General features: G+C 39.7%; 2 protein-coding genes across 3 annotated transcripts; one reads left to right on the plus strand and one right to left on the minus strand.

Annotated features, from left to right (window-relative positions):
* Positions 1–967: 967 nt before the first annotated feature.
* On the minus strand, positions 968–59,245 carry GABRA5 (gamma-aminobutyric acid type A receptor subunit alpha5). Its single transcript, XM_069876112.1, has 10 exons — positions 59,222–59,245; positions 58,459–58,611; positions 50,377–50,498; positions 48,399–48,466; positions 48,064–48,284; positions 29,912–29,994; positions 10,965–11,108; positions 5,079–5,231; positions 3,470–3,681; positions 968–2,509 (listed from the first exon to the last, which is right to left on the minus strand). Exons 2-10 carry the CDS (start codon positions 58,542–58,544, stop codon positions 2,207–2,209), a joined length of 1,392 nt encoding a protein of 463 aa, XP_069732213.1. The 5' UTR covers positions 58,545–58,611; positions 59,222–59,245; the 3' UTR covers positions 968–2,206.
* On the plus strand, positions 9,163–202,215 carry GABRB3 (gamma-aminobutyric acid type A receptor subunit beta3). 2 transcript variants are annotated; one of them, XM_069876090.1, is made up of 10 exons: positions 9,163–9,555; positions 84,170–84,217; positions 91,654–91,745; positions 91,851–91,918; positions 169,632–169,852; positions 175,447–175,529; positions 176,612–176,749; positions 184,173–184,325; positions 187,587–187,831; positions 200,388–202,215. In XM_069876090.1, exons 1-10 carry the CDS (start codon positions 9,455–9,457, stop codon positions 200,736–200,738), a joined length of 1,500 nt encoding a protein of 499 aa, XP_069732191.1. In that variant the 5' UTR covers positions 9,163–9,454; the 3' UTR covers positions 200,739–202,215. The 2 variants fall into 2 exon arrangements, with proteins under 2 accessions (XP_069732191.1, XP_069732200.1); XM_069876099.1 differs by lacking the exons at positions 9,163–9,555; positions 84,170–84,217 and adding an exon at positions 91,249–91,430.
* The last annotated feature ends 80,656 nt before the right edge of the window (positions 202,216–282,871 follow it).

Raw genomic sequence — 282,871 nt, forward strand, 5'->3', positions numbered from 1 at the left:
GACAGCCGACTGAACATGAGCCAGCAGTGTGCCCAGGTGGCCAAGAAGGCCAATGGCATCTTGGCTTGTATCAGAAACGGTGTGACCAGCAGGTCCAGGGAGGTTATTCTCCCTCTGTACTCGGCACTGGTGAGACCGCTCCTCGAATCCTGTGTTCAGTTCTGGGCCCCTCACCAGAAGAAGGATGTTGAGGCTCTGGAGCGAGTCCAGAGGAGAGCAACAAAGTTGGTGAAGGGGCTGGAGAACAAGTCTTACGAGGAGCGGCTGAGAGAGCTGGGGTTGTTTAGCCTGGAGAAGAGGAGGCTGAGGGGAGACCTCATTGCTCTCTACAACTACCTGAAAGGAGGTTGTAGAGAGGAGAGTGCTGGCCTCTTCTCCCAAGTGACAGGGGACAGGACAAGAGGGAATGGCCTCAAGCTCCGCCAGGGGAGGTTTAGGCTGGACATTAGGAAAAAATTCTTCACAGAAAGGGTCATTGGGCACTGGAACAGGCTGCCCAGGGAGGTGGTTGAGTCACCTTCCCTGGAGGTGTTTAAGGCACAGGTGGATGAGGTGCTAAGGGGCATGGTCTAGTGTTTGATAGGAATGGTTGGACTCGATGATCCGGTGGGTCTCTTCCAACCTGGTTATTCTATGATTCTATGATTCTATGAAAAGAAGATACACAAGAAGCCCAGAGAGCTCCCCAGTCCTGGACCAGTCCCTCACCTCAAAATGAAGCATCAACTCTCCTTTCTGCCTCAAGCAAAACATAGGACTGATGCTCCCTAGCAAAATAGTGCCTAATACCAAAACATCCCAATTCACTGTATTCACTCAGTAGGTACCTTTCTGAGCAACAGTGAGGATGTGTCACGCATACACATATGACTGAGTGTGCGGATGTGTGATTTTTAATTCTTTCAGCTCTTCTGATGATTTTTTTGTCTCTCTAAAAGGATAACCAATATAAGAATGACATTTTCAATCAAATGTTGAATGCATTTTTTATTTAAACATTAAGATTAAATTACAAAAGCCTCTGGAACAAGGAAAGGATGCCAAGAGAAAAGAGCTGAAAACTCAGATTGCATTTTCTCATTCATTTTCAAAGCAAAACACATTGGCAGCAGCAAGGCATTTTATAGAAGAGTTTCAGATGGACAGCACAAAGACCTCTCTGTCAATATTGTCACTGAAACACCTTGCTGTCATGAAGCATATCTTTTTTTTTCTGATCACACCTCTTAATGTTGTCTGATTGGCTTTCACTGTGGGAAACAAGTAATAATTATTGCAGAATTGCTGTACTTCTTTCCTGTTAATCTCTGCTAATATAACACAATCGTCTTCTTGGGAAAATGTCCAAACATAATTTACTTCATCCTAATAAAAATGTCTACTGCTGTTGTTAAAAGTTTTATTTGCACAAGTATGTTCCTAATCTATGTTAATTTCATGCAATATACCTTTAATTTTTTTAGTAAATACTGAAAATCATTCGAGAAAATTCCTTGGAGTGCAAAATCCAACCAAACTTCATATTTTCTTTTAAGGGCAAGATTCCACTACCTTTATTTACACAAATAGCATCCTGCTCCCTATGTTACTTCAGTGTAAGCTAGAGGCTTAAGCACTGAAAATCAACATAGCCCCATTAGCATTTACTGCACTGTATAAATTTCAAATGAAAATTGGGCCAAGCAGTTTTTTTCTGTGGAGTAATGCACTACCTATAACCAGTAAAGGTGCTCAAACATAGCCCTACACTGAATAATTTGGCACGTTTACAACTGGCGTTACTTAGTAACTTATCAGATGACAATAGTGGAGCTCTTCTGTAAAATATATGTTAAGCCTACAATTGTATGACTGTACATCTGAAGTATAAAAACCACGATATGTAGTACACTTCAACAGTTAAAAAATATAACTTACTTTGTTTGTAAACTATCAATGCAAGATACTCAGCAGCAAAGAAGCCATGTTCAATGTCTTCTGATCTTTTCTAAAGATCTGTTGCTGTAAGTAATATAATCGTCTCTGAAACATCTGAGGTTACATGTAGAAACAATCAAGGCATTATTATTTGTACATATTATTAAACATGCAAAAAACTTCCTGAAGAATATTGCCCAAATGTAGAAAGTCATCTGGATCTCAAATTTTCCTTGGTAACATCTGCTTTGTAAGTATGGCTCACATGTGGCTTTAAGAGTCCTTCAGTTTATTTTTGAGAATTGGCACCTTTAATAACAGGCTCCCTATTCAAATATGTGGCCCAGTAAACTAAGTTAAAAGTTCCAAATAGCACTGGAAAAATTATCCGGGACATTTTGTCAATCTTACTGATGCTGTTGTAAGTCTTTTTGCTTTCAGCAGGCTTTTCTTCTGCAGCCTTCACTGGAGCAGATGTGGTGTGTGAGATGACAGATGGGGCTGAGTCCTTTGGCATGTTTGGTGCGGGGGTCATTTTCCCAGTGCTGTAAGTATTAGTTGATTTATTTCTCAGCATTTCACGTTCTTTTTTCTGCAGTGTAAGGAACAAAACATTAGACCACAGGAACAAAACATTAGACCACAGGAACAGAAAGCAGAAACACATTCTCAAGATGTTAACTCAAAAATCTAAGTACCATAATTAATCATGCTAACAAATGCCTCTTGGCTATTCCAACTTTGACTCCCAGACAGCTGTTTCTGCTTTGATTTTACAGCCCTTGCTCAGGCTAAACTTCCCCTGATGCCAGAGAAAGCTAAGAACAGCCATCCAGACCCAGATCCCACCTGGTGTATGCATTAGCAGCTTCTTTTGTCAAGGTGATGCAGTCCTGCACCTGCAGAGGTTGCTGCCCCATGGGCAGCTGCCAAGTTGTGAACCTCACCCTCCTGGCAGCAGCACCGAGTGCAGTGAAGGGCTCATTGTCCTGCTAGCTTGCCCTCTTTGTAATGGTCTTGTGAGATGCCTGCAGGTAAAAGCTATCTCTAGGGGATCATTTGCTAAGAGTCAGTCCTATTCCAAAATTGTAATTTCAGCTTGAAACTCAAAAGTTCTGTTTTCACAGAACTGCTTTTTTGTCTCTTTTTTTTTTTTTTTTTGATTGTGAGTACTATTGTGGGACCCTCAATAGCAGAGCTCCATGGGAGCTTTGTCATTTATTTGGGAGTGCTCTGAAGACATGTGTTTCATAGTATATGTCCGTGATCATCAGATGTTTGGTCACTGAAATCCCATGCCATGTATACTCAATGCTCTATACCCTTATGACAATTCCATTCCATATAGATGGTGGAGACTGATAGTCTGACTCTATGAAGAGAATGCAGCATTTTTTCCTCGTCAATGCTCCTCCATAGAAGGTGAAAGTATGTCATGAGGTAATTAAAGGCCTTTTCTCATGAAGAACCTGAAAATTTTCCATTCAGTTATTTGAACTATGCTGAGTACCTACTTTTTATTCTAGGTATTTAAAAAATGTAAGGTAAGCACCTTGATTTTAGCAGCTTCCAGCGCTTTTTTGCCATCCCATGCCCAACTCCTCTTGGTGAAATAGTTGACTGTTGCAAATTCAATCAATGCAGAAAATACAAAGGCATAGCAGACAGCTATAAACCAGTCCATTGCAGTAGCATAGGCCACTTTTGGCAAAGAGTTACGGGCACTGATACTTAAGGTGGTCATGGTGAGGACTGTTGTTACTCCTGTAAAGGAGGGTAAAAAAGAGGGAGAGATCAGTTTCGTGGCCCTTACAAGAACCCTAAAGAGTTATGAGCAGGACCTAATTCAGCACAATACCTAAGAGGCCATTACTAACTCAGTCAGTGTTTACATATTATGGTCTGAAAGAGCAAGATACTTCGCTCATCATGAAAAAAATATAAGCTTCTGCCCTCAGGTGTTTACTTCTATGGTGTTCTGTTTATTTCTAGTTATAGTGTATCTAAATAAGTATTTTTAAGAGTAATGCAAACCCAGCTGTTACATAAACCAAGGCTTACTGGTATTTTATCCCTGTACACTGATGCATGGTATATATAGAGTGTCCCTCATTAAGTGGTGCATAATAAAATCAGTGAGCAGCCTGTTTAGCAGTAACTGCCTTAATAAAGCAGAACTACTGATTCTAGTTTCTCTCATGGATATTTTTCTATATGAAATTGTATGCCATTATTAATTTCCCCGACCACAGCTTGTCCTCTCCCATAGGCTGTAAGTTACATAGCTGCCACTACTTTCCCCTGTGGAAGGATGCTATCAATAGGATAAAATTCAGCTTACAGTTCTAGCTTTGTAAACCTAGCATGTAAACCACTGGTCAGCAAAGTGATGCTGGTAGCTGTGTTGTCCCAATGCAGCATGCTGAACTGATTTTTGATCAAATATGATGACTGATTTCAGTACATTTGTATAGAAGGATTACTCTTTTAAGAACAGCTGAACCAAATTTTACATAATAAACTGTTCCCATTCCCCTGATTTTTCATTTAGTGAAAATTCTGTATTTCATCAACCTTTACTCAAGACTATGCTTATTTTCTGCAGTCTTGTACTGATAAATCGAGTCATTTAAGGACCCTGAAGGGTTTTGTCATGACAGCTGTAGTAAATACACATTTTCTAAAGGCAAAATCATATTAATTTGTTTGATGGTAATAAAGATAATTGTCACTAATTAACCTCTACATGGTTTCCCCAGATGAACATCTTAAAACATAGATAAACAAAATGTCTTGAAGTTGAATGTGTTCCAAATGCTTAGCTAGTGTATACATAGTGAATACAATAATATGTATGAGTTTTTTTGTTCTAAACCATCCAATATTTCACCCAAGTGGAAATAAAAAACAAAACAAAACTGTTACTTCTGTTCTTAACCTTCATAAAACTGACTCTTGAGCAATTTCTGTTATAACTTGACCAAAATACCCCAGACACTATTTTTAAATTGATATTGAGTTTACACTGGAAGAAAATAAGGGAAGATCTAGAACATCTCAAGCAGAAATACATATTAGAGCACTGTGGTTTTATTTCAGCAAATCACTTCCAGACGCCAGACCAATCCTTCCTGCATGCTGGGAGAAAGTGGGATACTCACCAAAGACAGTCCTAGCAGGGACAGATTCTCTGTTTAGCCAAAACGACACTTGTGATAAGATCACAGTCATAATACAAGGAAGGTACGTCTGGATGACAAAATAACCGATTTTTCTTTTCAGATGAAAATGGGCTGTCATAATAGTATATTCACCTAGAAGGAGAAAAATGCATATGTGGGTAAAATAAGGGAGCTTTACCACTTTAGGGACTCAAGCAGGCCAGCTCCATCCCACTACGTGAGGATACCATTCAGCTATTCTCAATTGCATTAAATATGTCTGGATTTCTACTCTGTGGAAAACCAGGACTTGAGACAGAGGTGCTTCTAGGTCTGTTAGTCTTTGCATTCAGCCCGCTAAAAGCAGAAGACAATGACTGACTGCTCCTAATGCACTGGAAAGCTGTGGTTCTTTCATGCACTTGGGTTATCTTGATGTTCACAAGCTTAAACAAAATAGGTTGCTGGCACTGCCTGAGTCTTGCCTGGTTTTGACTCAGTCCTACAAACTGTCTTATTGGAGTAACAATTAAGGCTGTCTACCCACAGAAACCTGATTTAGCAGCAGGACTTAACCTCATTAAGGGCCACTGTTACTGCCAAGCCTTGTTTCCAAGAATGAGAATGGATCCAGACACTCCTGCACCACACTTTAGGGATTGCCTGTCCCAGAATCAGTGCTGCAGAAAAACAGGGGACATGGGTTAGTGGTGGACTTGGCAGTGTTAGGTTGACAGTTGGACTTGATGGTCTTAAAGGTCTTTTCCTATCTCAGTGATTCTATGATTCTATAAAACTGCGGATTTGCACATGGATCCTGGGAGGTGTGGTTGGTCTGAGTACCCAAGCCCATCAGATTGCTTTTCCAGGAAAAAAATCTCCCTAGTGCATGCAGTTTTCCTAGAATTTGGTACATATTAGCCCTTGGAAAGAAAATCTGTTGCAGGACAGATTCTGCGCCATGTCTTGTCCACTTATGCAATTAATATTGTACTGCCTGCAAGTGGAGAATTCCCTGAAAACTGCCACAGCAGTGCTAAATTCCATGTCTTTTTCATATGCCAAATTCACAGCATTGCCTTAATCTGGCTTTTGTCAGGTCCTCTAAATTTCAGTGAAAGCCTAAAAAAAGGCACTCCAAAATCAACAGACCAGCTGTCACCTTCCCTAATGTTTCAGAAAAAAATCAAAACTTAAATGGTTCTTTCAGACTGTTCCTGTAAAATCATATAGTTGTTACTGAAGGCTATTCATTGATGGCAACTGCTCCCCAAAGCCAAATTCTTGCTAGGTAATAACAGGCTTGCGTAGGAAAAATAAGAGTAAAAAATGTAAGAATAGAAAACAAGCAGCCCCTTCAAACCTTAATAGATCTCCACTCACACTGATATAAAATTAATCTAAAAGCATGCATCATTCAACTGGGTACAGATGAATCAGAGTAATGCCTGTTCTGAAAGATGTATTGTCCTCCAAGAATAAAACAAATAAAGCTATAATCCCTGTTGCAAGACCTGACTGTTAGTCTCTATAGACCAGCCATAAAAAGGAAAATATATAACATGCTGATTCTGCTTTAAGTGAATAGCTCAAGTTGAGCTGCAGCCAGCATTGCTAAGCAGTTAGATTTAGCAGATTATTTCTAAGTGACAACATGGCTAATTAGTGAAGAACAGGTCTACAGTGAAAGGGTTTCTGCAGGTAGAGCTGCATTAACATGTTATGCTAAAGGAGCTCCGTTATTCTGGAAGTCTACAGATCTTGTTTGTTCTGATGATTTTAGACAAGAAAGACTGGAACAGCACAGAAATACCTTACCTGACAGCCTGCCTTAACCTTTATAACTTTCTTCTGGAATGTGATTATCTGGTGAGATGCTTCCCATCTCCCATGTGGAGATGGACAGGGAATGCTGTGAAACTGTTGAGAAAACCCCTACAAAGCAACATCTAATTATCTTTCATGTAGTGTAATTTTGAAAAAAGGGATGCTGAACATGCTGTGGTCTCAGGAGGAACCCCACTTGCTCTTTATTTAGGAGCATTCCGTTTCTGGATTACCCATAAAATATGCCAGAAGCAGCAGGGTCTATCTGCCTGTAATCTGTTTCTTAGTTGCTGCTGCACTGGGATGTGTTTGAGTCACAGTTTTCCTGCTCACTAAGGACTGACCACACGCATTATTCATTTTGACAGTAAGCTTGTGGAGTCAGAAAACCAAAAAAAAATATACACAGCTTCAGCAGAGCAACAGGACCCCCTTTTTTTCCTTTTGTAAATGCAGAAAATGAATGCTTACATTTGGATGGCACTCCACAGCTGATTTTTAACTTATCATTTCTTTAACCTATCAAAGCTCTTGTCTCCACTGAAATAATATCACCTTGATTTTGTAGTTGCTCTTCTTCCAGTTCATATCTTCCCCAATTTCCTACGCTGTCCCTTTCAAAAATGCCTATGCTAGGAATGATTCCTCCAGGAGACTTAAGAAAACCCCACAGCTTGGATTTTAATGCCCTGGGACCACTGTTTACAGTAAAGCTGAAAGCTGCCTGAGTTGGCCTTTTGTTTATATAGAACAAAATCCTGGCTCTGTTGGAGTGGCAAATCTCCCTTTTACTTCTGTAAGGCCACTATTTATCCTTAGACCATAAGCTTTCTTGAGCAAGACCTAATTTTTGTTATAGGTTTATGTAGCACTTAAAAGAGAATCTTGTTCCTGATGAGGTCGACTCATCATGGCACAAAAAAAATTTTAATAACAAATGTAGCGCTAATGAAAAGCCCTAGATCACAAGTAGCTGCATTATTTTTTTTTTTCACAGAGCTATGGACTGTGCTGCTGCGAGTCTTAAGTGTTTATGGTTTAAAAACCACTATTTTTTCAGTATCTAGATGATAGATACTGGAGATGACGCTTACAAATTTTCTAGGATCCTAAATGAATTTTTCCATCACCATTATGCTGGGATTCAATAGAGTATTTCAATGATGATGGAACAGCCCCCAGGCTTGTTTATCTACTGGACATACCTGGACTCAGGTGTATGAACAACTGTTCTGGCAAAATCCTGATGTTATGTCTGTAACACGGCTTCCCTGACCGTGCTGACATTCAGAATATTTTGGCCCCTGAGAAATGCGCATGTCCTTTTTATAGTAATGCAGGGAAATGTTGTATCTCAAGGAAAAAAACAAACTATTTGATGAAAAGCAAAGGGCTGAATTCTTCGTTTATTATTTAGGCTTTGGATATTTCAGAGCTCAGGCTCCAGCTGGCAGAAGATAAAAGACTGGAGTTTGGTTTTGTTTTGTGGCACTGCAGATCCTAAGTCAGCGATGAGAGATTCTGGGTATGGAGAACAGAGGTGGCCAACCATTAGTGGAAAGCAGTTTGGACCCAAATCCCATATCTGATTGTTTCCAGCACTTACACTACCAGGACATAACAGATGCTGGGCCTGTTGAAAGCAGTGTGAATAGTCCAATATCCTCTCTTTTGTGAGAATGGCATTTGGGGATCTTAGCACAAAAAAAGCCCAAACAGGTGGCACATGTCAGAGCTCTTTTCTGTGGCATGGCTAAAATGTTCCAAATTTTAAGACTGGCTGGTGAATTGAAAGTGCCAAGATGTCTTTTCTGACAGCTAAATTTAGCAGCTTGCCTACAAAATCAGCAGAATCCCAAAGGATTGATGCTGGTCCAGCATTTCCATTAAAAAAAAAAAAAAAGAAAGAAATCTGTTAGGAAGGAGAGCATAAAGGTCCTATGACATACACAGACATTTTGCCTATGCAGCTGCAAGGGCTGTGTTGTTTGGTGTGTCAAGAAACCCACAAAAGATCCAAGGACTTAGATTTGTGCAATAGCTATTTGTTTTTTTCTTTTCCATGTTGAACAATTCAGTAGAAGAAAGAAATGTCTTAGACGGCCCTTTTTAAGTAACCCTGATTACTGGCCTCCTATGAGCCTGATGAAGTCCAGAAAATCCATCACTGACTGATGCTTTCCCTGTGCAAAATCGGATTTTTGTATTTTGCTAATCCCCAGTTACAATCTGTGTCATGCTCTTTGTGATCCACCCTGCAATCAGAATCCAGCCAGCCCAGATGTAACCCGGGACATTAATATAAAATCTTGACATTGGAAAACAAGCATTTATTAGCCTAAATCTTCTGATACAGGAGGGAGGTTGTTATTGGGCAGAAACTTTGGGATTTGTCTGAAGAGTTCCCTGTTTCCTTGGGCTAAGGAGTACAAGGAGATTTCACAGGCAAAGCTGCAAACTGGAAGTGGCCTGGAGCTGACACGCTGGAGCGCGCACTGCCTGGGCTGCGTGGTTTTCTTGCTTTGAGGCACAGGACAAGCTTGTAGGAGATGTCCCAGTACATCCTCTGGATCTTTTTCTTGGCAACGATGAAGGCAAGAGGGGAGCTGCCTTTCATTGCAGAAAACAACGCTGCTATGATGGTAAACTGGTAAGGAAAAAAGCGTCTTTGCTTTTTAATAGGAGATAGCATACTTGTCCTTTTCCTGCTTCACGGGCTGCTCTGACTTGGTCTATACACTTATTTTGACCCTAGATATCTTTGCTTTAGCAATAGTTTTGTCTCCTTAAATGGGGAAAGGGAAGGGATGACTCTCTATAGGACTGAGATGGTGGTTGTGTTTTGTGGCTACCCTGTACTGCCCAAGGCAAGCTTTCCCTCACTTTGTGTCCTGCTTGGACAGCAAGCAGCAAGCTCAGCTGCCCCAGTTTATTTGCTGAGTCTGGACAGTTTGACCAGAAAGCTCTACGTGCCTTTGTGTTTCGGTCCAATTTTGTATGTGACCATACATGTATTTTCACACCTCCTAAATTTCCCCTGGAGAGTTCACAGGTTCCTGACTCGATCTATGCATTAACCTCTACAGTCCTGCCTTCAGCTCAGCACCCATCATTTTTCCCCCCGGGGCACAGTGCTCCACCAGAAGCCTCTGCTGTGCTTTGCCAGCAGGAATTGTTCCCTGCAGCATCACTGCGGGGTACAGATTGCCCCCTCTCCCCTCCCCAAGCCCCACGCAACGGTGAGCGGCAGGAATTCCCATCACGGCGGGCTATTCTGTTTCCATGCTGGGTGCCACTAATGCTCCACAGACGAATGGATTGTGTAACCTGGTTCAGCCCTCATCCTGCCGAGCCCACGTGAGCCCTGTCCCGGCCTCGACCCCCCCGGGGGTCCCCCCGCCAATGCGCTCCCAGGGTTGCCCTTGCGTGGGAGCCTTAAGAAGCGACGAGGCACAGCTCACGTGGTGGCCCTGCCTGGGATTAAAGCTTCTTTGCCTCCCTAATGCTGCCACATCTGGCGCCTCCGCTTGCAGCCCGGGGAGGAAATGGGAATCCTCGGGGTTTGCACCTCCTCTGCAGCCACGTGGGCTCTGGGACACGCTGCGAAGCCACGCCAAAGCCCCCAGCCCTGCCCTGCAAATCTTTTCCCCCCTGGATGGTTTCATCGAGCAAATAATTTTAAAGCGATGATTGAAACGGGTCAAATATGTGAGTGGTGTTTGCCTCACAAGGGGCTTCCTCCCATGGGGAAATAAGCCGGCAATAGTGCTGGCAGCCTCAGCGAAGGCAGTCGCCAAGCAGATGCTGGTGGCTTCTCCAGTGCTCCCATTAAATGGCAGGGCTTTGGATGCATCTTCAGCTACAGCACCTAAGAGCCAGCATATAACTCTCTCAGTGCTTCAGTGTCTCTGCTAAGTAAGCAGCAACTTGCGCAGGATCCCCCTCGCACCCCACATCCCACCGATGCTTCCCTGGCCTCTTTGCAAAATAGCAGGAGCCAGAAGACCGTCTCTTCTGCTCCAGCTATCCGCAATAATAGGGCAGAAATGCTCTCCCTACCTGTACTGGTGCTGATGTTTTCAGTTCCTACAGTTTGTCCCATCAAGTGGTACTGGTTAAGTCGTGAACCATCTTCGGCCACCACCACAGACGTTGTGGTGCTATTAGTCCACACATAGATCACTTCAGAATTGGGGTAAGCATCTGTTGACAAGGGGTAAAAAAATACACAGATGAGTAAAACACAGTGTACCATTTTAGTGGATCCTTAAATGATAAATAGTGAAGAGAGGGAAGAATGGAGGAGTAAGAGTGAATGGAGAAAACCAAATAAAGATGATGTAATCATGCTCCCATATGCCTAGCTCAAAAAAAATATTCAGGTTGAAGCCTTCTGTTATATTTAACAGATGTGTGAGATGGTTTATCAAAGGCTGGAACCACGGAGGTATAAATATAACGCATCACAACCACTCAATTTGGGGAGGAGCAGCTCAGAACCATACTCATGTATCTGGTGCCTCAAGAACCCCAGCATGCTGCAAAAGGCATTTTTGCTGATTTCTTCCCTTAAAGGGATTCAGACACCTGAAGTGCCTGAACAACAAGGACCTTCTGCGTTTCTTCCCATCTCCAGGATAAAATACTAAGTGATGCCATGTGCAAGTGCAGGGTCTGAGGTGTTCGGGCTGACTTTGGGATACGTACATGTGGGTGAGGGGGTAGGTCTTGCGTGCAGGGGATGGGTGTAGATAAGAAAAGCTGGGATGGGAGTGCCTGTGATGCTGAGGAGCAGAGACAGGATTCAGGGCTGAGACTGCATGAAGGAGAGCAGGACTGGGCTGGAGGTGGGAGATGCCTAGCAGAGTAAATGGGTGGTGGTGTGGAAACACCTGGAGACTTGGAGATGCAAATGTGATAATATTTCTCTCGCATTCATTTAGACGTCCTCGGGAAAAAAAGGTGATGGCAGTACTGCCAACTCATTCCTTACTCTATAAGATTGCTGTTATTTTTGATGTCCTAATACCTGGAATAATTTGCCTATTATGAGGGAATCTTAGTTTTATTTTAGAAAGACAGTCAATGATGGTTTTATTTTTAAGCCTTTTCTGAAGATAGTGTCAGAAAATCCAGGAGCTGGCTACACTTTCAAATATGTCTTATTTAATTCAAGTAGCTTTCACACTTCTTACAACACCTCGATCATTGGAAGTTTTCAGGTAACATTACTGCAAGCATGTTACAGTAGGCTGGAGTTCCTTGTACTAAAATCTCTGGAAAGCAGACAAGATTTACTCTCCAAATAGGAGGTGAAAAGCAGGTAGAGTTGGAACGGTCTGAAGTCAAAACTAATATCTCACCTTCTGCATTCCGTAACTTGTAAGTTGGGGGTGCAGGATATTTCTTTCTGGGAAAACTCACACCCTAGTTCAACGTAATCTGTTCAGGAGGCAACACATGGTGGCTTTCCAGGAAATGACTTGAGAGTCAGAGGCAAGAGATTAGCTTGAAGGACTATGAGCACTGGCTCCATCAGACTGTGAGTTTTGTTTGCTAGAGTTAGCAAGCTGTCTTGGAAAGCCATAGCTCCACGGAGGACTTAAAAAAAATCTCACAGACAGCGGATCAGTGTGAACTTCTGAGGCACTGCAATGGCAGGAAATATCCTAAGGTGGTCCCTGGATCCACACAACCAGGAACGTGAAGCAGAAAAAGGGAAGTGATTGCTGTTAGGATTAAGAGCTAATGTGTGCGCCACAATGAGCTGCAGATCACTTGGCAGCAGGGAAGTGCTGCCAGAGGCAGGGCACAAGGCTAGACACACCTTTGGTCTGACTGTTTATGGCTATTCATACATTGCTGTCCACACCTCAGAAAAGATATGGCAATAATGAGGACGGGGAGGGGGGGAGAGTTCAAAGGGTCACAAGTATCTCCAGGGACAGGAAAACAAGTCATGATTTGAAGCTTAAGGAGCTCAACTTATTTAGCTCACTGACAACAAGCTGAGACGTGACTCAAGCACTGAACATAGATACTTGCATACAGAAATCTAAAACCAGGAGAACTTCTTGTAATACTGGCAAAAGGAAAAGAAAAATGGTTTCAGGCAGGCTCAGATGAATAAAAGGACACAATTTCCTAACTGGTGGGGGGGGATGTAGTTAAACAATGGATAACCTTCAGAGAAAAAAATTATGGACTACTGTCAACAGAAAGATAATGATAAGTTGAGATTTTTTTTGTCACATATCTTACAGTCATTGCTGCTGTACTCATGGCTGGAGCTGATCCAGGGTTTGCAAGCTGAGGATCTACAAATCCTCCATCCATTGTTAGTCACAGCCATGCAGGACTGCCCACACGCCTTCCATGTGCTTGTATTTGTAGCTATGCAGTAAAATTACTGTAATTACACCTCATGATCCGCTTTGAAAGTAAAAGAAGGAATGCCATCCCTATTTCAAAATATTTGCATCACAAAAAGGGATGGAATTTCACCTTCCCTTTAGAGCTGAGATACTTTCTCATCTCAGAGATGATTACAAGTCCACAACATGCTGTAAATAATTCCAAATTCTGGAGAAGGCAAGTAAGAGAAGATGGATCATTTTAAAAAGGTGCTGCAGAAAGCCCTCCATTTAAATGTTTGTCTATTATTTGTTGTTCGCGTGCCGATATACCCAGTAAGTGCTGGATTCATGTAGACAGATTTGGGATTGTCAGAGAATTTGATTTTTATCTATATTACTTCCTAATTCAAAATAAAAAAAAAATTTGACTTCTTGTTGGAATGATCCAGATGTATGCCATCTCAGCAGTTCCCCATTACTGCAAGGATCCTAGGGACAGGGATAATTGTTTTGTCCTGTTTTCTGCCAACAACACACAATAATTCAGCCTGACTAGATGTTTCCCAGTGACAGCACTGTAACTGAATTTCACTGAAATTGCTGCTACACAGGAACATAAGCCTGTAAGCCTTAGCAAGTATTCTTTAGTTTTCTGCTTTTCCTAGTCTTGAGGGTCCTAAAATAAATCAGCATGTCGGCTTTGAATTTCAGCCTTTACTAGGTATTTAAACACATGCACCGATACAGAGTTGGAGAAGTATGGAGAAGTATGGACAGTAAGGAGAAACCCAGTTCCTCCTCCTGTAAAAAAATATCTATAATTCAGACAGAGGCCAGAAAGTGCCACAACTCCACCGATATTTCACAGGTATGCCCAAGCAATACTTTGTGAGGTTGCTTTCTTTCAAAACCATTGCAGGGAAGGGAGGCTGCCCACTTGAGGCCAGTCTCTGCTTGGGAGGGAGACTCCAGCCTGCAGGTCCTCTCTCACAAGAAAATATCTATTTTGAGGCTACAAGACAGAAAGTTGTGCCACTGTCTCACCAAGAGCAGAGTATCTATGGGAAAAGGGAGAATAGACTAGCTAGAAGAGGTTTTTGTGCAGGAGAAGGGTGGTTATGACCAGGCCCGTAAAACACAAGAGGGTGACAGTTGTGTCCCTGCAGAGCCCAGTGCAAATCCATGCAACCTGCTCTGATTTCCCCCTTCCCCCCCTCAGAAGAAGTCTGCCAAATTAGGAATAGGACGAATTGACCTCAGGAAAGACATATTCTATTGTGGTGGATCACATATATGATATGATCCTCATCTATCTTCCCCAGAAATAGTAATAATACATATATATATATACACACACACACACGCATGGTCTGTGTTTTAAAAAGTTGCAATACAAGATTTTTTGCTTAGTGCATCCTTTCCTTACAATAGGCCATGCTCTGAATGCCTAAGCCTCCTTGGGAGAAAGAAGAATGGAGAAAATGGCAAAACACAAATTTGAATTTCAAAAGATACAGCCACCCACTTAGTGCACTCACACCCTTGAGAGAAAATTCCAGCTCTGACAGGAGACAGCCACCCCATGTACTTTAGTGTAGCAGTTGAACTATCAACCATCTAATTTCTGGCCATCTAGGTAAACCTGCACGTGGATAAACCTATGTACTTGTAGCAGGTCTTGTAGAAATCTTCCTACTGTAAATCTTCTGCCATGTCTTCCCAGAAACCTCAAACTCAGTTATCCCAAACTTGACTACAAAAAGCTCCAGCTCTGCTGCTGATAACCCATGCAGTAGAGTTAGGAACACTCACATTAAAAGCTGCAAGTGTGGGAGTAGTCTAGAATAATGTTATTTTGCTCTCAAGATAGAGCTGGTGCTAATGGAGAGATGGTATTATTAAATGTCGTACCAGATTGTGTAGAAACCCTCTTCCACTTACACAAAGCTTCCAGTAAGTTGTCTACTAGCCCTGCTTGCAGAATGACAGAAGAACTTCAGCTCATGCTTCCTAGAGTTATAAGAAAGGTTTGCTGCTGATAAGGGAATATGGCCCTCATCTCCTCTACAGGCACACAGTGTGGTGACAAGAAGTCACCCAAAGGGTGACAGGAAAATGTAGTAGAAGCTTTGGGTTAGCAACCTCTGAGAATGCTGCTGGTATTACTGTAAAAGAAAACTGAAATTCAAAGCCACTGAAAATCCAAGTCAGAGTGCTTGGTGTTTATTCTACTTTAAGCAAGTGGGCTGCTTCTGTTTTTATGAATCCAAATAATAAACTTGGTGTTCTTTACAACAATTTTGTTGGCTTGCCAAAGAAAGGGGGAAGCCTTGTTAAATTATTCCCTCTTCTAAGCTCGCTCTTTCAAAAAGAATAAAAAAAAGTAGCAATTGAGCAGTTGAAATTTTAGTCACAGCTAAAATTACAGAGAGGTATAATGTTATTAAAAGCAAGCCAATGACAACAGACATTTACTCCTAGTGGACATTTGATAAATAACTGCAGGCTTATCACCTACTAGAACGATGAAATAAGTTATTTCTTCTCATATCTGTTTATTGATGAGCTGATTAACTTTTCTGTATTCTAATGTCCAATACACATCACACAGCATAAAAACGGTAGATATCACCTTTGCTCTTCTCCCACCCTCTTCCAGCTCTTATATGTCTGGCAAGGAAAGCATGCTATGGTTTTTCTTATGCCAGTGAACAGAGGACAGGGGAGTGACCACAGCCAAAATGCAGAAAGGAAATACATTAAGACAAGGTCTGACAAAGAAGAGCAGACAGTCGGTAAGACCTGGAGGAACTCTGCCATTCACCTTGGCACTGAGGGGTGTCCTATCTTCCTTGATTTTATTTGTGAATGAAATAGCATGAGCAGTGCAGCATCCTCCTGTATATTTGAAAAGCAGTCCACAAGCTGGGAGATATTTTCCTGCCACTGCCCCCACCACAGGGCAGTGGTGGCACCTGTGGCAACTGACAGACACCCTCTCACTCTCCCTTCTTGCCTTTCTTTCTCCTCCATATTGCAATAAGGTGGGGTGGGAGGGGGGAACATGCAAGGAAGGAAAGAAAAAAAAAGCGTTGCTTGGCTCCTTAAGTCAAATAAACTTAAAAGTGTATGGCTGAGTCCAAACTGAGTCTATGGGACCCAAATGTATTTCTGGGACTGATTTTTTCAAGTCATAACACATGAAAAAAATCAGTGCTGATACCTGCCAATAAGTTTTCATATCTGTATGACACAGCATGAAATAATACAGGAATAAAGGAATCCCTTCCTAAAACCCCCCTCAAATCCTTCATAGGACTTCACCAGAAGCTATAGAAGAGGTACCTGCATAATTATGTGAAGGCAACCTCTGAAATATGGGATCTGTGCATATGGGTGCCCACCCTGAAAGCCTGAGGTGCATTCCACAATTACACAAACCATTTATCCACAAACTATGGCTGGAACTTTTCTTTCAGAATTACGCTGGTCCAAGGCTGAATTAACTTAAAGAGATATTGTAGAAAGGTGAATTTTGGCTTGTTTTCTATTTTATTAAGTACAATAATGCCGACAGCCTTCATCATGATGATATTAAGTACATGCCACAAGATCATCAGACTGTCTGATCTTGGCAGTAATGCTTATCTCCATCAAAGCCTGTTGATTGTGAAAGATGTGCATAAATTGTCCGCTCTTTTAGAAGTTCTAATTACAATCTGAATACACATAAACATATATTCCTAGCTGATCTATCCATGAATGTATTTGACTCACTTAGAGGCTGTTAGACAACTCAACATAGATCTAGATTAACAACCTCTCAAAGACTTCTGCAGGCAGTAAACCACTGCTGCCACTAAGCCATCATGTATCAGCTTGAATTCTACGAGTCAGGTTTGGTTTCTTCTGGTTTGTTCACAAATAATTATTAATCCATTACCAAGCATCTGTCAACAGTTGTGTCTATGGAACCGAGGCCAAATTTGAGCTCTGTAACTGGAATTTTCCATTAAATTGAGTTGATAGGAATACATCGATATACAAATGAGATCACTCTATAGGAAGAACTCGTGGAAAAGAGATCTAGTAAAAATATAATTTTAAATACAAAAATAACAAGACATGGTCTTAAATATGCATGGACTGGGTGTAGGGGGAAACAGCTTTTAAGAACAGTGAAGTTATTAAAGTAAAATAGCAACTTAAATACTAAGAGAAATTTATTCACATATTCAATGATTAAGACCCTAAAATGAAGACTTTGCCATAGTGTGATGAATTCTCCTGGTTTGGGGAGAATTTGAGGATCATGGAAATTACTTCAGGGACTTGAAATCATCAGAATTAAGACTGATCATTTAAAATGGCATGAGTTCACAGCATATGGATAAACAGCATGCATGATTTTAAGTACTGTAATGTGTATAAATACATGAGATAACAAATTTGCATCACACAGAATCACCGAATGGTTGAGGCTCAAGGGCACCTCTGAAGATCAGCCAGTCCCAACCTCTGCTCATGCAGGGATACTGAAGGCAGGTTTTCCATGACCATATCAGGTTTTGGACATCTCCACAGATGGAGACTTCACAACCTCTGGCCAACCAGTGCTCAGTCACCCTCACCATAAAAACATGTTTTCTCATGTTCAGATGGAATTTAATGTTGTTTAATTTGTGCCCATTGCCTCTTGTCCTGTCACTGGGCAACACTGAGCAGGGCCTGGCTAGCTCTTCCTCTTTCCTTCCCATCAAGTCTTAATACAGATGGATACGGTCCCCTTGAGCCTTCTCTTATCCAGAATAAATAGTCCTAGCTCTCTTAGCCTCTTCTCATATGAAAGGCGGTCCACTACTTAAATGATCCTTATGGCTCTGCACTGGACTCACTACACAAAATCCGTATTTTCCTTGTACTGGGGAGCTCAGAATAGGACACAATGTGAGTAGAAATGAAATGCTCAGAATTAAAATTTTTTGGAATAGCACAATATCATTTGGAAAATGCACAACATACGAGGAGGAACTTGTTCATGGACGTGAAAAAAATTCTTATATGAAAACTGACAACAAAAGACAATAGGATATCATTGGCTGTGAAATGGGCAGTAGCAAGTCCAGCGTTACTAAGACGATCATTTCTGTCCTTCCAGATGATACAATAAAAATATAATTTGATAATATGGGCAGTATTTTATATCTTCTCCACATCTACAGTTTTATTTGATCTTGTTGTCACATTCTGCAGGGAATAGAATAGGATGTTCTGAAAAATGTGCCAGACAGGTCTTGAGAGGCTTGATAAGCAACAGGAATATCCTATACTGGTCATCACTAAAAAATAAAGCCCTAAGTTAGGTCAAAACGATTATAAGTCACCTCAGGAAAAGGTGGGAATAGGAATGTGATAGAAGTGTCTGTGGCTTGGAAATGAAATGGAAGCACTGACTGTCCCCACAAGGCTGCAAGACATAAAACTGAAGATACCTGTGAAATTAATTTTGAGACACACAGTTTTGTAAAAGCCATTTTCTTTGGCTTTTCAAAGCTAGCAACAAGCGGAAGGTCCTGCTTAATTTCTGAAGTTCCAGTACATGGGGGAAAACTCTAAATGTGACCTGACTTAGAGCTCAAAAATACAAAGCAAAATAAAAAAAACCCACCTTATGATTCTGCCTGAAAGCAGCTTTGTGATTATGGAGGTGTGATTCATGATTAGCATAGGCTGACTCCTTAAATACAATAAACTGACTATTTGCAAGCTGGTACACTAAATCACAGTCATACCAATGATGAATGTAACATGAATACTAATGAACTGTTGTCCTGATAATTCACTCTGACACAGTACTTTCACAAGAGCCCTGAGCTAGGAGCTGTGCAGAGGAATACAGAATGTCTCTCAAGAATGGTTGTAGAGACAGCATGGCACTTTGAGCAATGCCTCTTAAAGAGGTGTGCATATTTGCCACCACGCAGGCACCATCACCAGTGACAGTGTCAGTTCTTCCCTGCCCCATCCTGCTTGCTCAAGGGGCCACTGGGGAGCAATCAGGGTGCTGCAGCTATTCCCCAAGAACTGGGACTGTTGTGATGAGGACTGACTCCTTGCTGTGAAATCTGACAATATAGGCACCTGGATTAAAAACCACGCATGGCACATCAAATTGAGCTGTGTGTCCAGGGATAGCAGGTCCTTAGGATCCACTCAGAAAAAGAGAAGAGAAAACAAAACAGCAAAGAAAAAGTTTTCCCACGGGGAAGCCTGGAGCACTGAAAATGGCAACAGACATGCAGGTGTAGAATAGCGTCTTGCTCTATTTTCAGTTTTAGTGGTAGTTGTCTTGATCTAGAACTCATCTGAGAATTGATCTTACACCACATTTAATTGTGGCTACACGATGCTTTTCATATGGAACAGGTCAAAATCTGGTATTCCAGCCTCTGATGCTTTCTTTTTTTTATTGTTATGGCTGGTATAAATATCCAGTGCAAGAGAACTAGAGCAACAGAGCAGCAGGACGTGCTGGGATAACACAGAAAAATTTGAAATGTCCTGGGAGCTTTCTGACCCTATGTTGGTCTTTGTAGGCCAGGCATATGGTAATTCCAAACCAGTTGGCCAGTTTGAGCACTGTACTAACATTTAATGAATTTTGAATTTGCAATCACAATATTAGGCAGCTATATTAACTGCTTCATTAGCAAAAACAGCATGGACATGAGGAAGATGTTAGAGATTTAATTTACTTTTTGCAAGGCAAACAAAAGTATCCTCCAAAGTGTGACCGACACCATTACTCACTTTGCATAGCATCTTACTCTCTAAGCAATCTCAATTGCAGTGGTCCATTCATTTTGCAAGCTGCTGCTTAATATCAGCAAAGCTAATGTGATCAGCTCTCCAGGAATATCACTGGCGTTTCTTTTGAGAAATGTGGAGTGACATTTAGAAAATATTCCCTTTGATCTTGTTGTGGAGGGTGTTTTCACAAATGTGATATTTTTGGCCACATCTAACATCATAGAATGAAACTGTGGCCTCACTGTAATCAATAGATGTTTTTTTCACCTCCTTGAAAGGCACCAGGAATTCACCCATCACAGGTAGCCTGTCTGCTGAGCTTACCATTCAGAGCTTCCTCACTTATAAATCAGTATGACCTGAAACCAGCCAAGAGTGACTGGGACTACCTGCAGAACTAAATATATTCCTTTGTTTCTGAAACTAGTCCCTTAGTGAAGAAATCTACAAATCTTAGAAGTACTGCTACATTAATAACACTGTGTGAATGTGTAATCAATATGTATGTAGAGAGAGCAGGCTGAAACATTATTATTCAACCACTTTAATACTGCTCTGAGACTGCAATCACTAGAACTTATTATCTACACTAGAGGTGCAGTCATCTGAAACTCAGAAGCCGGATTATAGACTCCTGCCATGGGAAGCAGTGCAGCCCTGTATTTAAGGAGGTAAAACCTCCCGAGTCTGTTGGTTCAAACTGCCCAACCTCAGTGATGGATTCAAGGCAGCTCTCTGAGGTGAGCTGTTGCTTACCAGAGGCACTGCCATTTGGCCTGCTGTCTGCCACAGCACTTAGGTGCATGTCCTCTCTTTGGGATTCGGCCCCTTCCAGTCATGGAGATCCAGGTGTAAAGGTGTGCATAGTCTCATCTTCCCTGTGCACAAGTAAAACAACTCCTTATCTACAGGCATCGGCTGACCTATTTCAGTCATCCGCTTTAGAAGGAGATTAACCTGAGCCTAAAAATATCTACTTCTGTCCCCTGACTATAAGAGGGTGAGAGTGATCAGCTCAGCTCTATATATTTACTCTTCACAAATATAAATTTAGGAGGGAGGAATCCCAGCTTTGCTGACAGATTTACCACTGGGATGGTTTCAGCAAAATGGCTAGCTGTGAGAAGACTTTCAGTGCGTATGATGCGGGAACGGCAGATAAACAGAAGGCTCTTAGGGCTTTCCTTCTTCCCACTCCTCCTTCCCTCATGTTTCTTCATGGAAGACAAAACAAAACATCTTTTTCCTTTGAAGAAGCTTGCTGAGCTGGGACTGCAGCAGTGCTAGATCACAGCTCTGTCTATCTTGGCTCTCTGTGTAGGGGAGGAGGCTACCATGGGATTCTGTAATGTAGAGGGAGGACTCCCTGGCCCACCAGAGCCTGAAGTGTCATGAGGGAGCTGCCAGACTGGAAATTGAAATCCAAGTTTCAGCAGCGCCTTTCAGCTCACCCTCCCTTCCCCACCCCCGCAAAAGAAAAAACCCTAGGCAAGTAATTTTGTCATTAATGTACTGCAGTAGCACTGGGAGGCTCTAATTGAACCTAGGGACCCATAATGACAGAAGCAATAAAAGCAGGCAATGAACCACTCTATCTTTGTTCAGAAGAGACTGTAATTGCTCTTTGCCTCCTTTACCCTCACCTGCAAAATGCAGGCAGCAGAGACCTAGTAACCTCACATCAGCATCATGAGAACAGTTTCAGAAATGCTTATGAAATGCTTACAAGCCATGGAAACAGCCACCTTAGAAAACAACAGCCATTAAAAATCTGGCTTTTAAAGCAGTATTTACCCATTTCTCCCATTTACAAATAATATACCATTTACCAGTGGTAAAACCCTGTGATCCATGGCTGGCAACCATAAGCCCTTTCTATGCTTTACGGGGCATTGTCTTTGCAGGTTTGCACCCAAGGGTCATTTGAAAGCTTAAGCACAGAGTTTCTGCATGTTGTTTTCTACTGCTGACAACTCAAATGGAATCACTGTTTTCCTATAATCAGGCAGTTCGCAGCCTTTAAATTTAAACTGAAATCTCCAGAGTGGGAAATGCATGCTGATGTTTGCATCATCAGCAAAGCACCTGGATCTTCACGCTGCTCCACCACAATGGCGTCTAGACTTCTTTCAGGCAAGATAAAAAACAACACCACTGGGTATCTCCATACCACTACTCTCCCCTGCCTGGGTTTTTATTTCCTGAAGCACAAAAAACCACCACTTGTCGAGCTTTTACCCCACAAAAAGCCTGATGTACATGTGCCACCTCCAGATGAAGAGGCTGCTCCCCAGGCAGGCAGCTCGCAACCTTTCAGCCACGGCTGCTCAAGGGGCTCTCTACTGCTGCTACAAAAGCTACTGCCCGTGCCTCTGGGAAGCACTCCTTATTGATATAAAAAGAGTTTCATTAAAGGCGATCCTGCCTGTGCAGGGGCTGCTCCAGGCTGGTAGGGAATCAAGACCTTGGCCACTGCACTTTGGCAGAATCTGCAGCCTGGGGTTAGCGCTGGCAGCAAGATGGATGGGGAAGACAACAGCTTTTTCAGATCATATGGCAAATACCCTGTGTGAGCAATTGTTCTTTCTGACTTTATTTTTTTTTTTTTTGTTCCTTTATAAAACTAAGGGGGAAAAACTTTCTGGCTTCTGAAGAGGGGATGACCCAGGCATAACTGATCCAGAGCTGGTCAGTGTTCACAGGAAAGCAATCACACACCAAGGGGACCAGATGGTAGCAAACACCATGTTTTTAATGTATTTTTAAAATTAGCTCTGTGCAAACAGTAACCATATATACTGACAAAGTCCTTGAAAAGTTAATTAATGACAGCAACTGCAAACACATTCTCTCCAGCGTTTTCTGGAAAGTCCTGAAATGTGTGTCCTTGTAATGGGTGAAAAGAAACTGACTGATCTGATCATTTTAGGGAGCTTTTAGAGAGGGCCCTTTGCCCTTTTGTCACACTGAAAGGTATCACTTCAACAGGAAACCTACCAGATGAGGAAGAACGTAGGGTTGTATTCATTTTCAAGTCCTGATGCAGACTAGGGTCCCATAACAATAGCTGCTGCAGAAACCTGCACCATGCAGTTCAGGCACAGAAGCCTGCATTTTAATTTCTAAGTAGGTTCCTATTAAGAAAGCTTCTTAGATCTCTAAAGTACTTGAATATTAGAGTATTTTCTTTTACACACCATGCTTGCTGAATGTCCCAGCCTTTGGGAACTCCCAGCTGCACAGCTCCACACTGACTGTGGGACACCATGCAATGATGCAGCTGCTGGCAGCACTCACTGCTCAAAAAGCTGGACTAAAGAGGTGTCCATATTGCTATAAATGCATATCTTAAATGAGTAGAATCATAGAATCATAGAATCACCAGGTTGGAAAAGACCCACCGGATCGAGTCCACCATTCCTATCAAACACTAAACCATGCCCCTCAGTGCCTCGTCCACTCGTCCCTTAAACACCTCCAGGGAAGGTGACTCAACCACCTCCCTGGGCAGCCTGTTCAGTGCCCAATGACCCTTCCCGTGAAAAATAATAGTAAGGGCTATGTTGCAAGGTGTAAGTGTCTATTGGTATAACCCACACTACCCAATGCAGGAGGAACAGCTCAGTTCATAGAAGATTCTTGCAGAAATTATAAAGTCGTATCTATACCAAAGAACCCTACTGACTCTCATTAGGTTCCACTGAAAAACGGGACTTGCAGCAGAAATAGCTAAATACCTAGGAGAGATACAAAAGCTCCCCAACAACCTAAGAAAGACCTAACTAACCTACAGCAGTGACTGCTTCTTCTGAACAAAATGCAACAGAAATATGTACTTCTGAGCTAGCGATGTAAAGAAAAAAAGACTTCTAAGTTATTCTGACCAGGATACAATATACTCATCACAAAAACTAGGAACTTTTAGAATATTATTCATCTCATCTTTAGCACCTATTAAAAATAGTTCTAATGAAACACACTATAGAAGTACTTATTCCATTCAGTGGCTGTAAAGGGAGTCTAGATAACTAACCATGACATATTTGTCTATCTAAATATATCAGAGATCCATCCTGCCCATTTTCCAAGGCTTTGCTGTCAATGCAGGACTTCCGACATGAGCCAAACCACCACTTCTGAACTAAAAAATTTAATTTTTTAAACAATGCAGCCTCACAAATAGTCATGTGTCCACAATTTCAAGGAAACTACAGGCAGTTAACAGCAATACTGTTAGGTAGGCTCCACCTGCTCCACTCATTCTAAGGGTTGCATGGAAAATTAGTTCAGGCTAGATGCCTATGCTTTACTAGCTAAACTTAAGTAAAATTACACACCTGGTCCAAGCTAGTTGTCTAAACTTCCTGTATGATGCTGCCAAGAGCATCTCTTTCAGCACGTCTGGAGACCTTGCTTCTGAACAGCTGAAATTTAGGGAGAATTCCAACCAAAGTGGTGGTTGGTAAATGGTGGTAACATAGGGCAGGAGGAGTGAGCAGAGAAATCTGTCAAACATCTTAGAAACACTGAATTTTAGCATTCACTTAGCTCCACATTATTTTAGTCATTCAGATGTTCATTGCAATTGAGGTGTCTAAGTATGCAGAGATAAACCTTAGGAAAATGTAAGAGAAGACGTTAACATGAGCATGCAGGAAAGGAGTAAAGCTTCTATAAACTGCATAAAGGCCAAAGCTGTAATTTCTGTATTAACTGGATTTGACTTAAATTGCAAAATCACAACTTAGTCTTGAATTTGGCTGCTCAGCATTTCACAGAGCCTCCCTGTCTCCCTCCAGATGCCCTTTCATAAAGAAGGCACTAACACTTTCCAGCAGAGTCAACAAGCCATACTGCCTATCTCTGCTCTCAGGAATGGACTCAGGAACCTCTTTTGGCCAGCTGATAGAGATGAGTAACAGATAAGTTCTGCCTCTACATGTGAGATGGCAGTTCCAGCTCTCCCTGGCAGCAACTCAGGAAAACCAACCGAAGTGCCATTTGCCCTTTTCAGTGTCTCCTAAAAATTACATTTGTCTTTATTATTCATTTAATTATATTCTTATACAAGACTTTTACCCATAAGTTTTGAGAGACTGAACACAGTCTTTATCATGTTTTATTAAACCAGAATTAGAGCCTATTTGGAGGGTCCTTGTTTTGAAGTTTTTCCTTCCCCACTGCCGTTATCCTGCAGCTTCCCAGGTGCTAACTAGGGAAAGCACAAAATCAAGAACCCCCTGTAGGTCCCTTCACTTCAGTGGTATCTCAGTTAATTCTAAGCATTACAGAAAAACTTCGCCATCAGTGGAATTTTCTTATGTAATACTTTTTTTGAGAAATTTCTCAGCAGATGTAGGTTCATGGGTAGTTGGTGATCAGCGAGTGCCTTAATATTAAGTGTTGCAATAAAATCCTGGGGTACTGCTGAAGTTACTGTCTCCTCATTACTCTGATTTCACCAGCCTTCTCCGAGGAAAACAATTTGGCCATGTCTTCTGCTACAGAAATAGCCTGTGCATTTTCCTTTATCAAAGACCACAGCAGGCACTGTGACTCAGTCTGAGCTGTTAAAAAGGAAGATGTACATAACCACATTAACTACTTTCTTCACATGCTAAAAATTTCACTTAGTGTTGTTTCCTCAGAGTCAGGAAATTCCCTTTTTTGATCTACAGTGATCAACATTTGCCATCTACATGGCTGCATTAAGTTCATCAGGAATAAACACCAGGCCTGTTTTATACTGCTCATGAGCTAGGGGATCTCATTATTTTCAGAATATTCATCAGACTATATACTTTAAAAATAGTAGCGTTGTTTTTCAGCTGAGAGACTAGTGGGCAGCAGATTCATGCATTTATCTGTTCCACAATACAAGATCTGCTAACTACACGTACTCAGACACTGTGCCTTCAAGAAATCATTGCCATAAACAGACTCCACCTTACAGTATTTGACATTGTCAAAGCACTGGTTAACGTTCACTTAAAGCAATTAACTAATTCATCTTCAGGGCAACCCTGGGAGCTAGGTAAAACTGATATAGTTAACGCATGAGTAAAATGAGATTTAGGAGTTAAGTCAGTTGCCTGGACAGAGGCCTTCATGGTCTAGTGGATTAGACATCTGTCTCTTCAACCAAAGAAGTTGAGTCTAATCCTTTTTCTGACACTGATTTGCTGTGTGACCTTACAGAGAGTCAATTAACTTCTCTGCCTCAGCTGCCCTAAAGATAATGATGCTTACCTACCCAGTGACACATGGGTGTTTGGGAAATGTACTAAGTGATACTTTTAATGTACTCTTAAGGCCAATCAGTGGAAGAGGTGAAACATTAAAGCTCACTACCTTTAATGTTCTTGCTGTCTTATCTAACTCCTCTTCCCCATGCCAGAAATAGTGTGGGGGTAAGGAGGAATTTCTTAGGCTAAGATGCTAGCAAAACTGTGGCTGGCATCAGGAAATTTCACCAGAATCCTGTTTGATCAGGCTGATTTATTTAGAGTACAGGTCAGCACTTGAATTGCAGCAGAAAGTTTATTTTAAACTTGGCCATGGAAGAAACCAGCCTCCTTCCCATACCATCCTGAGGTAACGAACAAACTGCCATGGCCAGCTCCACTGAGCATCCCTGGTTTGAATGGAGCAGAGCCTGTCTGCAGAGATCCAAGAGACTGTGCTCATACACCATCCCCAGTTCCCTTGTATCTCTAAATAAGATTCCTTACTGTTAGCAGGGATGCAAGTGTCAGTACAGTACCCATGTACATCTACCTCCTGGACCAAACCCAACTACCCTGCCATCTTTGAGCACTGAGGCGTTGTACTTAAGAGGAAGACAACTAAACCTCCTTCATTCATTCAGTGGATTAGAAGCCATCCTTGAACTTCTGGCCTCTAGCCAGCATAGCTTTTCATGACATGCTATAGGGAATTAAGAATTATTACTTCTGTAGCTGGCATTAGAACTGCCCAGCAGGTATCTAGGCTGGTAGTGTGTGCGTGTAACTTAATAACTCTTTTCCCATATTTGACCTTGCTTTTAATTATTTCTACAAAATATTCTGTTGCTACATATAATGCTGCCTAGGTCCATAAAATCTCCCGCAATAGTAATATAACAAGAAACCAGCCAAACGGGACATAAAAAATCAACATTTACCTTTATTTCTATAACCAAGATTAACATTCCTTCTCTTTAATACTGAAGGAAATGTCAGGGCTTTTTCTCTTTTGCTTGATGAATTATAGCAAGTGCAGTAAATGCTCATGCAGCCAGAAAAATAATAACCTGTTCCTCCCTCTGATGTGGCACCGATTGCTTCTTCGCACCCTTTCTGCTGCCTATCTGCCTGTGCACTGGCTGCTTTGCTTCACTGCCCTGCCCTCTCCACCCTCTGACCATCTCTCCACCCTCCCAGCTCTATTGATAATATGTTTAACGTTTACTTTGATGGTATTCCTTGAGGCTTTTCAAAATCCTTCTGGGAAAGAAGTCCATTACAAAGAAATCCATAGGGGAAAGACAGGGAGGAAAGCTAAAGCTGAAAGGGCATATGCATGTGTATAATATGCCCCTGTAGGCTTTGCCTTGCCGCAAGCCTGATGATCGCTTAATGCAAACCCTTATTGCTGTAAATAGGGAATAAATATTGTTTTGTCCTAAAATACATCTGGGCTAATTCAATAAACCCTGACTTATTGGGTGCTACTTGTGTAAACACCTGCATATTAAATCACAATAAATTACTAAAGAGCTGTCAGATCAGTAATACAGATATTCCCAAGGCTGAAATCTTGTCTATAATTTGTCCCTATGCATTTATTTACTGTAGAGGCTGCCAATGTTGCCTAACACAGGCCAAATGATTCTGTGTCTATACACAGAAAGAACTTAAAGGTGACTTGTAGTAGCTAATAAAATATACTCTAGGACTGTATACTGAGCATGGCAAGGATCATGAACTAAAACCGTATTCAGACCTCACATACCTAAAATATGACTTTTCAGTGTTGTTTTTCCGCTAGGGTTAAAATTACCTGTGTCCTAACAGATGATTAATGTGTAACACATTTGACACAAGGAGTACACGTAATTGCATTCAGACAGATTGTTGAGTTTTTTTTGCAATGCTATTGAAGACTGTACTACTTCTAAGCATTTGTAGCTTATCTAGTAATGTCACCTCCTGCACTTGCATGTTTGGGTTTTTTTGCATGTGTGTCTTACTGTGTGGAGAGTTAGAACCTTTACCTTCCCCTACCTAGCCTACTTATGCATTGAAGCATCCCTTTAACTTTAAGGGTGAGCTTCAGATTTCTGATGCAGGCTTTTTGTTTAAATATGTGATTTTTAGTTTTATATTGCATGTTTTGCAAGGTTTCATAAAACTATCCAACATTCCAGTTCTATAGTCTTAACTAGAAACCAACAGATGTGACTTCAACTTTATCTGTCCATACAGAAAGACTATGTAATACCAGGAAAGATAACTTATTCTTATTTTTCATCCTAATTCCTTCCAATAGTTTTAACCTTATACACAAACCTTAGTTTAACCTTATATAGAAATAATGACACTTTCCTGTGAGATATTTTCGTATTTTCAAGTTTGGAATGAAATGGATGTCTGGTATATAATTTTTTAAGTTGAGTGTAAATATCTGTGGATGCTCAGGTTTATATTGGCTTTGCTGTAAATCAATGTTGCTGAAGTAAATAGACAGATTTGAGCCCTCAGTGACCATGTAAAATACTGATGGCTACTCAGATGAAACTGAGTCTATCTGGATTGGAAGAGGGAAGGGAAATCAGTTAATCTTAAATTCAGTAATTTGGTAATCATTACTGTAAACAGGGCTTTTACTTCTTAGTATGATCACTAGAAGACAATGCATAGCCACTATTAAACCAGGGCAGATATAGATGATAAAGGCAAAACTTAATCTTGCTAGGATTAGTGACTCTGAATTGATACAACTGAAAAAATATGGAAAAAATGCTGAAGTTAGGTGGCTTCAGGGAGTAGCAAAATGCCTCGCCTGGTAATTTTCAAAAGCCTTTAGAGACACTGATTGCACCTGGAACCTCTGATTTGATTACTGAAATAAAAAATGTCTACTGTAGTAGCTTCATCTGTACTTTAATTAAGGGCTTTGTTTTTAAATATAACCATCTGATCCCCTGAGGTTATTTTTAAAGTAAGCTTCTGGCAAAGCAGCAGTGTGGTGGATTAGAGGCTTGGAATGGGGGAAAAAATCATCATTGAGCATACAGTTTAGAATAATTTGTGCATATATAGAAAATACATGTGTATGCAACATCATGTAACAAGATATAGGACTGGATTTATTAAAGCCAAATGGAAAGATATTTCCTCTTTTAATATTCTAGATCTCTTTTAATATATGTAATGTAGATACTGCACTGCAGTCTGATTCACTTAAGTACCACAATAGCACATCAATCTGATATTGTCCAACGAAAGCTCCATTTTTTCTACAAATGTAAAACCAAGTTATCAACTTAGCTGTCTGCATCTACTACTCCATCTAACAGTGGCTGTTCTGCTTGATGTGGGTATAGAAGATGTATCACCCATCAGTTCACCATTCATCATGGAGCATGCAAGCATGAGCTGAAAAGCAGCAGTGCCAGATAAAGCACACTCATGGAAAATGAGCAGAAGGGGAGCAGCAGGGTAGCAGACTGGGCGTGCTAATGAGCAATGTTAAAAGGGGCGGGATGAGGAAAGGTGAATGATTTGTACAAGACATGACTGAACATGAAAAGCCACATAACGGCTTTTTCCAGTTTTATTTCAGAAGACAACTTACAGCTTCCAAATTTTAATGGGCAAGCATGTGCATCCATGGGGAAATCTTCAAGCTGCATGGGACATTCAGCAGAGATGGTCAATCTGTACAGGAGTAAAAAGAAAACACATGATTGTTTTTACAGCCCCTCCCCTTTAGGCCTCTTGCTGCAATACATGAGTGCTGACACAAGCAAGCTTCTTCTGAAGATTCCTTGCTCCTGCTGAAATCACAGCAACCCCTTGTTAGACTGAATGCAGGATTAACCAGGTGGACCACTATGTGTGTATGCTGAAGGTTTAATCTAGTAATGCTGAGACACATGAACTGATTTTATTTAACCAAGTTGTTTCAGTAAGATCATTCTTTCTTCTTAGCACTCAAAGGAAGTCCTGTGCTGGAGCTTCTGCCCCATGCACCTTATTCTTATATACTTTCCGTAGATGCTGCAACTGGACTAGGAATTTGACTCCTGAGTATGGCACAGTTACAAAGAAGCACTGATTTTACATATAGATGTAACTATTTAAATACACAAATAAAAAAAATGATTAATAAATAGAAGTATGTTAAATATTTATATCTATACAAAAAGTAACATATAAAGTCAATTATATATCTATATTTATACCTATATCTATGTCTAGCACTACAGTCAGTTTTCATGGAAATCACACAGTATCAGTCAGTCCCATTGTGAATTACCTGGACACCTTGTCAGGAAAAAATGTCAGGTCATTTTGCCCAGCATATTGCCTGGGGAAACAATTTTATCCTGGGCCACCCTGCCACTATATGGGAATTCTTGAGCTATAGTGGATGTACAGGTAGGGAAGGAAAAACTCTTAGGAATAAAAGCTAGACACATCCTGTGCACGTTCTGCACAACTGATAAAACAAGCTGAACACAAATTAAAATCTAAGGTAAATTTCTGATCAGTGCAATATCAATTATATTGGTATCAAATACATCAAATATATCAAGACAGCCAAAGCTTACTTTTCTAGGTGTATGCAGCACATAGTACTATAAGGACCTGTTTCTGATTAGGTCATTTTAATATTTGCATAAAGCAGGTGGTTTGCTCACAATAGTGAGGATGCAAATCTCATTTTATATTATGAATGCCCTTGTGGCTTTCTCACTTTATGCTGCTATTCTGCCTCAAAGGTGACAGACCAGAGACATGAAGTCCTCACAGACTGCCCTGTGCGGGAGTGGTGTAGGGCTCTGCTGGAGGCTAGCCTTATTTCTTACCAAACTGCTGCCTGGGGTGCAAAAATCTGCAAAGAAATCCATAATACCCTACTACCAGAATGCAAAAATACTCTTTCCTATTGCAACAGCCACACATAGCCATACTTCATGGCTATATATACTTCCCATTTTATATTAGCATGCTAAAGTGACTATTATTGCAAAAAGAACTTCTATCCAAAGAGACTGTAAAGGGTAACAAGCTGTCCGTGTACAGATGGTACAGCCTTCAGCCAGTTCAATTCAATACAATGCAATGATGCCATGCTGGGGCAGTCCAGCTACATGGACAACAAATTTGGGGAAACAGCTCCAATATCTGCCAACGCATAGAAATTCTGGAGCTTTACCAATAGCTGGAAATGGCAACATAAGCACAGAGAAATCCAATAGTAATGTTGGCTAGAGATGCTATCATGAGGATGGGCTGGGAAATAGGGAGGGAAACAGGCGAACTGCTAACAGTAATAGAAAATGTAAAGAAAAAAATCCAGTTAAGAACAGAGATAAGGTATCATTTGGTAAGAGCAACATGAAGCCCACAATATAGAAAATAAATGACTAAGGCTGCCCTCAGGCAAAACAAAATTTTAAAATCACTAAAATATGGAGCTGTCTGCAGTGGAGATTGCCCTTGGACACCAGAGCCAGCAAAGCCACAGTCTGAGAGTGCTACATGGACAAGTTTAACAAGCTGGTTTTAGTAGCATTCCATCCAGAACTTGCATCCTTTTCATAAAAATCTCTCTAATGGGTACTTTAAAGCAAGGCTGTCATCCCTCCAGTGCATCATTATATTTTCTGTACTAAGTATTGCAAATTTAATTATCTTGATAAATTCCGAAACCTTGCTTCAAGTTCCATAAGAAAGCTGGTGTGTTTTACTGCAGTCCATCGCCTGTCTCTTTTTCTATGAACATTTTAAGTATGCTGTTTCAAAGGCTGCAGTTTGACAACTTCTTAATACACATACTTGTAATCTGCAAATCTCAAAGGAGGGGATCCCTATATCCCTCCCACCAAGAGAGAGCAGCTGTGGAATCAGGAAGCAAAGGAAGATTCAAGGTAGAATTATGAATAAGACCTTCTGTTTCATCTGATTGTCCTATGAATTGTACACTGCTGCCTGCATCTCTGGAAATAACCCTTGTATGTAATGAGGGAGGCTGTAGACATTCCTCAGCTGTAAATGCGGAAAAGGAGTGAATGAGGTGCACAAAGACTGTTTCGTAGTGGAACTCAGTTAAATCCCTGCAGATATTATTTTTGCCTGTCTTAGATGAAGGGTAGCACATAAGTCTGGAGGGCACCTCACTGCCACTAAGAAGCCACAGAGACCCTGTTGGTGCTACAGTTACTCCTATGCCCCCTCTGAATTATTCATCCACCAAAAGGCTGCACATCCCTTAAAAGGATGATGCCTGGCACCTTCTTCTGGGTCAAGCCCAGGGGTAGGAAGAACAAAGTTTAGCAGCTGAAAATGTGCTTGGGTACAGCCTTTTCTTTCATTAACAAGAATTCTTTGGATGGAGAAGTTCCTTTTGCTTGTTATCAATCATATCTGCATGCTTCTTTCCTCTTCCTGTGCCTCCATCCTAGGGTCACCCCTAGTCTGGCCATCTTGAATAAATGAACTGTCTATACCTATCTGTTACATGCTGTTCTTAGAAAGTATGTCTTAGGTAATTTGGTATCTCTTAGGTATCTCTTAGGTAATTTTAAAATGCTCAGAGAACACTCTCTTAACTACCTCTTACAAAGTGTGCATTACCTGAGGCTTGTGAAGCATCTTATAATGGGCAGCACAACAGAAAAATTGACTGTAGGTTCTGAGACACTGCATAAATGTCACAACCCTGAATTTCTGCAGAGCGCTCTGTGCCCAACAGGAGCTGTTTTTCATTACTGTGTGAAGACCTGAAAAACAGAGTCACTAAATTGACTCCTGGTTCAAAGAGACTGGATTTTCTACTGCATACAGAAAAAAAAAGGAGCACAGCAGCCATCTCTTACACGCAGGGGGCTAGGAGCACAGGTCACTGCACACAGATCTGCCCCTATGTGGAGAGTACAAACTATATATTCATGTCCTAGCTCCAGGAGTCACAAAGAAATTGATATCTAGACCTCCTCCTTCAAATATCACCTGGGGTGATATTTGCACACTTTGGCTTTTAACACTGTGTTAAAGCTTAGGTACCATTTGCATACCCTAGTTTACACAGCTGATTATAATGAAATTATTCCTAGTTTGCATTTATTGAAAGAATAGAAAGGCGTGAAAGAATAGAAAGGCCTTGGCGTGCATATATGAAATAGTCTTTGCCTAATCCTTTTCATATGGTCACTCCAGAACAATCTTGCTGGACTCACTGCAGCAGTTATCTGAGCTAGAGACAGTCCCCAAACCAGGATTTTTTCTGTCACAGCACAAGCCCTGCTCAAACTGCAGTTCTTTCCAACAGAAACATTTAAAAGTTTCCTTCCTCCACCATTGTTCTGTCTTAATAAAAGCCCTAGGGGACTAGTTTCACTCAAAGATTTGGCAAGATTTTAAGTGGCTGTTGAAGGTCCTTTACAATGGGAGGATGAAACTCAGATTTTATTTAAGTTAATAGTAAAATTCTACCTGACTTCAATGGGGCCAGTATTCACCCATTATATATAACAAACCCAGTTTACAGCTACTGGTTTATTATCAACACCAACATATCAGTTTCACAGTGCTCCAAATACTTAACACTGCTATCCAAATGCCACTCAATCAACAAAATGCTATAGCAAACCTTAACTATCTGAAAAAAAAAGTTAGGTCTCCAAACTACATCATGTATCATACATAACAGTATGTGAAAGCTTCATCAAAGCTTCATTAAATATAGCCTTTACTTTATGAACACAAAAATCATTAGTGAAGTTCTGTTTCAACAAAATATAGACACATATGTGAATGTCCATCTACGAAAAGCACAATTCAAGCAGCAAGACGCGAGACTTTTTCATTCGAGAAAAGTCACCTACAGCTATTTCCACTGGAGAATTAAGTACAATGAAGCTTTCAAGAGACTGCGGCTTTTTAATGAGAAGGAAGAGAGGTGGCATTAAAGTCAAGCATGTGGGAATGAAATAAATGCTGCTGTTTGGGACCCAGACATCCACAGTGACTGTACTTCAAGGAGAGTTGGGAGTCCTTCAGCAGAAGTCCCAGAGATACAAGACACCCCATCCCTCACCAGCCTGTTTTACAGCACTAGAAGGTCCTCCACACTGTTCCCATGATTTCCCTCAATGCAAGGAGCATCTGCTCCAGCTCATGGGAAAAGAGCTGGGAGACTGAGCAAAGCTATCCTCTCTCTGCTACCCTAGAAGTGCAGAAAACACTTTCTGGAGTTATTATCTGCAGTCATCAGGCAGGAGGTGAGGCTAGTCAGCTGCCCAGGGAGGCAATAAACAACCACAGTGACTTGTTTTCTTATCAGCTACTAGCTTTAGTACACAAGCAAATTAAAACAGAGAGCTTTAGAAGTTGAGGGGAGCAGAAAGGCAGATTCACAAGTCACTTTTGGGAGAAGTTAAGACAACGAATAATAAGAGATACCAAAGGGGACATAAGGGAAGTTTTGTTAGCTCTCAGGTGTTGGGGCCAGAGAAATACAAAGCTTTTCTGCCTATTTTCCCTAATACCCAAACTAGCTCCATCTTCTTAGTCGTTTATTTCTGTGCAACGCCCTTGCCCCTCATTAAAGGAAGCATTTCAATGCCGTGCTTTGGCCCTACCTGTGCTGGCAACCAGCACCCGCTGTGGGGCTCAGGCTGGAAGAGGGGCAGAAGAACCAAAGTGCCAAAGGCCAACCATCACAGTTTTCCTTAAAAGAAGGCAAAAGGTGTACTTGAAACTCATCTCAACTATATCCCAAATATGCCAAAAAACAGTGAAGTGGATCCAGCCTTACCAAAGCTTTATCCCACCCAAAGGGGCTGACTGGCTCCCTGCAAAGGGAGACTTCAGCATCAGGCAAGACTCTTCTCAGGAGCCAACTCCAGGAGGAGCTTCCCTAAGTACCTGCTCTGACAAGGACTCAGCAGAACAATATCAGCCTTTGCAGCATCTCCATTAAGCACTCTCATACACTCATGCAGATAACAGAACAATGGACAATTGTTGGTTTGGGTTGGTTGTTTGTTTTTTTTTCAAACTGTGAACATGTTAGGTTTGTGAAATTACTCAGTTAGCCTTGACTCTTTTGCTCTTCAAAGGGATCCTAACAGGCTGAACCGATGGGCTGAGACCAATGGGATGAGGTCCAATGAGACCAATGGGATGAGGCCAAATGCCAGGTCCTGCAGCTGGGGCACAACAACACTGTGCAGCTACAGACTAGGGGAAGAGTGGCTAGAAAGCTGCCTGGTGGAGAAGGACCTGTGGGTGTTGGTTGACAGCGACTGAACATGAGCCAGCAGTGTGCCCAGGTGGCCAAGAAGGCCAATGGCATCTTGGCTTGTATCAGAAATGGCGTGACCAGCAGGTCCAGGGAGGTTATTCTCCCTCAGGACTCAGCACTGGTGAGACCGCTCCTCGAATCCTGTGTTCAGTTCTGGGCCTCTCACTACAAGAACGATGTTGAGGCTCTGGAGTGTGTCCAGAGGAGAGCAACAAAGCTGGTGAGGGGGCTGGAGAACGGGTCTTATGAGGAGCGCCTGAGAGAGCTGGGGTTGTTTCGCCTGGAGAAGAGGAGGCTGAGGGGAGACCTTATTGCTCTCTACTGAAAGGAGGTTGTGGAGATGAGGGTGCTGGCCTCCTCTCCCAAGTGACAGAGGACAGGACAAGAGGGAATGGCCTCAAGCTCCATGCAGGGAGGTCCAAGCTAGACATCAGAAAAAAAAAATTCAGAGAAAGGGTCATTGGGCACTGGCAGAGGCTGCCCAGGGAGGTGGTTGAGTCACCGTCCCTGGAGGTGTTTAAAAGATGGGTAGACAAGGTGCTCAGGGACATGGTTTAGTGGTTGATAGGAATGGTTTGACTCGATGATCCTGGGGGTCTTTTCCAACCTAGTGATTCTGTGATTCTGTGACTCGGGACACAACTATTCAGGACACAATTAGTGAATAGCCCTCCCACTGTGATGTCTTAGGAACACTTCTGTAACCAAACCGTTATTCCTTTTCAAAGGGTTTCAAAGGAAGACTTCTTTAAGGCCCTAGCACAGTAAGTGTGCAGTCCAAGGAACTGCTGTCTTCCTGCATTCCTACAGTAAATGTAAAATGTGCTTATATTGAGCATACACACACGCGCGCGTGCACACACACACACGCACATGTAAAGACCTTTCTTGGTTCTGAAGCACTTCTCATAGTCCTAAGAAACCCGTTTCATAGTGGTGATAGAGGGTTACATAATATAGCACAAAAGCGGATCCACATTCAGTCACGATATTGAAAGCTTTAAGTTTCAGTTTGAATCCTGTCCTTGGCTGGGTAACTGCAGCCTGACTCAGGGGAAAGAAGTCATTACTCTTGGTAACTCAAACACCGTCTTGTTCGAGAAGCCGTCATTGTGTTGGATAAGAGGAAAAAATATGGACTCAAGGCCTTGTTCTGCACCTCTGCATGGGATGTGGAGGCATTTCACTGCTTCTTATTTATAATGCCAGTTGTACACTCATTTCCTTGGGATCCACCATACACAGTGAATACAGAATAGAAATTAAAATTAAAGCTACGTGCTGGAGTGAGTTGGTCTGCAGAAATTTGTCTTAGCTCATTCTTCCTTTATAACCACTCTGCCAAGAATACTACCCTTACCCAACTTTCCTGTGATGCTTAGATGCATTATTTGTATATGACACAAAAATGTGCTTTGAAAATGCCACAGGGAAGGGGCTATGGAAGACTAAGAGCCTCACTTACTGATGTTTTTGTGAGCTGTGAATACATAATTCAGATTAATGGTGTACTTGACAGCAAAACTCTCATTTTAAGCAAACCAAATCCTTAGCATAGCTTACATTGAAGTGAGAAAACAAGACTTGAACTGCACAGATTAAGAGCAGGTTATCCTGAGATGATCTGAGGTAGACAAGATTGATCTCAAAAGCTACACCACGGCAAGAATGACCTCCCCGCATGGCATGTACGTTGGCATACTCAGAGCATGCACTTAGATAGAAGCAGGGGGTATGTTCAGCCTCTAGACAGAGAGAAAAGCAATGAAATAACCAAGAGAACACTTAAATTATCTGATCTTTGATAGATTTGGGACGTTTTAGAAAGAATCACATTTCTAGCTCCTGGTAAAGGTTTACAGTGTTTTTCATTCTAGAGTTTTCCCTTAATATAGATAAAATCAATGGATGGAGCAGAGTTTATGCCTATCCATCCTTCTCGTGCAAGGTGTCTCATGAAGCCCATGAGCAAGGTAAAACCTGCTAGAAGAAGCTTTATTCTTTATCAGACTAACTGGTGCAATAAAAACCCCAAGCCCAAGTTGGCAGTCAACTCCTTTAGGTTTTCTGTCTACAAACCTTACTTTTCTGAAGAAATTTTAGACAAATACGTTGATGTAGGTAAAATGGGAAATATCTCAACCAACCCATACTTCATTATGTCACGCCACATGTTTCCCCGAGTCTCCACATGCCACATGTTTTGACCATGATCTCCTCATCAGCATGACCCTTTGGTGGCATGTTCAACTACATGCTAACTGTGATAAACACACTTGTTCTCTCAGTACTGTGTAAGACAGAACTATGGGCATCTGTTTGGCTCTCAAGAGAAGCCATTCCCAGCTACTGGCAGAATCAGCCAGTGAAGGCAATGCCCAGTGCCACTCAACAGCACAGGGGGTCATCCAACCCTTGCTTTCAGGGGAAAATAACTCAAGTACATGAGGAAAAAGGGAGCATAGAAAACTATTGATAGCATCCTAGGTGATGGAGGCTAATGACTGTGATGGATGTGGCATAGTGCACCTGTCCTCCAGTTTTGATACCAGCCGCTAGATGACTTGATCAGTACAGGTTTTTGGACTGCCAGTATGGCACACATTCCCTCCTTGGATGAGTGTCACCTGGCTGCACTGCCATCCTGTTCTTTTCCTCCCAGTTCATACAACCTTTATATTTCTATGGACAGGGACTAACCCACAGGCAGTATTTCCAAATAGAGAAAAATTAGCTGGATTTAGACGGTAATAAGGGGCAGGGGGAACCAGGTGGACAGTATCAGACCATTTGATCTCTCCTCTGTCTAGACTGGGATGCATAGGCACAGGAAGGTAGTAGGAGGGATTACAACCTGGAAACCCTACATACAGAGTCGAAATACTTGGTTACTTTACACAGTTCAAATGAATGATCTAGAGCCCCAAGACGTCACATCACAGCCTCCTTTCAGCAACTTGCATTTCATTCCAAACTCTTCTTATCCACCTCACATTTCTATGTCCTCCTCCCAGGTCACCTCTCATCTGAATCTCCTGTGTTTTGTGTAACTTCAATGTTACTCCAGACCTCTGTGAAAATGGCGTCTGCAGTGATAAGACAAGGGGTAATAATCATTTTAAACTAAAAGAGGGTAAATTTAGGCTAGATACAAGGAAGAATTCTTTACAGTGAGGTTGATGAAGCAGTGAAACAGGTTGTCCAAAGAGGTGTAAATGCCCGGTTCCTGGAAACATTCAAAGTTAAGTTGGACAGGGCTTTGAGCAACCTCATCTAGTTGAGGATGTCCCTGCTTATAGGGGAGGGGTGGACTAGATGACCTATAAAGGTCCCTTCCAACCCAAACTATTCTGTGACTCTATGACCAAGTGATTTGACAATGTGCTTTTTCACAGGGAAATGTGCACATGCCTATTTGTATGCACCCCTACTGGTACACAGAAAAGGGTGTTTAGCCACCCAAACAGGATATTGTTATTTGGGGTTTTTTTTTGCATTGCCTCTGAAATCTTACCTGCTCCTGATCAATATAGCCATGAAATACCAGACAAGCGAGCAGGCTATAACTGCCCACTGCTCCAGGGAGAGAGCCCTTCACTCAGCTGTTTCACACCATAAACAGACATTAAACAGGCCTCAATTTACTATCTTTTTGCTATTTATACTGCCACTATTGCTAGCATCCACTACAGCTTAAGGGCCTGTTTGCTGTAGTACAACCAGAGAGAAGGAAGGGACAAATGTCCTAGTGACATGTAACTGTCCCCATGCAAAACCACGTTCAACAGTGCACTTGGCTCCTTCTCTCCACTTAGATATCCCCACGGCTAAGATGGAGTCATGCAGCTGGATGGGAGCTCCCTGTTCCTTTCAAGATCATTGGGTACTGTTTTTCCCAGGGCATGCACCCTTGTGCCCTTGCTTGCAAACAGGAATGACAGAGCTGTGCCTCTACCTCAGCAAAAGGCCAGCTTGATGACACCTTCAGAAGAGACAGAAAAGCAAAAGGAGTTAGAATCAGAATCATAGAATCATAGAATAGTTTGGGTTGGAAAGGACCTTAAAGATCATCCAGTTCCAACTCCCCTGCCATGGGCAGAGACACCTCCCACCAGACCAGGCTGCCTAAGGCCCCATCCAACCTGGCCTTGAACACCTCCAGGGATGGGGCAGCCACAACTTCCCTGGGCAACCTGTGCCAGTGCCTCAGCACTCTCATTGTGAAGAAATTCTTCCTTACATGTAGTCTAAATCTGCCCCTCTCCAGGTAGAACGGATGAGAAACATTCTACTCCTAGACTGTGCAAACCTAGAGATAGCAGTTTGAGTCTACTTGATGATGATACCAATTTATGTAACTAATGTTTTTAAGATACAAAGTTAATGGCAAAAACATTATGTAGCTCTTTATTATTTTGACTTAGAAGGTTTTGCAATTTTTATTTGTCTTTTAGCTCAATCTCCAAGTCAAAACAATTGTTTGGGTTTTGGTTTTTTTTACATGGACAGGACACATGAGCGCATTAGCCAATGAAGAGGTGACTGTAGAGCAATGAGACAACCTTATGAAGTCTGACTGTGCCATCAAAATAATCCAGGGTTTTATCATCTCTTCCAGTATCAAAGAGTCCCAGTCCAAATTCTTGACAGGAGTATGCAAAGAGAAGCCTTGCTCGCAGAAATTCTTCCAATGCTTTTATACTGGATGTAGTGTATGTAATGGGTACAACCTCAGGATTTTAGCTAGAACCTGGTGAAAAGACTTGCTTCGTTATTTAGAGCAATCAGAGAGAAAAAACAGTTTGGGGTTTTTTTAATTACATAAACATGACTAAGATATAAATTTGCATGTGCAGTTTCAGGAAATTTTAATTTAACAGTAGGAATGGAATGTCAGGTTCAGTATCAATATAAGATATGCTAACACAATAAGATCTCCTAAAAAGTAACTGAGATGTCTAAAGGCAATGTCTTAAGACTTCTAGACACCAAGACTATCACACCAAGACTCTTTCCTGTAGAAAGGTTGGAAAAGTCAAGTATAAAGGAACAGAACGGGGCAATGAAGACTATTCCTATCCATGCCAGTGAACAACTTCACTCAGCTATATAAATTAGTATTTCAATTTGATGAAGCCTTCAGAGAAGGTCAAATTACCAAGAATTTCCTACAGGATAATTGCCATACTACAATCTAGGATTAATTTCTCAACACGCTATAATGCATTCATCTAATCAGATGTTTCAGAAGCATCTTGGAGCAGGCCCTTCCTGTCTTCTTTTCTGAAGTAGCCTGGAGCTGCTCTCCAGCCTCCTTAAGCCCTTTATTCCTCACATACATGCTTTTACTTTCTGACTACCTCAGGTATCTACAACCCAACCTGCAGCAGCTCCCAGTTATTCCCGAGTGAACATCATCAGTACCACGTATCCTCCTCCCCAAAACTCTTCTATCCACATTTCTTGCAAAATGCTATCTCACCTAAGCCCTCAAATGCATCTTCCTGATCCTGCACTCCTGACTTGACCACAGCCACCCAACATTGGCCAACAGCTAGCAGGGCTCTGGCATCCCTCTCTAGACACTCCTTTCCTCATCCCCCTTCTATGAGCTCTTCCCTTCATCTAAACAAGCAAAGCCAGGATTGCAATTTATTGGGGTTTCTTGAGCTCCTTCTAAAGTGTGCTATATTCCCTCCTAGACCCATCTAGACAAAAGTGGAGGACTGAGCCCAATTTAAGTGTGTGTCCATGTGCTAGCTTCCATAACCTTGGGCTGTCTATTATATGGATAGTAAGCTGTGCGAGTCTTCCACAACACAGCAACAGGACCAGCTGCTGCCCAGAACATCCCATAGCTTGAAGCAGCTGGCACATGACCAACCTCTAGGCTACATGATTATGGAACTAAGGAAGTAGGATGGGACTTGTGACTGAATACAGACATCAGTAGTAACAGTAGTTACCCTATGATGCTTTTTCTGCCACTGTGAAAAAAACAGAAACCCCTTCAAGTGTGAATGGAGAGAAATAAGCATCTTTCATACTAAAATAGACATCTGAAACAATGCAGACAACTAACTCCTTACAAAAGTCTCTCCCCTGCACTGGGAACAATTCTGAGCCAAGAGACTCAGCTGCAGCCATCAACATTACAGATGAGTAAAATTAGCTGAGGTGAATCCCACCCATCCTGCCTGATGCACTCCACCACAGCATATTTTAGATTGCTCATTGGCAGTCTGATGTTTCAGCACAAACATAAATGTACTTCAGGGAACGGTATTTCTGATTAAGCAGATGAAGATTTTAATTTCAGTTTAAGTGAAATGACTAGGGAGTTAGCTCTAATTCTATTATCTCCTGATAATAATAATGAAAAAAAAAGTTAGCATAGTCATAACAATTCTTCAGCATCTACCAGGTACTTCTGAAGGCCCCAGCTGCAGAAGCTGGGACCCATCTGCAGATTTTGGCAAAGATGGAGTGACCAGTTCAGTTCCTGGGGATGCTTAGGGGATATCAGTCAGGGCACTGCTTCCCTCTGATTTCTGCTCTGTCACCCTGTCCACTCCATGTACGCTTGGGATATCAGGTCAACTCCCTCTGGTTCATCCTTTATAAAACAGGGGGATCTGGCAGAAACTGTACCAGCCAGCCCCAAGGGAAAGATGGATCTGCCTCTGTGCTCAGTTCAGATCTGAAACTTAAGTCAGACCTTTTATAACCCCTCAAAGTGCAGGCAAATATCTCCCTCATCCAAGGACGGGCTGGTTCAGGTTTGAGTTTGGTCTTTTAATCAATTCTTCCCTTGCTGTGCAAGTTCCTGTCTCTGTGATGGAGATCTCTGCGGGGCTCTGCCCACTTTTATTAGCAGCAGAATAGTCTATTGTCACGCACTCTACATAGAGACTATATTTGGGCAGGTCGTAATTGCTCATTTTGAATGTATTACACCACAGTCTCCTCTGAAGTCTTTCTCTCCCTGTGGGTAACTCCAGACAAAACAACAGATCTTGGTTCCTTGAAGGACAACTTTTGAGAAATGGGGCAATGTGCAATCAAAGGAGAGAGACTGGAACTGATAGGTTTGGTGTTAAAACAAGAATCCTGCTGCTATCCTCAGGGAATAGACCTTCATTTCATATATCCCTATTTTCTCTCACTTTGTCAAAATCTGAATTGATGAAAAGCAGCTAAGAGTCCTTGCTACCACCGCAGTGTTTCATCACCATGCAAGACTCAGCCCAATGTGAAGAAATAGTTTGTTTTGGTTTTTTTTCCTTCCAGCTTCAGGCTGTTTGAAGCTTAAATGTGAAAGAGAAGGCAGTAAGTCTAACACAGGGAAAGGAAATACATATTTGTATGGCTTGATAGCTCCTAATTAATTTTGTAATATGTATACAATGCCCAAAAGCATTGCCAGATCCCTTGCTGTAAATATAAATGGATGCATAAATGAAATCTTCCCTTTGAAATATGAACAACGTATTCAAACTGAACAGAAATGTTCCTGTCTTGGCAGCAGGCTGATTGAAAACCAAGGGTTCATTTTAAAGGGTAGACTCAGTGGTCACTCCTTGCTCAGGGCCATAGAAGCAAACCTGCATCTGGGAAAGGCTGCCTTCTGCCAAAGTCAGTCGTTGACAATCCATACATTTTTCATAGAATATTTTCCCCCTTAAAATAAAGAAGTAAACAAAACCTGTCTTTCTCAATGGAAGGCTTTAAAGTAGCATCTTATCTTCCAGTCAACCAGTTTTATAACCAATAGCTCTACAACATAAAATGGTTAGCTTGCTAATGAAGTGCTTCACGTAAGAGTAGACTTCACGTTAACATGCGCCCAGGACATGTGTACACTTGCACATACACAATTTTAATGCTCAGTGCTAATGTAAGAAACAGTATTTTCAACTGAGATAAGTCAGTGTATTCACTACAGAACAGCAAGCAGTGTGGTTATGCTGCCATCAAGTGGATAGCCATCCTACACATTGCTGAATTTTAAATGTCTTCCAGGAGTGACATAAAACTGTATTTCAGGGCTGTACTCAAAATTTTGCAGTTTCTTAACACTATAGCGAAAAATGTCTGCAGTCTCCATCTGATAAACTATACATTTGCAGATTGATGGCAAAGATTCAACTGTAAACACTCCTAGGATCTCTGGCAACCTTCAGTTGCCATAATAACACAGGAAAAATCTGTGTACACTCTTCAGATGTATGATCGTGTCATATTTAAAATCCCAAATTATATCAGATGCCTGGTAGCTATAGTGGTAGCGAAAGTGCCTTGGAGTTCATTCAAAAAGATAGCGAGAGTGGAGCTCCAAGGAGACTAACCCTTGTGATGACACAAAACCACTTTTCAGTCTGTACAAGCTGATAGAAAAATCATTAAAAATTCCCTATGAACTGCTAGCCAAAAGTTCAATTATGGTTCAAAGGTTTAGCTCTAGTGAACACGCTCTTCTTCGTACAAGTTCTGGAAAGAAAAAAAAAGAAAAAGAAAAAGAAAATAGAAAAAGAAAAAAGAAAAAAAAAGAAAAAGAAAAAGAAAAAGAAAAAGAAAAAGAAAAAGAAAAAGAAAAAGAAAAAGAAAAAGAAAAAGAAAAAGAAAAAGAAAAAGAAAAAGAAAAAGAAAAAGAAAAAGAAAAAGAAAAAGGCAGATTTGCAGCTTTTTTCCTGGCAGTCTACAGTAAAGTTTATCTGAGCTTCTGTCTTCATAGCCAAATCCCACTGAGTAAAAAACTTCAGCTCACTGAGACATGTTTGTTCTCTTAGCCTGAAAAGGATGCTCAAACAGCTGTCCTCATTTTTTCAGGATAGTTCTGTGGAACAAATGAGCTTCATGCTTTTTATAACATTTATTTCTCAAATAAGATAAACTAATATCTTTTAAGTCTTTAAGTGAGGCCTGTTGTGACAGGACAAGGAGTAATGGTTTTAAACTAAGGAAGGGTAGATTTAGATGGGATATAAGGAAGAAACTTTTTACAATAAGGGTAGTGAAACACTGGAACAGGTTGCTTAGGGTGGCAGCCTCATCCCTGGAAACACTCAAGAGTGGGAAGGGCTCTGAGCAATTTGATCTAGGGGAAGATGTCCCTGCTTCTTCAGGGGTGTGGACTAGATGACCTGTAAAGGTCTCGAACAACCCAAACCATTCTATGATTCTAAAGGGAAATCAACTTTCAGCCTCTACCGACAAAGCTACTTACTGAACAGATAAGGGAAATATGAAAAGGGAAATATGAAGAATATTAGCTAGTTTTTTTCAATGCTCTTACTGAAAAAAAAGGCATTTAAAAGTGGAGACATGGACAATACTTCCCTCTAGGGGCAGAAAAAGAATTTGCAAGATTCAATTCTGCAGTGAATCATTTGTAAACCACATAAGCAAAATCAAACAAATAGGGCCTACCAAACCAAAGACAATCGGAATTATTAAGCTGTTCCCTGCAGAGAACACTTCTGCCTATGAAACCTGGTTAGAGAACATGCTGTATTCCTATACTCATGCAGAAATGTTTTAATACTGCATGTATATAGAAGCCCATTTATTAGATTTCCCTAGCAACATATATCCCATCAGCCTCTGAGCTAGACAACATATGACCAAATGCAATATGCAAAGAATACATTTTTCTTTATAAGTAAACACATGTATCATGAAAATGTATATACTGACAAGTGCTAAAGCTGGAAGTTTGCTCAGATGATCATACTCAGCGTATTTGGAAGTCAAATAAGATGGAGGGTCGGCATTGGCATGGCTACTTTCCTCCTCTTCATTCAGGCAGCCAGATGCGAGGTTGCAAAAGCAATTCAGGCATCTCTGTCAATGACAGAGGGTCCAATCCTCCCTGCAAAGATTACTCCCACGTACAGTCTGGGAAGCTCACAGTTCCTCCTTGGAAACGAGGGGAATGCAGAGCTAACAGAGGGTTGTCTCCAAATCCCCAGATCCTGAGGACTAAGTAAGCCTCTTAGGAGCTAAAGGAGATGGGGCTCAAGCCCCGGCTAAGACCCAGTACATTCAACCAGTACACCAGCATAGAGACGAGCAGCTCTCCCCTCAGAAAGCCCAATGCTGCCTATCTTTTCATGGAAAGCCATGCTAGGTAGCGCTGCTGAGCTGTTACTTTGATCAGGACATGCAAAGGCAGCTGAAGGAGCCGGCTGCATGTCACACCTACCTCTGCACAGGTTGGGATGGGAACTCCAAGCCACCTCGCTTGCTCACGCTGCTGAAATGCTCATCACAAAAAACTTCCATCCTTAAAGTAGCACAGCTCTATGCACATCACAAAAGTAGTCTCCTGACTTGTGTTTAAACAGAACAGCACAGACACCCTTCTTTTATTTTTAAAGTTATTACTTGCAATAGTGGAAGGCAAGCTATTTAAAAAGCTTTGCACTCCATTTCTTACCATATACACCATGGTTAGCATGAATATATTTCCACACACATGCACACCCACACACAATACTCTACCAAAAAAAAATAATCATGTAGCATGTTTTTTAGGTTATAAAAGCAGTCTGTGTCTTTCTGTAGCCTACAAAAACATCAATCCCAACGAGCTTCCCCTCCTGTGAAAAACAGGGGAAAAGGGACTGCGTGGGATGATGAGAAAATCTGTGTAAAAGCAACTTTTTCTCCAGCTGCAAATGCCGAATAGGGCACTATGTTTTCCTCAATATTAACTATAGCCTATGGAACCTAATGTGACATTACTGTGCCATGGTCACAGAAGAGGCACTGCCATAGACTAACTCAGATTCAGTGGCAAGCTTACTCAGGTCTCACTCTGCTACCTCAGGGGGCTCAGCTGGTTGCCACATTTCTTTAACACTGCAAAACCCAGTGCCTGCAAAGAAATAGCATACCAGCTGCAAATCTGCCACACAACGTAATGTTTTGCTCCAGGCTGACTGCAAGCCTGATCTGGACTTTACTTACACAAGCAATTTACACAGATAATTGAGAATAGCCTCTGTAGCAGTCTCTGGAGGGGTACTAGTGTAGTCCTAGAAGCAGTTACACAGGTTTTAAGGTTGGTGTTACCAATACTTCTGTGAAAATAAGGTTTTCTGATAGTTATTCTGACTTTTATTCATTTAAGCCTGTATGTGTATCCTCATGTTATTCCAGTTTACTATTGCAGAGACCATTAACTTAGGGCTAGTAAGAAGTGTAATACACATGGTAGAACTAAAAATGAGGGTTTTTTTCCTTCTTTTAAACATGACCTCATATATACCTAAGTCTTTTTAGTGCTACTGCAGTTGCAACTGTGATGGTCTAAAGCTGTAAGGACTTACATAGGGATACTTCTTCTAAATCTGTTTTTCTTTCAGAAGGGATTTAAATAGATAGATAGATAGATAGATAAATAAATAAATGAAGTTGAAAACACTTGAAAGAAAATCTGGGAAGCTTCAGGTGCCTTCACATGAAAGTGTAATCCCTTTGAGCCCCAACAAGTGTTAACCACTGGGCCCCCAGAGTAAATTCATGGCTTGCCCTCCCAATATACAGCACCAGGTGGCTGTCGGCTTGGCCCCGAAGAGCCACCCTTTCATCTCAGCTCCCTCCTTCCTTCATTGGAGGCTGCCTGCTGAAAACTCAGGCATATCAGCACCTAACTTCAGGCTTTCATCTCTCTTTTCAAGTGTTGTCTGCATGACTACACTCCTGGAGAAAACCCTGTTGAAGACAGACAGCAGTCTTAATTACTACAGGCTAATTACCTTTAATGAGCAAATTGCAGTACACCGATGTGGAATTTGGCCTGAGAAGAATTTCAGACAACCCTCTAACATCACCAATATTATGTCTTATACCTAGGTTATGCAATGATGAAGCTTGGCAGTATCCTCTAATCAGATGAGAAGCATGACCCTGAAGATCTGAGACACCAAGCTGTGTCTCTGCCAATATCATATGCCAGCTTTGTTTTCAGGAAAGTACTTGCTAAAGCAGCCTCATAGTGCTGCTATCTTATTTCATTTAGCCCTATGATGATTTGCGTTGTAGCACTACTAGTGAAATTGAAAAAAATAGTAATAGAAATTCCAAGGGTTCAAGATGTACTGCCCCAGAACAAGATCTCTGTTTCTGGCCTTGGAGACAGTCCGGCAATCAGCACTGCAGCTGCAAATACAAACAGTAAGAGAGAACAGACCTTCATAAAAAAGCTGGACTGAATCATCAAATCTGTTGAGAATATGCCTTCCATTTAATCAAAGGAAATATTTAAGCACTAGCAGTCCTCAGAAGCTACAAATTAATTGGTACTTGTAGGCAGTGATTATGTTTTCCATTTTTCTCAGCATTCACATAAATATGTGTGAAAGATCGGTTGCCTGGCTCTACTATGAGTGGGACAAGTGGGGCTCCCCAAAAGCATTTGCAGAGCTAGATAGGAAACAGCATCTGAAGAAACTGATCCTGGTTATTACCTCATGGTATAGAGCAGAGTGCCGTCATCCTCCAGGCGCAGAAGTTTGTTTGGGGTTGTCATGTTGTGAGCAATAGACTTCTTGCCATTGTGGAAAAAAGTGTCTGGGGTCCAAATCTTGCTGGCAAGGAGATTGTTAAGAGGGAGACGTTGCATAGGTCCTTTGAAACGCAGCCTTTCATCTTTCCAGCTTTGTCGGAAAAAAACATCAATGGTGTATTCCTGGCACAAAGAAACAGTCAAGGTATTGCAGGATCGGAATAGAGGCGATGGTTCCAAACATTACTTTTGCAAAGTAAATACAATGGGAGTTGGGAGCCATGAGCTCAAACTTACCATTTCTGTGTCTGACACAGGGCCAAAACTGGTAACATAGATGTCTGTTTTCACCTGAGTTATTCTCTCTGTAATAAATACAGGCTCTGCATTAGTAATTGCTTTAAGATGCAAATATGTGCTTGTGATGCATTTCTCTATTTACAATTTCTGAATCACTCAAAAATCTGCAAAAGCCTGAAATTAAGATGTTAGGGAAGGAATTTCAGTCCTTATCAAATGCAGATGTCAACCTTTGGCAGCCCAGGCTCTCTTCTTAAAATCAATGGAAATAAACAGGCCCTTCAAAGATGCAGTTACTCTGACTGACAGGTTTTCATCATAGACTCACAGAATGGTTTGTGTAGGAAGGGACCTTAAAGATCAACTAGTTCCAACTCCTCTGCCATGGGCAGGAACACTTTCCACTAGATCAGTTTGCTCAAAGCCTCATCCAACCTGGCCTTGAACAGTCCAGAGATGGATCATCCACAGCTTCTCTGGGCAACCTGTTAGTGTCTTGCTTCCTTCACAGTAAAGAATTTCTTCCTAACATCTGATCTAAATCCTCTTTCAGCTTAAAAATGTTAGCCCTCATTCTATTGCTACACTCCCTAATAAAGAGCCCCTCCCTAGCCTTCCTGAAGGCACTCTTTAAGTTCTGTGAGGCTGCTATAAGGTGTCTCAAGAGCTTTCTCTTCCCTAGGTTGAACAACCCCAGTTCTCTCAGCCTGTCCTCATATGGGAGGTGTTCCAGCCCCTGATTATCTTCTTGGCCCTCCTCTGGACCTGCCTGAGCATAGAATCATAGATAGAATCATTGAATAGTTTGGGTTGGATGGGACCTTAAAGATCATCTAGTTCCACCCCTCTTGCCATGGACAGGGACACCTCCCACTAGAACAGGGGGACAGGGACTAGAACAGGTCCATGTCTTTCTTATGCTGGAGACCCCAGAGCTAAACACAATACTCACAAGAGCAGAGGGGCAGAATCATGTCCCTCAGCCTGTTGTCTACAATTCTTTTGATGTGGCCCAGGATATGATTGTCTTTCTGGGCTGTGAGCGTACATTGCTAGCTCATATTCGGTATCTACTATAGGATGTAATGACTGTATCTCAGAAGGACCTATTCCCCTCTGCTGGCATGGGTGATGTGCCCAATTTCAGACATCTATATTATAGATCTTGAAAGTAGGTGAAATTAATTCTGCCCTCAAGTCTCTAAATCTTCCTGGCATCTTTTCAAATCCAGGACTAATTTAATTTAAGGGCAAAAATTTCAGAAGTTTGTTACATAAGATATGAGCATCGAGCCCTATTTTCAAGCATCTCTGTGTAAAGTGAGAGGAGAAGTATAGAAAGGGATGAAAGCAACGTGTTGGTCTCACAAGAGGAAGGGGTGGGGGTAGCCAGACTAAAAAAGGGCCGGGAAGAAACATAACAGATGGCTTACACATGGGGAGAAGATGAGAGAAATCTGGGGGAAAGATAGCTGAAGGAGGGCTCAACAAGGTTAGGACGGCAAGCAACTATTCACATGTTATTGTTTTAAAATAGCTGCTGTAAAGGTTATCAAAATGACATGTCAATATGGATTTGCTGTAGCTGTCTGAAAATAGATGGTTCGGGGATCTGTTTTTAACAGAGATTTTTGTCACTGGCATAATTTTATACATGCTGACCAGCGAGGGAAACTTGCAGCAACCTACTAGCACCCTGTCTCACTTACCTTAGGGAGTACCAGAAAGAAAAGCAACAGAAAAAATGCATCACACATGCTCTTCTAACCCAACCTCAGATGACCTCAATCAATATAAGAGGATGACTTTCAGCGACCTTTGTACTGTGCCCCATTTGCCAGGCGACAAATCTAATTTCTTGTCTTTGTTTAGCTAAGGAAATACAACTTTCTTGTCAGTGTCCATGCGGAGAGGCGTCATGTAGACAATGGTCCCACATTAGAGGGGACAGGCCACAGCAAACACATTATCCTACCTCCCAGTCCTGGGCGCAGCCGGTTGTCATAGCCATCCAGCAGACCATCCAAGATCCTGGTGAATATAGTGATGTTATCATTTGCGGGCTCTTTTCCTGATGCTGTTGGCGTTTGTGAGAACCTTTTTTATGCAAACAAAAAGAAACACGTCAAAAGCCATGGTGACCTCAAGGGGCTTCAACCTCGACTTTGTGATGGAGCCTCCAAGACTCTGCCCTCTGCTGCTGCTCCAGCTGGGCTGCCTGCTATAAGCGACCGTAAACAGCTCTCCCAGGAGGAGGAGGACTCGAGGAAGGATCCATGCCATGGAGGTACAGCCCTGCGGCACTGGATCGGGAGATGCCTAAGCCCACTGACCCTCTTGCCATAATGCACAGGGAGATCCCCACCTCCTGTGCCACCCGGCCCCACCTCAGCCCCACCACCTTCCCCACACCAGCACGTCTCCATCCTCTGCTAGGAGTAAGGTCAGCTCACACTGCCAGCAAAAACTGTTAGTGTTTTTTCCCTGGGATAGCTCTTCAGTCTTTGGGAAGTGCACTACCTGGCAGGGAAGCTCCATGAGCCTCATGGGTTTGCCTAGGGACGCTCCTTCAAGTCTGCCTGAAGGTACTCTTTAATCCTTACATGCCAAACTGCTTCTAATTTCCACAGTTTATATAATTTATTGCCAGAACAAAGGATGAACTCCAACTTTATTTGAGGACAACAAACTCCCATTGCATTCAAAAATCTCACCCTAAATCACTGAGGCATCTGAAATAACATACTGCAGTACAGAAAGTAAGGTTCTTCTTTTCTCCTCTCTCTTTTGCATGTATTATTCTTTTGTTGTAGTATGCAAATAACAGCAATGTGTAGGGGGCCTCATTCCACATCTTTTGGGCCACATTTGTTTTTATTCTGAACTCTTTTTTTAATTTCAGCATTTTAACCATGGCTCAGACCTAGAAAGCTGCTCTCAACTCATGGCACAAAGATAACTTGCATTTTTATTTAAAGATGCTTAGGGAGAATCCCCAACCTACTACTGACTTTGCTTACCTAAAGAACAGGCAAATAAGTTTATCCATAAACATGCTTCACATGCAGTAAGCAATGAACAACTCTTAGGATAGCAAGTCTGCTCACATTCAGTGTTTATTCAAGTTGCAGTCTTTGATGCAATTCTCAACAAATGCTCCAGATGCAATAGGGCACATCACTCCACTAGGAACCGTACTGTGCCTCATGCACCCTGCCAGCAGACAGGAATCACACTCCAAAAACCTGAACTTGATGTGAGCCAGTCACCCAGAGATAAAAAAAACCCCAAAATCTATGTTTATTTACTACTAGTCCCTAGGGAAATAAATCAGTGAATAAATAGAGAACCTTAAAGCATTCCTCTGATCAGCTTGCCTTGCAGAATGCTTGTAACTTATGCACTAGGCTTATCTAACAGAATAGAATTTATACAAAGAAAGACAAAGGACTTCAGCCTGGTTTTATCTGCACAATATCTACACTAATGGGACTTCACTGATGCCCGTATAACGGGCCTGGAAGTTTTAGTGATATGACATCTGGCTCAGGTCTAGCTGCTGGTGGCCACATAGCCCCTCACAGACACAGGGACCTCCAAATACTATGCCTGTTCCCTTTACAGCTTGTGTGCTTCTGCTAGAAAAGAAAAGAATTAAAAAGCCTTTCAGGAAAGGGGAGTGACGCCAGGCAATGGAAGAATGGGTCTAGCTCCCAGGAGAACCAACGCACATGCAAACAAACTCCTGGCTGAGGAAGCTCTTTACAGCCACAGTGACATCAGCACTGCTGTGACCCTCAACAAGCTCAGCACTGGAAAGCCCAAGGCCACAAAGTAGTTCCACTTCCTTGCAGGCAGAGGCATAGCCACAAATCTTGCATATTTTTCAGGTCAACCTCTCTCCATGGTCAAAAGACCAAATTAATTCTGTTTTCTCTGCTGTGACCACAGCCTCTAGAGAGTGACCGAGGCAGACAAGATTGTGGACATGCTTGACTATAATGAATTATTAACTATAGTTAATTCTGCAGATGCAAACTGATTACAGAAACATTAGACATCCTTCCACACTGGACCACTCAAGACAAAAAAATAAATATTTCTTTGTCAACTGTAATCAAAGCAAAGGGATTCACCCTGTAAAGGTGAGTATCAACAAGCAACAGCCTAACAAATACAAACAGGAGAGAGAAGTTACAAAGGTTGTTCATATGCAGCAACCATAACTAGCACTTTGCTAAGTTCTTAGAATCCTAGCTTCTTTTTTTCATAAGGAAGAGATATGCATCACGCTTTCTGCCTGCTTCACCATATCAACATCAGAACCCTTTTTTATTTTCCAGTGCAATTGACAAAGAAGCGGAGAGATCAAACTTCATTTCATTCCTACAAGTTTCATGAGAAGCAGTGACTAGACAAGGGGAGAGCAATCTAAATTAGTGCCTCATTAAGTAAAAATGTGAGGTCAGCAGTCATCTATTCCCTCTGGCTTGCTGGCTGGGCCAGTCAGCACTCATGTAGCTCAGGAACAGCCTCAGCAAAACCAGCCCACCTCCTCTCTGCTAATTAAGAGATATGGAGGAGACTTGTGGGGTGATTAGGAAAGATCCTGGGAGAAAAAGACCACAGAGTTAAAATGTAGGTGTTACAATGGGAGATGGGAACAAGAGAAGCCAAATGTGGAGCCGGGATTACTGCAAAGGTATGGTGCTGCGAGCACAGGATACAGAGCTTCACTAGTTTCTCTGCTCTTGAAAAAGCTTGTTATTTTTAGTGCTTACGGCTGAATTCAAAGCCAATTGAACTCAGAGGGAAGATTTCCACTGAACTATTTTTGTGAGGATGGAACAAAATATCCTTAGTTCTCATAACCACTCCTCTGAACCTAACTGGAGTAATTGATGCTGCTCCTATATCAGCTAAATACATCTTTCTCAAGAGTAGTATACACGCATCAAATAACAAAATATTTTTATATTTCCACAAGAAGAGCTAATTAATACACAAAAAAGGTGGAGAAACAACTAGGGTGAAGACTCATGAAGAGTCTACACTTCATCTGCAAGACTGCAATCCAATTTAGATTTGGCAGATCACTTCACCCGAAAAAGAAGGCATCTGATGCTGAATTTCAGCAAAATGTCGCTATTATGTGAAGTTGCATTTGTAGATGGATTATTGTTTGCCATTAAATGCAAATGTTACTTTTCTTTCACAGAAAGGCTAGCGTCTACTTTCTACTTTTGAGATAGCTGGTGAAATATGCATTTTGGAGTAAGTGGTGAGGTTGTCTTTTGTGATGTAAGAACTTTAAACCATACTTGTAAAGTTAGATGGATATGTGAGATACTATAGCTCTATGAATACAGTGAAAACAGGTAATACCCTAAAGTAATTACTTCCAAAGAGCTAAAGATTAGTTTTTATCAACATATTACCAGGTAAGCACATTATTGCCTCTTTGCAACTGAAAATGTTTTCATAGCAGACACTTTCAGTTATGGATAAAAATAAACCTAGAAAGGAACCTTGGGAAATGCTAAGAAAATTCAAAGATAATTACACTTAAAGCTCAAACATAAACTAAACCAACCAGGAATCCTCTTCATTACATTTATTTAATATTGCAATTTCAGGATGACTGGAAAAATCAAAAGCCACAGAAGAGGCCCATCAGTGTAAAATATAACAACTCTCTAAAGATACTAAGCTACCTCTTTCGATGAGTTCATCATTTACTATTTTGAACATCAATGTCATTTTTGCCATCTAGTCAAAATTATCACAGGTACTATTCATAGCTCAGTTGTGATAAGAGGAAAACACATGGTAGCTATTTAATGATTTTTCAAAACTTTAAAAAATATGAAAAAGCTAAGAGACACTCAAAAAATAACTGAGGATTATTTCACTATTGAAATTTGAATTTTTGTTTCTCTCTCTTAAGAGTAGCGTTTCCAATAGCTTTTTTTAATAGGACTGGAATTACACCAGAACATCAGACAAATTAACAGTTTGTGGAAAAAAAAACAGTGGAGAACACACTTGCACACTTTTGGATGCTGCCAGCTGGCAAGACATCAAAGGAGATACATTTATGTTCCTAAGTTAGCTTCTTGCCATTCTTTTCTTACTGATTCTTGAGACCTAAAAATGCTGATATTTTACGAATTGGTGCAATGAAAATTCAATTCTTTCACATTAGATTAGGATAGGGGAGAGGACTGACTAAAATGATGTAACTTTAATGGAATTTACAGATCTTTAAAGAATAATTTAATTCTTTTATTTAGCAAGAGCAGTATTTTACTACTGAGTAATTTGTGAGCAGTGCGATGAAAGACTGTTTTTCATAGGGCAACTTCTTATCATCCTCAGCCTCTTGTACCTTAATATCCCTTCAAATATCCTGAATTTCTCCCAGAGTCATTAAACGCCTCCCAGTATTCTCACTTCTCTGGGTCACCAACCTGCTGCTTCACTAGGAGGCAACATCTGCTAGAGCCGGTCCTGCACCAAGCATGAGGTGGATGGTCTGCAGGTACCTGGCTGTTATTTGGCTAGCCAGCAGGCCAAGTGAAACAGAGATGTTGAATCCATAGCTTTCTGTTCAGCAGAGGGATTGACTGATGTCTGCCTGCCTCCTCCAAGTACTACTAGTTACCCGTTAATTTTCCAGTTATTAAAATTGCCTAATGGGTTCAAAAAGCTATCTGGAGACATGAAGAGGGAAAGGAAAACAGATTTAAAAAATAAATGGACAAGCATGATTGCATAAGGATAATTCTTACTAAATTAGTTTTCAAAATAGGAGGAAGAACACCCTAGCATCTGCAAGTACTTGGAAAGTGATAACCTAGCAGAACTAACTGTTCAGGGTTGCAGAGACTAACTTGAAATAACAGCCTGAAGGAGACGAATGTTTAGCCTAAATAGCAGGATTATGGTCTTAGTGATAAGAGCTGTGAGCTATTGGAAAAGTATGTGAAACTACAGACACGCCACAGACTGAATTCTTACAGCGAACAGAAAAGTCTTACGTTAGTCACATTTAATTGGGATCTTCTGTTTTCCATGTTTCTGCTATTATAAATATTATTAGCAGATGGCAAGTGAACTGTGGTTACACCAACAACATCCATCGCCATTGGTTTCGGCTCTTGGACATATTTCTGAAATTGCACATCTAAAATGCAAATGCACAGGGACTGCGCATCACCAGCATGTCCCCAGAGATGTCCCCTTGAACACTCAGGGGCTTGCAAAAAAGATTCAGGATGTAGTAAGGTTGGCCAGCACGGGGCTGACCATGTGCTACCTCATCTCAGGGAGACCTCAGTGCACGCAGTCAGTCACGCATCATACCAAACCTTGCAGGGCTGCCACTGTGTGGGCTCCCTGAGAGCCTACAAGGAATCAAACTCATGTTTCATCTGAAAACAATTTTCACAGTAATATTTGACTTTTAATTATTCTCTATCTCTGTTTTTAATGTTTACTTCCACAGCAATTGTGGACTAGCTTGAAACGCTTCAATAAAACACCTTAACTCATTACAGCATAATACAGCTCAAGGCTAAATTCAAGCAAGCTTTAAAAAGCCTTAACTTGAGCTGGACCGTTTCTGCAGCAGACTCGTAAAACTGTTAAACCAACAATGGTGAGAGGAGCTTTACATCCTTTTCTTATTTTATCCATACATTTGGGTTTTAATTTAGTGATTTTTCCTTAAGTAGCTTCTACCAACTATGCCTACAGTCCTTCTCTACCGCCTGTGGATGTGCATAACTCTTCATAGTCATTCCACATTTATGTTAAACATTAATCACATACTTTGGCTGAGATTTCTGAAGTAGCCTAGGAGACTGAGATACATAATTCCTGTTTATTTTACTCGGCATCATGCATCAAAATCCCCCAAGGTGGCTTTGGCTAGATCAGCAAAAAGTGTATTTATGATTCAATATAATTTAATATAAATATTAAATTACTATGGAGAATTGTGGACAAATCTCCGCCTTCATCTGTAATGTCCTACCCCATTTTGCTTTTTAATTTGTGCTCATTTGACCAATCACTTTTACCTTGCACATTGCAAAACCCACTGCAATGTAACAGTGCAGACCAAACATGGATGAAACTAATGAAGTAGTAGCAACAGCCAGTATTATCAGTATTAGATTCTTGCAGTTAATATACCAGCCTACATGTAAATTGTACTGTTCAGTCCTGAAGAGTCAGTCCCAAAGCACTTAGCAAATTACACTCTGAAACTGCTTCTGCCTCTGAAAGAGAAGCGCTGGGGCATCCTCTGTCTTTTAAGCAGGGTCAAAATTCAGCCCTAAGGCAGCATATGAATGGTGCAGCGAATTGGAGCTGCTTATCTCTGCAGGACCAGACTAAAATTACTAGATCAGAAGTAGGGGGCGGAGGGGGGGAAGTTACGTGATGATCTCATTTTAGTGCACAGAAGCTTTTTGAGTAACTCGCAGAAAACAAGTGTCCTAGTTTCCCCTAACTGTCCTGTTCTGATTATTTGGCAGGCTACAGGTCACGCTGATTCCTACCTGGGACTTAGATTCAGTATTTGCTTTGAAGTCAAAAAGGACAGTAGCACCCTCTTTCACCCTCTTCCTTTTTTTTTTTTTTCAGCCTTGCCTATCTGTTCTGTTACACTTAAAAGACCCCACACCAAACAGGTCATCATCAGCTATTACAATGTGCTGCCTTCTGCAGGAATGACAGACAATCAGGAAGGATTTAAGGTTATAGTCCTCATGATTTTTTCAATGTGATGATACTTTGTCAAATTACAACCATGTCAAGACAAGTCTAAAATCAGTCCCACACTATCTATTCTCTCTTCATTTCTATCACAATGTCCAGGGAAGAGTTTTGCCTCAGACTACAGTGAAAGCAAGACCAAGCTTTCCAAAAGTGAATAAATTGGTGTGCAACTCTTTGCATCCTTTGTAGCGTGCAGTCCTAAAACTGTTCATATAGGCCACTGTGTTCACAAGGTTCCACCTGCCTACACAGGACACATGCTGAAGACAGGGCCAAGTTTTGCTTACAGCACAGACAGTCATCACTCAAGGTTTGGTCTTTCTCCTGGTTCCAATCTGGAAAAAAACACCTTGCTTGAAACCAGAAACTGATTTGCATCTCCATTTTGTATCTTCTTATACCAAGGAACTGACAAGCGTGCTCGTGAATCAGCACGTTGGGAGGATTCTTTTTTTTTTTCTGGTGAAATCATAAATAATTGTTCTCCTCCACAAAGAAGAACCAACCTACGTTTCCACGGCACTTGCAAAATGCTTTTTCTAGACTCCATTCCATAGCCTGATTTTGGAAAGTTCTTAAGATCTCTGCGTTTAGGAAAAAAAGACCCATATAAAAACAGAGGGGGGGTCCATTTGTTTGTTTGTTTCCTAAGAGTTATAGCAGGAGTATTTCTTCAATACAGTTTTCAGAATCCCACTGTCAGGAAAACATCCAAAGCAAAAATAAGGAAACAGGATTCCTTGTTATATGCTTTAGGGAAACACAATTCCTAAATATTCTAGCAAGTTTCAAACTCAGCCATCCTTTTGAGCAGTCACGATCTTGGCTTACTCACTAGGAATGCCTGTACCAGTCAGCAGCACGTATTGAGTCCTCTGCTGTAGTCTTGCGCTGCTGTCTATAGCTTGCACCTGCCAGGTGAGAGGAAGGATGCAAGCCCCCCACATCAGAGCCCCGGGGGCACAGAGCACCCCCCCCAGTACTATACCCAGGACGGAGCACTCAGCAGCCGCAGGCCTGGTCTGAGCACCTTGAGCCCCTCAAGCCTTCCCGCAATAGCATTATGGGCATAAAGAACAGGTAAAACAGATAAGAGACAGTAAATCTGAGCAGGAAAGCAAATTGTTCCCCTTTTCCCTGACACCAGCACGTTAAGATGAAATGCAACGCCCGCTTGTTTTGCTCTGCAGCTCCGCACCACATGGAGTGAAGGTTTTTGATTTCCTTAAAAAAAACACAGCAAAAATTCAAATGAAATTGGCAAACTCACCCGAAGTGGCTGGCTAAACTCATGGAAACGCAGAAGAGGAAGAAGTTTTTGATCATGATAAAGTCAGAGACCATCCCATTGTCCATTCCAGAGGAGAGGAGGAACGCAGGTGGTCGCTTTGGTAAAGGTGCAGCTGCTCACTTTGTTCTTACGCTGCAACAATAAAAAAAAAAAAAAAAGATAAATTATGACATGGGCAAACAGTGGGATAGCAGAGTTCAGCTAGCACCACATCTTCTCCTATCTGTGGTTCTCACAAACTTATCTAGCCTTATGCAAACATCAGCTGTTTATGTAAAATTGTATATCTTCAAGGACATGTTTTACCTTCTGCTAACAGCCAACCGCAAAACAGGAAAAATTCTTAGTGGCCCAGTTTTCCCTTATGTTCGTCCGTGATATAAGAAACAGTCACCATTCTCCAAATACCAGTCTCAACCCTTTATCTATTTCATCAACTTCCACACGCCTGCAAACCCAGAGCTGTGTGCAGCCTCCGCATCCTTTCCTTCCATCGCAGTTTTTGCCCATTAAATACCCGGCTTCCCTTTCCAAAAATCCCAGTTGAAATGCCAAGAAACACCTCCTGCTTCTTGGAATTCACACTGCTGATGCACGGCTTAGCAAAGAGAGGGTAGGATGGGGAGGGAGGTGGGGGGGGAAGAGTAAAAAGTGACCTTCCTCGCAAAGACACATAAACCTCACGCTAGCATGAAGAATGACAGTAATGTAGCTCCTCCAGTGACTGCTGCTTTTCGGATACCTGCCTCAATGACCAGATCACCAATTTCAGCATCCTGCACTAATGTTTTCCCTTTGTGACCTATAAAAAACCAACCAAACAAACAAAAAACCAAAGAAAAAAACAAAAAAAAAAAACAAAAAAAACCCAAAACCCCAAAACGAACCCCAAAACCCTACCCCAAACCCAACACAACCCCCAAACCAACCCCTAAAAACACACCCGGAGGGGACCTACCTGGATTTTCCACCCGACCCCTGTGGTCCCCGCACGGCCACCGCTCAGCAACTTACTGTCCCCCCCGCCCCGCCGGCGCAGCGAGGCGAGAAGCCCAAACCCCGAGGCGAGAAGCCCAAACCCCAAGGCGCTCCCCGAGCCCGTCCAGCTCCGCGCATCCCGCACATCCCGGCGCATCCTTTCCGCAGCCGCTCAGCCCCGTCCCGCCCGCACCTGCCCCGGGGCGCCGCGCACCTCTCCTCGGAGGGCTCCGCCTGCCTTTTCCCTTCTCCCTTTCCCATCCCCGCGGAGCCCCCGGGGTCGCTCCCAGCCCGCCCGGCAAAGTTTCTCAGCATCGCTCGCCCCGGAGCCGGTTGGGGAGCGGGGGGGGGATGCGGTCAGGGCTCCCCACCGCCCTCCGCCGGGAGCCGGCGCTTACCGGGAGGGGGAGGACGAGGCGCGAGGGGGCTGGTTCGGGGGGTGGGGGGGGGGGCCGGCGTCCTCCCGAAAGTTGCGGAGCGGCAGCGGCGGCGCTCCCCTCCCCTCCTTCCCCGCCGCTGGCAGGCGCGGCCCCGCCGCAGCAACGCCCCCGCGGGCGGGAGGGAGCGCGGCTCGGGGCGCCACTCCGCTCGGGGGTCCCAGCGCGGGGTCCGGAGGCTCCCCGGGTCCGGGCAGCCCCCGTCGGGCTCCCCGGGGGCAGCCCAGGTGGGAAGAAGCCTGCAGCCGCGAGGCAGGGACATTCCCGACAGCGGGTGAGGCTCCCGGCTCTCACGCCCCTCGCACGCAGATATATAAGCGCATATATATATATATATATACACACACACCGGTGCATCCATAGATCTGTATCTATATTCCTCTTCTGGAGGCGGTCCGGGCCAGGTTGGATGGGGACTTGAGCAGCCTGGTCCTGTGGGAGGTGTCCCTGCCCACGGCAGAGGGGCTGGAACTGCGTGATCTTCAAGGTCCCTTCCGACCCGAGCCACCCTCTGATTCCGTATCGAATGGACCTGATCTAACCCATTATAACTCCTAAGTGCTGAAGCAAGGGGTTGTACCTGCAACATTAGCTCTTCTTTGTGGCCCCTTATTAGTTAGACATCCATCGTTTGTATTGGAATTAAAAATTTCAGGAGATGGGAAATAACTTTGAGGGTTCCTTGTGACTGTACGTAGTGTTGCTCCAGAAAAAAAAAAAAAGCTTTACAGCCTCAAGATAGGGAGCACTGCACTTGCTACTCGTTCGAGTCACATATATTATATATTGCACGCAGGTGTGGAAGGATTAGTGCTTTTTAAACTATCCGAAAGATGGAATGAGTGTTGTACAGTCCCAGTTCCTATGGATTCCTTGGAATGCACACAACATTTTGTAACATGCATGTTACATCTTATAAATATGATTTCAGTATATACCCCTGTAGCCATACTTTGGAATAATACTCAAAACTCAGTTATTAAATTAACAGATCTAATGAGACAATGTCTGTTTTTCAGGCAATATTATGGACCAATGAAGCATTTATCTTTTTCCTATACCCATAAAATGCCCAGTGAAATTAATCCCTGCGCTGAAATCGGTATTGATTCTGTACTCATTGCCATAGAGGGTGCTGCTATACCTGTGCCTAGTTCATGGTCTGCACGGTTTGAACTGAAAACTGGCCCTTACGTGTTTACATTTTCTTTTTTTTGGTTATATGTGGTGCTTAGCTGGTTCAGATTTTCCAGCAACGGTTTATGATCTTAAACGCAGAGCCAATAACATATGCTCTTCCTTAGTGACTTCAATAAATACGAAGTTGTGAATGAATGTTGCCATCAGAATAGCTTTCCCGGTGCTTAAAAATATCCGAGCAAAGTCGTATGAAGCGCCAGCAGTTTCTCGTGATAACGTTCTCGCCTAGGAATGCTTAAATCAGATTTATTTTTTTTTTTACAGCGCTTTGATTTCTAGTATGAGCTATTTATATCTCCGCATAGGTGATGCTGTAAAAAGATGTGATCTTTAAATAATTTCACAAAAGCAAGCTGTGGGAGCAGTGGCCTAGACTTTCTGTGTGAGCGGGTGGGAGCTGCGAGCTCCAGATCAGCAGGAGAACCCATGAACCGAAAAATCATTCCTCTAACCTCGCAGCCCCACGAAACGAAAGGGAGAAAAGCGTTTGCGACGCGGGGAACGAGACAGCGAGAAGACGTTAAAGGAAAACCTAAAGAAAGGCTTTAAAAAGATGATAATAAAAGGGGAAGGAGCGCGGCGCAGCGGCGCAGCGAGCGGGTAAGCGGCGCTGTGCGCGGCGCCGCCGCCAGGGGGCAGCCCAGCCCCGCCCAAGGCCGGCTGAGGGGCGGCCGCGGCTACCCGGGGCTCAGGGAGCCGCGGGGCTAATTGCCGAGGAGAAGGGCTCGCCAAAGCCCCCCCCCCGCCCCAGCTTCTTAACTACGGGGAAATAAAGCCCGTGGGAGCAAAAGGCGTCTTGGGGCGGCGCTGGTGGCGGCGATAGCCGCGAGGAAGCGCGTTTAACGGGTCAAACGGCGGCGTCGGGGTTGTTTTTTCCTTCCCTGTAGCCTTGTCTGGGTGGTAACTCGGGTCTGGTTCTGTTCGCCGGCTAATTCTAGCGGGTGACGCCGTGGGCCTGAAACGCCTTGTTTCGAATGCAAGGCGTTAACTCCTGGGCAAAGGTGCTTTCTGGAGAGCGTGTCAAACATTAATTGAGCAGGTTTCTGAATTGGATCCCTGCGGCGTGGTGGCTTTGACCCGTGCTAGAGGAGTTATTACAAGCAACAGAGCCTGTCCGTGTCCGCCACTGTGTTTTTTCAGGCACTCCCCTGTGAGTCTTACTTACCCGTTTATATTCTTAGCCTCCTTCGTCGGTTTTAAAGGATGCATTGAGTTTAGTACGTCAAACAATTGCTTTTTATTCTGGGTAAGGAAATGTTCTGTTTGTTTGCTCGGTGATATTCTGTGCTGATGCTTAGCAAAAGCTGACATCGCTTACCAGAAGCCAGTTTGTATTTGCAAGAAGTTTTGTGTTGTCCCTCCCTGCATGTTTCTCCTCCCTGCATCATTAGCTAATCATAGAATCATAGAATCACCAGGTTGGAAAAGACGCATCAGATCGAGTCCAACCATTCCTATCAAATACTAAACCCTCTTTGCTAAGATAGAATCATAGAATCATAGAATAACCAGGTTGGAAGAGACCCACCGGATCATCGAGTCCAACCGTTCCTATCAAACACTAAACCATGCCCCTTAGCACCTCGTCCACCCGTGCCTTAAACACCTCCAGGGAAGGTGACTCAACCACCTCCCTGGGCAGCCTGTTCCAGTGCCCAACGACTCTTTCTGTGAAGAATTTGAGCTAGATCATCCTCCATGCTGGACTTAAGCATCATCCTCTACAATGAACTTAAATAACAGGGAGGTAGTGGATGTCCCATCCCTAGAAACATTCAAGGTTAGGTTGGATGGGGCTGTGAGCAACCTGATGTAGTTAAAGATGTCCCTGCTCCTGCAGGGGCATCGGACTAGATGACTTGTAAAGGTCGCTTCCAACTCAAACTATTCTATGATTTCAGGCAAACTGTGCTGTGATTTTTTTTCCCATGGCACTCATGAGTACTTACACACTTGGGAGCTTACTGGGAGGTGTGTGCCAAATCCTAATACTGCAACGCTAAGTGTTGGAAAAATGTCCTTTTCTACAGCAAAGACATCTCTGTCATCATCCAAGCCATTCCTTTTTCTCCCAGGAGAACAATGGAAATTTGTGTGGAGCGTGACGTGCTGTGGGTTCTGATCCAAGCAGTAAACTCTTCAGACGCATTCTCCTCTGCCAAAAATTCCACTCCAATATCTAAGTGGAGAGAATTGCCTGTTTCTTGAAATCTTCTCTTTGGTCTCCTGGATAAGACTCCACAAAAGGTAGTGCTTAGGACAGTGATTTTGGTGATACAAATCCTTTTCCATTAGAGAGCAGTCTGAATTCATCAGTCATTGCATGAATCTCTAAACACTAGCTAACTTCAGCTTGGCCTTTCTCAACACAGAGACTGAATCTGAACTAAGGGTGAAAGTCTAACTTCCACTCCCTTCTCTCTCAGTATTTGTGGAGATGACAGTCAAGAGACTCCTACTCAGTCCGGGTGAGACATACCTGGAGTGCTGGGTTCAGTTTTTGGCTCCCCAGTCTCTTCTCCCCACGAGAACAAACACGGACATACTAGAGAATGTCTAGCAAGGGGCCAAGAAGATTATTAAAGAACTGGAACATCTCTCCTATGAGGAGAGACTGAGAGAGCTGCAACTGTTCAGCATGGAGAAGACTCAGAGGAGATCTCATAAATACCTGATGAGGGGGCAGTGGAGAAGAGGGAGCCAGGCTTTGCTCAGCAGTGACAAGTGACAGCACAAGGGGTAGTGGGCACACATTAAAAAACATTGTATTCCATCTGAACACAAGAAACAAAATTTTAGCTTTGAGGGTGGTCAAACATGAGAACAGATTGCCCAGAGAAGTTGTGAAGTCCTCCTCTGTGGAGACACTCGAAACCTGAAAGGGGAACTATCCTGGGGAACCAACTTTTGGTGCCCCAGCTTGAGCAGGGAATGGGACTTGCTGATCTCCAGAGGTGCCCTCCAGCCTCAGCCATCCTGTGATCATCTGAGTTATGAAAACAGTGTCATCCTGTGAAACTCTGTTACTTTTTCCAAACTATTTCATGACTGTATTTGGTAGTGAAATGGTACAAATAGCCTTGCTGATATGAGAGGTATTAGAGTCTGATAGATTTTGAAGCATTTGGTGTATTTCTGAATGGTAAGGAGAGATAATAAAAGGAGGGATAATAAAAGCCTTTTATTTCCCTCTCCAATGTCATGGATACCCATAAAACATGACTACTGACCTACATTTGACATGTCTTATGGGTCACACTGCAGGCAGAGCTGCATTTAGTACCTGTTGTTTGGGTGGATTGTTTTGTGCATCCCAGTGGCAATAAACAGCTGTTTAACAGAGCTTTGTGAAAGGCAGCTGGGGGCAGAGTAACATTGGAAAGGCTTGCTCTGAGATAGAATTAGTACCTTTTCGTGTGACACACGATATGGTGCCACTGGGGGAGAGAGGCAGGGGACCACTCTCCCAATCCGAGCAAAATTCCAGCTCGTTGTGAAAAGCAACACTGATGCTTCTGCATGCTGTTTGTTGTGATTTCCAGATCTGCAGGTTCAAAGGCCCAAGACCTAATCCTGAGCAGGTTGCCTTCTGCATGCATCCAGTTTAGAAACAATTGAAGACTACATTTTATGTTTGGTGGTTCATCCTATCTGTTAGGGGCAACCTATGCTGCAGTCCACTGCCACATATTAGATTAACAGCTGAGCAAATGTTGAGGGTATGCCTGAACACTGCTGTCATGGATTTATAGCACGTCCTAAGCTTCAGTGTCTCTGAAAACCACCCTAGGCACCTTACTGAGATCCCTACTCTAAGATGAAAGCCTCGGGTGCTGGCAGCCCTTATTCTCAAAAGTGTCTGGCAGGAAATTTAAATGAATTTGGATCTGTATTAGGCACTTTGTCCCATTAGACCAGGGAAATGAGATCCGGAGATATATCCCACACACAAAGGAGTGGAGAACATTTCCAACATTTTTCAGTCCATTGAAAGGTTATAAATCCTTGGATTACAGCATTAAAGCAGAGATTGTCTGTTATTTACAACAATGTCCCTGTCTTTCTGCACCCACATAAAGGGGCTCCATCTTTTTCCCCAAACCCATCTTGTTGTTCGACTCCTTACAATTCCATTCTTCTAGATCCTATCTCCCATACAGGCTAACCCATCTAGGCCAGATGTGCACAGTTTAAGTTCCATTTAAGTCCCTTTGCAGTCTGCGTGCAGGGAAACATTGCACACAGGTGGGTTTTGATAGTCCACTCACATCAGTCCAACTGATAGCCCTTTTCTCCACTGTCCTGGAAAGAGAGAATTTTCTTTACACCAAAGGATAGCAATTCAAAGTCAGAGTGTGAGGTCAAATCTGCTCACAGAAGTTTTTCCCATAGAGGAATCGAGGTTTTAGACACATTCTTGCCAGGTTCCTGCAGAGCAACCAAAGTCTACCCTTGAAATAAAAACCAAGCCGAAGGAATTTGCAGCACGTGTCATGGCATGAACTGCTATCTCAGTCTTACATTTGAGGGACAGAAGGGACTACCTAGCAGCAGATCCTCCTGCATCATACAGATCACTCATTGCAGTATAAACTGTGACTTTCTGGTTTGCCTTCCTCTTGCTTTGTGAGAACACAGACTGTTATTTTTGGTATCCATGAACCTTGCAGCCAGTAAGTTCCTCTTTGAGTGTTATAGCCCATAATACTCTGCTGTTATCTCACCTTGGATCTGCCCCGGGTTTCTTGTAGGCACAGCATTTTAGCAGAGATAAGATTGTGGACCAGAGAGATTGGCATCACAAGTGTAAGGATATCTGAAGTAAAGATATCACTCAAACAGAGTTAATAACCCAAATATCTCTTGGATTTGACATCGTGGGCCAAATTAACAGACTGATTTCAGGTACCAATACAGAGATAGTGGATCCAGATGCAAAGTTCACATTTTGACTCTGGGCTGGACGGATCACAGGTTCCCTGCTTTGTAACTGTAGATATTGTTCTAATGATATGGGAATGATAATGCAAATAGATGTACTTAAACTTCTCATTAGGTCTAGTGAGAAGCAGGTGTATTCAACAACCAAACTTAGATGTATGTGGAGCAAACAGAAGTGCCTTTTGTTTTCTCTCATTCTGAGTCCTTACTCAGCAGTAGCAATTACTGTATCCTGACATTCCCAGGAAATTGCCTACGATCTTCCAGTTCTCCAGAATTCAACTTTTAAACATGAAATATATAAACTATACTTCTGCATAGAAAAAATTATATAAAAGATTAAGAACTGTTCTCTAAACATGTAAGACACTCATAACTAATGTGTTCTAGTAGATTGTTGTTTTAAACACAGTGATACATGCTTACATCTAAAAATGTTAGTTTTCTGTGTAAACTTAGATTCTTTTTATTGCACACAAATGAGCATCAACTCAGCAAACATCTGAACCAGAACTTTATGATATTATATATAAAATATCCTTAGTTAATTTCTTCAAAATGGCTTAATTTACTGGTTAGTATTTTAGCTAGCTGAAGTAGCAGCTATATCTGTACTTAAAGAATAATGAGTCATTAGGGTAGCATTGTATATGGTCTTTAAGGCCTCAGTCCTCCCATCTGGTGATTCAGATGTGCATTTTCTGTAAGTATGAGACTGCACGGTGCACTCCTTGTGAGGACAGAGCACACCTTTAACTAGATAGTTGAGCAAAAAAACCTAACTAACACTATTTTGAAGCACCTAAGTAAGAAAACAGGTTGTGGAGAATAACCACAATAATTTAGTTTCATAAGTATGATTCATAAAGATTAATCAGGCTTAAACTAGAGCATACAAGTTCTGTATCAGTATTCAGGGGTTTATGCATATGCTACTGTACATGTAATTGCTGCAAAACAGGAAGGAGAGAGCAAATCTTGGAATAACGTAGAAATTCATTAAACTAAGATGGAAGGATCAATGTTGATAAATTCTTCCTTAAGTATATATCCAAGTGTTCGTAATGGACAGAAGGTGAGCATACTTATGGACAACACATGACTAGAGATACCTGATATACTTACTGATGTTAAGTACAGGATATCTGAAGTTTAGAAATGGGTTAAATACAGAGAAGAGGCACTAAAATCTATTTGACAGAACTCATTATTTCTGTTTCTGATCAGCACAGGTAACTGACAAAGATACTGACAAATACTAGTTTCTACTTCTGTAAAATTTTAGAAATGCTTTAAAGTAAGCCTGTAATGACTCATTATGAGAATTAGTTGCTGCTACAAAAATACATTAAAAGATGCCATTTGGAAAGCTGTAGACACAACTTACATTTATTTTAGGATTTGCAGTATACTGATTTTCAGGCAAGGGTTAGGTAGGAATAAATGTTCTCAGCAGTTCCAACTCCCATTAAATGTGACTTCTGTTATATAGATGCAAGTGCTATAATAAATAAAATTCAAAAAAATGAGGTTTTAAACTGCTATATTTAGAATTAACATTTACAAAACTGGACAGAGATGCTAAAAAAAAAGAAAATTCTTTATTTTGGAAAAGATATTGATGGAGATTTCACAATGATCTATATATGACACTATTGGATGTTAGGTATTAATGACTGAACTATAGCAAGCATTAAAACATACCACACCAATGCAGGTGGTGCCAGTCCTACAGCTTCATGTGAAGATATTTTGGTAATCTCAGTGCAGTAGAATTCAAAAAGATAAAAATAATAGCATATATTATGTATATCAATCAATAAGCCAGATCTTCATATAGCACAGAATGGTTGAATGAAGGGCAGTGGAACTGCAGCTGTACATCACCTGAGGTTATGCCTTGAGTGTGACCCAGTAATTATGATTCTCAGTCAATGAGAGTTTGTTTGAATATGAGGAATGAGGTTTGGCACAAATATTAAGTATGGACATTTTTTTTTCCTTTTGGTAGATTATTCAATAAAAAATGCAAGTGGCTTACTCACAAAACAACTGCATAGCAGGCTAAAATTTGGCCATTTGTATTAGTCAATGGAAAACAAGTAAGGTAAAACACTACAGATACTGAGAATTTGGATTTTAGTATTTCTAAAGAAGTCAGGAGAATGGAAGAGGGGGATATAGCTGTAGGAGTTAAGAACAGCTGTGAGGAATTTTGATACGACCCATATTCCCTTTGTGAGAAAGATTAACTCTTTGCTATGGGCAGCCATTGTCTTTTTTGGACATAGGGAGCTTTGTATGGATTTTCTTTGTTCTCTCCTCATAAACTGTACTGATTTTAAAGAAGTGATTGAGTGTTCAGTGGGTCAGCTATCGACAGAAATGAAAACGTGCTCCAGCCCTGGCTAAGGAAAGCTTTGCCTAGAGGGAAACAAAACACCCTTCCTCCAGGCTGTGTATTTAGGATGTAGCAGAATCAAGGTCAGTCATGGGCGCAGAGTGTTTTCCTTGACTACTTGTGCTGTGGTTTTTGAAGGAAACAAACTGGCATGTGAACTGGAAGGAGAGCACAGCACACTCCGTCCAGGTCCCCAGACACTCATTGTGTCTGGTCCTGCTTTAAATTCCAAAGCAGCTCCATTGGTGCAAATTTTGGAGGAATAGGGCTACTTGCCTAAGTAAGATGAGCTGGATTTATCACCATGCCTTTCTCTTTCAGCAACTGAAAAACAGTGGATTAGATTCACATTTGGGGCTGTGTACTTGGATCACAGACTGCTAGTCAATTGTATACAAGAAACCCTACCTGCTTTCCTAAACCGTATTACTTGTGGATCAAGGGAGCTACCATGCATGTTAATTTTAGCAGCCAAAGAGTAGGAGTGGTCAATGAACATAGCAACTTGGGTGCACAGAAGAAAATCAAAAGAAGAGCTTCAAAGAGAAAAAAAGTGAGTTAAATAAAATATGACTCCTGGAATGGTTACAGTTTGATCTATTGATGTTTTCCCAGTTTACTAAAAAGAACAAAACAAGAGCCGTCAAATGTTAATCAGATGGCTTTTTGTTTTTTTTTGGAGCGTGCTGGGGCAGAACCATGGGCATGTTCAAGACAGCAGGAGGGAACAAGTTTCAGGTGAATAATCCAAGAGAAGAGACCTTAAGCCTGTCAGTTAGTTTTCCACTCTAAATATATTTAATCATAAAGTGCAGATTTTTTTTTGAAATCAGGTTATTATGCTTTTCTCACAGCTTTTTGAGGTCTAGCATCTAAACTACAGAAAAGTAAATTACCCACCCTGGAACAACCAGCACCTTAGTAGCTCAGGTATTCACCCAGGCATGGGTGAGCCAAATTCAAGATACTTCTGTAAACACCACACTCAAGTATTAGCCTCTTAATGTGATGATAAACCCAAAATTCTGGCAGCTGACTATTAACTGTGTGTCTTATTTTATGGATGACCAACTTGGGCTGCCCAAGGCTTATATGGCACTTGCAGTGGTAGACAAAGTCAGAGAGAGCTTTGGTTTCTCAGCATCTCTGACTGCAAGGCAGTGCAGTCTCCAGTAATGTGCACAGAGTTGCAAGCCATGAATTTTAATCCTTGCTCTGCCACTAATTCACTATGTAGCTCCAGGCAAGTCCCTATCTCTTCAGCTGTAAAATGGGAATAATAATAATGGTCTCCTATCTTTCGGCAGCGATAAATTCATCTGTGTTCTTGAGGCATGCAAATACTACAGTGATGAGTAGCCCAGAAAAGACCATGAAAAAAAATGAATAATTCTCTATTTACTGCTGGCTTTGGGTATGCAGTAAATAAGGCTATGCTAACTGGGTGGTGAAGATTACTTTTCTAAGTAGCTGCTTATTCAGTAGGTACTGTGTAATCAGTACCTACTTATCCTATGTAATGAATGATAAAGCATACTTTGGGGGAAAATAAAGAGAGACAAAGATACTTTTCAAGAAAAATCTCAAAACTGATTTAGAGGAAAGCAAAATTAGGATTTCTTTGTCCATTTAGGCTTTAGTGTTCTCCAGCTTCAAAGCACTTGATTTTGACAATCATCATAATGTCCTTCTAAAGCAATTGTCTTCTCTGCAGGCACATGATTAGGTCTGAAACTTGCACCCTTTTTTTTTACTCAAAAATAGCATCTTGACTGTACACACGTATCTGTTCTTCATGTGCTAGTATTTCTCTCTGAAAACCAGGAAAACCAAATATGCCTTCTTTTTTTGATGTCTGTTCTGATCACAACATCATATCCCCATTCTTAAATTGCATTTTTCTGGGTTCTCAGATTAGTTGCAGGGTAGGCAACCTGTTCAATTTGTTCACACAGTGTGTCTGTCTTTGTACACAAATAAAATCCCCCCAGAGGACTCCTGATAAATAGATATTTGCTATTGAAAATAGCAAGAAAAACAGATGACCATCGTACATCGTAGTATGTGAACACTTCAATTCAAACTTTATTAGAGTAGTCTGAGCATGTTTATCCTGCAATTTCACTGCTTATTAGACCATTGCTATCACATCTGCTAAAACATGTGCAATGCACAAAACAAGCTGCCAAATGTCCCTTTACAATCACGTTGTTCAGAGATCTGTATTGTCATTTCCTATTTGGTATGTGTGTATACAATGTGTCAGTGAGCAGTCCCCTGACAGGGCTCATTTGAGCACAGCTAGAGTCATGCTTACTTTTCTATACATGGGATCTAAGACAGAATATGCACAGATTTGTTGGTCTAATCTCCACCCTGTTTGGGGATGCTAGATTTAAATTTAGGACATATCAAATTAGAATCATGATACTTGAAGTAGTCTTGACATAAAAGGGAATCGTCGACTGCGTAATACTTAAAGCCTTTAAATGTGTCTAATAAATTAGCATCTTTTATTTTATTCTAACTCTACACATTTCTAGATATTTACCTGATATTCTTGCCTGTGATATCTGCGATCTATTTCAAATAATAAGAATATACTGCATAAGAAAAGCAATACATGACCTAAAAATATATTTTATCATTATATCTTAAAAGCATTTATTCTTGCTACTTACATGGAGAACCTTCATGAGCAAATATTTTAGAACAAATCACTTCCATAAATGTCTCTTTATAAGCACTGATCTTATGAGCTGCAGACATGATTCATTCTGGGTATGTGAATTTATTGCAACTGAACCCATATGCAAAGTTATCGTGGTGATTAACTCAGTAGAAAAATGGTTGCAACACACTGTCCTTAAGATTTTTACTTCTCACTTTACAAACGGTGCTACTAGCTATGTGCAGGATACAAACAATAGACACAATTATTGCCAGGGATAGCTGTTACTTTTAGTCACTTATGAATTAAACATCTGCTGTCTCACATTGCAAAAGTTTTATAAATAGTTTGCATATGAAAAGAGTGACTGTTAAAGAGAGATTTCAGTGAAGAAATCTTTAGCTTGTTGTGAATACAGCAGCACTGATGCTCTGTAAAAGTTTGCTAGAAAAACGTCATCCTTGCACTATTGTCTGACAGAATCTGATGGCCTAAATTGCTTTTATTATCTACTGCTTAGTGTTTCCTGGTGGCTAGCTCTACATCTTTGAGACACCTAGATACTAGAAAATATAGCCAAGTAAGTAGAACATGGATTATCTGAATATGAATTTCCGTGTAGGCTCACTCATGAAAGAGAGGCCAATTGAAAAATGCCTTTTTCTTTAACCACTGATGATGCTCAGTGGAAAAAAATCTCCTACCATGATCTCCCATGAAAACCATGGCCACTGAAATAATGTTACTAATGAGAGGCAGGAGATGAACACAATTGCAGAAAGGAAAATTTCAGAAGAATTTTCAAAGGTGTTTCAAAGAACTGAGTGCTGGACTGTATTGGAATGATTGTAACCTGGCTGTACTTGGAGTTAAACGCTCATCTTTCTGGAATAGCACTCTGATGCTTGTAACCAACCCCAATTTGAAACACTGATGTCTGTTTCTTGGTGTCAGGAGAAGAGATTAAAGAGAAGGAGAGATCGCTGCCATCTTTAATATCACAGAATGCACTTTGAAAAGGTCACGGTGAGACCATGGAAAAGCCTGAACATAGGTAAACTGTTCCAATCCAGGAACAGTTTTAATGTAGAGCTGTGAGCCAGCAACACTAGCAAGATTATAAGAATGATGCCTAAACTCAACAAAATCCATGGCTGCAAGCAGCAACTATGCGATTGTGGCTTATTTAACCCAGTTATGACTGTACAAAGATTTATATTTTGAAGACAAGAATTTAATGTGGAAAGGAGCTGATAATGTAAGTTTTGGGGTGTCAGTGCTTTTGTTGAGGTTCATGGAGACAGCTGAGCATGTTTGGAAGAACAGACTCAGGTGATAGCATGGAAGCCTGACTAATGTCTCATATTGTATAAAAGGCCTGAATAATTTATATTTCCTTTTTAAAAAAATTAGCAGATATAGCGGCTACAGCTCTTAGGCCTTCAGACACCTACATAAAAATATTTCCCTGCCATTCTCTAGACACTCCACAATGTTGGTAACTTTGCTAATTTTGTTTCAGTCTTTTTTTATTATTATTTTCCTCCCAATGTTTCCTTATAGCTATTTCCCGAGTGGCTAAAAGATTAACGATTAACCTCCCATTAGGGAGAAACGAGAAGATGGCTTCAGCATTATTTATTTATTATTCTTTTTCTTAGCTGGAAATTGAATTATCCACTCCCTGTTTAAGACCCTTCTAATGGAAATGTCAGTTATCATGAACTGAATGTTCTTTAATAGTACCAGTACATAGGTAGCTAGTAGACCAGAATATTAGACGAGAGGAAAAAAAAAGCACTCAGTTGCAGAAGTGTGCTCATCTACACACAGAAACAGAGAAGCAACTTAGAAGAACAAATGGATTAATCCTCCATGCACCCTGCAATGTTGTCAAGTTTTCCACAGTGACAGCAGAGAAATATTAATAAAGATAGCTATGTGGTTTTATGTGTTTTTTTTAAAAAAAACCCAGAATATCCCGTGATGTCTATATTATAGTTTTCCTGTTATCTAATTTGAAGGAAAATGACCCAGCTCCCCTATCAGATAGTATATCAGAGTCCCCAATGACCAGCCAAAGTTCAGTCTAATCTACTTGTAGTAGTATAACAGTAGTTGTAGATGCTTCTATCCATAGTACCACAGTACACTGGGATTCTTTCCAAGGAAAAAAAAAGTTGATTCATCCATGGAATTAATCAGCAAAATGGCTCTGTAGCCATGCTAAGCCATCACTGCACTCCCCCTTGTGTTGCCTCTTCCGAAGTCTGGACTTATGCAGATATTTTTGGCATCTTCTATTTCTCTGAGCTGCAAAGATGAGGCAGACACTTGCCCTAAATTCTGTTTCACATGGGATACCACCAGCTTCCTTCTCTCTCTCATCCCAGTTCCCCATGCAGGAGTGGCCAGAGTGCTCAAGCAGTTTCCTTCATCCTTGCTGAGTTTTACTGTATCTTCATATTTTAAGCACCCTTCTAATCACTGGTTAGGCAGCAGTTCAGAACTAAGTGACAGTTTATAGGCTGGCTGCAGGAGAAAAGTCACACTCTGGCATAATACATTTCAGAGAACAATAAGAGAAGACTTGGGTTCTGGCATTCCCTCAGATTCAACAGTGAACCCTGTGGCATTACACAAGCTCGCAGCTCTCTGGGTTTAGGGAGGGCAGTATTAAAAACAATTCTCGATTTGATCTGGGGAGTTTTTTAACTATCAACAGATAAAGTCACATCAAATTTTAAAACAGTGCCACCCTCATGAGGGTAAAGCCCTAAATACTCTGGTTTTATCATGGTTTAAAGCTGATGGGAATCTCAAGCATTTTTATTCGTCCCTAAGTATCCGTAAGAGATAATTCCTAAGGGAAAGGTTGACCTAATGCTAGCTGGTCCTCAGACCAAGGAGGATGACTACAACACGTAAAGTGTGTGGGCGCATGTGAGGGCATAAACGTATCTCTGTGTATACTCCTGCACTCTTGCGAAGCATATTCTCGCATTTTACTGAAGGCTATGTCTGCATTGCACTCCCATTCCTGGTCTATCAACCATCCTCCAAGATGGGAAAATAAAACCTAGCCATATTCCATCCTGGCCAAGCCCCTAGAATAGGGCATGTTGTATACCCGAGAAGGTGCAGAGCATCTGGAGCGTGTCTGCTGTGCATGACAAAGCTTCAGAGCTCCCAGTGGGCTGTGCAGCTTGCCATAACCTCCAGAGTAGGCATGTTTGTGTGAGGCACAATCTGGCCTGTAGTTTCATACAAGCCTCTTAATTTAGTAGAAAAATAAAGAGTAAATTGTCACTCAGAAAAATGTTTTCTCTTTCTAAGGATCATTGCTTTTTAATTATTGTTTTAAGTGGATTGTATGCATAAATGTCAATTTAAACAGATTAGGAAGAAATATGACTTTAAAAAAATTATTTAAGTTACAAAAGCTAGATTAATCTTTCCAGGAGAGAAACTGGAAAAGGCACCAGAACACACCACATTGAAACGTAGAAGCTGTCAGCTCTAGTCCTTCTTTTTTCAGTCAAGCATCGATTACAGTGGATTTGTAGCACTTTCATTTAATGCTGAAGGGATCACATTAAGGATGGAATAAAGGTTGACAAGGAATATGTTTAGTTTAATTTTCTACTGTTTAAAAAAAATAAGGTTTTAAACTTTCTGAAAGTCATTAGATTGTATGCATTGAATGAAAAGCAAGAAAATTTGTAAAGCATATGAAGTTGATTTTTAAAGCGAAAAGGAAATTGGATCTAAATTACAGCAAACCATGGCTTGTTTTCATTACAGACATTTCTACAGAAAGATTCTGTTAATATTTAAAACTGCTGCTAAATGTACAGACACCTAGTGAAATGGCAAATCTCTAGACAGTTATAACCATGTAAGAATGGGAGCATTGGATCAGACCAAAATATCCTGCTCAGTGATTCCCTATAGAAACCTACATAAAATGAGTAACAAGAGGGGAAGTACTTAGAAAACCACCAAGAGAGGGCAGTTTCCTTGTGCTTAGCAGCACTGAAAGGTCAGGACAGCTGTGAGAGAGCCCAGCTTCACAATCCTCGTTGCTGCAATTCCAACCTGCTCTGGGTCTCTGTCAGAGACCCCACTCTCTGGGGTTCATGTGCCAAAATCATAGAATCATAGAATCATAGAATAACCAGGTTGGAAGAGACCCACCGGATCATCGAGTCCAACCATTCCTATCAAACACTAAACCATGCCCCTTAGCACCTCGATGTCAAGGGGCTGGAGAGGGAGAAAGAAAAAAAAACATTGGCAGGTTGTTTAGGATAATAAGTAACTTTCTGGTGTAGAGGAGTTAGTATCTCATTTGCTCAAGAACCAAAACTGCAATTCCTGGCACACAATGCTCACTGTGAAGTCAAATCTGCCATAACTTCTAAGTTCCAGCAGTCTGCAGTTTAGAGTTAATAGTTAATCTATATTTAATCATATATAATAAATCTATAAGTAAGAGTTATGCACATGAAAAGGCAGTGTATTAGAATGTCTGAAGTACAATAAAATGGATGTCTAATTGATTTATTTTTTCTAAAGCACCATTGACCATAGTGCTGCTTTCAATAGGGGAAAATACCTTTTATATTTCCTACAAGTTACAGCAAAGCATTGAGTATTAGTAGACTAACAGCCTCTTCGTTGATTGCCACCAAAACCTTATAACCAGGACGCATGGCATGACATTGATAAATGATTTAATTCCATGGTGTTTACCCCATATTACTCAAGTGGGATTTTCAAATGGAGATGAAGAACTACTCTCTTCTCTGAGGTTTCATGTGCCTCAGTTTTACATTGTCTAAAATACGTATGCACAACATTGGAGATCTTTGAAAGGAAAACACCATATATAGTTAAAAATTAAATAAAAGTCTTTTAGCCAGTTTGCATGCATAGCACTGTTTAAAAAGGTGATGATGAACAAAGACAGGCAATTTGGAGATTCTCATTGATGAACTAACACTGAATGAGTATGAATAAATAAAGGGGTATGAATTTATATTTTTGTTGTTGTTTACTGCTGATTAGAAAAGTGTTTCAGGCGTATCCACAACTGTTTATAAAATTCTTGATAAGCTGAGGTGTTGAAATATGTGCTTTGGACTTCAGCAGTCTTTTTTTTCAGACTTGAATACTTCACAGTGTTTTAAAATAAAGATGGAGGGAGTATTGAAACATCACTTGAATAAAAATATCTAAACCATTTCATTCTTAAAAAGTTAATGTTTTCTTTGATAGCAAAGTCAAGAGGAGAGTTGAGAGTATTCCAGTATCACTGGATGTTCATTTTGCATTTAAAAAAAAAATAATTACCTGCTAAAGTTCCACCAATCCCTACTAAAAACACCGAATTAGAATCAAGCACAACTGCAACAGATGGTGGGATGTCCCAGTATATTCAGGACAGTTTAAGTGTACATATTCACATCTCAAAAGCCTGTAAAATAAAAATAGTGTTAGTTCTTCTGATTCATTTTTAAAGCAAAGAACATTTCCATGTTTTCCAATTCATAGAACATTTCCAGTTTTTCGTAGACTGCCATGACTATTTAACCACACTTCACAGTTCGCTCACCCTCATGCTTGACGTGAAGTAGGGAAAACGCAGAGATGCATATGCTCTGTTACCAGCTTGTTTCTCTTTTAAATCAAAACTTCTGATGTTTAAAGCAGAGTTGTGGATAAAAGAAAGTACAGCTGGAGGCTATGATATAATGCACTTAAAGGTCCCACAGGCAATATCTTTAAGATCTACAACCAACTCTGAAACATAACTTAGGAATGTAAATGTTTGGGCTGGGCTCTTAAACTCAAGTTTCCTGACATGCTGCAGGCTGACAGACTTTGAATTCATAAAGACTTCCTATCTAAACATCCAAAAGACCTAAAGATCGCTTAAAATAAGTATTTTGATCTGTACTTACAATGCAGTAGCAACCTATGAGAAAGTATTACCATATGTATATATCCAGATGATTATTTCATCTGATCATGTGTGTTTTCATCATCATAAAATTGTAAAGAACTTTAAATTTTTGAAGTAAAAGTACATGATGGATACCAGAGGGCCCTGTCAAATAGACGTGCTCCTTGGCATGGCTATTACACAACAGCTCTGAGTTCAGTACATAACATATTAGCCACACCCACATTTATTGAAAATCATAATAGTGTCAGGTCAAGGTGACCTCTGCAATTCGTAGTACAAGTCATTGAAAAACATCTGCAATGCCCAGTAGAATGCCAGGGCTAGAAATCAAGGCTCCCTTCTGCCCCCCATGTAACTCTGCATTGAAAACCAAAGTCTCTCTATGGGAAGCTGGCCTTTTCAGTCATGAGCCTTTCAGAAGGGCCATCAACTATTTTTCATTAATTAATTTTTATTTTACCCAGACTGTTAACATTCATTCTGAAAATGAAAATATATTTTAAAGAATAAAAAGAAAATGAAGAGGCTGAGGAAGTAAACTTTACTGAAAGAGATAATTTCTCCTGCCAAAAAAATTGAAACACACTCAAATATTTGTTAAAGGTGCCAATCCTTGTACCAAGAAGTAGATCTGATGTCTTTTATAAAATGGATACAATTGTTTAACATATAGTCTGGGTAACGAACTGCAGGTACAATTTTCCTTTTACAGCAGCACTCCAATAGCTCAGGAGGGTTAAAAGGGACACTGGCAAACTTTTTATCACCCTTGCATTCAGGGGATGGAAGGACAAAAATAATATACGCAACTGCATGAATTTCTGAAGGAAGAGAAGCAAAATCAGTGGATCATTTGTGGATAATACAGTAATGAAAGCAACAAGACCGTTTAAGATCTGAAAATTATTTTAGTTCTGGGTCACAGAAAACCAGAACGGTATTTCTGGTCACCTTGAATGTAAAAATTTCCATACTGAATCTAACCAAAGTTGAATCGAGCTTACTGTCCTTGCTCTGACAATGGGCATAACACATGATTTGGGAGGAGCATAAGATGCGGCACAGATAGTAATTCTTCCCCAGGTGTAACCTTTTCATTTCAAGCAGTCTGAGGGTTATGGACTTCCTCAGCCAGAGGGTACATTCACAACATTGATTTTAACAGCCATTGATGGAGCTCCTTTTCAGGCATTTGTCTAATGGATTTTGGAGCCCATTTATAACTTTGACCTCCACTGCTTCCTCTGATGAGGAGCTCCACAATTTAATTATGTATTGTGTGAAAAAGGACTTCATATTGCTTGCTTTAAACCAACCATCTGATCATCTGAGTGCTCCTTTGATTTTCACAGTATGAGCAATAACAAATAATCGTTTATGCAGTCTATGACTTCATAGACATATATCTCCACCCGCATCTACTTTCTAAGCCTAAGTCTCTTTCTTCCTACCATTGTCATTACAGAATTCTAACAATCATTGTAGATCTCCCTTATACCTTTATCTAGGTCTCAAGCTCTTTGAGACGGAAACCACCTGCATGAAGTTTACAGGATGTGGGTAGACCATAAAATACTGTACCAATCCTGTTTTGTTCTATTAATTCCCTGATTAATCGTAGCACTTTTTTACCTTTTCAACCTTTGCTGAGCATGGAGCTTGGACCTTCACTGAACTATCTGCAGTGACTCTGAAACGTTTACTGCAAGGCTAATGGCAAATGTATGCACCGCTGCTGTGTGTATTTGATAACTTTCCTTTTGTCTACTGTTTTTAACATATGGAAATAGAATACATTCAAAAGAAAAAGAAAAGAAATTCTGTGGACTAAAATAATAATATAGAGCCTATTGAATCTTAACTAGAACTAGACACATTCAAGAATACCAGTGATTTAAAATATGAGTAAACAAGCGTCTATGTCTTGACATATTCTCACTGCATCCTTCCCATCTTGCTCTTAAATACCAACAAACAGGTTTGTAGGCTTGCTAATTCATTGGCATGTTTCTGAGCAATGCTAAGCCTCCAAGCTCTGGCTGATGTCAAAAGGAGTCAAGACTGGCTATCCCTCATAGAATTGGACCTGAAAAGTATTGTTCTGGTAACCATTTATACTATGTGACATTGTCACTTCCATACTATCTGTGGAGCTTGATGCTGGGCAAAATGAATTTCTAGAGAGGTTATGAAAGATCAAGGATGTTATAATGTCATCATAATTACATGTAACTTGGGCATCAGCATTACATAAAAGCATATTGAATGCTTACTTAACATAACATTTGAATAAATCATGTTTAAAATCATGTTTGCTGAAACATTTATTTCAGCGAGAGCCAACTAGTTTAAGCTTCTCATACATAAACATTTTTGGCATTATTTATGAAAACTTGGCTTGCATCCACTTAATTTTTATTTTAAAAAAGAAGAGATAGCTATGTGAATCTTATATTTATAGCAGAAAACCTCCATCATCTGCTGCTTACTGAGGTTTCAGCAGATCTACAATGGTAATTCAATAGCTGTGTCTATAATATCCTGGGATTTTTAAACACAGTCTCCCATTTTTGCATTTGGCATTTCAGTCTGTACTTTCTTATTTTTCTTGATAGGCTTCTAGATACTAAAAATAATTTGTGAGTGCCTATCAATCACACTGTGTGACAATGATGCCCTTGAATACCTAACCTGGTTAGCATGAGTCCTAGGAAAAGTGAATTCTACTTACTCACTGGTGCACGTGCCTCACTGCTTCTGAAGTTTCTGGAGGAAGGGTCTGCTAGGTGGACTAAGCAATCTTGAAGTAGAAGCCCATAAGGAAGTTCCAGGGAAGAAGATTGACGTTGAGGTTTTTCATCCGGCTGTTAATAGCCAATAGTTACTGCATCAAAGCCATGTAGTATGGGCTCAATTTTGTCTCTATTCTATATGCTGGGTCAATTAACAAAATTTTCTCACTTCAAAATGAAAAAGGCTCAAATACAATAAGATCTGTATTCTCCAAACCAGTGGAGGAGTTTAGCATCACATTTGTTTCTGCTTGTAAATGGCTTATGTGGGGTGAGCAGAGTACTTTCCAGAGCAGCAAAGTATTTTTTCTCAAGAATGGCATTCCATGTTCAGATGCTTTCAGAATCTGTGCTGAAATATCCTACTCTCTTGTTATTAGCATTATCTTCCAAGCTATAAATATTAGCCTTTGTATCTATATTTTCATGCTGAATCATTTTGTTAGATACATAACATCAAGAGTACTTGTTAAGTATTCTGTGAATCACTACCACTGCTTTGTGTTTCACTAACATTGCTTTGTATTCCGGTCTTAATCCAGAAGGAGCTATTACATTTCACTCTCCTCAAGACTATTTTCAAAGGAATAAATTTAATTTCTGATTTTGCATGGTCTTGTAGGATTTAAAGGTGTGACATAAAAAGTGATGATTGTTGTTTAAAATTTGACTTACGTTTAGTTAAAAGACTCTAGTAATTCCAGAAATATAGTACTAATTCAGCAGATTTCTTGTTTCTTTGCTGTCCCCTCACCATTAGCAGAGATAGTCTTCATGGAGCTCCAGTCTAAAGATATATATGGCATATTAGTCTGATAATCTTTTGGAGGGCAATATGCTCGATGTACTGAAACAGATCTAGCTTTCCTTTGCATTAAATCACAACAAATGGTGGTGGGTACATTGGATTTATCTTATGCAATATTCCAGACCAAAAAGTTAGATGTCTAGCCAGGTATAGGGTATGCTTGCAGTTATTAGGTACTTCTGGGTGGTGCTTCAAATACATTATTATAGTCTTTTTAAACCTTTGGAGTTTCTGTCATTCTTTGGACTTGATGATCCCCCATTCCTCTCCTGATTATTAAAACAGTCCATGGTGACTGGCTCAAACTCAAACTTCTAATCTCTGGAGCTTACATCGGCAAGAATCCCCAATCAGAGACATTCTGAGTCATGGTATTATCCAGAAATCGTGTGGGCTTTAAAGAGCACACAAATTTCTTAGTTTGTAGTTCAGGAAAGCCCTAACATACCAGCACGTTTTTTTCTTGGCATGTTTTCCTGTATTGTATTGAGTGAGCCTTCAAGAGAGTTGGGAAGAAAAACAAGGGAAAAGACAACTTACTATCTTGGTTTCTTTAATAATTCTAAATGCAAAATATGAGCTCTTTCTAGTAACAAAAACTCCACCAGCAGCACTACCGAAACCATATGCCCTCCGTTTGATTTACCATCAATGACTGCCTGGCTGCACACAGAACCTCTCTGCTTAATAGTTGCTCTAGGCAAGTGCATGTACAATATTCAAAGCAGTTTTGTTCTTTTATTAAAGTTGTGATAAGGATGCAAAGTATTTTAATGGGAATAATCAATTATATAATGATATTCATATCCAACAAAGTGCTTTTAATATAAGTACTTTTAATGTGGTGCTTTTGTGGTGGTGGAATTACTTTTGTCATACTTTCAGAGGCACGTCTTCTGTTGGTGCCAGGCAGACAGAAGCAGTAGGAGACCTCTGTAAGAGAGGAACTCCATTTACTCATCATTCAGAAGAAGGCATTATTGAATGCAGAGACCAAAGGATTTTACCACTGCTGAATAAGAGAATTTCAACATCTAGATGTATCTACATTTTTGTAAAGAAAAAAAAAAAAGAGTACATTATCAGTCTGAATAAAAGCCCATTGTGAAACATTTAAAAGATGAAATTTTACTCTTTCCTGTTACATTTGCCTAATTGTTTCCCTGACCTCCCTTTGCTGTTATCATCTCTCTTCAAACAAAGAAGCTAAATTAATCCTATCCTGCCACTGGCATTTTTGCTAATGGATGTCAAAAGTTATGAACACAAGGTGGTCATATAAGATGTTTTGCACTCTTGAAAATTTTAATAAATATATTAACAGGAACTGTTGGTATATGCAATGTTCTTTTTTTCTATGGATATGAAAATTTTTAGGTTAGGGACTGAACACAGACACTTATTCCATCTATATTGTACATTTCCATTTAGAAGTGGTGCCCTTTTCTACCCTTTGCTGATTTGCTATAAACCCCATGCCAGTTGTCATGGTTACAGGGTTAGCTGCATCTGTCTCTCAGGTGTCATTGGCTATGCATGGGAGCATAGTCCTAAAGGAAAACAAAGGCTGAGCATGTTCTCTGACTCTCTATATCCAGCCTCTGCAAATGTAGAGTGCTTGCTCCAATGCCATCTGGCCATGTGCACTTCAGAAAAGAACCCAGCCATCTTCTCATCTGAATACAGACCATGCGACTCTATCAGTATTGAGATATGTGACTATACTCAGGGGTTATATTTGGGTCAATGTTGAGGTTTCAGATGCCCATTTCTGATCTTCCTGCCCTCCTCTCTTCTTTGTTGAGCTGAAGAAGTTACCCAATGCCTATGCTGAGTCATGGTGGACCAGACAACTAAGTGCGGACAGTAGACAAAAGCATACCTGAGAATGTCCATCAAACCAAAAAATAGCATGTGTAGGCGTGATTGCAGGCATGAGATACTAAGATCTTTAAATCCAGAGAACATAAGTTATTGTGAAGTTTGGAGAAGTAGTCCTCTGACGATTAGATGTAGGTGTCTACATAAGAACTGGGTGCTCCCATTATGTCAATGGAGATCTTGTCAACTCAGTTAATGGAGCCTAGCATGTATAGAAAACTAGGAATCCTTCTCATAGGCAGAATCTGACCTCAGAGGCTGAGCCCAGTTCCCATGTATAAGCATCCTGAGCCACTGGGATGCTCCAAGGCATCCCCATTGGACTTGAGTTATCTCTCCAGAGGAGTGTGAGTCTCTCATATGTCCTGTGTTGTAACTGACAGCTCTATGCAGTGTCTAAAGTAACTCAGGGTGTCTTAAATGGACTACATGATATCATCTAACCTGAGCTTTTTGCAGACCTACCAGTTCTGTTTTACGTGGTTGCCTATTACAAAACGAGCCAAGGCATGATAGAGGCCCCACATCTCCTACCCAGTGCACAAAGGAGTCTGGCAGTCACAATACTCAGCTGTTTGCATCCTTTAGCCGCTGTATATTTAATGTAAAATGCATAACTACTCCAAGAACAGAGACCAAACCTAGGATCTACCTTTCCCATGTAAGTGGAGCTTAATGCATTCAAGCTCAGGATCATTTACCCTTTGCTTTTAGTTGCTTCCCTTTAACTTCTCTAAGCAGACAGGTGAAGTAATGCACAGAGACATAAATCAGATTGCAAGATACAAATCAATACTTATTATGGAGTGCTTCTTATATTCATCACGCCTTCTGAGAAACTACTTAGCTAAAACTTAAATTTTATTGCTGATTCCAGCAAATCCAACACATTTCAGACAATATATCCTCTTGCACTCCCTTAAATCAGTGGTACCCTTTCAGAAGAGTCCCTTGTTTCCATATGTCCTGAAACAATCTGACAAAAAATTTCGGGATGAAAAAAAATCTCTTTTTTCTAGTTAAAAAATGCAAAATGTATTCTGCAAAGTCACGTGGATTTCAAATATAAAAGCTCAAAAATACATAATTAAGCTTCAAATTTTCAGTACACCTTTTTTATATGAATCTCAAAATTTAAAAACGCATATAAGTTTTCAAAACATCAGAAATAAAGTATTTTATTTATGTCAAATACACTGCATTAGACTTCAATGTATTTTTTTAGTTTGGCTTATAAATATAATGAAATAAATGAATTGGATAGCATTCATCTGGATCAATTAGAAAATTTTTCTGAAATTATTCACAGAGCTCTGTCGAAACCATATTGTTGCATTGTATTTTTCACAAAAGCAGTGACTATTTTTTTCTTTTTTAATTTCCTGGCAACAGAGTCATGGGTCTGTAATTAAAAACCCACTTAGACAACTTCCAAAATATTATTACAATCTTGTCATATCAGGGGTTGAACAAGTCAATTTATAGATTTTTGTTCTCATAGCCCTAGATTCTACAACAACGGTCTGAAAAACTTCAAGCCCCTAAACTATGTTTTATTTTGACAATGGAACTGGGGCATGCAAATGATATTCTCTCTTCTCTCTTTTTAGGAATGCAGTTGAAGAAAACAAAAAGCTATATGCAATTTATGACACAAGGTAAGTAACAAAAAGTATTTAAAAATGCAATTACTATATGCAAATGGAATGTTAACCCTTTGAAATGTTAAAAATATTATTAACATTTATTTTTTTTTTAAAAGACCCTATTTTTTCATGAGCCTCAAAGTAATTTTTAAATTAAGATGCAATGACAAATATTTTAGATCATCATGTACAAAATTCTATGTCTACCTATTAATGTTTCCCCTTTATATACAGCAATTTCTCTTTTTATATAGTGCATATGACAAAGAACTGTAGTTACACAGCCAGCCTAATGTATGCTATTGCACAGATGGAATATGGTCCATGATCCTGATCCGTGTATTATGAGCTTAACCGTGGCTGCTTCTGATGCCAGTATTTGGGGAATAGAGCAAAGGGCTAGCTGGCACAGCCTTGGGAAAAAGAAGGACGCATTAAAAAGGACTAAGAGGCACTTCTACCAGCAGAGCACAGTGTCTTGGCAGTGAACAGCTGTGGATACAGCCTCTATATAAACACAACTCTACAGTCTCCACACTCTGAAGCATTTCCTTTCCTCTCAGCCTTCATGGACTGTTTCCTGTTAAGGGCACTCCACAGCACAAGAGAAAAACCTACACAAAGAATAAAAGCAAGACATACACCAGACTCGCACTTTAGTCTGCCTGTAGCTTTTTCTTTACTACCCTGGATTATCACTTCCAGGATTCTTCCTAGTCTTACCAAATCAGGACTCACGCCAAATCATTTCACTGCATTTCCTTCCCCTCGCTTATTCTGTTTTATGTGGGAGTATTTGCATGTATCGATGGCTTTCTTCTCTCTCCCCCCAGTTGTTTAGTCTTTGCCTTTTTACTTTTCTACTGTTAAAATTCAAAGGGACATTTGGATGAAAATGTCAGGAATCAAAATTTCTTGGTGTTTTACCTAGTCTTTATACAGAAGCATCAGTTAGGATGCTGACTTGATCTTCCTTTAAATTTATATAAAACTAAATATAAGCAAATCAAACAACCCATGCTTGTCTTCTTGACTCCATATAATGTCCTGCACAATGAGGTTTGGGTCTTCTTGACTTGGAATTCTGGCTGCTGTAGTGAAAAATTGTATAAAAAATAATTACGACAAATGGGATTACTAAAGTATTGATAAATATGAGAACACAAAGAAATGTGCTATATCCTTCTGTTTTTATCTAACATTAACAAAAAAGTGTTACTGCTACAGTTTTGTTAAGAATAATGTGCTCCTAACAAAGGGATTTAGATGAAAACACTCAAGTAGAAACTCTTAACAAAGAAGTCCTATATAAAATACCTTTTCAACAGCAATTACAGAAAAAAACAACAACCATAACCCCGTTGCTTGTCTGTTTTTCTAAACACAAACTGTGTTTTTATCAGGAGAGAGACTTAAAGAATAGTACTTCTAAAGCACCACAGGCTTCTCTAATGTATTTGTGTTATTTCAGTGCATAGTCGTTAATCTTTGTGATGAAAAAAGTGAGTTATAAAGAGCCCTGATTATTTCTTCCTCTGCCAAAGTGTCAATGGATTTTTATTTTGATGTGTCTGACTCATTATGTGCATAATCCAGAGGTTTAGCTGCATAAGGAATGGAATATTGCAGGAATACTCTTTTAAATTCATTCAGATAATGCAAATTTTTGCTCTATTTTCTTGAATATGAAGAAAAATAATCAACCATCTGAAAATTAAAGAACAGTTCAAACCAATTTGGGCCATGCCCCTTATTAAAGACAAATTTGTCCTCATTACTCATATTGATTAATACCTTACTCCTTATGTGGCCCACGGAAACATTCAGATCTCCACTGCATCAGAACCGTTGACATAACAACATTAATATTTCTAATAAATGAAAGCCAAGAAATGATGCAACTAAAGCAAAAGGATTCATGCAACACTGTTTGCACTCTGCCTGACAGAAATGGGGACAATGAGTATAAACTCATTGAGAGTTTCAAGCTCAGCATAAACTGTTGAGTGTTACTAAGCATCAGCAAATCTTACACTTTCTAAGAAACATACATAGTAGATAAATGTAATATTGTTTTCCTTGCATAGTTATGTCCAACAACCACTGGTCATTATCTGAACAGGCAGAACACAGCGTATGAAATTGCTGCCCATCAACTCCCCAACATCCTCCTGCCACTAAAACTCAGCTTCTGATGAAATACGGCAGCACTGAAAGGAAGAAAGTAGAACTTTCTGAAGGGAATGCTAAGTTTCTGTTCAATGGTATTTTGGCAACAATGGTCCTCAGCTTTTGATTTCATAAAGTAAAAAGAAGTCAGGCTTGGAAAAAAAAAAATAGTTGCAAATTTTCTTGTGGATTTTTTTCCCAGCCAGTTTTATTAATTACACCTTCTCAGCAGGTTAAACCAGCAGGCTATTAAAATTGCTACAAGGCAGAATAGGTAAGCAGCAGCATGGGTCTCAGCCTAGTAAGATTAATGCCCTGCGTTCCTCAGAAGACACCACTTCAGCTGTAGGAGTAATTCTTACCACTTTTTTTATTTCTTTCTCTGTTTTTTTGTATCTCTGAAGCCTCTGTGATTGCAGTTTGCTTCAGGATAAGATTGGATCTTTGTCAAAATCAGTTAATTGATAGACAATCCAGAGAGGAAAACAAAAAGGAAAGTTTCTGATAAGTGATTCTGACCTTAGCGTATAAGTTGGGTTATGTTCATTTTGTAAGGTAAACCCGTAATACCACTTTCCAGTGCAAGAGCTCAGTGATGTATTGCATGGTGTGATTAAATACTTCTTTCCTGATTCTCAGTTCAGTCTTTCTCCTGCAGTCTGGTGACTGATAGTGGTAGTGCGGCCAATGCATCCATCGCGAGCAGATGTCTCCTCTTCTCTGGCCTTCTTGTCATTGCTTCCTCTTCTGTATCTCCATTAGTACTGACAATGATGAAGAAAACTGGAATGTGTTCCAAAGTTTTGAGTGGATCCTCATTCCACTCCCACTGCCTTCAACAATTTCTGTTGCTTAACAAAGGCTGAGTGTGCTCTGTTCCAGCTCCCTCAGAAAGGAGATGATGGGTTCATCTACATAGCATTTTAGTGCAGATCAGGACTGTGCTTGTGAAGTGAATCATTTGATCATTCCTACTCATTGTGCTTTGGTTCACATCTCAGAGAAGTCTCAGAATTGGTAAACTCGATTCCTTTCATATGAAACTCAGGTGGAAAATGCACCACAGCAGCACACTGAATGTGGTCCAGCTAGTAATGAGCATCTACTCTATAGGACCAGATTAGAACTTTTCCTAAGGGAAAAACCCCAGGTATGGCATGAATATCGGGTCCTTTGCTCTACAGACCAGCCTTGGTGCATGGTAACCTAGACATAGCCATTGCAATCTCACTCACCTCAAGGACTTTCAGGTGTAGGTTTGGCAATTCTTCCACAGGTATCTGCATCACCCAAGGATAGTCCTTTTGCTCCTTCACATGTAATAACTTGCCTTTTCTGTTTAGACTTACCCATTTTGGAATTGGCCTTTACCAATACTGACAATGCTAAGGAAGAAAATAATATCATTGTGCTTACCTTGTTGAATAGGATTTTATCAGGAGCATAGATCTTAACTGCCCCGTGGCCCAGAGGCTGGAACACTCACCTAAGTAGTAGGAGTGGTGATGAATTTTTGTCACAAAACTACAACATTCAAGTCTCATCTGTTACATAGGTAATTTTACTGTGAGAGAAAGACTGTATGTTGGAAAAAGAGCAAGAGTGAGAGTGAGAAATGACAAGGGTACCTATGGAAAGCAGAGAATCAGGTTCCATTCCTTACACCACTGAATGTTGATTTATTTTATCCAGTGATTAATTCACAAATTACTGGATTATTTATTAAATAACAATATTTCACAGGCAAGAACCAAACCACTAGGCCACAGAACATGTTAACCCTTTCCACCTCTTCCCTACTTAACTATTTGCTGAAAAGCAAAACATCTCAAACAACAGAGATTAAAACCTTACCCTAAGGTCCTGCAGTTATGACTGAACTCCAGAGCTACACTTTGGGGATCCTCTTGGATGGAGAACCTGCAGGTCCTGCCAGGGCTTGAAATAACTTGTTTGCTTTTGAAAGGAGAGATTTAGGAGCCTAATTTCAGGAGAAAAGTCAGGGTGGTGAATTTTGGGTGAGGACAAGGAGTGTATTTCCTTGCCCTTCTTTTTCCTATTGGCCACATTAAATAGTTGCCCAAAAGACTTTGCTTCTGTGCTTCTATTATTTCCTTAAATACTTTGCATTGTGCAGGACTTTGCTGGACCTTACCTCCAGACCATTGCCACAGAAGCTTTGTTCTGATTCTTTGCTGCGGACAAAACCCAAAGTGCCATTTTCATTGTAAAAGCCATATCACTAAGAAGCTGACTTTTACCACTCATGAAACTCATTGATCACTTATAATTTTTAAGATCTTTAAGTTACTGCTAAGCCTAAATGAATCCAAAGTCCCATGGAACAAATGCTCCATAACCCCCTAACTACTTATGTGTCCCATCAGCTTCAGCCTGGATTATCTTTAAACTGCCCACAAGTAAATGGAAACGGTTGGTCTAAAAGAACAAGAAGACAAATAGAACGAAGTGATAAAATACGTTAGACTCTACAGCACTGCGGATTCATTCTTACTTCATATGTGTTTCCCAAGTACCAGGATAGCACATTAATCAGAAGTAGGGTCCTCTAATGTATTTTATTTCAGTTATAAAACTGGCAATCTAGTTAAGAAAAGTTATTAGCATTTAAGTGTGACTCTTAAACCATGGTAAGTTCTTCTAAGAAATATTTTCTTTAGTGCTGACACTTTCTTTCAGCACTTGTTGGAGGAGGGAGAACTGAGTTGGTACCCTTCCCTAAATTCATGTTCTCTGAAATCTTTGAAAGAACTAGTTTTCAATGCTGTCCTCCATAGCATTAAAACAAACAAACAAAAAAAAACCCAACAGGATCCAAGGTCCTTGAATCACTTATATATACATACACATATTAATTATTTGACTTTTCTTTTTTGAGTCCTTGAGTCATGCATGCCTCGTGTCACAGTTCTGAAGCTTTCATCATAAGCCTTATTAGTTTTTAGGGGAAAGCTAAGATTTTCACTTTCTTTATAATCATAGTAATTATGGCACTATTAAAAACTCCAAATATTGCAAGACTTCAAATGAGATGACAAGATTTCTCTACATTTTTCCTTATTGTCTATAGAGTTTTGTATTGTTTTTAAAACTGAGCCTCTTCCTTCTTTTTATTTTGGAGCTTCATTATTAACTGTAACAGTAACAAGGTCAGGGCATATGCTATGGATTGCCATTGTCTTTCTTTTCAAGAATTTGTTGAGGAGAGACAAAATGCCATCCATGGTTTCTCACTGGTACAAAACACCACAGCATTCTTCAAGTGTCCCTCCCTTTCCTAGCAGTTTGTCTAAGGGCCGAGGATATGCAGGGTGATAAGACAAAAAGGGTGAATGAAAAGACACTGCATTTCTCCCTGACTAGTGAAATATTGTGCTCTGTCATGGACCAGCGGCCACTGACTGCAGTGTAACCAGAACCAAGAGCTGGCGAAAGGCACATTTACACCATTGGCAGAGCATGATGGAGATGTCTGGCACTGAGAAGGAGCTGGCTCTGGAACCAAAGGCAATATAGCCAAGTCAGCGTGCTTCTGTTTCCATGCCAAGTAGTCCTACAGAAAGGACTAATTAACCTGGAAGGAGGTTAACAACCATAGAATCATAGAATGGTTTGGGTTGTAAGGGATCTTAAAGACCATCAACCCCCTGCCATGGGCAAGAACACCTTCCACTAGATCAGGTTGATGAAAGCCTCATGCAACCCGGCCTTGAACACATCCGGTGATGGGGCTTCCATAACTTCTCTGAACAACCTGTTCCAGTGCCTCACCACCCTCATAGGAAAAAAATTCTTCCTAATAGCTAATCTAAATCTGCCCTCTTTCTGTTTCCCCTCATCCTACCCGTGCACTCCTTGACAAAGAGCCCCTCTCCAGCTTTCCTGCAGGCTCCTTTTTAAGCAGGCTGCTGCAGGCTTTAGAGCAGTCTTTAAGACGGCTGCTACAAGGTCTCTCTGGAGGCTTTCAATCTTTGTCTAGATTGAACAAGCTCAAACAATAATGTAGCAAGCCAAATAACAACAATAATAACCGTGCTGTCTCCACCTCAACCAATGCTTGATACAAAGTTAAGAGCACCCAGAAGCTCACAAGCAACACCGCATAGAGCCAACAGCTCTCACCCTACATCCCTTTGGCACCAGTGGAGTTTTTCTTCATCGCTGCCCGGCGTTACTGCCTGGCTATAGGCGCTTTGAAGCCAGCGGAGGTCTTACCTGCTAAAACACGACAGGCTAGACCTGCACAGGAGGTATCCCGATGGACACGGCTGAAGGGAGCCTCAGCATCTGAACACCGCAGCCTTGGCTGTGGCAGGGACACTCCTTCGTCCCCGCAGGGGTCCGGTCCAGGCTCCCCACCCCATCCTCCTCCCGCCCCGGCTGCCTGCCCTCTGCCACCGCTCCCGGGACACGCCGAGGGATCCCGCCGGGGGCAGGGGCGTCCCACTCGTCCCAGCACCGCGCTGGGCAGCCCCTTCTCCGGCAGGGATCCCGCCGGGCTGCCCCGGGAATGCCCTCGCCCTCCCGCAGAGAAGGAGCCGCGGCGGGGATGCTCCGGGCTGGTACCCGGGGCCGGCGGGGCGGGCTCCCCCGAGGAGGGACGGCGGCGCCCTCCCGTCCCCTCCCTCCTTCCCTCCCTCCCTCCCTCCCTCCCCTCCCGGCTGGCGGGCGGTGGCGTGCGGGGACACGGCGGGAGGGGAGGGGAGGCGGGCGGCCGGGCTCCGGGGCTCGGCGGCTCCCGCGGGCCGGGCAGCGGTGTCGGGGCGGGGGGCGGGGGGGGGGATTGTTTTTGGGGGGGGTGGGGTGGGAGGGCTGGGGAATGTAGTAGTGGGAAGGGGGGGGGGGGAAGAGAACGAGGACTGTCGCCTCCGCCTCTTCCTCAGCGGTAGCCGGGGCAGCCGGATCGCGGCGGCGGCGGCGGCGGCTGCTGCGCGGAGGGAGCGCGGAGAGGAGGGATGTGGGGCTTTGGGAGAGGCAGGATCTTCGGGATCTTGTCCGCTCCCGTCTTGGTGGCCGTGGTCTGCTGCGCCCAGAGGTAGGAGCCAGCGTGCCCCGGCGGCGCGGGATGCGTTTCGCCAGGAGAACGAGCTGATGCGCTTATTCCACCCCCCCCACCACCCCCCTTCCTCCACCCCTCCTCGCCGCTCCCGCCGTCGCCCCCGGCCCCCCGCACCCCGCATCCTCTGCCTCCCCCGCCCTGCGCCCATCCCGCCCCCCTCCCGCATCCCCCCACCCTCCCTTCTCTCTCGTCCCCACAGCGTGAACGATCCCGGCAACATGTCTTTCGTGAAAGAAACTGTGGATAAATTGTTGAAGGGCTACGACATCCGTCTCCGTCCGGATTTCGGAGGTGAGTGGCCCCCCGGCCGCCTCTCCCCGGGGCTCCCGCGCGGTTCCCACGCCCCTCGGGCTGCGGAGCCAGCGGCGCCGGGTGACGCTCCCCCTCTGCCCGCAGGTCCTCCCGTCTGCGTGGGGATGAACATCGACATCGCCAGCATCGACATGGTTTCCGAAGTCAACATGGTGAGTAGCGGGAGGGAGAGGCGGGGGGCACAGCCACCGTCTCCCCCATCTTCGCTCTCGAGCCGAGCGGGGCGCCCGGCGCTGCCCTCTCCACCCGAAAACTTTATTTCCCCGGAGACGCGCTTTCCCTTTCCCCACTTTCCATCCTCCCCTCGCTGCTGCCTGATCCTCCCCCCAACACCGCTTCCTTCTGCTCCCCTGCCTGGAGCTCCCTGGGGCTCCACCGGCCCCGTTCCCGGCGGGATGCGGAGCGGAGCTGCGGGAGCGGCTGCTGCATCCACCCGCTTCTCGTGCGGATCGGGGACGAAAAAATCCCAAACAAAACAAAAAAACCCCAAAACCCACAACCCAGCTTGTCGGTGGATAAACTCTTGACATCTTGGGAGCGATCTAATTGTTGTTGAGCGTCTAGAACGGGCGCGATTGCGTGCGGGCTTCGTGGGAATGATAATTTTGCCTCGCGAAGTGATGCGGTTTGGGGGCTGCCAGCTTGGCGAGGGAAAAGGGAGGTGGTTAGTGCGTTTCTGCGCTTCCTCCAGGTCTGTGCAGTTTGGTAGGTTGGGGTTGGGAGGCAGAATTGCTGTTCCTTGTCCTAATCCTAAGTCTGAGGTGGGTTTTTCAAGTTTTAGAGCAAAGTACTCGTTCTCCCCTGTATCTTGGGTTTTCTCCTTCTATTCTTCCTTTTGCAAATCTGAGGTAAAAGATCAGCCTACTCTGCAATGCTGTAGTTACATTTATGGCATTAAAAATCATTCTGCGTGTTTGGAAGCTGAGCTCTCTTCTAGTAACTATGGCACTAATACCAGCACTACTGCTCCTTCAGTGCACTGTTGCAGTATTACAAGCTGGCATAGCTTGGCTGTATACATGATCTGTGTATTTTCATTAACCCTGCTCCTTCTTTCATCTGCTTTACCCAAAATTCTGGTTTTAACAGAGATAGAGTTACCTGTTCACAGTTAAAAGTGCCACCAACATCTGCCTTTCTACTCAGTCAGGGGGAACAGTAGAGATAGTTCTTGCTTACAAGAGTTTATTTTAGGCTTCCTGCAAATTCAGGCAGCTGCAGAGACACTTCATACATTCCACAGACTTTTCTGTACCTAAAGGATTGCTTCTCAAGAAAATGGAAGCTGAGAACACTGCCACCTTCCCTACCTTTGGCTAAGCTCCACACATAGGAAAGCGCTACATTGCACGTTAAATTAATATATCACACTTAGTAGATGTAAAGTGCCACTTAGGCAATAAATATCAGAGAAAGGCAGACTGAAGCCAGAAAGAAAATGAGGGCATGTGTGGCACTTTTTGTGCCTTTTTTTTCCTCAGCTGTGGGAAAGTCTGTTAGGTTTAAATAACAACTTGTCCAATCCACTGTAGCAGGGATATAAGGAAAAGTAAGTAATTACACTGCTTGTTGTGCTACTAGACTGTGTAATTAGATCTTGAACAAGTTCCTCAAGAGGGTAAGTGCCCTCCATTTCTCTCAGCCAGCTGGCATAACAATTACTTTGAGTTTCTGTCTGCCCCGCAACTCAGTGGCCACCATTTCCCATTAGCTGCCAGAACTCTAAAGAAGGGAAGAGTTTTTTTCCGTACCCTCCCATAGGGCAATGCAAAGTCTGAAAAATATCAATAGAGGTCTTGCAACAGAAGCAGATATGTGCTTCTGAGGGGAATTGTTAAAGTAGTATTGTTACAAAAACTGTATTAATTTACTTAAGGAAAAATGTGCAGAAAAGGTTTCTGGTTGGTGAATGTCTTACTACAACAGGGTTTTCAGCTGAGCTTGTCTCTTCTCCCTCTGCAAGAAGTTATCTTTGACTAAGCATAGCTATATTCAAGTACCGCAGAGTCTATTACTTCCACTTATTTTAGGTAAATATACTGATCTGCAAAGATTCTTGAGTAAATATCAAGAAACAGGGAATAAGGATGAGCAGAAGGAGCTTGTCAAGATTAACTGAAGTATACATTCTGTTTGTAGGGAATTCGTGGGGGAAAAAGTCACAGTTAGTTTGAAGACCTTAGGCATATAGCTATTAAATATCATGCTGGTTGCCAACAAAACTTTTAGTCTTTGATGCATTTTTTCATTTAATTCCAAGTAGATATTGTGAGCATTGACCTTTAGCCTGATGAACTATTGAAATCTTACAAGAATTTCCCTCTATGAACTCTGGTAGTGTGGACATTAATTTCTTTGATTTAAATCTAGGCATTGGTGTAACCTTTTATAAATTAGCTTTTTAAAATTCATCTCTATATTAAAAATAAAATAATTAGAGAATTAACATTCTTCAATTTTATGAATATAAATAAAAAGTTATTACAGCAAGTATTATTATACTGCCTTCTAGGCAGCCTGTAGTGTAGCTTTCAGTGACATGACGACATTTCTTTTAACAAGAGTTACAACTTGTATCATACTCTATTCTGTTCTTAATCAACTTTAGGCTTATATTCAATGTATTGCTCTATGAATCTTCAGTTATTAGTTATTAATTTGGCTTTCCAGTATTTAAAGAATTTATTGCTGTATTGTTAGTCTTCTTGTTGAAAATTTTTAGAAATCCTTTGCCTCCTGTGGCACACTACCTGTAGCTATTTTTTAGAATAGGCTTATTGAACAGTAGTATGTCTCTTCCTTAGATTACATGGAGGAGTTAATATTTTTTTTTACTTTTGATGCTGAAATGCTAAGCAGGATCAGGAAAACTGATGCAAATAACAGGGCTGCACAGCATCAAATTATTTTAATGAAAAATTTTAAATATTCAATTTCTATCTGATCTTGTAGTGCTGAAAATAGTGAATTGCATCAATGACATTGCTACTCTGCTGTACTGTTTACATCATACTGAAAACACTAAACATTTATGAAGTAAAACTTGGGTATTTATACTTCGAGTTGCATATATGGTGGCAAGAATGAATTAATGAAGTTGGATGTAATAAGTGCATTTTTCAAGGAAGGGCTGCAGCCTGTTAATGGCCTGCGCGCATCTACATGTATATGTGTGTATCTCTTGATGTGCTTTATTTCCTTGCTTTATCTGTGCATCCTTTCCCATTATTATTTGTCTATTTCATAAATTATACCTGTAAATTGGGTACTTAACCACCTATCTATTTTTGCGTGTACCTCCAATAATTGCATTTAAAACTACTGTAAATGCCTGTAAAATGTACCGTAGTGTACATCTCCAAACAAAATGCTAATCAATAATAACAGGCATAATACTGAGAAAATACTGTAAGCAATTTTACAAATAAAGAGTATGGATTATTACTGCTGTCCGATTGCATTAGCTTATAATTTCTCATTTTACATGATTTGGGTTGATTGTGTTCTGTACTTTCTGTATTTTAGAGGTATGTTTTGCTTAAGTGATGTGAATTGAAAATGAAATCATTCTTGTGCTTTTCACTAGTCTGTCAGCATATTTCCAATCAGACAGTATCCACAAATTGTGAATTTGTATCGTTTGATTGTTGTTCAACATTTGGTCTGTGAATCGAATGCGTTAGTTCCAGGCATATAATTTTCAAGAGCGCAAATACTCCTGCAGTTTTTCATCCTTGAGGACTTAAATAATCAATACACAGAGTCTGCAAGTAACCCCCTCTTTAAACTCATCAGTATAGCTGGAGGACTAAGGTGCTGTGCTCTTGCCATTATTTTAGGATGTGATTTATAGTTTATGGGAACTAAAAGTATAAAAGGGATAGGGAAAGCGAGGGGATCAGTCCAAAAATGAACCTTTCTCCTTAGAGGTAATGTTTTGCAGAGAATATTAGGATCTCCTGTAGGAAAGGAAACTTGTGCTACTGCCTTCTAAAGTGCCGTCTGCATTCCCTTTGTGTATAGAGAGGACTTCAGAGCTGTTCATACAGGGTTTTTCAAAGGCTCTAATTTTGTTAAAATTAAACTCAAACCAGCAAAACCCGGGAGGCATCATTGGCTAGATAGTCATCCTGCTGTTCTGAGAATACTGTACTCAGAAAATTAGTTTGACATAAAGTCAGACCATAAAGCTTACAAGTTGTCGTTTCTAAAAAAGATGTAATGTGTTCTATGCTAACACTGTGATTTTTTCTTTTTTACATGTGTTCCATTATAAAACTGCAAGTATTCATATGGACTTCATTGGATTGTTGCTGATGTTAAATGCAGTTTTGAAATCTTCCTGACAAACTGTATTTTAGTTGCTTTAAGGTCAACTGAAGTTCTTACTGAGGGCAAGTACTGTCTACCTTCAATGAAAAGTAATTATTTTAGGTGAATTAATTTGTGCTTTACCTGAAATACTGAAGGTGCAGAGCCTTCATACTTCTGTTGATGAGATTTTTCACATCTTTCTTTAGATGTCTAAAAAATGGTGTGAGATTCAGTTCTTGTTAATTGAGATGTATACAATTTAGATGTCTAAACGTAAGCTGGATTGTTAAGCCCTACAACCGTAGTTAATGGGGATCTACAAGAGAATGTGGCTACTTAGGCAAAGGTGTCTATTGTCATTTTGGTTTCATGATATTGTGCTTGCCCTCCAATTTTTGGTCCAGATCAGTGCTGATCTCTTGTAAGTCCTCTGCTGTGTCTGTGTACTGTCTGTATGTTTTAGATGTAACAGCAGCTCCTGAAGTATAAACAACCGGGTCTTCTTCTTGTCAATATAGGTGACAGTGTCCAGAAAACTATTTATCTTAAAATAAAGAAGACACTTTAGTAGTGGTTCTTAGTAAATTTTAAGTGCCTCAGGGTATCCCGTTTAGACCACAGCTGTCTTTCAAGAAGGGCAGGGGACTCCCACAGATGCTATGTTGTACCTGCCAGCTGTCTGCACAGGTCCTGCATAATCCAGGGCATCCAAAATGGAACCAGACCGTCTTGCTTAAGTGAGTGAATTGTTCCTTAGGTGTCCAGCCAAAGCTTATTCTGCAGGCTCCCTTTGGAATTAGGAGGAGATAGGCACTAATTTGTAAGTGATATCTTAGACATCTATGTATTTTTGTTGTTTGTTGGTTTTTTTTAAAGATGGAAGGATTCATCTTTCTGGGAGGTGTCCACCTTTTCTAAATGGCTACAGAGTTAGCCAAGGCAACTCGGTTAGTCTTCCAAGTGGCTGCAGCTAGGCACAGTGAAATGTAACCAATGTTTACTGTCACTGATATACCTCGTATTTCCTGCCATAAACAGTGACTTTGCAAACAGTATCTGAAAGTTACCTCATATCATAACTGAGTTGTGACATAGTTTGCTTTGAAGATTCAGATGGAGAAATGAAATGTGTAGTACTAACAGAGTGATTACGTAATCATTTTTATTGTAATCACAAGTTTTCTTGCTAGAAGATTCACGTGTGCAGCACTTACAACTTGAGCACAAATTGCAAGAGTATAAAATATAATATATAACTTCATTTACTTTTTTTTTTGTTTTATAGGTTTTATAATTTGATGTAGATAGGGAAACTATATCATACTAAATAGATATGGCAGGTAGACCATATATATAATTTTTTTTGGTATGTGCATGTGTATATATATGTGTGTGTGTTTGTGTTCAGTAAATAGAATAAAAAAAAGGGAGAAGAAAGAAATACTGCCAAAGCAGGGAAGCATCTCCTGAGGCCAGCATAGCCCCACAAAGAGTGTTGTCACTGCTGGTGAGCCTGCAGCCATCCACTAGGAGATGGCATCAATGGCTACTACTCCTTGAGGACAGTCTAACCTAGTGGTAACCTGCCAGCTGGCAGCAAAAGCATCCTTTCTTCTAATCCTCTCTCTTTGCCCCATCCCTTTTTCTTCCTCAGGACGGTACCCATGAACTTCCTCAGCTTGCTTCACTCTGTTTCTCCACGGCTGTCATATTTTGTAGTTCCCGTTGACAGATTAGTGCTTGTAGCAGACGACGTGATTGGAGAATGACTCCTGTTTGGCCAAGGGAATTGGTGACAGGCTTCTGTTTATCTGCAGAGGAAACCAGCTGCTGTGAAGAGAAAGCTGGTTATGCTTATGCAGAAGCAAGAGGTGGCAGTAGGCTTTTTAAAAGCCAACTCCAGCTGCCAACATTGAATCATCTTGACTTGGATGATGAAATAGATGTCTGTGATGACATCAATCTGGAATAATTGCAGACGTTTCAGAGGACAGAAAGAGAATTCAAAATGATGTTCACAAAGAAGAGGAATTACCCTAAATAAAGAAGGGGCAGGCACAAAGTGCTACATTTTATAGAGAAGGAAGAATCCAGTACTTGGAATGAGAAAGAATTGGCTAAGCAGCAGCACTGAAAAAAAGGATGTGGAAGTTTTACTGGACCAGAAAAAGTGAAAAGTGAAAAAGTTAATCCAAGTGCAAGAAAATTGAAAACGATGAAACTTACTTTTGGGTATATAAATAGAAGTGTCATTCATGACATGCAGGGATTTCTCTGTCCACCGTTAGTGAAGCCTGGGAAAAAATGCTGTATGTGGTGCCTTTGCACTGGCTTACAGGGAGATGGGAATGAACAGGAGGTGTAAGGAAGGAAAACAAGTATTTCTAATTAAAATAATTAGAAAACAAGGCATATGCAGTAATGTTGAAGTAAAAGGGTTTGTTTAGCACTGAAGATTAGGATGGGAGAGAGGACATAAATTTCCCAATATGTAGGAGGATGGTGATGAGAGAAGGAGGATGAGCTATTCTTCAAAAACAGTTGAAGAAAGACATGAAGAAGTTAATTAATGGATTTTAGATTGGTTTTCAGCTAACTAAATTTATGGTACCATCTCCTTTGTTGCAGATTTTCCAGAAGAGACTAGAAAAATAGCTCATGGTGTTGCTCATGCCTCTGAAGAGGCTGGGCTAGCTGATGCTTTGAGATTTTTTCCAGCACTGTATTTCTGTGAATCTGCGTTCTGATTTTATAATTCTTTCTGTCAATGCTCTTCTGAGTTGTACACACAAGCCTGTCTTGGTGTGGTTTCGGATACGCCTGCTGGTCTCATGCTGATGCTGCAGAAGATCAGGAGTCTCCCATAGGTTATTTGTAGTATGTGCCAGTGTCATAAGGAAATGCCTTACCTTTTGAGATGTCATTCGATACGGAAGTTGTGATCTTTCCTTATGGTGCTCTCAGTATCTTTGCATTGATTGCTATAGGCATTGCATGTATGTCCTTTCAAATATACTGGTCATAAAAAAATTAGTCATAAAGTACGACTTTATGTAAAGTAAATACTTCTGTGTATGTAAACATAAGTGAATTTTTACTTCTACTGACAGCCTTTCATCACGCCCAAGTAACAAAGAAATGCACTCTCTTAAGTTGTACAGGAGAGGAAATGTCACAGAAACTATGGATTTATACCTACGCTATGCCTAGCGATTTTTCCCAGTCTTTTGAAGACAGAAGAGAAGAGAGAATGGAAAGAGTGTTATTTGTATGATGACTTTGGTTCATGCAGATAATGTAATGTCTGTAGTTTTACTGGAAGCTTAGCAGTTTGATAAAGGCATGTGGCAGACGATCTCATGCTTGGCAAAAGACAATATACAAACGCAGTTACATCCATGACAGATCTGACTAAAAGTCCACCCAGCCTAGTGTCCTGATTGTGATACTATCTGGTAGTGGATGCTTAGGGAAGAACAAGATCCACATGTTAATACTTCTCTGGTATACCTTTGCAACCTCCCATGATTTGTAACTTGAGACTTCTGAGTCTCAAGACTGAGAGAGAGTACTTTTTGTTTAAATGTCACCAAAGCATTAGAATCACTTAGTAATGATACACTTCTCCCTACAGTTTTCCTTTTAATAAAGATTTAATAATATAAGGAATTTAAGCTGTGGTAATATTGAGCACAATCCATCAACACTGAAGGATAATAATAACTTTTAAGTGGAAAAGGTTGTGTAATATATAGTTACTATTAGGGATTTTAGCTTATCCAGGACAAACTTTCTTTTTTCTCCCCAGACTCATAAAAATAAAATAACTGGAAGAAGAATAATTTCAGAAGGAGTGTTCATTTATTATTTGTAATTGAATTTCACAGTTCTTTATAGAACTACAGAAATTGCAAGGAAAAAATCCCCAAGTCTAGGCATGTCTAATTCATTATTCACTTTTACAGATTTGAACCAGTAATCTTGGCAAAATAATTTGTACTCTCAGCAGCTAGGAACTGGTTACAGGTTGCTGTAATAGTGTAACCTGTAATATGAATGTAATATAACACACAGCAGAGAGGGAAGGTAAAACAGCTGTGCTGGGAGGTCTGCAGTTATACTGGATAATTGGCAGTTCAGTAGCAGTTAATGACTTTTTTCTTTATACTAATGTGAGTGTTGAATTTTTATTAGTTCATGGGAATGTCTCCATGGCACAATACAGCACTCTGCAGGGGTGCCAGAGGTACCTCAGGTGCACCTAATACAGTTTCTGGAAGCTGTGATGCTATCTCAGTAAAGGACTCTATATACGATGTTTGTGTCAGTGGGAGTTAGGTCCTTGTATACAGCTTGTTTCACAGCTTTAAATAGGTTATGCAGCATATGACCACCATCCAGACAGAGCTTATCACCAGACCTCTCTTTAACAGAGAGAAACTCTTCCATCAGACAATATTTTTTATTCTAAGACAAGCACTTAAGTCAGGAAGGATGACTGTGTCTCCCTAAGTGCCTGTCTAGAAGTGCTAACAGGGTAATAAGATGGAGAGGACAATGAGAGGAGTTGACTGTATTAGGACAGATGCTTAGTTTTCAGTTAATGTTGGGATGAATTCTACCTATTGTACCTCCTTAACCTGCCTTGTCAAAGGTAAGTAGAAGACTGCTGAACTGGTATACAGTTGATCCTTAGCAGCATTAAGCAATATTACTCAGCAGGTTAATGCATGTAAAATTCTATATGCAGTTTGAACTGTCGAGGAATTTTTAGGTAGATTTTGTGTGAGTCTTGAATTGAAATACATGTAGGGCAGAGAAGATAACCTTTAAAAAAAACCCTCAAATCCATGTGATTTAAAATAGCTCATGCCTTGCTCTTTTCATTGAGATGTGAGATAGCTTCACTATCATACTCTGATGGTCTGTTGATGCTAAAGTTACTTGAAAGCAAGAGCTTCATTCCCTTGAGTCACACTTGGCTATTTCCTGGTTGCATGAGGGATAGTTTAACATCTCCCATTCAGGCAGTTACTTATCCATCAAAGGCTTAGCATGTGAGCTTATTGCTTAGTTATGAAGTCAAATGTTGAGGTGTAATCCAATTCACATGCCACATGACATTGATTGGGCTCTCCACTTTTTGCGACTAGGCTCGTGCAGAATCAAGCAGATCAGTGCTTCTTCCAGGTGCTGAGCTTGGCTATGCAGGGAAGCTGAGTCCCTCTAATATTTTTCGGTGGGGAAGTAAGTCTGGCAGAGTGAGAAATTGAATTTGCCAGATTTAGAATGCTAAAATGTAGGCATTTTTTCTACTTAATCAAAAGTTACTTTGAAAGCAGATAGCTATTTTTCTTGTTTTCTGATGCCACTGTGCCTTTTAAAATGCAGTGAAATTTTGAAGTTGGAAATAATAGACAGTACAAAAATGCATTTAAATTCTGAATTTTAAATATGCCAGCTCACAATGGGAGTACTGAGTAATGCAGAAAGTCTTGTTTTTCATTATAGATACAAAAGATGAACTTAAGTCTCTTCTTTTAAAATAACACAATGGCTTGTCTTTGTTTCTCTGTACCACCAGTGATTTGCTTTAGCTTCTGGTCTCCTAGGCTATTCAGATAACACTTGGCCTTTCTAAGCATTTTCCAGTCATGTAAAGATGCTTTCTATTTGGATAACAAAAACATCTTTCAAACCAATGGGAGTTTTGCATAGGAAAATGTTTGCAGGACTAGCAGAATAGATATGACTCTGATTTTGTTTTCAAAAAGACTCCGTAAGCTATGGATCCGCAAGATGTAAGAGTTGTGACACTCCTGATAATCTGTAGAATGCCAAGACTTCTGTGCTTAGCACGACACCTGAGCTCAGGCATTCACCCATTGTATGTTGATCATTAGCATGGATCTGGCCCATCATTTTCCCAGGTGGTGCTTGGGTACTGTCTGTGGGTTAGTATATAACGGATCCATCCCCAGTAGGTAGCCTATATGCGGCTACTTGTGCTGTGAAATAAGTTAAGCTAGAGAGAAACAAGCTGTGCCATGCCACACCGCTTGTCTTTTGGACCAAACTCTCTGGCTCACTTTATTTGCTAGACTAGATATATCCAAAAAGTGCAATTCATTGCATCCATGTGTATTTATGTAGTGGGAGAGCTGTGACTTCCCAGAAGGTGATACATCTAATACGACTGGCAGTACCTACATTAGAAGATAACTCACTGTAAAGAGCTTGTGTCTTTCTGATCTCTGTACAAGGAGGATGATTTAGGCCAAATACCCATCTCCTACGATTTTGGATGCAGGTGAAGTGAATGCCACCTGCATGTCCTCTTGACTCTGCCCTGCTGTCAGAGCTCTTTTTTCCTCTTTGAGAATGTATTTTCTAGAGAAAATAGGCGGACAAGTATTCTCTGGACAATGGGAAGCTGCTGTTGCAAATCTGTTGCTCGGAGGCAAACTCTGTCTCTTGGTCTTGCTTGGCATCATACCAGTTAACGATGACTTCCCACACAGTTGAAAAACTGCATATTGGCTGCATTGCAAAACAGAAAGCTCTGGTAGATGAGTTGCTGATTAAGAGAAGAGGGAGCTTGAGTTAGCATCTGAGCCAGCTACACTGGGATGTTAACATGCACTTAAATTTGGATGGAGGTGGTGTTCACCTCAGTTTAGGTAGATTAATGGTCTTTATGTAGAGAATTTACAGTGTATTTACCTCTCTTCATGAAAAAAAAACCAAAACAAAAACCAAACCAAACCAAACTAAAACTAAAGAAAGTGCCAGGTTTCATTAGACACGTAGAATGCAGGTGCAAGTTCATTGCCAAGATGATGTGGACTGGACTTAAACTTTACCCAAGATGGCAGAGAAAACAGGTTATCCTTGGGCAGTAAGGGATTATAGAATGTGAAGGGAAATAGTCCACAGTAGTGTGTTTGTGGTGAACAAGAGGTGATGGAGAGAAACCAGTTTTAAACAGGAAGTATTTTCACAGAATCACAGAATCACAGAATAACCAGGTTGGAAGAGACCCACCGGATCACCGAGTCCAACCGTTCCTATCAAACACTAAACCATATCCCTCAGCACCTCATCCACCCATGCCTTAAACACCTCCAGGGAAGGTGACTCAACCACCTCCCTGGGCAGCCTGTTCCAGTGCCCAATGACCCTTTCTGTAAAGAATTTTTTCCTAATGTCCAGCCTAAATCTCCCCTGGCGGAGCTTGAGGCCATTTTGTTCCCTTTTAATCAAAAAACAGTGTCCCCTTTGGCATTTCTTCTGTTTTTTTTCCCCACAAAAATGGTTGAGCTAGCTTTGGAATAGATCATCTATTTAAAAAATTTTGATTATCTATCTGTAATTCTTTTTATAAACCCTCCCCCTTAAATGGACAAGAAAAAAAAAAAAGGAAGAAAAAAATGGGCAGTCAATTAGAAAATGCATTTAAGATAGTTGATCAGCTTATCTTTCCAGTACAACCCACTTTAGTTGCATGTTCATATATTATTAATCTGACTGTAATGTACTGCATCAAGGTTGATACTGTTTGTCTTTCCCGGCATACCCATTTGTATGGTGTTAGGTGCCTTTTGAATGGGATGTTGAAGCTGTAATTTGGAAAGGGAAGCCAGAAGTTTGCGTCAAGTAATCTTTTTATTCTTTACTGAAGTATTTCTTTGTCTTTACATTTAAAAAAAGTACGTTTGACCTCTGAAGAAGAACACTTTTGCTTAGCCTTCCTAAAGACGTAATCTATCTCTAAGGCTGGTGATGTTATCTCTTTCCTTCATTAGTCATGTCTAAAAGGATCTAATTTATGATCTTGCTTTATATTCATGTAATTTAGCCAGAGAAACATGTATGATGGCATTTAGTAACCTGCTGGCACAAAGGCTTCTATATGTGCAATGTGGTTTAACTGAAGAAGGAACTATTCCACTCTGAAAAGTATACCTATTAATTTGACTGCTGGTGCTTGCTGAACAGCTGTCTTTAAGAAAGAAGTTGTAGTAATTTTTGTATGACTTCTCTCTAAAAGTCCCTGAATTATTTGTTCTAATGTCTCTAGAAAATGACTAAATCTCGTGAGACTCCTGTATGAATATTTTGCAATTTTTCTTTCTCTTCCCACTTGACTCTTGATTATCCACATCTATTGTGCTCTGAAGCAGGATGCTGCATTTTCTGACTGTTATTTTTCTAGTCCTTTTCCTAAGGTGTGCAGTTTGCTACCAAAAAAATCTATTGTGGGAAAACCAAATCCCCCTCTCTCCCTGAAAACACTGCTGAATTAAGCTAAATACAAATGTAGCTTGCTGTTTTCTGGCACACTTTTTTTTTTTGCAATTTTCTGGCACACTCAGTCCTTGTGAGCTTGAGTGGAGCTGATGCTGGCTACTGCATAGCAGGGTAATAACTGAGTTCTAAAATTCTTCACAACACTATATGCTGTTTGACTGTAACATTTACAGAACAATGTTGAAAATCACCTGTACCCTACTATGAGTGGCGTTGTTGAATCCCCTGTTTCTCTTTATACATCAATATGTTATTGTGACCTCCTACATGATAATAAAACCAAAACAAATCTGAAATGTTATGATAAATGTATTCTTAATGGCATATAACTTCTGAGGAATTCAGTTGAAACACAGCAGTAATGCAGTAACAATGCTGTAGGTTCCAAAGATGGCTTTAGTTAATTTCTTCTAGAGGGCACAATATTAACTACTACCTGTCAAAGATGAGTGATAAATCTTCAGATATATAGAATTAATGAGTGTGAAGAATTGACTAGGTGTAATGTTGATGGAGGCAATCAAAGACTCAAAGTGTCAGGGTTACTTTTCAGTCTATTGTTGAATTGTGGTCATTTATCACTGCCAACAGATTGTGTCCTAGCTTCTCCCAAGACTACTTGTATGTTTCCATCTTTTCATCCCTGTTGTCCTTTGCTGAATCTTCATGTCTGTTACTCTCTGGTCATCTTTTTGTCAGAAGCATGGGTTTTTTTCCATCAGTACTTGCAGCACAACCAACCCACTGCCACTTAGACTTTTTCATATTCTTCAGGAAGCCCTTGCCTACAGCTGGGTGCTCTGTCTCATCACTCAACCCTCAGCTTCAAATAATTTTCTGTGTCTTCTTTTCCACTAGTATGGCATGGCTGTCAGTACAGGCACGCTAATTTCCTTGAAAACAGGCAGTGTTTATTTTTAAAAATACTCTTATACTGTGTCTTATTTTTTATTTTGACTGGAATAGCAGAGGCTTGTGCCACATAAATAAATACATGAAGGGTCAAATCTTTTAGAGGGATTGAGGGACCAGACCACTGCAAAAAAAATGCCTAGTTTACTTCTACATCTACAGGAAGAAAAAGCAGAACAAAGCTCCAGTGATACATGAGGGAATGGCTAAAGACCTGCTTGGCCAATGAGACATTCACAAGTCTATGGGGCCAGTTGGGCTTCACCTGAAGGTATTAAGGAAGCTGTTGTAAGGGCTTGCCAGACCCCTTTCCATCATCTACTAGCAGTCCTAACTGACGGGGCAAGTTCCACTTGACTGGAGGCTGGCAAATGTTACTCCTATTTACAAGAAGGGCCAAGGGAGGATCCAAGAAACTACAGGCCTGTCAGTCTGACCTCAGTGCCGAGGAAGATCATGGAACAGGTGATCTTGAGTGCTATCATACAGCACATGCATGAGAACTGGGTGATCAGGCCCAGTCAACATGGGTTTATGAAAGGCAGGTCCTGCCAAACTAACCTGATCGCCTTCTGTGACAAGGTGACCTGCCTGCTGGCTGAGGGAAAGGCTGTGGATGTGGTCTTCTTGGACTTCAGTAAAGCCTTTGACACCATTTCTCACAGTATTTCACTTAAGAAACTGTCAGCCTCTGACCTGGACTGGCGCACACTCTCCTGGATTAAAAACTGGCTCGATGGCTCGGCCCAAGGAGTGGTGGTAAATGGATTTAAATCCAGCTGGAGGCTGGTCAAAAGTGGTGTCCCCCAGGGATCAGTACTGAATCCAGTTCTGTTCAATATCTTTATCAATGACCTGGATGAAGAGATTGAAGTTTATGGATGACACTAAGCTGGAAGGAAGTGTCAATCTGCTGGAGGGTAGGGAGGCTCTGCAAAGGGATCTGAACAGGCTGGATCAATGGGCTGAGGCCAGCGGGTTGAGATTTAACAAGACCAAGTGCAGAGTCCTGCACTTGGGACACAACAACCCTAGGCAGTGCTACAGGCTTGGGGAAGACTGACCGGAAAGCTGCCCGGAGGAGAAGTACCTGGGGGTGTTGTTTGACAGCTGATGGAACATGAGCCAGCAGTGTGCCCAGGTGGCCAATGGCATCTTGGCTTGTATCAGAAATGGTGTGGCCAGCAGGACCAGGGAAGTGATTGTGCCCCTGTACTCTGCACTGGTGAGACCGCACCTTGAATACTGTGTTCAGTTTTGGGATCCTCACTACAAGAGAGACATTGAGGTCCTGGAGCTTGTCCAGAGAAGGGCAATGAAGCTGGTGAAGGGGCTGGAAAACAACTCTTACATGGAGCGGCTGAGAGAGCTGGGGTTGTTTAGCCTGGAGTACAGGAGGCTGAGGAGAGACGTCATCACTGTCTACAACTACCTGAAAAGAGGTTGCAGAGAGCTGGGTGTTGGTCTCTTTGTCCAAGTGACAGGATGAGAGGGAATGGCCTTAAGCTGTACCAGGAGAGGTTCAAATTGGCTTTAGGAAAAACTTCTTCACCAAAAACATTATCAAGCACTGGAACAGGCTGCCCAGGGAAGTGATTGAATACCCTGGGGTGTTTAAAAGACAAGTAGATGAAGTGCTTAGGGATATGATTTAGTAGTGGACAGGTACAGTTGGGCGTGATGATCTCAAAGGTCTTTTCCAACCTAGTGATTCTATGATTCTGTGATTCTACCTGTGTTTTTGCTGTAGTGAGCTGTACTATAAACTGTGACTCTTTCTAATAGAGTTAGAGAACACAGGTGAGGGGCAATTGTTCCAATTTCAGTTTACTATAAGATCACAGTGGAGTGAAGTTCAATTTTATTTTGTTATCATTGCTCTTCAGGGACAGGCTATGTTTATTGTTTTTCACAAAATAACCATTCGTAAATAGGCAGTTACCTGAAGGAGATGTAGTCTCTATGTGATCAAAACTATACAGTCAATATTCCTCCAAGACACCTATTTTATTAATTGACTAAAAAAGCTCAAGAGGAGACCATGTAAGCATAGTATGTCACATGAGACTTATGAGGAACATATTTTCCTTTCATTTGCAGCAAAAGTACAGTGTCAAATCTGTCAATTACAGGCTGACACATAGACTGGCAGAAGCAAAACAATCCAGTGCGAATGCCGATATCCTGACCATCACCTTATCCCATTGCATCTTCATACGGTGGCACAAAAGCTACAGATCTTCAAGGCAAGACTGGAGTTTTTAATCAATTATATATCATGGCCTGGATTTTTAAGTGTTTTGAGGGGTGAGAAGTGGCCACACCATCCGTCCTATGTATATTCCCCAAAAAACTAGAACCATAGCATTGTAAGTATTGGAGAATGTGTTAAAAGCAGCAGAAGTACATAGTTGCAAGAGTAAATTTGGAAAATATTTTCAGTTTTCATTTCTTTAAAGAAATTTCTTTCAGTGTTGCCTCTGCTGATCGTTGCATGACCTGAACAAATTTTAGGTCTCATTCTGCCCTCTCCTTGTTTCTAAAAGCAGCAAAACACATAGCATAACTGTGGCTGGTATGCACATGTGAGTGGTATTACTCACTCCTTAGCTTTGCAGGAATATTGGCTGGAGTTCTCCCGTGTTGATGTATTTCTAAAACTTGTCCTTTTGTATTAATCACTATCCACTTTATTTTTGTTGTTGTTAATCAAGTGTTCTCCTTAGTAGCCACCAACTGTAATGCCAGTCATGAGTCATGCCGATTTATTGTCTAGGGCTGTACTGGGAGTTTTATGTATGAAAAGGAGGGTTTTTTTAATCCAGAAGTCTGGGAAGTAGACAGATCCTTTTCTGGAGTCTAGCTGTTGGTTGTTGTCTCAGTTCAAGAGAGTAAATAAGAAGCTGAGGGTTCCGTGCGGGCAGAAGGAAAGAAAAGCACTGTTGGAAATACCTTCCTGGACCTAATATCCCCTTTCCATCTAGGTGGGATATGGAGTGAAGCTTCTCAGGATAATAACAGGGCTTAATTTGTGTGCAGCAGGGTGTGTTTGACGCTTAGATGACTTGGCAGCATCGTATTTCTTTAGTCCTTGCTCTGCTGTGGTTTGTGCTGGGAGCTGGCACAGTCTGGCTGCTTTGGGATCAGAGGAACAAGAATCATAGAATCACAGAATAGTTCGAGTTGGAAGGGACCTTAAAGATCATCAAGTTCCAACCCCCCTGCCATGAGCAGGGACATCCCATTAGATCAGGTTACCCAAGGCCCCATCCAACCTGGCCTTGAACACCTCCAGGGATGGGTCATCCACAACTTCCCTTGGCAACATGTGCCAGTGTCTCACCACTCTCATGGTGAAGAAATTCTTCCTAACGTCTAGTCTAAATGTGCCCCTCTCCCATTTATACCCATTCCCCCTCATCCTATCACCACAAGCCTTTATGAAAAGTCCCTCTCCAGCTTTTTTGTAGACTTCTTTCAGGTACTGGAAGGAGTATAAAGTCTCCTCAGAGCCTTCTCTTCTCCAGGCTGAACAACCCCAACTCTCTCAGCCTGTCCTTCTATGGGAGATGCTCCAGTCCTCGGATCATCTTTGTAGCCTCCTCTGGACCTGTTCCAACAGCTCCATATCCTTCTTACGTTGGTTTACAATAACTTTCCCCATTTTTTCCTTCAGCTACCGTGACTCTTCATCAGGTCTACCTGATGAAGAACCATCAGAACATTTTCAAAATATTGTTTTCTTAACACTTTAAAGCAAAACTCCTGGTGAAAAATACAGAAACTGAATAAAAAGGTTTGTTTGACTCAGTGTCTGGTATCTAGCAGCAGGTTCAATACAATTTTTTTCTTGGCTTCCTTTCATGGGTGTAAACATACTAGAACATTAAACACTGATAAAAAGGGAAAAAAATGTTTTATTAATTATTCAATAATCTCCAGAGGCTTAGTGTCATTTAGAGTTAGTGTACATCTCAAAGAAATTATTTAAGACTTTCCAGTTCAACAGTTACTGCCGAACCACAAAGAAATATCCCCAGGAACTGAATTTCCCTGACATGCATATGTGTGTGTGTGTGTGTCTGTGCCCATGTTTCTTCTGCCATCCCATTCTGGCTCTTCCTCTTGACCTACACAAAAAAGGCAGACAGACACTGCTGCCAATAGGTAGGTTTGTGACAGTTTTGGAATATGTTCCTGAGTCCAACCAATGCTACCAATAAGTTACCGGAGTGCTTCATGAGGTGGTTTTGGTCCCTGCCAGCTGGTGCTCCCTCAAAGGCTTCCCAGACACTGCTCAGGGGTCTGCATGGGCCCCAGATGCTTCTGATACCCAGTTATGTTACAGCCAGACCTTCTTGGAAGGTGAGAAAGTCTAGCAGAAAGGACTCAAGATACTCTTGCCAGATGACCTCAGTGCCAGAGTATATGTTTAATATTCTAGTCATATATAATTCACTAGTAGAGACATAGCCATGCAGTCTCTTTGAAGAAATTATATATTGACCTGTAGGCCTAATAAATTCAGGGGGTTTGGGGTTTTTTTTTAGTACAATTGTACTGGCTATACTGCATTGAGCCCTATTAAAGATCCTCACTAAGTCATACTCGTTCAACTTTTAAACGAGGGTTAATTCTCAGCAGGAACTCAGAGCTGGTGAAAATTGTCTACAGTTTTCTGTGACAAAAGACTCCAATTCAGCTTTTCTCAAAGGATTTTTTTTCTGAAGGGAATGCATGACTCGAGGCTCAAAAGGCTTCAAAATTATGGCTGATGATGCAGTGGCAGGTAGTCCCTTTTGGGTGTGATGGCCAGCTGTGAGGATGCCAGCACCTTATGCTTTTCATCCTTGTAACCGTTAGAGACTTTCTCTGGTGCAAACTTCCATTTTGCTTTCCCTTGTAGTGTTCCAAAAAAGTATTTGATGTTCGGGGTGCATGAGAGATGGAGTAGAAAAAGTCAATAAAGTTAACACAGATAAAAATTTGTTTGATGTGTGCTGATCAAACCAGTTTGGGTATTGGGGTTTATTTTGTTTGCTTGTTTTATTTTTAATGCTATGTAGAATTATTTTGCAGTCTTCATGTTAACACAAGTGGGAAACTGTCTATTTTGGAAATGCGTCAGTGGAGAACGAAGCTGACTGACATCTTCATTTATAGCAGCAATCTGTAAGATTTCTATTAAAGCATGACTTCTCTGTGCTGAGCTGATCAGACCTACCTGCGTGCTCTGCGTGCCAAACTTCGAGCCACTCGTGGGGTCTAGAGGGTCTGACTCTGCCCACGTGTGTTTCTTTGGCAAGTGACAGGGGACAGGTAGTTCACAAAACCGAAGTTCAATACTGTATGTCTGTAAGGGAATTAATTACCAGAATGTCTTGTTAAACATACATTTGAGATGTAAGGTTAATCTCAAGATAGAAATCTGTTTTCATTGGTAGGTCTCCAAGTTTCATCTAAAAGAGTTAGTCTAATGATGTAGGGCTGCAGACAAGAGTGGAAGCATGTCCTACATCCTTCAGCACACCAGAGACAGTCCCTGCTTTCTTGAGATCTGGTCCGCCTATTGGTGACAAGGGGTGGTACCGCGCAGCCCAGTAGGTGCAGATCTGCAGAATGTAGCTGAGTGTTTGATGTCCACATTAAATGTTTCTGCCAGGAGTTTGCTTTATTGCAGTAGTTCTGATTTGGTTCAGTGGGCTGCATAACAAGTTATAGTTGAAGCTCTACAGAATCACTAGGCTGGAAAAGACTTCCAGGATCATCGAGTCCAACCATTCCTATCAAACACTAAACCATGCCCCTCAGCACCTCATCCACCCATCTCTAAAATACCTCCAGGGATGGCAACTCAACCACCTCTCTGGGCAGCCTGTTCCAGTGCCCAATGACCCTTTCCATGAATTTTTTTTTTCTGATGTCCAGCCTGAACCTCCCCTGGCAGAGCTTGAGGCCATTCCCACTCGTCCTGTCACCTGTCGCTTGGGAGAAGAGGCCAGCTCCCTCCTCTCTACAACCTCCTTTCAGGTAGTTGTAGAGAGCAATAAGGTCTCCCCTCAGGTATGCTAAAGGAGAAATCTGTGCTTTGGGTCCATCCAAAAGGAGTGACATTGATGTGCTCCTAATTGGCTTTGCAGCATGAAGCAAGGTATAATAAAGCACAGCTATTGGAGGGTTGATTTCAAGAGTTTGTTCCTGATTTGAACTACAGTCCTAATACAGATAACAAAGCTGTACTGACTCCCATTTTTTGAGTGAATTGTCATTTCTTTTTGGGACACTGAAGCACATGCTGATCTGATGTATTACTTAATGAGCAACTAGTTGTGAAGGGATATCTTTATCTTTATTTGTGCTTCTCTGCAAGAATCACTGGTAAATGGGAATGAGAATTGGTGTATCAGCTCATACCAAATGTCTCCTAGCCCAGTGTCATATCTGTGACCGTGGCTAGTATCAGATGTTTAATGAATGGCATAAAAATGTGATAGTTCCTGGGAAAAATCTCCCAGCCTTCATGACTTTCAGTTCAAGAATACCTGTGGTTGCAATTGGTTTCTTAATGCATAAGGTAATGGATATTAAAATAAATGATTGCACTTACTCAGCTAATATGCTCCTAGATAAAGGATATTTGCGTATATTGTTTTTGGCCACCTTTTCCCTTGTAGATTATGCTTTTTGTAACGTATTGTTATAACGCATGTCATCATCATTGTTTGTGGTGTTTGTTAAATCCCCAAAGCTGTCCTGTGTTGATCACTAAAGTTGCAATGAAATCTACATCCATGCACTTATGCGGATTCCTGAAAGTTGCTTGCTTTCATCAACTGTTTCCTTTGAATACTAGAAAACTTCAGGGTACAAACAGTATAAAGCACTGCATGTCTATGCAACTGTAAACTCTTCCCCTAAATTTCTGGACTTCTCCAGTCCTGAAATCTCACAGCAGCACTTTGTTTGCTTTAAATTGCACTAGATCTGAACTAATGTTTAAATTATATTATTGTAAACTCAGGAAGAGAGAATTCCTATATCTTTGGATATTCAGTCATGGATTAATTAAGGTCTAAGACTACTTTTCCTCAAGCTCCTTTTGCCTTTAGCTATCTCCAGGAAAGCAGGGCTCCATCACACCTAATAGTTACTTGGGAAAATGAACATCATCTCTTTGAATCACCCCCCTCCTCCCCACCGCCACCTTCTTCTCTCAGCTTTATATGCTGAGCATGATGGCTTATAGTATGGAATGTCCCTTTGGTCAGTTGGGGTCTGCTGTCCTGGCTGTGTCCCCTCCCAGCTAATTGTGCACCCCCAGCCTACTCGCTGGTGGAGCAATGCAAGAGGCAGAAAAGACCTTGATTCTGTGTAAGCAGTACTCAGCAGTAAGTAAACCATCTCTTATTATCTATGCTGATTTTGACACAAATCCAAAACACAGCCCCATACTAGCTACTGTAAAGAAAATTAATTCTACCCCAGCCAAAACCAGCACACCTTTTAATGGCAGTTTCATTGTTTACACATTTGTTTTGGCCTAGAATCAATAAAAATTTCATATTGAAATGTATTCAATAGAAAATATTTTAAAAAATATTTCTTGGGAGCAGTCAAAATGTTTTTTATAGTAACACTGATTTTTTTTTCATTGTTGGTCTAATTTAATATGAAACTATACTGAAATATTTACTGAAACATTGCAGCAAAACATTATTTTTTTCCAAACAGTTTTTTTCCTATTTGACAGAGTGTCAAAATCAATATAATCTGGCAGACAAAGCATAATTTGATGCCATAATACTTTCTAGCAATGTGGAAACAACTACAGCACTATTGGAATCTACTCATTGCGGTGCTAAGTGCTTCTAGCAAATTAAAAATGTGTGTGTAACAAAACTCGTGTCTGTGTGCCTGCTTAATCTCTTTAGTACAAATGGGAAAACGAAGACTCAGAATCGTCTTTATTTACTTACTACCATGTATTAATGGCAGACTTAACTCCAGAAATGCAGAAATGTATTGAAGCCTGTGCTTTCAACTTCTTACTTTTACTGTTATATTTGGACAGCGCGGGTAACAGCAGTAGTTTAGCACACATTGATGACAACTTTGATTTGTAACTGTGTTGTATGTCATGTTCTAGCAGATCTCTGCTTGAAATCAATTTATTATATATATAACCTTGGTCATGTATGTGTTTCTTTAGTTCGTTTTTATTTCAACCTTTTTCCCGAAGAGGTTTCTGTGGAACAGTTTAGTCCTTCACAGTGCAATTCAGTTGCATAAGATAGTTTCAGAGAAGTAAACATTACATGCCTATTAAATATTTCTCTGAGGATTCATAGTTACCATCAACTTTGACAGACTAATCTCAAAAGATAAGGTATGAATACACCCTATCAGGCAGACCTTTATGATTCTTGGTGAAGTTACATCCACTCAACAAAGTTCTACTGATTTTAGAGTATTATTTGCTCTATTAAGATAACTGAATGAGTAAATGAAGAATATGTGCATTAGTATTTGGTCCTCCTTACTCTGGAAAGGGGCAGATATGAAAGGATGTTAGTATCTTTTGCCTGATGAAGTTTAGGATGAGAGGTGTAGCATTAGAAGTGGTAATACCAGCCAGTGGTATGTGTACAGATAAAACAGTGTATATTTAAACACAGAGTAAGCGGGTTAAACTGAAGCGAAGCCTGAGTGTGTTTTTCTACATTGAGGCTGTAAAAGTCATTAACTGATGCATGCTTAGATTGGGCTATTAATTCTTAGGTAAGACCATTGGTGTCACAAAAATGATAGACTGCCCTAGGCTATCAGGATAGACTTATTACCGGGGCCACACTGGGATAATTTCATACTCCTCAAGATCCTGCTGTCACGCTTACAGTCCGAGCTCAGGAAAGTAGCACCAGGTGGGTGCAGCGCTGTGACATTTGTAAAGACGATGTCATTGCATTAGAGTGATTGCTACTGGAGCAGCAAGTCAGCTTTAGAAATTAATCTAAAATAGAGACTGAATCTCCTGTTTAATGCATAATTTGCCCATTCATTTTTGCTACAGATATATTTAATACATTTTTATACACATTAGCCATCACAGAAAGAATGTATTTTATATCCCCACTAACATCTGTAACTATATATATAAGTGAATTATAGTGAGGAAGAAGGTAGATGTTCCAGTTGAAACCAAAAACCTGTCTTGAAGTTGCAGCATTTTCAGTCCTGTCTTCCAATGAGGCTGCCTGTAGTTCTTGCCAGAACCTCCCGAATTGCTGCAGCAAATTGTTTTCCTTTTTTTTTGGTGCTTACATGTAAAATTCATTTCAGACTCTGGCCTGCTTCCTCTGTCACACACCTGAGATAGCTGACAAACTCATTTATTCGCTGAAATTATCCCATGACCCAGCATATGTGCCTTTATCCACAATACCTCATTTCTGAAGGTAGTGATACCGTGACTTTTTATATCAACTGGGAATTAGGTTGTTCTTTTTTTTTTTTATGATGCTGAATATCATCTCCTGTATGAAAATAAGATGGTATTCTAGTATGCTACATTTCACTAGTTCAGCTGAGATCCAGTACAGTAGGACAAAGTTATGGATGTAATTAGTCACTCCTCTGTAGAACGTCTGGGTTTTGTTCAGGTTGTTCTTTTGGGGAAGTGTTGCATTTTCTTCCTTTACATGTGAAATAATTTATTGTCAGAGTGGCATCACTTAATGCTATATACGAGGTCCGATATAAAAACCCCAAGACTGTGGCTGTAATTCTTTTTGCTTAACAAATTAAAAAAAGCAACTATGATCACCTTCAAAATAGTTCCCTTCTGAGCTGACACAGAGCTGCACATCACGCTGCCAACATTTAAAGCAATTCCACAGATCATTTTCTGAAAGGCTGTTGGGGTTGTTACCATTTTTGCTTTCACATCTCCTACTGACAAGAAACTGATCCCTTTGAGAACCGACTTGATCTCTGGGATCTCTTCACTGTAAGCCTTAATTGAAAAGTTTCCATTGGGGTTTTCTTCACTTTCACAAGAAGCTTGGTGTTAACTCGCTGTTCACTCTTGCACAACAGATTTTCTGACCGAGCGTAAGAAAATGTCGATGTTTGAACAGAGGTCCACTTGTACTAAGAGAAATGGTCAATTGAACCTTGTCACATTGTAACAGGTTAGAACATGTTCCACAACCCTCTCTTTGTCTCTCCCTTCCCACTCTTGGTTTCCGAACTACAGGGTTACTCTCATTTTTTTCTGTGTTGAACTTCCTGTACAGGAAGAATAATCTGTTTAAATTGATTGGAATGACTATAGCAAAATAGTTTAGAAACATGCTGATTTTGCAATAATTTCACGGAGGAGCACAACAAAATGGGCAGGGAAAAATCCCAATTTCAAAAATGTCTCTGTAGCGGCTACTGAAAATATGTTAACATGAAAAATTATTTCTTTCTTACAATTTTGACTGTATCTTAACCAGTGCATTAGAATTCCAGTGCTGTGTCCGTGCTAGGATAAAAATAAATGTAAAAATTATTCATGTAGTAGTACATAAGCAAGCTTGTAATTATTTACTTGTTGATTGCTTAGAACATTAGTTATGTAAGTTTTCATTTTCCTTTAAGATTTCTCATAATATTAGAAATAAGCAAAGACAGACATTAAGTCTTTTACATAATTGTGTCCTGTCCTATTGTCATTTAATTTTTCAAAATGACATTTTGCTTTTTGTTCAGATCATATTTCTCCTTGAACAGCTCATAGGCTTTTTTGTAGTGTCTGAACTACTGCTAGCAAGGTAGGAATTTGCCTCCAAGGTATAGTCCTGTGTTGTACTCAGTCTTCTGCAAATCCGGTTAACATTTTAGAAGGGTAAAGTCATGGATAATTGTGTGTTCTCAAAGAGGAGTGAGTACGATGAGCCAACACTAAGTGTTGCATTGTTTCATTCAAAGCTGTTTGTTGTGCATTAAAAAATACTTCTTTCAGACCTCGAATGCTAGTAAAGCTAATGCGTGTTTCCACTTCCACTGTGAGCATTTTTTTCCCAAATACTTAATTGAATAACATTATAGGATAAAAAACATGTTTATTTTGATACATATTTACTTTTCCCAGAGGTGCTGAGTGTTGTTTTAATAATAAATTGGATGAATGCAAGCAAAATGTAGAGAAGTAGTAGTGAAAAAAAATCACTTCTTCCTATCTTTCATGCAATTTCACTGTTATATTTCAAATTTTCAATGTCATCTGTGGACTTTTACTTATTAACATGTTGCAGTTAATGCTCAAAGGTGTACTTTTTCACTGATTTTATTGCAGAGTCTGATCAAAACACTAACATTTCTAACCTCCTTCCTTCTGTCAGTTATTGTAAATGTTTTTTATACTTTGAGAACTCATCCTGAATTCTGACAGTAGTGTCAGTAAAGTTTGTTACAAGATCCTTTACTACAGTGACATGTAGTGCATATCATAACACAACAAGGCAACCACTGGAAAAAAACCAAAACCAAATCTCTAAATAAGCCGTGAATGACTTCCAAACTCTCAGAGCAACCCAAAGAATCTCTGGAGGCTCTGTGTAGATTTTCTGCTCTGTTAAATAAAAATGATTTCTTTAATGTAAAGAATCTACCTTGATTACAGTTACAAATTCCTAATCCCTTTGTTGTCATCTGTTAGAAGCATGCATGGTTTCTGTCTAGACTTCTTCATTTTGTCTTAAATATTTTTATCATCTTCTTGAATGGAGGTGTGAGCGAATACAGCTTCACCTTTTGATACCAGAAGCTATTTGAAAAGATAAAGTTATCTCGCTAATTTTATTAGTTTCTGTATGATGAAGCAGCAGAAAAATGTAGAGTCAGGGGGAAAAATGCATTATTCTTGCTTCAGTCCTAAATCTACTGCAACCCCAGAAATTAGATAGAGCTCGAAATACTTACTCTACCTCAGAGCCACTTTATTAAATCAAATGGAGATTACTTAAGTCTCCCAGTTGATGCATTTGAGAAATTGCAGAAGGAGCCGGTCACTCCTGTGGTGTGAGTGGCACAGGCATGGTGATGAATGTCTTCTGTCTGCCAAGAGCCTTGCCCTGAGAATTCTCCTTCCTGAGAATTTGCTGACAGGAGACCCAACACCACACACCCCAGGCTCTCGGATGCTGCAGCAGCTTTGGACTTTTAACTCCTTTTCTCTCTTGGTTAAGAGCATTTCCCCTTGTATCCCCTTCAAAGAGAGACTAACAACTGCAAAGGGGAAGAAAAAGCAAAGAAAATGTGTATGCTCTGGGTCAGCATTGCCAGTATCCTCTGCTTTGTTGAAACATGCTCAGCCTCTGAAGGAGTGCAACATGAAGGTCCTCAATTTGTAATCTGGCTGCAGGAATTTCTGTCCAGTTTATCTATGGAAAACCATCTTGGAAATGACAGCATCCTGGCTATTGCAGTCACGTCTTCACAGAATTCCTTTCTGCTTGGTTTGTGGCAGCATTATGGCAGAGCAGTGCGGTGCAGAAAGGATGGTGAACAAGGGGAGAGCATAGCCAGGGTTGTTCAAAGTGGCCAATGATGTTCGAAGGTCCATGTTCAGCAGCATGGTGAGGCACACAGAGTTAAGTATGTTCCTGGTGCTAAAAGATTTGCTTAATTTGTTGTTATATTTGGGGAACAAATAATTTTTAAAGTGTTTCCACACAAGGGATTTGTGTAAAAATTTACTGGATGCAGTTTCAAAATTCATGGTCCATTTAAAAATACAGTTTGGTAAATTATTTCATGCTTAAGGAGTAACATAGTATGTGAGTAAAGCCTTATTTTTCCCTTGCATTGTTTTCATGTTCTGCTAATTCAAATGCAGCATCATTCTTATGTACAGTATTAACTGACATTTTGGTCTATGTCACATAATCATTCTTTACATTTTAAATTAAAAAGCACAAGTGAATATTTCTCAAGTAGGATCAGAAAAGAAAGTAAAAATAATTGTTAATGTTTAATTAGAAATTGTTTACTTCTCAATGGAGGAATGGCAAATTGCTTTTAGGTGACATCAGATCAAGCACAAGAATAGTTTCTTTGGCCATCTTATACACTCTGAAGTTACACCCTGAGATGATCTCTGCTTGTAGTGGAAAAGATTAAAAGCAATTCAGAGTTCATAGTGGAAACATAATTTACACATACCACACAAATACTGTACATGGTGGTGATTCAGAAAAAATGTGAAGGAGATGGACAGTGAAATATGTGAGGCTGTGGAGGGGATGTACAGTTAAATAGTGGAATTCTCCGTTTGTAAACTGTGTACCAACATACTTAGGAAGCAGCAATTTCAAGTCATTAAGTGATTAGCGGGGTCAGTCAGTACCTTTTGCGCTCCTCCAGCTATTGCATGTAAACAGAAAAAAAAAAAGTCTCAATTTTGCAGAAGTTGGGGTTGTTTGTTTGTTTTTTTTTCTTTAAGCCCTTATAAGTGAGTCTGCGTCATGCTTTTTTTTCCTGTACACCTTCATTTAATTTCAAATGATGTGTGTGTGTGTGGGTTGCAGGTGAGGCAGAGCATGGTCTGCATTTCTGTCTGGCTGTGTCTCTAAGGTTGAGGCATCAGTGAATTTCTCCTGTTTGTTAAATGAAATCGAACTAAGAGTAACAGACACATTAAAAGAAACATCAGGAGAGATCTGAAGTTCCTGGGCTGTGCCTCAGTGTCAAGACTGGAGAGACCAGGTTAGTAAAAGCTCTGCATGAGTTGACTTGCACAGGTACATGCTTGTCAGTACCAATGTATGGGGAAACTGGACAGTGTTCAGAATTTTTAGTTTTCTAAATTCAGTATTAAAGTTTGAATAATACAGTTTTGGGTGTAACTATTTCATATGAGTAAAACATTTTTCTTCTACACCATTCTGATTCTTAGCACTGCCAAATGACTGAGAAGTAAGTGTTAAACCGCTAATATTTGCTTTTGAGGAACTGAGCCAACACTTGCTGTCTTCAATAAATTTTTGACTCAAGGTATAAATGATATTGGTGGCATGATCTTAACATCCAAGAATATAGTGTGGAATTGGGACAAAGTTAAAGCTATGTTCACTGCTAAGTGAGAGAGCCAGTGCTGGACTGGGCAGGGATCATCTGGCAGAAGGCACAGTGCGGAGTGGGTGGGTGGCAGTGCTCTGTTTTAAGGCCAGATGCTAGATGCAAAGTCCAGTGATAGCTATCACATCTTGAACTGATTTGAAAACTGAATTGTATTAGTGCTTGTCAGATACAAAAATAATTTGTAAGGCAATTTCTAGTTTTATGGATTTCGAGCAGTGAGAATTCACTTTTTTAAGTTTTTTTCTGCAACTGTAAGGGCTAGAAACTTCTAAAAAGCCTGGAGTTCTGTAATTTATATGACTCCAGAATCGGTTTTTGTTTACTGTACCTTTCCTTTTTATGCTGAGCTTCTGTGTAAAGTACATATGTCTGAACAGAACTTCTTTATTCCATGAGACTCTATGCCCATAAGCACATGGATGGGGGGAGAAATCAAAGAGACGTAGTCAGGGCTGAGAAGCAAAATTGCAGGGGTGAATTTAGAATAGTTTATCATGCATAAAAAAGAAAGTTAAAAAAGTGTTTTTTAAAAAAAAAATCAAAGGAGTTTGATACTATTTATTTTTCCTTGAATTTTTAGTGAAGCAGCCATTATTTTTTATTCTTTTCTCATGGGATTGGTCCTTTAAGAAGTCTTAGTGCAGGGCCCTACAAAGTACTTCCTGACGTGAATTTGGAATAATGGAAGTCATAAGTGACTGAAAAAAGCACATTACATAGGCTCTGTAAAGTAAGTATTAGCTACGTTTCTTCAGTCTATCATCCTTTGAATGTGAATCATAGAATTGTTGAGGTTGGAAAAGACCTCTAAGATCATCCAATTGAAACATCAACACAATACCCCTATGCCTACTTAAACCATGTCCTGAAGGAAACAAAGTTCACTATTTTTTTTCCCCAGTAGGAAGTGGAAAGATTTGATTAATGAAGTGGATAATCCTTAATTTTGTGGCCACTTACCAGCTACATGCCAAGAGCTCTCAGAGGTATTTCTAGTTGTATATCTACAAGAATATCTGAGAACACTGGAGAAGGAAGGGGTCCAAATTGTCTGGTTAATTCATTATTCCTCCTCCCAGTGAGACCTGTCTGGCCAGACAGTTTTACAGCTCAGGCATTTCATTTAAATTTTCAGACACTCCATAGTGAATAGCAACAAGATAAGTTGCATTGAAATCTTTTGTCCTATATGTTGTTGAGAAAACACACAAAAAATTAATTCTCCCACTGTTTAATATTTTTACAGGGAGTTACAATATCTACATGACGTTTATCAACAGTATAGACAGAGTAGTTGAGTCATTATCTGAAACCTGGCTACAACTTGACATACTTTAGTTTAAAGACATCTTTTGCTATTATTGAGAATTTTATTTGCATCTGTAGGCTAGGTTCCCTTTTTTTTTTCAGACAATGAAACCAGATTAAGGACTGATAAATGCATGTCACACATATTTAAAGTCAGTATGTATGTAGCCTTCAGTGGGCTTTTCACTATTTGTCAACTCAGTGTACTGCTAGTCATTTAATTAATTAAGTATTTGTTGAACAGATATGAAATTACACAATATACAATGAAACTGGGTTGGAAGTTGCAATCCTACTGTATTTGTTAATCACAATTACTCATTTATAGTTATTTGGACAGCAGCTAAAGCATAATTAAATTAAGTCAGGGTTGCAAGGCATATTTAGGAAAAATTTTGCTGTGCAATGAAAAGCTTAGGGGAAGGAAGAGCAAATGTAGCCTGGATTGTCTGCCACTTTGAGCCTGAGTATAGTTTTACAGGACTACTTCAAACCATTTATTTGATGCCTGGCCCTGTTTCTTTGAAAAATAGTAGATGGGTTGATAACTGCTAGAAAGTTGGAAAAGATTGTGCTTGACATTTGCAGAGGTGTCAGACTATATGGAAAGCTGCTGCCAAGCCGCTTCACAGCCTGATAGATACTAGTATATTTCATTAAGGTAATTGATTGCGTTTGGGACAAATTCTTTGATTTGGAGAACATAGAAAATGCTACTTTAAACTTAGTGAGTTTCTAGATCTTAACTGATCAAACTTTGAAAGTTTATCTCAGTGATCAAAATGCAGGATTAAGGCTGCTTCTGCAGTTTAGGGAAGAGAACATGAACATAGACCTCAGTTAGTGATGCTCCAGGTTTAAACTAAAATTAACGTTCTTTATTTTTACTGATCCTATCAGTGCTACTGCGCATTTTCAATGGATGGATCAAAAATTCAACGTCAGATTTTCTCGTGCTGAGGTGAAAAAAGCCACTTTCGTGAACATCAGCCTGAATTATTTGTGGTAATGGTAATACCTGTCACAATATATGATTTTAATAATTTTGTAGTATTTTTGGATTAAATATGGCAAATATTTCATCTGCGTCTTTAGAGGAGAACCTCCATTATTCCAAACGCCCTCCATTATCCCAAATGCCCTCCATTATCTTACTGAGATGTTGGCTTTTATTGAATGACTGCATTGAAGTAATGCTTTGACTTACGCTGCTTATGCCAGGCTGGAATTTTGATTACTTAAGATGAATATGTCTTCTTTGCCTACTCTGCTTTTGTAAAAGAGTGCATAAAATACAGAGTGTGTTGAGCTGTATAGATGATTCTAGAATGTTGGTATTCCTTTTAGCAGTGTTGGGATATGGTCCTCTCAGTTGTATCTTCATGAAATATAGTTAGATATTGAATGTTTGCCTTCAAAAACGCTCAGCTGAGCTGCCTTCTTTTGAGAATTCTGGCAGTGGACTGCAGTGGAGCATATTCTGTTCTCCTGCTGCATTCCATGCCACAGTACTTTCTTTCTGAAATGATTAGTGAAGTTTTAATGTTTAATTAACACATCTTATTTATGTTGCTGCATACAGAAGTTGAAAGGCATCAAAGCACTTACCTCTGTTCATCCAAATATATTTAAGTGCCTAGCTCTATATGATTTAGGAAGACTTTGGCTGAAGTGATATGCTTGCCAAAATGAAGTTAATGGTGGAAAAATTGTGGTGAAACCTGGAAGGTCTCGTCTGTCACTACTATGTGCAAGCCACTGTCTTACAGTACTAGACACCTCAAAATCCTTTGTAAACTTCATAAAAAAGTTCAGTAATTTATTCCACAATGTCCCTTTCCTGCAAATACCCCATATTAAAAACCAAAATTGGGAGGCAAATAGCTTGTGCTACATTTGCAGCCATCCACTTCAATAAGGTGAACTTCTCAAGTCATACAATCCAAAAATGCTTGAACCAGGCTGTATTCTTCCATGAAATTTAACCTCAGTGGGACTGGTGCTTCCAAGAGTGTATTAAAACACATAAGGACTGAGCTTATTAGAATGATGGTATTGCCGTCTTGATATAGCTGTTGTGTTTTCAGGACTCAGCTAGTACCATTGTGCCACGATGCAGTCCTGCTGCTGCACCATGGCCACACAAGCTGTCTGTGGGACCTTTTAACTGCTCTTATTTATATGGTGTATTTTCTGGATTTACTGATTCCTCTGGTGTGCCACCTACCACAAAGAAAAAGCTGTCATGTCTAAACAATTTCTTTCTTGTAGTCCATCAGATTACTTTTGGAGACAGGCCTACTCAAATATTGCTGATAACTTGAATGCATAGGAATGCAGTACGTTGCATATAGACAAGAAAATTACATAATAAAACAGATCTTGATTTACCAAATTTTATCTATCAGCTTCCAGTGACTGTCTGCCTAGATGTTAAAGACACACCCCTGGCACATATTAGGAGATGACTCTGGGATCATTGTAGTCCTGAAGCTGATCAGGAGGTGCCTGCCGAAATATATGTCAAAAAGTTGTCATTTTATGTGAGACTCTTCATTCTGGAAGTGGCAGTGGGGTTTCTTTCCATTTGCATGCCCATATCAGTTGCATTTTTACTGCTATCTAAAATAACTCTGAAAGGCTGATGGTTCCATCCCATGATAAAAATTCAGAAGTGAGGTTCCTGAGCTTTTAAAGAAGGCATTGTTTACTGCACCGTTCACCTGAGCAGGCATTGCTTATATTTATACTGTTGCTGTGTGTGCCCTCTGTGAGCACTGAAGCAATTTAAGTTTTGCCCATTGAAATGCTCTGGGCATAAGAACATTAAGCTTGCAAACTGAAAGTCATGCCTTTTACATAATGACTTGTAGTACAGTAGGAAAAACAACGTCTCTACCAGTCTTTGGCTGATGAACCTTAATTTAAGAGCCTGTTTGTGCCCTTATGATATCACTGCTGTGTAACTTACTCTTGTTTCTCTTAGTGGATGGAATTGTGACTCCCTCTAATTCTACTATTGCAATGGATGGCATTAAGTAACTCTGAAAGTACTTTCCCATTCTCTGTTCCTGTGCTCAGAAATCTGCAGTGGATTTATTGAAATGCAGGCAGAATTTCACCCATTTACAGAGTAAAGGACACAACTATGTTCTGTGTACAACATGATTAGAGTTAGAAAGATGTGATCAGTAAGGAGTTAAATAATAATTTAAACTTTCAGGGCTAGGGCTGCGCAGAACAGCATTCAGGCTGAAATTCTTTGAATATTTGTAATCTTACTTAACTGCTGTGTCTCGTTAAAAGTGTTCCCTTCTCCCCTAAGACTCAGAACTCCAAAATGATGAAAATATCTTCATAGCAAAATATCAGCAGGCTAAATTAGCTTAGATAGTGTGTTCTACAACAGCAGCTATAGCCTTGAAGTAATCTTCAAATAACCAGGCTAGAGTTTCTTTAGTGATTGTTTGTGTATTGTTTATCCTCACACATTATATTGTGCTACATAGGAAAACCCTGTGTTTTTAAAAGCATTATTCTGATACAAATGATCGGTTTACATTCCAGCGACAATACTCCTAAGCTTGTTTGGCTATTCATCCTGATCTGTACAACTTGGGAAATGAATCTTCAGTAGCAAATGCCTCCATTAGTTATTCTTAGCAAATCCACAGGTCAAAAAACATTGGGTGAACTGTAAGGAATTATGTTAGTTTAATGACTTTTTGCTGTTTGAGAGTGCCCATGTGACAGTAAATGAGTCAACCTGATGAAATGCAAAGACACCTGTACAGGTTTACACATAGTAAACAATTTTTGCAGAACATTTCATGCTGCATCCTTCACCTTGGACACCATTCCTGCTCAAGAACATGCCTGTAGCTAGGGAACTTCTCCGGTTTCCTAGGAGAAAGGTAAAATCTGTAAATTTTACTCTTCTGTGATTCAGGCATCCCATTCCAGCTGCATTGGTGAGGTTAACGCCAGCTCAGCAACTGCACAAATGAAGATGGATTTTTCAAATTAGAAGGATGAGTTTTGATAAGGCTGTGTTCCTTTGTAGATGTTGGAATTTGTGTCACATATTTTGCTGATCAGTACTCATGATGTTGATGGATTGCTCTAACTCATCTTTTTACAGTTTCTATTAGCTCAGCATTATCACTGTGTTTTTGATACTTTATGGTGGCTCAAATTCTGTAGGACCTTTTGATGTATATGTCAGATAGCAAAACTGCTGTATCAGAGATTTTAATTCTCTCAAACTTCATTATGTTGTGCAAATCCCAGTTCTCTATGTCCTCCAGTGCATGTTTAAGTAGTCAGAGTATGATTAGACATGGATATAATCTTGTTTCTGCATTGACTGGAGTCTCCATTACAACTTTTCTCTCTTGTCTTATTGCCCTTTCCCTGACTCTCCATGCTGTGGTTAAAATGGTCTAATTTCTGTTGTGATATCAACTGCCTACTGCAGCTTTCCTCACCACCAAATACCGAGCTTCTTGGGAATCAAGAAATCAGACCAGTAGTCAATATGTTATAAAACAGTGCTTCTCTCTCTATTGCTTCACAAAAAAACCACAAACAAAAAAATAAAACAAAACACCAAAAAAAAACCCCAGAAAGCCAAACAAACAAAAAAACCCCAACCACGCACAACAGTAATTTACCCAAAAGCAGAAAAAACAAACCTGAAAGTAATAATTGCAAATTGCTTAGGGACACGTTTTTCAAAAAAACATTTTTTTTCTGGTATGTTCTTAATTTTTATCCTACATTTTATAAGTCAAATCTGTGTTTTAGTGAAAAACAGTAAGAGATTTCACTTTGGAAAGAGAGAGAATAGTACCTGATTCTGATATTCCTACCCCTTGCTGATCAGTCCTTTTATATTTTGGGTTCTAGCAAATTGTGATAGTGCTTATTGCAGCAGAATGAAGATACTAGTGTGTAGCCTTCCCTACAGTTTTCTTATGTAACTTTAGCACGTTTGTGTAATATAATATAATCCTTATGTGATACAATCTCACACACACACACACACACACACTCTTTTGATTGCTTTCCTCTTCAAAGTGTCCTGTCGCACTCTTTAAAGAGGTGACTTGTTTCTTTTATTTGTTTTTATTTGGTTTTATGTTTACTTAAAACCAGGTTCTGATAATGAACACTGAAGTAGTGCTCTCTTTTTATTCAGCTGCTAATGATCCAGAAAGTTTCAATCACTGAAAGAGTTGCCAAAATTCTGAGTCAGTAGATGCAATTTAGGAGACCCAGACTGTCCAGAGGGCAGTAGACTAAGATTGCTCTTAAAAATGCAAGATGTGAATTAATTCTTGCCAGCAGCTAATCAATAGCATGAACAGTAGAAAACTTCTGATAGAATAAGTTTAATTATTGTTCTGTTCATAGTGGTAGATAGAAGTTCCTCTGAATCTGCATTGAAAGTGAGTGTTTCATATTTTACTACAAAATTTTTTGGGACTGTTGGATCATAAATCGTGGTTGATCAGAGTTTTCTTTTCTGGTTTGGACGCTTTAACCCTTTTGGAGCTAGAATGTCCTCACTACATTTGATACTATTTAATGCAGTGAATACATAGCATAGTGGTTAATTTTACTTTTTTTTAAAAAAACCCCATCTTTTTAGTTGTTTAACCTGTAGGATAGTAATGATTCTGCATTTTAAGAAACGTTCAGTGATATTCATGGAATGTGTTTCTGTCGGTTGTAACATTCATTCTCTATTTTCCTAACACAAGCATGTGTGGAAATCAGATTTATCCTTTTCTTCTTTGTTAATTTTGAAGGATAGATTGAGGATATAACAAAATAAAGTAATTGTCACTTAAGTGAACAGATGTAATTCTCCTGGTTGTGTCTGGGATGGAGTTAATTTTCTTCCTAGTAGCTGGTAGAGTGCTGTCTTCTGCATTTAGTTTGAGAATAATGTTGATAGCACAGTGACATTTTCAGTTGTTGCTATGTTGTGTTTATATTGAGTCAAGGACTTATCAGCTCTCCATGTGGTGCCAGCAGCAAAGCGCACAAGAAGCTTGGAGGGAGCGTAGCCAGTACTGGCCAAAGGGATATTCCATACCACATGATGTCATACTCAGTATATGAACTGAGGATTTATCTGGCAGGGAATCACCGCTCAGGGATGGACTGGGCAGTGTCCACTAGGTGATGAGTAATTGCATTGTCCATCCATTGCTTGTTTAGTATATTCCTTTTATTATTTTTTCCCCTCTCCTCTTCATATGTCATCTTATTAAACCATCTTTATCTTAACCCACTAGTTATACCTCTTTTTTTTTTTTTTAACTCCTGCCCCATCCTATCAGGATGGAGAGGGGAAGGAGTAAACAAGCAGCTTTGTGGTGTTTAGTTGCCAGATGGGGTTAAACCATGAAAGTAATGCAACAGATTTAGTTGATAAATTAGTCCAAAGTCTTCCCTGTGTGTATTCACTGGAACTGCACCACAGATGAAATTGCTTCTTTTTTTTTTTTTTCTTTCTGTAGCACTGAATTGTATTCTAAGTTATTATTTTGCATCAAAAGGCAAATGCTAATAATAGCAATCGGCTTGCTTAGTCCAACATTCTAAGTGCATTAGCGGCATGATGATTTCAGCTATTTTGCTTTATCAGCAATATACTTGCAGGCTGTGCCAGCCAAAGAGTATATAGTATAAAGTAACACCACTAACATACTGACTGACATTAAAAATTCTTAGTATTCCTTCAATGCATAATGTTTTAAAAACAATTAAATATAAGATTGCTCTCATTCAGTCCCTGGCTTGCTTTATTAACACTAACTATAAGATTTGCTTAAAGGAACTGCCAGTAGAAAGATTTGCTTTCTCACTGCTGCATTAATCTCAGACTCTACACATTGCTTAAATTATACATGATGGAAAAGGGAGAAGAGTAGAGAAATTTAATTAAATTAAATGACCAAGTTGTCTCAGTCCAAACACGTTTGGTCAAAAACTGTGCCAAGCAATTGCTATAGCAGTGTTCAGGCTGACCCCAACTGAAATGCAGCTAAAATGAACTGTTTGAATTTTAAAGAAAGGTAACTAAACCAAAGAGTAACAACTGAAATAAGGACCAGGTATTAGCATAACAGAATAATATTAGCAATCAAAAAAGAATTTACGTCTACCAACTGAAATTTTGGTTTTGTGTATCATAAAGATGCACATGCTTGATGGAGTGTCTTTCTTTGAATTCTGCAGAATACCTGCAGGGAAAGATCCACACAGATACATAATTTTTTTTCCAGGTTCTCAGGCGACCAGCCCGGTACCCATCTAGTAGTTACCCTGCTACATATTCAGGGGTGTTAGGGCACTGAAAGATTTTGCCTTAATGCCCCATTACTCGTGAAAACAGATTTCTCTATACATGCACAGAATGGTTATTCAGAATTTTCTGGCTCTTGCTCTCTCAGGTGACAGTCACACTCTTCTGTGCTGTGTATCCTTTGTCAGGCTCATCCTTCATTCTAGATTGACACCTAAAAACAAGGCCCAGGAGGCAGTAATTTTCACATGAGATAATGTATGTATGCTACATATTTCATCTGTATCTTACATATTCTTCTAAATACTGTTTTGTAAAATGAAAAAAAAAAAAAACAAACTCAAAGAACAAACAACCCCCAAGCCCTTAGGCTTTATTCTGTTCTTCTGGACAGAGTAAATAAGAAAATTGTTCACGAACAGACTTGTATTTCTGTTCATTTTGATTATTATTTTTTCTTCATCCTATCATGGATATTTTATTACATTTCTCTTACAAGTGTTGTGGTGTTTTGGTGCATCAATGATATTTTCTTTGGCAGGAATTTTTATTATGAAAACACATGAAACAACATAAAGTTGAAAGACAAATCTTCCATTATGTGTTTGATATCTAAACCGTTGAAATAATTTATCTTAGTAAACCATTCAATAGAAGCCAAAGCCTGAATGCTTAACAAATACCATCCTTTTGAATTTAGGGTTAATGAAGCAATACAAGACTTCACAAAAGATTTAAAAATTAAGGACAGCACATTGGTATCCTATTTCAGGGAAAAGTGGACTCACTGCTATAGGAACTGAGGAAGCCAGCCATCACAATTTGCTCCTCTGGCAAAGGTGGCTTTGCTGTCCTCCATCCTGTGTCCCCACATACTACTCTTCCCTTCTGTACAGCTGTGTAAGTCTTATGGTCGTGGCAGTGCAGTGCTTTGTACAACTGTGTCAATTATTCTTTCAACTAACATACCTCAGAGAAGCTCAGTATCATTTGCGTTGGCACAATAGAGGGACAGCATATGAGGACAGAAAAATAAAGATACAGAAAGCTGAAGGAAGCTTTTATGGGTATATGGGAGTATATGAGATTTTGGTTTTGGTTTAGGTGGGTTTTAGTTAGCATGAGAGAGAGCAGTCTGGTCTCTCTAACTTTGCAAAACCTGAAAGTTTCCCAGAACTAGGATCCACCATCTTTAGGAGTTCTGGTTTCTGGCTTGCCCCTCTAGAAATAGTCACTGCTTTGGGTTTATGCTTTGAGTTACTGAGTTACAACTGGAATCACAGGAGTTCAGTCACCTGTAATCATCTGTCTGCCTAAAACAATTGCTTTTAACATTATTGTTTTCTACATGTTATTCTTTTCTACCATTCCCTCTCCTGTTGGGCTCCCTCCTCTCTGCCATTTTTTGCCTTTCCACCACTTCTGTCATCCTGCCTTGTGTATCTCTATATGGAAAACACAACACTGTCTGTGACAGTAAAATGGCTTTTGTTGCTGTCATGCTTTCTTCTCAGCTTTTTTTTTTTCCTTAAATTTTCTTGATGTAATAAGTGCTTTTAGGGACTGGTTGAGACGCTTATGGTGTGGGGTCCTGTTTTAAATTAATCCTGTCGTGACATCTGAATACAAATCAGTGACAATAATTAATAGTAATTGATGAATTCTCTTGTGATGAGCGTTATGTGTATGTGCCATGCATTCACCACAGCAAAAGAATTTTTAAATGGGCAAAGAGAGGTCCTTAAAGGATCAGTTGGAAAAAGACTACTTGATTATGCTGTTGTATAGTACTGTTGTGAGGAATTGGTTTACAAAGGAATTACTCCACTGTCTCTAAAAATTACATTTAGTATCACAGACACAGTCTCCGGCTTCTATGCACACTACATAACAACACAATTGTTGTCAAGGAAATCCTTGTATTTATTCATTTTAATATATAGAAATTACTGGAATAAAACATTCTACTGTGAAGGGCAAATTATATGTATTTTATTAAAACGTAGCATTTAAGAAATGTATCAGGTAAAATATCAAATTATGCAAAACGTAAATAGATGATAGACATTATGCTTGTGAATATGTGATGAGAAATAATTTTTGAGTATAGCAAAACTGGTGCTTTCATCTGAAGAAGTAATCTGGAAAACTAAAAATAGCTTCTTATTCAGATAGATTATCTAGCTATGTTGCGTGGAAACCATTTTTCTGTATTACTGTACTTAAATGTAAGTGTACTTTCCTATAGACACTGGCTTCAGACTGCAAAGCGCAGTTGTGTTTTTCATTAAATTAATGGTTTAAGGTGAGATTTGTTCTTCTTATGCTGCTTTATAGGTATGTGCAAGTCTTACATCACATAACCTCTGGCTTTCTGTGACATACTGAGCTTCTTTAACATAATGGAATGGTTCTCGGTAAGATGATGCGGAAGGTTGACTTCCATCTTCTGTCCTAGTAATGTTGGTGTAAGTTACAGCTATTATGAGCAGTCCATGGATCCCAGAGGACAGTGTTAGTATAAAAAATTAGAAGGTGAATTTAAATAGTTTTATTTTTTTGTATCCCTGTTGAAAATGAACACATTTTGTTCTGATGATAAAGGATATCTCAGAGTTACTGAACTGCGTTTCAATTTGTTTTTGGGGTTTGTGTTATTGTTCCACATGAATAGCTTTTGGACAGACTCAGCTGTTTCTCTGCTTCTCAATGCTTTTGAGTCTTTGCGGTTTAGATGTACTTAACACTCAATTTCCCCCTTTTAATGATTATTTCACTGTGCGTGAAATATTTTTGTATTGCTTATAGCTATTGAAATATGTTGTGAGCTATGATTTTAGCTTAATGAAGAATTTTTCCTCTAGGAAGTTCTTTACTATGTTTTTTTCTCTGTAAGACACTGGGACAAAATATTTGAAGAGGAATTTCATAGGTACATGAGTTCTCTATACTACTTCATGTTTTTCCATTTTCTCTGCCTCCCGTCAGCCTTTGTAGAGCTTTGTACTTCCCCCTTGGCAGTTTCTCAGTGTTCCCAGCATCTGCATGTATTGATTTCTGCTTTCCCTTCTTGCAGTCCTTCCAAGATACGAAGCTGTAACAAATAAGGCTGGGGTCCTCGCTGTTTATTAACACAGCATCACTATCTGTCACTGCAGTACTATGCCCTTTGTTATAGATCAAGAGATGCTTCAGCTTCAGCATTTGACTGGGTAGGAGTGTATGTCTTCTGAAGAAAAGAAAAATTAAATCTTTGTGATGGTTATCTTGAAGCAAACAATTTGACTAAGGCAGAGTTTCATGTGAAATGGTGCTTCTCTCCACAAAGCTTACTGTGGGTGATGTAAGAACAGGGTGGTTGTATACAGAAAATACTGTACTGGGACTTGCAAAGACCGACACGGGAGCCTAGGCTACTTCAGAGATCATAAATTGGTTCTAGCCCTTTGTTTTGAGAGATAACTCTTTTATGTATGAATCTTGAGATTCATTCTTGAGTATTTGTGTTAGCTGCTGTTTGAAATCCTTTTTTCCTCTCTATAAATATTCAGTTCCAGCATCCCTAGAAGCATACATTTGCAAGCCTTCTGCTGCTTATTGTAGTTTCTCAAAAATGGAAAACCTGCACAGATACCCAAGCTCAGCTAGATGTGCCAGTCATGAGCCATTTTTTCCCTTGTAAAGCTGACTCTTATCACAGCCTGGGAGCAGAAGCACTGCACAATCTCATCCTCAGAGAAAAGACTCCAGGATATGCCTTGACTGCAGGTCCCCAGTGTCTTGTTCAGGGGCCTGGCTGATAAGCACTGTGATTATCTTCTGACCTTTGTAGCAGCACCTGGAAGAGCTCTTGGTCCATATCTTGAGACATAAGACGCAAAGGGCCAGATGTGGTATGCGCCATGCAGCGCAGGGTCCATGCCTTGACCTGCTAAATCTCTTCCATTTCAGTGGGATTATGTTTTTCCACTGCAAGCCTGATTCTTTGATTTAGACACTAGTGCCTTCCTGAAATGTCATCTTAAAGTACTGCTGGCTGTAAAACTAACCTGCGTGTTGCATTGAAAAATGTATGTCTATCAGCTGGGTGGAAGAGAGTTCAGTCCCACCATTTTAACAATCATGTTACTCCATTGTTTTCTCCAAAGCCACATTTGCCTTTAGTTAACTGTAAGGATTAGGACTCTAAATCTTACTTAGTCATTTTGCATCCTTTAAAAATCTTTCAGAGTTCATAATATTCTTCTTTTTTTTTTCCTAAATACCAACAAATAAGATCCCAGAATGCCTTCTTGCTTCTTCTAATGGCCCTTTTCAGCTACATTTCACTTCAGATGAGGTTTATTTGAAGTTTCCAGAACCGACAATTTTTGGAGATGCAGCATGGCAAAAAGTGCTAAGAGACTCTTCAAAACATAATTAACACCTATTTATCCTGAGTCTCGTACCTTACAAGTGGCTTTACCAACCACTCTCAAATTTGGGCCAAAGAAAGGTCTGCTAATGAGAAATGTCTGCAGTATCTGAAAAAGAAATTAGTATTTTGTTGTATAAGGCATTTATTTTGGTTTTATATTTTGTTTTGGGGGGTGATTTTCTGCATTTTTTTTGTTTGTTTTTTTGGGGGTCTTTTTTGAGCATCTAAAGACTGGAAGTTAAGTTGAAAACCCTGGAACAGAAGCAAAGGGCTGAATGGTGAATGATTACATCTTCCTCTCATTCCTCTCTTCTGTGGCAGAACATGCTCTAAGAAACTGAAACTCGCTGTATTTCTAGTTCTTGGAAGGAATAAGGTATAGGAACAAATATCAGCAAAATGTTTTCCCTGTTACTAGAAGAAAATCTCAAATGCATAGCTTCTTTCCCCTAAAAAAACAGATTAAAAATATCAAATCAGAGAAGCATCTCAATTGTGCAGTTCCCTTCAGCTACAGAGCTTTCAGTCCCTCTGCATTTTCCATTCACCTACAGAGAGAGGCAGCTTGACAGGACTGCTGTGCATACCTATTAGATTTAATTGCCATGGCTTTACTTTGCTTTTCTTTAACCAGAGCATGCTTGTGGCTAAAAATAGAGCTATTCTTTTCTGATGTAGTTATAATATCTCTAGGAGCTTAATGGGTTACATACTGGTTGCCAACAGAATAGTGATTTACGAAGTACCGACAAGGGAGCAACTCTATTTGTAAGGAACCTAAAAGTTTTCAGCTGGGTGTTTGTTTTATGTGGTCAAGCAGTATTTATGTAATTTTTCTCTTAATTTTTACTCTGTAGTCCTTCCCCTCTTCACTCACTATTTCCTGTTTATTTTTTTTTATTTGAGATTTGTTTGGTTTTTTTGCTTTTTTTTTTTCAAATGATACATTTTGATGTACAGGAAGGAACAATGCAGGCCTCATTAAACATAAATGCTCAGATAAAATTAGATGTTTACTGTTTAGCATTTTATGTGCCCTGTGTAAAGAATAGAGGACAACCCACAGAACAGAGGCAAAGCCAAATATGAATGGTGGTGCCCTGTCCTGCACCCCAAATGGAAGACAATGCTTGCCAACTCACCACTTTGAAAGTGAGTACTCTAGGCCAGCTACCTATAGCCAGCTACATCTATTGCAGTTGACAGGCTGTTTCTCCGCTGATTTTGGCAAAGTGAACTCAAGGTTACTATGCAGTGAGCGTGCTCTTGCTGAAAGTAAACTAAAATTTGCTAGCAGCAGCACTAAGTCCATCACCACCTGCCAAATGTTTTTTTTCTACTATATGTTACGGTAAATTAATTACTGTATCAAACAGCTAGACTTTTTTTTTCTCTGAATTCTTGTTCACAATGTGCTTGATCACCTCGTACAGGCTGGAGTATGCCACAAAAAAATTATTTTTGTTTTGTATTAGAATATAAATCTAGTAACATAATGTACAGAGAATAATGTAAAACTCCTCAGGGTAGTTCTGTACACTGGTTCTAAAACATAATAGAAATATTAATATTGTCATCTTAGTTATCAAAGATGTGGGCTGACCTATGGGCTATTCATCAGTAGGATAAAAAGTCATCATCTTTTGCAATCTAGATGTATCTATCCTTATAGTTTTAAAATACAATTTTCATTGCTTGTGAAGGGAGCAGAACCAGACTGCTACCCCTGAGGGCTGCATTCTCGTGTTGATGCACAGGACAGGTACCAGCAGTCAGTCCTGTGCCAGGATGGGATGTAGCTGAAGGGACCTGATTCCTAGGAATAGCAAGATCCTCCTGCTGGAAGCCAACCACTGCAGCAGGGAAGGGTGTGACCCACTGGTGCCAAATTAGCCTCATCAGTGTGAGAAGGGTTCTGCATCACTCATCTGCTGGTGGACTGTGCTGTCCTGGAATCAGCTGCCTCTCATCTGCGTGCTAGACTGAAGCAAGAGGCTTGACAGAGGAAATACCTTGGTTTATTCTTTGGCAGCTGCTAGTATGATAGAATGCTGTTAGCTGAAAAGACCTTTTGGTCAAAACCAGTTTATTTAAAAAGACCTCCATTTGTCTATTGATCACCATATCATTTGAGTATGTACATCATAACAAAGACCCAGATTGAATACAGTAGTCAGCCAGTGGGGCTCCCATCTCAAGGTACAATTCAATTGTTTATGCCTGAGAATTTTTTCCTTAGCTCTTAGATACTTGGGTGAATGGTGTGTGTTTTCCAAAGTCTTATTAGTAGAGGTTATCCCACTCTTCTGAGATAGTTTCTATCCTCCTACATTACTCCAATTCCAGCAAACAACCCTTCAAATCTGGAATAAAATTATCATTCGGCATTTTGTCTGTGGATTTTCAAGATTTAATTTGATTAAAGACCATGATGTTAGCATCCTGAAAAGCAGTATAATTACACAGGAGGTGTAGGGACAGTGTGAGAGCTACTCAGGAGCTCATTTCAGAAACCCAGGTCTCCTGGAGTGCCAGCAGGACTATTGGAGGGGGTTGCTGTACTAGCACTCTTCCGAAGTTGGACAGAAAATCGCACCTATCTTGTCACCAATGCAAAATTCTCCCTAGCTCCTGCTGACATAATTCTGTTTGTCTGGAGGAAGCCATGTCTGAGGGTGAAGTGGTAATTTGTTCTCTATGACTTTGGCCTTCCAGCTGAGCTTCCTCACAAGGGTGTAATTTAGGTCTCATTCAGCAGCTCACTTAGATGTGTCTTCAGCTTCCATGTGACCTCTGCTCAGGCAAAATGTTAGGAAAGTACTGAAATATTTTTGATAATGTCAATTTATTTAGCCAAGCTCTAAAAAAGTTCCCAATCAGTTCTTAGAACTGATGCCGTAACCATGTTTGTGGTGTCCTCTAAGACTTCATTAAGGAATAAAAAGTATGTCATATAAGCTGTGAACCACACTTTATATGGCACTGACTATCTGATTCTTGTAACTTGTGCTGGGTTTAAACAGATGACCTGCAGTGCAAAGGATATTAGCTGTCTATTTTCTCTTTCTCTTTCTAAAAGTAAACACATTTAAAAGTCTCTAGAAGGGAGCTCTTCAGCCATTTAGCACATTATATCAATAAGAATAGTAACTGTTATTGGTTATTCCATGTTTTCTGGAGTGTTCCTACAGATTTTCATTTTGCAGCTATTACGATTACAGTAATTATAGACAGAAATACACCCTGCATTTGTAGACAGATTTCTTTTTGTTTGAAGAATGTACATACTAATGGAATCTTTTCAATACAAATTAAGCCAGGTTGAACTATTTAGTGTAATTTGTATAATAGACCTTGTCTGTGAAGCTTAGCATTTTGGTCTTGATTATAAATAAGGATGTCTGGGAGTATGCTTATTATTTCTGTGAAGAGGAAGTGAAGTTGTTTGGTTTTTAGACCTTTTTATAAAGTTTAAAACTACATTTAAGGCAATAAAAAATATCTTTAAACATATTTGGGTAGAAATGCTGTTTCCCTTTTCCACCCCACTCAGAGCCAGTGAACAGCAAACACTTCCAGAGTTTGTTGCAGTAGTATCCTTGTCTAAAACCAGATAAGAACAGCTGCAAGATGCCAGTCCAAGTCCTTCTCCTCTTCCTTCCAGAAACAAGAGAAGGTACTCCAAGTTGCAAGCAGAGAAGTCATGTTTGAAGCCATAAAACTGTATGCTGAGCTTAGTATAGGGAGAATGAGGGACTTAAAAGGTCTCCTCTTGCTTGATTTCGTGCTTGGCCTTCAAAATGTCCACGGGTCTGCCAAGAATTGTCGGAGGAGAACAACAGAAAGAGCATGTGAAGATCATGGAGAGGGAATAGGTGGAGGCTGCAAAGAAGTAGGATGAATGAAAGATGAAATTCCAGCAGCTGTAATTCCAACAGATGTAATTCTAGCAGCTGGTCATCTGAAACAGACTGGCATTTCTCTCCAGCAGAGCCCTGCACTGAACAGTTAATAATTAGGTCAGAGGCACAGCAGTTAAATAAAAAACCAAAACAAATAAAAAACATCCCTCTCCCCGCACTTGTAATCATGCTTAATGCTATTGACTAGAAAGCTATTTTCAACACTGACTATTATTAAGACAAACTACCATACTTGAATTTCTTTCTGTCCATAATTACTACCACAGAATTCCCTTTATGCATGTATGATAGTTAAACCCTGAGTTTTCTTGTCTAGATCTGAAACAGCACTGGCTATTGTCAGTTTATTTTTATGTCATCCTTAGTTTCATTTAGATCCAAAGGTTTTGGTTTCCTTGATCAAGACTCAACACTACTTAGATAGTGGTGGAGTCACCAACCCTGGAGGTGTAAATGTTAAAAAAATATGTAGATGTGGTGCCTCAGGACATGGTTTAGTAGGCGGGTTAGTATTGTGTTGATGTTTGGAACTCACAGTCTTAGAGGTCTTTCCCAATCTTTATGATTCTATGATAAATACTTAGACCCTGGCTTGCTGCCTGATTCATATTACATTTGTTTAAGGTTGCAAATAATTTTATTTCTTTTCTTTCTACTTGTAAGTGCTAATACATCTCTAAAGTATGTTTCCAAAACATGTCCTTGTGTGGTCCAAGATTACTTCGCTGTCCTTTCTTTTTCTGGTTTTCCTCACCTCTTTCTCATTTTTCCTCCTTCTTAAGTACAGATGCTCAGGAAATTTTTATTTTGCCAGTAAGTTTGGATCTGAACTCTGACGCTGGGAATCCATGCAGTGCTCCTTCTTCCTCTTTCATCACATTCGCTTTGTACTTTTCATCGTCTGGAAGCAGCAATATCTTTCCTGGCTTGTTTAGGTTTGTATTTTATCATATTGCTCTCTACCCTTCCACAAAGGGATCTATCCTCATCTTTCTCACTAATCTGCTACTCAAACAAAAATGCCCACACCTTTTCTTATGCAGTTCTGCATCATCAGTTAGGTTTCAGGCTGCTCATGACACTTTTCTGCTGGACTGCCAGTGAGAAATTTTTAGTTTTAGTACTTTCCAGTTCATTGAGAGGATGATGGCATACAAATAATTGACTATTATTTTAATATGCAAAGAGTTCATGCAAAGTGTATGAATAGAATTGGTTTTATTTGTATTTCTTCCCAAACATCCTTTTGCATCTCAGTATGACTTTTAGAGCATAAACTATACAAAATGAAGACTAAATTCATGTCTGTTCTGTATAGTAGCTACTCAGTATAGTCTGATCTAAACCAACACATTCAGGTGCTGCTATAATATTGCTATTTAATTATAATAAAGGAGACTTTCTGTAGCACTAAATAGGATTTCAGTTCACTATTAAAGCTCACTGCTGTTTTGCCTACTTGTTTTTTTTTCCACCTATTGCCATTTAAAACAAGGAACACGTGGACTGTGGGGATGGATGTTAACATGCAAATCCAAAGGAAAAGTCACTTGCTCTGTTTAGCATTATGAATTGATGCTTTAAAAAATTATATGCTTCAGTGCTAATTTTACCTTGTGATGGAAGCTAGGCTTTAAATATGTAAAATACAACGAGAGGGCAACAGCTACTATCTGTAGCCTGGAGAAGTTGTCTTGTTTGCCTCAGAATACTTGCATGACCTGGATCTCAAAAGGTCTGCTTAATTACCAGACTACCTAGAAACAGAAGACAGCATTGCAGAAACCAGCCAGGGGTCCTGCTGAGGAGGAGCTTCAGGAACTGCTGAAGCTTGGAGGAATGTTGAAGGAAAGATGGTATCATTTTAGTTCATCAACATTTTAGCAGGGTAAGCACCTAGGAGCCCAGAAACTACCGTGCCAAGATTCTGCTGAAGGAAGACAACTGAATCCAAAAGACTCAGAAGACAAAATGCTATTGTGATTTCAGTGTGTGCATAGGGAACAATCTGTGGAGGGCCTTACAAGATATGTGCTAACAGTAGAAATACATGTTCTATATTGATTAATAAGAGAAAGGCAGCTCCTAAATTCAGCAGTGGAAGGGCTGCAGAGTATTGACTTGAAGAAAGCCAAACAGCCCTCCAGTAGTATTTATGCATAACAGATTTCTTTAAACAGTCTACATTTCATGGTTCAGAGAATGAAGCCTCCATGGACTATGCCACTACTACAAGAAATAGTTCAGTATCTTTTCAGATAAAGCTGTGGGCTTTAGTAAACAGTCTCTTATTTAAGTAAAAAATAGCAATTGTTGCCCATGCTAATTACATTATGCACACTCCGACAACTGATAGCCACTGACCTGTATGGAACATTTCCAGTTACAAACTGATTAAAAGTGCTTCAGGCGATCGTTCTGTTTTATAGGGAAGCACTGATGCCTGCTGTAATGACCTGACCAATGCTAAGCAAATGCAAAGCCCTCTAAGCAGAGTGGTACAAATATAGACAGCCAAAAGGCCATGCACTGTATGCTTATCAGCTGTGAATGCTAAGAGCAGGTTTCACAGCCATGAATAATCCTAGGCTGGCTAGTCATTCTCAGCACATTCCCATGTAGCTGAATGTATAGCAGCTAGTTTATTTCTGAGTTCAACCAGATATTTTTTCAAATACATTTTAGTCTCCTGGGTAGTGCAAGAAGTTACATTTATGTCCTATTTGATTTTGGCAAGTGGGTGAAAGGCATCTGTGGAAAGTCATTCCTCTGCTCATGGCAGCTCAAGCACTTCATCTCTTCCTCCAGCCCTTTTGCTAGTACTGGGTTAAAAATAGCTAAAAGACTGGGAACCCCAGTGTCTGGTGTATGCTTGGGTATACACAAGGTGTGTCCCCTTTGCTGCCAGTAGTCCTTGAGGAGTTTTATATAAAATGTAGGTATTTACATAATTAGGATACACATTTAAGGGCCACTAAACACAAGAATATAACTATGTTTGACATTCTGTAGAGCCCTGAAGGCTTTAGAAACTTAAATTTGCCATATCTGAATAATGTAGTTGTCATAAATTGATGTTACCCTTCCCGTATCTACATTTGACAGTAAACCCCAAAGATTGCCATATGTTGCATGCCATACACCAAGACATGAACATTTATCCAGGCTGCTTTTGTTCTTTTTAAGCCAGACTTCTGTACTAAACCAAGGTGATGCGTGACTTTCCCCACACCAGTGCTGCAATAAATGCATTTCTGAAATATTCTTTTAATTCTCTCTTTATCATTTTCATGATGCTGGAGTTATCAAAATTGAGATTTTTGGTGCTTTTTTTCCAGTGGTGCATTGCTAAATAGCTTTATTTTTCTGTTTTCTTAACAAATTGGGAAAAAAGAGTAAGCAAGAAATCTGTAAGCAATTTCAATATTAAAAATATGTCTATAGAAAGGAATTGCCCCTAATAAATGTTTTATATTAAAAAAACATTGATAAAAAGAAAAACATTTGCTTGAAATTGCCAGGCATCAATTATTCTTCCTGAGCAAAAGAAAATTGTTATGAATGGTCAGCTTCTGGTAGGCGTTTCAAAATCCAGCAAAGGTAAGTCAGAAGGCAGACAAGCGTAGCAGTAAACAGTGATAAAGAGTCTGACATTCTTGTTTGCAGTTCAGTCATTTCCATGCTTCCAAGCTCAATATAAGTCAGATCAACTCCGCAACCTCACTAATCCTTTCCGCTTAAGTGACAGGTTGTTGGTCAGAAAAGCAGGAAAGTAAGGTGAAGGCATTAATACAGGAGAGGAAAAGTTAAGGAATTTCAGAGCTGCTGGGGAACAGTCAGGAAATAGTTGATACCCCTAACTATTTTCTGTAATAGCCCCATCTATTTTCCTCTTCTTTACTGGACCAGTTAGGATTTTGTTTAGGTTGAAGGAGGATCTACACATTTGGTTGTGGAGCCTAATGGACAATAAAGTCCCGAGCTAAACAGACAAAGAAATTCAAGCGTATACAGAGGTATTGGAATGGGGCAGTGACCATTCCCCATCCTTGTTCAATCAAAACAGGTTCACAGTGACCCATGTCACATAAACTCTTTGTTTGTTTTTACTTTTTTACTTAAGCAGGAGAGTTCTACAACTTGGTAGCATCATCAGAGTACCAAACACAAATAGCTAACCCAGGCCATGGAGCCTCATTTCACCCCCTTCCACTGTGCCCTGTGTATTTGTTCAACAACAGTTTTACATAACGTGCACTGAGGATTCATGTGGGCCTCCACACAAATTAAAGTTTCAACCAGATGATAGCACTCAGCATAACTGTACATCCTTCATAGCTTTTTCATTGCTAGTTGATGGTTATTAGAGATAAAGTTGTTTTTTAGCATATGATATTAAACAAAGGAAGCAAACAGCATACATTTGCACTCTGAAATTAATTTACGCTGTTGTGTAAATTGGATTATTTTTTTCTTCCTCCTGTATCTAAGTTATCTGGGCAACAGCTTAGCCAGTTATAATTAAATCCACAAACAAGGGAGAAGGAGTTGCAGGAGTGTGCAGGACTCCTGCTTGAGATTTACTATGATAGTGTGGAAAACAACCTGTGAAGTGGCATTTCTGGGGCTGACATGAAACTGGTACATCTTTTTCCTTGGATAATCTATTTCAGGATCCAGAAATATTATATTTTCTGCAGCAACTCAAAGATGGAGAGGACTTAAGTTTTCAGAATTGCAGAAAATGATGTAGCAGCTTCAAGTAAGAGAGTTGGCCTGTTACTTTTCTTTCCACAGACAGTAACAATTTGGCTGGACAGAAATTGTTTTCCCTCCTCCAACACCAGGGAGAAACGAATGCAGACCACGAATCAATACTAGTCTATATGTGGAAATGCGTAGATGAATTCAGAGGACTTTCCAGATAAAGAGAAAGGTGCCACAGTCAGGGTTTTCCCTTCTTCAGAATCACTGTTTTCCAATAGTTATGGAACATTGCTGTTTATGGGATTTAAAAGAAAGATCGTTCAGGATCATCTTTCCCAATATATCCTTGGACTTGTAAGGCAGTGGGGTTAATTTTCTTTCTAATTTTTTTTGTTTTTTGAAAGCAAAAAAAAAATAAATAGAAGAGTTTTCATTTTACTTTATAGGCAGTCTTACGCATGGACATCTAAGGATCAATTCCTTTCTTTGTTCAACTGGAATTTGACTCATTTACCATTTGGAAGACATAACCATGAATGAACTTACTCACATTTGGGATCCTGCAAGTTTCTTCCATTTAACAATGTTGTACTTGGTGTGTAGAAACAGGAAGAAGTGTTCATTGTATAGATGAATGTCCTACCCTTCTGCTGACAGAGCAGTCTTTATATTTGCTTTCTAATGGCTCCCTGAGTATTTGAGAATTTTAAACATGAAATTTATGAGTATTTTAAACAGGAAAAAATGAGTATTTTAAAGAACAGGGAGCTTTAAGGACAGGAGTGTCTTAAAGGCATTTCAAAATACTGTTCAGAATAACCCTGGTAGGGACACTTGTCTGACAGAACTGACTTCAAATCTCTAAAGCCAGCCACTCATCCCTGTTAGATGTCCTGCTGGATAAAAAAAAAACGTACCACCTTCCTTTTTGCTTTCCTTCTTTCTTGTATTGGCAGTAGCTCAAAGTCTAGCTAGCTGCTTCTGTTACTTTGTATTTAAAATGTTTGAAATGACTGGTCACATTAGCTACTGTCTCTTTAGCATCCTTCCTTATGGTCACTTTATAGTTGGTTTGATTAATCCCCATTGGAGAGTCAAAATATGCATTATAACTTGTTGGCCTAGGTGCTGGCGTGGGGAGTGTCCCATACATTTTGGTATAGGAAAAGAGAAAGGCAGAGCAAGACCTGTGTGGTTTTTGCTCTCCCACCCAAGCTTGGATGGGGAAGAAGATGTGGATAGAAGTTGGATTCTAGCCATCTCAGGTGCCTGGCTGATGGAGCAGAGGAGGAGCAGCAAGAAGCACGTATCTGAAGCAGAGCACCTGCTGCCGAGACTCCCCAGTCTCCACACTTGGAGGTGATGTGTAGGGATGTTGCCTGAGCCTGAAATAACTGCCTTATACATAGACCATGGAAAAAAGCAGAGTTGGTCTCTGAAGTATTGTCTTGGCATTTCTAGGGTGTGGGTATTTCTTGGTTCTCAAACTGAATTGTTGATAAAAATAGTTAATTCTGTTGTTGCTTTTTTTTTTCCCCCCTTAATGCAAGTGACATGTTTTCTTGCATATTTTTCTGGATTAGGAGGTACTATGTTAATTTCTGAGTTTTGAAGACAGAGAAAGTAGGGAGAAAGAGCAAAAGTATCAAAGAGGAATCAGGGAGAAAGAGCAAAACTAACACCCATTTAGCATGGCTAATTTGAGCAGAAAAATGTTCACTTGTAATTTTACGAACACTGTTCTGACTAGGTAAACAAATGTGTGTTTTTGCTTAAAACCAGATTTTTTTTCTGATCACATACTTTACACATTTCTATCCAAATTGTTTTAAGCCCTTCTTAGTTGTATTAATTTTGCCTTATTTCCCTGTTGGCGTAGCTGACTGTAAAGAAATTACAGCAATACACTTAGTTAAGGCCAGAACATAGGAATCCTGCCTCCAGGTTTGTTTCCATCTGTTTATTTGGTTGGTTTGGTTTTCCCTGGTACTGTTCATGAGTGAGTGATGAACGCAGCCATGTATTTGTCTCTGGTATGCCTGAAGCTTTCAGTTTGATCTGCAGATGCTTGCAAAAGCCCATCTGGCATCAGTACAGCAAGCCTTCTGATGTTAACCTCTTTTCCTGGAGAGGCAAAATTACATCCTAGCTTCTAATATCGTCTACTGGCATTCAAGCTGGACTTGGTTTTCCATGTGTGTTTGAAAACAAAGATACAATTTAGATTCATTCATGCCAGGTTCTGTTCCTGTCCCTATGTGCTCTGATGCAACCCAAGCATCTGCACGTTTTACTGTAAAGTTCCATATTTGCATTTGTCTGCCAGCCTGCTCAGTGCACTGCAGACAGTCTGGGAACCCAGTGCAAGGAGGCAGAAGCATCCATCAGGGGGCTGTATGACTTATGCTTGGAGGGTCTTCCAGAGCCCTGTACTCTGACGTATAGATTGTGTGCATACTCATCACAGTTTCTTTTCAGGTGGAGCAAGTGGCTTTAAGCCTTTCTTCTCTCCAGAGAACAAGTGAAAGCTCCCCTACCTTTGTAAAGTGTGTGTAGTGTTATGCAGGAGTGGTTGTACTGTGGCTGAAGTGTGAGACAGCACCATATCAGGCACCAGTATTTTCAGCTTGTCAGCCACATCAACCTACATTCACAGCAAATGGATTGCTAACAGTCTTCCAAGCTTTCCCACTGGAATACTCTGTGGAGCTTCTGATTTCCTTGGTTACAATGGCCTGAATCTTACTGAAGTTCCTCTCCTCCTTCCCTCTATCTCTTGGCAGCCACAAGGAGAAGTCAGCTCAGTGCTGTACCTCTTGCAAGCCAGAATCTTTTGCAAAATCGGTACTGCAGCGTTGCCTATAGAGTGTCTCTTACATGCTTATGTTCATGGACATGGACATATCCTTCCAACACATTTATTCTGAGCAAATTCCCTCAGCTAACATACTCAGAAATGGCTGAAATGTCCTTTCCCTTTTTCTAAAGGTCGGTCTTGTAGGATGGGCTTCTTGTTTTTTCCTTACTAGATTTCTTCACGAGGATGCACACAGTTGGTATAGTATTGGTCTCACTTTGTTCCAGAATTAAATCGATACTGCCTTCTTCAAATTCTGAAAGGTCATTCAACACCTCTTCAGTAATTATTGTGGAAAAAATTAGTAATACGTAAATTTGCCTTAGTTGGACAATAGTTAATATAGAGTAGAATTTTGCCATTCTGTTTAGAAGCATGTGTCATAGAGCTCTTCTGTTATCTGTCCAATATTTTCTACATCAAGTTTTAATGATTCTGTAAAATGAGTTATGTCAGACAGACATATTTCTTAATTAATTTGATGTAGAATAATGAGAGTGACTGAATTGTCCTACTGTTTCTTTTGGCTCTGCTTCGTGAGTTTGCAAAGATTACTTCTTTACGCAAGAGATAAATAAACACTCCTGTATTCTCCAGATATACATATGTTTGAATACTTATACCTTTTATCTGTTTTAGGTCATAAAATAGGTAGCAAATGTAATATCACTGTAACTAAGTTATATTTTCATTCCCCTTCATACTTGGAAAAAGCTGGCGTGCTTGAACCAGAAGACCACAGTTGCACAAGCACAGATGCCAGGCCTGTATTTCTAACAGACAAATTCTGCACTGGCAAGATTCATTCTTCTTGCAGATACTATTTCTAGTTGATCATTTGCTGTGCATATAAAAAAATTAGTAACTGATACATCTGCCTGTTCAAAGTAAACTCTTGCCTTCTTTGAAGACTTTGGCACTAAGCCATTCAGGAAAGTGAGTGTTTACCCTGTCAGTGTATATATTGTCAAGGACTGTTTATGTGGGGGTGTCTAGTGTTTTGGAAGTTCTCAATCCCATTATGGTTGCTTATTTTGAGGATGTCTGAGTGGAAAAGTTGCAAATGAACTTCAGAGACACAAATCAAAAAGGAGTTGAATGAGTTAAATATTTCTTGTCATCTTTTATCTCATTTCTCTTTTGACTCAGAAGAAGCGAAACCGTGATAGAGAAACAGCAGGGGCTTCTTCTATGACTAAGTTTGCAAAATAGAACAGAAAGTAGGAGGTTACACAGGAGGCATCATATTTGTTTGACACGGGAATTTGTGGCCTATGCTTTTGCCTGCTACTTGTAACTCAGTCAGCTATTTCAGTCTAACGTCTCTACAAATTTGGCTCATCTTTTTTTATAATTTGTAGTAATTTTGTGGTAGACAGAGTTGGCATCCCCTGCTGAATTACAGGTATTTAGTGTCCCTTTAGGTCCTTCAGGTATTCCATTTGGCTTCCAGGGAGGGAGTTATCTCATGGTATCTGCAGTCTTGTGCAATCTTAGATATCCAAGAGGAGTAGGTTTGTGTGTCTTCGTAACTGAATCTTGCTCAAAGCTATCAAATGGACGTGTTACTCAGCTTCCAGGCCAGCTGAAGGCACTGCTACAAGGAATTGTGAAGCACATGACTAACCACATCCAGATCTGCCAGAGCCACCGGAGTGCAGACATGTACAGAGCTCTAGAAGAATGAATTTTAGTGTCACCTTTATATAGTTACACCTGTTGTAATGAATTGCTTGGGAGCCACTGTTTTTCGCAACGATATGCTTTTAGTATGGAAGTACTTGCTTGGCTTTATAATTAATAAGTCTTACAGATTGAGAGTTACTTTCTCCCTGAAAATAAAAAGAAATCTATGTTAGCCTTATGGTCTGATTGTGAGTAGAAATTCATTTTACAAAGTTAATTATTTTATCATTGTTTGTTTGCTTACTTTCTTTTTCCTTACAATAAATAAAAAAGTTTCTCATAAATATGAAATTGCAGCTTTAGGTTGTCTATACAAAATTAAACTAATGATTATGCGTGCAAACTATTTATTTGCCACCTTGGGATGAATATTTAGTGTGTATTTGTAAGATGACAAGCAACACACCAATGCTTGTCCAGTAAGTTTCTCTGGCAAGTAAAACTGCCAGAACCAGTTCTAGCTGAAGGAGGTGTGCTATTTCTTGCTTTATTTAGAGGCATGTGGTTTACTACAAGAGGTTAGTTATCTGTTTACTGTCTTGAGTGTTAGGTAGACAATGGGTGATCCTTTCTATTTACAGAACTTTTGGAGGCAGCAGGAAAGTGAAATATAAAACTTTTTTTGAACCTATTATAGACAAATATCAACACTTCAGCTCTAGAAATGTAATGAGGGACTGAAATGAACAAGAGTTGCATGCAATTATGTATTGAAAACTGGAATAGCAAGACTAAAACTGCATTTGCAGTTGGTATTTGATTCAGGTTTTGAGCCATTGAGTTCAGAGGTGGTTTTGTTGCAACCCCTAATTAATTAATCCAAGTTCAGTAGCATGCCTGTGAAAACTGAATTGAGGTTCATATGTGATGCCTAAATTATGACTGTGTTCATCCTAGGTTGCATGTACAGTCTCTGGAAAGAGAATTCTTTCAGAGGCTTCAGGTCACGTAAGATCTAAATGGTCCTCTCAAGTAGTTTGCCTTTTCCACTGGCCTGGAGCAGTTATGTATCTCATTCACGTAAGTGCTTAAAATTCAGTGGGATGAGCCTAGGCCTAAGGACATATGCTCTCTGAAGAAGTAATAGATGTTTTCTTTTTCTTCTTCCTGTCATTCATGAAAAAGAAAGTGTGATCATCACATAGCCTGTATTTAGAATCACTGTCCATGCAACAAAATAACAACATTGGCTTTGTTTCAGATGTTTATTATAGCGTGTACTATTTCTTTCCTTGAAAGCTTTTGCTTCTTTAATGTCCAGTGATATTTGGTATTATTGACTGCGAAGGAGTTTTTCAATTATCACAAGCATTCAGAATATGGAAACCATAACTGGAGTATTAAGTCACATCTTTCTGCTTAGAAATGATTGCAGGTCTGTGCTCAGGAGGGGTCCAGGGCTGGAGAAGTAAGAATGCAATACACTTGCACTGAAATACAGCGGTGTATCCTGGGCAGACATCTCATGAGTTACCATTCCTGTTGTCATACAACATCAGCTGGAGTCTCTTTTCATTGCCTTCATTGCATAATGGCTCAAATGATGAACTTTTTTATTTTTTGTAAGAAAGTAGTAAAGAGAGGAGAGGTGAGATATGGAAAGGGGAGGAAAAAATCAAATTTAAAGGAAAAAGAAGCAGTGATTTGGAGGGGGAAATTTTTAATTGAGAAGTCAGCAAGCTACTGGAAGGTTCAAAAGCTGGTGTTTTAACCTGGTTGCCTAAAGCTTTCAGTCATTCAGTTCATGAGTCATATTGTGTTAGGCATGCAGTAGAATGAAAATGTTCTTTTTCTTGAAAGATGTGAGATTGGTTACTGTAATGCAAGGTCACAAGCTGGGGTTTGGGTGACAGATTCTAAGAGCCCTGAAAAAAAACCAACCTTGAGCACTAAATGAGCTATAGGTAACACACTGAAAGACACTGTATTGTGGACTAAAATTGTTTGGTAAAGAGCCACTGAAAAAAATTCCTAAGAAATCCTTGTAAAATAAGTACAATTTCTTTTCTTCATGCAAGAAAAAAATTACTTACCCATTTTCTATGTTAATTTAACTCACAATCAGTATTTAAATTTCTAGATTTGAGCAGATTTTCTCATATCTGTAATATTCATAGTTTGGAACAAGTAGTCTCCCATGACTACTTGGTAAATTTCAGGAAAAAATGCTTTTTTTAATGTATGTATTTTTTCAAGTGATGTGTGCACACAAGCATCAAAGCACAATGCAAGGATTATAGATTCAGCTGAAATTAGTTAAATATTTACAGACGATACGTAAACAGTGTCTGTAGGATAGCATTATTTTTTTTTATTTTCATTTGTAGTTTTGTCTGCTGTCTTTTCATTAGGAGTCAAAAAGGAAATAAAATCTCCTCGTAATAATTGCCACTGTTTTTTTATTGTGTTTATATATGTTGTCATTTGTTTTATGAAAGGCAAGGGGAGAGTTTATACTGGCATCAATAGTAAGTGATTTACATAATTTACTAGTTGTCTCATTATTCATGCCTATTGTCAGATCAGCATGGTGTACAGAGAAAATGTGTCCTGCTTTCACCATAATGTTTATTGGTGACCCCAGTTTACCAAAGTTATTTGTCATTTGGGTACTCTTTTTATCCTTTTCCTCCTTTTGATGAGCTCTTGGGCTTTATATATTGCCAGTGAGAGCAACATCAGTAAACCAGCTGCTGACAGTGGGACTATTAAAACGTTTGCTAGGCCAATGAAAATGTTGTGAAACAGTTTTCCTGCAGCTAAAATGGTTTCTATCCTGCGAAATTTCTGAGTGTTTTCTAAGGTCCAACAGTCCATAGGCTATCAAAGATGGATGCAAATATGTGTGGGAGTACAGAAGGGAAAATATGAAGCTTTTTTGTCACAGGGAAAACTACTTGGCAGGAAAACACTCTTTGAATTAGTGTCAGCCAGATTATATTGGTAGACAGAGATCACATAATAGTCCAAAGCTACCAAAAGAGGACAGATGCAAGAAAGAAATGCGTTTATCTCATGTTTATGTAGATGCAAATTATATGCACTTGTGTGTGTCAGTTATCCTGAGAAGCATCGTGGTGCTGCCTGTGGAGTTTTGGGTTGCTTCTTCACTAAAACTAACATAAGAGAAATTTGGCAGCCCCTCTAGTTTGCATAATGTAATGATTTTTTAATCTAAATGAGGTTACTTTTCAACCAAGTTTGTTTTAATATTTTCATTGAGCCAATTTAATTAAACAATCAGACAAGCAGATACTTGTTAACAAAGTCATTACATCCTGATGTACACCATTATTCTGTGGCTGCTAATACTGCAGATCTATGTCAGTAAGATCTATGCAGATCTATGAAGTAAAAGTGCTTATAGAAAGGTGAGTAGTAATAAATTAAAAAATATTGTATCCGTAGTGCACAATATAAACTACATTACTGTTTTTTTAACAAGAAATACAATAAAATCTGCATAGCAGGCTGACAGCTCTACTGCCCTCAGCTATCACATACATCTCCCTAGCTTTAGCCAAGTTGTATCATTGCCTTTATACAGATATTCGTTGTGTCAGCTGACATTTTACTGCTTTCTATTTTTTGCAGCCTGAAATGGCAGTCACTGATTCTGAAAGAAAGAGGTATTTTCACCTGCTACCCCTAGCAAGTGCATTAAGCTGAAGAGGCTTGTTATTTCTAAGCAGGGAACTTATTGTTGAAATTAATTTTGTTTCTAAAGATAATAAAGTCTTGTATTAGCAAGAAATGAGCAAATCTTAGATTATAACTGCATGTTCTAGTTAGTTATGAGCTGATATTTTCCTGAATTGGAAACACTGAAAGGTTAACAAAGCTGTAGGAATAAGCTGATTCAGCCCTTGAGTTCAATACACAGGCAATTGGGAACTCATTTGTTTACCCTTTTTTTAAAAAAAAATTGTAATTGTAAAGTAACACTGTCTTTCTTTGTTCTGCATCCACAGGGTATCAATTACTTCTACTTCAACAGTGGCTTAAATCTCAAAAGTTGAAGTGAAAAATAAAGGTTTTACTAAAAAATATTTGTGGCATATTAGAATACATTAATATATAAACGGCCTTTGAGCATGGTTCTTTTCATTTTTTCCATTTATCTGGTATTTCATAATTTATATTCCAGACAGAATCAATTTTGTAAATACTAACTAATGAAATTGCTTTTGTGAATATTAATTCATTAATTATTAAAACGGTAAAGCACACGTGGATAGTACTGTGCTGAGGTTCACACAGTTTAACGACGCATGGGGTGTTGTCACCTTTTGGGTGAGAAATGGAAATGAATAAGTTGGGTATTGTTTGGTCTACTTGTGTTTATTTACAAAGGAAATACACAAAGTCAAAAATACATGCAAAAGTCCCATTTTCTTGGTCACGCTGTGCATAACTGGGAGGAATCTCCCTTGTGCTCACAAATAAGCTGGTCACTGCCAAAAGCACTCTTCTCCTTCACATAACCCCTGTGGGTCTTGGCTTTCCCCCCGAGAGCTGCACACACAGCATTCTACTCATGGATGGTGCATTTTTGCTCTGGTTGTTTCTTCCTTTCATATGTACCTTTATAAGAAAATTGAATGTCCAGCATCTGTATTTTCGAACTGTCCTTGGATATTGGTACGGTACATACCTTTTCTTGCTGAGCTGAACCACGTGTAAGGTGCTATCCTCCTTGTATTTTTAAAAAAGAAGCATTTAATTCCTCCCTTTTTGATGCAAGCTTAACATGCTTAATATACCTACTGACTTTCTCAGCAGCATAATGAATTCTCATTATAAATGTCTTCTAATATAATAAATGAACTAATAACTTTTCTCTGTATGCACTCCTGAATGTTTAGCTAGCTTGTGAGCATGCCCTCCTGCTCCTGTGCCTGTCTGTTAATGCTGTGGTTTCTGTTCTAGAGGCACTCCCTCAGTTCTTCCACCTAACATGGGAAGGTGGTAGCACTGTCTGCAGCAGAACAGGTGAATCTGTGCTTCCTGGGTAGAGTGTGGAAAGAAGGAGTTTTATGGTTGAGCTTTGTCTCCTTGAGGAAGATGTGAACAGGGCTAATGGGCAAAGAGAGATCTCAGGAAAGTATCTAGCTAGCTTGATAGTGAATGTTAGTGAATAGCCTCTCCTGGGTTATCAAAACCAGAACATCCCACATGTATATATAAAAAAACCTCATAAAGGCTTCCGTTCTTTCATTGAAAGTTCTCTGTTAAAAGCATACCCACACCAATACTGTCTCCCCTTTGGACTGAAGTACTTGCTAAGCTTCTTAAGGATAGAGCATTAGGGTTTGTTTTTTTCTTCCCCTGGCTTCAGTGAAGGCATATGATAAATAAATAGACTTAGTGTCAATCTCTACTGCGTATGAGTGTCCTTCTGTGTTCCTTTTATTTATACTAGTTTAAAGTGTATCAGCCAGTGACACTGTATCATGTGATGATAATAGATAATCAAAATATTTACTACTATTTGTTGCCAAATGAGAGAGATAACAACCCCTCAAGCCAGTCTGTCTGAGTTCATCACAGCAGAGCGTTTCTATTTCCAAATCTTTTGCATCTCTGCTGCACGTATTATTTCTACCTGTTACTTAATCATACACATATAAAAGGGTAAAAGTTGTAGCGTTTTCTGCAAAGCTGTTTCCTCTACTGGAGTGATAGCTATACAAAAGGAACGGGATTTTATCATTCTGGTTGGTGGTCCTAGTAATAACTGCACTGCATGTTTGGGCTGAAGTTATATGGTTTTATGATTCTTCCAATGTGCTTCTGAGACAAAATAGCAAAGAACTTTGGAAGTTACTTCGTAGTTTAAAAATTTAAAGATTAAGAATGATATTGCTGGACTCAAATTTACTGAGGATTTTGTGATGAAAATTTTCTGGTAACAAATTCACAATTACAATGATAAGTGAAGGGAAAGTGTGTATGCTTCAGAATGTTCTTTGTGTGTATATTGTGTTTAAAGAGTGTTTTAAGTAAAGGGTATGGACTTTTTTCTGCATATGAAGACTAAATGAATAAAATGTTCAGTAAAGCTGCACTATGAAGAAAAGTTTCTGAAAATGATTTTTAGAATGGAGTTTTAAAAAGTGCTTAGGGATAGTTTGGCTAATCCATCTGAAGGAAATTTGAGAATCCTGGGGAAGTTGTGATACTTTTTATATATGAGGGAAACAATTAAGGAAATATACTGACTGCATCACATTAGGTTAGTTGAAATCTGTTGTGATTCACAGAATCACAGAATCACTAGGTTGGAAAAGACCCACAGGATCTTCGAGTCCAACCATTCCTATCAATGCTAATTCACTCCTTGCTAATGAATATTTTAACTACTCTCAACAATTATCCTGAGTTCCTTTTGGGGAACTGGTTTGAAATCTGTATAATTTAAAGAAAAATGACATTTCCTTAGTGCTATATGTATAACTACCCAGGCAGTTAGGCCTGAATGGAACTGTCAGTCCCGTGAATACATTTTGTTCTATAACACAACATTAAAACACAGAGCAGTATCAGCCTGTGGAAACTGCCAGAATGAGAGGGATCAGTAGCCTAACTTAACTTTTTCTACCTGCATGCAAATCTTACAAATAAAATAAGACAAATAAAACACAGAACGCTTTTAGCTGAACTTTGGAAGTCTTTTGGCTTTTCTCTTCCTTTTATCTGTTGAATTTATGAGTCCAGTATATCTGAGCCCGAGTGGCTCATATTTGTAAAACTCATGTATATAAACCTGAGCATATTGATAATATCATTAGGTTTTAGGTGGTTTCAGTCATCTGTATTTTTTGCCAAAGCAAGTAGTTACATTCACTAGCTATAGGGTCTGTAAAGATGTAGATTAATGGGGTTTAATGTGGCTGCATCTAACAGTGAATAAGCACAGTTGATTCATGGAAGTATGGCAAGAGTCAACACACAACAATCAGCAAAGTTCCAAGACCAGCACTGCAGAATTGCATGACTGCTTATTGTTCACAGCAGTTTTATAAGACAAATACGTATTAAAACACATTTACTTAAACCACAAGTGCTAGCTTATGGAAAAATATCGATTCCAGCGCCTTAAAATGTTCTGTTGCAGTTTCTGCTCTGTTACATCTATATGAATTCAGACTAAATCCACACCATAGAAGTAAGGAGCAATCTGTTATTCTGGTCTGATAATGCTGTGACAAGTATAACCTAAAAAGCACGTAGAGACAGAAACAAGTATGGGGGAATGCATTTAGCAGAAGAAATATGATTTCTATGGAAGGAGGTTTGCACTTAAAAGCACAGACCAAATCAGGTATACTCAGAAGTAAAAATATGGCAAAGAAAATAAGGCTCTACTGGCATAGATCGTATAACGGATGACTGTAGGTGGAATGCTAAAAAATCAATAAATGAAGAATTTGCCTGAGCACATATTTAGTTTATAGAAGGAGAAAGAAGTATCTAGCAGGCAGAAACCAACAGAAAAAGCCAAACAATGTATTTGATGAGAACTTTGGTAAGGGGTTTAAGATCATAAGTATTTTAGGATCTTATATGCTAACTGCATATAGGCAACTTCTGAAAAAAAGTCGTGGCCTATTTTTTTTTATAACTTGGAGTGTATTTTAGGACTTTCTGTGAAAAGTTAATGTTAAATAATGAAGTGTGGCTGTGTGGTTTTCAAAGCAATCAGTTGTAACCTATCATAGATTACATCTGAACATGGAATGTGTCCTTCCCTAAGATCAAGGTAAACAATGCACGTGTGTCCTGATGGCATATTTTGCTAAGATACAGATGCTCATGATCCCTCCATCTCCTATTACTCAGCCTGAAAGAAATTGTTGTATGTGGTACAGGAAGAGAGTCATAATATACTCCATGTCTCATGTTACTGAGCTAAAACAAGCCAGTATTTTATTCAGAAGGCAGGTTCTGTCTCCTCTTGGACTTTCATTAGCCTTTCACTGCATCTTTTACAGTTTAAACTTTTGAGGAAAGGTGTCTAGAACTTCACAGTGTATTTTAGATGAAATTTAACTGATACCTTGTGCAGTAGCATTGCTACTTCCCTCACTTGCTGCATGCTAGGATTACATTAGCATCTTTCATGTATGCGTTTTGGTGGTAGCTCATAGTACGCATGCAACTACCCAAAATTCCCAACTTCATCTTTCATCTTTCTTCCTACCAGCAAATCAGCTAAGGTTGTCATTCTTAAACTCTAGATGCATGACTTTCCACTTCTGTGTTCCCCAATTTCAAACCACTTAATCCTCTTTGACTGAAAGGAGCCATTAACTAAGTCGGAATAACTGGAGTGTGTCCCAAACATATGACAGTCAAAGAAATTACAACCGTATGAAAGGTGCAGGCTAATTTCCTACAGTTTTCAATATAGTTTTTATTTGTCTTTACTGGAAAAACCCAAATGACATTACATTTTGTAGTCATTTGAAGAATATTCCTGCAATAGAAGGTCAGCCAATTCTGAAAACACAAAGTATGTAATTCTGGTACTACAAAAAGGCAATATTACCTACTGATATTTTAAAAATCAATTTTAATTAAATTAACCTTCTAGAATTCATAGCCTCAGGTAAAGGTTTTGAAAAAGTAGTTCCAAACAGTGACACTTCATATATTTCATATGGCTTGTGAATGATCAGCAAGTTACTTTTTTGAAATGGTGTCATTCACTGTAAACCAGTAGCTTTTTAAAATTACTGATTTGGTAATTCTGTTTCTGCTAGTAGATGATAATTGCAGCTCTAATTACAAAAAGTTACAAACATTATAGCTATTACAGAAATTAGGTAATTGTGTGGAAAAGGTACCTGTTTGCATAAATAGGAGTAGAATAAAAATTCACTATAAGATACTAAGGTGGATGAACAATTACTTTTATCTTGTCCACAGATCTCTATATTGTCATGCAGTATCACTTTAGATATACCTTTCTCAACTAACCGAATTTGAACTAACAGTTTTTGTACTACGTAGAGAATTTGGTATTTGGTTATGAGCAGAGCCGTTTTGTCTACGTACTGCAAAAAAAATCTGATGATTTAAACTTCTATTAGAATTTGTCTGTGGATTGATTTAAAGTCCAACGTTTCCTTCTTCACTGTCACGATCTGTGCTGTTTATATGAGACATGATAACCCAGTCAACTTTGCACTTCATGTGAATAGTATGACTGTGGTTTATTTCAGATTATTTTGCTCTTGCAAAAGTTGTCAAGGCTTCAGTTTTTCCCAATCAAATCACCCTAGAAACCCGACAAGCCCTCTTTCTGCACTATATTTTATAACCCCAAAGACCCTAGAGACTCTCCAGCATGCTGCCATGCAGAGCAGCAGCCTCACCAGGGACAGGGCAGATAGTGATGTGTCAGAAATACATAAAGCCAGCAGCTAATCCCTCGCTCAGCAGCAAGACCCTGCATGTCAGGCGAACAGCATTGCCTGCCTCCAGGCTTGCATGGCGGTAGCCAGCTGGGTGGCAGCGATTCGTCCCTAGGCACGGCAGCAAGTCCAAAAGCTGCGCTGTCAACAACTGACCCCAAATCCAGGGCTCCTGACGTAGGTGAGAGTGGTGGAGAGGATGTGCTAGAGCCCGTGGATCGGGCTCTCCAGAGATCTATGTAATCATGCTGTGTTAAAAAAAGTGTAAATGCACCACTTTAATTGGGGTTTTAATGAATTTAAAAATCCTTCAACATTTAAAAGACATTGAAATAAAATGTGAATGGTGTTGCAGCTGGAAAATAAGATCAATAGTATTAGCCCCATCCATCAACATACAATTGAAAAGACCACAGTTCTGACTTCAAGTGACAAACTAATCTAAATTTTGTGTAGGCTAAAGGTGTCTTTCATCTTCAAACAATACTTTAACTTGTAATAATGTATCTTTTGTGTTTATTTGCTAACTCCCAACTATAAAATAGTTATTTTATCTATCTCATTAATTGTCATATCATTTACTTCAATGGCATTTTCATATACTGAAAAAAAATCTTATTTTTTCATGTTCTTATTCGTGCTGTGCTATGCATATACAGGTATGAAAAGGTAATAATTAGACGCGTCTGCTTACATTTGCCAGGAGCAGATGTTACACAAATTAAAGTGAACATAATTATCACTCAGTGTCATTAAAGAAGTGACTCTATAATAATATCTGAACTTTGACAGGCAGTTAAATATTATACGTTGATGTATTTGTACTGTTTGCAAAATTCCCTGTACAACATAATCTTTGTGTGCAGGTGAATAAAAAGTAAATTGTGTAAGTATTCCAGGTCACAACTTCTGCTCCCTTTCCCCCTAGAATGGTAAGTTGCCAGCTTCGACAGCAATGGTTATTAACACCACAGGACAAGCACATCAGATCATGAACGACACAGCGGAATCCTAAGTGATTTAACAACACACTCCAAGAAGATAAGGACATGAGAATGGCATTACTCAGTTAAACCAGAAGTCACTCTTTCTTGGTATACTGTTTCCAATCTTAGGCAATGTCGAAGGGTCAAGAACAGTATAAAAGTAGGATGAGACTAAATTGTAGTTTTTCTTTGATATTCTCCAAGCATTGAACTGCGAAGTTGTTCAAGGGCTTCCTGGAGCCTCTGCGTATTATCCACACATATATACATGAAAAAGTGTATCCTTTCATTTGTTTTGAGCCTGACATCAGGACATTTCTCTTGTTGCTCTCAGTTTCTTACAAGTGAGGAGCTGTGAATAGCTGTTGGCGTCCTCCCTGCAATATATCTCTTAATTGCTTCTTTCCTGGGCACATAAGTCCTTGTGTGTTTAGTCTGTCTTTATATGGGAGATGTTTTGTGCCTTTAACTCCCTTTGCTGCAGTTCCTGGTACCTTATGGTCTGTCCTGCTAGGGACAGGAACCAGAACTGCACACAGTGTTCAATAGGTAAGTCGACTAAAATGACGCAATGCAATGATTTTTCCTTGTTGTTTTTTGGGGTTTTTTTCTATTCCAAATAGTCTTAACATTCTGTTTGTTTATTTTGACTTTACAGAAGATTGAACTGATCTCTTCATAAAACTGCTGATTAATATTGCAATCTTTTTTTTTTTTTCCCAAGTGGTCATAGTTACCTCAGAACTTACCATGTGATCCAAAGCTAGGACTATTTCCCCTCCTCTATGCATTACTATGCATCAGCATTGAATTTTATCTGCTTTATCACTTGTGTATTCAGAATGCTTCTATCCTTCTAGATGTCCTCACACTCACATCTTTTGTTTTTATTTTTCTGAGAAATGTTTTAGCAGATATAAGTATCATACTGTGAATCCCTGCTCGGTGCCATTTATCAGGATGATGACCAGAATAGAGTCCTGCACAGATCCCCATTCAGGTGTGCAACTGACCTCAGTGTTGCACAAAATGACGACTAGGCTCTATTGTTTGATTTTTTTACCTGGTCGTTAATCCATGGCAAGAAATACTTTACTTTTCTACAAGGCTTTACTAAGACCATTCGATGATTTATAGTAAGTGTTCATGTCTTTAGCAAATTATTGCTTATGTGGTTTTGGCTTTTTTGTGTTTATCTTTTTTATCTATTTTTTCTCCTTCAGGTGAGAGTTCTTATTTTTGAAGTACATCTTATAATAAAGTTATTTACCTGAAGCTTTAAACATTCTGGATTTTGTTGTTACTCAACAGCTATTTTTTATATAAAGAAGTTCATATTATGATGACTATAAACAATCTCTTCTCCAACTCAGAAACTAGCTGCCTTATTTTTATACAGTTTACTTTTTGGAATTAAATACTATTTTTAGGTAATTTTTGACTCTCGGATTTAAAAGGTGATTTCCCAATTACATCCGGGTTATAGAGCAGTTGTTCTGTCACAGCATTTTGACCCATGACTTACGCATTGCTTGGAACCAAGTCAAGAGTGGTTTGTCTTGCTCAGCTTTCAGCAAAAGCTCCTCCATGAATCAGTCATTTGTGGTGTCATTTAGTCTCTGCATCACACCCCAACCTGACATTTTCCCAGTCTATGTGGGGGTGATTGAAGTTTCTGATTACTAATTTGTTTTTTTGCTGTCTCTTAAATCTCTCTTGGCACCTCACTGACACTATTGTCATCCTGATTAGGCAGTGACAGCTTATTTCTGATACTTATGTAGGCCTGGATCTTAATCTGTAGAGATCACGGGTAACATTCAAGTACAGTTAACTGTATGATGCAAAGCTTTCTTGAACATAAACTGCATCCTTCTTTTTCTTGCTTGTGTAGTTTGCTTTGTGTTACTGATTTCCACTGACTGCTTTCCTTCCATCCAGTCTCTGATGATTCTATTAGGTCAATACTCTCACTTAAAGCTAGGTATCCCAGTTCCTTCATCCTATTTTAAAACTTCTGGCATTTCAGTAGTAGCATAGATGCATTTAATCTGGTTGCATATTTTCCTATGTCATCTTCAAATGTTATTTTTGGGTGTAGAGTGTGCTTGTGTGCTGAATGAGTTTTACCATCTTCTGTCTTGGCTTTTTGTCAGAGATGTAAAACTTTTATGATTTCATCCATCTGTGATTCATCCCTCAAGCTGGATTTTCTTCTGTACCTGTTGGCTTTCCTGTAGTCATTAATTCCATCCCCTTCCTGGATTTTAGTCCCAGTAGCTTTGTCTGAATCCTATTTTTGCTCTACAGACTTTGTACAAAGTTTGTCCATTTCCTGATGAATCTAAACCCTTCATCTCTGTGCTGTTGTCTGAAAGACTGTTTCTCCAGCCAGCATGAAAAAGCACTGCTGGAGTAAGAGCAGAGGTAGATGATCAAGGATATAATTTTTGTATTTGAGGAGGCCATTTGATTGTCATAACTGAGATGCTCTGCAGAATACTGATCTCTGACTGAAAGCTATGATATGTAATATACCTTGCTCACACTTCTTTTCTCGGTCACATTTTGTTCACCCAAAGGGCAAGTGGGGAGAATGATTTCTTGCCTCTTAAATGCACTTCACTGTTTCTGAGAGATTTGGCAATAGTAGATGCATTAGGTAAATAAGTGAGCAGTGGTTATAGGCTGTCCCTGTGGTAAGGAAGACTCCAGTTCTTTAAAAAAGAGTGCCTTCACTTCTGAATTTCAGTACTGCCTCTGAAATCACTGTGTCTACCCAGGACAGATTTATACGAGTACTTACGCTGCAGGAGAAACGTTATGTACAATAGAATAACTGTCTAGTGAGGGAAAAACACTTCATGTGAGGGAGATACATAAACCGAATTTTAAGTGCTCAGTGTTTTCACCAAATTTCCAAGCAAATGACAATATATGCCTTCTGCTCTTCCAGTTGGTACCACAAAAGAATGTCACAACATACAAGTAGCCCCTTCTATAATACATTCAGTTACTTGAAACATACATATGCTGGAACACACTCGCAGTTTCTGGGTTTTGCCAGTATCTTGTATTACATGTACGTGTTGATGTTAGAAAATAGCCTCTAATAGCCTTGAGGAAAGTATTGTTACTGTATGTAGATCATAGAATCATAGAATCACAGAATGTTTTGGTTTTGTAGGGACTTTAAAGATTATTCAGTTCTAACACCACTGCCATGCGCAGGGATACTGTCCAGAAGATCAGGTTGCTCAAAGCCTCATCCAGCCTGGTCTTGAACACATCCAGGGATGGGGCATCTACAACTTCTCTAATGTTTTGCCACCCGCATAGTAAAGAATTTCCTCCTAGTCTAAATCTCCCCTCTTTCAGTTTAAAACCACTACCCCTTGTTTTATCACTACACTCCTTTAGGGTCCTTACAGATCATCTAGTTCCAACCCTGCTGCCATAGGCAGGGACTCCTCCCATTAGACCAGGCTGCCCAAGGCCTCATCTAACCTAGACCTGAACAATTCGAGGGATGGGACATCCACAGTTTCCCTGGGCAACCTGTTCCGTCGCTTCACCATCCTCATCATGAAGAATTTCTTCCTTATATCTAATCTAAATCTTTCCCCTTCCGATTTAAAGCCATAACCCCTCGTCCTATCACTACATGCCCTTTTAAAAAGTCCCTCTCCAGCTTTCCTGTACGCCCTCTTTAAGTAATGTAAGGCTGCAATAAAGTCTCCCTGAAGCCTTCTTTTCTCTCTGCTAAACAACCCCAAGCCTCTCAGCTTTTCTTCACAGGAGAGTTGTTCCATCCTTCTGATCATTTTTGTGGCTCCCCTCTGGGCCTTCTCCTACGGGTCAATGTCTTTCTTACGCTGGGGGCGCCAGAGCTGGATGCAATACTCCAGGTGGAGTCTCCCCAGAGCAGAGCAGAGGGGCAGAATCACTTCCCTCAGCCTGCTGGCCACACTGTTTTTGTTGCAGTCCAGGGTATGGTTGGTTATCTGGGTTGCAAGCAAACGTTGCCGGCACTTACTCAGTTTTTCATCCACTGGTACGCCCACATCTTTCTCTGCAGGACTGCTCTCAGTCCACTCATCACCCACTTGTGTGTGGGATTGCCCCAACCAGCAGGACCTTGCACTTGGCCTTGTTGAACTTCATGAAATTTGCACAAAGGGGAAAAAGTAACCAATGTGTTATGCGCTACAGGATCAGTTTTGCTTTAAGTATCCAGCGTACCTAAAAACCCCAGGGAGAACCCACAGCTTCAAAGAATTAAGCTACTAGAACTGGAAGTTTTGAAGATTTGTTACTAATTGTTTCATGTTTGTCATTTAGACCGTCCTATTGGTGGTTTCAAGAGTCAGGAAGCACTGCAGTCTGAAACCCTCACCATCTTTATGCAATGACACATTTTGATTCCCTGATTCCAAAAGCTATTAAGAAATCTTTGCAGGGTGTTCACATCATGTGCAGGAGGGGAGATGCTCCCTCAGCAAGACATTCCCCTTTGAAATTGGTCACAGTCTAATATTTTAAAGGGCACTGGCAGAGGACACGCTCTTCTCCTCTTCCGCAAGTCTCTATACAGTAACAGGTTTTGTGAGGGCTGAATACCATGTATTCTCATAATATTTCCTCTAGGATGCAGTGTTTGGCTTTTTTTTACCCATTGCTCCCATTTTACTATTACTCCCAGAGTCTGCAAATGAATAGGTTTGGAGGTGAGAAAATTTAAAAAGTTATCCCCACAGTGGATTAAATATTCCTTTCTTTTAATCAAAAAGTGTGAATGGGAAAAACTATGTATTTCAGTTTTCATTCAAGGGCATGTTTCCCTTAGCTCTCTGGTCCTAAATATAGGGAAGTTTTATTTATTAACTCTGGAGTGATTAACTAAATATTGTACAAGTTCTGTAGTGCCTTTAGAAAGGTCTTTTTACAATTCTGTGGTGACAGAAAGACTATTGGCTTTTCTGTCTGAAGTACAGGTTTACTGAAAATGGTTTTTGATGGTTTCCATGTTCAAACACAGCAAATAAGAGGGGCATGGAACCATATATTTATGGTCACAGTATTCAAAACACATCTCTATATGTCCAGCTGCCTAGGCTTTTAACTACCTCTATCACTTCTGTCCTAGAACACCTTGCAGACACTAGAAGAATGATATGTGCAATAGTCTTAAAAGACAGGAAGACCTAACCAAATATGACAAACAAAAAAAAAAACCAAAACCAACTTACAGGCTTTCTTTGAGCTTTGATTTCATTCCAGATTTTTATTAATAATTCGAGTAGCATCAGAGACAGATATAAATTGATATATTTATGGAAAGACCAAAGTAGAAGTATGAGAAATCTTTCTTTCTCTAAAATGATTGTCTTGTAGATACCAAATTTTTAGCCTTTTTCATATATCATAACTGAAGTCACATCGCTTTAAGATTTTAGGGCACTAGCTCATTTCTCCAATTCACTGGTGGCACATCCCGCTACAGTGTAGGAGGCACAATCCATTAGTTGTCAGTTCCCATCTCTCTAAGGTCAGCTGCCTCAATCGTGGGAACCAGCTGACAGCTGATAAAGGTTGAGTTTTTTTCTCCCCTGTAGACTGTTAGCAGGATTTCAGTTAGTGCAATTAAGTGTACCTGTTTTCTTGAGGTCCTGTCAGCTCTAACATAAATAAATTTGTGCTTCATGAAGCAATTTCAGGGGTTTACTGACCCTAGCATTATTTTTCATTCTTTCAAGTCTTTTTTTTAGAAAGGATATTTGGTGTTTTTTTTCCTGACTTGATCTTTTTCAGAGTTTTCATGTCTAGCATCGAAACATTTGACATTTCTATTCCTCTTTTTCAGAAGGGTTCCATCAGCTCTTGAATTTTGTGTTCTATCTGTCCATCATCAAGTGGATTTTGATTGAAAAACAAAAAATCCAAAACAAAACAATAAAAAACCCATGATCTTTGGACAGATATTCAGGGGTGTATTGAAAGACCATGCTTTTTTCTATCTAGCTTTCTGCTACTGGATCAGACAATATGATACCCTTGATAAGTAAAGATGTCTGTTAATTTTTATTTTAATCAGTCCTTTGGGAACAGATAGTTTTGATTACTGAGAAGCCTATAGTGGTATAATATGTGTGATACTCTGAACCAGTATTTAGGTCTTCTCATCCTGCTCCCATCTGTCAGGAATTAAATAGCCCAGACTATTGTCTTATTGTCCTGACATATGCCCCTGAACTGAAATACTCACAGGAACTTTCTTCTTTCTCTCTCTGTATTTGCCTACTGAATCTCTGCCCAAGTACTTGCTTCCTTATCAGCTGGTGTCCTCTGATGATCAGATGAGAGAACACCCCAGGAAAAGGAAGGCATTCTTGTCAGTTTGACTTTCCTCTGTATGTGCTCCTCTGCCCACAACAATGCCCAGTTTTTGAAGAGTAAGCTCTGGTGACCATGTCTGGAAAGTGCTGTGGGGCTGCACCCACCGAGGGCTCCCAGATGCTCCCTTCCTTCCTGTTCAGAAGCTTCTCTTCAGTTGCAGTGACCACCACCTACACCTGAAAAGCTGGGCAGGAGCTGCTTTGGCCGGTTGCTATGTCAACTGTGCTCCCTTTGCCTGCAGAAAGCCAAGTGTTGGTTGGTATGGCAACCCTCCTCTGAGCACCCAGAGATGCTCCTGGGAGACAGGCTCTTTGGAGAATGCACTATGGTTACAATGGAGATGGAAACCTTTCTACCAAAGGGTATGAGAGGGCAGAAAAGACCCAGACAACTGTGCATTTATTTGGAAAACTTTGTTTTGTAGCTTCAAGTGAGTTCTTAGAGGCTAAATACTTTCTTAAATCTATTTATAGAACCATCCTTGTGTGTTTCATTAAAAGAGGAAAAAGATCATTATAATTTGGTACAAAGGATACCAGAACAACATGGATGAATGTAGGGTCACACTGAAATCAGTGTAATGAAGCTGCTTTAGCACTGCATTTTCTTAACAAAAATGTATTATTTGTTAAGTGTTACTTAACAAAAGTGTATCGTCTACGTGCTTGGGAAAATATGTGCCATGTTTTCAACTTGTCTCTATTTTAGGGGTTTTGAGTGGTGTCAGTAAGAAGCCCGAGTCAGGTGAGATGAATATTTACTATAACAACAGCTAGGCAAAGAAACGTAACAGGAGATTGCTTTGGTGGATTAGAGTGGATGTGTGTGCATGTTTCCTTCATTCAGGCTGCTTATGAAGTATGTCTAACACCAGAGAAGTTCTGATTAGGCAGCCTTCTTGTAAAAGACCTTGCAGAACAACAGACTTCGGAGATTTTATCCATTCGCTGACAATTAAATAAGTAAGGAATGTTTAGACATTGAGTAAATAAAAAAATCAGCAGGTAAAATATAACGTACTTTTTTTCTTTAATAAAATATTTCTCTAATATGAAAGTTGATGAAACTTTTAGAAATCTTTGAATGCTGAGGAAGATGTTTAGGTGATCATATCACACAACTGAATAGCCTTACTGGTAAACACTGACTTCTTAAGGTTAGCCTTTCTGAATACATCTATATTAAACTAATATTTAGCTATGTGAATTGATGTGTTCATGAATCTATTCCTCAGCTCTCTTCTCTGTATGGTGGAGGGACAGATCTACAGCTATTTTGGCAAAGCATAGGATTCACAAATTCAGTTTTGCAGCTCACATTGGACTTATTGGAAAGAATGTAACTTAATCATTAGTGCTTTAGATATAGCATCTTATACTACAGCAGCAGTATCTTTTTTTTTTTTTGAAGTTATATGGAAGGTGTGGGAAGGGACCTTGAAGTTATATGCAGTCTAAGGCATGTATTTTCTATACATCTTTTCATTTACTAAGTAAATTTTATTAACTCATCAAAAATAAATAATCCCAGGGCTCAGTGCTGAGTCCCCCAGGGCTCAGTGCTGGGTCCAGCCCTGTTCAATGTCTTTATCAATGACCTGGATGAGGGGATCAAATGCACCCTAAGTAAGTTTGTGGATGACACTAAGCTGATAGGAAGTGTCAATCTGCTGGAGGGTAGGGAGGCTCTGCAAAGGGGTCTGAACAGGCTGGACCGCTGGGCTGAGTCCAATGGCATGAGGTTTAACAAGGCCAAATGCCGGGTCCTGCACTTGGGGCACAACAACCCTATGCAGCACTACAGACTAGCAGAAGTCTGGCTGGTAAGCTGCCTGGAGGAGAGGGACCTGGGGGTGTTGGTTGACAGCCGACTGAACATGAGCCAGCAGTGTGCCCAGGTGGCCAAGAAGGCCAATGGCATCTTGGCTTGTATCAGAAACGGCGTGACCAGCAGGTCCAGGGAGGTTATTCTCCCTCTGTACTCGGCACTGGTGAGACCGTTCCTTGAATCCTGTGTTCAGTTCTGGGCCCCTCATCACAAGAAGGATGTTGAGGCTCTGGAGAGAGTCCAGAGAAGAGCAATGAAATTGGTGAAGGGGCTGGAGAACAGGCCTTATGAGGAACGGCTGAGAGAGCTGGGGTTGTTTCGCCTTGAGAAGAGGAGGCTGAGAGGAGACCTTATTGCTCTCTACAACTGCCTGAAAGGAGGTTGTAGAGAGGAGGATGATGGCCTCTTGTTCCAAGTGTCGGGGGACAGGACAAGGGGGAATGGCCTCAAGCTCCGCCAGGGGAGGTTCAGGCTGGACATCAGAAAAAAAAAATTCACAGAAAGGGTCATTGGGCACTGGCAGAGGCTGCCCAGGGAGGTGGTTGATTCACCTTCCCTGGAGGTGTTTAAAAGACGGGTGGATGAGGTGCTCAGGGCCATGGTTTAGTGGTTGATATGAATGGTTGGACTCAATGATCCTGGAGGTCTTTTCCAACCTAATGATTCTGTGAAACCTGATCGTAATAACCACATTTGTCTGTTGGTCAAGAAAACAAGAATGTGAATTTATATCCAAATGCTAATCTAAACCAGGAATATGCATTTCAAAGAGGTACCAGGCTTTCTTCCTAAACAGTGTAATAGTTCTTTTTTGCATAAAATATTTCAATATTTCTACTAATTTTCAATATATTTATTTGTTTATTTTATGTGAATTGCTTAGCTGCCATATTAATAGTATTCCATCATAATTATTAGTTGTAGTGTTTTATCTAGCAGTCATTTTGAAGAAACACCACACTTTTACACCTAGTGGAAAACTTTAATGTCCTTGATACATAGAACAATAAGACCATATAGTGATAGTCAGTTTCAGAACATTATTGTTGCTATAGGGCTGCTAATTTTACTTCGATGAACAAATGATATTTAAAAATTTTAATTTCCTTTTTATTGAGTGTATTAGGGAAAAGCTAAAGATAACAATTCCTGTAACAGCAAACAAATTATCATTTACTTTTAGCACTACAGCACATTAGTATTTATTGTTCGTTACTTCTGTTGTCAATGTACTAGGTACTGTACAGCAGCATACTGCCTGTCTGAAGTAGCTTTGTAATTAAATCATAATGGTGCTTCCTACATGGCATGTTCTGTCTGTGAAAGAGGCAAATATCATGCAGAAAATATTTTAAAATTTCTTTGTGCACTCTTAGCATCACATAATATTTGTGAGTCTCTGCAATTCTTGCTTAAGATGTTTTGGAATCATGGAGAATACCCATGAAAAAGACAGATACATTATGGTGTTTGTTAGTTGTGATATTGGCCTCTTTATCGCAGAGTCATTTAGGCTGATCGTTGTATCTAAATTCTTTCCCTAGCATTATCTAATGTTTGAGATTTTTTTCTTCTATTATTTTTCCCCCAGGGAAAATTATGTTGAAAAACCACAAGTATACCTTTCCATATCCCTTTCCTTACATTAGTGGCATTCTTGCAGTGCTACAAAGTCAAGGGTGTTTGTCATTTCTTTACCCTAGTAGGATGTGCCATGGTCTTTGAATACATAAAAGAAAGCTCACATTGCCTGTGCAATCCGGCTTTTCCCATTTTCAGGAGTTTTCACCTATACTTTAGAAGCACCGTATTTGTCTTGCTGTCAGGGTTTTGAATGATTCTGTTACCATTCTTGACCTGAAGTGTCTATTACTGTGAAGAACTGGAGGGTGGAAGGAGGAACCTTGGAGGTGGCGTGGTATTGTATGGGAAAAAAATTATTTATGGAGTCCTTTGCTGCTGAGGAGATTGTCTGCTGCTCTGTGCTTTAGTTAGATTTTCCTAAAGCAGGCAGCTCTGTGTCATCTTTGACATATAATAGCACTACAATACAGTAGCTGAAGTTGGATTAGTCTCTTCTAGATTTAGACATCTACCCTCTCAACCTCTATATCAGAGCTAGTTGTCATAAGCTCCTCTGGAGGAAGGTAGCCCTTAATAAACTTTGCAGGCTACTTGCCTTGGGGTAAAAGACCATTTTCTCATTTCATCTGACAAATAGCTAGTGCATTTTTTTTGCAGTCCACACTCAAACCACTTTTACATTTTCCTCTGGAGTACAGGAAAAGGGAGAACTTCCTGTATGAGTAAAAAGCCCATCAAATTAACTAATCAAAGAATGAGAGCTGACATCCTCATGGGTTTTAATGAATTCAGTTTCCGCTGGTGGTGACTTTTGTAGAGCTGCCCAAAGGAAATGGCCTTTCCTGCTCGTTTTATCACTCCTTGCACAAGTGAGGAGTTTCAGTGCAGTTCTAATATGAGTTTACTGCTACTCTTTGCTTTGAGGTGGTAGGAAAAAGTGCGATGGCGAACAAGCATGTCTCATATTCGTTCTTTCTATCCTCTCTTCTTCAAAGCAGGTCAGGCTGACGGTACAAATGTACAGTGACTCTTCAAGGTGTGTTGTAGCACACATGCTTTCTTGGGAACTCTGTTTCTGCCATGTCTGTTTTCAAAGTGTGAAAAAATGGGCTTAGGCAGACATCTGGATAGTATATTGTCATTGCAGAAGCTTCTGTTTGAGCATTTTCCTTAGTGGATACCAAGTGAAGAACTGGGAATGAGCTGGTATCTCACATGCAATAATGTACATTATTTAAAGTAACTTTTTGGGACATCATTGTTTTCCATGCATGCAAGTATAATCATATACGTTAGCAGACATATAGGTCGGTGATTTTTATTTGAGGTCAAGATACAATAAGAAGTAAAGGTTAATTGAGAAAGCACTAATGAAATTTGTACCTTAGAGGATGTATTTGGGAAGCTTGTGTTTCAGACAAGACACTGAAAATTCTTGATGTTCAACGGATTTTGCTGTTTCTATGTGCAAGTTGTAAACTTTTTTCACTGTTGTTCCCTGCCATAGTTAAATAAACAAATAAAATGACAGACTATTACTGCTTACATTATTACATGTTTTACTTAGCTAGTTGATTACTCCATTCATTAGCTCTTAACATGTATTTTTGCTCAGGCCAAAGGAAAAAGGGGACTAACCCGAAGTTTTCTTCTGCCCAGATGTGCTGCTTTTCTAATGTTTTAGGCCTAGATGGTTCACTTCTTTCAATGCTGTACATGATGAGCTCTTGGTGTACTGCTCATGTGTCCATAGCTTTTATAATCCCCAGTTTCTTGAAATTGATGTGCAAACCATTATAGAAGCCAAGCACATAGGAAATTTTGAACATTAATAGAAACAAGCTTGAATTAAGGCAAAATGAAGCTGGTAGTGGATATTCATTCTAATGCATCAGTGTCAGAAAATTGGTTACATAGGACGTGAGAAGAGATGTAGTCCTCCTGACATGCTAATAGGAGCAAGGTAAGTGCACACAGTGTAGCATGTACCTTGTTCACTGATGAGCAGGGACTGATAGTGCCACTGAAGAAAGCTTATGACAAAAAGGTCAGAGCACTTTCTTCTGAGCAGTCATGTCAGATTTGAGTTTTGAGGAATGTACTTCCTTTTGGGCAGTTGAACATAGGCTCCTTTTCCCCTTCATCGAGCCCTTTTGTTTTCAGAGATGTCCTATTAATTTCCTAAAATGAGAACAGCTTGTCTGTGGTATCTATAATTATTTGTTTTTCTAAGCAATTAAATTTGGTTTGTTACAGCTATAGCAGCTCCCTCATTGAAGAGAATGAGTCGCTGAAAACAAAATGCAATGGCTCTGAGTGTGAAAGGTGCACTCAAGTTTCATTTGATTTCAAGGAAAGTCTGTAGGTCTTGAGGGAAGCAGGGCAGGATCTGTGCCTGTAATTGGGTTGTCACCACACAAAACCCATTACAAGAATGGAGCGTTCCCAGCAGTCTTACTTAGAAAACCTGAGCATCCTTTTCCCAAACAAGCAGCAAGCCTGAGGGGTTTTGCATCACCAGCTTGTAGAACCAGATGCAAATGCAGGTATCCTGTGGTTTGCACACCTGCTGCTAACTATTTAAATGTGTTTGGAAATCACATATATTTCTGAATGTTTTGTGAAGAATTTCATGAAGAGTTTTATTGTTTAGTGCACTTCTGTAATTTGAAAAGCAGAGTTTTAATGGCCATCTCATTTTTTTTTCACAGTTAAATATGGCTGTATTATTAGACCTGAGCCCAGTGTTTTCTTTAATTGTAAACATTCATTTCCATATATCGAAAGTATTATTTTCAGTTGCTCACCTTTTTTTGTTTCATGTATAAGTATAGGCTTTCTGAATATTAAATTGTTCTTCCACACTTCAAAAGTTATGAGGCAAGGAAATTACAAAGATTTTTCTTTCCTAACAGGAAATTTTGCTGGTTTATGTGTGGGTTTTTTCAGTTTTGCTGTCACTAAATTCTAAAATGTTCCCATGTTTTAGTTTTTTAAAGTAATACTATGAAGCTAATGAAAGAGGCCTGTTGTCTAAGACTTTTAAAAGTATTTTAATATAGCATTATTATGACATGACCAAGTCTAATTACCAAATTCTGAAATTTTAAAATGGATGTTTTAGGCTTCTATGCCCATGTTTAGGCTCTTAAATTAGTGATCTGTGCTTTTAGGAGACACCATAAACCTTTACTGATAAAATTTTGAAAACCAAACATTGATATTAGTAGGACTTTACTGAAATTTGGTGTTCTTCTAAGTACTGATGTAGCCTGCTGATGAGAAAATCTTTATGTCAGTGCAAGATGCAGTCGCACACAAAGGCACAGGTATAAACAACATCTTTGCAGCTTATTTTTTAAATGCAATTTGGCAAGCCACTTCAAAATATTTTGAATGGTTTTCCATTCATCTATCAGTTTTTAAAATGGGGAAGATGGCAGTATTTACATATTACCTCACTTATCATTTATCACAAACATCATAATTTCAGGTAGTTCTTAGAGAAATGGAAGAGCAGGTCAAAACGTACCAATAATAGCTGAATTTCTTAAGCTTTTAAATGCTTCCTTATACTAGAGTGATACTTGTATTATTAGAATTAAGTAGTAAATGATAGGAATAATTAATATTTTTATTAAACTTTTTTTTTAAATAATACTTAAAATTATATTAAATCAACAGCAAAATAAGTTAGTAATGGGGAAAAGAAAATGCTTTCCTAATTATGCCAAGTATGACTGAGTGTTGTACTTCTCTTTCTTTCTTCACCAGGATTATACTTTGACTATGTATTTTCAACAGTACTGGCGAGATAAGAGGCTGGCTTATGCTGGCATACCTCTCAACCTCACGCTTGATAACCGAGTGGCAGATCAACTCTGGGTGCCTGACACTTACTTCTTAAATGACAAGAAATCATTTGTGCATGGTGTTACCGTGAAGAATCGTATGATTCGCCTCCACCCAGACGGAACAGTGCTTTATGGCCTCAGGTCTGTACTTCCATTATGAAGATTTCGTCACTGTTGTAATGTACTGTGGATATTTGCTTCCTGGTACAAGGTTATTACAAACGTTGGGTGGTGTGTTATGTAACATTCCCTGTAACTCCAAAAGATGCCTGTAGAAAACAAATGACAGATTTAATTTTGCCAGAAGCGCCTTTAGTCAGGTTTTATCTGTTTCTGTAAAGTCACCACATCTGGAAAGCCCAGTGGCTATAGGAAGCAGAAGGACACACATTAATTGTAAACATGAAAATTTTGTCCAAAATGCAGGCAGTTAGGTTAATTGGGTGCTTATGTTGCCTTGTGATGTGTCTGTAGTCTGTGAAGAGAAAGAAGCCCTAGTTGAGTGGAGGCAGCTGCAGTGCAGATCGTGATTATAGGTACCTTCAGTGATTTTTTTCAAACAGGGATCAATGCTGCAGACATACAAAGGGATCTTACATTATCCTAGTTTCTATGTATTTTACGTCTGTCCTGTGGGTTTTTGTGTTTTCTGTCTTAGCTTTTATGGTTAGGAATGCCAAAGAATCCTTCCTTAATAAACATAATTACACTAGCAAAAATCTTAATAGAAGACTCAGTAATATCAAAAAGTAACTTTTTTGGACAGGTTACTCCATTTGCCCCTATGATCTAAACTGTGCCAACAAAACAAGTCTTTGCCAGTAAAACCTCCAGTTCAATCATTGGAAGTTTCTTGTATTTTTAAGTATCAATAATACTCAAGTTTGTTACACACATGTAGTGCAGGATAAACAGTCCCTCATATAAAAATGAATGAGATTAGCAAATTTGATGCAGATGGATTATATGACTGCTTTACCTGCTTTTGTTTTTTTACTAACAGTTGAAATTTATACTTAAATTTGGTCTTGGACTCTCACCTTTTTAACTCCTGTTATATATCATATATGGGCTATAATTGAATGAATCTTTCTAGACTAAATAAAAACAGACTCAGACTATTAAGAACTCTGAAAGAAGTTTACGATTAATGTTGTCCCTGTAATTAACTGTTTTCAGCAAAAGGAGATTTTCATCTTGCATACTTTTGACCAAATATGGAACACTGCCCATTTACTTCCATAAGTAGTTAAATACTGAAAAGTAGTGCAAGATATTTTTGTTTCCTTTACTCTATGTCAAGAACCATTCCCACAAGCAATGTAATAAAAAAAAGGGATGGGGATTAGAAATCTTGCGATCATAATAAAGTATAGAAGTCTTTCTGTTACACTATAAATGTTTGGAGTCATTCAAGTGAAGATTATCTGTCATGAGACAGTGTATTTGAATAAGTTTTTCTCCTCTTCTGCAAAAAGTAGATGTCCACAAGCAGATTGCATTTCACTTGGCAGTATTTACTTGACAGGGATTTCACCAATGGCTTATGCATGGCAAACTTCTTTCTATTCCTTGTTATCTATAAGTACGCGATATCCATGGTCAGATATCCATGATGTGAAGCAGTCAAGTTACTTAATGAAGAATAACTGTCTGAAATTAAATCTTGGGAAAATACAGGACATCATGATCAGAAGGAAGGAAATACCTGAGCCTTAGCTCTGTTGATTCAAAGACTTGAGCTTTGTGTTGCTCTACCACTTTCTTGTGTTGTAGCTTCAGAGCATCCTGATGGCATTGGCCTCAAGCCGCACTCTGAAGGCAATGATTCATCCTGTGGGCTAAGACCAGAACTTGGAGTTTTATGTACCACAAAACCCGGGGTCACTGAGAATAACAGGGGAAATTTTGGAGGGTTGCAAATGATTATAGAATATCCATGGAGCAAAGCAGTTCCTCAAAAAATATTTAATGAAAGTGATCCCAAGGCCACACTAGCTCTGTTCTTTTCTGAACAGTATAGAATTTATCGTAGTTTTGAAAGACTTGACCTTCAATTATACAAGGTTTCTCTCTACTGCAGAGAAAGCAGTTTGCTACTGCAGCAAAAGTCTGTGAGGGTAGGGGAATGGGGCTGTAGCTTTTTGAAGTTCAACCCATTCCTGGGAGGATTTTTTCTGGGTGGAGGTGCGCAGTAGTGACTTAGATCCACCTTGTTCAAAACAATATACAAGACATATGATGACACAACAGCATTTTTTCACAATAGACCAAAAAAAGAAATAATGACATTATAGCATTATAGACTGGGGATCAAAAATAGAATCTTTCGGACTGCTTGTGTGTTTGCTGTATTGACATCACTTGTTCTTAGGTAACACTGTGCTAAATATAATAAATAAATAGAATGGAGGAATATATTTCTTTTACCTGAAAGGACTCACCTAGTTATCACCTGTGTATAAAACATGATGAGTGTTTGCAAGTTGAAAAGATTAGTTGTGATCAGCCAGACAAAGCAACACCACTTATTTCTGTTCTTTTTTGGATGAGTTTGTTTCTGTCTCAGGATGGAAATAGGATCAAAATAGCCACCAGGACTTTGACCTAGTCACATTAGATGAATTTAAATTGCTTAGACTGATTTTTATTGTAAACTTTTGGGGGACAGAAAATATCCTTTTGTCAGTTGTTTATGCAGTACCTCCCAAGACATCACAGGTGGCATTCCTACACAACAGATCAAAATAATCAAAGGCAATCAGCCATTAATAAAGTATCAGAGAAGGGTAAGAGGATCTATATCCAGAGGACAGATAACCAGAGTGTGGAATTTTAAACAATTTAAAACATTTCCTTTGTGTATTGCTTTCACACAGAATATATGTGTATCCGTGTACTTACTTTATCTTTGTCTGGCACGTAATTGTTTCTCTCTCACTGCTGTGATGATGAGTTTTTGAAACCTTGTTTTCCTGCTGTGTCAGACAGCATCCCATCCCATAAAAACTGAACCTGCTGTTCTTGGGAGCTTGCACAAGCCTGAGCAATTAACATTTGCTTTTGGTGGGCATTTGTGGAAGTTAAATTTGGTTGCCTGCACGTTCATTCAGGAGGGACCTCTGAGCACTCAGCTTAACTTTGAGTAAATATGGTAAATCCGTTTCTATCTATACCCAGCTGTATCTTCTTTTCTAGCAGATATTTATGAAATTAAAACCATAGATTTTGCTTTAGCGTAAAAAGTTACTTGAGCAAGAATGTGCAGTTTGTCATACTGGAACTTGTGCTGCAGAACCACTGTGGTATGTGAACAGGCAAAAATAAAAATACAATCCTTAATAAGTCATGTGGCAATTAGTAAGTTTGCCAGCTGCATAATTTTTTAATAATTATGTCAAATTAATCATTTGTAAGTGCATTTTTTTTCTGTATGGCTAGCATTTAAAGCTAGTTATGCAACATAATAGTTAAGAAAACTTGGTACCACACTCCCTCTTTCATCAGCTTAGCTCGTGTGGATTCTGCTGCAGGATCTTAAATGAGCCCCATATTAGCGTAGGTGAATGTACTGAAGTGTGGGATAGAAACCTCATAGCAGCAACGCCCAAGTGTGTCTGCTTGTTTTCCTTTGAGCAAGTTACCAGTTGACTCAGGAGCAAGATCATTTGATTTCACAATCAGTATGGCTTTGTAAAGCTGATCACTGCTAAGACCTTATAATTTAAAATTTTCATCAGTGATCACAGATTTAAGATTGAGGTTTCTTGTCTATTAAGACCCTTGGCTAGTCCTAGTTTATATGCTTAGCTAGAGCCTGCTGGTCACATTGAAGAGACATTTATCTCCATACTGAATAGCCTGTGCCTAACACCTTGTTTGAGGGTCTAGAAGAACACTTGCAAATGTTAACTACAGAGAAGATACCCACCTAAACTGCAGAGTAGCTGAGGAATTGCTGTTCGTAAACTATTTCTGGCCACGGGGACATGTGTTAACAGAGGAACCAGAGCATCTCCTAGCACGCAACTGGAGCAAGACGGACCTGAGCGTCCTCCTGTGATACAATACTTGATATCTGAAAGCCTGTAGGGCCAACATAAATGTATTCGGAGGACACCCAGAGTGCACAGCAGTGGCAGAAACATGAGCATGCTGTAGATGAGGCTGGAAGGGACAAAGATCAGCTGTGTGCCTTTTTAACCATCCGCTGGTAGGAGGAACACAAGTGAGAAGATATGCTATATAACAGAACCTGGAGTTTTCCTTTCCTAGCTCATCCATTGCCTTTGTGCTCGTACAACTGCCTTTCCCTGTGCAAAGAAATAATAACATTTTCTTTCAAAAGCACATTCTCAGGCAGAGATGACCTCTGTTGTCCTATAAGATAGCTAGAATGGTATTAATTCCTTCCTTTGGATATAATGTGGTTATTTATGCTGAGGATAAGCACTTTTTCCTTTCTTTTCTAGGAGATTTGATAAGGCATTCATAATAGTAACAGGGGGGTTTTTTAGCATGAAAGTTGAAAAAAGGCACGTAACTACTTACACCCTCTTGAAATGTTGCCCCTGAATTTTAAAGTAGTTTACCAGATTGGAAGACTGTAATTTGTGAAGGTTAAGGGATTAAAGAGAAGTCTTTGAAGCTGAGAAAACACATGGTCAAAACCTGAACACTAAGGATTCTAGCTTTTAGAGATGTGATGTATTTAAGGTATTTCCCTTCTTATATTATCAGCATCAATTGTCACTGGAATATTATTTGTTCAGGAACTAAGATCCATCTATTGTTTCCATAAGAAAAGGATCAGTACGGAATGGACCTAGTCAGGGCCAGGGGAGAATTTAAATGTGAAATTTATATGAAGTCCCATAATAAAGAAAATTATGCATAATAACGTACATGCTCTTGATAAAGGCTGCGCTTCAGCAAAACACTGAAATACACTGAAGATTAATCATGACCATATGGTTATATCCATCTAAAAGTTAGTAAAAATATATAAAACTGTTAATTTAAAAATAAAGTGTAATGCTGTATGAAGCTGTTAGTACAATTACTTGTATTGTGCTAGTGTATTGTTGACATTCTTGATGTAAAAGAACTTGATGAAAAATGCAGATTCATCAATGGTAAAATGTTTCACAAATTAATCCTTAGTATGCTAAATTGCACACACTGGAAATAGAGGAGCAAAAATATATTATCATTTGGGGAAAAAATTAAAAATTCAATATGGCACTTCATTACAAAATCCTCTTTAATTTACTTTTGCAAACTAGAGTAATCTATTCAGCTTTGAAATTGAGCATTTTGCTGAACTTAGCTTATTTTTTCAATGTTTCAGGTTCTTTCTAGAGCTGCCACTAAACCAGGGGATCAGTTATTCATATAGCTTGAATAATTTTGTGATTTTTAGCAGGCTTTTTTCACTTCACATTTTCTGATATAAAGTAATATTTTTTAATCTTGGCAAATGTTTGTGTAATATTTGCATATACTATCAGATCTGTTGAACCCCAAAGGGTCTGGTTGCATAGAAGTAAGTCACAGTGGGTTTTTCCGTTGCATTCAGTGTAATTGCTGTTGTGTTAAGCTGCTGCTCCATGTCAAACAATGGACGAGATTCTTGGTGATTGTAAGCTGTTCCTTAGAGAGTCCTCATTTGAAAAAGAACGACAAACCCTGGATTACTGGCTACACAGTAATTCTGTTTGGTATTTGTATTTCAGAATCACAACCACTGCAGCTTGTATGATGGACTTGAGAAGATACCCATTAGATGAACAGAACTGTACTCTGGAAATAGAAAGCTGTATGTACATAAGAAAATCCATGTAAAACCTAGTTCAGATGTGGGGGGGTTTGCTTCTATAGAATTGTGTAATATTTATACTGGTGTTACACTGGTGTCTGCAAACGCTATGTGAGTCATGTAATTATCACTCTTCAGATTTTTTTGTTTGTATCCTTGTTTATTTGACTTTAAAAAAAATATAAGGGGTCATCCATTTCTAGATGGATGGAGGCATCCTAGAAAAACACATTTAGTATAGAATGAAGCCACTGACAGTGACCAGATGCTAACCTTCAACATAAAAGAACGAATGTTCATATTTTAATCGGATTCCTTCTCAACAGACTAAACACTTTGATATCATTTTCTTTCAGTATACTTTATTATTCATGGATAGTCTTGCTGCAGGACCCAACCTGGGCTTTCAGATCGGCCCCGTTTATAATTTGCGGTTGTGTTCTACACAGAACCACCTCCTTTCTTCCTCCTAATCATGTCCTAGAATTGCAATATTGAGAGGTACATATGTACTTCAGGACTTCCTGCTCCATTTCTGTTTCTTCCTGGAGACTGTGGGCCACATATAGAAAATAGTAGTATATGCTCTTTATTCAACTGTGGTTTTCCACTACAGAAGCTAACAGAAATGGTGCAACTCATTCTTCAGTGTGTGTGGAAAAGATCTGCCCCAGTTATGTTTGTCTGCCTTCATTAAATGATCCACCTCTTTCTGGTGATTATCAGCATAAATATAAACTTGGTTTCAGTGCTAAATACGTTTGATGTCTTAAATCATGCTAATCTGAAATTTTGCAGATTATTGGGTAGCATTTTCTGTCTCGATGGGGCCATTAATCCTTTTGTGAAATTTGTGGGAGTGATGCCTAAAAAAGAAAGAAAACAGAGTCTTAAATTCCTTTGCAGACTGTTAAGGCACAGCTCTTCGGGACACCTTCCCACAGACATACTGAACAAAATAACATACACCACTCCAGCTGTTCTGACTCTTTCCATTGTCTCAAATGGCAAACTGCATGTACTGTGGCTGAAGCTACAGAGTCTGCTGCTATTTCCAACTTACTCTTCTGCTTTGCTTACAGATGGCTACACGACTGATGACATAGAGTTCTACTGGAGAGGTGGAGATAATGCAGTCACTGGTGTGGAAAGGATTGAGCTTCCTCAGTTCTCCATTGTGGAATATAGACTGGTGTCAAAGAATGTTGTCTTTGCCACAGGCAAGTATTGTTGTTTGGCTATTCAGTGTTTAGTTAACTTGTGTATGCCAATTACTGTTTTATGAATCATAACTATATATAGTCTTAGCACTGTATTGTGTGTTTGACTAAAAAATTACTTACTTGGTAAAGCCTGGAGGTAGGAGTCCATGAAATAGCATTTCTTGTTTATTTTGTGTCTGTGAGTGGTACTTAATCAAGCACTCAGATATCTATGTTCTAAATAAATATGAAATAATTCACCTCTGAAACATCAATTTAAATGTAGCCTACAGGTTTATTGATCATAAGTATTTTGGCATACTAGGTCAAAAAGCCACCATTTTTATGAACTTCTCCCAACAGCTTTTCAGTGCATGTTTGTTTTGTTCTTGTTTAGTGAATGTAATGCCTTTTATATCTTGATTTGCACTGATGGGTATGTACTACTGTCTACATAACCAATGCTTTTATTATCATTGTTAAGATGCTAAAATTAAATCTGTATGCTTCCTCCTTGTTTCCTTGAAGATGTAATAGAAGTTATAGGTAACTCACAGCACTGGATGTCTTCAGGTGACAAAGCACAGCGTTGATTTACGTGTATAACATTAGACACCAGCATAAGAAAATGTTATGTATGACAAGATCAAAGCAATATATAAGGCCATTAGCACCAGGACACTATTTGGGACCTCCAGATTTTCAGTGCTTTTCAGACCACAGGAGTGTGCTGTTCCATCTGTCCCAGTGCAGCAGAACAAATGAAGCACAGCTTTATCATGTTTGTAAGCATCACTTCACCCACACTTCGGACACAGCATCTGTTTCAAAGTACACAGAAACACAAGTTGTATTTCAGAACTAAAAGTAAATATGGCTGGGATTTAAATTAATATGAGAGTGTTTGCCAAATGCTGCTGTTCTTGTTTATCATTGTGAATGGAAGGTTTTGGTTTTTTTATGGAGAAACAGCTTTAATCCTCTATCACTCCATTCTGTGGCTGGTATTATCTTTGGCAGTCAGGGCTTGCCTACCCCTCCACAGGACTGGATATGCTTTTGTAGGATGGCTATTTCAGTCAAAATTGAGAATATAGAGAACTTTTTGGGGAAGTTTTTATGACAGTCCGAAGTCACCTTTTAGTTAAGTATTACATATTTCAGTAAAAGCATGATTTAGTAATTTAGAGACGAGATGTTAAATTCAGGAAAAAAAGAAATCCAAAGAGCTGTGGGACAAATATGAGATAGAATGAAAGCCACAAATAGACATTCATATGACTGACCAAATTTTCAGAATCATAACAGTTCTTTCAAATAAAGTTGTGGAAAGAGTAAAAAAGTCTCATGCTTCAGGGTTTAAGACAGCTTGACGTCAGGGAGTAGGATGAGACAAGACACAGTGAACAAATTACTCTGTGTTTCTTGTACCGTTTCCTGACGCATTTAAATTTTATCACTGATGAAGACACGATACTTAATTTACTGTTATTTTGGTTCAGGTCATTATGAAAATGCTTGATCAATTGCAAATTTCTGTGACAAGTATTTCCATGCAGGGGAAACATCACATTTGTTTCTCAAAGCTGCGTATTTATTTCTAAATCTGAAGCATGCTAATGAATCTGACAGATGAAGTCAGCACACACTTTTCAAATTTCTTCTCAAGACCTAACTTTCTTATGGTCTTAGTAATTAGGACCAGTTTCTACATTTTTGTGGAAAATAGGTTAGGCATGCTTTTTTGTTTTGGCTTTGAGGTTATTGAAGTCTCAAGGGAAGATATTAGTTCTTTGAGCGTAATATCTCAGTGAACATTTCAGAGATTACTGTACTAGTGTGCTTTGATTTTATAAAACTAAAAGAAGGCTTCAAGTCATGCCATAAACAGCTTTTGGAGTAGTTATTTCTCCAATTCTTCATGAGAAACAGTGCTGTATAATCTTGTGTAACATATGCAAATGGAAAAATCTGTTCCCATAGTTACTACTGAAAAGCAATGGTAATCATGAGAAGAATCCTATAGGTAATGACAGAAAGCTTTGTGGGGTTGAAGAACACTGAAGGAACTCTGTGTATGTTTAAGCATGGCATTGGAGTTAAAATTATCTTGCCAAATTAGAAAAATCATTCTGAAAAAAACCATAAAAGTCAGTATGGACAAGTGCAAAATGCAACATCTCTATAAGTAATTACGTCTATGCACATTCAGGATAGGGAATACCAGGTCAGGCCAGAGTTCTGTATGTAGAAATCTAGGGGGAAAAAAGACTAAGCCACCTTCTGTAAGGAGTCTTACTTGCACTGCTAAGGACTGAGCTTGTATTGGTGGTCATTGGTAGCGCTCTTCAGTTGTGGAGTAATAGAAGAGGGTCTATTGAAAACTAGTGAGTATGAGTGGAAGCCTGGAAAATGGAATACCTGAGATTACTAGGGAAACAGATATGATTGTGCATTTTAAGAAAAGAGAACACTTGGTGGGAATGAAATAAAGTCTTCAAGTGTCTGGAAGGTTTCTGCAAAGACATGGGCAATAGCCTGTTCATTTTATTCATGATGGAAAGAGGAGAAAGTAGTATTTAGATTGCTATACAGAAGAAAAATGTGGTTTGATTATCTACCTAACACCAACTGAAGGCCATGTAGGTTACCATAGGACATCTAAAATGGCACTGGATAACTATGTGTCAGTAACTTAATTAAGCCCATAGTCAAATGATATCAAAATCATGCTGTCATTGGAACTTAAAGAACTATTAAACTTTTGAACACCTCTGTTCTGTCAAGTGAATAGCTCTTGGGACGCTATTCAGTTGCCTAAACATGTATCTGGTGCATCTTGAGATGCTGCAGAGCATTCTGCTTAGCAGTTAGGCTCCTGTCCTGGGGTCTTACAGTCTTGTGTTCTATGTGACAATCTAGTATTTGAGTCTTAATTACTTGACTAGTATTAAGTTCTACTCTTCAGTAGCCTAATGCAACTCAAATGGCAATAGATACCTTTGTATAGACAATTAAATCACTCCCTTAGAATCATCTCCATGGTTTTCACTGAGGGCTTATGCACCGTCCATGTGTAAATATCTGCATGTGTAAAATTTATCCCCTAGCCCTGTGCTGAATTGACACCTAAATATTTGTTATCCAGAAATCCTAAGAAACTGAACAGTAATGGGGTTAGGTAAAACACCACCTAAAATCTTCAAAGTATATAGCAGTCAGAGCCAGATTAGCAAAGTGTTGGTAAGTGAATGGTAGTCTTAACAGATCTGAAAATTTAATTATTTGCTGTATTCTGAAAAAATTAATCTGTAAAGTACATATCCAATTAGCCAAAGAACCTTCCCAGAAGAACAGATTAAAATAAGTTTTCTGTAACTGACTAACTCTGTTATCTTGCTTCATACTTGGATAAAACAGCAAGAGACTAATTTAGCTTTGGAGCCAGATACTTCAGCTTGCTAGCTTTTAATAAAATTGAAACAGAAACAAGTAGTTAATTTTTACCAAGTGCTCAAATTTATGAGAGAGGAATATTTTGAGCTCAGTTATTGATTAAGTATTTGTTCTCTTGCCTGCATTCTCAGTAATTATTTCTGTAGTAATAAAATTAGCCCATAGATACCAACATGTTATATGAGATGGGAGGAAGGGTAACAAATCTAGTCCCTGAACAGCAACACTGTTCTTTAGGCAAAAAACCAAATTGTGATGGAATGTTAACAACTAGAATTTCCTGGTAATTAATCTCTAAATGCACTAAACCCTAATTGACAAATAATTATCCAGGCATAATCAGGCAAGTAGCAGTGTTATTGTTGAGCTCACCAAGAAATCTGTTTTTATTAAATAAATTACATAAGATGATTCTTTCTTAGAAAAGTCGAGTTTTGGGTTTACAATCTTTCTTCCGTGCATGTTAGGACCCATCCTTTGCACTGAGCTTTAGACATCCAGACAAAGAGGTGTGAATAAGTAAGAGAAATAATGGATGTTCCTTCTTTTAATTCTGTTTCTTCCAGAGATTTTTGTGGTGTATTTGCTACAGTTGAACTATTATAGCAGAGATGGCAGGCTGGAGGCAGGGCCAGTAAGTCATTGTTGAAGGCATAAAAGCAGTACAGGTGAAAGTAATACAACTTGTAGTCTCAGGGAGAGCTACCTAAAGAAGAACTCTGGCTGCATAGTGTGAAAAATCCAATGCTAGCAGTTATGTTTAAATTTCAACCTGAACTACACAAAAATCAAATTATTCTGAAATTTGCTTAGATCTGGACTTCTCAATAAAATTTGAACTTGGAAAAGCACCACCAAACAGATGACCTTCTATTTATCTCTATGAAACTAAGCAATGTGTCAGCTCCAGTAAGTAGCCATGATGCCAGCAAGACTTTTGGTTAGATTTCTCAGGAGCCACAGACCCTCAAAACCTACCCTGAGATTTGCAGGGCTTGGATTCATCTTGCTTCAGTTTAAGGTGAATATAATTTCAGTATCTCCATATGAACTAGGTGTCTTAGTTGATGGGAATGTAGTCAATACAGACATTGAAGTCTGGAGACAAATTCAGTACACCAATAGGAGTCTGTTTTAGGAAGTGGACAGTTCTCTAGGTTTCATTTACTTGGATCTACTAGAGGAACTGCTTCTCCTGTAAATGTAGTCCGTGCTTTGATTTCTAGCTCATGTGTATGCAAATCAAGTGAGTTGCTTCATTAAGTGCTATTTGAGGTGGCCTTCTCAGTCTCCAGCTGCTGATCAAAAAGACGTAGGTGTTATGTCATATCCACCAGCTGCATACTGATGGCTGAGATGTCAGAGGGCATCTCAAATGGAACAGTGCACCTTCTGGTTCACTACTGAATCTCTATTGCAGTCTAGCTGCAACCCTAGAACAGGAAGGTAGACAACACTGACATTCCTGGCCCTAGGTATTGTTCTCAGGTTTCTAACTTCTCACTTCAGGACCAAGAAATTAGTGATTGAAACAACTTCGTGTTGATGTCCCTGGCCTAACACATCTGTCTGTAAAGTCCACCTTTAAGGCCAGGTCCCTCTAGTTTCAATAATTACCTTATCTCATTAGATGGAAATGATGATGGATGATGGTTACAGGTGGAGCAGCCAAGAGAAATGTCTAAAGTTTGCTGTTAAATTGTTTTGCAGTTCAGGATTTCATTACCGAACATTACTGACATACAAGATCCATTGCTTCTCTCTACTGTCAACACGGACTTCTTCCACTCACACCATTTTCCTTGCTTGATATATAATAAAATGCTCTCTGTCTTCTTTCTCTGAGGTTCCCCAATATGCCTGAGGTCATTGGCACTGGAGCAGCCTAATAACAGGCTTTGACTCAGTGATCCTGTTCCACTGAATATTCTTAAATGAAACCTTAAGGCTATTTATCAAAGAATCATTTTTTTTATGGGAGGCTTTCCAGTCATCACCTCTATCAATGATATTCTACAGACACTTAGACACAGACAGGACCTCTGGAAAGGAAGAGATCTATAGAGAATCCATCATGTAGGTGGTGTATAATAATGGCGTATAATGTGAGATAATTCTCCACAACAGAGCTTTATCAAGACTTTTGCCTGATGCATTACTCGTTGCGGAAAGGTGATCGGGTCCACTAAATTTTTAATGTATTTATTTCATGATGGCAGGGTATGCCATTTTAGTTATGTAGTCTACAGACACAAGGCTGTAGAAACTCTTTCATAAGAAGCTCAATGAAAAAAATTAAGCTTTGTCTGCAAAATAGCAGGCCTAATTTTAAAGATAAAATTTGTCTTTTGAAATGAAACATTGTTTGTTGGAAAATAAAGATGTAAAGCAAGCCAAGGTCTAAATGGTTCTTTGCTGAAAATTATGTTGACTGCTTTAGACAGCAACTTGGTCTGCTTTTCATGATGAGGTAAATTCTTCTTTCTTTACCAATGTTCTTCTGTTGGTGAAACTAGGTGAAACATCAGGGGGAAAAACTATTACTGATCGAGCTAATCACAGTAACCAAATACAAGTACCAGATTTTTCTTTTTGCAGTGATAGTTCTTCTGAGATTCTTTGATAAAACAGTTAAGGATAGTTGCATAAAGTTTGACACTCCTTGGATGCTTCTGCTGTCTGGAAATGGTGTAGCATTTGTCTGTCATATGACTCAAAGTACATCTATCTATCTATCTATCAGGAATGCATTCCATATGAGGAACAAAGCGAAATCTACAGTTTTCTAATCCTTCTTTGACTTTCTGTCTTGGGAAATCCATCATTCTTGTGTATATGGGCAAATGTAATTTCTCATGCTCGTGTGCAAACATAGGAACATAAGTTAAAGGGAAGTTTGTAATTTTTAATTTTTTTCCTAGATGTAACCTTTCATTTCTTGCATGTATTTGTATTAGAAAGGGTGGGATGTGATCTAATATCTGTTTGGGTCCTTGTTATGTTCAGAAATGGTTTTTAGGATGTTGACTACAACTAGAGCTTTTAGATGAGCTATTAGAAGTATCTTCTCTAAAGCTATTAATGTAAACACTGAAATCATGGAGCTAATGTGTGAATGATTACCACCTTTTTCTTGTACAGCTGCACTCAGATTTAATCTTTGCATTTGGTGGAAGAAGTGACGATTCTTTTAACTGTTTCAGATTTCTAAATATATTAAATATCTTCAGCAAGATAAACACCAATTTTGAAACACACCAGTTTGAAGTTAATTGAATAAGATGTTTTGTCTGAAACACTGTAATTCAGGTTATTAATTTTTCTCATTATTTATTTGCTCCATTGTAACAATTTGTGAATCCTATATATAAATATAGTGTATATATACACATACATATAAAATTGTCTTTTCTTTTGCTCAAAATATTTTTGGAAGAAAAATTCTGTCTGACTCTAACTGATATTGGAGGTCTTTGGATCTGATTGGAAGGCTTCTCCTCACTGGGATTCATTGCAATTTCTTTTTCAGACCACAGGTAGCATGTTTCTCAGAGTTCAGTTGTAATTAAGAAGTGCCATCCCATGAACAGCTCCTCCATGTATATGCAAAACCATGCACATTGCTGGTCTTCTCAATATAAATACTCTACATAAAAATGTGTATTTGGATAAGCATTTCACATGGAGACCTAAGCATCTGGTTTTATAAAATAAACGGTGCTCACCCATCTGTTCAATAATCTACAATAACTTACTTTCTCTTTTCTTCCCAAATACAAATTGCTTCTATATCACTATATTCACTGCAAGATGTCTTTTTAATACCAACCAGTAACACAGTGAAGGTGTTTTCCCTACTGTTCTGCAGATGTCATACTACCCCATAAAACGTGCATGCTTTAGTTTGTACAGAAACTGAGGACAAGTATATACAAGTGTCTTTTCTTCAGTATAAGTAACACTCTTTTCTCCTCCCTTTCCTCAGGTGCCTATCCAAGACTCTCACTGAGCTTCAGGTTAAAGAGAAATATTGGATACTTTATTCTTCAAACCTACATGCCCTCCATACTGATTACCATTTTATCATGGGTGTCATTCTGGATCAATTATGATGCATCAGCAGCCAGAGTTGCCCTTGGTATGTGTGATGAATGAGTGGGACATTAAAATGTCAGACTGAACGTAGCCTTCAGAGGTTGTTAAAGACTGCAACGTGATGTCAGTGTTTTGATATTCCAAAATAATTTGCGTCAAAATCATGTCATCCAATATTGCCTCAAAAATGATGTTTTCCCCTTCTGCAAGAATGTAGCTATCACTAAATCTCTGACATGAGTTGCTCATACGGGTCCCAGGCTTATTCTCATCAAAGTTAATGTTGTTGTCAGTAACTTCAGTGAGTGAACCAGCTCCAGAATTGTATTCCAAGGGCTTGAGCGTGGGCTTTTAGTCCAGCTCAGTGTGGGAAGGCAAGTGTGGCTTCAAGCCTTCTTCTGAGGTCCTGAGTGCTTTAACTGACAGTGGCAGAAAGAGACCTCAAGAACCATGTGGTGGTTCAGACTGCAGGAGCATGTCAATTATAAAACATGACATCCCACCTAACCCGCAAAATGTACGGTATACCTCATGGCAGAAAAACAGAAGTGTAGTCAGGGAAAGCTACAGACAAGGAAGTTTAAATGAATCCATAAATCCTTATGACTACTGCTGCCTCTTATCCCAGATCCTGTCTTCAACCCTGTGCTTCCCAATAGCACATGCCTTCCTACCCGAAAATTAACACTAAGCTTATGCAGTATAGCTTCCTGCTATACTCTCTTCTCTTCTTAAAATAGGAACATATTCCCTAGTTCCCTTATTTTTCTGATATGTACCAAAGCAAACTGGGACTCCAACTCATGTCTGTATGATTCCCCATCTCTGTATCCTGTACTTCCCCAAGTCCTACATACCAAATCACACTGGGCAGCTGCAGCTATACATTTATGCAGTATTATATTATGTCCTAGCACCTGAACTTGAGTAACTGAAGATGTTGTAGATTACCTGCAGTTACTGTACAGTAATCCTGCAGGTACTGTGGATTAGCTGGTCTGTATAGGCATGACACTCAGCATTACCATTGAGCATGTAGTGAATGTTCAGCAGGTTGCAGATAAGTAGTAGCTGAATGGGAGGTGGAACATGGAGTCTAAACAGCTGCGATGCATTCAGAAATGAAGTATTAGATACCAAAGATCCACCTTGGAGACATTATGATTGAGTTAAGGGAATGCTTCAAACACATCAGTCATCACCTAGATTTTACATGCCTGGCCATGTCTGCAGAGGACAGGTATTTAGAAGTTAGCAAAGCCAGTGACATTCCACACTCTTATATAATGGTTTTGTGCAGGCTTCCCTTCTTAAGGAAAAAAGGGCTATCTCATGTAGACTATTTCTGTGTAGCAGAAGTTCATCAAATACTGCACTGTGATAACACAAGAATTGGAACAAAAATCAGGGAGTACATTGAAGGCCTGCTAAGTATTTCTCGGAGGAAGACCTAAGCTTTGGTAAGAATCTGTGGGATGCTAATGAGATGCCAAGAGTGTGGTAAAAGGAATCTGTGGGATTTCTGGTATTACAAGAAAGAATTGTATCTAAGGTAGTTCTTGAGGGAAGCAGCAACAAGTAAACCTACAAGGAAAGAAGCTAATTCAGGCTAGTGATATCCCTTGGACTGCAAATGTGTTTGCTGCAGTCTTCTACCCTGCTCTCCGCTTTTCCTTATGCTCACATGGGGGTTTTCTAGAGGCTTTGTTGAATTTTCTTTAGGTAAAAATAATATGTCAGCCCTACTCATTTTACTGCAGAGCTGACTGAGTTATACCCAGTGCAATTTTTGAATAAGCTTAGCTTGTGTGTCCTCTGTATTTCCTTCTGTGAAACATCTGACATGAACACACATTTGTTCCACACTTTAGAGGAAAGGCACTGAAATCCGCATGATGCTGACCTCTCAGATATACAAAATATCTGTTACTGAACCTCATAGGCTACTACTACACTTCCCTGGTTTAACACTGTTTACACCAACAGTTTGATTTTGAATTATATTGTCTGTTATTTCTGTCACTTCGGGTAAAAAAAGCTGTGTTTTGTAGTATGGCAGCAACTTTATTTCATCTTTTATTTTTGTACTGCCTGCATTTTAGTGACTACTTACAAACTGATGTTATAATTATAGAATTATATTAATTTTATTAATGGAGGAGACAGCTTGCCTCCTTTATGAGCGTAGACTTATTCAAAAAAATCTGTGTTTTCAGGAACCTGTGATTTGCGATTCCCATAAAATTCCCAGCAGAGATACAGATCCTGCAGTTTTTTGGGAATTCAAGTAGATGGACAATAAATTTGCTTTTCTTACCAGCTTTGTAAAACAGTGTTCTGTAATATATTTTCAGGTGCTATGTCCATCCATTGGTAAATAGATGAGAGTTTGAGGTGCTGAGGGGCATAGTTTAATGATTGATAGGAATGGTTGGACTTGATGATCCAGTGCGTCTTTTCTAACCTGGTGATTCTATGATTCTGTGATTCTATGGTTTGACATATCGTACAGATTTTGCAGGTACTTTATTAGTATCCAGTCGATCACTATAGAAATGCTGCTCTCCCTCCTTTGCTTTTTCTTTCCATGAATAGCTGTCTGCCTTTAACAGCTCATCTTATATCTTTCTATGTAAAAATTCAACTACTGCTCCAAAGTAGTAGTTTCAAATCCCTCTTCTATATTGCCCTTTCCTGAAATAAATGTCTAAAATAGATGGAATGAACTACTCTAGAAAGGTGCCTGTTTCTCTCCATCTACTTCCTGGGGTGGGGGGAGGGGAGGCCCTACAGGACTGACACCAACCAGCTGCTTAAGTCCTAGTTAAAACTGAGTGAGGGGAATCGTTCACCATCTCTGTGAATACTCTGCCTTAATATTTGCACATGGTTTTATCTGTCCAGACCTCTAATTAGTTTTGTTACTTTTAAAAAGCTTCTCTCCATTGTGCTGAGAAGCACTGTGCTGGAAGAGCACACCTTTTAACTATTTGCATTCCTGTCAAATGAGTTTGGGGTTCATGGTAGACATCCTCAGTATAGCTACAGTGGCTTCCATGAAGCTACGTCAACTCATGGCAGTGGTGCCAGGCCTGGTGCTCCCCCTGATTATAAATGAAGCAGAATAATTGCATCAAGCTTAAATTTTGCTTTCATTTGTAGTGATGTCACCTGCAATATATCTTTCACAAACTTTAAGCTTCTTCACACTGACAAGGCAAGTTTTCCAAAAAGAAAAATAAAATTGAAGCATAATATGCCTGGAGTTGTAAAAGATGTGTTGTTTTTTTTTTCCTTTGTGCAGGAATCACAACTGTGCTGACTATGACAACAATCAACACTCATCTGAGAGAAACTTTGCCTAAAATTCCCTATGTTAAAGCCATTGACATGTATCTCATGGGCTGCTTTGTATTTGTCTTCTTGGCCTTACTTGAATACGCCTTTGTCAACTACATTTTCTTCGGAAAAGGCCCTCAAAGGCAGAAGAAACTTGCAGAAAAAACAGCAAAATCAAACAATGATCGCTCAAAATTTGAAGGCAACCGGGTAAGAATATTTAATCTAAATGTAGTCTTTCTTCTCTTTTATTACCAAAACTAACACTATGAAATAAACAAAAATAGCTTGTGTAAAAACATCACCAACCACATCTTCTTTTGTGGACAAACTTTTGACGTTATTATATTCAAGAACCTACATAGAAGAATATATTTAGGCATACAGCTATCGAAATGAGTATGATCTATGCGTCAAGTAACTGTAAGAAGAAGAAAACAATGGGAGTACAGCTAGCTTGAAAATAAAGGTTCAGATCTACAAATACATTTATTTGACTATATCAAATGTAATTTAACTGTGATTTTTTTTAAATACCTGCGTAAGGGAATCCAGGATCCAAACACACTTTTTCTCACTTTAGTTAGAGCAGACACATTTAGAATGGGAGAAAACAGATGAAGGCTTATTTCTGCCATTCAAATTAATTGGCCAGCATTTCTGAACCTCTGCATGTGGCATCATCATCTGCTGCTGTTTAGGACTAGCAGAAAATTATGATTCCTAGAGAAACTTTCAGACTGATTTCTGATGCACAGTATTGGCATGGTCTGTGCTGATAATGCTCCAGCCTGTTTCCTTGCCTGGAGTGTTATTTCATCGAATGAATACCCCCTTTCTTTTTTTCTCCTTTTGAAGAAAAATTCAAGGTATTGAATGCTATATGATGTTAGGAACCCATGTCAGTTTTAATAGAACATCATTTTTCAGCTAAACGTGCCCAGTGAGGCTTTTTCATTCAGTTTAATTAAGTAAAACTGTTTTTTCTATCAGCTATACATTAGAGCAGTTCACAGTGGCAAAAATACTACCTGTTTATCATAGAAGTAATTTCAATCTGTATTTTTTATATAAATGATTCTGTGTGCTACAGTAAACGTAATGCAGCACTAAACCTAGTTATCAACAGTTATATGTGTGAAATGATCTTTGAACCAATACGCTAATTTTTGTCCAGTATATTATGAAACCAAATTCTCATCACAGTTGGCAAGCACTGCTTGGGACTAAGCTAGCAGCAAGAATGAATTCTCTTTCCTGGAAAAATAAATAATGATAGTAAAAAAACCAGATGGGGCGAAAAAAAGAGTATCACAATTGAAAGTAATGGAGAAGATGTTAGCTGCAAGCAGGTAATGCATATCTATGCACTAAGGTTCAGTTCTCCCAGTGGAAACCATCTGGTGAATCTCATCCATTTAAATGATTTACATAATTCAGTACAAGTGTTGTTAATGGGCTCAATAGCACCCTGTGCCTGACTGTTCTGCTGTCTTGAAGTCAGTTGGCCTTTATTGTCAAAAGAAACACAAGCACTAATGAAAATTAGGGGGTTTCATTCCCAGATCATGCCATTTTTATATCCAAGATGTGATCATACCATATATAACTTTTTTTTACTCAGTTTTGACTTAAAACCATTCTTTTCTTTCCAGACCATATTAAGCAAATATCATGGATTGTCATGACTTTTCAGGTGTTTCAATTACAGTAATTCATGAATGAAATTAGGATACAATTTCAGCATACCAGAGCGTAAAGTGTTTCTTTGTCCCTTGGAATTACAGCTGTGAAAGGGAACTCTATGCTTTGTAGAAATGCATATATTTATACTGACTGTGAATATAAGCTGTTCAAATGGCATAGGATAAATAATGAGGTAGGGTCCAATTCTGTGTAGAAAGCGTTTTGTCTCCAGACCTCAGCTGGTGAAGTCAGCAGAGCTTTATTGCAATTACAGGATTCAGTACCTTCAGAGAAGCAGTGCCAGGATACAACAGGAAAAGACAGAAACATTAAGTACAGCTGATCAGAAATCTTCATTTGAAGTAAAGCCTAGATAGACAATGTAGGTTGAGTGGATGTAGGATGTTAAATATGAATTTCTGATTTGAGAAACCCTGGCAAAGCAAATGCTCAGAGCAGGTAAGAGGTTCCATTGCTTTTAGGATGTGCAGCTTGGGAAGATCTATCTAGCAGATTTACAAAGTTTACCAGAGCTTGCTGACACTATAGCCCTGAAGCAGGAAAATGGTTTTCATAGTTCTGGATCATGTCCACTGTGTACCATGCTGTACAGGAACCCACAGATGTAGCAAGACAGGTGGTCATGGCAGAATTTTTAACATACTTGCTACAGAAGACAGTACCCGAATGCTTTGCAGCCTTGGCTCTGAACTCTTCAGGGGCAGTAAAAAGGCATTAACTTCCAACCTTTCCTTTGATGGCTCTTGAAGCTCATTGAATCTGATGGAAATAATGGCTGTTTGGCAATTGCTTGCATCTTGCTTTAGAGTTGGGACTCAGGGACTAGGTGTCCTGGGAGAGTCTCATAACCTGCAGGGCATACTGCACAGTAAGGGAGGCTCAGAGCCATAGATCAAGACTACTTTGCATGAATTCAATGAAATGATTGGTTTTGTCATTTTGGTGAGGCTTCAGGCTTCCATGGAATGTGTTTCCATTCAGAGAGGGAAGGTTTCTAATTCTGGGAAGCATTTCAAATCTCATGTGTTCGGGGGCTGAGCAACATCTTTTAAAGAAAGGGAGGATGCTGAAAACCAGGCAGTCCCATTTGCAGTTATTACCACTGTTTAGTGACTGTCAAAATGTATTCTATGGTGAAAGAAGACTGAAAAGAGTTCAAATATAAAACTAGAAGAAGGCATTATATATAGTTTGTCCCCAAGACATGTGGGGATAATTAGTGTTATGGTTTTCTTTTAATAATTGAATTTGCCTGTATATAAACCATGTGCATGAGTTCTCTGTCATTGATTTAGAGTGCTAGCTCAGAGCACTAGAAAAAAAATCCCAAAATAAAACAAACTCAAGCCAAGTAGATAAGTAAACATTAGTCCATGTACTGTCCTCATTGGATGCTGTAACTTATGGGTTACGAGTGACAGGATGACTGTGCTTAGGCAGTAGGGGCTGCAACACTGTGGAAATGACTTACTTGTGTTGGGAGGCAGCATTAGCAGAACAGAGGCAGCACAACAAGCATATTGACTGGTGTTTGGGCCTTGTGTTGAAGTATTGCTTTTTTGGTACCCAAGGCTGGATGTGCTGCTGAGACAGTGTCTGTCTCTCCAGCAAAGGGAGCAAGAAGAAAAATGCCACATTATTTTCATTCAGGAGCCTTTTAGCCCATGGAAACCAGTAGAACCAGCATGGACACTGATGTTGTTGGCTTTTTACACAGAAGGGAGCTGAAGTCTTGCATGCAGGCTAGCGGACTTTGTTATAAACACTCATTTTATAGTAGCAAAAGAGCTTTTCATTCTTTCCTAGTCTTACTTGATTGCAGAGCAGTAGAGTTTTAATAGCAAAAATATTGTAGGCCACAAAAATCCACAGATATGATGTATTGAGTTTATGTGGCAAGTTTTTGGTAGTGGAGGGGCTACAGGAATAGCTTCTGTGAGAAGCTGCTAAAAGCTTCGCCTCTGTCCGACAGAGCCAATGCCAGCTGGCTCCAAGACAGATCCACCACTGGGCAAGGCTGAGCGCATCAGTGATGGTGGTAGTGCCTATGTGGTAACAACTGCTGGGAGAAAAACTGTTCTGCAACAGTAGCTGGAAGAGAGAATGGAGATTATGTAAGAGAAGCGACTCTGCAGACACCAAGATCAGTAAGGAAGGAGGGGAAGGAATTGTTCCAGGTGCCAGAATAAAGATTCCGCTACAGCCCATGGAAGTTAACAGTGGAGCAGAGATTCACCTGCAGCCTGTGAGGACCTCAGTCTGGAGCAGGTGGATGTGCCTGAATGCATCTCTTTGCCTGTGGGAAGGTGATGCTGAAGTAGGCTCCTGGCAGGACCTATGGAGCCTTGGAGATAGAGAGAAGCCTGCACTGGAGCAGGTTTGCTGGCAGGACTTGTGACTCTGGGGGGGACTCATGCTGGAGCAAATATGTTGCTGGAGGGTTGCATCCTGTGGTAAGAACACACACAGTTAGAGGACTGTCTACCATGGGAAGGCCCCACGCTGGAATAGGGGCAGAGTGTGAGGTGTTAAGAGTGGCAGAGACAAGATATTGAAGAACTGGCTGCAACCCCCATTCCTTTGCCCCTTGTGCCTCTGTGGGGGAGGATTTGGAGAATATTGGAAGTGATGTTAAGCCTGAGAAGTAGGAAGGGGTGGGAGGAAGGTGTTCTTAATATTCAGCTTTATTCCTCTTTATCCTACTCTGATTTGATTGGTTATAAATTAAATTTTTTTTTTTCCTGAGGTCGAGTCTGTTTTGACAGTGACAGTGAGTAGCGAGTTATTTCTCTTTGTCGTTATCTTAACACGTGAGCCTTTTGCTATATTTTCTCTCCCTTGTCCAGCTGAGGAGGGGAGTGATAGAGCAGCTTTCGTGGGCCCCTGGTGCCCAGCCACAGTCAACCCACCACATGTGTGTATGTTTGTGTTTTCTATGATAATCACTTTCCAAAGCAGCCACCGTTCATGTTCAGTAACTCTGCTTCCTAATGCATTCATACGCATTGTCTTGTGTCAGAGGTTATGGGTTTGAAAAGCCAAAACTAGCAAATTCATCTCCATGTTGATGCTACAGCTATGGATGTGCCTCTCCAGTGTTAAGCTTTTAGGCAATTCTCTCTGAGTTATTCATGATACACTACTACTGGGGCCTGCTGTGTTGAAAGAGGCTCCACCAGCTGCTGCCACTGAGCTGCTTATTGGCTTCACTGTTCCCATTGTGCCTCGTTGTCCCGCTCTGCCATTGCATTAAAGCCAGTGAGCCAAATCGCTCCAGGTATAAGGGAAATAAAGAGTCCTCATTGCATGGAAATGGCACACCCAGTGTCCATCATGTGGCAGAGGTGATGAAGAAAAGCAGTGGGAAGAGTAAAACTCTGCCCTGTATTCTGCTGTGTAGAATTGCTGAAGGTGGCATGATGACTGAGGCATATCTGACTAAACTAAATGTCTGGAAATGATTTCAGAAGATTCAGAGCTGGTGATGAGATGAAAAGTGAGTGAGCCTTTAGAAATGACTCATCTGTGGATCAGCAGCTGACTACAAAGTAAATACCACACTTAGCCATGTCTTCTTTTGGCTGCTTTTGCATCACATTTTCTTTCAGATAATGCACTGTAAATTGTACTCCTTGCAGAAATTGTCCAGCCTATCTCAGTAAACCATGGTTACAGGACACAGACATAGGATGCTCTTTTTTCTGTGTGTTACCAATTTTTGTACACGTACTGGTTTTGGATTGAAACTTTTCTTTTTAAAACCTTGGTACATTGCTTTTTATGTGAAGACAAATCTCTAGGATAAAGGAATAATTAAATCTTGATTTTTCATGAAGTATTTATATCGGAACCTAAATTAAAGTAATCTGTTTGTGGAAAAACTGTTGAATAGGTGGGGTGTAAAAATGTTTTCCCTTGAAAATTGATCACCACTGTTATGGATCAATTCGGTTTCTCCTGTTTGCATTGGCAGATTCAGGCTTTATTTGTGGTTCTCCCTGCACTTTCGGTTTTGCTACATAAATTGTTTCTTTTAAATAAGACTCAAATACAACCTAATTTACAACTAAATCAGCATGAGAGCGCTCTAAGGCAATCCTGTTCTCACTTGTTGTTCACTCTTGCAGTAGAGGCTACTGGCACAATCAGCTGGTGAGCATGAGTTTTGGACATTGCTCCTTCTGGGCCAATCCACAGAGGTTATGATTGTTGCAGTCCCCAGCTAAAAACACCGCTTGTTTTTTCAAGCTGTGGCAATTTACGTTTTCAGTTTGGCAGACCAAAAGTTCAGCCCCAGGGTATCAATCAGGAGGGTAACTATTACACAAGCTCATTCAAGCTTCAACCCCCATCCCCTGTGGCTGTCAGACATGTGGGAAGAGCTTCCTTTGAACAAAAATAATGCATAGCCCTTTATAAAAAGTCCCTTCTCATCAGGCAGTCCCCGCATGTTTTTTTAGCCCTGGAGATTCCTGGCTCAAACCCCGGCTGTCGGCCAAGGCAGCAGCTTCCCACCAGGCATTGCTGAGAATAGAGTCTCAGGCCACTTACATCTACTTAGCACTTTTAAAGAATTGTTAATTGTAGCAACCCTTCTCACAAGTGGGATATTATTCTGAGAATGAATATCTTGGCTGCTGTGGCAGAATTATCACTCAGTTTAAATTGGGAAATATGAGAATAGCAAAGCTGGCAGTATTCTCCTGTGCATCTTCATCTTTCCTGTATGCTCTTTTCAGTGCTGTTTTGAACAGTGGGATATTTCTGAAATACAAGTATGATGAGTAGGTGCCAAGTTTTGAAAAATAGCTGTCAAGGGTGATGAGTGCAGTTCTTGTGGGAAGAACTCTCATCCTGCAGCACTTAAAATAGAGATGTTCAATGTGCACTGGGAAACTCACACATGCTAATTTGGTTCTGCAGCCACTTTGCACAAATATGAATGGTGCAAATCCAAAGGTGGTAAGAAGGATTGTATGTGCAGTCTGTAGTAGAGCTCAGAGACTGTAAGAAACCAGACGATGTGAAATCTAGGGCAAGGGCAGATCAAGCATCTATTTTCTTTCTCTGTTCAAATACATCAGTTTATTTTCAAACTCCATTCTTAGTTGGTGAACACTGATACTAATATGGAAGTTCCTATTTTTTTTTTTCTTTACACTTTTCTTATTTTTCAAGATCTATCCGTCTTGCCAGTTCTGCTGGCAGCCCTGGACTCATCTACTAGGCTACTATAACATAGTTTTCTTATTTTTTTTTTATTATTAATGAATATAAACAAATTAAAATGATATTGAGAGAGGTATGAGCTTTTAGACTCAGGGAGAACATTCAACAGTATAATTTTTATTGTGCTTGCAGTTTTAAATTGTTTGAAAATATCCAAGGCATAATGTGGTCAATGAATTTTACTTTAAGCACAGATAACACAGAGGGCCTGATTATGTACTCTTCTACATGTTGGAAAGCCATTTATATATAATTAAAGATGACAAAAACTGCTACTAGGTAGTTTACCCCTTGCAAAATCATAGACGCTTGCATCAGGGAAGATCAGGTGAGACTAAAGTTAGCTGCAGTCTAGATTGCAATTTTCACCAAAAATAACTTCCATTTTATTATAATTTTAAGGGTTTGTGGGATAATGTACTTGAATAGTAATTTTGATGTGAAATAATGCAAGACTAACTACAGAGACAAGTTATGATGCTGTTATTTAAACCCGCTATTTGCATTTATATTGCTTCATATGATGAAAAGTGTTTACATGGTATTTAAAAATTTGGGATAGATGAACTCCTAAACATACCTATGGGGATTGAGCAAAATGCTTCTTCATTTTCCTTTTTGTGTAGTAGAGTGAAAGACTTAGAAGGAAAAAGAGATTTCATTGTAAAGTACTCCTTAAAATTTATGGAATATAACAGAGAACTAAATGAACCTGAAACAACTCAGACAGTACCTAATAGTAAATCAAGCCTTATGGTCGTTTCCCAGCCCTAGTAAAATATTTTCAAACTGGCATTAACCTGAAGCTTTCCAAGAATCTTGATTGGAGAAGGATATCCAACAGCAGCTCTTTTCTTTCATTTCTTTAAAAATATAATACCTAACACTAAATGAACCAGTATCTTGTTTAGAATTAAGAAGTAGATGCAGGACTTTTCGGTTGTAAAAGAGCATTGAAGTTTCACACAGTTCTGGTGCAAGGGTCAGAGATTCTTTGTGAGCTTTATCTTAGTTCTTGTCTTTCTGGCTTCAATTAGGGAAGTTAAAGTCATTTATGTATAATGACATTAGACTGCTGAAGTTTTGGATTTTTTATTTGTACTGTAATTTGTCTAGTTCAGAAATGAAATACCTTGAAAAGTGTGTTTGTTTTTCATGTATAAAGCACCTCAGCATTTCATGCTTCTGGGTCTCCAGGCAGAGTTATGCCACTTCACTCTGGTGCAGGAGCTGTAGTTATTCAGATGTAGGAGGGGTGGGGTTTGATTAAAATTGATTCTGAAATAAGAACTTCAGTTTTGTATATTGGGGTCCATGCTGATTCAGCAGGGAATTAATTAATGATTTGGTACTCAGCTGTTTCCATCTGCTTTGATGAGCTCATTGGGAAACACTCCATGGAAACAACCAGCCCTGGCTTGTGTCATGGAGGAGACAAAAGCAGCAGCAGTGGAGACCACATGAGGGAAATGGGAATGAATGGCTTCAGGTGGAGCTGTATAGGGCAGACAGGAGACTACAAGAAGCACAGAGACACAGGGTTAGCAGAGAAGGCAAAAACAGAGAAATATTTAAGGATGGATGGGGAGGAGTGAGAAGAAATTGGCTGAATCTACAATGTCATCTCTCTAATTTGTAACAAGGTTTGAGAGCAAAGCCTCATGTTAACATTTTGGGTAGAATTTCCAGTGCACAGATAGTGACATTTTTGAGCCAGGTGATAAAATTGCATTCTAAGTCTCATAAGGAGTACGACTAAAACTTTATGAAAGACATTGGCCTTGTTCATGATATTTGGCCAGGACTGTAATCCATTCAACTACTTTTCTCGATCTGTATCTGTACCTGAGGTAATATTTTCCCTGCAGCCAATGAGCAACAGTCATGTTCACTCATGGAGAATTTCCCCTTATCTGTATATTCAGGCAAACTTGAGTCGACTTGTACAGGATACCCTGCCATTTTTTGTTTGCTTCTTTATTCATTCAGAGAGCTTGTGTGCATTCATCAGAGTCATCTAAATCATTGCTTAAATCATTCAGAAGTAATGCTTATTTGTAAATACATTATAGAATGTTGCATGCATTAAATATTCATACTTCAACATCACCTTAAGATTGTCACAGAGCATTAGCATATATTGCTTTAATGCTGTTGAGAGCTTAGGTTGTTTATCCAAAACCTCTGAAGGAATCAATACAATTTGTAGGAATAGATCTCAAGAGTATCTGTGGGCCAGAAGCTTGATTTCAGTTTCTGCAGACCCTTTCTCTCCATCTGCTCCTTCCTTGAATTTGACATGCAAGTCTATTGCTCTATTAACAAAGAGATGCATTTCAAAAGTATGTTACCAAATATGTTTCATTTGACATTTAGAGAAAATACATGCTGTCATGCAACTTTGTAGGATATAATGGTATCTTGAGAGAAAGCATTTACACAAATGTTACAACTTTCTTGATCACCATTTTAGTTTGATTTATAGATGCAGTGACAAGCGGTAAGAAGTGACAGCGTCACTGGCAGATGAGAGGCAGAAGCTGCGTTAGTGTGTCATGTAAGGTTGGCAGAGAAGGTGAAGAGGGCTATGCAGTGCAATGAAATGAGTCAAAAAAAATTAATTCCTTGGTTAGGAGAAGCCTGAATACATACGTGTACCCTCCAGAATACAAGTTTTTGACCGACATCTCATTAAAAATCCATGCTCGGTGTAGAAGGACAAAGTGCACATAGATGGGCTGTCTGTATATATGTAGGTGGCATACAGAATCTGGAGAGATTAGGAAGCCCTGAGGGAAAAAGCAGCTGACATCTGTGGTGGTGGAAGGAAAAATTAGAGAATTGCAAGCGGGAGGCAGTGCTGTCAGGGTGGAGCCCAGCAAAATCATCTTTGCTGGGACATTTTTAGTAAGCTGAAGGACATTCTCAAAGCCTGGAAGGAGATGGGAAAGGAGATGTCATGATGCTGTGGGGTTCTGGATGAGAGGATTTGTTTTAACTTTTATAAGGAAAATGCAGATTCTGGAGATAGTTTACACAATGATGTTACAAATCCTGATCGTAATTTGTATTCTTTGTGAAAAAAACAGAACAGGCAAAACTGAATCAATTTTTTTCAAAGACCACCATAACTAGTGATTGTATCTATGGCTGTATTTCACAGCTATGTGTATTCCCTGATTACGGGTACTATTCAACAGCGTGAACTCATTCCTACAAAGCTAGAGCTTATACTTTTGTATGCAATGGGTTTCTGCCATGGGGAAGATGAATTCTTTGTAACCACCACTGATGCTTCTCCATCCCATTATTTTGGTTCACGTTTATTTTTACATCAGCATAATGTACTGTTGCCTACAACAGCAGGATTTGTTGGATACTTCAGGGTTTTTTTCTACTTGCCTTTATGTCATTCATAGAATTTTATATTCTTTTTCCATTTGCGAGAAGCTTGACAAAGCATTACTGTTATTGTATTGTAATTGTTTTCACTGAGAAAATAAAAGCGGTGGCATCAATATTTGATGAAAGAGATACCCATCTTACAGAATTTTAATAGTATTAAACTAAATGCATATGGACAGAAACATAGCTACACATACTTTTAATGCATCACACAAAGCTTGAAAAGGAAGTGATATCAGATGACTTTATAAACTTCAGAAGGCCATGACAACAGTGTGTTTTCTCAAACACTTTTAAACAGATGCTTCTAAGATGAGATTAAATTATATTCAAAGTCTTTTCCAACCTAAATGATTCTATGATTCTGTGTTAAACTGCTGCACAGTTAACACAGCCAGAAAATGTGGCAGGTTAGAAAAATTTATTAATTGCAGGATCAATTGCGGATTAATAAATTATGTACATAAAACTGGAAATTATCCTGTATGCCATGATTCACCATATAATTCTGATATGGGGGAACTGAGTTCGCTTGAACAGAGTCACATGTATTGACTGGCTGAAAATACCCAGTACAGAGCATTTATTTTACGTTCAGACATTATTGTCCTTTCCCAAAAGCAGACAGGAAAATTGAAGCTGATCCGTGAATCAGTTGTCTGTCTGCCTGTCTTCCAGCATTCAGGGCATGGGGCACAAGGGGATGTGGTGCCCCACCACTGAAGCTAGTAAATACTAAGACAGCAGTATTTGGGCCTGCCCATCAGTGCAATTCATGGGAACTGGAAGTTTTTCTGAGCTGAAGGAGTCATACACAACTCTGTGCTGGTCCTCCTCTACCAGTATTCAGGGGTGCTAGAGAGTCTGGACCAGAATTTGAGGATTCTGAGTGTTCATAGCCTTCCACTTATTTACTGAAAATTGTCTTACATTGTTTATTCGTGCTTAACACTGTGATCACCACCTCTTGGATACAAAGGTGGAAGGGAAGAGTGTCACCTTCTCCCTCAGTTTAGCAGCTTTCTTCCTAGTAGAAGCTCATTACTGTTTAAGATCACTTATCCAAGTGGAAAAGCTCTGCAGTTAAGCATTGCCGTGATTGCAAAACTGTGCAAATTACTTTGAAAGGAAAATTTTAAGAAAGAAGTTGTAGATGAGCTCTGTGATTCCAAAATGGCAGAGTTCAGCTGGGCAGAAATATTCTTGTGATTTTAGCAAATTTCCTATGTAGGTAGCAGATAGATGCCGTCCCATACCCTCATCCCCTACTGCAAGCAATGTACAGGGGGTAGACAGGCTCTACAGGGGGACCGAGACAGACTGGATCAGTGGGCCAAAGCCAATTGCATGGGGTTCAACAAGTCCAAGTGCCAAGTCCTGCACTTGCATTGTAACAACCCTAAGCAATACTACAGGCTTGGAGAATAGTGGTTGGAGAGCTGCCTGGAGGAGAAGGACCTGGGGGTGTTGATTGACAGTCAGCTCAGTATGAGCCAGCAGTGTACCCAGGTGGCCAAGAAGCCCAACGGCATCCTGGCCTGCATCCGGAATAGTGTGGCCAGCAGGACTAGGGAGGTGGTCCTTCCCCTTTACTAGGTGCTGGTGAGGCCGCACTTCAAATACTGTGTTCAGGTTTGGGCCGCTCACTGCAAGAAGGACATGAAGATGCTGGAGCATGTCCAGAGGAGGGCAAAAAAACTAGCGAAGAGTTTAGAGCATAAGTCTTATGAGGAGCAGCTGAAGGGGCTGGGATTGTTTAGTCTGGAGAAAAGGAGGCTGAAGGGAGACCTTATTGCTCTCTGAAGCTACCTAAAAAGGAGGTTGTAGCAAGGTAGGAATTGGTCTCTTCTCTCTGGTAGCTAGTGATAGGACAAGGGGAAATGGCATCAAGATGCACCAGGGGAGGTTTAGGTCAGATATTAGGAGGAATTTCTTTACTGAATAGAATGCCCAGGCAGGTAGTTGACTCACCACCATCCCTGGACATGTTTAAGAGACGAGTCGATGTCGTACTGGGGAACATGGTCTAGTGGAGGCCTTAGCAGGGCTGAGTCGGTGGTTGGACTTGATGATCTTAAAGGTCTTTTCCAACCAAAACTGTTCTATGATTCTATGATTTCACTGAACTACACTGTTCTTTAAAATTGGCTGGTTTAGAGACAGAAGAGAATTACTGGTTTTGCTGAATGCAGTTTTCTACTGGATGCTGGTAGTATGATGATAACCCCATTTGTAGAAGTATTTAAGTACTTGTCTTATTTTAAGTAGCTGGGTATTGCCATTTTTCCCCAAGATTATCACATGCTTAAAATGAATACATGCTTTCTTAAAATACGTGTGGGTTTGGAGATTTAAATACACCCACATTCTGCTGATAGATGTCAAGTCTTTTGAAACAATTTATATTTCTATTTTTGCCCCCTAGGTGGACACCCATGGAAACATTCTGCTAACATCACTTGAAATTCACAATGAGGTGGCAAGCAACGAGGTCACCACCAGTGTTACAGATGCCAGAAATTCAACGATATCCTTTGACAGCTCAGGAATCCAATATAGAAAACAAAGCTCACATCGTGAAAGCCTTGGAAGGCGTTCATCAGAAAGAACAGGCTCCCATAGCAAGAGGGGCCATTTACGAAGAAGGTCTTCACAACTGAAAATAAAAATCCCTGATCTAACAGATGTGAATGCCATTGACAGATGGTCAAGAATGGTGTTTCCATTCACATTTTCTCTTTTCAACTTAATTTACTGGCTATACTATGTTAACTGATTGACTGAACTTTTTTAAAGGACTTCAGTTATAACAAGCGAAGTACTACTTGCCTGCAGAGTTTATATATATATTTATATATAAAAATATATATATATGAACTTTTACTATGTAGACCATACTCATGTGTGTGTGAATACATATGGCAAAGGATTGTGTGTACTTAAAAGCATACACTGCAAAGCAAAAGTATATGTATGCACACACACATGTACACATTCGTTCTGAGGTTATGGACACATTAACATAGAATGCACTTCAGAGGAACTTTTTAAATCAAAAGGCAAGTGTCATCAAAACAACAAGCCTTGAGAAAGTAAGTGTATATTATCACTACAAAACTTTGATTGTCATAGAAATTTTCAAACAGGTGTAATCGTGTATAAAGTCAGTATTTAGTAACATTGTTTGTAAATACTGCCATACACACTATTCATAAAGTGATAGAGTTACACTGGTAAGTTTAAAGTAACTAATTTATATTGCAGCTCCATCAACTATGATTTCATCAAGCCACAATTATTTTTCTTTGCTAAAATTTCTTGGGTTTATATATGTCGTTATACATTTTCTCCCAGTCCTGAACGGGCATTATTTTTAATGATCTCTTGCTTTTTTTTCTGCAAGCAAGCAAGGTGATCATGGGAGAGTTGATCTAGGTCTTCGAAGACATATACATGTTCATAATATTTCAAACAAGCATTTTAAGTGTCCATCAACAGTGAAACAAATCTTTTGTAAGTACTGTAAATGTACAGCACATTTTCCTTCACTTGGACTGGTTCCAGCTGCCATCTCATTTTAAAAGAAAACAGCACATTTTTAGTATAATTTAGCTGAGAATTCAACTACTGTCAATGTGTTCTACATCTGCTGTAGATTTGAAGATTGTCATTCCAGTGAAAGTATAGAAGATGTCTCAGGTTATTTACTACATTGACATGAAACCACCTAGCTGTAGGTTTTTTTAAACATACATTCACATTATTTAACATTCTTATAACATTGTATGTTAATGTAAAATATATTTGCATAATATGCATATAAGTATATTTTCTCAATATTTTTTTTCCCTGTGCTTGCTATTGTGACTGCATGCTATGTCATATTTTTGTTTCTGTGATGTTACAACTTTTTATTCTCTAGAATTGAGCAAATAGAGCACTTCCAATACTTTGATTCAGTAATGGAGCATTTTCATATTTCATTTATATACGTAAAGTATATACACATACACTTACCAAGCTAGTGTGCTACTGTCACAGATCACAAGAGACAGCAAAAAGTTTGTTTTGTTTCTGCAACAGCTATGCTCAAACATGTCGTTCATGCAAATGTGACCACTTCAGTTTTCATTCTGATTCATTCCCTCATAAGATTTCAGCTTTTTTCAGTCCAATAGATTGTTGTCGTCAAGGTATGCCAATTTCAGATCTGTAAACTTAATTTGTTATTTATCAGAACTAAACCTTTCTAAGCAGAAGAAGATATATTTTTTTGTAAAGTGTTTCTATCATGTACACTCACAAATTACAACAGATGCAGTAGCAGAAATAGATCTAAAAAATGTAATTCAAGGATGGCCCTGCCAGTTCTCTGCATGCAGAAATCTTCTGGACATCAGTGGGAACTTTTGGCAGATAGAGAGCTTTGGATGCATTTTGAGACATTTGTGGGGGAAAAAATGTGCGGATATCCATCTACCAAAAACACCAAAGGGGGATGAAACTGAAAAGGCTTCCTTGGCTCTATAATGACCCATGTTCTCGCTAGTACTTGATGTGTCTGTGAGCAGAGCAATGATACTTGTATTGCTGCCATGTACAGTCTGTTACTGTCTCCACCCTTGACTATTTGCAACTGAACTGTGAAACATTGCTCTGGGCTGAAATTCAGTGTATAGGAACCTGTGTTGCAAGGTCTGTGTTGTAATCCCATCCTCAAAGGCTACTCCTTGAGTAGGCATGGGCTCTGCAACGGCTGCTTTGTGGCAAAGCTGCAATGCGATCCCCAGCTGGTAGTGTTCACTGTAACCCTGTCTGCCAGCACGTGCCGGATCAGCACTGCAGTCCTGCTGCATCCTTGGCAGTGGTGCAAAGTGACTGTATATGCAATTTTTTAAGCACCGTATCTTCAGACAGCTATGAATGAGCCTCAAAGGAACCTGTATAGCTGAAGCAGAAAAACTTGGTTTTTAAAAGCCTTTCAGTATTAACTCCCATTGGTAAACCACAATGTATTATGAGCACTGTAATATCTCTTCAAACTGTGAAGGGATTATAGAGCACATTGTCATAATTATAATCAAATAACTGAACAATTAACACCCTCCCAAAGTACACATTTGGTAGAATTGTTGAAAAGCTCCCCCAAGTTTTTATCCTAATATCGAAATATAATTAAACAAAAATAACTGGTTTTAATAAAACTTAAAAATGGTAGGCTTTGCTTTAGAAAAATTAGCCCTATGAAATAATCTTCAAGGAAATCTTTCAGTACGTGACCTAAAAAACTACCCTTAAAAATGAGATTCAAGAAGAGATCAGTCCTACCCTCATGATGTAATCACAGTTCTTTCTTTCCTTCAAGACCCAGCTCCTAGAAATCGTGTGATCAAGCAGGGATCTCTAACAACAACAAGAACAGACTTTTTAGTTGTGATAGAAATGTGTATTCCAAGTCCCATGGAAAACGGTTCTCCCAGTGGCCTCAGCCAGGATCATCATGCAGATGGAAAATGACTGTCTGGTCAGAGCAAAGATGCAAAGTGCATTTTCGGGGCCGTGCATGGGCAAGAGAACAGAGTTGCTGAGGACTCTCCCTCTCTTACCCGTTGTACAACTGGATGGTGGTGTGTTACTGCAGCCCCTTCCATAAAACCATACTCCCCACCTTGCCAGTCATCACAAAAAGTGGGTAGTTGCATGTTTCAAATTTTTAATGAGATTTCATATTCATCATTCTACTTAGGTTCCATGGGGCACAAGCAGCTTGAAGCTTGAACAGATCCAGGTCTTTGTTTGACTTGGAAAAAGCCAGGAAATTCTCACTTAAGGTTAATACTTCATCTTTAACACACATTTTTGTGCCTTTTTTTGCCAATTCCCTTCCGCCAGTCCAAGCACTACTTCTTACACACAGACAGACACACACACGCAACCATGTGTTAAGAACAGTGTTTGCCTTGACCTCCCATTTTCTGGCTCTTGTCCCTTTATGATAGCTGCATTCAGTGATCCTATGATTTTAACCATAGATTGTTTTAAGATGAAAAATGGTAACTTCAACCAAATTGCACCAGAGTAATGTCTTTCATAGGTAATTATCTCCTTTCTAACTCAAAACTACTACAAATAACATTTACACATCATTGTTTGTAAGAGGCATTTTAAAAAAAGAAAACTGGAACTATATTGTGTTATAGCCCAAAGGGTCAATAAACAGTAGAAATATTATGGTTGTTTAAGTTGATTTCATCCCATTGTAAAGATAAACTAAAACCCAGTCTTTTTTTGCTTAAGGCACATCTATGTATTTTTGGTAATCTTCAGCAGTGAAAAAAAAAAGAATATTAAATGGAATGATGAAGAGATGCTTTATGAAAATATTGATGAATGAATATTCATTTATTAAAACTATTTAAAGATTGATTGGGGTTTTTTTTCTGGGGATGGGAGTATGAGTTTTTGCTAGATCTTATTGCTTAATTACATGTTAAATAACATTTAATGATTAGTATTAAATGATTTAAAAGAAAAAAATCATGAAAGCATTTTCTTACTGATACACAAGTAGCAAAAGGGATTCTTAAGCATTAAATTACTGTATTTCCTAGTGTTTTCTATGGTAAATTAAGGAAGAGGGAAGAACTAGATCCACTGACTTAGCAAAATTCCTAATTAGAAAACCAACCTCTCTTGAAGCTGGGATATTGCCTGTTAAGAGCAGAAAGTTTGTCCTCTGCTTTATATGAAAAGTCTACCTGCCCAGGAGGCAAAAAAAGCTTTTGATATGAAAACAAGATGGTGATGTCCTGCTTCTTTGTTTCATCAATCAAGTCATAAATATTTCAAAAGCAAACAACAACAACAACAAAAAAATTTCTCCAGCTGTGCTCATTGTATCAGGAAAGCTAACTGGTTTTATTGTAGTTTTTATTGCTAAGTATTAGTGAGTTATTTAGAGGAGTAAGGATATGGACAGATTCCAAGAGAGGTTTTTAAAGTCACCTTGACAGTGGTTCACCAACTCCTTCAGTCAAAACCAGAAGATACTTTGAAGATTTGGAAAGCTGACTGTCTTTAAACCCAATTGCTATGCTTTGCATTGGAACAAGCTGTCCCACACTCACTTAAATCTCATAGTAGCTAATGATACTTGTCACAACTTTTAGGAACAGATAAAATATTCATCTATATATATATATGATTGCAAGGCCCTCTGATTTCTGCACTTCATTTATGCTTACTTCCAACAACGTTTCCCAGATCATACATATTATCTATCTATTTATTCCAGTCCTGGTAAGAGAGGTATTTCTTTTGTGTATTTTGGAGCTGATGTATTGATAAACATTATCAATTAATTGCTTAAGTACTACTCATTATATCAAAGGAGTTCAGGTTCTAGTAGAAATGATTGACTGTTTTCCTCAACTAAATACAGTCTGGTTATTATCAAGGCTATTTCCATAGATATTGGTTTTACAGTCATGACTGTCACAACAGCAAATGCTACCTGCTAATAGAAGCATGGCAGACAGCTGAATACTAAACTAAAAGCAGTGGGAATCCCATGGATTCTCTGAACATTTTTTTTGTACAAAGACAGAATCTCTCCCAAGTGCCTTCAAACTCCTCCAAATAAATGGTCTGAGTTTTTACTAATTATTTCAGATTTGGGGTGAATTTACGTGGTTCTTTCAGCTTGCAAAGGTCTGACTTACGGACTCAGACATATACTTTCTGAAAATCAAACCTTTTGGCAGCTTACCAAAGTATAGCATCGTATGTCATACTTGAAAACTGGAGCCATATAAGTGGGATATGTACTAGTACAAAAAGAACAACTACTGTCCCTAAAATCAGCCAGAGTTTATATTATTGCCTAATTAACTGAACTTTAAGTAATTCTTAAGCAAGCAAAATATCTGTCTGGGCAATTTCCCTTACCTTTGAAATGTGCTATGCAATATACCTTTGTCCCAGTATTGCAGCCTGATTTAGAATATCAGTTTATGTTTTCCTCTGGAAATGGGAAAACCCAGACACCTCCCTGGGTTTTCCCCAGACAGAGCTCCCCAAAGCCACTCAAGTTCTTGCTCTGAATTCCTCCTTGGAGTCACAGATCTCTCTCCTTTGACTCCAGAGGGAGCCTTAGGCTAAACTCTGAATTATTCTCCAGTTTACCACCAGCATTTGGCTTCTTTCAGATGTTATTGCTCCTACTGCAAAAACCTAGAGATAAAGTAGCTATTTTCCTAGGTGGCAGGAGGTGCATCAGCAAACAGCATGTATACTCAGGGTTATGATACATCATTGTAATCTTTAGGTTTTTGTTCTAATATTGTATTTAAATTTTGTTCAGTTTATGTTCTAGCCTTCAAGAGTTAGCAGACTTGTCTCTGGGTACTAATGTTTTTTTTTATGAATGTAAGTTGGGAGTCTGTGACAGAGTATGGGGAGTTTTCTAAAGACTAAATCTTTTCAGCAGTACTCCTCTGAGCATTTTCTCTGTCCTTGATCCATATGGCAGGTGATAGTTTACCTTATACCTGCACTAGGTTAACCACCTGCCTATAGGTTACTGAGAGCTGAAGCCTGCAGATCCATGCTACCAAATGATTTCTTGCTCAGCCATACCAGCAGACCTGCCAGCATTAGATATCCTACTTGTTAGACAGTGTCTCACAGATCAGATGCTATATTAGTTTAACAACTAACTGCTGCTTCACACTTCTTCTATCTGAAATGCCAGCACTGCCACTAGAGACCCCATTTTCCCGTTCTTTGAAAATTACTAGAAAAGGGGGAATTTGCAGGCTGTCAGGCAATTAAGAACCTTTTCCCGTACACCCAGGCTCAAATTTTGCTGCAGGTTATACATTTAATCCACAGGGACAGAAGCAATTTGGTACCAAATTCTTCCTGCCTAAGGCTATTCTTAAGAATTTGCAGTCTAAAACAGCAGTAATGTAGATAGATGCTAAAATATTTAAAATTGCTGGCAATGAATTCTTTCCATCTTTTTTCTTCCAGGGATATTTAATGTGAAAAGCACAAACAACTGCAGGAGCAGGAACCAGCACACAGTAAATCTCCCAGTGCAGGCAGCTGGAAATCAGGTCTCTGTGCAGCCTTACAGCAGTTGGATGGAGTCAGGCACTTGTGCTTCTCTTGTTTTCAAAGGAGGAAAGGCTTGGCTGAGCAGCTGGAGAGTTTTGATGGAAATTCCCAGCTCAGCTGAGAACAGTCCTGGGACATGACCTCAAGCACCATCTGGCCCACTGCTCTAGGCATCTGCCTTTGATGTAAAAAGCTGACAAAAGCACTACATCTAGCTGCATCTTAGATGTATGGGAGTCTCCTGTCATAAAAAAGCTTTGGGTGCAAGCAGATATCTGTGAGTGTCTTCAAGGCATGTATTCTCCCTAGGCTCTGTATTTCCTGCTGCTACTCCTGGGCAATTGCACACTGGACATGCTGCTTTGCCCTTCAGAACTGCCTAATTTCTCTGCCACTGCAGAGGACACACAGGCTGAACACATTCCTTCTTACATGGGACATTTATCTGAAGCACCCCCTTAGTGCCTTAGTCATTGTAGACCTTATTTATAAGCTATTTATAACAAAAATATTTGCTATCCTCCCAAGGGCTATTTAAAACCCACATCTGGAGTTCCAAGCCAATATTTTTAGTTATAACTCTTTGACTAGCTGCAAAACCAGCCTCCAGAAAAACTTGTGAGCAATAACAGAGGGAATGGTGCATGCACGGTGAGTTGCCATGCTTGAAGTTTGCACGTAGCAAGGAATGCACAAAAGTAAGGCAAGACAAATGGAGATAACTTCTGCACTTGCTGAAATTTATGTTGTGGACTAAACTCTTTCAGTTGTAGATGACATCCCATAATATGAATGATCCCATATCATAGTTAACTCTTTGTCCCACTCACCTCCACGTCAGTAGAGCAAAGGGTGGGTTCACAACTTTGGCTGGAAACTCAGAACCACATTGCCTGTTGGGAAACAACTTCTGGTTGCTTACTGAGATTGAAAAACTGACATGACTTCATTTGTGAACAGGAACAATTTCAACACACGTTTTCCCATGAACTTAACACTTCTAATTTGACTTATTCTAAGCTGAAAGCATATACAACTGCACATAGAGTAAAGTATTAACAGTGAAACAATCTAAAGGATACCCATAACCTGCTATTGCTACTTGGACATTATCTAGCATACTGTGAATAATCACATTTGCAAAGTATGCTTAGTTTATAATTACATTGATTAGGTATCCCGTATCCGCAGTTCATGTAGCTTACTTCCATATACCTCATTTGGTTTGACAAGGCAGTTTTTGGTGAAGCCCACCACGCTGGAACAATTTCCTAATGACCTCCCTGATGTTAGATTTCTCTTGATCATCATTTCTTGCAGACCTGTTACATTCTGAATGCAGATGACAGTTTTGACATTCACAAAGATGTAGGTTTAATTATCATCTTGATTACTTGAGCTGGAAAGCCAGATGCCTAAATATCATGAAAGGTCAAGTAGAACAAATAGTTGGTATCTTTCAGCATTAGAAACATTGCTTGGATTGGAAGGTGACTTAAAAAATAATAACAAGTAATTGGAATATCAAAGGCTTTTTTCCTGTGCACAACTTTCATGGCATGGACAGTTGTTTAAGCAGTGTTTAAACAAGAATTTTGTCCTAAAAGATGTGGGAATTTGAGCTGCAGTACCAAAGACATGTAAATTACCTCAAATAAAAGAGAGCGGAAAGGATAGGTACCCAAGACACCTAGATATATAAAGATCTGATAGGTTTTCCCAGTATCCCATGGTGGGTTACACTTTATTGTTGAGAGACTCGCATAAAGCACAGCAAGCCTTCTCTTTTATAGCAGAGAATTTGTCAATATCCTTTACTTTTATGTGCATGATTTATAAATCTATTTTCTAAAGCAATTTGAGGGTTGTAAAATCATAACATTATTTAGTACACAGCTCCTCCTGGATTCTGGTTTATCAACTGTTAGGTAAAGACTGGAAAAAACATCTGCTAATCACTCATTAAACTAGCATAGATTCAAACAAATGACTGCTATTGAGTCCTGATCCAAAGCTCTTTATAGCTGACAGAAAAGCTCTCGAAGGTGTCAACAGGCTTTGCACATCATCTGAAGTTAATATTAGCCAGATTGATGAAAAACTTATATCTTAATTGATTACATAAAATTCAAGACAAAAAAATTTATGGGAAGGATCGAAATATAGGAGAGGACTGAAATTTGGAACTGCAAGAGCTGCGAGGGATATATTTGTGTGATTCTAGTTTACTGAGTACATCGTGACTGGAAAAGTGACAAATAGCTGGATTGCATTTTCATTTTCCATGGGTGTCCACAAAATCCAGACTTGCCCTTTAGCAGCAAAATGCCAAATCAAATAAAAGCCCTCCAAATCACCCCCCAAAAATGGAAGTGGAGCACCTCTGGCAAATCAGAAGGCTCCCCCACCTTCAGAGGCTGGCTGAAGTCCTACTGCAACAGATAGATGTCCTTATTATTTTTTATTAATATAAATGCTTATATCATAATAGTAGTAGTATTTTTGTTATTTAATAAAAATATAGAGTTATTACCTGCTTTGTTTAAAAGAAATCTTGTCTAAGAGCTGACCGTGTTGAATGAGGTAAGTGTCACTGAATCTATGAGACAACTCTCTTTTAGGATGTGAAAAATTTTTAGCTATAAACTGATTTGGGATGTCAAAAGAGGGTCTGATCCTTGTGCTGCTTCCTGCCCACTGACACTATCCTGATAGTCTGAGGGTGAGTTACTGCAAGTTTAAATAAGGATGAAGAAATCACAGCATTTTGAAAGGATGGGAATCTTGAATGTGGGGATGCCAAGAAGTCATAGTGCTAATAATGTAGCAATTTTGAAAGAATTTCTGTTTAACATTCAGGTGGCCCATTTGCAGTTCAGTGCTGGCTGGCACATCAAATGATCTTGAAAAGCACATTTAGTAGTTTCAGTGGTTATAAGAAAAACTGTTGATAAACACTGAAGCACCATCTTCAGGGATATACATTTTTTCCATTGTAAAGTGATTGTAAAACATGAAGATAAGAGTTTCGGGGGACTGACTAGATGATAGTCTGATATCTAGCTGTGGAAATTTTCAGTGCACTCAGTCCTACTGATATCAACTAGCTACCAAAAAGGCTGCCAGCAAAACCTGCACTCATTTCCATTTCAATTATTTTTTTCAAGAGGAAGACCTGAGATTATGAGCATCCTGCCTTGTCAAAGCCAGGCAGTCATGTCATTCACTCTTTTTCATGTGGTGATCAGGCTCTACCTTAAAGTCCTAGAGATTGCCCCAGTGGCTACAGCCAGATAGATATCCTTGCCCAGATAGTTAGAAAGCTCCCTGGGTTAAATGTGCTACGGCTGATTTTTCCCTGCCTTTTGTTCTTTTGCCAAAATTGCCCTTTAGCTCAAATAGCTCTTCTCCTTCTGATGTTTACTCTTTTGACATATTCCTAGAGAGAAATCGCACCTTTATCAGCCTTCACTTTGCTGAGCTAAACCAAGTTCAGCTATTTTCAGTCACGTTGTGCTCTTCTCTCCCCTGACCACCATCTTAGTCTTTCTCTCACCTGTTGCAGAAAAAAATAATAATAATCCTCTTCATGGATCATAAATGATGAAAATATTATGTACTGTGTTTACTGTCTTTATTCCTCAGAATCACATCCTCTCTTGCGTTATTTGAACATAATTTCATTATAATCATTGTCAATATCTTTCTCTGCCTAGCCCCTGGCTTGTCATTTATTTTCAGTCTTCTTTTGTGTCTCTAATTTTCTTCAGTCTGTGCTATCAACTTGTCTTCTGATGTAAGGGAAGGAATTAGTGTTCACGCATATTGCAGGAAAGGAGAAGTTCTGAAGTAAAGATGAAGGGAAAGCTTGCATTCCACCTCACCGTTGAATGATAGGGCCCAAGTCTTCCAAATCTTTCATCCAGCTTCACTGACAAATACACCAAGAATGAGTTTTGAAACACAGAGAAATCCAGATATCAACAGGTGATGGGTATTTTCCAAGGTGCTCCATTTCCACTGTGAGGTCCTGAGGCTCAGGCCTAACATACCCATGTTATGCCACAAGCACTAACACTGGCTGGAAGATACTTTAAACGCTGAATTATCTCAGGGTTTGAAACTGAAGCAATCATTCACACATGAAATAAGATGCTTGGGCTGTGGTGGACTGCAGCACCTACTCTTGCCAGATCAGCTAAGCATAAAAACTGTTCTCAAATCTTGTTCTCAATAACCACACAGGGAAAACCAGCAGCAAGGGCCACAACCAAGCACTGAGTGGAACACTGCACTTATGACAAATTGCTGCTGTTTCTAACTGCTGGTGTGGGTCCTGCCTAGTGAGCACAGGCAGCAGCCCACCAGAGCAAAAGTATTTCAGAAAACCAAAGGAGCTTTCCCTCGGATGGAGAGATGTGTTTTAACCCATCGCTTGAATACTAGTTGATGTTTTCTAAAGTGAATAAAACCACTTGCTGTTTCCTTTTAGGGTTTTTTTGTTGCTGTTTTGGTTTTGGGGTTTTTTTTGATACTCCATTTGCAGGGCTGCATGGAGACCTGATGTCCAAAATGTCCCTGCCAAAAAGCAGGTCCCATTCAAGCCACAAGAGAAGCTGTGATTCTGCAGTCAGTCATGACCTGGCAGTTCTAGCATGAAATGGGGAAACGCTTTGTTTGACAGGACAGAAAAAGCTAAAGACAAAGCTGAGGGCAAAGGTAATATAAGACAGAGACCTGCTCCATGAGCAGCTGTTAAATAAGTAAATTATAAGTGTTAATCATCTCTACACCAAATATCTCTTACACCCCAAAGGTGTCATGAACAGACTGTTACACCTGGGTTTGGGTGCACCAATGCTCAGGATGAGGCACTTCTGCAAGCAAGGTGCCAGTTTTGGTACTGAGAGCTGAGGAAGCTGGGGGAGAGAGGTGATATTTATTTGCACTCCCACTTTTTTGTAGCAATTTTTGCCAAACAAAGCCTCAAAGATCCTGTCTTGTCAGCAAGACAAGAAAGTATCTGGCTTCAATTCCTCTTCCCAGAAGGGCATGCACTCCTGACTCTGGGGGAGGATGTCCATCTCTCTGGGATTGATGTCCATCCCCAGACACCTTCATCTCCCTTTTGTGTGAAGGATGATGAAGCTGATGGGATGCCATCCCACCCTGTGTGGCAGGAGACGCCTCTCTGTAGCTCTGATGCTGCTCTGCAGCTGATCCTAACGGCACCTGAAAAGATGCCCTGTAAAGGGTCAAGTGCAATACCAAGAGCAACTGGTATTATTAAATACACTTTTTGTTTGGACTCCAGTTCTTTTTGGTTTTCCAGTTATACTGTATCAAGGATGAAAGCAACCTTGAAGGGACCAAGTGCTATATTAAAATGCATTCTCATCAGAGCTATTACTGGAGGACAAGAGGATTATTTATGTTTTTTAACATAACAGAGTACTTGTCGCAGCTGCAGTTGTAGGCTTTTTTAATCTAATTGCTGACTTGAAATGCAAATGACTGTAAAATTTCACAGACACATTTTAAAAATGCAAATTACATGTAATGACAAAGTAATTTGCACATACTATATTTCGTTGCTCATGAGTAGCTTTTTTTGTTTGTCTGAGGATATTTTTTTTTTTTTGAGTCTTCCTAGGTAGTTAAAATGCCTAGCTTAAAGTACAGAGATATGTCCTCATATTGACAAATACAGATGCATTAGAGACATACTTCACAAATATTGAAGAACAAATACATTACAGATAAGTATGCTCTCTGCAACTCTGATTCCCATTGCTTTATATGAATCAATCCAGTAAGTCTCAGGTCCTTATCTCTATGATTTTCCCTATGTACATGCTAGTGTGGGCCAAAGATACAGCAACTGTCTGGCTAGAAGTCTAAATAGTTGAAGCTGGTGGGGATGCTTGGATGCTAAAAAACTTCATTTAGAAACCTGAATATGTAAATTTGCCCTCAGGAGCGAGGCTCTGTGACAGTGGGGTCACATGTGAATGTGGAGCTTGGACTGGGCAGTTACTCCATGGTTGTCTGCAGTTGTTGGGTTGGATGTGGTCATGCTGGTGGTCCTTCCCTTTCTATTTTTAAAGATCTTGGTCCTTAATGTTTGTGCTAGAGCATAGCTGTGTACTCAATGTAAAAGTGGGATGAATTCCAGTTGTTGGAACAAATTGCTCTTGCTGAGAACAAAACCAATCAGTTACTAACATAACATGCCAACAGGAGGCTTGCCAAATTTGACTTAGGCCTCCCGGTGATAATGCTGTGCAAATAGCATTAGACTGCAACTAAAAGCCTGAAACTGAGGAACGGGAGAATTCCAGAGCAAATGTGCAGCATGCATAAAACTAAAAGAAGAGAGAGAGACAAGAAAGATCTCTAACAATGTAGGAAGCTTGGACTTCTGTTCAAACATAATCTGAAAAATGAGCTGGTGTGTCAGTGCCACAATTTTTGTATGCATATCCAGTGCACCCAAGAGGGTCTAACTTCTTTTCGGAGACAGCTGCCCTGCAGTTTCTTCAAAAATCAGATTACTGAGGTCTGTCTCAGGCTGGGATATCCAACAATAGGCCCCTATAATTTCTTACTACCTTACCTGAAATCATAAAAGAAAAAACAGAAATCATTTGCAAACAAATGTAAGGTCAAGATAGATCGAACTACAGACTTGTTATGGGCAACTTATCATGGAGTTTTGCACCATCAAAATTTCTGTTTCTCCTGATGAGTGGGAGCTGATTTCCAGAGATTTTTTTTCTGAGGTTTTGTTCATTGAGTTCTTCAATACACAGTAGTCAGTGGGTCTAGGACATATGGGAGATATTTTTTAGGAGGCTTAAAGAAGGATTTAACTTAGGGTTGCTGAAATCTATTATCTGATATACACACGCATATACAGGCATGAACACTCAAAGAGAATTCCTGAGAAACACCTGCACTAAGCTGCCTGTGATTTTTCACTGACTCAAGACAGATTGAGCTTAACTGAAAGCAGAAAAACCATGGCTCCACAGCTCTTCATAGGGTCTAACAAACGCTTCAGAGAGGCAGAGCGTTATAAGTTTGGTGTGGGTTCCTTGTGACTCTGAGACAGAGACCCAGATGAGTATTCCTAGTGCTGTACAGCCCTGTGACGTGCCAGCACACAGCTTGGCTCATTACTAGTATAGGCGTATCTATACCGTGCTCCACTGCATCCGGTAAACATGCCTTTCATGTCCCCTCTCTTGCTCTCTGAATGGTGCAAATGTACAGTATAATCAGTTGCATAAAGGTGGAGGTATAAATAATAACAACTGATTAGGAGAACATTGCAATTAATCACAAGAATGCAGGCTCGATGAACTCTGTTGTCATTTTTAATGAGCCATATATTATAATTAGAGATACCCAAGGGGAACTGTAAGCGTTTGCCAGTACAGAGATGTTGAGAACAAGAATACTGCATCAAGAGCTTGTTCTCACACCATTTGTTAGGCTGTTTGAGATTTCTTCACAAACCATGAGCTGTGTCTCAGCGATGGCTACAAAACTGAGCATGGAAGAAAAGAAAGTGAAGAAGAAAGGAAGAAAACTAGGTCCAGGATATTCTTTTATATTTCTAAAGGGCTGCATGTTGTTCCATAGGACCTGTAAGAACTGTGAAGTAATGCAGAAGAAATCCCTCTGTGACATCCAAGTTACACATGTATCTCAAGGGTAGGATAACAAACCAAACAACAGCAATAGAAAAGTATTTCCCTGTAATATTACTAAAGTAATACTGACATATCTAGTTCTACAGTAGGGGATATCAGAATGAACAATTTTGTGTACTCAACAGAAGAAAAGCTTTGTCTGCAATACTCAGCACTGTGTGATGGATTCCGATACACACCACCTAAGATATTAGTTATGGTCAACTTTGATGATTAACTTCATGTGATTAACTTATGTGACCCACGTACAAGGTTAATTTGCTTTCCCATAGAAGGTTCCTGTTTCCTTTGATTTGAAAACCCATCCATTCTGCGTACCATCCACCTATGTATAATTTTTTAGACAGTTTATTTTTCTGTGGATCATTTTCCCAGATAATCTGCTTCTCTGTGGAATAGCCATCTAATTATATTTTACTTCTGTTGTGGATTAGCAATATTTTAAAACATAGTAACTTCCTGGCATTTTTCCAAGTGTGATTCAGGGATAGATTTAATTTATTTTTGGTTACACATAGATTCATCCTTTAGAGTTCCCATATTTTTCAGGGTTCCTAGACTTACATACATTAGCAGATCATGCACAGTCAACATGGATTCACAAAGGGAAAGTCCTGTTAACTAATTTGATATCCTTAAATGATATGTACACCCACCTCATGGATGAAGAAAGGTGGTGGATGTAGTTTTCCTGGGTTTTAGTAAACCATTTGATACTGTCCCTCACAGCATCTATCTGAACAATTTGTGCAGCAATAGGATAAGTGAGTTCAACACACCTTTAGCAAGTTTCCTGGTGATACCAAACTGAGAGGTGCTGTTGACTGTCTTGAAGGGCAAGAGGTCTTGCAAAGGGATCCAGATAGATTGAAGCATTGGGCTATGATTAATGGGATGAAATTTAAAAAGTCCAAATACCAGATTCTACAACTAGAATGGAGTAATGCCAGGCAAAAGTATAAATTGGGAAAGAGCTGGTGGGAGAGCAGCCCTGCAGAAATGGATGTGGGGTTGCTGGTTGACAGCAGGCTCAACAGGAGTCAGCAGCAGGCACTGGCAGCCAAGAGGGTAAACTGAACCCTGGGGTCCATCAAACACAGCGTGATCAACCACCAGCCAAAAGAGGTGCTAGAATTGTTGCAGGTGTATATGATCTCATGTTACATTGCTATACTATATCTACACATATTTAATATTCATACAACATAAAAATTTATTTGTATACAAATTTGTTCACAAATTTATATATAAATATACAGTTTTCTAAGTTATTACTGAAATGTATCTAATAAAGGCAAAGTTATCAAATCTGTTTACCTACATTAATTTGATTGTTTTCAAACTACTACAACTTGGATGGCATTTCCAGCAACTTTCAATCATATTTAGAAGACATCCTGACAGTTTGAGGAGTAAGAGAGTAAAGTTACCTCAGGAGTTCCCCTGAGATAGCTGGTGGTTTGATTTGTTTAGTCAGACAATATCTGTAGGTCTCATACATATACAATAGCATTCAGAGGGAGCAGAAGATTGTTGAGAGCTTGAAGTAGGAGCCTGACAGCATGGTTAAGTGCTTTTCTCCCTTTGGAGATTACACTTTGCATGAAATGTGATACAGACAAGTCTAAGCTAGGAGGGAAATTCAAGAAGGCTGAAGAATAGATAAACAACACTTTCAAGAGTCTTTGGGGTATATCTGAGATAGTCTTAGGGTCAAAGACTCCTGTGCATCTAATTAAAAAATTAAACATGGTTAAATGCTTTTTTCGCCTCAGAGGTTCCCTCTTTTAAATTATGGGTCTGAGGAGAGTCATGAGGCATGACCTAGAGAGACTTTCTGTAAACTGAAGTGAAGAATAGGACCTGCACACTAGTGAGTTAGGTTGTGAACTAGTGAACTAGTTTGTGATTGAAATGCAAATAAAGATTATAGGTACACACAACAGTACTTGAGAAACATGATACAGAAGACCACCTACCACCAATCACTCTCTCTGAATTTTAAGAACTTTAAGTATATTAATTTTCAATTTGATGAATAGCCCAAACTGTTCAAACGTAAGCAGGAGGGTCAAAAATTTCCTGCTTTCACTTGCTGGCATCTGGAGTACTTGAAGTTGTAATTAGAGACAAATAAAATTTGAAAGAGATTGGATGTGCCATAAAGAGAAAGGTGAATACAGGTAATCTTGGTCACAGTCATCATACCTGTGTCAGGATATAACACCTGGCAGTACTAACCTCAAGAATTTTGTTGTGATGTGCTTCCAACTAAAGTAGAGATCACACTAATAGAACAGAGCCAGTAGCAGGGTGACTGAATGAATGATGAAAATCAGGTTTTTTTACAGAAAGGGATAGATGTTGCTGAAAATGGTGGCCACAATTCCACATTTGGATAAGCTTTGGACTCCTAAATGCCTACTTGTTGATCAAAGGGAAGACAGAGAAGATATTTCATTGATATAATTGAGGCCAAATAGCATTTTTTGCTGTTTCCAGTCAATGCATTTTTTTACAAAGACGTTGTTACTTCTTTTACAAAGAATTGTTCTTCTGTATATGCTTCTTTCTCTTATGCACACACGCTCTTCTTACATAACTTGAAAATTAGAAACAACCAATAGAAGAAAAAAACTAGAAATTAAAAAAGTTAGAAATCAGAAACAACCAGATCCCAATAATGCCATGGGAATAGTACAAATCTGCTCCCATCCAGCTGAAGAGTGTGCTGTTGTTGCTATTGTTATGTTCTGTTCCCAAAGTGTTCTTTTTCTGCTATGGCCCAGGAGAAGAAATGTGCAAAAATATAAGGACCTTAGGACCAAGAGACAAATAAGCATATGGCTACATTTTGTACCTAGAGATTAAAATTGCTGGTTTAGAAAATTACTAGCTTCCACAGCTCATGCAAAGTTACAGAAGAGTATGTGACAGCACTAGAAAACAATATCCAAAGACTTCTCCACTGAGAAAATGTTGTCTCCATGTCACCACAGCACCACTAACTTCATTGCACTCACTGTTGATTTACACCCCTGTGACTCAGAGAAAAATTAGACCTAGTGGGCTAGAATATAATAGTAAAAAAGAAAAACAGCAAACAAAAAAGCAGATGACAAATCGCAGACAAGAACAAAATGTTCATCACTGAGGCAAGAGAAACAGCTGTTGTCCAGGTTATACTTAAAGTACAGATGGCCTGATCTTCCTCTTCATCTGGATTTGAAAAATTACAGAAAAAAACCCTGAATCCACTGCAAAAATAGCAGTGCGAATACTTTGTGCCCTTTTTCAATATTCTAAAAATTTTCCAACTCTGTTAGGCCTTTGTTACAGTGCTGCAAAAAAACCCAAGTTTTTTTTTCTAGGATCAGTACAGTCAGATTGATCGTTTGGTGCTGTCATTCTCAGTGACATGCAAGGAAACTCTGGACAGTGGTTAAAACTGTGGCTGGGCCATTCATGATGCAAATATCAATGCATAACACTTGTGATTTCAGTTATTTGTCTCTCTGGAATAAATAATTTTGTTCCACTACAAAATCAGTTTCCCAAGAAGCCGCTGCACAAGACTTCCCTAATGAGAATCTTCTGGTTTCTATAGAGTTCCACTTTGTAACAGTGACTTACTTCAATTTCTCTTTGCTCAGTTAGGGTTCCAATGATCTCCATCCTTTATTTTCTTGCTATTCCTGTTATTGACAGAATAGAAGATGATTTTGTTGTTGTTGTTGTTGTTTTGCCCTTCAACAGTTTGGAGAATGGTTACTTGACTCCAGTAGGTAACCCAAGAATTGAAAAACATACACCCCGTTCCGGTTTGGTTCACATATGACGTCTCTAAATCAAGCCTCTCCGTATCTGAGATGGGAGAAGGAATTACTTCTCTGCTTTAATCAGCTCACAGAGGAGCTTATGTAAATAGCTCAGAGCAGATCACTAACGTCTATCTGGAGAGGCAACCACCTCACTTTCCTCACATTGTCCCAGTGCTTGGCACAGGGTAGGAAAAGGGCCAGTAAACAGCCCTGCTTTGCCACACCTTCAGGCACAAGAACATTTCTGTAAATACGTTTCCAACAGTTTATTAAAAATTGATTTCCATAGAATCAGCACAGAGGCTGACAATGTGCTCCTAAACTACCTTAGCTGGAAGGAAATGCACAGCATCCCCTTGGGGCTTAAGACATTTTACAACCAAAATACTTGCCAAGATAATATCTCCTCTAATACTTCCTATTCTCATTGGAGGAGAGGAGGGAAGAGTGCAGGATTCCATCTGTATTTCTTAGGACTCTTAACTTTATTTAGGTACCTGCACTGGTTTCCTAGGCATTGTATCTAATCTGCAGAGATAAATTTGCTCTTGAACAACTTTAAGTGCTTTAATGACTTATTTGCTTATCTATTCTGTTTTAGTCTTACTGGACTTCCCTTACTTATTCTGTTTTCCTCACAGGAAGATAGTCTTTAGACTTAGACACCTGATGGTAGCTATTTACATCTCTGAAGGCCACTTCGGGAACCCACTGATTAAAGATGATCTATCAGTTTCATAAACATGCTCCACTCCCATCTGTATCATCTTATCTATAGCATATCTGTTCCTTCAGTGATAGATGAAAATTCAGTAATTATTTATCTAACAAGCTGTGAGGCCATAAAGGCTAGAATACATCTTACTGCAGAGGACACAAAAGATTGTATTGAATAAAATCAGTTGTAAGATTTGACTGTGTGCAATATTAAAAACATGAAGAAACCATCTGTCTTTTCTTCATGGAGAATGATTTTGTGTGCTATTCAGTCATTAATGATGCATACTGGAAGAGTTTGCTACATTTGTTCAAAGTGAAGCTAGCACCATGCCTAATGGAACACCAGTTAGGGTTCCTGGAAGTCAAAATGCTATGGAAATAGGTAAATTAGTTATCTAGCTAAAAAAGAAAATGTGACCACATACATGCATTCCTAGTGAAGAGCAATACAAATCGTAGAATGTGAAAGCAATATTTGTTGATAAAATCTATGTCCTTTCTCCTCATATGCATGTTTTTAATATAGGCGTACATATGCCATTCACATATATCCTATACAAACCAGTAACATTCCAATTTTAGTTCACATGAGGATGCTCATGAACAATGCTTCATTATAACTATCTACATAAGCTTACATACATACACACACAAACTGTGTATAAAGACCATGTAGAGTTTAAATAAAAACGTATGACAGACTGAGCAACAAACACCCAGATTAAGCAAGATCTATGGACTGTTTAAAGGGCATTAATGATCTAAAGTCTTGAAGTAAAAATAAATGTCATTATGTAGCTCAGTATATATTGTCTTTCATTAACTTCAGCACTGTCTTACATGGAACTTGTGAAGCTAAAATAACACTACCATGATTGCTGAAAAAAAGCACTCATGAGGTGGGAAACCCAAATTTTGCTTGTGTAATTTGAATGTAACACCTCTTCTCTGCTGCGTATGCCTTATGAGAGAGACTTTATACGTTCAGATGCTAATTTCGCTTGTGACACTGGCAGCATTCAATATCTATGTCAACAAAGACTGATTTGCACCTGCTTCTGACACCGCATATCTTTGAGATCATGAAGTCTGTAAACTTCATTATTTCAGCTTTCTTTTACAGTAGTTCTGCACAAAGTTTTTATAGCTTTTTAAAAAACACAAATAGAAGAGTAACTTAAGGTTTCTTTAAGTACCATCCTTTTGACATGGATTTGGGCAATCCACACAGTTGGCATTTTCAGTTGTTTCACCTGGGGCTGGTGGAGGCCTGAACAGGTGCAAGGGTGCCATGTCCTCATTGTCAGGAGCCTTCACCAGACCCAGGAAGGCATGGACTCTGTTGCTGAGTTTCACAGCTTTGTGTTGGGTGCTGATGAAGACTGACAGTCAGAGTTTGTATACGCACCTGGCAAGTGCTAAGGTTTGTGCTTTCTGAAGGAGAAAAAGGCTGAGACCCACAGGAAAACAGGAATTTGAAGTAGGGAAGGTAAAGAAGTGGATATGTGTGGCTGACACCATCAGGAGGTCAGAAAAGAGCTGAGCCATAGGATAAGGATCACTTGCTAGCCAGTGAGCCCGGGAGAAATAACAGCCCAGTGAAGGGTATAACTTTCTTTGCTTGCCACAAAAACTTGGAAATATGCAAGAAATTATGTCTTTCAGACATAAGGAAAGACAGCTTTTAAATTTCAGGGCAGACGGAGTATGTGTTCAAGACTATTCTAGTTACAATCAGCCTCTATGAATGAGCCAAGAGTCCTGAAGCTAAATAGAAAGATGCAGCAAAGGCAATGGTATCTATTTTTTTGATTTGGTATCTATGCTCAGATTTTTTAACCTTTTTAACCTGTGACAATTGCAGGTTAGCTCTTTCTCCTGTGTACACCCTTAGATTTTTCTAGGAAAAAAACATTATCTCCTCCTTAACTTGCGGTAATAAACCTTCACTGACGCATATCCATTTCCAGTGGTTTGACTGAGAAGCTGTTCCTTGGGAATACTGTAACACTGACTGATATGCCTACTTCAGCTCACCGATGTGGCCACTTATCTGACAGCATCCAGCTAATCTGCATTTCTTATTACCAGCCATTTCAGAGCAAGAACAGGTTGGAGGTCATGCCAAATCTGAGCGAATACAGCAGGGGCTGCCACCTCCTGCTACTGTTCTCTTGTACAAGGATGAACCACCCTGTGGAAGTGTGTTAAAGGCAGGAATGTTTGGAGAACCTGTGAAAGAAGTCATAGAGGAGTGACCTGGGCTACTGAGTGTATAACTGTGGCTGTCATATGCAATGATTTGGGAATTATTTTTGTCCTTTTCTCAAATATTTGATTTCACCTCGAACATAATAGATATTCCTTTTTCTTTTTTTTCTCTTTTTCTCTTTTATTTTTGTTAAAAGTCGGTCTTCTCTTCTTTGCTTCTTTTCCGCTCTTTTCCCATGTCATTGAGACCATGGAAGTGATTTCATCTTCAAGTCACAACAAATGTAGTCTTCAATTTCTGTCATTTTGATGTATGGCTTTACAGGGAGATTCAATTTAAGATTTTCTGTGGACTTTGAAGAAATTTGTGCTAAAATTCTATAGATTCAGCAGAACCCTGTTGTAACTCCACATTGCAACATCTCTGTTGGCAACTTGGGAACACTGGAAGGGTTTGTTTCAAGACTTTCATCTTCCATGCTACACCATTCAGTGCATTTCTTCTTTAGCCCAAGATGCTTTCTGTCAATATGAAATACAGTTAATCTTTTACAGCTTGTGATATACCTCATTTGACTGTACATTATCAGCATTACTGCAGAGGATGGGTTTCCATTGAATGCTCAGAAATGTGCGATCAGTTTAAAGTTGAATTTAAAGACTTAGTCCTCAGCAGAAAGCACCTGGTGATTCAGGGACCCAGATCAATATAATGTGGTCTCATATGAAATGTGATTAATAAGCTTGATGCCCCTGTGAGCTGGAGGCTTGCACTTAACAATGACTGGGAGAGGCAGCTAGAAGCGAAGTGAAGCAAATCGTGGTCTGACCCTAAAGGGTACTATTAAGTATTTTGGTTTGCTTCCATGAACATCAGAATGACAAGATGAAATATTTTAATTAACCTAGCTTTTGGCTTTGCAAGCTTGGTCCGAACTTTTTCTTTCTATTGGAAGCAAGCTTGCTTTCCATCAATACTCTTCCACCAGATGCCTCTCCCCTGGCCTTCCCCAGGCTTAAGTAACTTCAGTACAGGTAGAAAAATCTACCTTGGCAAACAACTTCCACTGCTAAAAATAATTTTCCCTATGCACTGAGAAGGCAGGGCAAAGACTATTCAGAATGTGTACGTATTGATCCTATCATTCACATGCCAGAAGTAATTGCTCCCTCTGAGCATGTTTATAGATCTATACTAACTCCTGGTTTCCTCACAGCATGTCAGGACTGAACATCTTTCATAAATCCGTGTGGTTTCTGGAGGACACGGAGAGCCACAGAAGTATCTGGCAGGTCTGGCAGAGGCTGACCACCTGGGAACGACTCTTTTGAGCTAGCACAAAGCTTCACAAGCAGCTGTAGGTGCAGCAGGGACCCTGTGGATGTGCCTCTGAAGACCACTGACAGGCTAAGCACAGCACAGTTTGCACTGCAGATGTTGTTTCAAGTAAGTTTTCACCCTCTGTGCTTTTTTCTTCAGGGAACTGTGATCCTGTCCTCTCCTCCCTCAGTTATGCTCCAAGTTCAAACATTGTTTCCTGTGAAGTTTAGAAACAGTTGGAAATCTGGAAACAGATTTTATTACTATATTTTTGTTCAAAATCTGTGGAGAGTTTACAAGTAATTGGCCTTTATTCTCACCTGGCAGACTTCTGTGAAAGGCAAAAGGTCTCCTGATCTCTCCGTTCCACACATTGGACTGAAACACAGTTTTCTGACATTTCTTGCTGTGCGTGGTAAGATTAGTCCATGACCTGTTCCAGTTCAATAGCAGCAGTACAGTATGCAAAGAGCCAACCGTTCTCATAAGTGCAATGTGAGGTGTTGTTTCTCAGCACTTTTATTGCTAAAGGTTCCAACATTCCTTCCCTGCTGTCACTGCAAGCCTGAGCCCCCCAAGTCCATTATTGGCAGAAATGTGGAGCAATTAGTCTCAAAGCCCTGCTCACACTGGCTGTGTCTGCAGAGCTAGATAAAAGCTAGACAAAGACTGACTCCTGATGCCATAGAGATATGGTTGGTATATTTTGTCCTTACAGAAAACTTATTTTGAAGACAGCTAGTCTGAGAAAGGCAAAACAGGGAATGAGCTAATGGTTAAACAAAAAATTTGGAAATTCTTGATTTAAATTGACTCCTTCCTCCCTCTATGCATAATCAGTTACTTCTGACCAAAAGAATTTTGTGTTGTTTTGGCATTAAGATAACAAGTTTCCCTGGCCTTACTCTCCTTCTTAGGCAAAACACCTCTTCCTTTTGTGTAATGCAAAATTCTGCTCTTCTCTCCCCTGAAATGTTTAAAGCCACAGCAACAAAGCTTCTTGTGAACCAACTGAAAACATGTCCCTTGACACGTTTGTTCTAACCCACTGAATCAGCCTTTCTCAATAGGGAACACAGGGTATAGGACCTGACAAGTTGATGTGACAGGTGGCAATTGGACAACACTAGGAAAACCTCCAAAAATGCTGCCTGCAACAGTGTGGCCGCTGAGGATAAACATTGTTTAATTAGTAAACACAAAGCAGGAGCACCTTAAACATTTAACATCTTCATAGGTGTCTCCTTCCTGCCAGAAATGCTTATATGCCATGATCTAACTTCCAGGTCTTAACTGAGTTCCTGGGAGAGGTTTTGCTGCAGCTTGTAAGGTAGTATTAGAATAAATAATTTACTTGCCAACTGTTTGTAATTGGTTTTGAAAGACAAAACATTAATTGTTGCATTCATAGCTGTCATGGCTGCCTGGGGGCAATGACAAGTGGGGAACCACAATAAGAGATGACCGGTGACACTTTGGTTCACTTGTGGGCAGTGCACTTTCTGCCGTTGCTTTTAACATGCTGTCTGTAGGAAAGCAAAAGAGCCAGGAAGGCAAAAAATAAAACCCAAGAGGCAGTAATAAAGCCAGGTTTATGGCCAGGTAACCCAAGAAATTACACATGGCCAGGTCTGTGGGAGACTAATTAACCTTCATGCAGATCCGGTCATCAAGTGTGGGAGAAGGAGACAGGGGTTTGCATTTTAGTGTATGTCCAAGGGCCATGATTGTAGTGTAAATAAGGGGCATGGTCAAAGTATAGATTGAGAAATTAGGTGGGAGAAATATAGAGGGGTTTCCACCATCACCATTTCCAGAGCCAAAGAGATCATGTCACTTGCTCAAAAGGAAATATTTACTGACTTCAAGTCCTGCAAACTTTCCCACTACCAAAAAGATCAGGGTAACAAATTCCTCTATAAGAAATGCAGCCTTGGTGTGATGAATTATTGTCAAAATACTTGTTAAGCATCTTGCAGTAAGGAAGTGGGGTTTGCTAAAATTTTGTATGAAGAATTAGATCAGGTGAATTATTGCGAAACATAGAGCAAAACCAGAAGGGCCAAATGATCTCATGCTTCTATGTCTTATCTTGAATTACCTTTTTCTCCTTTCCTTTTTAGATGAGTTTGGCATGCTAACAGTATGATAAGGATGAAGGTGTCTGTACTGACAGAAGGGCTACAGGGACAGACAGCTGGACAAAAGGACTAAAAATGAAGAAAAAAGCGAAAGTATATAGTAGTTAAGGTATACATATTATCACTGAAGGTGCTCAGATATCCCTTAGTTTTTATCACAGTGTCACTGCAAGCCAGAACAGCTCCTAAGATAGCAAGGACACTCATGTATAGCACATGGTCAGGAGACGAAACTGTGTGTATGTGATCCAAGTACTTAACTGCACTTTGAAGCCACTTAGTAAACATACAAAGCAGTGGGGCAGAGTATGTAACTTATGCGAAGGATGCAAAGCTGGGAGGCCTGGGAGCCTAGTTTCTGCCCACTGAGGTTGTAATGGTAGTTGCTTGGCCAGCCATTTTCCAAATGCTGTGATGTCTTGCTGCTCACTACATTGCCCAAACAAAACAAATGTGAGTCACAGCTCTGGTATTGTATTTATGCTGGGAAAACTTAGGCAGATACTGAAGTACAAGACAAAGTTTTGGCCTAGAAAACCTCTGAACTAGAGTGCAGAATGGATGCCCATGTACAGCCACACATGCTGTCTTGAGGAGGAGATGGCATAGGGACTGGAACTGGTTTGCTCACAAACATCCACTGTCAACAGGGACACAGCATAAATATAGAAGGATTAGGAACCATCATGGTTCATTCTGAAGTCCAACAAGGTCAGGATGTTTACCCCACTAGTAGTCAAGAACAGAACAAGGAATACAGATGGGTGTCTTCCCAGAAGAGTCTCCCAGCTCCAACAACCTGGGATGTCGGGGCACCTTAAGCACAAAGTGGTGGCTGTGTGTGCAATAGACCTTAAGGACTAATCTGAAATTATTTTTTTCTAGCTGCTTTGAGGAATGAAGTAATCTTCAATGATTTAGAGACTCTTCCTAGTATTTATTTTTCAAGTAAGGTTTTGCTTAGCCTGCTAGCAGCCCAACTGAACACTATGGTTTATTGCACAGTCTTTGTGGCTATTTCAGGTCATGTTAAAACTGTTACTACACTTGAAGAGACTGAACGTTGACGATCAGGATATCCTGAAACACTGAACGTTTGGATTTATTTATGACTTGTGCAAATTGATACTATGACAAATGAATGACTGAAGGAAAGAGCTGAGGTAGGCAGAGGTGTTTTCCATATCTACCTCCCAAAGAAAGTCTTGTATATATCTTTGTACATGAATAATTGTTGTTGCTTGAGTTCTTAAAGACATGTAGCTGAAGAACTATGAGGTTATTATCTATCCATTTAATTCTACCTCAAAACTCTACACTTCCATACAAAGTACTGCACAAGTTATCTGAAGCTTAGATTTCTTGTGGCTTTGCTTGTTCTCTGGTGAGTATTAATTCGAAACTGTAACAAAAATAAGTGTTTGAGCACGCTGGGAAAACAGAGAAGCAAAAAATAAACAAAGCATGCTATTTATGGCTTTACAGAGCACAGAAAACGTCACTTTATTTTGTAGTACAAACAGGAGCTTTTTCTGCCTCAATTGTGCTGAGGACCAGAAGGCTAATTTGTGAGTCATATGTGCCTTTGTTACACTGATGAGTGCTATCTTTCCAGGCCAGTGCTGTGTGCTGCATTGCCACTTTATTTGCCTAGACTCACTGCAAGTCCTTTTCATCATTCTCATGGCCACAAAATAATATGTAGTATTTATGGTTATGAAGTAAGTGGGATGGTTTTCAAATACCTGCTGCCCTATGCTTTCACTGGTCAGACCAACTCTGCTTGTGCATCTCAGGGACCTAAGTGTGTTACTGTTAGTATATTGTTCATATAATTATTTCCAGACATTTTCCCCTTCTACTTGCTCTTTTTCAGTCTCTGAGCGGGAACTAGAAAGTCAGTGTTCCTGACTTCGCAATGACCAGCTCCAAGGTTTCCCCAGACAGAAAGCAATATTTTAAATGTGACAGTCAAGCACGGAGGTGCTGTGGAAGCAGGTATTGTGGAAATACACCCAAGCCAACACAGGGCAGCTGCTTTTGCTGATAACTTACATTATCATACTTCCACTTAACACTGGAGCAAGTCCCTTTCTATGTACAGTATGATGATCTTGTGCCCATCCAAAGGAAATAGGTTACTGGATTACAAAATGTGTTTTGAGTCAGTTTTGGTCCACAGTTTTCATCATGTGACAGCAATTCAATCAACTACAAGATGGCAGGAATTTTCTTATTGATTTACTTACAGAAAATCATCTTCTCCATGACTGTTATTCTGGAGCACTGTGTTGATAGAACAGCCCTGAGTCTCTCCCTATTTCTCAATAAAATTTGTCCATCAACTCACATCATAATAAAATTGAGATGTGCAGTGGTAAGTGGAGTCCAGAGAGTACACTGGGGCAAATGCAAATTTGTATGGCTAATCAGTTAAACTATTCACTCTTTCTACAATGATGAGATAGTTTCTCTTTGATAAGGGAAATCCAAAGAGCAGATAGCATTGATGATTCCCTTTTTTGGGGTCAGGCTGCAGTTCCAATGAAGATGCAGCATTATAGACATATGAATTTCTTTCTAATCATTAATTTTGCTGTTAATGCTGAATTGTACAACTAAATCCAGTCTCTGGTGCTCTTGAGATAACTTGTTTTGCCCAAGGAGACATCCAGGAGAACTCTAAAAATTTATTTACCGCTTGGCTTTACTGGATTGTGGCTTGAAGACTCACACAGTTTACGATAAACTGCAAAAGCTGATGCAATCATCACAGCATTCAACTATACCACATAGTAATAAAAACAATACTTACTGTTGGTTGGCTTAAGAGAACATAGTTTGTTAAAATGGCATGCTTTTTATGAAAAACAGTTTTTGATGAGTTATTAATTCATATAGGTGTTGTGTCACAATGTATATGTCCTGACTGCATTATGTATGTTTCAAATAGGCTGAATCCACCGTGGCAATGTTGCAATCAAGAGAGTTTGTAGATACTGCCCGTTTCTAGATTTAAAATGGGAAAACTAACTACAGGAAAAGAAAGCAAACTTTTTGAAATGAAAACCAAATGAAACAATTTTTTTCTCTTTAGGAGAGTAAAGTAAAAGACACTGTGATAAACAGAATATGTAGTCCTTACAAAATCCAAATGGTCCTTATTATCTCTACATCATTAACATCTACATAATTTTCATTCTCATAAGCTATTTCCTAAGCACTGTGAGCTTTCATTTTCTGATCAGTGAAGCTGGCTGCATTCAGTGAAATACCATCATGCTCACACTTGGAATAAATTCTACCCAGGAAATGAATAAAAAGTATTAGGCTGCTATGGTCCTGGTTCCCCAGACAACGCTCATGGCAAAGCCAGCATCTAATTCACCACTGTAAACTTCTTGCAGCAGCTTGTAGCTTTTACTAGTTAGAAGAAAAACCTCAATTAACTTGCTAGTATTAACTTTTGATTTCCAGTCTTTTGGAAGTCAGATGCTGCACCCCCTCTGCAATTGTTCCTGTCAAAGATGATTCAAACAGGGACAATACCATTGTTATCCTGGCTTTTGATACCATTGATCCAGCATCACTGTGCACCTTGATGCAAATCTGCAGTGTGAATCAGTTACCTGCATGTAGATACTAACCTGTTTAGGGTGATAGTTGCAACTAGGCAGGAGTAGGATGGGAGAAGGGATTTAGTGTCATGTATATTTTCATTTCTGTTCTTGCTAAAACTAGTGACAGGATCCTTATTTACCCCCAAAGTCCACTCACCAGCCAGAGTTTATTTATAGGATTACAGTATTACAGGGACCAATGTAGCAGTGTCCAACATAACCTGGGGAACTCTGCAAGATTGCCTGGATAACATGTGATTGACAGGACCTCAGAAAGTCTGCTTAACCCACGTGGGTAACAAATATCTGACACTGCAGGCAGCCTAAGCAATCAACCAATCTGCTGGTTTAGTGAGTCTTGCAAGCTAAACATGTCAACAAGCTCTCCTTTCAGATTTCTTACAGAGACCCATGTTAAGCTATCAGGATGTGGAAAAGACCTGAGCCAGCATTTTATTTCACTCAACTCTCACTCTTTTTGGATAGCTGCAGTCTCTAATCCTTCTTATGTGTCAGGCTCACCAACGAGGCCAGAGCCAGTCTCAATCTAGCTATTAGCAGCTGCAAAGGCAGGGCTAAAGTCATGTTGCTGATATCTACACATCCCTGTCCTGTGCAGCAGAAAAACTGGATCACAAAAAATGTTGCAGCAGTTTCTGGGGGTTCCAGTTCCATTGGAAAGGCTGTGGAGCATGTTGGAGGAAATGAATATGTGTCACAGCATCAAATAAGGATGCAGCTGTGGTGACAAAACTATTTTCGGTTGTCCTTGGGCTAGAGTAAATCACAGGTGTTTGGGTTTGGGTTTTTTTTTCACACAAGCAGCTCTCTGCGTTATTGTACCTTTAACATCAATATATTGAAAATGCAGTATTTCACAGCCTTACAAGTATTATTTCAGGACAGAGGCTGCTTGTGAATCACCAAACTTTATTTGCAAGCTGATCACGGTTTTCATGTAAATGGCATTCTGTAAGCATTTGTCAGTTTGGTTAAAGCTGAGCGAAAATTGTCTTGCCAAGCTTTCTCAGCATGTTGTCTCCCCACTTACCTCACTTGTCTGCCTTCTGCTCCCCTTTATCACAGTGCCTGTGCAAACTGGATGGGAAATGACAGAGCCTCAGCCATAAGCTTGCTTGGCTGATGTGACATATCTTGCGAATGACTATAACACAAGTGGCATTTACATGACAGCATTTTGGAAAGGCAATAAATGATGTAGTGCTGTCAAACAACCTTTTATCTCTGTATTTAAGAAGGATGGGCAGTTGCCATTCACTATTTGACTGTCAAAATACTTTTTTTTAGAGTAAAAACATCTGTTGCCTTTGTATTGCTTGATTTTGCAGCCTACTTAGCACAATCCGATTAAGTGCTTGTTAGAAGCTGATGTTGAAAGTGATGTGGTTTTATCACATCATCCCCTGCTCTGAGATTCCAAGACATGATCTTCCTGTTTTCTAGTAGGAAGAGGGAATGAAGAACATTGGTCTGAGCTGGATTTAATACTGAACTCAGCCTAGATGTACAGAGTCATCTGTACTCATAGACCAAAATAAAGAACAGACTGAGATGCCTTCTTTGGCTCAGACCACAAACGAAGCAAATACGCTCCTGCTGTGATTGTCCATTCAGAAGGATGGCTACATTACTGAATTCTTGCATGAAGATTTTAGTAGTGTCTGGATTCACCACACGTGTAACTTGGCCTACATCAACCCTTGCGCTCACCTTCTTGTCAACCATCCGTGGAAAGGAAAACTAAATACTTACTGAGACTGAAATAAAAAAAGATGTCATGCTCCCAACTTATATTGACCTAGAGGCTTGGGATCCAGGATCAGTCTGTGTCAAGACATATACATGTGGTCAAAAAACTTCTTATTCTACCTAGTTTCTAGCTAAACCCTGGATCTATCTCTATAGGCTTAATGCTTTCTTCAGTGATTTGGCCATGTTTCATAGCAAACAGCACTATTACAGCTGCAGCAATTAGAAGGCTTGGAGCTGCTGCTGTAAATAAAATTTTACTTCGATTGTTTTCCCCAATGCACTGTCAGGCATAACCCCTGCAGAAGGCTTCATCAGTCATTTCCTATGACAATCTCTAATTCTCAGCATCCTTAACAACTGCTGTATATCATTTCTTGTCATATAACTAATTAGGGCATGACAAGAGAAAGACGGGCCTATAATTTGAACATGTGGTTAGTGGAAGAGAGGAGTTGCTCAGCTAAGGCCTTAGCTTCTCAATTACTGCATATGATCAGGAGGGACTGTATGCAGGCATGTGTGGTAGGACCTCTCTCTGTGAAAACAAAGACTCTCAAATGCAGCCTCACCTGAGCTCTTCCTAAGTCTTTCTGCTGCATTGATTCAGCTCCACAGACTGACATCTGGCAAAGGGATTTATTTTCATATATAATAAGTCTTCCCTTTTTTCAGCTAGGGCATTTAGAAGAGATCAAAATGCTGTACCTCCTACCGCTAACATGCCAGTTCCAATTCTTAATCAGGTTCTTTAAACAGATGTGACTGATCGGGTTACTCCATTTTATGAAACTTCAGGGATAGGTATACAATCAAACAGACTTAATTACTTCCTTACAGCCTAAATCAATTGCAACTGTGAGAAAAAATACCTTAGCAAATAAGTTGTGAGCATCTGTAATGTTTCTTTAAGGAACTGGTTTTGGGAATGCTTCTTTGGAAAATAAATTCAATGGGAGAGGGAGTTGATGAAGTAAAATTAGAAGACCAAGCAATGATTAAAACATAAAAGAAGACCCAGTCATATCTCTAAATATTATCTTTCATTGCAGTAAATATAATTCTCTGAGGGCTCCAATACGTGCATACGCTGGGGAACTGTGAAGGAGGAATTCATAGACATGGCAACTGATGAAGATGAATGATGATGTGGTCACTGAGAGTCTTGTCCCTCTGAAAATTGTTCTGAGTCCTGCCAGGTGATTTGACATCTCTGTTGCATTTATAATCTTGCATACTAAATATCTACATATTTATTTTCTAGCTCCCACTGTCGTAATATTGATGCTTCTCACAGCAGTATATTCTCATCCCCACCCTTACAGGGTGATGGTGAAATGAGCCTAGTGGTGAAATGAGTCAGAGAGACCTACAGGTTTTCTAAATAAGGCTATCTTGCAGCTTTGACTACTTAACTATAACAAAAGCTTCAACTTCATCTGTCCCAAGTATTTATGTCAGCATTGCTTATATATACCATTCCAGGTAGTACACTGATATAGTTGTATTTTTATTCAGTTATGCCAGCATATCTAAAAAAGTCACACAGCCATCTGATAGTAACCCACAGTAGTTAGGGAATCCAGTCATGCAAGATGACTAAGACTACTGAGAAATACAAGCACAAAACAAAAATCCTAATCCTTTCCCCAGACAGTTTGCACACTACATGCAGAAAATCAGATAATATATCAAATAAATGAAAAAGCAGCGCTGCAGAGGCACAGGAGGTAGTGGCTCCAAGTGCATCAGCAGGCTAAGTATTGTCAAAGTCTTTGTCATCTTCACAGAGAAAGAATCTGTGAAGGAGGGACTGAAGGACAGTATTGATGCAATTCATGAAGATTTACAGAGGAGTTTGGAAAATGCAGGTGATGCCATAGGCATAGGCATAGGCATAGGCATCACCTAAGAAAAGATTTGCAAAAAGTCATTTGGATAGTGACCAGAGATGAAATGGAAAGGCAAAGATTTTAAGATGCTTGAAAGAGATGACAAGTGGCCTGTGCCTGATAAAATACAAAAGACATTAAGCTGGGGAAAAGCTTCCAAGACAAGAGTAATATGATCAAAATTAATGACTCGTAGAATAGCACTTTGCAGCAGCAATCTGAATGGATATGCAAAAAGAGGGATTTGCTAAAGCAGATGAAAAGAATTCTGTACTAATAAAGATGTAAGATAGTAAAAGCCTTTATGAGAGTCAAACTAAGTTTTGCAGAAGGAATCAACAATATCAAGCCATAGCCAAAGTGTGAAAAACTGGAAGACCGATGTCCTGTTAAGGATCTCCTGTTAAATGACAGTGATGTATCTAAAGAAATCATGGGATCACCATGACAGTCTCCATCACCAAAATGGCCTTAGGGCATGTAGCTCTTCAGCCCTGAAACTTTTCTAACTCATCTCAGCAAGTAAGAAGGAGGTGGAGAGATGAAATTCACATTTACAGATTACATGTGTAGAAGGGAACAAGAAGTACGATACTCTGAAGAATCCAAATTGAGATTATCTGTTCTGCCTTCATTCCAAAGAAGTGAAAGCCATTATTATCATTCCATTTTACTTGTCTTTTGATAAAACGGAGTTTTCAAGAGATTACACTGAACTTCCAAAATCTTTTCGGAGGGATGATGCTGAACTCAATGGTCAGGCTTTTCCTTACTGTATGGCTCTAAGGTACTTCAATAAAGAAGCAAGAAAAAGTATGTTTGTGTGGTGGTGGGGAAATGACACAAAGTATATAGTAAATACTGATGGGAATCAAGGCACTCACATTTTAATTTAATCAGATTATAAACTGAAATTTAGGGAAATAACTTATCTCAGTTTAATTTTCTTTTTATTCTTTCTATTTGATAGACTTGGCAATTAAACTTGTAATTTAGTGAATTTTAAACAAGTTTATTTAAAATATCAATCATACAAAGCCTGAAAAAATAATACACAATTATTAAATACACAAACCTGTTATTAACACAATCAGTTTTGAATCCTCAGTGCTGAGGAAAGTCATGGAGCAGGTGATCTTGAGTGCTATCATGAAGCACATGCAAGAGAACAGGGTGATCAGGCCCAGTCAACATGGGTTCACAAAAGGCAGGTCTTGCCAGACTAACCTGATCGCCTTCTATGACAAAGTGACTCGGCTGCTGGATGAGGGAAAGGCTGTGGATGTGGTCTTCCAGGACTTCAGCAAAGCCTTTGACACAGTTTCTCACAGCATTCTGCTTAGGAAACTGTCAGCCTCTGGCCTGGACAGGCGCACACTCTCCTGGGTGGAAAACTGGTTGGATGGCCGGGCCCAGAGAGTGGTGGGAAATGGTGTGAAATCCAGCTGGAGGCCAGTGACAAGTGGGGTTCCCCAGGGCTCAGTGCTGGCTCCAGCCCTGTTCAATGTCTTTATCAATGACCTAGATGAAGGCATTGAGTGCACCCTTAGCAAGTTTGCGGACGACACTAAGCTGGGTGTAAGTGTTGATCTGCTGGAGGGTCGGGAGGCTCTGCAAAGGGATCTGAACAGGCTGGACCGCTGGGCTGAGTCCAATGGCATGAGGTTTAACAAGACCAAGTTCCAGGTCCTGCACTTGGGGCACAACAACCCTGTGCAGTGCTACAGACTAGGAGAAGTCTGTCTAGAAAGCTGCCTGGAGGAGAGGGAGCTGGGGGTGTTGGTGGACAGCCGACTGAACATGAGCCAGCAGTGTGCCCAGGTGGCCAAGAAGGCCAATGGCATCTTGGCTTGTATCAGAAACGGCGTGACCAGCAGGTCCAGGGAGGTTATTCTGCCCCTGTACTCGGCACTGGTGAGACCGCTCCTCGAATCCTGTGTTCAGTTCTGGGCCCCTCACCACAAGAAGGATGTTGAGGCTCTGGAGCGAGTCCAGAGAAGAGCAACAAAGCTGGTGAAGGGGCTGGAGAACAGGCTTTATGGGGAGCAGCTGAGAGAGCTGGGGTTGTTTAGCCTGGGGAAGAGGAGGCTGAGGGGAGACCTCATTGCTCTCTAAAACTACCTGAAAGGAGGTTGTAGAGAGGAGGGTGCTGGCCTCTTCTCCCAAGTGACAGGGGACAGGACAAGAGGGAATGGCCTCAAGCTCCGCCAGGGGAGGTTCAGGCCGGACATAAGGAAAAATTTTTCACGGAAAGGGTCATTGGGCACTGGAACAGGCTGCCCAGGTAGGCAGTTGAGTCACCTTCCCTGGAGGTGTTTAAGGCACGGGTGGATGAGGTGCTAAGGGGCATGGTTTAGTGATTGATATGAATGGTTGGACTCACTGATCCTGTGGGTCTTTTCCAACCTAATGATTCTGTGATTCTGTGAAAACTGTGAATGTTACCATTTAACATTATCTTCCTAATGATCAAAAGATTGAAATATATAAATTAAGTTCCGAGTTCTGTTACTCACAGAGCCACCTCTGATTCCAAGTCTTTTGTGGATACCTCAAACCCTATTTCAGTATTGATTATAAAATATATATAACCTTATTGACACAATTTCTAAGCATTCCTTTCTAATGTGTTTATAATCTACTTCAGGTCTACACAATCATTTGATACACATAAGAGCGGTTCTAGGATACTGTTGCAGGCTAATTTAAACAAATTATAAGTCTATTAAATACCATGCCATCTCCAAGCTGCAGAAAGTCATTATACAGTAGCCACTTCTTCCTGGATTCCCTTACTCTCTGTCCTGTACAGTAGAGTATCTGTCTTTCACTAGGGGATATAGATGCTCAGCTTTTGTCCACTCTTGCAGTGTTTGCCCCCTCTGCATGCTCTCTGAAGGGAGCAGATGTTGCAGAGAGGATATAGCTCCTTCTGCATATCTGTGGAAAGTTCCCAGATCATCAGGATCCTCTGCAAAGGGAAGATAGATTTAGAAATTCTGAAGTACGGGTACATCTTCAATGCTACCCTGCCTCTTCAGTCCCACACGGATTTCCTTTCAGTGGATGCACAGCTGAGCTAAAGGCTGAATGAAATCCAATATGTGCATCTGCAGATACTTGCTTTGAAAACCCCTGCTCATCCTGCTACCAAGATGTGGATTTATTGTTAAATCAATGTTTCCTGGTAGCAGTCTCTCTGCTGAGTCACTGTAATTTGGCATGGGATTCTTACTGAATGAGACTTTGTCAACTAAGTGATGGTCTCTGTTCTCATGCCATTTCAAAGCAGTAATAATCTGTAGAATTGTGCCAATTGTGACATTTTTCTTCTAACATGCTTCATTGATTTAGACATTCCATTGAAAACATTACAGCTTCCTTTTTACTTGAAATAAATCTTCTTTGGTTTTGTAAACAATGCAGACCGAGAATATGAATTCATCATACAGATAAAACCATCATAGATTCTAATTGAAAAAATAAAAAACGTTTACACAACTTTTTTTTTTGTAAACATGTAATAACATGTATTACACTGGTTTTCAACATCGTTGTCTCTATATTGCTATACTTCATTTATGTACTGCTTGTGGGGTACAGTCAGCTCCTCACTGCTTTTGTGGGTTTTATACTGAAATACTGAAGTGGCAAATGAGACTTCTATATCTTGTGGGAATAAGAAGCTGCTTTTGAAAGTGACCCTAATTATGAGTATCGGCTCTCTGGCCTGTTTAAAGGCTGGAACAACAGAGGTAAAGAAGTGTAAGAGATACTTTTCTTAAGAACAAGAAAAGCGAGACTCTTAGAATAAACACTCCCTTGTGAATGAGGTGTATATGTTATCTGGGACTAAGACACAGACCACACTGAAACCAGGGCAGTGTTTACCTCTCCTTTCTTGATGTAGTGTATCTGGAGTCTTAAATGGGAACTTTGGCGTAAGAAGGGCTCTTCCAGTACTACTGAATTGGTTTTACTAATTTCTCCATCTTCCCCAGAGTAATTTGAATCCCAAACAAACTTATGTACACTTACTGTATCTTAGGTCTTACATTCTTATGGTCTTATTTGAAATCAGATTAAATCAATTCTCTTCACTATATCATTTCTAGGAGACTTCTTCCTACACTCACAAAATGTGAATATTGACTTCAGAGAAAGCTGAATAAGTCTCCAAATCCCACTTCGTGTGTTGATTTGGCCTTGGTGTTGTCACCTCACTGTAAGGAATTCAGACACAGTGCCTTTCTAGGTTATCTGTCCTAAGGAGACCCATGGCACTCTGCAGTGGCAGCCAGATAACTTTGGAAATTGCAGTATCCCCTGGACACCTATATTTTAGGGAATTACACTCTACACCCACAATCCATCACCGCTGTCTCTTCTGTTTCCACATGGCGAGCAGCTTTCAGATGCTTTTTCCCTATTTCTGAGGAAAAAAAAAAAGCAAGGCAGCCAGGAGAAACCCCTGCAGAAAACAGCCTATGGAAAGAAGTCAAAGCACAACAGTGGGAACCAAGCTCTTACTTGAGGGCATCATGAGGTTTATCCTGTTTGTAAATAGGTGCTGCATTTCAGGACATGAGCACAGAAAGGCATACTCTTCTGTCTACCTTGGTTCACAACAGACTGTATTGGTGGTTGTAAGGCACAGCTTATATTTATTCTGGTGCTGATATTGATTCTGAATGGGTAGCTCACTGATTTTCAGTGAAACACAAACTATAAATTTAACTGCTTCAATCTCAATTCATTTAATATCAATTGAGATAGCTTTTTTTCCATCACCAGGAGACTTTATCCCGTACTCCTCACCTTTATATTCACTATATGAAGGATAGCTTATGAAACACATACATATTTATCCAAGAGGGAGACTGTGCTGTATTCAGCCTTTCTTGGTATTTCTCTTTCTTCATGCATTTTTCACTTGTGAAATGCCTTGTGCTTTCTCTTTACGTGCTCTATTATACTTTTATATTTACACATTTTTCATTCCTTCTTAAAAGAAGCTTCATAAAGCTTCTTGGAGCAGCAGATCAGCCTCAAGAAAGAGATCCTGCTTCTTTTCAGACTCTCTTCCTGCTAATCCTCTATCTTACATGTATTCAGCAGACGAAGCAGCTTCTGTGAACTGAGCAAGGCGACACTGAATGCAACCTTCCCTGGTTAGCTGGTGAGATGTATTCTGAAGGTCTAAAGGAGTTAAGAAATCCCTTCAGATTTGGTGGTGAAGAGGGAGAATGCCAACTTCTGCTTCCATGACCTTGTCATTCTTAACCCCAGGGGCACAAGACCAGTGAAGCTGATGAGAAAAGAGCTAAAAGGCTTGTATTTCTTGATGGCTGTGTCCATAATTTAAGCTGAATGGCAGATTGTGAATACAGAGATGCCCTTAGAAGATCTTCTGATTTTTTTAATCATGGCAACACAAGCTGAAAGATTAACTTTGTGAAAATAAACCCTTTATGATGCATAATGGATCATCCAATGACATATATATGGCATCTTGAGAGTAAAACAAGGATTCTAATATTCCCAGGCGACATTTTCCTTGTCTTTGAAATAATTGTTATCTATGAGTGCAATAAACAACAACTTTGTTGGAAATTAGCAACTTCAGCTGGTTTCTAAACAGGATTTTTCTGTCTTTCAAGGAGTATATTTTCTTTTTCTATCTGATTCAACCAGCATATCCTCAGCATGTATAAATCGATACAGCTTAAATTACATTCCTGAGGCTATGCTGACTTCTGTCTTTTGGGGATATGCTCTACAGCCTCTAAAACTTTAAATGCATAGAATACAGGGAATTCTGGATTATTAAATTATTGGGAGATATAGATTCACTTTGGAAGCAATATAAACCCAAAATGAGAGGTAGAAATCTGAATTCCAAAAGCTCATGACTTACTGAAATGACTCATAACTCAAAGAGCATGATCAGTTTTCTTCAGAATTCGTTGAAAGCTTTTGTCTTTCTCTTCCGTGAAAACAGGACCATTTTGTAAACTGAACTTGTGGGGAGATGGATAACTCCATCTCTTTGTGAAAAGAAAATATCCTTCATAATGTGAGGAAGGTTGTTGAAAGACAGCATTTAGAAGACATTTTCCAGAAGAAGCTCTCACTGTTTTACAGAGCTTTTCTCAGCCAAAACACAATTTGCTAAGCAGTAAGAATAGCATAAAGAACACTAGCAAAATGCAAGAATTCTGTATTTTTTACTTTATTTTGCCCCACTTCATTGCCCAGTGACAGTGACAATATGATAAATGAAGAGTCTACATATTAACTGGTAATTAAAAAAAATAACAGCTTTATAGCCGTTGCCAGAATTGTTCTCAACTGACAGAAAAGTGGAAGAGTGGGACTGGATTCAAAAAGAGAATCCCATTGGGAAGAGTCTGAGGCAATCAAACAGGCTGAGGAGTAAAATACTTTACATACCGGTACTGGCTAAGATGGTGCTAGTCACTTGATATGACACTGACACCTAGGCACAGAGAAATGGCATTTCTACTATGGAGTCTTTACCAAATCACAAAGATCAATTTTGTACTTTAAACCACAAGAACCCTAAAAGATGCTTTTAGGAATAATCTGATAACTTTTTTTTTCTGTGGTTTTAAGATGCTTAACATTTTAAAGATGCTTTTAAACTATTAGTTTTAGAGGGGTGATTTACCTTAACCAATATACAAACAGGCATTTCTACAGCCCATAGTAACACTAAATCTCTTCCTCCCAGATAGCTATCAAATCTTGGTAAGATGACTTAAGTTTTCAAAGATCAGAAACACTCAGTGTTTAGCTTTTCCATAGAGTTGTTCATCTTCAAGGAGGATAGTAGTTATCAACTCTCAAAAAAAAATCTTGTGGAACAAACCCCATATCCTGAGGAAATAAGAACTAAACACATAAATTCATAACACGTTTCCCCATGAGAGCACACTTTCAAAGCTCTCCAGCCACTTGTTCTTACTGGAACAAAGTTAAAGTTTTGTTGCAGGTGTTCTCAACAATCTGAAGAAAATTGATTTAAATGATGGCTGAACTGGTTGTATTTACCTTAATACACTTAGGAGAATATCAGTTACCACACAAAATATCCTCTGGTTTCCACACTGTCACTGAGTTTGCATTGGCCCATTACAGAGTACCAGACTGCAGACGGTATCACAGCTCTTCAAAGGTAATTAAAATGCAGCAAATGAAGACCAATGAAGAATGGTGTTCTGCATAAGTCTGTATTAGGACTGGTGTTGTTTTACATCTTTTTCACAGACATGGACAGTGGGATTGAGGGTATCCTCAGAAGTTTGCAGAAGACACTAAGCTGTGCGGCATGGCCAACACACTGAAGGTAAGGGATGCCGTCCAGAGGGACCTTGACAGGCTTCAGAAGTGGGCCTGCACTAACCTCATGAAGTTCAACAAGGCCAAGTTCAGGGTCCTTCATCTGGGTCGGGGCAATCTCAAACACAGATACAGGCTGGATGAAGAATGCATTGAGAGTAGCCCTGAGGAGAAGGACTTGGGGGTGCTGGTGGAGCCACAAGTTGACAATGTGAGCTTGTAGCCCAGAAAGTCAACTGCATCCCGGGCTGCATCAAAAGAAGCGTGAGCAGAAGGTTGTGGGATCTCTTCAAACCCAAGCCATTCTATGATTCTATCATTCTATGATTCTATGAATAAAATTATTTGCTTGAGCATAATTGATGTCTATTTATCCCAATAACATATTTTCAGAATTTATTAGTGTGCCGGCTCAATAGGGAAGTGAGGCTGGCACAGTAAAGTTTGTGTTCTATATTCCCCTTCAAACCAGTATCCTATATTTGTCCAGGATGAAAAAACCTCTTTAAACTGACATTTCCTCCTCCTTATTTTCTCCCTAATGTTTTTGAAAGAACAGTGGGATCTAGTTACACAGAGGCATAGTAGGAGATCCTATGAGGAAAGTGATGTGGGAGATTTTTTTTCAAACTGATCTCATTTTTCATTTGCAGTCTAATCTATCTGTAAATGTCCTCAAAGGCTAGATATGAGATAAATACACAGGCATAGTCAGTGAAGTCAGGTCCTTGAACTGTTCTGTCCACTGAACCTTTTGCTGGGCTTTTGATATCTACATCGGGGTTTTTTCTGGCTGTGGTAGAGGGAAAGAAGAAGTATGGCAGAAACCTTGTTCTAGGATCTTGGAAAAAAAAGAAAGTAGAAACTGAAACTTTACAATGAAAAAAAAAACTACTTGAAAATAGTTATGCAGGCCAGTTGCCCACTTCAAACCCTGCAGTCAACAAGAAAACACTTCTGTAAGTACGCTTAGATGTAAAAGTCCCAGGTACATCCCTGGGTTTAGTCAGGAACAGCAGTTTCTTTGCTACCAAGACAATGCAGAGTCTGAAGAGCAAAGAGCTACGATAAAAGCAGCTAAATCCATGACTTGCTTGTTGCCTTGGGCAATCTGGATAAACAGAGAGCCCCTGACACCTGGGTCAGATGGCAGTGGGTTATGAATTGCCTATCTTCTTCATCTCAACTGCGCAGCCAGCATGAGGTTGCTGTTGCCCTGAGGGTTGTATGTGTGTATACATTACGTGGAAAGATAACAAGATTAGAGTCACCTATAAGTACATGGAGGTATTTTTATAAACATGACTTCAAAAGGCTGAACAACAGTCTTCCTCTGACCTCAAGGGCTGAGACAGAGATAATGAGGGCAACAGAAATTTCTGTTCAATAGCTATTGGCAAGAAGAAACAATATAAATTAAAGAAATGACCAAGTTTAAAATGAGCAGAACATAAAAAGTAAGATTTTGAATCCCTAAATGCCTGGCAGCCAGGACTAGTCACACCCCTACGTGGGACCAGGACACTGGGACCATCAGGTCAACACTATCCCTGGGCATTGGACACCTCCCTGGGGTTGGGCTAAGTCCAGGATGTGGACCAATGGGTGGGCCTCACCTGGTGTGATTTTGAGGAGCTGGAGACCTGCCCTGTTGTGTCATCACTGGAGCAGGGGCTGATGGCCAAGAGGAACGACATAGAGTCCAGGGCATGGCCAGGTGAGGGGAGCACTGAGGGCTGGAAGGGACTTTGAGGTCTGAGGGGACAGTCAAGGGCCTGGTACTGGCCTGGAAAGTGCATAGACGAAAGAGACCAAGACAGTTGTAGGCACTGGTCTACTTCATATTTGTTTTTTAAACCTAGTTTTCTACCCTGGTCAGAATACCTACTTGACAAAAATGGAAACATAAACAGAGCTTTAAAATGGATTGCATTGTACTTTTACTTAAACAATATAGCATTTTATTGTAGAGTTTTTGTACAAAATTGTATTGTAAACTTTTTTTCCAAGAAGTACTTCTTGAAAACAGAATCCACCTGTGAGAAAACAAGTTGTTGATTCTTATTTCTGAAATTACACAGACCTAATTTGTGGCTTACCTTCATTTGATGGTTACCTTTCAACATTCATGCAAATGGGCAGTTGAAATTTTACAAAAATATTGCCAAAACAACTACTGCTATTTTAAGAAATATTGGAATGAGGCTTAACATTGTTGATAACTGCAAATGAGTCCAGAAATAAGGCAGATTGAGCAAGCATCACTGGTCAGAGATGAGTAACATTCTCTGATTAAGAATACACCAAATTATATCAACAAGCTAAAACGAATGTTTTATTTAGCTGAGGACTATTTCATGCCTGCATTGTAGATAACAACTGTCCTTTAAAATAACACTCTGAAAATCTGTGTAATTCCCTTCTGTTCCAGTGGTCCTAAAGACTTGGAGTAATAACAGCTAGTGTTTCTTGAATTTAGTCAGTTCAGTTGCGGAGAAAGCATTGTACCGTGTCATATAACATAGGGATATATAGAGATAGATGATAGAGAGATAGAGAGATAGAAAGATACACTGACAGTGTTTAAAATGGACCTGTGAGATAATAATGACCTGAGTGACTGCAAGTGTGCAAAAAATGCTGGCTGCCCTGGGAAAAACAAGGCATCCAGGTTGGCCATGGGGCTGGCCGGGCTGTACCCTCACTTCCCAAAGCCTGTCCCTTAGGGTGCAGCAAAGAAGCAAGCCCAGGGTGAGTATCTGCAATAAATCCAGAGCTGTGTGGCTCCACAGCATGGCTGCAGTGACAGGAAAGGGCTGAGGTGCAGCCAGGAAGTCAAGTCTGTAGGGCAGGGTCAATGAGGTACATGTCCAGGAGCAACAGCTGCGACAAGGACGAGGAGTAAGGGCATGAGCTCAAATACACCTCCAATCAAAGGGGAGCCCTTGGCAAAACTAGCCCCAGTTCTTTCTGCCCCAGCTTTTCCCTGGCAGTGCAATCCCAAGTTATTCAGTCAAGCTGTGGCAAAGCTGGAATAAGCACATGTAGCTAGACTGATGTAGACAAGTAAGAGAAGGAAGAGGTTACGAAGCCTGCTAGTGCACACAGAACCACATAATTACACTAACAGAAGTTTTGACTCTAAGGTACAGTAGTAAGTCAATGTTTTCACTCTAGTTATGGTAAAATAGGGGTATTAAATCTAATTTGGTCAACAATTTCAAGAAATATGAAGGAGAGGGAAAACACTCAGTAGAGAAACAGAAGTAATCAGATGTCTAGAAAACCTGCTGCATGAGGAAAGAATGTAAGAGTGCATATTTTAGTCCAGGCAAGTGGCATTTTCAAACATGTAAAACAATACCTGGAAATAAAAAAAGGGAATGAGCAGTCCTCCATACCCAGGTGAACGGATAAGAAATGGATGAAAATGCAAATATGAGATGCAATATTACATGAAGCATTAGAAGAATCTATCATCATACAACAGTCATACCCTAGAACTACATGCACTCCAGAATGGAAATATTTTTAGGACTAGATGGTCTCTTCAAAACTTTTCAAGGCCTTGTTTCTGTATTTTCTCCTAAAAATACTCTGACTAAATGGTTTCACTTAGCTTTGGGGAACACTTGGGTCTCCAACGGGTGTTGATGTTTTACCATGTTTCCATAATTTCAAGACTGGAGATTTGACTTACTTTTTGGCAACTTGTGATTAAAATCCCTTCAGTAAAACATAGTTTTAGATGCAAATCCCTTTGGGGGAAGAGTGGGGACATTTCATTCTTAATGAAAACATCTAACATTATAAGCATTTTGAGTCCAAAAGTCATTTTGGCAAAGTTATTCTTGTATGTTGTAATTCAGCACTCAACAGGGTAGGGATCAATAGCTGCCCTCATTTGCTGTTTGTCTGACAACACAGAACACATCCCTTACGGGTGTATGCTTAAAGTGGATGGTGTTGCTAAGAAACCCATTAAAGTATGTTGTTAATTGATGATGAATAGCCTCCTAGTTATTGGGAACATTTCTTACCAGCTTTGTTTCATGTGGTGTGCAAATAAGACAACATGTACTAGAAGCTGCTGATGTCAACGGTACTGGTTATTTAAGAAGTGCACACAGCAGGGAATGAGAAAGGTCACAATTATTAGATAAGGAAATTGCCTTTGTTTGCTTTGAGGTTGGTAACACTATTTGGGTGATACCACAAAACTCTGCACGACTGAAAGAAAATGACCAAGAAAACAGAAAGCACAATGAGATGGCCTGACTTCTCACAGTGAACATTTGTTTCCTTGTCATAGTCTCAGAAGCAAAAGTTCTTCTCTCCCCTGTTGCTATTTATTCCTGGAGCAAAATTCTGAACATAAGTAAATGCTCTGGCTAATGTTAATTTAAAAAAAAATATTTTTAGCCATGTCTCCAATATAAAAAATAACTTAGAAGAAATTTACATTGGCTTTATTTTTGCCATGATTGCCCTCTTCTTGATAGAAATATGTTCCATTAGAAATAAATTGGACACAATGGTTGGTGCTATCCTGCTCATTTCAATGGGCATCCTAAGCTTTTCTCTGTTGCCTTTAAAACTATGGCCAAAGGTCCCATGCATCCTCTTAATTATGAGGCTGCAAATGTGAGGAAAAGATGAGAGTTGATCAGCAAAACAAAGAGTAGAATACAGGAGAGCAAAAGAATCAGATGTTGCTCTAGTTAACAGGTTCTGTAGGAAATGGTGGAAGGGCAAGAGATTTATGGAAAATGTATGGTGTTTGAAAAGGGAGCAGCAGTGCATTTTGCCCCTTTTCTGAATTTTTACCTGATCAAATGCTATGAGTTGTAGGAGAGCTTGCATAATTGATTGTACCTGGAGAGCTCTTGCAACATGTCCCTCCTTAAACTGCTTCTTGTTGAAACCTGGGCATAGGGAACAAGAAAAGGATCATGGTTTATTTCTGTTTTAAGCATTTTACACTGGCCAAAGTGGAGAGAAAATGATTAGACAGGCCTTTACTCTGCTTTTGATTCTTATATTGACCAGACATCACCTTCTACACAGTTCTTGAAAGAACAAAAAAAGCTACAAAAGATGTTTCCTTGAAAGACTAGCTGTTGTGGGGATAAGTGTACCCCAAGGTGCTCCAGTAGAAAATGCTATTGTGCTCAGGCCCTTGACTGAGGGTAATTGGCAGTTCTGGAATGAAATCAACTGACATTGACAGGGGTCGCTCTGCCACGTGAATGAGACCATGTAAAGCATCTGTATTTACACACATATTTTCTCTGTGCCTGAAATATTTCTGCTTTTAACAAATTGCCTCCTACATCACATTTTTGGTGTAAGAGCTGATCATACGTATTAAAACACTCAGTTTTAACATTTTCACAAATGCAGCTACCTATCATAGGATCAAACCATAGAATAGTTTGGTTTGGAAGTGACTTTAAAGATCATCTAATTCCAGCCTCCTTGCCATGATCAGCAACACCTACCTTTTTATCAGGTTGCTCAAACTTCACTCAACCTAGCCTTGAACACCTCCAGGGACTGGTCATCCACAACTTCTCTGGGCAACCCATTCCAGTGCCTCAACACTCTAACAGGAAAAAAGTCTTCCTAATATATAATATAAATTTCCCCTCTTCCAGCTTAAAACCATTCCCCCTCATCCTATCACTGAACTCCCTGAAAAAGAGACCTTCCCCAGTTTCCTGTAGGCCCCCTTTTAAGTACTGGAAGGCTACTAGAAGGTCTCCCCAGAGCCTTCTCTTCTCCAGGCTGAACAACCCAAACTCTCTCAACTTGTCCTTACAGCGTATGTGCTCCAGCCCTCTGATCATCTTCATGGCCTTTCTCTGGACTCGCTCTAACAGATCCATGTCTTTCCTGTGCTGAGGACTCCAGAACTGAATCAGAGAATCATAGAATAACCAGGTTGGAAGAGACCCACCAGATCATCGAGTCCAACCACTCCTATCAAGCACTAAACCATGCCCCTTAGAACCTCATCCACCCGTGCCTTAAACACCTCCAGGGAAGGTGACTAAACCACCTCCCTGGGCAGCCTGTTCCAGTGCCCAATGACCCTTTCTGTGAAAAAGTTTTTCCTAATGTCCAGCCTGAACCTCCCCTGGCGGAGCTTGAGGCCATTCCCTCTTGTCCTGTCCCCTGTCACTTGGGAGAAGAGGCCAGCACCCTCCTCTCTACAACCTCCTTTCAGGTAGTTTTAGAGAGCAATGAGGTCTCCCTTCAGCCTCCTCTTCTCCAGGCTAAACAACCCCAGCTCTCTCAGCCGTTCCTCGTAAGGCCTGTTCTCCAGCCCCTTCACCAGCTTTGTTGCTCTTCTCTGGACTCGTTCCAGAGCCTCAACATCCTTCTTGTGGTGAGGGGCCCAGAACTGAACACAGGATTCGAGGAGCGGTCTCACCAATGCCGAGTACAGAGGGAGGATAACCTCCCTGGACCTGCTGGTCACGCCGTTTCTGATACAAGCCAAGATGCCATTGGCCTTCTTGGCCACCTGGGCACACTGCTGGCTCATATTCAGTCAGCTGTCAACCAACACCCCAGCTCCCTCTCCTCCAGGCAGCTTTCTAGACAGACTTCCCCTAGTCTGTAGCACTGCATAGAGTTGTTGTGCCCCAAGTGCAGGACCCGGCATTTGGCCTTGTTAAACCTCATCTCATTTGACTCAGCCCAGCGGTCCAGCCTGTTCAGATCCCTTTGCAGAGCCTCCCGACCCTCCAGCAGATCAACACTTCCACCCAGCTTAGTGTCGTCCACAAACTTGCCAAGGGTGCACTCGATGCCTTCATCCAGGTCATTGATAAAGACATTGAACAGGGCTGGACCCAGCACTGAGCCCTGGGGAACCCCACTTGTCCCTGGCCTCCAGCTGGATTTCACACCATTTCCCACCACTCTCTGGGCCCGGCCATCCAACCAGTTTTCCACCCAGGAGAGTGTGCGCCTGTCCAGGCCAGAGGCTGACAGTTTCTCAAGCAGAACGCTGTGAGAAACTGTGTCAAAGGCTTTACTGAAGACCAGGAAGACCACATCCACAGCCTTTCCCTCATCCAGCAGCCGAGTCACTTTGTCATAGAAGGCGATCAGGTTAGTTTGGCAAGACCTGCCTTTTGTGAACCCATGTTGACTGGGCCTGATCACCCGGTTCTCTTGCATGTGCTTCATGATAGCACTCAAGATCACCTGCTCCATGACTTTCCCTGGCACTGAGGTCAGACTGACAGGCCTGTAGTTTCCTGGGTCCTCCCTGCGACCCTTCTTGTAGATGGGCACAACATCAGCCAGCCTCCAGTCCAGTGGGACTTCCCCAGTCTTCCAGGACTGTTGGACGATGATGGAAAGGGGTTGCAATACTCCAGGTAAGGTCTCACAAGAGCGGAGTAGAGAGTAAAAATCACCTCCCTTGACCTGATGGTCACATTTCTTTTGATGCAGCCCAGGATACAGTTGGCTTTCTGGGCTGCAAGCACATAGTGCCAGTGCATGTTAAGCTTCTTTTTCCACTAGCACCCTCAAGTCCTTCTCCTCAGGGCTACTCTCAATCCATTCTCCATCCAGCCTGTATTTGTGTTTGAGATTGCCCTGGCCCAGGTGCAGGACCTTGCACTTGGCCTTGTAGAACTTCATAAGGTTAGTGCAGACCCAATTTTCAAGCCTGTCAAGGTCCCTCTGGATGGCATCCCTTCCCTTCAGCGTATTGACCATGCCATACAGTTTGGCATCACTGGCAAACCTGCTGAGGCTGCATTCAATCCCACTGTCTGTATCTGCGACAAAAATGTTAAGCAGCACTAGTCCCGATACCCCTGAGGAATGCTACTCATTACTGGTCTCCACTGGGACACTGAGCTGTTGGCTACAACTCTTTGAGGGCAACCATCCAGCCAAGTCTTTATCCGCTGAGTGATTCATCCATCAGATCCGTGTCTCTCTAATTTAGAAACAAGAATGCCATGCGGGAAAGTGTCTTTGCAGAATTCCAGGTAGATGATGTCAGTTACTCCTCTTTTATTCACCAATGCTGTAGACCCATTGTAGAACGCCATCAAATTCATCAGGCATAATTTTGGCCTTAGTGAAATCTCATTTCATTCACCTGGTCTTCCATCGGCTGAATATTCACCAAATCCTAGTTCGGCTCACAAAAGCTTTCTACACTGTAAACTGCTACAGTTTAGGAGTATAGTTGAGTTCACTGAACAAATTGTGTTGATAATCTCTATTCACTGTTTTAATTTCAAAGAAACTCTAACAGGTAAACAACCTATAGGCAGAGAATAGAATGTAATTTAAATGAAACATGACATAAATAATATATACATCTGGATTAATGTCTTCTCACATAGAGTATTCTGACAGCTTTAAGAACACCATGTATCTATCTCACAACATGTTGGCCGATGATTGGAAAAAAACAAATTTGAGAATTTTTAAGAAATCATCAGCAACTCATTTTGTCTTTTCTTCATGTCCTTGTCACTAATTTTAATTGACATGAAATGTTTATTCCAAACTCATTTGTAAGAAAGTGCAGTGAAAAGGCCCACTAGTATGGCACAAATATTTCTTTTGTATCTTTATAATCAGGAATAAACAGGTTAAGTGGCACAGGGGAACATAGTTGAGAAGAAAAGAAAAAAGAGTTCCTGAAGTAAAATAAGAAAGTTTGTTGATGCAAACTATTAATATCTTTTTGGAAAGGAACTTCATTTTTAGGCATTTCTTTAAGCTTATAGAGATAATCTTAATAAAAGACTTTTAATTGTTCTTTCAGAAATTGTGGAAATGTTTGAGATTTGATTCCTTTTAGTTTTGGAAAAATTCAGGATTCATCCTTAATGTTTATGTGACTCACTTAATGTTGACTTATGGAAACTGAATCAGCATTGAATGGAAAGTTATCTATCATTAATGTTAAGCAGAGAGGATTTTGGAGGGTTATTAAAATCCTAATGGTAATTTATGTTACTTCCAATCTGTCGGAGGTTTTCAGCATTACAAGTTTTATGATCAAGAATATATATTTGCAAGACTGGGCCTTCAGATACTAACCAGAAAACCATTAAATTATAACATAGCAGATAAATTTTATAGCATCCTTTCAGTTCCTCTCCATATTACAAAGAAAAATGGTACAAGTGCAATAACTTCAGCATTGAAAAACAAAAAAAACCCCAGTCTTTCGTTAAGAATTGTGCAAGAAGAAGGGCCTTTATAGCTCTCCCCTATGACAACTTTATTGGATGACCATGTCTGACAGGCTAATACTCTCTGTCTCTCCAAAACAGAGGTTTCTGAATTCACTTCTTACATCGCAGCAAAAGCAAGACCAGTCACTTGGATCTCTGCACTCAGACACTTCAGTTAACATGAATTTTCAGGGTAAAATCTGGGGAACAGACAGAACTGCTACCAATGACTTTGTGCACAATGCTCTACTTAGTATTTCAGATGTGCAGGAAATTTTTGTTTACATAGAAAAGTAAAATGATCTTAGTCACTAATGCTATTTTACCATCCAAAGGACATTTTACAGATTTAGAACACATCAAACATTTGTTTCCAGTGGCTATTGCTTTTGTTTCTGCTTCGGACTGAGCAGAATCCACATCACTTTCAAATGCAACATCTGGCAATCTCAAAAGGGAGACTGTACATAAAAGGTGATGTTCCTATTATCATGTAATTTCATGAGATTCTTTACACTAGGTTGTATTAATTCCAGAAAACTATTAAAATCTACTTATGAGGATTGTGATTTACTTCTTTGACAAAGTAGTTTACTGATGAAACTCAGTCCTGAAGCTAACATTCAGTTTTGAATAAGAGTCTGCAATCTCCTTTTACCACAATGAGAAATCTGTTTCAGCATGAACACATAAGGAAAAGTTTTGTAACTGAAAAAAAAAGCCTCTTCCCTTGAAACACGTCTTATAATGTGTGTATCACTCCAACTAAGACATTGTCATATTTAATCAAAGATTAGAAGAAAAATTAATTTCATCATTCATCTCCCCTCAACGATATCTCTGGGTCAACAGTGTAGGAAACTAAAGTTATTAACTAGATGATGAAGGACTTCTGCCAAGAACAGTACATGACTGCTCCCACGAGATCTCTAAATACCCCTAATACTTTCTTCAGTAAAATTAATCCCTGTACATTAATGCAAAACACTGAGCAAAATCTGAATGTTTTAACCTGACAGCAGAGCCAGTTCTGGCCACACAGCCTTTACTATATGCCAGGCTTGGAAATTTGGAGATTAGGAAATTGAGCTTCTTATAATGTTATTCACATTCCTTCCAGTTACTGCCTCCTGGTTTCCAGTCATGGAGAAAAAAAGCCTCATTTTCTAGGGGCTGTGGAGGTATGAACAACTACAGAAACACACACAAAGCTTTGGCCTGGAGAGAGGGGTACAGTGGCTTCACATTTGAAGAGAAGCTGTGGAGAAGATTTTCTTCATCAAGAGACATAGATGTTCAGTCAATGTGGCTGGCCAGCAAGATGCACTGTGAAAGATTCAGACTGCCAGCCAGGGACTGTGGACTTCCTTTACTCCCTCTGAAGGCTGCTTGTTGACTATGAATTTTTGCTGTGGTTTTCTTTCCTAAATGGAAATTTAAAGGGTGCTTGATACCCAGTAACATTCAATCTCATACTTAAAGTGGAACTGCACTTAAGCTGAAATAGTGAAGTGATGTTGAACTTAAGATATTTCTTTGCAATGAAAACTTAATTTTTTTCCGGGCCTGGCAATATCGACTTGTCTATAATAAGTCAGCAAGCAGAACTTAACTGCCTGAGTTCACACTCAACATTCAGGTACATCTGTGAGAAGCTGATGAAGAGAAAAAGATACATTACAGTGTAAAAAAAAATTACGCTTTTTTAACAACCGCAACAAGTAAGTTTTCTTTACTATTTTTATTTCATAGGGAAGTAGAATGTAAAATAATACAAGGGAGACAGTATAAAATGAGAATCCAAGGAATGCTTCTGTTTCTGGCCTGATTTTTTACCTGTGTCTGTTTGGCAATTTCTGTTGACTTTAACAGAGACATTTGAAGGCAACATTTTCGAGGGCATCTGAACAACTCAAAGGCCTAAGTCTTGGTTTAAGACTTTCAGTAGTCTATTGAGATCATAAATACTTTTCTAAGTTGCTCACACTTAAACTGCTAAAGTCTAACCCTAAAAATGGGATTTATCCCATCTCTTGAGACTGGAGATGCAAACAACTTTTTAACTGAAGCATAACCAGGTACAGTTAATGCTGGGCACACAGCTCAGCAGAACAATGACTGTACAGCACTTTATCCAGGCTACGAAGCTGAACAAAAAATTCCATTTGGAATGCTCTCTGCTCTGAGATCCCTCTGTGATACCCAGTTTGTTTGTTAGAGTTGCACCACAGCAAAGCAGGAATTGAGAATTCACCTGGGTAGGACAAGCCAAGCTGAGCCTTTCTCCAGTGTAATAGCGGGACACAGCCAGAAGGGAGGAGGCCAGCAGACAGTTCAGTCTCGCTCACTTCAGCTGCTTCCTGGCTCACCCACCTTCAGGGACCACACATGGTGCATGGAACAATTTCAGACACCTTAGACTCTGACACAGTTTCAGGGAGTAGGGCATGTTGGCAAAGCGTGTTGTTGCATGAGCATGTCCAGTGAATGGATGCCTATAAAAGGACCACTTTGAATAACTGCTCATATAACATGACAAAAAGTCAAAACTTTATTAAAACTAATATTTATACCATTAGCCTTTGGCCTTACTTCCCTCAATGGTACCTATTCTTTAGCAGCCAAGGCAGTCTGCTGTGCACCGAGGTTGGCTGGACACTAGCTGATACTGAAAAACCTGGCTATTCACTTTGCATCTCCAATATTCTTTTCTTCATATTTTCTTTTGTTAGTGTCAGAGCTTTCATGCCACTTGCAATTTTTCTCCCATTCTTTTCTTCACAGCTGCTATGAAGATTTCTATGGGGCTGAGGCCTTCCTACAAGCAAGTTAGCAAGCCATCCACCAACATTTCCACTTCAACCTTCCTTTCTTAAGTCCTTTGCCTCATTGTCTGACACACTGCAAACTCTTATTTTCCACCTGTACCTCAGGAGAGCCAGTGAAAGGCAAAGTCAAAGCACGTAACTTACATAGCTGTAAAACACAGATTGCTTGCAGGTTTGTGACTTTAATGAAAGGGTAATACTTGTATTTAAATCAGTTAATCCACTCATGTTTTGGGGAGTAAGTCCATACTTAAAAGTACATTGACCTACTTCTTCCATGGCTAGGATTTAACTGTTGACAGTACGCAGTTATGTTCTGCTCCATTCAACAAAGTTTACATATGTAGAGGGATGATGAATTTAAATCAGTTTCTTTTAAGCATTTTTGCCTCTTGACTGCAGCAATTTAGTAAAATCCTTCCTTGTCCTGCCACCTGCCACTATTTGGCTTACCACCTCTGTAGAACTGCTCCATACATCTCATCCAGTAAAACAGACTTCAAATTCTTATGTGTAGTGGCTAGCAACAAATGCCACATCTGGCTTTACTGATTCTCACTTCCAACACTCCCTGTGATTTCTCTTGCTGATTCCACCACCCAGAGATGTCCTGGAACACTCCACTGCATCTGCTCAAATTCCCCACTTGGCTTTCCTCCTTGTAAGAATCAATATCATTAGGCAAGTGGGTGTACGTGTGCCTGACTTTGCCCTGTTACCCAGCTAGGTGACCTTAACCTGGACCAGAAAACAATGGTAATAATAAGACTACTCTGGATGTAGTCCAAGGAATGTGATCCATGCAGGTTCACTAGGCACTGTTAATGAAAAGTTACTAATTTTCATTGTAGAATCCCTCACCCTCAGTTACTTTTTAATTAATTTTCCCTTCCATTTGAGAATTCCCTGTCTCAGAAAATGGACTTAGGCATTTTTGGTGGGTTAGATGAATGACCAGTGAGATCGATTGAGCACTGCCTGGATGGCAGAGCTCAGACAGTTGTCATCAATGGTGCAGATTCTAGCTGGAATCCTGTGGCCAGAGGTGTTTCCCAGGGGTTGGTGTTCAGCCCAGTCTTAGAATCATAGAATCATAGAATCACTAGGTTGGAAAGGACGCACTGGATCATCGAGTCCAACGATTCCCATCAAGAATGTCTTGTTCAACATATTCATCAATGACCTGGATGAAGGAACAGAGTGTATCCTCAGTAAATCAGCTGATCATACAAAGGTGTGAAAAGTGACTGATATGCTGAAAGGTTGTGCTGCCATTCAGTGAGACCTGGACAGGCTGGAAAGTTGGATGGAGAGAAAATTAATGAAGTTCGACAAAGGCAAGTGTAGGGTCCTGCACCTCATGAGGAATAACCCCCTTAACCAATACAGTGTTACGCTACAAAATGCATAGATAAAAAGAATACTTAAATTATCTTCTTCCAGCCCCCAGATATGTCTTCCCCCCTGCCCTCTGACACTAAAGTTTACAATTAATATCTCTGCATTTAAAGATAAGTTCTATAGCTACTTCATAGCAGTATTTGTCAGAGAATGGTAACTATTGTCGGATGAGCCTTTTCTTGATCATGAGAAGTAGAGAAAACCAAGGCTGAAATTAAATGCAAAAAGATATCAGCTTCTGAATTTAGAAACGTAAGTGTAAGATAGGAGTCAGGACCCCCTGTTAGTTACACCAAAGCAAAACAATTTTTCATTAGATCACAGGGTAAAATAATTCACCGGGGGAAGGCGAACCAGAACAAATTCAGCCCAGCAAAAACTCTTCATGTTCCCCAACACAAATCTTCATTTCTCCTGAACTCACATCTCAGGAAAAGAGCCTTAACCTCAGACAACATAGTGTATAAGATGGAGTGTGCTCTTCAGTTCTGCTGAAACCCTTCAGCCATGCACAAAATGTATTACTTTTCTGGAGAACTGAATCTGAGACTCAGTCAGCCTGTGTCCTCAGTGATGACATAAGCAGCCAGCTGGAGAGCTGCCATGGTGTGAGTATATGGTCCTGGGTGTATCTAAGTGCTTCACACAGAACAGAAAACTTCAGCCAGAGGGTGAGAGGAAGCTGCCAAAGAAAACTGCACTAGTGTTGATCCTGCCTTCCTGAGATGCCAAGGAGGAGGGTGTGAGATATCCAGGGGGGATGTGCACACCTCTGAGGACATTAGAAATGCAACCTTGAATCACACAGCAAAATCCATATTAAATTGTTCAGCAAATGCAGCACCAACCTGACAATAGAAGAGTAAAAGCACATGTATCACGGCAAAAAAAATTACATGATAAAAAATTGAAAAATCTTTCACTGTAAATTTGTAGTGAAGTATCCTCGTAATATCTTGCCTCCATTTAAGCCAGCACTGGAATACCTGTCAGACCATGGGGGCCTTCATGGGAGTAAGGAAAATTAACACAGACTTCAATTTTGCAAGACTTTCAGTAGACACTCAGACCTCATTCTAAGGAACATGCAAAGGTACCTCAGGGGAAAACCTTTTAAAAGCACTTTTTGGACAGTCACTGTGGTAATTAAGGCAGTGCTGTGATTCCTCTCATGTGTATCAGGCATTATGCTCTTTCTCTCACTCCAGTCAGTTATTTTACCCTACAGACTTAGAAAGGGTTATTAATTCAAAACCTTTACTAGGGCCCACAAGAGGCTGATGGGATTAGCTTCATTTAAAGGGGTGTTTTCATACACATTTATTAAAATTCCAGCTTTTTGTGCATGCATTTGTCAACTGGAAATTGGTAAAAGTACAAAAAGTGATGATAGAGATTAATTTCCCTGAAGGAATCATTAAATCTGCCCTCTCTCTTTTCTCCCTCCATCTGCACCTTCCTCTTACTTCATGGGCTCCAGTACTGGAAGTTTTCAATTGTCTAGATTGTCAGGTTTTGACATCTTAATCTCCTCTGATGAGTCTGGCATCTTAGAAGTACAGCATCTAAATACTAAATATTGTACCTCTTGGATAGCCATTATGCACAAACTGAGCCCAAGTCTACAATGGTGCACCGATTTGAATGTTGTAGCCCCTCTCCTTCTCTCCATGGTGTAGCTATGTAGCTCCACCAGCTTTCCCAAACCAATTATCTTCCTTCTGATTTGAAATTCAAGACTTCATTGTTTACAAAATTTACTTGTAATGGAAAACCCAGGCAGCCAGAAAAGCAAATATTGCTGCAAATTGTGCACTGGTATCAGTGTATTTGTGGTCAGATCAGTATGCACCACTGAAATAAGCACAGTTTGCTGGTTTTCACTGGAATAGAAGCTGTTGTACAGCGCTTGTACAGATCATGTACTGCCCAGACCTGGAAGCCTCCTTTTCCTACTGGGAACACCTTGAATCAAACCGATAGATTTTAACTCTGGATTATATAAATCAAACTTAGGTGCCATTGTGTTATAATGAAATCTCAACTGGTTGAAATGATCCTGTGTATCCTCAGGACTGGGAGAAACGGGGAACAGAATAGCTGTATGCGTGAAAGGATATGGGCAGGCTTGGCCTTAGAACTACTTTCATGAAAATGTTTATGGGAGAAGAATAAAGATCCTCAGAATGAAGAAGCAAGCAATTGCATATATTTGCTTGACTTAAATGCAGGGGCTAGTTTCTATTCACCCTACTTGTTTGATAGGTGCTGTGTACACAAGGACTGTGCACAAGCTGTGCTGCTATGAAAGTCTGGAGTTTTCTGTCAGGGCTGTGCTTGGAGAAGAGAGCCTTCTTATGGGACCTTTGCCCTGGCTCTTGTGTAGTCCTGGAGATTAGATCTGCCAGAACAGTGCCAGAGAAGACACAAGAGTTTCCCTCTGTAATTTTCCCATATTTCCATGGCTTTTTTTTTTTCATTAGTGTTAGCATGACTGTTTCGCAGAAAAGTCTGTTGATGCAGCTGTGAAGTGCTGGACTAGCTGACGGTTACTCTTATACATCCATTATAGAGATTCCTGGAAAGCAAGGCAAGTCCTGCTGACATTATGTTTTTCTTTCAAAATAAGTTATAGTCACAAAGGAAATGAAGAAAGGAAATAATATTAAAAAAAAATGTAAGTATAATGTTAAAGCAATAGCTGTTAACGGTGCTTTTCTGAAAGTGAGAGAGATTCTGCTCGTAAATGGTTCAGCACAGGAGGATATTACAGCTGTACAGAGGTATCAAAATGCTCCATGCCTTGGTTTCTCTCATCCCAAATAACAAGTATGCTCCAAACCAGGATCTTCTGATATAGTATAAAGCTATTGTCAGCCACTTTCTGTTGCTTATGTAGATCATTTTGGTGATCAAGATCATGGTTCATGCAGCCATAAAGGCTCTGTGGTAGCAGTCAAGACTTGGTGGAAGGAGTCATTCAAGGTGTCACCAAGTGCGTCTGGAGAGAAATGCTTCCTAGAGTGTCACAATTTAATTTAAAATAGGATAGACTTCAGAGGGAGAGCTTACCAATCTGCTTAACCCTTTCTCTGACAATCTCGCAAGAACAGAAATAAACCACTCAGCTTGTCAGAGTATGGTACACCCGGAGCAATCATGCAAGGACAATTAATCTTGTCCAGTTTGCTTTTCAGTGCTCTAGTTGGGTTTTAACACCTTTCCCTGACAATCTCACAAGAACAAAAAATATATTGTCCAACTTGCTGGGTTGTGGCAAACACTGAGCAACCACTCAAGGACAATTAATATTGTCCAGCTTGCTCAACACCACTGTGCTTGGGCTCGTATCAGTAAAGTTGCAAAGACAATTAATCTTGTCTAGATTGTTGAGTTTAAATCAGAAACTCCCTTTAAATCCCCTTTAACAGTCAGTAAGATTCCTGAGACTTCTAGATGTATAAAGAAGTTTAATTTATTATAACAATTTTACTATAACAATTCGTGACTGTGGCTGTGGATAAGATAGTGTTTGTGAAAAACACAGGAAGTCAAGCACCTGAGCATAGATAGGAGTGATATGCAGGTAAAAAACATGTAGTTAAGGTCAAAGTAGAGAGAGATACTAATAATTACCTTGGTGTTAAGATATAAATTGAGTGTGCATAACATAAATGTCTTACCCCAGTGTTGTCCCAGTTGGGGTAGGGGAGATGGGTTCCACCCCATTGGCTGATCCCAAAAGTTTCAATGACATTTTCCTCCCCTAACTTTCACCTTTGTTTACATGTTTATAATAACTTATACTTTTGGGATGGAGTTTTATGTGGAGCTTGACAGAAGTCATTACATCACATCCTGCTGACTGGTGAAAAAACATTCTTGCTTTGCATGCAGAAACGTAACTGTGCATGCCCAGACATCTGGGCAGGGTCGGTGGTGCCAGGGGGCCATCAAGGTTTTCACTGATGTTCCATTCCCAACCTAAGCACTCTCTCCTCTGTGACAAGAATCTTATGCTTCCTTTATACTCATTTTCAAGCTGACTTCTTTGTTTCAAAAGTGTCTGTGCAACTCCCTGGTTATCGTTTAATCCAGTAGACAGTCATTTGCTTCTTTAGCACAATGTCCTCTGTACAGTTAGGGTATTAGACCCACACATATATGCATGGCCACATCTATCATTTACCTTTGCACTTCCATCTTATCAATTGTTGTTGTCCAGGCCATTTGCCATGCAAATCATGGGCCATATGAGCACAGTCATGCCTCATGGCATAACTTATCTTTCTGAGCAATACAAATGATTCAATGATTATGCAATAGTAAACACTTGCAATGTACTTTTTTCACTGTGATATCTATTGTTTTACAAATAGCTTTTGCTTAGAACTAAACTGAATAATTCACGCTTGAATAGCCTGTTTTAGTTGTGCTGTTGCCTTGTGATATTTTTCAGTTTCATTTTTCAGAAACCTTTTGGAAACACATAAAATTCATTTTGCATAGTTAGAACATTTAGATTCTAAATGTTAACACTTAAATAAATAAATCAAAAAGTTTTTATTCTGAAGAGAAAATGAGCCCAGACTTCTCCCTGAATCAAAACTCGCAGCTGAAAATGCTACCACTAAATTGAATGTGAAAACTGAATAGCCTTTGGTTTCAGTAGTTAAGAAGACTTCTGCTATGACATACAATAGTTCTTGTTTTCCACTGAGAATGTGTTTGTACTGATTTGTTTTGACTCATCACTGTATTTAGTTAATAATTCAAAGCACAGGAATTTCATCTGTGTTTTTCTTCCTGTCATACTCATTACCATTGAGGGTAGGGAACTGATGGAAGCCTTTCAGCCAGCTTCAATTGCAGTCAGACATGCCGTGTGGGACTCACCTGACCAGATGTCCGTATTTACACTGTAGATTTTCATGTCCTGTCTCTCATCAGCAGTGAGAAGCGGGATTTTCTATGTGTGATTTAATTCTTCTTGGATGTTTAAAATAAATCAGAGGAACCAAGCTCCAGTGACTTTAAACTGAGCTTGGGAAGACATGGTCATGTGTGGACAGTGACATCACAGGTTTTAAAAAGTTGGGTGACATGACTCCAACCCACTGCAACTCACATAAATTAGCGCTATGGTGGGAGGAAAGAACAGAGGATTTTACAGATAAAAAGAAAGCCCTGGTGATGATCCAAAGGTGAACAAATGTTAGTTTGAACACTGGAGGGATCTAAGCAATGTTCAGACTAATCCATCTGCTGCTATCCCTTAATATCACATTAATAATGGTGTAAGTAACAGAAGTCTCAATGACTTTACCATTAAGGATGCAGACTGTTCTCCTTCAACTTAATTTACCACTGTAGATTTCTTTGTCTTTGACCTTTAGAAGATGTGGGTCTTAGAACAATCACTAGGTTAAACATTTAAAGAGTCAACTTGTAAAGCAGAGACAGTTATTTTTGTTGCCTAAATAAGAATGGAGAGTTTGTTAATTGGTAGGTTCTTGTTTCATAGTTTGAGTGAACTGAAACACAGCATGGATGTTGTATAAAATAGAAGATTGAATGTTCCTTTGTAATTCATGGAAAGAAATCACATGATCTTTATTGAGAGCTTCGGTTTGGAGATGAATAGTGACAATTGTGTATGGCCAGTAGTTCACATCATTTTCTGAAAGACAAGGATCACATTTAATGTCGAAAACATGTTGCACACAATGTAAGGTAACTCTTCCAGACCTTCTTATGAAGGGTAAAGGTAAATTCATTATTGTACACAGTACCTGTGGTCATGACCTGATGACAGGCAGTGGGAACAGAGAGCAATCCCAGCTACTCTGTGATTCTTCAGGCATTGCTGCTAAACATCACATACTCTAATTTTCATGCATCATCTGGCAGCAAGAATAACATAATTGCTAATAGATTTTGTGGATGTTGTAAACAATTGAGGAAATGAGTATCATTACACATATTTCTAATATATATTTTACATACATATTTAAGCACAAGAAGGGTGAGAAGCAATATAGCATAAAGTGGTTCTTTAGTGAGGTGGGTGCAAGCAAATGTGATGGGTGGTGCTTACCTTATTTTAGATGCCTACTAAATGTCTACATCACAGCTAGCCATCTCTGCTGCCTTCATCATAAGCACAAAAAAAAAAATAATAATTTGAGGCATGTTTTCACTTTAAACACCTTCCTCGGGATAAGAGCCTTAGAAATGTCTATACCTTTATCAAGTGTTGAAATCTACATTATAAATATAGATTTGATCAGGAGAAAACCTTTGGTCAGGTGAAAACCCCTAGCAGTGTACATTTAGGGAGAAAGATGTTGCATCAGCATAGGGAAGGGGAGATGCTACAGTAGAAAGTAAGTATTTTCAAAAGACCTCAGGAAGAATAAAGGCATATCACTGTGTAATGTTATGAGCAAAAAATTGACACGATCTTCATATCAATACCCTAGGAGAAATAAACAATAATATGGTGGCAGTCTTGTCAGCATCAAGTATGAGTAAGAAAAAAAATTTCCACTTCTGGTGTCAAATACAATGAGAACTGGAAAAAGGCTGAGCAAAAAAACTATTCAAGAGGCTGAAGCTAAGGGCTGCTAGGGTGGTATTTAAAAAAGCAATATGATAATATGTAATATGGCATATGGCAGAAAATTTGTCATAAAGGAGATAAAAAGGTGAACTTGACTGTAATATTTAAGACCCACCTCAGGAAGAAAAATATTATATATGAAAAAGAATCCTTAATCTAATAGAGTAACAAGAGTTGAGATGTCATACTGGACACATTTAAATAGGAAGTGAAGTGCAAATTATTAATAATGAGGTGAAATTACCAAAAGAAATGGTGGTCCTTTTCAGAAGAAATAATTTAGTTAAATACAGAGCGTGGTCTCCAATTTGGGTAAAATGGGATGGAATATAATGGTCTGCTCTCTAAGACAGAACAAGCCTAGTGACACCTCCAGGCTTTAATACAACTGAATACCTTTAGAGAACAGTCACATTTTATTGATTTACAAACAGTTTTTAGCTTTTCTTGGGAAGCCTGAGTGGTTAAAAAGGCTCTGCAAGGAGAAAAACATCACTATTTGTAAAGTAAGGATTACTGCAATTCACCTACACATCTGCAAGAGAGAAAGAAACAGGAAAATGGTGCATATACAGATTGCAGATCATGACATTCAGCAGGAAAATGGTTCATAGATACAAAATTTGCTCTTGACTTCCAATTTTGCTGGTGTATTACGCAAAGGAATATTAAGATGACAGTGATTATTTAGAAAGATTAAGATATTCATGGTAATGATTTTCAAGCTATAACTTAAGGAACAAAAAAGTCTCTGGTTTTTCTGTGTTGTATTTGTTTAAAGCAATAATGGCCTCCAGCTGGAGGCCAGTGACAAGTGGGGTTCCCCAGGGCTCAGTGTTGGGTCCAGCCCTGTTCAATGTCTTCATCAATGACCTGGATGAAGGCATCGAATGCACCCTTAGCAAGTTTGCGGATGACACTAAGCTGGGTGGAAGTGTCGATCTGCTGGAGGGTCGGGAGGCTCTGCAAAGGGATCTGAACAGGCTGGACCGCTGGGCAGAGTCCAATGGCATGAGGTTTAACAAGGCCAAATGCCGGGTCCTGCACTTGGGGCACAACAACCCTATGCAGTGCTACAGACTGGGAGAAGTCTGTCTAGAAAGCTGCCTGGAGGAGAGGGACCTGGGGGTGTTGGTTGACAGCCGACTGAATATGAGCCAGCAGTGTGCCCAGGTGGCCAAGAAGGCCAATGGCATCTTGGCTTGTATCAGAAACGGCGTGACCAGCAGGTCCAGGGAGGTTATCCTCCCTCTGTACTCGGCACTGGTGAGACCGCTCCTCGAATCCTGTGTTCAGTTCTGGGCCCCTCACCACAAGAAGGATGTTGAGGCTCTGGAGAGAGTCCAGAGAAGAGCAACAAAGCTGGTGAAAGGGCTGGAGAACAGGCCTTATGAGGAGCGGCTGAGAGAGCTGGGGTTGTTTAGCCTGGAGAAGAGGAGGCTGAGGGGTGACCTCATTGCTCTCTACAACTACCTGAAAGGACGTTGTAGAGAGGAGGGTGCTGGCCTCTTCTCCCAAGTGACAGGGGACAGGACAAGAGGGAATGGCCTCAAGCTCCAACAGGGGAGGTTTAGGCTAGACGTTAGGAAAAAATTCTTTACAGAAAGGGTCATTGGGCACTGGAACAGGCTGCCCAGGGAGGTGGTTGAGTCACCTTCCCTGGAGGTGTTTAAGGCACGGGTGGACGAGGTGCTGAGGGATATGGTTTAGTGTTTGGTAGGAACGGTTGGACTCGGTGATCCGGTGGGTCTCTTCCAACCTGGTTATTCTGTGATTCTGTGATTCTGTGAAATGTAAAAATAAAGGAGCCTTTATTTAGATTGTTCTTCTCTTCAACATATAATTATAACTCCTTTTCTGAGGAATAAGAATATATTCTCTGGTTGTCAGCCTGCTTTCTTGGGTGCCATTCAGAAACTGTCACTGTAATAATACCTGCATTTCTTCTTATTTGCCTTATCTAGTCATATGTAAACTTTTCTTTGTTAGGGCCATTAGCCACTTTGCAGCTTATATGGATCTTTAAAACCAAATAGACCTAAAACTGAAAATTGTACCTTGGCAGACCTGTTTGTTCTTGTGGAGGTGCAAAAATGAATGTACAGAGAGAAAACAAGACAAAGTAAAATAAACTAATGCTAGAAGCACAGAGGTACCATAACCAGGTTTTGCTGCATATTGCTCATTCACCAGAGAATCTTAATTGTCAAAAGCAGGGGATATGACTAAAAGTAGGGAAAATTAGCTAGTAGGACTGTGATTCAACAACTCAGCTGCCAGTTGTGTCCAGTTCCTAGATACAAGAGTTTTTTCCAGCCAGCACTCTTCTCAGGGTAATGGTGTGCTCTATTTCCTTTTTTCTGCCTCCTTTTCACAGCATCATAGAATAACGGGGTAATTTGAGTCGGAAGAAATCCTTGTTGTTCTAGTCCAACACCCAACTCAAAGCAAGTCTAATTACACCATGTTGCTCTGGGCTATGTTCACCTGCAGCTTCAATATCACCAGGGGTGGAAATTTAATAATGACTCTGGGTAACCTGTTTCAAAATTTAGCTACTTATTCCTTTAAAATTTCCCCCTATGTCCAATCAGAATTTCCCACATTTCAGCTTGTGTCCATGACCTCTGTTCCTGTTCCTGGGCAACTCTGAGAAAAATCTGGCTCATCCTTTTCTACAGCTTCTTAGCAGATCAGTAAAAACAGCAATAAATTTACTCAAAGCAGTTTCTTATTTGCTGAGTGCTCCAATCTCTGATCATTTTGGTGGCCTCCTCTGCACTTGTTCCTGTGCACCAAATCCTTTCTTGAACAAGGGAACCCCAAGTTGCACAAAGTTCTCCAGTTGTGTTCTCCCGAGTGCTGAAGAGAGATGAAGTATCACTTTCCTTAATCTGCTGGATAATGGTATTGCTAGCGCACTCCAGTATGTGGTTAGCCTTCACCTCTGTACACTGCTGACTTGTGGTCAACTTCTTGTCTGGCATGACTCCCAGGTCCCTTTTTTCAAAGCTGCCCTCTGACTATCACCCATACCTCCAACACATTAATATGCCTGCAGCCCTGCCTTCCAGCATACCAACACTTCAATCAATTTAATGTTGTCCACAAACATGTTGAGAGGACATGCTGTCCCACTGTGCAAATCTCAAGACTTTAAAGAGCATTAAGCAAGTGCTGATTCCTGAAAGATATCACTAGTTGGATTTTCTGCTGCTGGCCATAGTCCTTCGAGCTCAGTGGTTCAGTCTTACACATAGCTTGGAGTCCACTGATCCAAATAATGTCTCACTCATTTGGCTGTAAAAAAATAGCATCAAAAACGTTGGTCAACATAAATGACCTCTTGCCCATGGCTCAGAAGGCGACCAGGCTGCTCATAGATGATTTGCCTGGCTCTTCCAGGTCACTTTCTTGCTTTCCATGTGCTTGGAGATGGTTTCAAGGTTGATTTGCTTTACCATCTTCCCAGAAAGTGAACTGTGACAGCTGAATTTTCTAGTCATCAGGTATCTTTCCACATAGGTGGCCAGGTTTAATCTATTTTAGGAAAAGAGGTAGTGTGAAAGTCTTGATCAATTTTTTTAGGGTTTTGTTGTGTTTTCAAAGGTGTCTGCTCTTAATTCTTACGGTATGGTTTTCTCAGTTTACTGAAGTTCTTCCTTGCTAGTCCAGCTTCCAAAACACTGAGAAAAGCAAGGAATGACAAGGTATGCTCATTCCACATTGAAGAAGGTAGTATTTTGAGGACATGCACAAAAAAAATTTAAGATTTAACTTTAAAAGCAGTGGACAAGATATCTTCAACATGAAATATCATTTAAATATCAAATAGAAGATAATGTAAAAGCTGGACATAATGGTAGGTTCCTTTCCTTTTTTCATCTTACAAAGTATCAGTCACAAAATTCCTGGCAGTTACAAAAGAAAAAAAAAAGCTTCTTTTATATCCTCAGAAACCATCCTATTCCCTTCATTTCTCTTAGCAGCATATGAACTTACTGGAACTCTAACATCAAGGCTCGTAAAGGCGAATACCTTTCTGAGTAAAACCATTTCATTATTTTTCTTTATATAAATGATTCATGTTCCCCTATAAATCATGACTGTAGAACTTCTGTTCTTTCAAAACTTTCACATAGATTTAACTCTGAGCCATGAAGACAGGGTTAGTGAGACTCATAACTAGCACTACTATTGTGTTTGTCATGATTTGTCACTGCATCAGGTGAAAAATTTGAAGTTCATTAATTGGTTTGTATTTAAACCATGATTTGAAAATGCAAAGCTCAGTGCTGCTTTTTCCATAATGAGGTCCATTTCTTATTTTGAGTGATAAGCTGTCAGTATAAAATTATAGGTTCTTAAATCTATGGGAATTGCACTTATTGAGAATGACTCTGAGTCTCATTACATGGATTTCAGTGGGAAATCTTTTAACATTTTAATGGGAATGAGAGTGACCCTTGCTGAGGATCTGGAGCCAGTCCACTAAAGATCATAGGTGTATGAAAGGGAGGTACAACTGCACATTAGCTTCACTGCTCAGGCTCCTGTTATCAGATTGCGTTGTCTGCAAATAGTCCTGCCTGAGTGCACAGGAGGTGCTGGGTACCTGAAACTGGCACACATCTGGAAAGCTTTGGAGCAGATATTTGACTAAACTTCACATTTCGGACCCTAGGTAAGATTGTTAAGCTCTGTTCCTGTAGAGACCAAAGCTCAAATTTCTTCCTAAGACCAGCAGTTTTCTAAAGAAGTGGGCAAGACACACTGCTTTCAGTGGCAGGGCATACAGATTCCTTTTTTTACTGTGGCCAAGCAGTTACAGCAATTAATTATGAAGCAGAAACCTCAAGTTCAATGTCTCACTCAAGCATGTCATGTCCACTGGGCCACAGGCCAAAATAGACAATGAGATTTTTCAAACCTTCCATGGATTATTTGTAACTATGAAGTGAGTTGTACAAGACTAATGAGGAAGGGCTAGAAAAAGAAAATACAAATCATTGTAAGACAGTCTTTATTAATGCTCTTTTTCTGTTCCCCAGTATTTTAAAATAAAACCTATCTTGTACTGAAAAACACAAGTTTAAAGGACAAAACACATGTTCTTAAAAGTTGTCATTTACCAGAATTGTATCATAGATTCACAGAATCACTAGGCTGGAAAAGACCTTTGAGGTCATCAAGTCCAACTACACCTGTCCACTACTAAATCATATCTCTAAGTGATATCATAATGACTGAAGTATGAAATTGCAAGATTAAAAAGTACACCCTAATACTGCTTATATTTCTTCAATTCTCATGGCAGATCTTAGAGATATTTCAAAGCAAGTCACTGCTCTGAAGCACTCTGACGTGTTGGGAAGCTATAGCTATGTGGAGAGCTATCAAAGTTATAGTGCTATATCTCCTGTTAAATTCTTGAGCCTCTCCAAAGAAATGAATATGCATAGCACAGCATTATGCAGAGTTGCCAGCTCAGGTCCTGAATCCAGTGTGGCTGCACTAGTCTGCCACTATGCTTCGAAGCCAGTTAGTGGGGCTTTGTCAAGCCATACATGTCCAGGCTTTCTCTGTGCTTCCCTTGAACCTTCCTTCACATAACCTGTGACTTAGCCTCAGACTTACAATGCCTGCAAGGTACTATAAAATCTCTGCTTTGAAGTGCATTCCAGTGCATTATTTCCATCAAAGTAATATGCTGCTTAGATTACCACTTCCTTTCTACCACATGTGAAACAAAATTTATCAGATGTAAAGAGGGCATGCAAATTGTACATGATTCAATGAAGCTTCTGCATTACATGAAATATCCAAATAAGATTTGACAAACCTTGTTTTGAATGCAGGTCTGAATTATCTTTCTCCTGCTCTGCATGTACCCTGCATTTCTCTGAAGATTGAGGTCCTTTTTATGGATTTCCTTCTCTGACTGTATCATTACACTTAACTGGAACATTTGTCCTTTTCAGGAGAGACGAATTAAGTGAACAGAAGCAAGTAGCTGGGATGGGCAGAAACATAATCTATTCACATAAGCTATTTACAAGATATGACTTTCCCCCCCCTCCCCTAGGTGACTATACCTAGTCAATGTCGCTGTGTCAGCATTTGCTTTTAATGCCAATTCACATTTGTGGATACATGCCCACTTATAATCAAATTTTATGGCACTGGTAGGTCTCAAGAGCTCTATATTTCTGCAACTAGAATACATGAAGAGATATTTGCTGCCTTATTGTAAGCATTCATAATAACTGGATCAAAAGAAGCCTAAATACTTGCCCACAATTTAGTCAGAAGACCTTCGGAGAAAGAAGCGTCCCGCATTTTTCTCATTGTCCTGAGACTGTGTCTTTGCTGGAGTCTCTAGAAATACATATAACCGTGGAGCACCATAACCTCAGTGTTTGTAAATAACTTCATAATTCCCCACATGCTGGTGTAACTTTCGAACTTGGCTTTTTGATCCTCTGTGACACCATTTGAATAGGTTACCAGGGATCAGTTTTAAAGTTTCTTTATTTAGTTGCATATGATTTTTCTTTTCTTTTTTTTTTTTAGAATGAAACAGATGGAAAAGTAGTTCCTCAGACATGTGAATTATTTTTAAATATGGAATCTCTGAGAAGAGTTCAAAAATGAACCCACAAAGGTACACCTGTAGTGCAAGTTAATGAGAGCAGTTGCAGTACAAATTACGAAGAACAGAATGTTGCCAAAAATTCATGCAGAGAAATGAATCTCTTCCTGATAAGCATCATTTTTCAAATGGACTCTTGCATGCTGTTGTGGTTTGGGTTGTGGGTTTCATTCAGCTACAATCTGCAGTTCAAGTGCATGGGCTGGTGAACAGTGGCTGCTTGTCTAGAAAAATGGAAAGAAGGGATATCCCTAGCAAAGGGATATTGTAAATTTAAATTTACAGAGAAGTTGTCTGCTTTAATCTCTAGTGAAGGGCACATGGCTTTCAAATATATCTCAGTGAAAGAAATAACTCCAACAGAATCAAGTTTCCTACCAAAAGAAAGGTCATCTCGGCAGGCAAAGCTGAGCGCTAACATAGCCTCATCTGCCTCTACTGCTTAGAGTTCCTCCCTCATGTTGTTAGCATGGCTAATGGAGATCACAACTCTTCCCTGAGCTTTGCAATACTGTGATCCTTCCTTTTCTTCCTTGCGTATTGCTTCCCTCTGAGTAATTTACAATCTGGTCTTTTTTTCTGCTTTATTAGTACTGGAATGTTTTATTGAACAACCTTTTAAAAATGATTAGTTAAGCATTTTCTGTACTGTTATAAAAGATCATCTAACTTTATTTTTCATCACCATAGTATTTGAAGTACTTCACAGTCTTTTTCCTCATCTTCACAGTTTCTCTTGGACAGGGAGATGTGCTATGGTTCCCACCTTTCTCCTGAGGAACAAAGGCCCAGAGGCACTGACTCCTTGCCCTGATGAAGTACTGAGGTACCTAAATCAGACTCAGACAACATGTAGATATCTGAGCTTAAAGCTATGACCCACCTAGTCACTCTGGCTTCTGCAGAGGCTGAGGTGTTTGCTGGCCAAGTTTGCTCTAGGTGTAACACTCTTCTGCTGTGGGTATATGTATACTAGCGTGCTAGCTCAGACAGGAGTGCAATTCCGAAGCTGATCTCCTGGTTGTCCTTCTCACTGTGCTTCATGGGCAGGTCTCGAGGCACTCAAGGCACACTCCTTTCGGATGAGCTAAACTGGGAGATGTATTCGCAAAACGTATCAAATGCATTTCAGCTAGTAATGGTCACTGAGTCTATGGGCTGAGGATGAAGCTATTGTAAAGAAGAATGTATATATGGTATGGACCAAGGTCCTTCACACCACCTGTCCCACTGGATGAATCAGTTCCTTTTGGATCACACTCTTTGCTAGTGTAGACAGTTTGTAATGGTGGTGGGCGCTGAGGTCTTAACAAGGCAGATCTGACCTCATCTGAATTCACCCCATGACACGGAGTTTGACATATACACACAATTCATTCTGACAGCATAAAAATGAAAAAGTGTGTCATAACATAATTTCCAAAAATATGTGATCTTTTCTCTAACAGCCAACCTATAATGGTGAGTTGACTGAGGAAATGGTGTGCATGGGTTCAGTGACATCTCAGTCTCATGAAGTTTAAATCACCTTTTCCCAGACAAACGTGCGTTAGTGATTTCTTTATAGACCAAGCTAGAAGGTTGTAGCTGTGGTATCAATAGTACCCAGCCTTGCTGTCAAAAATACTTAACTGTTAATGAAAGCATGTTTATATTGATTGTAGCTGGGACTCAAACCATACTTTCTAAGCCTTCATGCAGGAACTAGATTTTTCTTTTTCCTCTTTTTGACACCAATGGCAAAATTTAAAAATACTTTAAATGGTCAATGCCAGAGGAGCTCTTGTCAGAAAGCAGTCAACCATCTCCCTGTTGAGCCATGTCCAGTTTACTTAGTAGACTCTGTTCTTAAATTGTTTGCTGCACAGGGATGCAATTTGAACTGAATGGGAGAGGGAAAACTCCTCCCCTTTTTTTCACGTCCAAAGCTTCTGGCTGCTATGCTTTCCTGGGAATGAAAAAAAACCAAACTTCCCCCCCAAAAAATGGTTTTGAACTAGTCGAGCTATGCTTTCCATCAGCAGAATAACATGCTGATCCGTATGTGAGTACCCTTTGTGTACAAACCCCACATAGCCAACTGCCAATACTTTTCCTTGTAACGCCTCACAGGGTGTTTTCCAATGAAAAAGGTGCTCCCCCAAGAGTTACTGACAGTATTTTAAGATATTTTATCTTATTGCTTCTTTCTTTTAACATGATGCAAAGGAAAATTATTGGTCATCTACCAGCCACCTGAGAAGGTCTGAATTTGGTTTTTCAATCGTCAAGCCATACAAAACAAATATTATCTTTAGAAGATAAGTTACTGTTGTGATTTGAGCTAAACTAGAGTCAGTTTTATGACTAGCTCAGTTGCTGTAAATAACCTTATTTTTCTGGAAGATAACTGCATGTTTTTGAGACAGTGTTCTTCTCCCTGAGTGATAACATGGGGCATTGGTATGCAAAAAGGTCAATGCTTATACTTAACCAATGCCAGGCTCAAGTTGGATGGAAGGGGGCTGCACCTGCCAGAAGGGGCAATAGGGCAGGTGATCCTAAACTGACCAACAGAGTATTCCATCCCATATACGTCATACTTGGTATAAAACTGAGAGATCATGAAGGTCTCGCTCTCTACTGCGATGGCCGACACCTGATGGGGATCTCTCCTGTCTAGTTGTTCCTGATCCAGTTCCTGAGTCCAGCTCCCCCCTAGCCATGGACCCATTTCCTCATGTCTGCTCTACAGTATTTTTAATGATGTATACTCATCAATGGGTGAGGGGAGCAATCTCATATATTTGCATATATTTTATTACTTTCTAATTATTTTCATATTATTATCATCATAATTTCATTAAAGCTGTAGTTTTAGTTTCCAGCTTTCAAGTCTTCTTCCTCTCATTTCCCTCTCCCCTTTCCCTGTTGGGGATGGCGGGAAGGGATTTTGGGTGTTCAAGAACATGTTTTTATCTGATGAAATTTATCTGGGTGGGGCTAACCCATGACAGTTATCTTCATAATACTCATCTACTCTGCAACCTAATAGTGTAATTATGATTGATTTAATTTCATTAAGTCATCAAAGATTCTATATTCTTTCTGAATAGCTACATAAACTACATAAGGCCTTAATGTATGAGGATTAAAAAAAAGCAAATCCAAGTGAAGAACAATTCCTGGGACTTACGAAGCTGTGGTATTACTTTAATTTTAATAAAATATAGCCAATGACAAAAAAGAAATGTAAATGTATCTTATTACAATTATATGAGATGTAATTGTGCACATTATATAAATGTAAAACTGTATAAAAATTGATTGCTAAGATAGTCATATAATCATCTCTCCACTGAAATAACCTTCACAGGTAAAATGGACCTGGCATTCCAGGCAGGTGTCAAACAGAGAGCAAGATTTATTTTCCGTGAGCACTGTTAATTTCAAGTGGATTTTTTCATAATCTTTCATCCTATTTTCATAATTTAACAATACCAGCCTTGGCTATTCCCTTTCATTTTTTGCATTCATTCAACAAAAAGGAAGAATATACCTCAAACTAGGGACTGAATTAACCTTGTCTTAACCCGGTTAGCTGCATGGTGAATGCCCATATGTGAGTTATTGTCTTGGTTCCACTTTAGTTATCAGTGGTCTAGTCAACACCAGTCAGCTAGACAGCTACCCACTGCAGCCCAAAATCCATTCTTTATATACAATTGCTTATGTTCACTAGATCACTGTCAGCACTAATAGGAAATAAGAGACCTCAAAATTAGTCACCAAAGTTAAGATGAATCCTATCCCAGTTTCTATACTTGTCGTCTTTTACATTCATCAGCATCTACACGCATACATTGCTGTGATATCTCTTTCTAGAACATGTTTTTATTTCTTACCAGTGCAATTTATCAGTTCTGTATTAGCAATACTTTTTAGATGATTTTATGGTTTTATATTTTATGTACATTAGGAAAAAAATTTTCACAGAAAGGGTCATTGGGCACTGGAACAGGCTGCCCAAGGAGGTGGTTGATTCACCTCCCCTGGAGGTGTTTAAGGCACGGGTGGACGAGGTGCTAAGGGGCATGGTTTAGTGATTGATAGGAATGGTTGGACTCGATGATCCGGTGGGTCTCTTCTAACCTGGTTATTCTATGATTCTATGATTCTATGATGATTCTATGTGACTTAATTTCACAGTTTCCCATAAACCATACAACATGTGATACTTATATAAATTAGTGCATAATAATGATTTTGGTAATTCTTTGCAGCAATAATTGTATTTAAGTCTAGGCATGTCTTCCAAGACACTTAACTCTTTAATGCTTATACAGACACTGTTTGCTGTATTGAGGAAAAGATCAATGACTTCAGATTGCTAAGATGCGTGCCCATTTTTGTGAATAATTATAGATTGCATTTCTTGCTTCCTTACAGTATTTTGCACTGGTCTTATTTGGGAAATAAGCATGCAAGAGACTGCCTTTAGAAACTTGAATTTTAGTTCTCTTCCAGAGGGGTCGTTTATTCTTCTCTTCTTTTAGCATCTAGCAATCCTAAGATGGAGATGTGCAACTTATTTTGTAGCAAGCAAGGAGTTAGCCAGCTGCTGATACATGTGTCTAGGTATGGAGACAGGAGAAACAAACTGGGCAGAAAGCCCAGTCATTCCACTGGAGTAAACAAGAAAGCTGTGAAAACAACTACTTCCTTGGCAGGAAAAAATCACATCAGACAGCAGATACTAGAGCATTAGCTTGTAGCCCAGATAAGGATTTGAGTTGTCCTTACTTATAAAAGAGTGTTGTTTTCTTTTTATTGCCTGTTCATGGTAATCTTGGGGAGTGGAATGCCCCATGAAAAAAACATGCTTGATAGGGCACTTAATGCTAGACAAGATGGATCTGTCTTACAGTTTACAACTTCATTCTTCCTTAGATTGCTACTACTATCTTTCCTGTGTTGCAATTAACCCCTTAGGAACCTTTCTGGCCCTTTTTCTCTATGACATCTCTAGTTTGCCAACATTTTTCTGGAAGTTTTGGTTTGATTTAGATGAAAGGCCTGCTTCTTTCCTGCTTCATGAATCCTTTGTATATCCATCTCCAAAATAACACTGAATTTTTATCCCATCATATTGCATTAGAGGCATGGAGTGTAAACCTCTGCCCACTCTCGCCTTCCATCTTTCAGCATTAGACCATTCTGACACTTTTTTTTTTACACAGATAATATTTATGATTAAACTTATGATTATACTGCTCACTGTATTTCAGAATTACATTTTAAGAAGTGGGTGAATACGAAGACAGGAAATAAGGTGGGAAAACAATGTTATGCCATTAGGCTTATAAGCATAGATCATATTTATTAAAACTTGCATATTGGTCATAGAGTATAAAACTGTTAATTCGAACACGCAAGTTTTATAAATGTAGAAGTCCTGAGAAAAACACACAAAAAAATCTTAGATTCCCATTGTAAAATGTATAGAGGCATAAAAGCATGTAAAACCCGTCTGTCAGAATGTGGGGTAAATTACTTTCTGGATATGCCTGGATATTTTTCCCCTTGACCATAGAAATAGGCTGTTGAGATGAGTCATCTGTCCTAATTCAAACATCTGAAGGTTGATCTACATCTGGTCTACATGCCTTGTGCTCTGTTCATAGTCACTATAGAGAAGCAGGCTTGCTCCACAATATAGTTAATCTCATCCTTAGTGTCTGAAGTAGAGCAGATAAATCACTTTCTCCAGACGTCTCTTTCTTTCCACCTGTAAGAAAGTGTTACTTACTTCAAAAGAGACATCTAGAGTGTAGACTTCTCAAATCTTGTTTGATGAATTTTGTTTGCTTGGGTTAGATGATCCCAGATTCTTCCACAATGCTTACAGCCTGAAGTGAACACATCAGTGTTCAGAAGAATGGAGATGTCTGTGCCTTCTGGTATGCATAGGCACAGCACCCTGCAAACCCTCATACAACTCCCACAGAATACAAACCCACAGTTGTTCTGGGAAACAGAATTAATCCTGCTAAGAAACTGTGTTAATTAAGCAGGACAGCATCACACTATCTACAAGCACAAATACTCTGCTTCCAGCCAGTGTCTGACTGATGCTGTGGCGTACCGTGGGTATAGACGCACAATCTTCTGATATTGAGGTATCTCTGTCATGAATCAAGACTCAGGATAGAGACAACTTTTGACTGCTGCTGGAAGTGAGAAGCGCATGTGGGGTAATAGGTAAACAAGTGAATCCGTTGCACTGAAATTGGGAAGGAAGACTTCACATCTATTCAGGCTTTCAGACTGTAGTCATTGTTATGTTACCACCATTTCAGGTGATGGTGAGCAGTAATCCGTGAGATGAACTCTGTGGAAATATCTTACCATTAAATAGCACATTTTATAGTTTTCAAATTTGCAAGATAAAGCACATCAGAGACCTTTAAATTATCTTGCAAAAATTGCCACGTAGCTACAGAAGTTCTTTTAAGTACAGTTCATGTCTATACTTCCTGTGGTCATCCTCTTGGAAAGACTAACTGAGACACTTTTTTCAAGAAGCTCTTTTCATTTTCAGTCTTTTGTGACTCAGTTTTGTTATAATTCTGTTCTGCCATGTGGTTTTTTCTGAGAGTCTTTTTTTTAATAGATCTATTATTTTTCTTTTTCTTCTTTTAACTGCATGATGTCCTCTTTCCAGATTTGCCTCATCTGATTAAAATTACAGAGAGGCTTGATCTAGTAACTGTCTTTCTAATGACATCTGAATCTTTCCCTGCTCCCCCACACAGTCTGGTCCTCTTGCAGAATGGATATCTGTTTCATTGTTTTTCTTTCATGGTCTCGTCCCTGTAGTGGTTAGTTCTGACGTTCACCTTTGAGTGTGTTCTGAAGCTATAAGACCACTATTGGCTTAAATATCTTTTTTTTTCTTCATGATGGGAACTTTACAAGCTGATCTTTGCAGTTAGAACAGACATGTAGCTGCTGCCCTGCAGGTTCTCGTAAAGGGAGAAAATGGGATGCAAATGACGTCTGTATTATATTTGTTTATCGACACCTGTTCGCAAAGACAGGACCACTAAATCACAGTTAAATCAAATATGCCTTATAGTTCATATACACTCTTTTACCTTAACCTATTACACCTGTTTACATAGAAACTTATCAGCGTACTGACTTATGAATTGGTGTCAATCACTGAGCAGGAGAAGGAGATGGAACATGGTACTCGGATGGTCAGAGTCGATAGGTACTGTACCTTCCAGGGCGTCCCCCACTTCAAAGAGGTGCACGTATTCCTTCTTGACCTCCACCTGTCCAGCCCAGCTCCTTTTATCTTCCCCTCAGGGACTGCAAAAAGGCATCACCCACCTCACACATGGCCATTGGGTGAGCAGGCTGAGTGCCAACTTGTTATTTGTCCCCTGCTAACAGCAGGTGTCGAAATCGACACCATGCCCTGTTCTCATAACACCTTTCCTGGCTGCACATGCTCCTTGGGCTTTGCTTCAAGGTCTTGTAAATACCAGGCACTTCCAGCCTCTTTTCTATTTATTTTTATCTAATTCCCTGCCTGTTATCTGCCTAGTGGAGTACAGTCATATAATTTCTCAATGCAAGCTGGCTAAGAACTGTTGCTTAACCTAATTCACTAGTGTAAGATTTGAATGTGCAGTACTTTAACTATGTGTGTGTGTATATATATATATGTATATAATTTGTCTACATATATGTATATATCATGCCCAACAGCAGACCATTATTTATTTTTTCCGATACAATGTGCCACTCCCAAATACACCTCTAGGTCACAGTACTGTAGGACAAATGGAATGCTGCTGCCCCAGAGGTGGGGAGAGATGGATGGATGCAGTCAGGCCAAAGAGGTGTAATGGGAACAGAGACAGTCAGCCCACCAAGAAGAGGCTCTGAAGCCTTGTTACCAGGAGAAGGAGACAAGAGCTGCCAGAAAATGTGGCTCCAGTCCTCTGCCCCACAAACCACAGCATCTGCCACTATCTGACCAGGCACAAAGCAATGTTGCTGCTTATGAAACAGACTGGTGCTACTTCCCAAGACTGCTAAGCAAAAGTACTTTTTTCCAGCACTTGTTGACTGCAGAGCAGAATTATGGTTCTTTTTTCTTCCCTGTCTTCTTCAGACACCATCTAACCATTTATTCTATATCTGTATGAACACTTGTTTAGAAATGTTCTTATTTGTTATTCTGGGCAAACTGAAGGAATGGCAAAAACAAAACTAGCAACATCCATTCAAATAAGCTATTTTTTAAAACACTCAGGAGGCAGGAAAGAAAAAAAAAAGAAAAGCTTATTACTTTTACAAACCCAATGGCAAAATGTTAAGTCTTGCAATAGACTTTAAAGCTCATTCTTTCTAAAGGGAAAAATAAAGCCAGAAAGCACTGAACTGACATCCTACATATTTTGGAGCAGGTCAGAACACAGTTCTACTCACTGAAAGATGCAAAACCATGTAAATATCATCTATACACAATGTAATAAATTCAAGCATTAATTCCTTACAGTGGAAGCAAAGGCACTTACATAATACTGTCACAATACTAATGTATTTTTTGGGTGTTTGTTACTCTGTATGATACTGAACTTATGAATCATTTAAGGCTGTTTTCTTTGCATCTCCTCATTTGCCTATGAAATTTATTATAGCACTATTCACTAGTAGCCAAACATACTGTAGTGAGCCTGTTGTTGGTTCCTATAGCTACAATCATTCTTCCACCACATTTTATTCTTGATAATAAGAGCAGCTGTATTTTTTGACAGTTAAAAGCTTCACTGGATACATGTCTTCCCATTACAGTGCTGTTGATTTCAATGTGTCACTGGTAGTTCTACCCACCACCTCTCCTCCAGTTTGTCTTTTTTCTCTCCTCAGGCTCTTCAGCATCTACCTGATGCTGTCTTTTCCATTGCCAAAACCAAGGGTAAGATTCATGACTGTGGTAGGATCTGACTTAAGAAATGCCTTGTATTTGAAGCATTGTTTTGGGGAGGTGGCAAAATCCATGTTCACTTGAACACATGAACTTGTTCATTTAGTAATGGTCTGGTTTTAGAAATTTAATTTTGAAGGACCTTTTCGTACACCATGAGTACAGACAAGTAGCTGGCCACCAGTGAGAGAAAACAGTCTTTTACTACTGTATATCAACTCTCTGATCATTCTCATATAAGATGCAGGCTGTACCCTAGAAGATGTTGAACCCTTACGTCCTTGCTTATAGTTTACCCTGTAAGTTTACCCTTGCTTTGCCTGGGTTAGCTGTTTCTGTAAGGCAGGGGTGGTTAGGAATGTCCAAGGACAATTCTGTGTGACAACCTGTTATTTCTTCCCACCAGTCTACAAGGCCTGCAGATAAAAGCCCAAGCTGATTTTCATATCTTTACATAATTCTTGCTAATCAAGGAGAACTGCCTTTTTTATTTACAGGTTCAGTTATTGCTACTGGAACATGCTTTTACTCTTAGATGTGTCTGCTTGCCTTCCATATCAAAGATAACAATTATCAGCTGAATTCATTAACCATTTACCTTGGCTTGAAATAAAAACTTTTGACAGCACCTCATGACGCTTGTGAAAAGTGGCGTTTATGAGTCATCTCTAAAAATTCAAACCCTAGAAATGCAAAGTATACCATTTGATGAAATAATGCTTTTAACCTTTTACACTTTTAAGAGTCACTCTCAATGGTGATTTATTTCTACAGCCTTCTCTTCATATAGCAACTCTGTGGTAAATAGAATAAACTTGTCTCCTATAAGCCTTATAGTTACTCTCAATTTATATTCTTTTCAAGGAGATGAAAGAGGGTGGAGGGAATGTTACAGTGGCACAACTCCACCAGAAGCTTAAGAAATAATTACAAATACTTTCTACTTTCCAGTAGTCATCTGTTCCATTTATTGAGTCCCACAGACTGTCAGTATTAATAATGTTCTTAAGAGGCATATGGCATAACAGAAAAAGGGAGGTAAGTGTGCATCATCTCTGTACAAATAAGCTGGACTTTTTTCTAGATGTGCAGTCCAGTAATCAAAAACAAAACACACACAAAAAAAATAACCCCCATCTGATTCTTTAAAATGCTGTTGTCCCATTTATTACCGCCCTTTCCTATCTTTCCTACTTTGCTAACTCTAAGCAGGAATTGTTGTTTCTTTACTCAGGGAAAGTGTTTCTTACTTCCCAACAGAGACGGGAATTTAAATTCAACTTTACATTTAAAACATAATTTAGTTTAATACTAGAAATATAGCATTTCTCCAGTTATATAGAACAATGGAAGTGTCATTGGACCTTTTGAACTTACATATATCACATGAATTAGGGCACTTTCCCAACCAGTCTTGTTGCACATGAGAATTTTGCTCTGTTACTTTTAGAATAAGAGAACAGCATATTGTGTGTGACTCCATAACGGTTAATGATGTATTTTCTCCATCAGGAGTAATGATGAGGAAAGTGATTCTATTCAGTTAAATGTGATTCTTATATTTAAATATGCTTAAACCCAGAAATACATAAGCGAGTCACCTATCTTTGTGGTCTCTTACAATCAGGCTCCAGGAAAGAAAACTGATCCAGCTGATGAAATGGGGGCGAAGAAGGTCTTCTGGCACTGGTTATATTGCACCATTGCTGCTTCAGCTTTTGTTCATAGAAATGGAAAGAACATCAAGCACACTTGGTTTTTGGCTGATCCTGATACTTAAATGAGGTTCTGCTGCAGTTCCCTTGGTGGAATGAATTTAAGGAGAGCTTTGTTTCCAGCTGACTAGAGGTCTATACTGCCAAAAGGCCCCCATCATAATAAGAGAACATTTCTTTTGAATCTCTAGGATACATTTTAAGGATGAGGTATTAATTTGAAACCCAGCCTGCTTTAACAATTATGTATAAAATGAAGTTTAACTGATTTGTAACTTCCAAGAGTATTTTCCAACTTGAACAACATCATTTTGAAGTGACAGAGTGCTACTATGTACAGCTGTGTATAGCAATGCCATGTGAGCCCAACACACACAAGGTTTTCCACAAGTTTCACATATTTCTTGTGAAATATGGTAAAGATTTTTTTATAATAGAGATATTAAGAGAGATTTGGTATAAAAGTTCCCTTTTCTGATAAAGACTATGCAGTCATTACAGAAAGGTGTAGGGAAGAGGAAGGAAAATTGGTAGGGTTCTAGAAAAATTCGGAAATTGCTGCTCACTCAGTGTGACACTACTCTGATGTAACTGAAGTAGGGAAATAGAGATTTAAAATGAAGTTGAGTCAAATCTATAACATAATATCAGGATACATTTTGTAATGCAAGCACAGTACTCGTGTCTCTAGAACCCTGCAAAGAGATTAGCATATGTTAGTGCAAACAGCAAGACTAGTCCAGCCATTCATTCAGGACTGGGGCACTGAGTGCAATGAAACTTGCACTGTGTGCCTTTGTTTTCCAGCATGTCTCTTTTTTAGCAATCTTAATGTTACAGTACACATGAAAGAAATCGGCACATTTCCTGAAGGTTCCTAATTCTTCGTTAGTGAGTAACCATCAATCCCAAATGCACAAAGAAGCTGGAGGCAAGAAGACGGGGAGTAGCAATAGCCAGAGCCATGGAAAGAAAGGGAAAAGCAGTTTCAATGAACTGAAGGAGCTATTTCATGGATTTCCTTTCACTGGAGGTATGCATTCATAGAAACCATTGCCAGATAAACACTCTTGATTAAAAGTTCCAATTTCCACAAGCATTTTGTGTGCATGGTGCAGCAGGACACTTCCAGAAAAACCTGAACCCAGAAAAAACAAATCCAGATTGAAAACCTAGGTGGAGTGTGATGGTGAAGTACAGGAGTGGGCAAAGGACTTTCATAATCACATGGAGATTTTTAGGCAGTTATGAAGCTCAGTCTGCAGAGCTTGAGGTGAGGTGAGTGCTACATACTAATTAATGGCTCTTGCAAAAGACACCTGCTCTGGCTACAGGATTGCCAGAAATTTCTAAGAAGGGTATAGACTTATTACATTCAAATATTTGGTTCAATTTAAGAACAAAAACAACTGCACTTTAAGTACCCAAAAAGACCCTGGCGCACTTTTTGTTCCTAATGTTCTCATCTAGGACAAAATGGGGATATGATAAATGGAGAATCTTTGTATTGCCTCTAGTGTACCTTTGGGCTTTTCCATTGGACCAAGATTGATTGTCTGTTTATGAGTGAGTTATGAGACAAGTAAATATATTGCAGATCATATCTGGGTTAAGATTATGGAGGTGGCTACAGAAGCTGACAAATTATTTTTCATTCTGGAGAGCAATACACGATGCAATCCAGAACCATAATTCATAATGTATTAATATGTATGTCTTAAAAGTGAGCTATCAAGAGATTTACAGGCTGAAGCTGCTCTTCTACTACAGCAAGAGATAGCTTCCAGAGCAACTTTTGTAAACACAATGTATGATAGAGAAGTCAATATAATCTTATGGGGCTCAACACATTCGGTTTCAAAAGGATGTGGAGTACTGAAAAAATTGTTTGGCTTAACAAATCAGCAGTGGAAGCTTTTCTACACATACAGTAAACAAAAGAACATAATTGTCAATCTGGCTGTTTATATAGAGTGCTAGGCTTCGAATCTCATCCAATAATGCTCCAGTAACATGACTATGTTTTAAAAGGAACAAAATGTTCTTGTTTTTGCTGGTTTTATGTATTTTCTGGGAAGATCTGACTTTGCTGGCTTTAATTCTTGAACAGAGTATTCATTTGTTTTCAGAGGTTACATAAAATGCTGCATATATGCATTTCAAAACAAGTAGTATTAATTAAAATGCCAATTTTGTCTATAGTTCATCACTGGGTCATATTAAATTACACAATCTCTGTACAAACTTTTAGCAAGAATATTAAGAGTGAAAAGTTATTTAACATGTCGCTATTGCCTTACCAGCATTGCTAAAATAAAAAAGGGTCTTTCAGTGAGTAATATTTGAACATTAGAAGAGAAGAATTTGCAAAGTAGGTTTGGTCATTTCTCATTTTTAAATTATAGAGTAACAGGAATCTCTGGAATTAGTTTACTGTCTAGGCACTGAACAGCCTTCTGATATTACGCCAGGGATAATTTAAAGAGAAGAATTAGGTAAGCAACCTTGAAACCAGTGGTGTAAAGACAAGTAGAAAGCTCTTACTCAGTTTTGGTTAACCAGTCAACAAGTCGGGATAAGGGAAAGGAACTAGTACTATCCAATCCATTGTTTCATTTCATTTGGGCTAGGTACATCCTAGTATTTTAAATATGCTAACAACCACTGAATTGAGGTCAAATGTCACAGAAGAGCCAAATTGCACACTCTTAACTGTTTCAATTCCAAAAATGCAATGTCTGCCTGAGAAGTGTCCTTCAGGAATGGTTGCTTGGCCATGTTTTGATTGTGTCTGTGCCCAAGAGTTTGGCCCAAACTGCGTGAATACAAGTCTCATTACAGAGCCTGGCAATGCATTCTGACACTGACTAATTTGTTAGTACAGATGCAGCTTTGTATCCCAGAGATAGTAAATAAGTAAGTATAACGTTTGGAAGTCTTTCTTCTCCATCCTTAACTCTTTTGCTCCACCAGTGGCAATGAGGACATCCAGTTTCAGCCTCTCACCACATTAGACACCAGAAGGCCTATCCCCCAGCCTGTGTCTAGATACCTCATTTTTCTGAAGTTGCTGCAGATTGAAACTTGCCTAGAGATGGACTCCTAAATGTCTTGGAAGGACTGAACCCATTTCATTAATATGGCTAGTCATGCAATAAAATGCATGAAGCAGCAGATCACAATAAGCACAACTCCTAAGTAATAGAGAAATGAAAATAAACATTTTAAGGCCAGATGAGACCACGAGAACATTCAGCTTGCCATTCTGAAATGGGTTTGCCAACACTGTTTTTTTCTGATGGACTTCAAAGAGGTGCTGTGTACCACTCTAACAGTACTCATAAACTTGCCAAGTCACCAAGTACCTAGTCAATGCATATATAATATTTATAGTGTGAGGACTGCAGAGACATCTTTCCAACTTTCCTATGATGTGCTTACACATATTTTTGGAAACAAGGGGATGGGGGGAAGGTTTCCACTGTGAGTTTTATAACAAATTGAAAAGCCTCTTCTGGTTTCACTCAGCTGTATAATGAGATGAGCGTGCATCTAATCACAGAAGAAGAAAGAATGAAACGTACCTACGTTCTGTTATGTAACATGCTTTATGGCTGATCAGATATGCGAAAACAGGAAAATCTGCTTTCATCTGCTAGAAAATAGCTGTTGCTTATATGTATATGAAGTTCATTCTCAGTATTTTGTAAAATGATGAATGTTTAATTATTGGGTAGATGTTATTTTGTGCTGCTTTTGTACTGAATCATCCTTAAGGGCTACAAAATGTTTGCACTCTAGATTTCACAATTTTTTTCTTCAATCTTTCTAAATAATTCTGTGAAGACTGACAGTTTACTGTATATATATTAAAGACCATATAAATTTATCAATTATATAGGAACCAACTCATGAAGTTCAGTGAAATTACACCCATGAATCCAAAGAGATATTTTTGTAAGCATACTCCTACAATTAAATGCTCCAGGAAACTGCCTCGGCTTAGGGACCCAACTATCTACCCTGTTTACAGTGAAAAAAACAACTTAAAAATATATTCTCAAGTGAAAAAAAAAAAGGATAACACATTTTCAGAAAATGTATTTTTTTTTAAATGAGATGAACAGAAACCTTTCAAAGAGAATACAGGTGAGTTCCAAATCAGCAGGCAATGCTATTAAGATAATGCAGTTAAGTGCAGGCATTAGCAAGACACCACAATAAGAGCGACAGCAGACTCAGTATAAATCACTATTTTAACAGTATGAAACTAGTTATAAACTGGCAACATGTCACTTAATGTGCTTTTTCATACCTAACATTTCTGCAGATTGATTACATAAATGAGTGAAAATAATGATAAATTAATTTCATACCCACTTGAAATTTTATGTTTTTAACAGATTGTCAAGACAAACATTTCATTTTCTGTGTCTTTGAAAACTGAGTTCTTGATGAAGTAAGTTTGACAGCTATGAAAGAAGTCATTATCTTCATTATTATGGGTTTGCTGGATGACACCATGATATCCAATGACACTTTACAGAGGCTTTAAGATGTGACAGACACTGTCTCAAATTATTTCCTATCTAAACAGAGCCTAAAGGAAATACACCGAAGTAAAGCAAAAGAATGAAGTAGAATTAATATTGTAATTGCTGTGGCTAGTTCATCCAGAAAAGTTTAAAAGGAGGTGGCATCAAGGTGATCTTAATGCATCTAAAGTAAAAGGGAATTAATCTCCGTTGTAATGTAAAATAAGAGGGTGAGAAAAGAATTCAAGAAGATTAGCTAGACACATGGGTAAAGCAGGGAGCAACCATCCAGATGCAGATGCAACCAGCTTGAAGCCTATGTGGGAGATCCTATAAATAACTGCTGCTTGCCGTGGCTGCACTAGCATGGAAACCAGCACCTCTCTAACTGTGGGTGGGCCAGACAACCTCTAGGGGTATCTGCCAACCTAAATTACCCTGTGATTCTGGTATTCTCTCTGGCTAAGTCTGCCAGATTGGTTTGTCATGTGGCAAAGGCTGGGGAAGGCAGTGTGATGTTGAGATATGGTCCTTCATTTGGCAGATCCTGTACAGCTGGCTTTCTAGGTACAATGTAGATTCAATATTTCTAAAAAGCTTCTGAACACCTGATAACAACTAAACACAGAGGATCCAGTCCTATAGTTAGTGCATCTCAAAAAGCTGAGAGCTTTTGCAGTTTCCTAAAAATGTAATTGGATTCTGTCATGAGTGAAGTAAACGATGTTTGTCCATTAATTGCCATATGTCTAGAAGGAGAGTGGAGGAGACGAGAGGTGGTAAAGAAGGCAATAAGCACATCTTCATCAGTTTGTAAAAAAAGGATGCAACTTTGAAGGCTACATAAATGGTTCTTAATCATTAATAATCTCAGCCTATCAAATACTACGCAAAAGCCTCAAGTGTAATTCTAAGAATATAAATCTGACATAGAAATCTCATTTTACCATGTCTGCACTACAATGTGTCTATAGGCCTGTGAGGTTTTTAAATAGCTGTGCCTCACAACAAAGCAAATTAATCTCCATTTGGCAGCTAAAGAGAGTTGAATTTTAGCAACAATTTGCTCATTAGTTCTGCACTGTGACCTGCCTCTGATGTTGCCCTCCCTGTGAATTTTTATTGTTGAGGTATTTATTTGTTCATAATTATCTCATCTCTACCTACACCAACCTGTCAAAGAGAATGCTAGTTTTTCTTTACTGATTTGTAATTCTATTACATAGCCCTTCAGTGGCTTGTTTCTGATTATT

The sequence above is a fragment of the Phaenicophaeus curvirostris genome, chromosome 1, assembly GCF_032191515.1.
Source record: "Phaenicophaeus curvirostris isolate KB17595 chromosome 1, BPBGC_Pcur_1.0, whole genome shotgun sequence".
NCBI classification, from domain to species: Eukaryota; Metazoa; Chordata; class Aves; order Cuculiformes; family Cuculidae; genus Phaenicophaeus; species Phaenicophaeus curvirostris.

Coding starts and splice junctions, on each gene's coding strand:
- GABRA5 (XM_069876112.1), bottom strand. CDS start 58,544: ATGGACAATGGGATGGTCTCTGACTTTATCATGATCAAAAACTTCTTC. Junction 29,995..48,063: donor ACTCTGCTCTATACCATGAG/GTAATAACCAGG, acceptor ACTCCTGTACAG/ATTGACCATCTCTGCTGAAT. Junction 11,109..29,911: donor CCCATTAAAATTTGGAAGCT/GTAAGTTGTCTT, acceptor CCTTGTCAACAG/ATGCTTACCCCAATTCTGAA.
- GABRB3 (XM_069876090.1), top strand. CDS start 9,455: ATGTCCCAGTACATCCTCTGGATCTTTTTCTTGGCAACGATGAAGGCA. Junction 84,218..91,653: donor TATGCAATTTATGACACAAG/GTAAGTAACAAA, acceptor TCGTCCCCACAG/CGTGAACGATCCCGGCAACA. Junction 169,853..175,446: donor ACAGTGCTTTATGGCCTCAG/GTCTGTACTTCC, acceptor TTTGTATTTCAG/AATCACAACCACTGCAGCTT.